The sequence below is a fragment of the Brachyhypopomus gauderio genome, unplaced genomic scaffold (assembly GCF_052324685.1).
Source record: "Brachyhypopomus gauderio isolate BG-103 unplaced genomic scaffold, BGAUD_0.2 sc47, whole genome shotgun sequence".
Taxonomy (NCBI): Eukaryota; Metazoa; Chordata; class Actinopteri; order Gymnotiformes; family Hypopomidae; genus Brachyhypopomus; species Brachyhypopomus gauderio.
Window position 1 is genome coordinate 909,298 of NW_027506873.1, and position 237,577 is coordinate 1,146,874.

Genomic DNA, 237,577 nt, shown 5'->3' on the forward strand with positions numbered 1-237,577 from the left:
ATACAGGTCATAGTAGTCCCCTGTGTTCTGGATCTTGATGTGGGTGACAGCCCCATTTCGCCTAAACAAAGGTGGGGAAAATCAGACATTTCGTCCGTCATCCGGTATGATTGGGCAAGTACAACAATATTAACAGGGAACCATCTGCATATTAATACTGCATGAAATAACACAATAATATAAATCATTGTAAGTTTTCTTTTTTAAAAGGGGAGAAATGGCTGGTATGTTTTTTGTTGGTAGAAGACTCCTTAAAATGCATATCCATCAGTTCAATGGCTCAAGTTGATGTCCTAGCAAGTAATCAGTAATGAATCCAGTTATCTGCGTTATAGCAGGGACACGAAGTACAGCAGGCAGGGTGCACCCCACCAGCGCTTTGTGGGCGTGACCATGTGCTGTGCCCATCGATGATGGAAGCTGGCATGATGTCTCAGCCCAGCCCCATCAGCAAGAAGCCGTTTTAGCTCACGAAATGATGTGTACGTAACAGCAATTCTTCCACAACAGAAGAGCCGTGTGTTCTCAGGCGTGTGGCGTAACAAGCCAGATTGCTGTTGCAGTGTGGCTATGTTGAACTCTCCAGAATGTTGAACACTTTTAAAGTCGATCATTTAAAATCTCTGCTTGACACATTAATTTAAAACTAATTAAGTTGACAGCATTTGAAGTGCATTTCCTAGACTTGTGATCATAGCGATCATAGTTATGTTTCAGTTCGACTCATGATGACAATTGTTTTGTAAAAAGAAACAACTTGTGTTGTTTACTTACCATGTTGAGTACTGTTTGATAAAACCCAGAGTACTGCCAAGTGTTCAGGTTTGACCTAATTACTATGACAGTGGTATCTAGATACAGACAGTATCTAGATGCAGGCAGTGCTGTGGGTTATCAAACAGTACTCCACAGGTTAAGCAAGTACATTTTATGGACATAACAGCTTTCTAAGCTTCCAAGGCAAAAAAATTAATATTGTAATAACAAATGCACCAATGTCGACTTAGCTTATATCGACATACATACAAGTGGGTCATTCCATATCAACTCAACCAATGGTCCCCACCTGACCATCTCAGAATCCCTTCAAACGTTCCCCATTTGTAGGCAGATATGTTTCATTGAAAAATCCAAAGTATTTCTGTTACATGTTCAATATTTCAAGAGTTACAGTCGTTTTTGTAACACCACCCTCAGCCTCAGTGGCCAAATAGCAATATTTGAATGTGAATATCTCAAACTATTACAGCTAATTTTTTTGTATGTTTAGAAAGTTGTATACTTGTACTTTATGTACTTTCTGGTGCTGTACGTTGTGTCAATAGAACAAATTCCCAAAGTTGAAAGAAAAAAAAAAAATCAACTAAGAGTCATATTCACCTGTCATTATCTCATGAATGGAGTAGAAGAAGACCGATCTATGTTTTATGTTTCAAAGTACTTCCAGTGGCAATGTTGAAGTAATAATTAAGTTGCCTGTATGTGGTCCAGTTTTTGCACAATTTGCTGTCAAATATACAATTTCACACGTACGGTACCCTTGTTTGGACACCGATTCCCAAAATACCTATATTTATTTTTTCATTTTTTTTGTTCTGTTATATACTATGATATGTGCTGATTATATGGTAGAAAAATTGGAATGGCCTTTTTTGATATAGTGGTTTTATTCACCACTGAAAATCACCAATATCATGGAAAAATAACATTCAAAAAAAGAGAAGCAAATCAAAATTTGTTGTGCTAAAATGTAGTATTTACACAAAAGATTTATTTACACAAAGGCGCCAGATGCATATTAAGTTACACATCAACAAAAGTTAAGTAATTATACAGTTTGTTATTTATACACTAGAAATGTGTTGCAGCATAAGCATTAAACTTGGCCGAGATATCAGTCAGATTTTCATTGTCCAATTGATATTGTCTAGCACCACTTCCAAAAGCCTGTGGAACTGGAACACAGCAAAGGACTTGCTGAAATGGCACTCAACACACATCGTCAAAACTTGTAGCAAGAAATAAACATAATATGAACACAAGTTTGTGATCACAACACGCACCCTAAGAACCTAATAAATATTTGAAAAACAGGTTATATCACTGTATAATAATTTGCAGTTAAACTTAATAGCAATTTTAAATTAATTATCTTATCATGACTGTTATATTTTACAAGGTACATCAGCATATGTTACTGGAAAAAACCCCACAAAAAAACAAGCAGATCAACAGTAGTGTAGGAAAGCAAGGTAAAAAAATCTCACGAAAATTTCAAAAACTTGATAAATTCAATTACAAATAAAACCACTATATCAAAAAAGGCCATTCCAATTTTTCTACCATATAATCAGCACATATCAAAGTACATAATAGAACAAAAAATTTGAAAAAATAAATATAGGTATTTTGGGAATCAGTGTCCAAACAAGGGTACCGTATGTGTGAAATCGGATATTTGACAGCAAATTGTGCAAAAACTGGAGTATAGATGAATAAATGGGGTGCCACATACAGGTACCTTAATAATTACTTCAACATTGCCACTGGAAGTACTTTGAAACATAAAACATAGATCAGTCTTCTTCTATTCCATCCATGAGATAATGACAGGTGAAAATGACTTCAGCCTTCTAGCTGTAATAGTTTGAGATATTCACATTCAAATATTGCTATTTAGCCACTTTCGCAAAAGATGCGTCTGAGGGTGAGGTTACAAAAACGGCTGTAACTCTTGAAATATTTAACATGGAACAGAAATACTTTGGATTTTTCCATGAGCCTACAAATGGGGAAAGTTTGAAGGGATTCTGAGGTGGTCAGGAGGGGACCAATCCAAATTTTGGTTGATTTGACATGGAATGACCCAAGTGCTCAAGCAATCAAATAAATAAATTTTAAAATTGATCACATGATTGAAAAACAAAATAACAAGCACCACACTTAAGAACATTCATTAAGGAAGTTTCTCTTTGACATGAAGGAACAAAATGTTGGCTGGCTGCATTAATGATGCAGAAACTAGAGTAAAAAAGGAAGTAGATTTTAAAATGCAACACTAAGCACAGTCATGGTGTACATGCTGAATGAGCATTAGAAGTTAGGGGTAGCACTGTCATGGTGTACATAGTGTATGAGGGTGGGGTGTCAGGGTTAGGGGTTAAGGGTCATGGTGTACGTAGTGAATGAGGGTTAGGGGTAGCACTATCATGGTGTACATAGTGTATGAGTGTTAAGGGTAACACTGTCATGGTGTACATGGTGAATGAGGGTGGGGTGTCAGGGTTAGGGGTTAAGGGTCATGGTGTACGTAGTGAATGAGGGTTAGGGGTAGCACTGTAATTGTGTACATGGTGAATGAGGGTTGGGGGTCAGGGTTAGGGGTTAAGGGTAGGACTGTCATGGTGTACATGGTGAATGAGGGTTAGGGGTACCACTGTCATGGTGTACATGGTGAATGAGGGTTAGGGGTACCACTGTCATGGTGTACATGGTGAATGAATGTTAGGGGTCAGGGGTAGCACTGTCATGTCAATTTATGCATTTACATAAATTGGTTATGTAGCTGAACATGAAATAACCTACATACATTTACTGGATATAAGACAAACTACTACAGAAAACGAGCATTGTGAATCATTTCCAGACGCCATCACAAGCAGTTGTGACCCATTAGTATTATTAAAAGCTGAAGCATACAAATATCACCCATTTCATTGGTCCTTCATTCTTATTAACTAGGAAAAGTATTTGTGAAATGTTTTAAACATGTATTCTGAGAAGGAATTTGAGCATTTCAAATAAATCCTCACAAGTTGTCCAGTGGGCTCAAGTACAGAATTAACATATTTGACCGCATCAACAGTAATGTGTGGTCTTCTGGAAAGATTTACGTTAAGTAAGGGAATATGGCATTCAATTTCATTTCCTGTCTTTTGTGGCTTTGGATATAAAAATGCTGTTGTGGTGAATCCTTTCCCTCCAATTGTATCTTCTTTTTGAATAAACGTGAATACAACTATAACTATTGTCTCTCTGCAAGCACATCCAGAATTAGACGCTCACCTGACAGACAGAGTAAAGTCTCCAGGATTGCTTTTACTTGGGCGGGCCAAAAAGCTTCCGTCCACTCCGCGGGTCAGCAGAAGGTTCTCGGCCTCCACACCAGTAATATTGGGGTGGAACCACCTATTAACAGAAACTGGTATTACAGCCGCTTTCTTAGACGGTACAAAGGAGATTACGCGACATCTTGGTGTTAGGGTCACTACTGCACTCAATATCTGTGGCTAAACTAACGAATAGACTCAATTTCCAACATTTGCGCGGAACAATAGGGTAAAGATAAAATCAGCTGGAATTAAATCTACTTAAACTAGCGCTGATCACGGACATTACAACAACCTCAGCGTTAGGTGGCTGGCGGCTTTAGCAAACACGGTCCATCTTTCCAAGAAAAGAAAGCAGGGGAAATTATAATAAACACATGAAAACCGGGGGAAATTAAGTTCAGTGATTGTACATACTTAAAAGGCGATTTAATACCTGTCAAAGGCTTTGTCTTGTAGCTGTTTTATTAAGACTAACTCGTGCTAGCACATCTGTTAGCAACATTTGCTCCCGGAGTCTGTGACGTGTCACAGGCGCTGAAGTTAAGAACAAAACTCACAGATTAAGTTCTCGGTGCATGTGTTTCTAGCCAATCTACCCAAATGTTTTTGAGATTACTTTATGTTGGAAAACAGCTAGTCTGCTTGCACTGGTCTCACTCGGCTGGCTAACGCGATAGTTGTTAGCCATTAGCATAATTCAACCCCGGTACACCAGCCAGATAATACAACCAAGTTTGAAATACGGGTCGACATAGCCGTGTCAGTGAGTCATGACAAAGAAAAGCTTTACCTCTGAGTCTAGGGTTTGTTTATGCCTATAAACGCAGTGTCAAACGAGACTATCATTACAACCTAAGTAACGATGAGCCAACATCCGCGCGTACGGTTTGTTTTTCATCTCCATAGACCTCACCTCCGAGATGTCATCTTCACAAGCCTTCTTTCCCCACGCCAGATACCTGCTTCAACTTAATTTACTTGATGGTAAATTACCACACTGATATCTAAAGCCCGGCTTATCTTCGACAAAATCCGTCATAAGGAAACAACCCGCTCAAAACGGGTTTAGATAAATGGACATTTGTTCAAAATTGGTCAGAGGAACAAAAATCGTTAGGCCTCGGCATCGGAGACCTTTCGCTTCAGTTGCAAAACGTCACCAAACCTGCGACAAAGCACCAAAGCAGCTGCACCCTCTAGTGGTGGTACATATGTAAGACTTACGCCCTCTAGTGGTGGTACATATGTAAGACTTACGCCCTCTAGTGGTGGTACATATGTAAGACTTACGCCCTCTAGTGGTGGTACATATGTAAGACTTACGCCCTCTAGTGGTGGTATATAGATAAGCCTTACGCCCTCTAGTGGTGGTACATATGTAAGACTTACGCCCTCTAGTGGTGGTACATATGTAAGACTTACGCCCTCTAGTGGTGGTACATATGTAAGACTTGGTACATATGTACCACTCTAGTGGTGGTATATAGATAAGCCTTACGCCCTCTAGTGGTGATACATATGTAAGACTTACGCCCTTTAGTGGTGGTACATAGGTAAGACTTACGCCCTCTAGTGGTGGTACATAGGTAAGACTTACGCCCTCTAGTGGTGGTACATAGGTAAGACTTACGCCCTCTAGTGGTGATACATATGTAAGACTTACGCCCTCTAGTGGTGGTACATATGTAAGACTTACGCCCTCTAGTGGTGGTACATAGGTAAGACTTACGCCCTCTAGTGGTGGTACATATGTAAGACTTACGTCCTCTAGTGGTGGTACATATGTCACACCAAATTATCCATACTAACTCGTACTAAATGAGCACATTCGTTCACCGTTCTCTTACATTAAAACAAAACTCCATTACCTCTATACTCCCCAACTGTACACTCACCAGCTCTCATTTACAAACAAAGAAACAAAAAAAAAAATAGAAATACAGAAATAAAGTAATTGCGTAGACAGTTGTCTTATCAAGCATGAATAGAACAGGTTAACCTCTGTTAAAAACTGATACTAGAATTAAACAAAGAAAACTAGCAACACACCACATTTATCTCCTCAGCTTGCAGTATCAAACTACAATAACATCCAGCCATATGTCAAAATTTGGACAACAAACTATATATGGCCTGACATCCCTTCACAATCCCTCCCAAAACACACATAAGTATAACATATTTCTTAACGAATTACTATGAATATTATTACAGAACACCGGCCACATGTCTCACCTTCAAAGAAGCATAAAACACTGTCTTCTTCGAGGCGTAGCCACACATACAAACAATTTGCATAACGCGAATACTGACACCAAGACTCGCAACCCCCTTACATTAACATACACCCCATTTATTCATCTGAAAAATTTCCCAGATATTTTCTTCTTTCGTGTTTTGAAAAAATATTTATTTTGTTTATAGTTTCTTAACTTCTTAACATTATGTATATATATTATGTATATATGTGCATTCATTTCAGTAAATCTAACCGACTTTTCGGTTTGACTCTTCATTCGCGTGTCTGTATTTTGAACCTGCGCGCGACCCGTCGAAAGCGTTACGTGGCAGTACTAGTGTAGCTCGCGCAACTCGAAATAGCCTCGACAGTCTTCGGCTTTGTGGCTTTGCTCGCTCTTCAGAGTCTTTAGAGTATTAGCTACTAACTCTTAATGAGTGTGGTATTACTAGCAATTAGTAAGTTTCACTCAAAACTACAATGTTTACATTTTCAGAGATCGTCCTTCTCTTCGCTGTGCTGTCAGCCACTGCGTCGGGCTACTTTGTTAGCATAGACGCTCACGCGGAAGAGTGTTTCTTTGAGCGCGTGAACTCAGGCACGAAGATGGGCCTCATGTTCGAGGTCGCTGAGGGAGGCTTCCTGGACATCGATGTGGAGGTGAGATGTCTGAAGTGATGTGGAGGTGAGATGTCTGAAGTGCTGACACGGATGTGTCTCTAACCGGTTGTCTGGACACCTGTGTGTTTTGAACGCGCAAGCTAACGCGCGGTGCCGGTGGGCAGCTAGCTCGCGGACGCTGGGTGGTCTGTGGAGAAGGTTAACGTGGGACGGCCGGCTGTGATCTCGCCTTTGCTGCCTCACAGATTTTGTTAATTGCAGTGTAGTTATCGTTCACTATGACACTGTCAGTATGCTAGTTAGGTTGCTTGCTAGCTGTACCTCAAAATGCTACAAATCTTCATCTTCATCGGTTGTCTGATGTGGCAGCTGTCAATTATCATATGTTGGTAATTGACAGTTTGATTTTTAAACTTGCTTTCAGATAACGGGGCCCGACGGAAAACAAATTTATAAAGGGGACCGTGAGTCAAGTGGGAAGTACTCTGTTGCTGCCCATATGGATGGAACTTATAGGTTTTGCTTCAGTAACAAGATGTCTACCATGACCCCCAAAATTGTGATGTTCACCATTGACATCGGCGAAGCTCCTAAAGGTCAAGACATGGAGACAGAAGGTAGATGGATCCGTTAATTTAATCCAAGATCGCACGTTGTTTGGTTCACCATGTGATTAGCCATGATGTTAACATCTGGCTTAATTAATTAATTTATTTTAAAAAATAATTAAATTTTGTACAGAATTATCTTACTTTTCTTTTTATCTGGGGTATGTTGTTTTCTCGTTTCTCATTTTGAGCTTTTCATGTTTATTTAATGTCTATTTTGCCTTTTCCATGACTGTTGCTCCATCATCTTCTCAGGCGGTGGTGACAGCTGGGATGGTAGGCATAGGCAGCATAAAAAGAAGCTTAAAAAAAAACACTTAAGCGAAGTTTAGCTTTACTCTCACTCGTGCCATGGTTTGATTTTGAATTTGCTAATGAAATTTAATGTTGCCTGTTGCACTGTGCAGGTAATAAGGTGCTGACAGCAATACCCAACTGTTGCACAGTGTAGAGACATTTATAGATTAAGAATAATTTGATGACATTAGGAGTTTTTCAGTGTGTTGGCTGGCAAGCTGTTTATGCATGTTATTCATACTATAAACAACAAGAAGTGCACTTTCACAACAGTGTGAACAGAAGCACGTTATACTACTGATTCAGTTAACAATTCCCATGCATGCAAAGGTGTGTGCGTGCGTGCGTGTGTGTGTGTGTGCGTGCGTGCGCGCGCAGAAATTGCTTCTTGTCTGTTAACATATATTTTGGTCAGTCTGATGCTTACATTCATGTATTAATAACATTTTCTATGAGATGTGGATGTGGTGCTTCATCTGCATGTTTCAAACATGCACATGTCTCAGAATGTGATGGTTTCATTCAGGTCCCACCCTTCTCTTGTCTTTCAGCTCACCAGAACAAGTTGGAAGAGATGATCAATGAATTGGCAGTAGCCATGACAGCTGTGAAACATGAACAAGAATATATGGAGGTCCGGGAAAGAATACACAGAGCAAGTAAGTCTGTGTCCATAACTCTGCTGACTTTCAAAACATGAATATATGAGGTACACAAACTATTTTTTTTGTAATAATGATAATATAAAGGTATGCATCTGTCTTTCTTCTGTAGTCAATGACAACACCAACAGCAGAGTAGTGCTTTGGTCGTTCTTCGAGGCTCTGGTGCTTGTTGCCATGACTCTGGGACAAATTTACTACTTGAAGCGATTTTTTGAAGTACGACGAGTTGTGTAAACCATACTTCGGAAGCCCCATAGTGCTCCTCCATGAAGACGGCGATTTGGTTTGGATATGCAGCCGCAAGCAAATTTGAGAAGAACCCGTTATCAGTCTCGCAATTTCTACCCTTTTCTTTATAAATAGTTATGTAAAGGTTTCCATTTATTTGATTTGGGGAGCTTTGCCCTTTCAGGCTATTCTTTGGTGTTCACTTTAATTTCTTTAAACCCTGATACTTTGTATACTGCATAAGTGTGAACATTTTTAAATAGAACTGATTTCTTCCAGACCACTTAAGAAAACAATAAAATCAGTAATATAAGGATGATGTTGACTTGGCTGTTTATGATTAAGCATAATGTGATATAAATTGCATTTGAATATTTTGCCAAAAGCTTTGAATGTCCTGAAGGTAAAATGTAGCTACATTGCTAACTTGTATAGAAATGAGAAATGAAAGCTGCATTAAGTGGTGTGGCAATAAGCTTTAGATGCAAACCTTGATGCTTCTTTTGACATCCCGACATGCATTAAATATGACTGGTTATGTATTAGAACAGCTCTGTTTTTAAATGTTTAGGTGGGATATCCTTTTGTCAGTTTGCTGAGTTCTTTGTTAACACAGTGAGGGGAGTAATTGATATACTTTTGTACTTTGACACGTCTATATGGACATCCTCAAGCGTGTGTGCTATACAGAAATGAAATTGGCAAAGACTACTGCAGAATTACTGTTGAAACTGTACAAAATGTAAAGTAGAATGCTCATGTATGTCAAATGTGAATCTGGTTTAATAAAACATGGTATTCTTTAAAACTTTCTTTACTATCTTTTCCACTATAAATTGTGTTTAAGTAATTGATGTAAGCCTTATTTTAAGCTGTTGTGAACTGACAGCTAGTGATAAAGGACAACAAACATCAGTTCACTGTAGTTATGTTCTATTTGGGTAACCCATTGATGAGTTTAATATAGAAAAGGAAACGGACAAATTATGCTGAAAGCCGTCATCGAAATGTGCAAATAATCTATACTGTGTAATGTGTACATATAATGAATTACTGTCAAATAAAATATTGTAATATAATACTATGTAATAGTTTTAGCAAAAGCTCCCTCTACAGGTAAAAAAAACCGAGGGTGACGTTTTGAACGCTAAAAGTTAATTTGGTTGTTTCTTGGACCTTAAAATACCCGGATTTGCAATACTTGTTCGGTAGGCAGAGTTGCCTGGTTCGCGGTTTTCACGCCAAATTCGGCTTGTTTGAAAATCCAGCCACGGGTAAAAATTCTGGGGTCGTGGTATGCGGTTACCGCGGGAGTTACAAGTCAACACTAAGAATCGATCGCGATATAATACTTAATTTGTCTCCATTTTACACCGTCGACAGATTCAGGCATAGCCGCGGGAAGGTATTTTGCTTAGGGGGTGCTGAAAGGGGGGGGGGGGGTAGTGTTGCGCTTTACAACGTCACAGCAAATATGCAAATACAAGCCCTACACTCTGAGTTTGACAGCAAGTACAGCACAAGATTACATATAGCCTACACCAGCTATTTAACAGAGAAATGCACTCTGCACAGCGGCAGGACAAACCACTGTCCTACCTCAGGGTTGCCAACTCTCACGCATTGAGCGTGAGACACACGCATTTGACTGTCTTCACATGCTCTCACGCCACACATCCGAGTTCTCACGCCGAAAAAAAATCTAGTTTATTTACCTCTGATCTACATCTATGATGCAATGAGTTACTAGTTCGCTCTGGCGCCAACCACCGGCGGTCGATCACGATATATTACTTAACTTGTGTCCATTTTACGTTCACCCCCCATCGACAATTTACACTCGCCACCGCCTCCAGGTTCAAATCTCACTCCAAGCGATCTTGAAAAGTTGGCAACCCTGCTACCTTATTTCTGCAGCTGCGCCCAGGTGTCTCATAAAACCCAAAACATAGCCTTTCTCTCAGGGTTGGCACTAATGAAAGTCTTCATTAAAACGTGAATGTCCAAACTCTCCAAAATGTGACTGTGCACATGCATAAGTGCTAGATGTGTCAGTCTCTTTTGTGTCATTGTAGTGCGGTTTTCAGGCGGCACAGAGCAGAGAACGTTCTCTCAGATGAAGCGGCTGAGACAGGAAGGCTGAGGCAAAGCTTTATAAAGTTTTCAGCTTGTTGGAAAACACTTCGTGTTTGAGGATGGAGCTTAGATATGCTTGTTGCTATGTCCTGCACGCTGTTGCACTGTGAACCTTGAATGACATCACCAAGCATTTTTAATTGAAGTTCCAGGCGCACTCGGTCACCATTTAGCTGCTATGGATGATGAACCAGATTATTATTATTATTAGTAGTAGTAGTATCAATATTTACTAAATGATTATTTATTTATTTTTTTATTCATTTTTATGTTTTGGTATCTATCATTTTTCTTTAGTTACAGACGTTTGAAGTTATACTCGTAGTGCCCACAGGGGGTGCTGCAGCACCCCCAGCACCCCTACTTCCCGCGGTTATGGATTCAGGCTTCTGAAAGGCGGGTTTTACACTGACTTTGTGCGGGATTTATTTGTAGGACCTGGTAACCCTGCCGGTAGGCGGCAACATTTACTAGTACTCGGAGCACAAACTGGGAGTAACGTACGTCTGACAGGGACACTACGTTATGACCATCTTTATTTATAATCAGCAAGGCAAGTCTGGCTTCATCGGTCAGCTTTGGTGTACAGCATTTTAAAGTATCATTAAATTAAAGTGTCATTACTACACATCAGAGTGCACAGAACATTTTTGAAAAATAAACCGGAAAACAAGAAGTCAGCCTGGGTTTCCAGTCGGACCGTATATTCTGTTGCACAATAAGTGTCCTGCATGGAAATTTGGTGAAAGAGAAATCATAGTTTGCTAAGTCAAAATCAAAAGATGGAAAATATAACAGATGGAAAATGGGACAGTTTGCCTGTTAAACTTCATGAGAGCGTATTACTCACTCTGGAAAAAAACGGATTTACATATATGACACCAGTTCAGGTATTATTAACAATTGTTACCAGCATTTGGACAGCAGATTTTTCATCTCGATTGGTAGCCTGCTGAATATTTACCATGCCAGCTAACTACCTTGAAATCTGAATGTGTTTCGTTTTAGTCTGCCTGCATCCCCCTGTTCATGGGCAATAAAGATGTTGCTGCCGAAGCGGTAAGGATGGAACATCACGTCACTTTCTGTTACCAAGTATTTCAAGGAGATGGATAAAACTCTTATACCTCTAAAATCCAACCTTCCAGGTAACAGGTAGTGGGAAGACCCTTGCCTTTGTTATTCCTGTGATAGAAATTCTATTGAAACGTGAAGTGAGGCTGAAGAAAATGCAGGTATGACAGCAATCACAAACCCTTCAAAAGATACTACTGTCAAAAGTATCGGTGCAATCTTGAGATCAATCTAATCAATATTAGAAGTTTGTTTAAGACATTTCTCTTTTACAAGAAGCAAAGCAAGCTTTATTTGCTGTGTTTGCAGGTCGGTGCTTTGATCATCACACCAACACGAGAGTTGGCAACACAGATAAGTGAAGTTATGGGCCAGTTTCTTGAAGGATTTCCTCAGTTCAGGTTGGTGTAGCCATGAAACTGCACAATGTACAATACTAAGAGATTTTTAGGAAATCAAAGCAAATTTTAACATTTAACTCTTTTCTTTTCAGACAAATTCTTTTAATTGGTGGAAGCAACCCAATTGAAGATGTAAATAAATTCAAGGACTATGGGTCAGTAATGATTGTGGTTTTGTTGCACCTTGTGATTTTCATTTCATCCTGCATCCATTGTGGCTCTCTCAAGTGTTTACTATACTATCCCTGTACTACAGGTAATATCGTAACCCGTAGTGATTGGCCACAGGCAGTCATTTTAATATTTATCCCTTTGTTTTCAAAACAGCACAAAAATTGTTGACATTTGGAGTAAAAAAACTGAAGAGCTAAAACTGGTCACCACCTGCACTCATGATTTGAATAGAAATCTGATTCAGGTCAATGAGTGTGTCTGTTCTTTTCTAATTGTATAGAAATACTGTATGTTGAAATCATCTGTAAAATCACACAACACACATATATTGTTATATATCAGTTAAAAAAGGTTTGAACATTTTACCTAGTATAAAGTAAATAAGCAATGATTTAGTATAAAGTAAATAGTATAAAGTAAATAAGCAATTAAATTGCAGTGGAAACATTGTGATTGGAACGCCCGGGCGGCTGGAGGACATGTTGAGGAGGAAGGCTGACGGGCTGGACCTGGCCAGCTCTGTGAAGGCTCTGGACGTGCTGGTTCTGGACGAGGCCGACAGGTTGCTGGACATGGGCTTCGAAGCAAGGTGCTCTGCATCAAATCTTTGGAGCTCTTGGGAAATCACCATTAAGCTTCCCATGGATGACAAAGCCTCTTCCTTCCATCCACAGTCTGAACACCATTCTGGGGTATTTGCCTAAGCAGAGACGCACAGGCCTCTTCTCCGCCACGCAGACACAGGAGCTGGAGAAGCTGGTGAGGGCCGGCCTTCGCAACCCCGTCCGTGTCACAGTGAAGGAGAAGGGGGTGGCGGCTTCTAGCGTGCAGAGGACTCCATTCAGGCTCAGTAATTATTACACGGTGAGTATAATGTGTCTGCTACGACCTGTTCTGCTGTCCTTCAAAATAAAAGGTTTTTGTAAGCTGTTGCAAGATGAGTAAGACATTTATATTTGGAAATAGGGAAAAACAATTTGCAGAATGAAGTAATGTCAATGAATTGTAATGTAACGTATACAAATGGTCAACGGATGCTACAAAGTTTATTTCATTCTGACACTGCTACATCTCATACCTTTTTATTTCTGGTAGATTTGTAGAACAGAAAATAAATTTAACACACTGGTGGCATTCCTGAGACAACACAAGCATGAGAAACAGCTAGTCTTTTTCAGGTACTGGACTCCCATCCATGAAAATGAATCACAAAAACTATTTAAATCCTTCCACATTAAAAGTACACCTGCTCTCATTGTTTGTACTCTGTTTCTGGCCTGCTCCTACAGTACATGTGCCTGTGTGGAGTACTTTGGCAAAGCCTTGGAGGTCTTAATCAAAAACACCCCCATTCATTGTATCCACGGCAAGATGAAGGACAAACGCAACACAATCTTCTCTCAGTTTCGGGAGCTAAAGAGGTAAAAATGACTAAGTGATGTTGTTATTACACTATTATGTGACGCCCAACATTTTCTTGTTCTCTGGTTTGTTTTAATTGATCAAACATGTAGAATAAAAGTCTGTCATAACAGATGTTAAAAAATATTTTTAATGTTAAAGCAGTAATTCATTGCTTCATAGCTAGTGGGATACATTTAGTATAATGTCAATAACATAATGTTAATTGATTTGCATATACTGCTAACATTTGCATATATGGGTGAACATTTCCTTTAAATGTAATTGGTGATTTACATAAGTAAATGCTATTTGCAGTGGGATTCTTGTGTGCACTGATGTCATGGCTAGAGGCATCGATATCCCAGATGTGAACTGGGTTCTCCAGTATGACCCACCTAGCAGTGCAAGGTAAGGAGTGGGCAGAGCTGACATAATTGGGTAGTCGTGGCAACCACGTTCATCAGATGACTGTGATGAATCTCTTCCTCAGCTCATTCGTGCACCGATGTGGACGAACCGCTCGGATTGGGAACCGAGGCAACGCACTTGTCTTTCTGCTCCCCATGGAGGAATCCTACGTGAACTTCCTGTTAATCAATCAGAAAGTAAGCTAAAATAGAGCTTTAACTTTAATTATTCATGTTGATTAGTAGCTAAGGAAGCTAAATGAAATGACCCATTCCTGCTGTTGCACAGTGTCCACTCCAGTTGTATCCTGCTGTGAAAGACGTGGTGGATGTGTTGCCCAAACTGAAGGCTTTGGCACTAGGGGACAGAGCCGTGTTTGAAAAAGGCATGAGGGCGTTTGTCTCCTATGTGCAGTCTTACGCAAAACATGAATGCAGTCTTATATTCCGGATCAAAGGTTTGAGCTTACTGACATTTGAGGTTTTTTGGGGTTTTTTTTATGTCAGTTTTTAAAATCCAGACATGAATTAGCTTTTTGCAGCTGTAAATAAATATTTGTTTTCATTATGAAAGTTTATATATCTTCATTATAGAAGTCTTCAAGATATATTGTACATATGTCTGTGTGGATACACTAGGACTGTTGGTGTAAATGTGTCTAAACGGTTTCCCTGTTTTGCTCAGATCTAGACTTTGGATCATTAGCTCGGGGCTTCGCTCTTCTCCGTATGCCCAAAATGCCCGAACTGAGAGGCAAAACATTCTCGGACTTTGAAGAAGTCCCAGACACAGATGCTATCTGTTACAAAGACAAGAACCGGGAGAAACAGAGACGGAAAACATTACAGCAGCAGATGGAGAAGGAAACGCAGGCACCATCCAAGAAAAACTTTGCTAAGAACAAAGCCTGGTCTAAGCAGCAATCCAAAAAATACAAGAGGAAAAAGATGGCTGCCAAGAGGGAGCTGGATGAGGTTGGTGTGTTTGAACTGCGCGGGCCCATATTCAAGAATGGTTCTTGATTCAAAAACAAAAATCATTTATGGTTTATGCTTTTCTCATGGGCCCCCATGGGTCTGACACATCACTGTAGTTTTCCAACTAAGCTTTGGTGGGTGGGTGGTTGTGTGTTTTATTTTTATTTTTATTTTTTTGCAGGGTTCAGACGTTGATGACGAGGACATGAAGGAGCTTCTGAGTGACACACGCCTACTGAAAAGGCTGAAGAAGGGAAAGATCAGTGCGGAGGAGTTTGACAAGCGTATGACTAAAGGAGGGAGAAAGAACACCACTGCAGGTCCATCTCACTTGGACAGCTCCGAAGGGGAAGAGGAGGACCTGTGACTTCTGCAGAATCGCTGCACACCTACATGGACAGTTGAATGTGCTGTTTCAGTACAGATGAGGTTTGAGTTTCAATGCGTTTTAAGATTTTGCATAAAATGTTTTTATTACAGTTCTGTACTAGCAGATTGAACTGCATGTACTGTTAATATGTGCAGATGAGAGAATCTAAATAAACACTTAAAATCTTACAGGATGGGATGAAATTCAAACTTGTACCGATATGCACTCAATTAAACGATTACAAAAATAGTTTTTTATTGTCAATTTGTTTAATTTACCTGTATAAAAAACAGAAGATGTATTTCTTTTTATATTTATTTAAAGAAAAAATGTAGGTTCATACTATGTTAAATTTCATAGTATGTTAAATGATGACGATTATTGGAATAATGCCACATAATCCGATGTTTACTGGTAAAATGTGCATTTGGTAAACCTGTAGGGCTGAACGCGTACATCTGCGTTTCCTTTCGGTATTGAACTAAGTGCGCATGCTCCGTTATTAATCCTGGTAACCTCCAACATGGCGGCAAGGGGCCATGTGCAAGACCCCAACGACAGAAGACTGAGACCTATTTACGGTACGAATTAATAATTGTCTGAGAAACACGGTCGTCTCGACGTGACTTTGTCCTGCCTAGTTAGTGCTGTCTAAAATGAAGTCTGTTTGACGGTGGGTGAATCATGGTGTCGCCGGCAAGGCCCTCAGGACCCGACCGCGGATTCGACTAGCCTGCGGTCCAGAGTGACAGGGCGCCTGAGCGGACACCGTCCTGACAGGAGTCCGCTCTCTGGATCCGCACACGGCGCCTGGTCTGGCCACTGACACTGGAGATATTCTACGTTTTGTTTTTTGCATATTAAAGTACTAAAAGTCTCCTTTTTTCTAGTTAAGCTACCTCACTAGCTAATTGACTGCTAGATGTCATTAGCTGTGATGCTAGGCTAGCGAGCGGTCCCGCGTGTCCTCCGGGTCGCGGTCGGTCCGGTGCGGCTGGTCGCTGCCGGTGTCGGTAGGTTCAGACCCTGAAGTAGCCGAGAAGTGCAGTGGCAGCCGTGGCTAACCGGTGACCAGCGGCAGCAAGGTGTTACACTTGTGTATGTGGCTGCGTATTAACATTAACTTTATCCTGTATAGCTCTAACTAAATAAATGTATTAGCTACGTGTTGACTGCGAAAGCTTTTTGCACGTCGCCATTTGGATACCGGGAGCTTGAACTTACTAAATTGAACGCCTGCTCACGGACCTCTCGTTTGGATTGATTTAGTCTTTAGGCTGTGTGTGTTTTGTGGTGGTCTATGGACTATTTGTGATCATGTATGAGGCCATCCATAGAAAACACATACGTGCATAGGGTTACCTCAAACTGGCAGTTTTTTTCCTCTGTTCTTTAGTCAAAACATATGCAAAACGGTTATAAAGTGGCTGTTGTAAATATTGTCTGAGTAAATATCATGTGGCTGGTTTTGATTGTCCTCAGAGATTGAGTGACTAGCTATTTTAGTGTAAAGTTTAATTTGTGGAACCACCACTACAATTGTAATGAATCTGTTTTATACTGACATATATTTATTTTAGCATGTTGAGCTTTTCAACACTGAACAAATACCAAATCAATATCAGGTCCCCACCTGAGGATTCAGCACCTTTTTATGCAATCTGAACCACCAGGGAAAGACTGTTAATGTTTTCGTATTTAGGTGTGTGCTGAAAGCTGTCTTGGGTGGGTACTGCACATGTGACACTCCCTCAGGTGTTACCAAGGAGACGAAGACCTCTGGGAAGTGTGTTTTGCAGTCTTAAGCAACATGCAAATTTCTTCTGATGAGTGGTGCTGGAGAAGCAACCTGTGTCCTTAATGGAAGCCGTTAAAAGGTTTCCCTTGTGGTAGTAGTTGGCAGACCAAGTGGAGACACTTGAGAGTATAGATGCAGATTGTGATTGTAGTCAACTCGATGGCAGGGACATTTACCCTTTAGGCTTAAGGACAACATTATTCCCCTATCCAACTGGTAATAACTTTGGGACATTAAGCCTTTTTTTTAATTTAGAAGATCACACAAGTTTATACTCTTCAGGCATATACTAAGCATTGAGTCCTCTACAGGGAGGGCTAGGATATAAACTAGATATACTGTGCAGTGGTGTGTACTATACCCACGACACCTCTGGACAGGTTATGATAAACATCATCCAAAATGGTCAATGGTTGAATGTACAGAGACTTGGTAGAACAGTAGGGTGTGGTGGTGAATAAGTGTTGCCAGGTACCAGGATCACTTCTCACAGAACCTCAGGCAGAACCATTCAGGGTTATTTATTTATTTATTGTGGTATGTATGTGAATTTTTAAGGTGTGAACCAGTAGTAAAGTGGGAGTTTCTTTTGTGACTGAAGATCATTCCATTGGCATTTGAGATGCTGTCATTTTGTGTACCCAAAGTAGGAGGAGCAAATGTAGCCTGTCCTGCAGCGGAGAGACACTGAAAGAGGATCCCGAGTACAGGGGTATATGGTGTCAGCAGGATTCTCTCACAAGCACTTGGTGCTTGATTGGTCCTTCGGTTTCTTCTTGGCTCGACTCGAAACTCCATGTTTAAAGTCTCATGGAAGACAAAGCTCCAGACTATTCTCCGTCCTGGCTCCAAGATGGTGGAACGATCTTCCATTAGCTGCTAGGACTGCAGAGTCTATTGCTATCTTCAAGCGTAGACTGAAGACTCACCTGTTTGTTGAGTTCTTACCAGAGCACTAACTCAGCTGATACCACTTGCCATTTTTCTTAAATTGTATGTCTGTCTATGGTTATTTGTGCTTCTTGGCAAATGTCTAACTTGTAAAACACTAGGTAATGGCATTGACTCCTGTAATTTAGTAGTAGTCTGACTCAATGATGTCTTGAATTCTGGCCTATCCGTACTATTACCTAGGATGTATTCTGTGATCAGAAGCAAAGCACTTTGTAAGTCGCTCTGGATAAGAGCATCTGCTAAATGCCATAAATGTAAATGTGTTGATTGGTAGCTGACTGACAGATATTACCCAATAGACAGCATATAGATAAAACTGAATTCTGAGTAAAGGCAGAGTGGTTAAGCAAAGATGTCATATCCATAACTCTTGCTGTGGTATGTTCCTGTTCTGTGAGAACCTGTAACTGGCAAATTGTTGCACAGCGGACAGACTGACTGTATCTGTGTTGTGACCCAAGAGGTCTCAATCTTTCATGTCTGAAGAATAATAGGTGATTAAGGTTATTTTTTGCACCCCTAATTGGCTTAGTACTGTTGAATGCTATGTTTTTCTTTTAATCTGAGCTCCAGAGATCTCAGAGCACATTCTGGGGAGATGAAAGCTTCAGGCTTCAGCAGGGAAATGGGGTGTTTTCGAGATAGCCGTACTGAAGCGTTATGCATTATGGTGGGCAACATGGCAGATCCCACTTGGGCCCAGGGCAGATGCATCCGAAGGTCATAACCGCTCGTCTGAGAGGCCAAGGCATGGGAGTTTAAATAATAGAGAGTTGCTCCAGCAAGGCTGGGCCCAGTGTAGGGAGGTAACGCTGCTGCATATCAAAGTTAGGCCTCAGGGTTCATGTGAACATCTGGGTTCATTTAAACACCCCCAGAACACTCCTCTGAAACATCTGAGATTGGTTAGAATGGTCACAGCACACAGTAAAAAAGTGATTAATCCTACGTGTATCGCAACCTTCTGCAATATTAGTGTCGCAAAGGCTAATATTGCGATAATGATTAACAAATGATATATTGTGCGCCCTTAGTGGGGTGAGTAATATTAGCAAGGCTAACAGGATGACAGGTGGTTAGCTATATGGGGAGAGGGGAGAGGCTAGGGCGCTGAGACAGGTGGCTGGGTGTAATTCCAAACCTAATTTAAACACGTAGGCTATGAGGCTAAATGGCTACAGCGCCATCATTTTGGAAAGTGACCCTATCTGAGCTTGTTCTGGTTGATGAAATGTGTTTGTACTTTTGTATGATGATCTCTTGGCAGTGCGATCATGACTACTGATGATTGTGACCCTGCCTGTCTTAACCTCACATCTGATTGCAGTGCAGCACTCTTGAATTGCTGGATTTGTGTCCTTGTAGGTGGATGTGCTCGGCTTTGTGTGTCTCTCGTACATCTACAGTAAATATCCTGTTTTCACACTGACTGACTGAAATAAGCTGTCTGGGGTTTAATTAATTAATTTATTTAAGTCACGAGTTGAAGTTTCATCTGTATTGCTCATAAACAGACGTGCCAATTCCAGGTTCAGAAAGTAAAAGTCTTCACCAGGATTTTGCGCAGGCTTCCTGCATTGTGTTAATTCCACTAATTTTACCTGGATTGCACTAATTAGAAAATCTGGCGAGCTTGAGCAAAATCCTGGTGAGGACTTTTACTTTCTGAACCTGGAATTGACACCTCTGGTTATACGCATAGGTGAACTCCACTGTCTAGTGTCAAGGCTGATACATATGCTAAAAACGGTGCAGCTGTACTGATTATGTCTAAGAAATTGATTTATTATACATTTTATTAATGTAATATCGTTTCCTGTATTGTAAAAGCTTGGTGTTTACATGTCTGAAATGGTCCTTCTGTTCAGAAGCTCGGGTGCTCCATTTTATGAAGCTGACTGCATACACGCCGCAGAGAGGTGTAGTAGCTGCCCATGGCTCAGACAGCAGAGAGGTGTAGTAGCTGCCCATTAGCTCAGACAGCGGAGAGGTGTAGTAGCTGCCCATTAGCTCAGACAGCGGAGAGGTGTAGTAGCTGCCCATGGCTCACAGCGGAGAGGTGTAGTAGCTGCCCATGGCTCAGACAGCAGAGAGGTGTAGTAGCTGCCCATGGCTCACAGCGGAGAGGTGTAGTAGCTGCCCATGGCTCACAGCGGAGAGGTGTAGTAGCTGCCCATGGCTCAGACAGCAGAGAGGTGTAGTAGCTGCCCATGGCTCAGACAGCGGAGAGGTGTAGTAGCTGCCCATGGCTCAGACAGCAGAGAGGTGTAGTAGCTGCCCATGGCTCAGACAGCAGAGAGGTGTAGTAGCTGCCCATGGCTCAGACAGCAGAGAGGTGTAGTAGCTAGGGTTGCAGCGGTAACCGGTTTCACGGTATACCACGGTATTAAAATGCACGGTTATCATACCGTGTGCGTTTGCTTATTACCGGTAAAAAGCAAGCCAGCGGAGAAACTGACGCAACTCCGCTCCGGTTCAGCTACTCAGCACGCAGCGGTGAGAATGGCAGAAAGTGCATCAGATTTAATAAATTTTTTTAACAAAAAAAGCTAAACTAAAATCAGCGGCGAAAATGACGCAATCGCGGTGGCTCCGCCCGTGCGCGAGGGTCTCGCGCGCTGTCGATTCGCGAGGTCGTGCACCTCTCGAATTTTGTAACTTCGCGCGCGCCGCGCCTCAGCGCAATGAACAAAGTCATGTTTGCAGGGTTCATACACCTTTATAAGGTGGAATTAAAGCATTTGTACGTAACTTTAAAGGTCCGTTTCAATATTTCCCAGCACCTTAAACTTAATTAAGTTAAATATTTATACATATACTCGAAATAATTCGCTTTTTCATCACATTATTTAATGGATGTTTATTTTCAAAACGCCCAATCTTAACGTATTCACGTTCTCTCATGTTTCGTCCTGGAATTACAAGAGGCTCGTATTTGTTAAGTAATACAAAAGAACTGTGCGGAGTCGCGCGCTACGGTCACTAGTGAAAGTATAAACCTAGCTTTTTATGGTCCTTGCTTTCACTGGATGTGAAAGACGCCATTAATTTACATGCGTTCATTTTCAAATTCTAACGTGCCTGTTTTTCACATGTTAAAACCAGACTCGGTGTGAAAGCCTTAAAATAGAAATCTCTATTGTGAGGGTCATGTCAGAAATAAATCCTCTCTTTCTGCAGTATCCGGTTATATTCTAACTTGGCAGTACAACGAACGTTTACAACAGTTGTTGATCAGACACTGACCCAGGCTGAGTTTATCAGATATTAGATCATTTAAACTTAAATAATTGTATTGAAATCCATGATTTAGGTTTCTCTAATTTTGCAGTATTTATATAAACCTGTGTACAGCTTATTTTTTTTTAAAGGAGACATTTTGTATACAATAGTTCCAGTTTCTACAATAAATAGTTAATTGAACAAAAAAAACTTGTTGTAATTTCTTTAAGGGTCCGTGTATCTTTTAATAATAAACAAACTAACTGTGATACCGTGATAACCGTGATACCGCGGTATTTTCTGAGACGGTTATCATACCGTGAAAATCTCATACCGTTGCAACCCTAGTAGTAGCTGCCCATGGCTCAGACAGCAGAGAGGTGTAGTAGCTGCCCATGGCTCAGACAGCAGAGAGGTGTAGTAGCTGCCCATGGCTCAGACAGCAGAGAGGTGTAGTAGCTGCCCATGGCTCAGACAGCAGAGAGGTGTAGTAGCTGCCCATTAGCTTAGACAGCGGAGCAGCCTCGTTTGTCAGATGTCTTTGTCTGGTCGTTAATTTTGGCAGCCACCTGTCATGAGTCACAGTCTTGTGCATTCTTTCAGTGCAAGCCTTGGGGGTGTGTGTGTGTAGGTGAGTGGAGGTGTGTGTGTGTGTGTGTGTGTGTGTAGGTGAGTGGAGATGTGTGTGTGGGGAGGGTGGGTGTATGGAGGGAGGAGGGTAGCAGTTTTGCTCTCGTGTCAAACCAGGAGTGAATATCTCCAGAGCTTTGATATGCCACGTTACAGATCAGCATGCAGCTGCTTTGCAGCACTTTGCTCACTCCCTCCTTATTCACTTGCTCACTCCCTCCTTATTCACTTGCTCACTCCCTCCTTATTCACTTGCTCACTCCCTCCTTATTCACTTGCTCACTCCCTCCTTATTCACTTTGCTCACTCCCTCCTTATTCACTTGCTCACTCCCTCCTTATTCACTTGCTCACTCTCCTTCATGCTCTTGACTATCGGCCTCGTACCCTACATGCCACGGACGTTGATTGTACTCTCGGATGCTTGATCTAACGTCAGTGGTCTGTGTTTTGCCCTCTGGTCATGCTGGCTGAGGTGCTGGTCCTCATTCCTGTTGGTGAAGAAGCTCCAGGCCACACTACAGTGAAGCAGCTAGTCTCCACGTCCTCATGCATGACTCTGACACGTGTTAGAAATTGTGTCACCAACTTTGGGAGGTATTTCAGACTCCATCTAATTGGAAATGAATTGTTTAGATTGGGTTTATCTGATATGGAACTATGTTGGCTAAGTTTATTTTCTGTAATTACTGACTGTAATTGCTTTCGGAGGTCAATTTAGTAAATGCGAATCAAAAGCTAAAAGATGATGCTGTTGAGCAGTTTCACAGACTGATGAATTGTGCGGCTTTAGCATTTCCTTGAATCAGATCATCAGATGAATCCTAGTGCTTTAATTAGATGAGTCTAGACAGCCTGTACAAAACCAGAACAAAGACATGCTGTTGTAAACGGCAATGTAGCTGTGATAAAGCTGTCATAATATAGATGTCTTAATGCAATGGTTCCCAAAGTGGGGGGCGCGCCCCCTAGGTGGGGCGCGGAGCTATTGCAGGGGGGGGCGCAGAGCTTGGAAGTAAAACGTGCACGTGTCAATATTAGGGATGCACCGATTCCGATATTAATATCTGAAAACAAATTCTAGATCGGGTATCGGTGACAATGTGACCGATCCATAAAAACAGATCTATTCAGTCTAATTCTATGCTCGTAACGCTTTTCTGAGTTAGTTCAACATTAAATATCCACTCTGTCCCGGATAGAAGTGAACTTGGACAGTTAACAGGCGAGTGAAACACAAAGCACACAGAGGAGAGGTGAATCACAGACTCGTACTCGCGCTGGTGGTATTACACTTAGTCCGTTTATTTGCTGGTTGACCAAAATAAACCTGGGATCCAGCACTACATGACTGTTCATACATGAACTGGTGAGTTGTCCAAAGCTCATTGAATGCGTTACTTACAAAAATAAATTAAAGAGCAGTGGTCTGACTCGGTCTACGGCAGAAAGCTAAAACAACAATATTCCATACGCGCGCTCAATTCGCTCCCTTAAAGAGACAGTACACATATTTCTGGCCGTTACATGCTTTGTGCTCTGCGTGATGTCTGCGCTAGCAAACTAGCCACATAGGTATTGCTGTTTCTCTTATTTCATCTCCTTATTTATTTAAAATTATATTTAGAATTCTTGAACCATTTAAAAGGTTTCTTACAGTTTATTTTTTTCATGTTTGACCAAAGTTGTGAACCTATTGTTTTTGTAAGTTTCAGGTTCTTTGGTATAATTTATTTTACATTCAATGTTATATTCATAGTTGCAGTGACTGAACAAATGCAAGTTGTGTTGTTTTTACATGTTTTATGTGTGTTTAAGTGTGCTATACTGGTGCAGAGTTTTCAATAAACTTGTAATTCAGTATGTCTGTGTTTTTTAAAAAATGCTTTAAGTCGATTCAGCACAGTTTTACTCTTATCAGATCGGTATCGGCAGAGGCGGTCTTTGCATAGAGGCGTGGCTAGGCAACTGCCTTGGGCCCCTCCCACTGCAGCCCACTGTAGGGGCTCCTGATTAGCTGACTTTTTTCTCGCATATTAATGTTGATGGGCCCCCTACCTAATTTCGCCTTGAGCCCCCAAATTGCTAAGTCCGCCACTGGGTATCGGATCAGTATCGGCCGATACGAAGCCTCAGATATCTGAATCGGTATCGGAAGTGAAAACCGTGAATCGGTGCATCCCTAGTCAATATGGGGGGGAGGCGCAAAAATATTCTCATCTACTAAAGGGGGGCACGGCAGAAAAAGTTTGGGAACCACTGTCTTAATGTTTGAATGTCATCATCTGAATTACTTGATCTTTTTACCTTCATCTCACAGATTACCTTGACAATGGCAATAACAAGATGGCAATCCAGCAGGCAGAGAAACTTCTGAAGAAGCACAAGGACCTTCACTGTGCTAAGGTAGGTAGCGTCGCCCGGCCCTGATGTTAGCAGCTCCTCTCTGCTAAGGTGGAGGAGAAGTGACATCACATTGTTCATGACATCATTCAGAACAGCTCAGAAGCCAATATTCCAGATTCCAATTGTCACTTTCCCTTCTTAACTTGATTGTAATAAAAATACCCTACGATATCCCTAATGAGCTTGGAACGACTTCTTCTGGTGCGTAGGTCCTCAAGGCCATTGGTCTGCAGCGCACAGGCAAGCAGGACGAAGCCTTCACTCTTGCCCAAGAGGTGGCTGGCCTTGAACCCACGGACGACAACTCCTTGCAGGCTCTCACCATCCTCTACCGGGAGATGCACCGACGTGAGTCCCCCTGAACACCTCTGACCCACGCTACACCCACGATTTAATGTGCTCAAGTGCATGCATCCCGCCATCGCAGTGCACGTGGTCGTAGCGAACATCTAATCGGGAGTAGGTGAGGTTGGTCGGGAATTTGCTCACATTGCATCTGTTGGAGCAAATGGTCTCGTATCAAAGAGCGTATTATCCCAGAACACCAACAGCACAGGAGAGTGTAGTGTGCTTGCATGCGTCTGAAACACCGGACACTTTGGCACCTAAAACGAACAAGCTACACAAGGCACATCATGGTTCCTCTGAAAAGAATCGACCTGCCTTTCCACTTTTCTGTGGTAAATTAGCTCAGGTGTCTGTGCTCTCCCTGTCTGTAGCGGAGCTGGTGACCAAGCTGTACGAAGCCGCAGTCCGGAAGGTTCCGACCAGCGAGGAGTACCACTCACACCTCTTCATGGCTTATGCTCGTGTTGGGGAATACAAGAAAATGCAACAGGTACTGCTGCCCGCCAGCTCCGGGTGTTCCTGGCCTGGTTGGCTGGCTCATGGACTGGTCCTAGCTTTAGCCTTTAACAAAAGGCCGTTCATAATTGGGCCATTTTGTCTCTCTCTCCTGTACCTGTCTTTCTGCCTCCATTAGGCTGGGATGGCCCTTTATAAGATTGTACCCAAAAACCCCTATTACTTCTGGTCGGTTATGAGCTTGGTGATGCAGGTATGTTCACTTCTTTTCAAATTTCGATAATATGGAGCTCAAATTCATGATGGCAAGCAGCAGCTGTGGCTAGCTGGATGTGAGGTTGTCCGTCGTCCGGTCTCAGGCCATCTCCGCCCAGGACGAGAAGCTCTCCCACACGATGTTCCTGCCTCTCGCTGAGCGGATGGTGGAGAAGATGGTCAGAGAGGAGAAGATCGAGGCGGAGGCGGAGGTAAGGAACCCGTCCCACAGATGCTCCCACCCATCCTGCCAGCGTCAGGCAGGAATAATGAGGTTGCACCTCCTTCCAGGTGCAGCTGTACTTTATGATCCTGGAGCGTCTGGGGAAGTATGTGGAGGCGCTGGAGGTGGTGCGGGGGCAGCTGGGAGGTGAGGATGCAGACCAGACAGACCTCTGTGCTCACTCTCCACACATTTCTGATTGTTTTTTAGCACGAGAATTGTCCCAAAACAAAAAATATTGTGTGTGTATGTGTTTGTGTGTGTGCATACGCATGTGTGTGTTTTGTCTACTCAGAGAAGCTCACTAGTGAACTGCAAAGCCGGGAAAACAAGTGCCTGCTGCTGTACCATCGGTTGCAGCGCTGGCCCGAGTGCAACGCCCTGTCCCGAAAACTGCTGCTGAAAAAGTACATATCCCCCCCCCCCAAGAACCCGGCATGCCGCGGGTCTCGTGTGGGAGTGTCAGTGTGGTTTGTGGGCAGAGCTGTTCTGAACTTCCTCCTGTTGGAGATGTGCTCCTGAGCTGCTGTAGATACAACCCGGTGTAAAGGCACTCCTGGGCTGATCTAGATGTATTCCAGCGGTAGACATGCCAGATTTCAACTGTCCAGCACTTCTCACACCGTGGCAATTTTCTACCCAGACAGAAGAATTGGAGGATAAAACTGCAGGGCATTGAAGTGGCCTAAAGTCTGCTCAACACAGCCAACTCAGCAGGGTTCAGCCAAGCAAACAGCCATCAAAATGAGTTCTCCAACAACCTCAGGCTCCAAGACACCATACAGCCTGAATTAATGGTGCAATGGAGTCAGCCCTTCAGATTATGATCGTTATTGATTTTTAACAGTGATTCACTGCAAGCAGATACCATTATTTTCAATACCAAAGAAAGTATTTTTGGCACCATTAAACCTCATCAGAGGTGAAGACCCTTACTTTATGCCAGACTAGAGCAACTGCTTCCTGTAACACAGTAATACTGCTGCTCTCTGACCCCTTTGTCTATATCTGCTCTCTGACCCCTTTGTTTTATATTTATGTGATTGACATTTGTATTTACCGTATTTTCCAGACTATAAGCCGCTACTTTTTACCCCACGATTTGAACCATGGGGCTTATACTGAGGTGTGGCTTTTCTGTAGATTTTTCTTCACCCGTCAGGGGGCGGAGCAGAAAGTGAATCAGGTGGTAGGTGACAGTTGTAAATCAAAGAAGAAAGTGCTCATTTTCATTTAGCACATGCAAGCAGCAGGCATGACGGAGACATTTTTTTCAAATGAACGTGTTGTGCCAAATTCCGACTCCCCTCGTTTGCACACGCATAAAGACGCTACAGATGATATTCCGGAGTTACAGTGATTATAACTTAGTTCATTGAGCACTCTAGTTTTGTCCTAACTAGATATTTAGACATATACTGCTTTAATACTGCAAAGTCGTGGTCAGAGGTGAACTTCAGTATAGCCACTGTGTTTTTTATTTAAAATAATTAACACCCTTGAGCCAGTGTGGCTTTGGACATAGATAATGCCGTACCGTTCGCTGTGATGGATAATTTAAGTCTAGCTCTTATTTATGCATAGAAACGTAAATCGATAATATAAACTGTAGCATCTTTATGCGGATAAACGAGGGGAATCAGAATTCGACACAACACCGGCTGAAAGCCAAAACTGTTGCACATGAAATGCTACAGGCACCGTTCAGAAACTGATCAGTTCAGTTAAATGTATTCAGTTCAGTAGATATATGCGACTTTTAGCTTGGTGCAGCTTATACAACATTTTCCATTAAAAAATTCAACTTTGTAGGTGCGGCTTATATTGAGGTGCACTCTATAGTCCAGAAGATGTGGTATGTTTCATGTATTCACTCATGCTGTCTTCTATGCTGCTGTAGTACTCCCAATTTCCACTGACGGAGATCAGTAAAGTCTTGTCTTGTTTCGTGTTTTTTCATCTTTCTCTTAGCCCCGATGACTGGCAGTTCTACTTATCATATTTTGATTCCTTGTTCAATCTCAATGACCAGAGCTGGACACCACCCGAGGAAGGAGACCAGTGAGTGTTCGTAGCACTAGTGCCATCCCAACATAATAACATTTAGCACTTTAGACCAGTTAGTAATTTAAGAGACCCAGTGCTTGGTGACAGCTCATGTAAATTCTATATATAAAACAGGTATTAGCTTCTATTCTATAATTGTTTTTATTGTTTATAATAATTGCATGGGTTAATACTGTGTGGAACTAACAGTTGGTAATAATGAAATACTGTAAATAACCAGCATTCTAATCAGTCCCATTCATGAACGCTGGTTTAGTCTTAGTTGAGTGGTGGTTTAGTCTTAGTTGAGTGGTGGTTTAGTCTTAGTTGAGTGGTGGTTTAGTCTTAGTTGAGTAGTGGTTTAGTCTTAGTTAAGTGGTGGTTTGGTCTTAGTTAAGTGGTGGTTTGGTCTTAGTTGAGTGGTGGTTTGGTCTTAGTTGAGTGGTGGTTTGGTCTTAGTTGAGTGGTGGTTTAGTCTTAGTTGAGTGGTGGTTTGGTCTTAGTTGAGTGGTGGTTTGGTCTTAGTTGAGTGGTGGTTTGGTCTTAGTTGAGTGGTGGTTTGGTCTTAGTTGAGTGGTGGTCATCTCTGGCTAACGTGTCGCTGTTCGTCCCATCACTCACGGCTACCCCAGCTGTACAGAGGGCGAGGTGCACTGCTCTGTGGCCCAGGCCATCGCATTTGTGAAGGAGCGTCTGGCGGCTGAGGAGGGCAAGGAGTCGCGACCCCTACGAGGCCCCTACCTGGCCCGTCTGGAGCTGATTGGCCGCCTGCGCCAGAGGGCCTGCCCTGACGAGCAGCAGCTGGGTAGGCGGGTGGGAGGGGCTGGGCCGGGTCATTGCAGGGTCGGGTGGTAGCGTGAAGATGTTCACTGGAGCTCTGATATTTGCAGGAGAACCTCTGGAGCTGATGTTTCAGTACTTTGTGAAATTTGGAGATAAGCCATGTTGTGTCACAGACCTGAAGATCTTTCTACACCTGCTTTTACCGGACCAGTATGTCCAGGTAGCGACAGTTTCTCATAAATACACACACACCTGGGTACTGATTTGAGTAGTTGGAAGCTTTTTTAAATGATCATTATTATGACTATTAGTTACCCATAATCCCCAAGTTACTCAAGTTTCCTATATGCTGTCACTGTGTTGCTGAGCTGTAGAACAGCACAAGTAAACAGGTGTGAACCAGTGTTCGTTCTGTAGCTGTAAGGTCCTTTGGGCCTCTGGGGGTAGAACCAGCCCCAGGGGGCAGCGTGTTCTAACAGCCGTGCGGGCGCATCAGTTCATCAACAGGCTGACGGAGGCTGTGCCGCTGGGCCCGGTGGGTGAGGCGGGCGTGGCTCTGCCCAGCGATGGCCGCGCCCTCCAGAGGCACCTGAGTGTGACGCAGCTGTCACGCTCCCTGGGCCTGCAGCACGCACTTAGTGTCTCCGCCAGACTGGGCCTCATCCGCCAGCTCAAGGCCCACTACCACCACGGGCTGCAGTTTGGTGAGCCGCTACGGGATCGCCACACACCTGCCGTTTCCAAACATGAACACTTGTGTGCTTGTAGATTCATGTATTTATGATGGTGATAAAAGGTATAGTAATGATTTTAATAGTACTGTTGTGATGATATTATTGTAATAGTCGTTATCAACGTGTTTATAGATAGATCAGTTCACAAAGAAACAGAATGTGTTTCTGACAGAGGTACTTCATTAGCTATCATGTGTGCATGCACTCAGGTCTGTGTGTGTGTGTGTGTGTGTGTGTACATACTTGTGTACATACAGTGGCTGCTTTATTGGGTATCAACTGCTTGTTAACACGTATATCTTATCAGCCATCACACGGCAGTAACTCTGTACACTGTACACATGGCCAAGACGACGTACTGATGTTGAAATTGCATCAGAATGGGAGGTTGGGAAAGGTTATTTCTGCTGTTTAGATGGTAGGTTCAGAGTTTGGTTTAAATAACGTGAACACACGGATCCATCCTGCCTTGTATCAATCAAAATTAATTTATATAGCACTTTTTACAAAAGTTGCTGCTACAATGCAGCTTTACAAGTGTCTGAGTCCAAGCCCCCAGTGAGCAAGCCAAAGACGACAGTGGCAAGGAGAAACTCCCTAAGAGCATGAGGAGGAACGAAGACTCATTGAGGGAACCCATCCTCCTCTGGCCTTCGCCAGTCACCATGACGACAGTTAACAAAGAAGTGATGGGAATGTGTATTAATATACGTGTTCTCTCTGTAATTCTTATTAAGAGTCTTAACCTTCTTGATGGTCAGTCATTTACATTTATGGCATTTGGCAGACGCCCTTATCCAGAGCAACTTACATTTTTTTTTTCTCTTTTTTTTTTATACAAGTGAGCAATTGAGGGTTAAGGGCCTTGCTCAGGGGCACCTCAGTCATGGCCTCAGGTCTGGGGATCGAACCCACGACCCTCCGGTCACAAGACCAGTCAATCAATCAATCAATCAAATTTTATTTATATAGCGCTTTTTACAACAGTTGTTGTCACAAAGCAGCTTTACAAGTGCCGAGTCCTAGCCCCCAGTGAGCAAGCCAAAGGCGACAGTGGCAAGGAAAAACTCCCAGTTCCCTAACCACCAGGCCATGATTCAGTTCATTGATGGATCATCCGCCTTGTATCAACGTTCAGGGCCCTTAAGTACCAATTGAGCATCGTGTCAACGCCACAGCCTATCTGAGTATTGTTGCTGACCGTGTCCATCGCTTTATGACCACAGTGAACCCATCTTCTGATGGCTATTTCCAGCAGGATAACGCACCATGACATAAAAGCATGAATCATCTCAGATTGGTTTCTTGAACATGACAATCTGGTGACTGTTCTCGAATGGCCTCCACAGTCACCAGATCTCAGTCCACTAGAGCACCTTTGGGATGTGGTGTAACGGGAGATTCACATCATGGATGTGCAGCTGACAAATCTGCAGCAACTGTGTGATGTTATCATGTCAATATGGACCAGACTCTCTGAGGAATGTTTCCAGTACCTTGTTGAATCTATGACACGAAGGATTAAGGCAGTTCTGAAGGCAAAAGGGGTCCAACCCGGTACTAGCAAGGTGTACCTAATAAAGTGGCCTGTGTGTGTGTGTGTGTGTGTAACTATATATTTTGAGCTAGGCTTCAGCTACAGGTAATACCACTGTAATCATTCTGAATTCTGATCTTTAGTATGTGGTCAGTATTCTCTATTCGGTCTCCTCCCCTCTCACTCTACTGTCTGCCAGTTCCACTTGGCTTATTTGTCTTCTAAACGCATGAGCACTACTTCCCTTTGATGACCGTTAACTTTCTGTTTACTCAACAGGGACATCCTGTCTAAAGACTGAACTGCAGTTCTCAGATATGTACTGCCTCATGGCGGCCCACATCTACATTGACCTGTGGTTGGAGACTGGTAAGGCCCTTGACCCTCAGGCATGCCCCAAGCATCATTTTATGCCAACCTAGTAAGGTGGCTGAGGGTCTACTGGACACTGGGTACACTAACATGGTAGATTGAGTTGTCCTACTTAGGGATGCACCGATTCACGTTTTTCACTTCCGATACCGATTCAGATATCTGAGGCTTAGTATCGGCCGATACTGATCTGATCTAAAACAGTGCTGAATCGACTTAAAACATAATTTTTAGTGCTGTCAATTCCAGGTGCCGCAATTAAAAGTCCTATCCAGGATTTTGCTCAGGCTTCCTGGATTGTGGTGATTCCACTAATTTTACCTGGATTGCTAATTAGAAAATCTAGCAAGCTTGAGCAAAATCCTGGTGAGGACTTTTAATCGCGGCACCTGGAATTGACAGCACTAATAATTTTTTTTTTTTTTTTACACATACTGAATTACAAGTTTATTGAAAACTGCACCAGTATAGCACACTTAAACACACATAAAAACATGTTAAAACACAACTTGCGTTTGTTCAGTCAGTGCAATTATGAATATAACATTGTATGTCAAATAAATAATACCAAAGAACCTGAAATGGACAAAAACAATAGTTTCACATCTTTGGTCAAACATGAAAAAAAATAAACTGCAAGAAACCTTTGAAATGGTTCAAGAATTCTAAATATAATTTAAAATAAATAAGGAGATGAAATAAGAGAAACAGCTATTCCTATGCGGCTACCGCAGACATCACGCAGAGCACAAAGCATGTAACGGCTAGAAATATGTGTACTGTCTCTTTAAGGGAGCGAGTTGAGTGCGCGCATGGATGTTTTTTTTTAGCTTTCTGCCATAGACCGAATCAGACCACTGCTCTTTATTTTATTTTTATTTTATTTCTGTAAGTAACGCATTCAATGAGCTTTGGACAACTCACCAGTTCATGTATGAACAGTCAAGTAGTGCTGGAGCCCAGCTTAATTTTGGTCAACCAGCAAATAAACGGACTAAGTGTAATAGCACCAGCGCGAGTACGAGTCAGTGATTCACCTCTCCTCTGTGTGCTTCATGTTTCACTCGCCTGTTAACTGTCCAAGTTCACTTCTATACGGGACAGAGTGGATATTTAAGGTTGAACTAACTCCAAAAAGCGTTACAAGCATAGAATTAGACTGAATAGATCTGTTTTTATGGATCGGTCACATTGTCACCGATACCTGATCTAGAATTTTTTCCAATATCGGGACCGATACAGATATTAATATCGGAATCGGTGCATCCCTAGTCCTACTGGACACTAGGTACACTAACATGGTAGATTGAGTTGTCCTACTGGATACACTAACATAGTAGATTGAGTTGTCCTACAGCCTTATTTAACTAGAATTCTAAGACTGACCTGGTGTCAGTATTCTGACTTGTGAAATGTGTCAAGATGTAAGTTAATTCTTTATCTTTGTTTGCCATCACACATGTCCTCTCTGCTGTGTCTCGTGTGTGTGACGCCGACTCTCCTGCGGCTCCCACATGGGAATCAGGTAATGAGCACATGCTCTGGCAGTGTCTCGGGCTCCTGGAGGAAGGCCTGTCGCACAGCCCATCTAACGCCCAGTTCAAGCTGCTCCTCCTCCTCCTCTTCTGTCGCCTGGGAGCCTTTGAGCCTGTAGTGGACCTCTACTCCAGCCTGGACGCCAAGCACGTTCAGCATGACACCATAGGGTGAGCATCTGGCCCCACTGTCCTGGCTCCGCCCCCCTGTCACAGGTTGATATTGTTTTGTTTTTTCTGTCCACAGATCAGGCATGAAAATCTGTCACCTTTCGGCGAAATTCGCCGTTTTGAAGTCGAAAAGGGTGACTTACGTGAATCGTGTAGATCCGATGAGTTTTTTTTATGGGGGGGGGGGGGGGGGGGGGGGGGTCGGGAGATTATATGTATATATTTTAATTATATTGACTTAATAAGCAAACAGAGCACTTCCGAAATCGGCAATTCCAGCAGTTTCCGCCCAGAACCTTCATAGAGGCCAAATAGCGTTCAATCATGCGAACGTTCTTCATTCATGTTATTCATTTACTGCTAAGCAGGACGAGAAGCAGGACCTAGTGCTACACCGGGGACAAGGCAGAAGAGCATACATTTACCACTACATTTACCAGATCATACATTTACCACGTTTACCAGATCGTACATTTACCACTACATTTACCAGATCATACATTTACCACGTTTACCAGATCGTACATTTACCACTACATTTACCAGATCGTACATTTACCACTACATTTACCAGATCGTACATTTCCCAGTGGATTTAATTGGGTTATTAATGGTTTCAATCGTTTTCATATTTTGCGGTAAAACAAAGTTACTGCCGTTCGCTACAGCGTTGAACACTGTCAGAAATAGCCACAAGCTCTTGTGATAAATAGGTAGATGGGCATACTAAGTTCGCGTCAACCCCGTGTAGTTAACGGCGACATAAAATGAGAAACAAGATTTTTTTTCTAGTGTGTCTATAGTTGTAACTGGTGAATCCAGGGACGTGTGAGGATAACATTCGCGCCAGGGCTGAAAAGGTTGAAGATGAAGTTGTAAACGCTTGTCGTTTGAGTCTACCCTGTGCTTTAGCCCATGTTAGAAAATAAAAACACGTGAACCGTGGTATTTTTACACTCATTTTCGCCGCTGATGTATTTATTGGTTCATTAAGACGTAATGGTTTTGACTAAGCCATCCGGAATGGCGAAAACAGCTTCTCGCATTTACGGATCTGGCTCGTACATTGAATCCATTGACAAGACAGTCAAAACATTTTTTTAATGGATTTTACTATATTTTACGGAGCCCGTAAGGTGACATCATGTAAAAAATAATAACGCGTGGCCACGACTCACCTGTCGCTGTATCCCCGTACACCAGCAGCCACCACCACCCCCCCCCCCCCCCCCCCCCCCCCCCCCCCCCCGTCGCCGTATCCCCATGACGTCACATGTCAATGCCCCCCACGTCAACGCCCCGTCGCCGTATCCCCATGACGTCACATGCCCCGCCCCCCCCGGTCTTCTCACATTTTTAACCCCGGACCCATTTTCATGCCTGCAGATACTTACTGACTCGTTATGCTGAGTCCTTGGGCCAGTTTGCTGCTGCATCCCAGGCGTGCAACTTCTCCCTCAGGTTTTTTCACTCAAACCAGAAAGATGTAAGTGTCGTCGTCCCCCCCACGCTCCACCGCACGTGGCCATGACACTCCAGTGCAGTCCTCCAGACTCAGCTCTGTCGTTCCTCTTGCAGACCTCAGAATACATCATTCAGGCGTACAAGTACGGCGCGTTTGAGAAAATCCCGGAGTTCATCGCCTTTAGGAACCGCCTGAACAACTCTCTGCACTTTGCCCAGGTGCGCACAGAGAGGATGCTGCTGGACCTCTATCTGGAAGCAGACATGTGAGCTCTCTCTGACCGGCTTATTCAGACTGAACTGCTGATTTTTACTTTATTGACTTTTATTTTGTTAACATGGGACACATAGGTCTTTAAACATCCTTATTGCCATCTGCTGAATAATTTGACAAATAGATGGGTGATTGTGTTTTGTCCTGTGTTCAGATTGTCCACGTTAGAAGAGAGTGTGAAGAATATGTCTCTTTGTCCCGAAGAAGACGACATCCCATGGGACAACTTGCGGGACAATCGTGATCTCAACGTTTTTGTCAGCTGGAACCCGAAAGTCCAGTACAGTATTAGGTTTTCTTCTCTCTCACACACACACACACACACACTGCGCTTGCCTTGTTCCACCAGCAGCTGACTGCAGTGTGCAGCATGTTCAGGGCTCAACCCCAAGAGCATGTCATGCTGTAATTATGTAGCTGCACTCCTGTCATGACTTGCGATATGAAGTTGGTTACATAACTGACATGTGGTTAGAGATGGACATGAGGCCTGTACTAAAGGACTCTGTTTCCTAGGCCACGTCTGTGGTTTGATTGGCTCATGTGCACAGCACACACACACACACACAGCACACACACACATATTTTGTGCCTTGCCGTCATTTCAGTGCCGTAACCCCGAGTTGTAACACACACCCTTGTGTTGTGGGGGTGTGGCCACAGGCAGCTGACTGAGGAGCAGCGGCGTCTCTCTCTGGAGGAGGAGACTCTGTGGCTCCGCCTGCGCTCCCTCACGCTCCGGCTGGCCGGCTGCCTCTCGGGCCTGTGTCCATCACCGCGGGCCCCGCCCCCTACGCAGCACAATGCAGAGAAGAGTGCAGAGAATGGAGTGGGTTCCAAACCCAACGCCATGGGTCCACTCCTCACGCAGCTGGAGAACACGATCAGCCAGGCAGAGCAGTACACACACGTGAGTGAGCACGTACACACACACACACACACACACACACACACCTCCCACAACACCACTCAGCTCGGTAACATTAGTCCATTGTTCTTTCCATGATGATGGACCTCCTTAGTGCTTATGTAAAATACTCTTAGAAATAAAGTCATAGAAATCAAGAAATAATGCCAAGTGATTTCACAGTAAAACAGTAAATGTCTTTTCGTTTTTAGGAACTTGGTCAAATCTTCCTCTCAGTCCTTGTTATTGTACTGTGGGTCTAAAGGTGTGTGTGTGTGTGTGTGTGTGTGTGTGTGTGTGTGTGTGTGTGTGTGTGTGTGTGTGTGTGTGTGTGTGTGTGTGTGTGTGTGTCACAGCAGCAGTACCCCTTCCTGGGCCCTCCCTCCTCCCGCCTGGCCCAGGCTCTGGCCAGTGGTGGCTGCCACTGTCAGCTGGCCGCCCTGCAGCTACCCCTCCACCTCCAGGAACTGGAGACCGGCCTGGGTAAGCTCACACTGCCCGCACTCTACACACACCACTTGCACCACCACCCACACACTGCCCATACACCACCCACACAACACACACACGCCGTTCACACACAGCTCTTCCTTTGTTTTAGATCAGTCCGTGGAACGTCAGGCCCAGATAGCAAATCTCTTCAAATCATTAACAGTACAACTTCAAGGTGGGTTGTGTATGGTTTGTTTTAACTGTACATGCACATTTCTAAATGGTAACTTCTCATACATGATCTATGAAGTGTGGTGAGCTCTCTCTCTCCTACACCAGATATGCTGAGTAAATGCAAAGGCGACTTGTTGGAAGTGAGGGAGAGCCAATGTAGAGTCCAGCCTTCTCTGTTGGAGAACCTAGTCTTCTTTGTAGAGGTGAGTGCCCACATCCCAAATGGCTAATCATCATCGTGGGAACTGCTGCTGCTCTTTGCTTTACATCGTCTGATTGGTCGATTCCAGTAGCCAGAACCTCTCTCCCACGTCTCTGCTGTATTAACGCATCGTTTAATGTCCCAAACCAGACAATCTGTGTAGTCCTCTGGGTGTGCAGTTATTGTGGCAGCACTCTCCGGCCACTTAAGTCCAGTTTGCAGAAGAAAAAGAAGAAGAAAAAGGAAGTCAACACGGTGATGGTGAGTCGCAGTCCGTCGGGTCTGCACCGCCACGTCAGGCTGTGCCGCACAGCTCAATTTGGCCCTCAAGGTTTTGTCCTCTTTCTTTATATATCTCTCTCTCTCTCTCTCTCTCTCTCTCCCCCTCTCTCTCTCTCTCTCTCTCCCCCCTCTCTCTCTCCCCCTCTCCAGCCAGTGGTGCTTTCTGGATTCCAGGAGTTTACAAGTAGCCTGCAGAGTGTTGTCAGCCAGGCCCTGGAGCAGATCCAGCACCAGGAGATCAGCCTGGCGTCGCTGAAGCTGGAGGCGCTCTCTCTGGAGGGCCTCACAAACATGGAGGTCAGCTCCTTTAGCACCTCGCCCTCACACACGCGGAGGTCGGCTCCTTTAGCACCTCGCCCTCACACACGCGGAGGTCGGAGGTCGGCTCCTTTAGCACCTCGCCCTCACACACGCGGAGGTCGGCTCCTTTAGCACCTCGCCCTCACACACGCGGAGGTCGGCTCCTTTAGCACCTCGCCCTCACACACGCGGAGGTCGGAGGTCGGCTCCTTTAGCACCTCGCCCTCACACACGCGGAGGTCGGCTCCTTTAGCACCTCGCCCCTCACACACGCGGAGGTCCGCTCCTTTAGCACCTCGCCCTCACACACGCGGAGGTCCGCTCCTTTAGCACCTCGCCCTCACACACGCGGAGGTCCGCTCCTTTAGCACCTCGCCCTCACACACGCGGAGGTCGGCTCCTTTAGCACCTCGCCCCTCACACACGCGGAGGTCGGCTCCTTTAGCACCTCGCCCCTCACACACGCGGAGGTCGGCTCCTTTAGCACCTCGCCCTCACACACGCGGAGGTCGGCTCCTTTAGCACCTCGCCCCTCACACACGCGGAGGTCAGCTCCTTTAGCACCTCACCCCTCACACATGCGAAGGTCGGCTCCTTTAGCACCTCGCCCTCACACACGCGGAGGTCGGCTCCTTTAGCACCTCGCCCCTCACACACGCGGAGGTCGGCTCCTTTAGCACCTCGCCCTCACACACGCGGAGGTCCGCTCCTTTAGCACCTCGCCCCTCACACACGCGGAGGTCAGCTCCTTTAGCACCTCGCCCATCACACACGCGGAGGTCGGAGGTCAGCTCCTTTAGCACCTCGCCCTCACACACGCGGAGGTCAGAGGTCAGCTCCTTTAGCACCTCGCCTTCTGCCTTTTAATTCTAGGAATGAATGATATGTTTGCCATCATCACCATAATGCCATATGCAATACCAGTATCGTAGACGACTGTAATATGCAAATAATATTGGCAACACATCACATTTCTTTTGTGCTGTGAGCATCTTGACATATCTCTGACATTTGAATCAGTGTGCTCAATGTTTTATGATAATCCACATTACCAGTCAAATGGCACAATAATATACAGTCCAGTCTTTTGATCAGATCACCTACCCCACAGAGCACATCACAATCACCATATAATAGAATTGCAGTTTGAAATATCTCCATTATGAGAGCTTTCATGCCTGCTTTGTTGTGGTTTTGTCTACCTTTGTGTATGTTTTGATGTAACATTTGTGTTTGAGCAGGAGGAAGGGACCTTCATAAAGACTGCAATGGACAAAGTTCAGAGCAGCTACCTCCGCTCCTTGCAGGAAGTTGGGGATTTGTTGCGCAAACGAGCAGACACGTTGAAGTCACTGAAGATCTGAACCACCTGAACCATCCCTCTGAGCAGCACAGCCAACACCTCCTGCAGTCCCTGTCTCCTCAGACCTCCCAAAACTCACATCTCCCTTCCTCCCTCTCTGTCCCTCGCCCTCACCATCCCTCCCCCTCTTCAAGATGATCCAGTCTATCTCTTTGTACTTTCTCCACTCCCACAACTTGACCGCTTCAGCGCAATGACGTCTCTCTGAACCGCCGCTCCACTGAAAACACACATCCTCTTCCTGGCAAACCAGACAGGCAAGCAAATAAGCAATTTTAGAAGAGCTACTCTATAAATTATTGTACATAGTGTGAAGATCTATGAATATCTACGCCAAACTTGCCAGAATTAAAGTGAGTTCACTTTGTCCTCCTGGTTCTTGTTGTGGCGTCTTGCGGCCGAGCACTAGCTGACCCTCAGTAGCTCCTCCCCAACACAGCCGTTCATCCAGAGCAGCGCTCATCTGTCAGTGCCTGTCACGCCGTTTCCCCAGACAACTTTTTTTTCCCCTTATTCTACAAGGTGAGCTTATGTAGGGCACTGACATTTGTGTGTACATTATGGAGTACATAAAAGACCTATTAATGCACGGGTCATGTGCACTGCAAGATGTAGCATACTACCTACAGTTTGATTTCACCAACTGAAGGGACCATCTACATGAAGTAGTACTGCCTTCTGCAAGGGGCTCTTCTCCGTCGTTCATAGCAAAAGACTTTCACAGTATCGGACGGTGATGGAACGTCGAGTCAGATGCTCACGTTGTATACAAATCCAGATGGGCAAAGAACAGGCTTTGGTCCGACTCTACCCGGGGTTTCTGTTGTACCGAAACATGAATTTCAGTTAAGCTGGGGCTGAACACTTTTTTAATAAAAACAAAAAAAATTATGTTTACTGTTTATACCGTTGAGGGAAATAAGTAAATTGCACTGTGGTCCCTGAAATTGTGAGATTTTTTTAATATTGACAAAAAATTAAAAAAATTAACAAAAGCATTACAGCTGAAGCAGGCTCCCTCATTTACTACGGGGATTGCAACAGCAGGCTTCGTTGTTTACATGTTTCATTAGAATAAAATGACAAAATTCATATTTATAGTTTGGGGGAGTGTGCTGCAGGCCGTAGCTTTGCTCTGCTTAGAGTTGTTTTGGGTAAGAATGAGTCGTTATTATATTTTTTGTCTTTTTTATGTTCTGAGAGCAAAAAGTGGTGTGAACGATCAGTGGGTGTGGTGTGTGTGACCCGCAAAGCTCTCCAAACAAACTCCTGTAGACTACTTCTGGACCGAAGAGCTCATCGTGAGGTGCGAAGAAGTGGTTGACAATCTGTCATTTCTCTTCTTTTGTTAGGAAAATTGGAAAAAATAATAAAAACACTGGAATGTGAAAGGATGGGTTTTTTTTTATGTAAATGTACCAAAAATAACTGTACAGTTGCCATGTCGAAATGAGTAATGCAAAGTTTTAGAATGTAATACTTTAGTCAATAAATACGTGACCTTATTACGGTAGAATCGGAACCTTTATTTAAGCGTTATCACTGGGCCTGCATCTTTCACACTTGGTATGAATATCCAGGCTTCAGGCTAAGAATGACCATTTCATTTTGGTATCATCTTAAATCTATTCTGCCTGAAAAAAGTAGTTAGGCAAAACGCTTAGATTGGTTCAGAGAAATTCTTGGTACCAGCTAATAACAAATAATATAATAATTATTATATACCAGCACAAATATTAACATTTCCTTAACTGAAAAGGTTTCTTGTTTTAACCCAGACTCGTTTAACATTTTTGTGTTTGATAAGACCAAGCATTTGTTGCTGAATATATTTGTGTGTATGGACATAGGTGATACAAATGCAATGCCTAAAAAATCACTACCCATCGGTGTATGGTGAGCAAATACTGGCTGTGAAATACAACTAAACACGTAATTTGGCTACAAAATGACGCTAGCTGACGTTCTTGCACGGCACAGATCTGCAGTTTCAATAACCCTGTTATTAGACTAGCAGTCCAGCAGATGGCACTATTGCTCTGGGTCAGCTGCAGTTTCTTCCAAAGCCATGTTGAAAGGCAGCAACGATGGTCATGGAATAAATTTTCACAGCCCCTTTACTCTTTACTCTCAACACGCCTGGCAAGACAGGGCAGCTTATGGTCTTGACCTTTGACATATGGATCGCTGCTTGATTTCTACTTGGCAATAATGAATCATTTCCATTGTAGCTTATTCTTTATTTAGCAGATCTGCTAAATGCACCATACATGACATAATAAAATATAGATTTATATATTATATGTGGAAAGAAAGGATCACTTGGTACATTTTCTATAATGGACGCAGTTACATTGCAGAAAATATTCAGAAGAAATTCCGCATTTCAGTATTTTGCCACCATATCTGAAGTGAGATCTGGCACAAAACTGGAACTTCCAGGACATGTGATACGAGATTCAGTACCAAGGATTCAGTACCAAGGTAACTAAGATTCCATTGTCTACACCTGCTGAGAGCGCCCAGCTCAGCCTAGTCATATTCAGGCATATTTAGATAAAGAAGAAAAGCCATTTTGCAATAAATCTACAGTCATAACAATTTGTGTATCGTTCCAGCTAGTCAGCATGCAGTAGTTTACTAAAATGTTCCATTTTTGCCTTTAGAAAAGTACGAAACTTGTCTTTTCTAGGCACCAAAAAGAGTAAACAAGTACTCGGATTCACACTTGGAGTAGCTGCAGTAACACCACCAGAGTTGTGCGCGCAGCGTTGCTGTGCAAACATTCTTCAAAGAGCCAATAAAGTTTGCATACATCTTCACCACATGAAGGTCCTCAGTGGCCTCAACATAAAGATCTGCTCTGTTTAATGTTCACTGAAAACTACCTTGAATAATATCACAAGAAAAGATCTGCTCTGCAGAAAGATCTCTGCACACTGCCTTGAACGAAAACACAAGCAATGTGAGCAGTGCTGAGGACCCTCACATGCACAATACAGAATTCCAGCCAATTCTGAAGTGTGACCCATTCCGGTGTGAGGAGTTAATTAGTGCGGGTTGAACATTACTCCTCATACAGCCCATGTCTTCCTATTTCCAGAATAGGCAGAAGGTAACTAATTCTCACTGGGCAGTCCAGTGGACTGGCTCAACGGGACTCGAGGTCTTTATAATTGAGTCTTTTGGAGGAACAAGTCCACCATAAGCGTAACATCACAAAGTCTGTCATTTATCCCAGCCCATTTTCCTAACAGGTTACTTCCCTCTTTTGGCCCTCCCCTTCCTGCCACCCAGCCTGCCCGTGCCAGTGGTGGAGGGCCCAGGCTGTGGTGGGGTGGGGGCGGAGGCGATGTTGATCTGGCCCTCCTGGATCTCCTGCCGGGCCTCAGCCGGCATCTGGTTGATCTGCTGCTGCGTCTCCAGGTAGAACATGATGTCACGCAGCTGCTCCTGCAGCTCGGCAATCTGGACGTCCTTGCGGGCGGCGACCTCCTGACCCTGCCTCTCCTCCTCCTGCAGCTTTGTCTGGAGCTGGAGCTGATTGGCTCTCAGGCACTGGTTCATCTCCTGCTCCTCCCTCAGCTCCAGACCGAGCTTTGCCACCTTGTTATTCAGCTGTGAGCATCTGATGAAGAGGGTCGGTCAAACTGAGCTACTTGGACTTCACGGCATCCACACACACACACACACACACACACACACACACACACACACACACACACACACTTGCTGATTTTAAGGAAACTGAAATTTAGGAAACTTTACTTCTTTTCCATGGTCTGTTTCTCTTTGGCCAATTCGTTCAGTCTAAGCTCCAAGTTGTCACACTTCTCAATGGTCTCCTTGAACTTGGCTTTCATATTGTTGATCTGAAACAAACAATCACATCTCAACTTTTATTAATCATGTATGAAGCTATAGTTGGTCTTCACTAATATTACAGGCTGAGTACTAGACCCTATACCTCTTCTGCAGTTTCTTTTTCCAGATGAACAATTTTATTTTCCCAGTATATTCGCTGAGATTCCAGTTGGCTGGTCAGCAAATAAGAATACTGAGGAGAAAAGGTGGATTTTTTGTGTTTTTTTGTTAGAGTTCATTTACTCTTTAACTAAAATAAAATAGAGTCACCCACAGGCACGCGCACGCATACACACACACACTTCAAGCTGCAGCGCATCTATCTTCTCATTCTGACACACACACACACCTCAAGCTGCAGTGCATCTATCTTCTCATCCTGACACGTGTCGCCGTCGCATTCGTACTGCACCATTTTCCCATCTGTCTTGCTGGCCACCAGCCGGTGCACATAGTTATCTGCTCGCATAAACAAGAATCCGCTACTGGTCACGTCTCTGGAGAATAAACAGGAATCATAGATGTCAACAAACTGGCAGGAGCCACTGAATAGCTGGTGTGCACACCTCCGGCGTAGTCCCAGACGCGCTGGTTGGTCAGCTGCATGGCATAGGTGTGCTGCGTTTCCTCAAAGTGCTTGTAGGCATGGCGGCTGACGTAGCGCCCACAGCCGATGTGACCGCAGATCAGGCAGATCCACAGGTTCTGTAGACAGAGAAAAGAAAAGACACGTGGAGCAAGGACCAGGACGCGAGCGGCCCCGGGCCGGGCCTCGGCTGTTCGAGTGGCAGATTCTGAGGTGAAGCTACCTCTTGTACGCCGCACTCGAAGCACTTGTTCTCCTCGACAGGCTCGGGGGTCTGACAGTATCTGCACACTGGACACCTAGAAAGGCAGAGAAGGCTGTAAGCACTCTTCAGTACACTCAGAAAAGGCAGAAACAAAATCTTTATACTAGCAGTTAGCACTTCTATTATACCTCCTGAAACAATGTTCATCTGCTATGTCAAAGGTCATCTGTTACAAAGGCACAATAGCAGCCTCACCTCCCTAAAAAAAAAAGAAAAACTAGAATGGAGAACTACCCAAAAACCCTTTATTTATTTATAACAATGCCACCCAGAATCATGAGGAAAATGTAAAAAAAAAAAAAAAAAAAAAAAAAAAAAAAAACATGGCTTACACCCTGACAACTTTGCTAACTTCAGGCCAATTTCTAATCTACCTTTTTTGGCCAAAATGTTGCTTCTCAGCTAAATGATCACCTGGAATCAAATGAATAGTTTGAAGTGTTCCAGTCTGGTTTTAGGATGAATCATAGTACAGAAACAGCACTAGTAAAGGTGGTGAATGATCTACTATTAGCTGCTGATCAGGAGATGCTGAATGTGTTGATTTTATTGGATCTTACTGCTGTTTTTGACACGGTTTTCCATAACCTGCTACTTACCAGGCTTGCTACATTGGTTGGCGTGAACAGTACTGCTCCCAATTGGTTCCAATCTTACCTTGCTGATAGGCAGCAGTTTGTTTCGGTTGGGAGATATCAGTCAGATCTGTGTGTGCTGTCCCATGGTGTCCCTGAGGGTTCAGTTCTTGGCCCATTGCTCTTTATACTATACATGCTCCCTCTTGGCAATATAATTAGAAGGCATGGTGTGTTGCCATGAGGCCGAGATATATTATATAGATTTATATATATACACAGTTGTGATCAAATTTATTCAACCCCCAATGCTGCGAAGGGTTTTATGGAATTCAGTGCACATTTGTAATTGTGTTCATAATGAAATCTTACAAGGACTTGTTAAAGAACTAAATGCAACTAAGATAGCATCAATTTTTTTTGTCATAAAGTATTAAATGGCCTTTTTGTGATTTCTTCATTGACACAATTATTCAACCCCTTTACGACTACCACTCCTAAGAACAGAGGTTCATTCCAGTGTTTTCCATCAGGTATTGAAAACATCTGTGGATGTCAACGAACAGCAATCAAGCATGATAAGCACCAATTAGGCAGATTTAAAAGGACTGCGATACTCAGCTCCTTCTAGACATCTACTGGTGTGTTTCCAAGCATGGTGAAGGCAAGAGAATGGTCCCAGAAGACAAGAGAAGAGGTTATTGCTCTTCACAAGAATGGCAATGGATATAAAAAGATTGCGAAGTTGTTAAATATTCCAAGAGACACTATCGGAAGTATCATTCGCAAGTTCAAGTTAAAGGGCACAGTGGAAACGTTACCTGGTCGTGGCAGAAAGAAGATCCTGACCGCGACTGCTGTGCGCTACCTGAAGCGTAATGTGGAGAAAAATCCCCACGTGACTGCTAAGGAACTGAAAAAAGACCTGTCAGATGTGGGCACTGAAGTTTCAGCTCAGACAATAAGGCGCGCACTGCATAACGAAGACCTCCATGCCAGAACGCCCAGACGCACCCCCTTGCTGACTCCAAAGAACAAGAAAAGTCGACTGCAGTATGCCAAAAGTCATGTGGACAAGCCACAAAGGTTTTGGAACAGTGTACTGTGGTCAGATGAAACTAAATTAGAACTGTTTGGGACAATGGACCAGCGCTATGTTTGGAGAAGGAAGAACCAGGCTTATGAACAAAAGAACACCTTGCCTACTGTGAAGCATGGCGGGGGGTCAATTATGCTTTGGGGCTGTTTTGCTTCTAATGGTACAGGAAAGCTTCAACGTGTGCAGGGTACCATGAATTCCCTTCAGTACCAAGAGATCTTGGAGGAAAATGTGATGGAGTCAGTCACAAACCTGCGGCTTGGGAGACGTTGGACCTTCCAACAGGACAATGATCCGAAGCACACATCCAAGTCCACTAGAGCATGGTTGAACATGAAAGGCTGGAACATTCTAGAGTGGCCATCGCAATCACCAGACTTAAATCCAATTGAGAACCTCTGGTGGGACCTAAAGAAGGCAGTTGCAGTGCGCAAGCCTAAGAATGTGACTGAACTGGAGGCTTTTGCCCATGAAGAATGGGCTAAGATACCCATAGGTCGCTGCAAGACACTTGTGTCAAGCTATGCTTCACGCTTGAAAGCTGTCATAACTGGAAAAGGATGTTGTACTAAGTACTAAAAAATAATGTCACTAGGGGGTTGAATAAAACTGATAATGATGTGAGCACAGTAAAGACATTTGTGGTTATTCCATCATAAATATTATGTTATGTTTGTCTAATTTATAAGTGCCTCTTTGATATAATTGTAAATAAGATGACTGAAATGATCAAAATCAATGTCAAACTGGCCAAAACACTTTATTTCAGTGGGGGTTGAATAAATTTGATCACAACTGTATATCTTCTATCACCTCAAGAACATCTCAAGGATCCACCCAAATTTTTCTGCTGCTGAGACCATTATACACGCATTTGTAACATCTCGTATTGATTACTGTAATGCAGTATTACATGGTCTCCCCAATCGGCTGTTAAACAGGCTGCAGTATGTCCAAAACGCTGCAGCCTGGGTATTGACCCATAAAAGATCTCGGGAACACATTACACCAGTGTTGAGGTATCTTCACTGGCTCCCAGTACAGTTGTGAGTCCAGTATAAAATACTGGTAGTTGTTTCTAAATATCTTCATGGCCTTGCCCCCACTTACCTGACTAGTCTCTTAGAGAATTATATTCCGACACGCACATTTTACGCTCCTCTAACTCACATCTAACAGTTCCATCTGCACTAATGCGTCCTCTAGGTGGCAGAGCTTTTAGTGTCTCTGGTCCTAAACTCTGGAATGTTCTCCCATTACAGTTACATTCCTGTCAGTCATTAACGTTGTTCAAAATCAGTCTGAAAACTCATCTAGATCAGCTAGCATATAAGTGAGCAATCATTTGTTTAATCATTGTTTAGTAATTATTATTATATAACATTTTTATTATTTTGTTTTATTGTATATTTTATATTTTTATTTTACTTTTCAGACAGTTGTTTTATATCTGACAGTATTATCCATTTTCATTTACATCCACTTTACCATTTTATGCTGATGAAATTCAGTTTTTTTTGTTGTGTTTTTTTTGTACAGTGACCTTGGGTCTCAAGAAAGGCGCTTTATAAATAAAATGTATTATTATTATTATTATTATTATTAACCGTGGTGAGCATAAACAAACAGATGTTCAAACAGTAAACGGTGTGTCATTTCTCAAAGCAGCGTCAGTAATGCAAAAGGACAAGAACGGACACGACAGACCCAATTCGGTGAGCTCAGAACCTGGAAAGGGGGGGAATCTTGTCCGTCATTCCGTAACAGCACGCAAAACTGCATGGTGCTGTCACGACTGCATGTGACACAAGCGAGCGCGGTTTAGCGTTGAAGGCACTCACGAGGCATCCTCCCAGCGCTGCAGACACTGGCTGTGGAAGCTGTGGTTGCACAGGGTGGTGAGCACGCCGTTCACAGACTCGTCCATGCGCTCCAGACACACTGTGCACTTGGGCAGCTCCGTCAGATCCATCACGGGAAGACTGGCCCCCTGCAGAGCACACCGAGGGCAGAGATTTCCTGATTACAATAACTGCAGTCCTTAGACTGTTCAAAATGGAGACATGGCCAAAAACATTGGTACCCTTTGATTTCACTATGTGTTTAAATTAAAAACATCTTTTACTATACAAGTGTGTCTTTGTATTCGCTGGAACAAAACCTAAATGTTGTGAAAATAAAGTATATAATGAGGTAAATAATATTCTAATATCGCTTGAGCAAAATTATTGGTATGTTTTGAAGGTTGTGAAAAATTGCACTATTTTAAGCAGACTGTTCTGGTTATTTTGTGTTTTCAATCTTATACTCATTCACGCAGCCAGTTAGCAATATCAAGATGCATAAGGCCTCGTAGGACTTATCAGGATGTGGTAACATCAGGATGTGGTTTCAAGATTGAAATTGACCCAAGACTTAATAGACATTATTTGAATGATCAAGAAATGACAGAAGAACCTTGGAGAAACATCCAAGCAGTTCTTCAAGCTCAAGGCTCAAGAGTTTGAAGTCATCTATCAGTGTCTGGATGAATGTGGGCTCCATGGATATTCAACCCAAGAGGAAGCCACAGTCTTTCTGAGAGAATAAATGTTGATATGGGTGAGAATCAATGATGTTTTGGGGTTGTGTCACTCCTTCAGGTGCAGGGAGCCCCAAGACTGTGTGTAACATAAGTCATATGATCAAGTGGTTCTGAAGCTGAACACACCCCCGGTGTCACTCCTCCAGTACGAATACACATGCATCAAAAAGGCACCCAAGAGAAGCTAAGAAGAATATACAAGACCACCATGATGTGGCCTGCTGGGAGTCCCATGGAGCACTTGTGTAAGTTGCAACTGGTTGACAATACCCCTCAAACCTGAGAGACTGGAGCAGTTTGGACTAGAATATAGACATCTTGTTCAGAATAATTGCTAAATATTTACCGCAGTCACTGCCTCCATAGGCTGTCCTACAAAATTTTTAGTTCAGATACCAATAATTTTGTTAATGCCATTTTCAGTTGTTTTATTACTTATTGTTCTACAAAGTAACTTTGGAATCAGTATTCTAAAGTTTCTGTTCTATTCAGTGTGAAAGGAAGAATAATTGAGTTTAACAAAAGTAGAAGGTACCAATATTTTTGGCCACATTTACATTTACAGCATTTAGCAGACGCTCTTATCCAGAGCGACTTAAAAAAGTGCTAAGTAAGGGTAAGGGAGTAAGGGAGCTAAGCAGGGGGCCACTTACTTACATCTACAACCCCTAGCAAACAGTATGGAATCACCAGTCTGGGATGTGCACTCATTCATACATTTTATTCTGTGGAACAAACTCAGATCAAAAACATGATGCAGTAATAAGCTCATTCCAAAGTGCAACTTGTTGGCTTTCAGAAACACAATAAAAAATAAATAAAATTGTGGAAACAAAATGTTACTTTTATTGAGCAAGCACAGGGAAAAAATATGGAATCACTCAAATTGGAGGTAGAAAATAAGGACACACCCAGTCAATTTCCTTTCCCTAAATGGACACCTGCCTCAGATTAGATCTGCTCGTTAGTCTGCAGGTAAAAACACCTGCAGTCATGACACCTTGGAGGGCTGCTGGACGAAGTGGAGTGGCAAGAACCACGACTCCAACAAGAGAAACAAAAGAGAGGAGTGTGAAACTTCTTGAAGAAGGTAACTCTTCACGCATGGTTGCTAAAGATGTGGGCTGTTCACAGCCAGCTGTATCCAAGATATGAACCAAATACAAACAGCATAGAGTGGTTGTTAAAGCCAAGCATACTGGTAGACCAAGAAACACCTCAAAGCATCAAGACAAAGAACTTAAGGCCATTTGTCTTGAAAACTGAAAAAGTTCAACTAAACAGATGCATTAAAGTTGAGCATTACGCTGTCCAGTTTTTTTTGGGGGGGGGGGGGGAGTGGCAAATTTCGGGCATGTCATCGTTGCTCCGGTCGATAAACGTGTCGCTGCTGCTATCTGTTTATTGTTGCCATGGAGGCAATCCCCAGCCTCGTCTTGAGATCGCGGTGCGCGATTTCAAAATAAGAGCGGATAGCGCGATTGAGAAAAAAAAATAATAATAACTTTTCAAAACAGCTCGCGGTCCAGAAATAGATGTCCATGGGCTCTATATGTTGGAATTAAGCAGTCTTCCATTTCTCGTTTACAGCTTGTTCAAAACTCTGCCGCTCGTTTATTGACCAGCACACGTAAATCTGAGCACATTACACCTGTTCTTTCATCTTTGCACTGGCTCCCGGTTCAGTTTAGAATACAGTTTAAACTGCTGCTCTTTGTTTTTAAAGCTTTGAATGACCTTGCACCACCATATACCACAGAACTTGTACAAATCCATTAGAGGTGTGCCAAAAAATCGATTCATATATCAAAAATCGATTCTCATTTACTACGATTCAGAATCGATTTTAAGTCATGGTGAAGTCTCGCGTTACATAATTACAAAATTACGCGAGACTTTACGCAGAAGGTTCTGGGACACACTCATGCGCGGAAAAGGTTCAAAACAGATGGAGGAAAGAGATATTCAACCTGTCCCGTCTTCATTTAAGGCAAAAATATGGGTTCATTTTGGTTTTTACCGAATGCCGGGGAAGACCGAACTGGACACAATGTAGCTCGTGTGCAAGGCTTGTGTAACGCGGTGAGCACGGGAACGTACACACCACGTGAAATAAGGGTGGACCCAAGGGTGGACCCAAGTGCCGGCTCGCAAGAGCAAGACGTTTGATACTTGTCAAATGTATTAGCGAGAGGGAAACGCGCACAGCGACCCAGAACAACAAACAAAACAACACGGAAGACTCAATTTTTTTGACATTGTAAATTTCTAATTTTACCTTATGGTTTTATGATTTTGTTTTGTTAAGCACTTTGGTCAATGCAAGGCATTGTTGGAAGGTGCTATATAAATAAAATTTTATTTGATTTGACATTCAGTCCAGGGTTCCCACACCTTGGTTAACATAAAATTCAAGGACCTTTCAATGACTTTCCAGGACCAACTTCCTCAAATTCAAGGACAGCACCTGCCAGCATTTACCTACTCTTACCCCTGAATATGTTATCAAAAAACGATGTTAATACAACGCAAATTCAAAAGACAATGTCATTTCAAGCCATGCATCCTGAAATTTTCTGTGCATTTCTGGGCAATTTAGCAATGCACCTGTGAGAAGGTGACATTCACGTAAAGCGGCTACACATACGTTAACTACATACAGGAAACACTAGCTTTTGGTGCTGAACAAACAAACAAACTTCTCTACAGGAGAATGACCAAACTTTTGCAAAGTAAAAGTCAGCATAGGCCCTGTAGAATCAAAGTAATTTTAAATGAACTTGTGACACGTTGACAGTAGACAAATAATAATAATACACATATGTATAAACATATACAGTAGGCTACATACATAAACAGAGGAGCAAAGCCATATGAGATTAGAACTATAGATTTCTAGAGAAATCTGGTGTGAGATGATTCTAGTATTTTCTAAGTTTTTTAATCTACTTAATGAAGAGTAATATGAATTTACTTCATTCATAAAGAGAAAAAAAGGCTTTTAACCACTCCACTTACTGTAGGGAATGTGGTATTTTGCTAAAAGTATGATTACATTTATGGCATCAGAGAAATCCAAACTTAAGTTTTCCGCATAAAGTAAAATGGTATCAAAAGAAAGAATGTTAAGTTTGAGATTAATCCCGTTTCAAAAACTTTGTGAATATTGACATGAAAACAAATGCTCCTGGAATTCCTCTTCTGACTTACAAAAGGTACATGAATCCTCAACTTCTTTCAAGAAACATGGCTACAGGATATATCTTATATATTATTTTGAAATGAGTCTCTTTTACTTTAGAAGATATGGGCCATTTGACAAGCCATTGTGGTTTTATAATTTGTATCAGGATGTTTCTTGAAAGAATATCTATTATATATTTTGTCTCATACCAAAATAATCTTATTACACTTGAAGTCAACTAAGTTACAATCATTCATTTTTAACATGGGCATAGAAACAGTCAACTCTGAATATAAAATGACATTTTTGATTAATTGAATCAATGCTAAAGGAATCACTTTGCAGACTTTCTTAAATCTTTATAACAACTATCATGTGAGATCATATTTTTCAACAAAAGGATGAGAAGTTTAAAACATCATGACAATCTTTTTCATAGCAATCTTTTCTAAATATTGAATTCCTACCAACTGTGCCCTATTATTCCTTGACTGGGGTCTTCATCCATGTGAAATTTCAAACCCCCTAAAAATATTCAAGGACCTTCAAGGACAGCTGTCTTTTATGCCTGTTTTCAAAAACTTTCCAGGGCCTTGAACTTATTTTTTCAGATTCACAAACTTTCAAGGATTTCAAGGACCCGTGGGAACCCTGTCAGTCAATGTCATGGCCTGCAAGTAGTCAAGTCATGTTATTTATTTCTTTTAGTGTTTCTGAAAGCCAACAAGTTGCACTTTGGAATGAGCTTATTATTGCATCATGTAAAATAAAATCTCTGAATGAGTGCTCATCCAAGACTAGTGATTCCATACTTTTAACCAGGGGTTGTATAAGTATTTAACCAGGGGTTGTATAAGTATTTAACCAGGGGTTGTATAAGTAGTTAACCAGGGGTTGTATAAGTATTTAACCAGGGGTTGTATAAGTATTTAACCTGAATGTGAGATCCAAACAATTCAGTACTTTTAGGGACAGACATTACAGGTAATAACACCAACACTGTATGTGATGTTAGTCAGAAATAAAACTGAAGGTGAAAATGCTCATAATGCAATGCAGACACTTTAAGGGTGAGAATGACTAATTTCTGACATTTCACAAACATGTTTTCATTTTCATGTACACACGCACACAAAGTGAAGACCAATTCGGGACCATGAGAATTCCATACTGTCAGTGTGCCGATAGTCAAACTTAATATCTAGGTGAATATTTAGGCCAATACGTTAAAATTTTTTAGGTTAAACCTTCAGATATGTTAGCAGATATCTGAAATGGCTTAAGCACTAACCAATTGCAGGGACAGACTTCCTTCTAAAATGCAGTTCTCAGGGGAACCCAATGAAGCACTAATCTGGTCATGTATCAACATTTAGGGCAGATGCACCATCACGAGTAGGTGTGGCCTGCTGGAGCTTTAAATATGCAGTAAAGAAATGAGGTCACCAATGCTGTATCGACATACCTCTTCTGACTTGATCACCTCGGCCCTCTCCACGTAGACTAGCTGGCAGACGGCGTCCTCGATAGAGTTGAACTGCCGGCCATTACAGGCTGTGTAAAAGCTGTCGGCGTCAGCCTGCAATAAGATGAGTAGAGCGCATGGGCACATAGCACCAGCATGAGCAGAAACCACTCAGATGGTTGACACCTATCCTTACAGTTTCAGCTTTTATCTAAGACATTATCCATCACAACGTTAGCAAAGAGTACACAGACACTGGGGGCGGAGTGATATGGGGGTGGGGGAGGGGCGGAGTGATGCGTGGCGGGGTGGAGCAGGGGTGACGCGGGGCAGAGTGGGGCGGGGTGATGTGGGTGATGCGGGGGGCGGGGGTGATGTGGGTGGGGCGGGAGCAGGGGTGATGCGGGGGCGGGGTGGGGGTGATGTGGGTGGGGCGGGAGCAGGGGTGATGCGGGGGGCGGGGGGTGATGTGGGTGGGGCGGGAGCAGGGGTGATGCGGGGGGCGGGGTGGGGCGGGGGTGATGTGGGTGGGGCGGGAGCAGGGTAATGCAGGATCAGGGTGGGGCGGGGGCGGGTGATGGGGGTGGGGCGGGAGCAGGGTAATGCAGGATCAGGGTGGGGCGGGGGGTGATGCGGGGGGCGGGGTGGGGCGGGGGTGATGCGGGGGCGGGGTGATGTGGGTGATGCGGGGGGCGGGGTGATGTGGGTGGGGCGGGAGCAGGGTAATGCAGGATCAGGGTGGGGCGGGGGGTGATGCGGGGGTGGGGCGGGGGCAGGGTAATGCGGGGGCGGGGTGATGTGGGTGGGGCGGGAGCAGGGTAATGCAGGATCAGGGTGGGGCGAGGTCTCACCTGGGTGCTGAACTTGATGAGCACCATGTACTGGTTGGGTGTGGAGTCCCGGATGATCTTCATGTGCTCCATAACGTCATTGAAGGGCGCCACGAACTTCATGAGGTCATGGCTGGTCATGGTCGTCGGCACGGTCAGCACACACAGCATGGCGCTGCGTCGCACCTCCTCGGTCAGCGAGGTCATCTTGCTGTGCCAGAAGGCGAGGAGAAAACACATTTGCGTGAGGTGCCTGCTGGTAGGTGGAACCGAGGGCCGGTGGATCACACAACCCATCCTTACAATCACCGCTGCATACTGTACTCTGAAGAACAATGTTATGTGTTATGTACAGTGCAGTTCATTAGTAAGTTTACTGTGATCCAGCTTTAGCAGTGGTACAGTGATGAACTCTAGGACATCACATTCAAAATGATGAGGAAAAAGAACAAAAGGCCAGCTTTAAACTGAGAAGATGTAATCCTACATTGAGATAAAAATAAATAGGAATCACAAACCTATAATCCAGCGTCTTTTTATAAATTGTATCAAGACTAAAGGGAAGATTAGCTGCATCCCTGGATAGCTGGGCTAACAGGATGTTGATGACTACCCTGGCAAGCTGGCTGTGCATGACCAGTGTTGAACTGAAAGGTCAAGACAGCGCTGGTGTTTACATATGACCAGTGTTGAACTGAAAGGTCAAGACAGCGCTGGTGTTTACATCTGACCAGTGTTGAACTGAAAGGTCAAGACAGCGCTGGTGTTTACATATGACCAGTGTTGAACTGAAAGGTCAAGACAGCGCTGGTGTTTACATCTGACCAGTGTTGAACTGAAAGGTCAAGACAGCGCTGGTGTTTACATATGACCAGTGTTGAACTGAAAGGTCAAGACAGCGCTGGTGTTTACATCTGACCAGTGTTGAACTGAAAGGTCAAGACAGCGCTGGTGTTTACATCTGACCAGTGTTGAACTGAAAGGTCAAGACAGCGCTGGTGTTTACATATGACCAGTGTTGAACTGAAAGGTCAAGACAGCGCTGGTGTTTACATCTGACCAGTGTTGAACTGAAAAGTCAAGACAGCACTGGTGTTTACATATGACCAGTGTTGAACTGAAAGGTCAAGACAGCGCTGGTGTTTACATATGACCAGTGTTGAACTGAAAGGTCAAGACAACGCTGGTGTTTACATATGACCAGTGTTGAACTGAAAGGTCAAGACAGCGCTGGTGTTTACATCTGGAGTCTTCTGTTGTTATACACCTTACAGCCGGACAATAACATGAACACAGGACTAAAGCCATTCTTAAGTTTTTTCAAGGACAAAGAGTGCAATGTTCTAGTCCATCCATGAGAATCACCTGATGAGAAACCCACTGAGTACACATTTCATTTAGTGAAGGGAAGATCAGTGATGAAAAGGCCCTTTTAAAGAGGCAGGAACTGAAAATGGCAGTGAAATGGGCCTTGCAGAGGACGACTGGGGAAGGTAACCAAGAAAACTTCTAACCAACTACACATGCAACCAAGTAGCTACAAATTATGTTTAATGGTCTAATTTCTAACAGACTACACTGTAGGTGCTAATTCCAGTTCAGTAGACAGAGAGGATTTGTGTCAAAGGCACCAAAGTATGTTGTTCTATATAAATAAAAACAGCAGCTTTTGTGGTGTTCTCACTTCGTCTTGTAGAGGTGCATGATGCCATGGACGATCTCCACTGATGGGTTCCCACTGAAGAAGGATATCTGGTCTGGAAGCTGCTTGGGGGGCGAGGAAGACTCTGGGTCTCCATCCTTCATCCCACTGTTGCCATCCTCGCTGGACTCAAGTGCTTGCTTCTCATCAGCTCCATCTACAAATGTAATATCCGTGGGATTATGCGATGGATTATAATATGAATTATAAATATTCTAAATCGGCAGTTGCATGTACTCTCCTCAGTGTTTCTATAGAAAGACTTCAGAGTATCATTCAAAATCAGGAGCAGTTCTAACCTGGGCTGGGCGCAAAGGTCTCAATTACCATGTCTGACATGGCTCTGCTGCCAATATGCTGATGGAGGACAGCTGCCTTCTCCAGCTCGGTCTTGCCCCCCAAAGCAATCTTGGCAGAAGCCAGGGCTTTCTCTCTCATCTGCTCTTCTGACATATCCTCATCTGCAGGTAAATGGACAGGGAGTAGGTCGAATTTGACATAATAGTCAGGATTTCAAACATGAGATCCGTGGTGTTCGCAACGTCACGTACAGTCAGCAAAATGCTTTGTCACTTTGTAGCAAAACGGGAGAATATGAGCCGCGTGAGCGCGGACGGGTAATTACCGTCGGACCTCAGAGACCGACCTCTTACAACAATAAAAGTTCACGAAGACAGCTAACGAATTCATTTCTCTTGACACGTACCGAAACAAACACAACCTGGTAAATGTTTATATGTGACGTAACTTTGGTCATTGAAATAAACGACAGTCATTCGACACCGAACATAACCCAGCTAGTCTCGATCTTCGTATTGAGCGTTTTATCTTACCGGCGCAATATTGGAAGTCTTGGGGCATAAGAGACTGGTCTGCTAGCTCCAGACGGATCACAACTAGTGACACGCTCATGTGTTAACCTGGCAGCTAGCGGCCTAGCTAATCGGAACTTAGATTTTTGATAACAGCAGAAAAGCACAACAAAGCTGTAGCCTGGTCCAACATATACAGGAATAAGTGAAATAGAATGACAACGTGCAAGATTATTTTACCACCATTTGCGAGACACGTTATCAGAGTTTATATATAAATATCTGCATTACTGTAGAACTCAGGAATTTGTAAAAAAATTAATAAATAAATTTGGGTAAGCGTGACAAATAAATATCGTTAAAGCGTGAAATGTCAGCAATCATTTCCGGGTAAAGATTAAAACAAGGTACTTATATCAAAATAAAAGCCGAAACTGTGTTATGGCGTTTTCACACTATTCCCAAATACTTCCGAGTACGCATCCAGGACCGATTATGGGCTCGTCTAGGTCAACGGCTGGTCAATCGCTGGTTTTCTTTTACACCGAGGATTGGTAGTGCAGTTTTATGTGTTTTATTTCTGAGCGCAGGTTTGCAAAATTTTTGACACTAGGATTTTGTTTTATTATTTACTTTTACATACACTCAACCTGTGAAGAACAGCACATTTTGGACACATGGCATTTCAACGTACAAAATGAACCTGAAGAGTGAAGCGATTAGTCAAAGAAGTCAAGTTACAAAATTAACGTATCGGGCAACTACACACGCGACACCTGTTGTGGATAGCTTTGTATCTATGCATTTATTACTATAAATTTATTGTTGTTGTTGTTGTTGTTGTTGTTGCAATGCTCCTGCAGAACAAAAGTTGCAGAACTCCGTTCTGAGGGTCCTTGTCCATACCAGACTATGGGATCATTTAATTTCAATATTCAAACCCTTACATTGGTTGCTCATTTAGCTCCATATACAATATAAAGCACTTCTGTTGGTTTTTAAAGTTTTACATGATTAGGCGCCTTCTTGTGTTGCTGCTCTCCTTCACCCACCTTCATTTATGCTCTTCCCCGATTTCACCCTTACCCTAGGCCCTAGGCCCTTGTCTTACCCTAAGCCCTAGGCCCTTGTCTTACCCTAGGCCCTAGGCCCTTGTCTTACCCTAGGCCCTTGTCTTACCCTAGGCCCTAGGCCCTTGTCTTACCCTAGGCCCTGTGCCCTTGTCTTACCCTAGGCCCTGTGCCCTTGTCTTACCCTAGGCCCTAGGCCCTTGTCTTACCCTAGGCCCTAGGCCCTTGTCTTACCCTAGGCCCTGTGCCGTGGCACACAGGGCTCGTGTACGAGGTGCTCTGGAACACTATCACACCTCACCTGCACAACTGTACATCCCCCATATTTTAAAAGGCTGCTGAATCCCCACCTGTTTCAGCTTGGGTTCGCAGCTGGGTTTTGACTTTGTCAAATTTTCATTTTGTTATGAGAAATCTATTGTACTGCATTCATTTCTTAATATGTATTGTTATTTTATATTACAATTATTTCTTCACCTTTATTTTATGTGCAGTGGCCCTGGGTATCACTGACAAATAATATAAATGTTTATTATTATTCATGTGTCTCTTTTTACTACTTCTCAGGACAGGAGTAAGTTGCAAGTCAGACAACTTCACACTTTAATGAACTTGATTAAATTACTCTGTTTAGACTCTATACGTTGGGCAAGTCTTAAAGTTTGTTAAGGAACAATGTAGAAGACAGCCCTGCACCGCAGTTACGATATATAGTAGCCTATATTAGTATTGCTGCTCAGTTTCTTCACATGAGAACGTATACACAGACAGCCCTTTGACAGGGATTAATTTACATATTTATCTGATATAATTTAAATCCCCTTCCAGAAAGTTTAATCACGAGTCAAAGTTCCGCCCTGATCTCACTAGTGACACATTCATACGTCAGAATTAACTTTCCATGTTCTCTTCATGCTCTCGTGGTTTCCTAGTGTATAAAAGCACGAAAATAAACTAATTGATGACTGGAGGATATATTTTAAAATGACTGATTATTGGAGGATATATTAAAATTCTCAATATTTACTTTTGGAGCTCTAAGAACGAATGCTTAGAAGATCAATTTAATCTAAAAAGAAAGTTATTCTAAAAAAAATAAAAAGTTAATTGCTCAGTTAATCTAAAAAGAAATAAAACATAAGGAATATACAAATATATTCCTTATATTTTAATATATACAAATATATTCAAATATTTTAGCTAAATAACAAACACATACTCACTGTTAATCAATTATGCATTCAAGCAATTGTTTACTTAGTGTGCACATACATTTTATTTAAGTTCACGATGCTCTGAGAACGTGCTAGTAGCATTTTGGTGGTTACAAGGAAGAGGAGGGGTTTGGCTGACAGGGCTTGCGGCTGGGTAGAAGAGATGAGATAGGAGGAGTTTCACTACTTGCGCTTGTCCGAAATGTTGGTCAGAAGAGAAGCAGCAGCTATATTTCACATTTGCTGTGGTGTTTGAGATTTGAGACACAAAACTAACTGAAAGGTAAGTTACCTGCAGGATGCTTTCATCTCCGCTCATGTAAGCTAATCATTGCAGCTGTGGCCACAGTCTTGTCTTAATCTTACTCTTAACACCTCAACTTCCCGTTTCATATGGTTCATTTGAGTAGTTAGAAATAGCGACAAGTTTCAGCAGCAGCAACTATTTGATCGGCATTACAGCTTGCACAGTAACACTAATGCAAACGTCGGAGTTACTTCCAGGTCTGCTAAATGATCATGTCGTTCACCAAGCATGCAATATGTTTAAACTGCAGATTTCTGTAGTGAAATGGGACGTTACCATGGCGCAGTACTAAACTCCAGGAAGGAAATCGTATCTGATTGAATGTAGGCAATGGAGAGAAAAAACACAACGGGTGGAATTCTTTTAGGTGGTTATGGAGGGACAATACGCGTAACCTTTACAAGTGCATTAAGCGTTCATCACTGTGTAATTTCTGATTAATTAAAAAGCAGAAACTGTTGAATTTGCTGTTTAAGTGGTGTTACAACGTTTACTGCGTGCCAAAGACCCTCTCGGGAATAGAAGAGGGAACGTTTGACCTCGTGAGTTATTTGATATTATGAACTGATGCTGATTTCTTTTACTTCATTGTTAACTGACGTAACCGCCCATATTTGTTTGTAATGTCAAAGGAATCTGAGGAGCCTTTGTTTACCAAGCAAATATTATTTGCATTCAAAGTCGCTTGAAAATAGTTGCCTTTCGCTTTCGCGAGATGAAAATATGACGTTATTCGTTTTTAATTGATGCCATCAAAACCTGTTCAACAGAGGTTGGAACCTGAGGCAGGACTTTCTATCAAGAAACGTGTGAAAAAAATACACACTGTAGGTGGAGAAAACGGACGTTATTCCCGAAACGTATGCAAATAGCAGTCGATGTAACAGTCTCTAAATCTCAAAGAAATATAGGTAAAATATAGGTAAAACGTGGTTTGTGGTACCACAACTGGTATGATGTTTCTTGGCGAATGTTTGCTGTTTGCTGTAGTTTCTAGCTACAATGGTGTGTCAGTAAATGAGAATATCATCAAAACGTAATTCAGTACAAAAAGTGAAACGCATATATTATAGATTCACGAGTGATCTATTTCAAGTGTATATTTCTGTTAATGTTGATTATTACTTACAACCAATGAAAACCCAAAAGTCATTATTTCAGAAAATATTACATAAGACCAACTGAAAAAATAATTTTGAATTCAGAAATGTTGGCCTACTGAAACGCATGTATGGTAAATGCACTCAGTACTTGATCTGAGCTCCTCAGTGTGGAGTGGCATGAAGGCGATCAGTCTGTGGCACTGCTGAGGTGTAATGGAAGCCCTTTGATAGCAGCATTCAGCTCGTCTGCATTGTTTGGTCTGGTGTCTCATCTTCCTCTTGACTATACCTTCCTCTTGTCAAGTTTGCTGGCCAAACAGGCACAGTGATACTGTGGTTATTAAACCAGGTATTGGAACATTTGGCAGTGTGGACCAATTTGGCAGTTCCAGCCAATCCTGCTGGAATATGAAAATTCCATCTCCAAAAAGCTTGTCAGCAGAGGGAAGCATGAAATGCTCTAATATTTCCTGGTAGACCGCTGTGCTGACTTTGATCTTGATATAACACAGTGGACCTACATCAGCAGATGACGAGGCTCCCCAAACCATCACTGATTGTGGAAACTTCACACTAGACCTCAAGCTGTCGGCCTGTGTGCCTCTCCACTCTTCCTCCAGACTCTGAGACCTTGATTTTCAAATGTAATGCAAAATTTACTTTCATCTGAAAACTAGAGATGGGTCCGATCCAATACAATATCGGTATCGGGGCCGATATTGACGTAATTTCACGTATCGATTATCAGGCGAATGGGGCCGATCCACTTACCGATCCATTTTCCAGTCGGCAGCTTGAGCTGGACTATAAACGCGCCGTAACTAGGGTTGCAGCGGTAACCGGTTTCACGGTATACCACGGTATTAAAATGCACGGTTATCATATCGTGTGCGTTTGCTTATTACCGGTAAAAAGCAAGCCAGCGGAGAAACTGACCCGCGCATGCGCAACTCCGCTCCGGTTCAGCTACTCAGCACACAGCGGTGAGAATGGCAGAAAGTGCATCAGACTTAACAAATTTTTTAACAAAAAAAAAGCTAAACTAAAATCAGCGGCGAAAATGACGTAATCGCGCGCTGTCGATTCGCGAGGTCGTACACCTCTCGAATTTTGTAACTTTGCGCGCGCTGCGCCTCAGCGCAATGAACAAAGTCATGTTTGCAGGGTTCATACACCTTTATAAGGTGGAATTAAAGTACTTGTACGTAACTTTAAAGGTCCGTTTCAATATTTCCCAGCACCTTAAACTTAATTAAGTTAAATATTTATACATATACTCGAAATAATTCGCTTTTTAAATCACATTATTTAATGGTTGTTTATTTCCAAAACGCCCAATCTTAACGTCTTCACGTTCTCTCATGTTTCGTCCTGTAATTACAAGAGGCTCGTATTTGTTAACGTAATACAAAAGAACTGCGGAGTCGCGAGCTACGGTCACTAGTGAAAGTATAAACCAGCTTTTTAAGGTCCTTGCTTTCACTGGATGTGAAAGACGCCATTAATTTACATGCGTTCATTTTCAAATTCTAACGTGCCTGTTTTTGATATGTTAAAACCAGACTCGGTGTGAAAGCCTTAAAATAGAAATCTCTATTGTGAGGATCATGTCAGAAATAAATCCTCTCTTTCTGCAGTATCTGGTTATATTCTAACTTGGAAGTACAACGGATGTTTACAACAGTTGTTGATCAGACAGTGACCCAGGCTGAGTTTATCAGATATTAAATAATTTAAACTTAAATCATGGATTTCAGTACAATTATTTAGGTTTCTCTAATTTTGCAGTATTTATATAAACATGTGTACAGCTTATTTTTTTAAAGGACACATTTTGTATACAATAGTTCCAGGTTTCTACAATAAATAGTTAATTGAACAAAAATAACTTGTTGTATTTTCTTTAAGGGTCAGTGTATCTTTTAATAATATACAAACTAACTGTGATACCGTGATAACCGTGATACCGCGGTATTTTCTGAGACGGTTATCATACCGTGAAAATCTCATACCGTTGCAACCCTAGCCATAACGTTAACGCGAAACACACCAGTGATCCGGATTCCACAGTTTACCTTCAACCCCCAGCAGCTTCAGTCTGCAGCTGGCTGAAAAATATCCGTGATGATTAACTAAAACAGTGATTCTCAACAGGTGGGTCGCGGACAGCTTGTAAAAAAAATTAATGGTCTACTCTTTTGTACTCGTCTTTTGTCTTGAAAAAAAAAATACTATGGGTCCAGGGTTCTGGACCCATAGTATTGTTAACCTTGTAAACCCTGTAAAGCTGCTTTGCGACAACTTGAGTTGTTAAAAGCGCTATACAAATAAACTTTGATTGATTGAAAAAAGACAGAGGCACATGCCAGGGCTCCAGATTGCGACTAAAATGGTTGCAATCGCGACCATAAATATTAATTTGCCAGTAATATAATTATTTCACTCGACAGTGGCGACGTGATACAACAGCATTATTTTTATTTTTTTTGGAAAATTTGTCATTGGAAAAATATGCACCATTTTCTTTGAGTTTGTATGTTAAGTTAATCGATATGCTGTAGATCCACTCACGTGTTCGTCTCTGCCCATCAACAAAGGCGGGAATCCGATCACGTGACTCGTGAAGCAGCAGAGCTGAAACTTCAGCACTAAGCGTTAGCTTGTTGAAAATAGTGAAGACAAAAATATCAGACTATTTCACACAGTCTACATCTCTGTGGGACCTGAAGAGGACACACTCCTTTATAACTCTACATAGTTTAAAGTTAATTTTAATGGTATCAAAAGTAACTCGTATGCATACTAGAAGACTTCAGTCAAGTTTTTTTGTGACTTTTATTTATAGAAATTTTCAGTTATTGTACAAAAACTGTTTAAATCCAAACTAACTGTGACATTGTAAGGTATTGATACAAACTAAACAATATCACAGAACAAACCAAAAAAAGAATAACAACCCCCCTCAACCTATAAATCCTCACAAACTTGCGTGTGGTTGCCGGTTTGTTCACAGATGGGCAAACATACCAATTGTACACCAACACATGGACATAGACATGCACCTGTATAAAAGCGCACGCACACACACACACACACACACACACACACACAGCAAATGCATATTAGCAAAAGTCCGGTATGTAAGGAAATGACTGATACAAAATAAGTAAATAAATCGACAGAATGTAACCAATACACACACATTCTCAGGATTCAGAGACAACAGGCACTCCCACACAGACAAGGGAAGAAATAATACCAATAAAATGGATATAAATAAAAGAAATTAAAGGAATAGAAGGAATACAATTATACACGCACTCACAAATGAATAAATAATTTCAAATTAAAGAGAAAAATAAACAAATAAATACAAATTAAATAAAAACAATTAGCCTCTCCTGCGTTTACTCTGGCACAATGATGCACCCATCAATATATTTGAGAACGGGTAACCAGGTTTCTTTAAATTTCTGCAGAGAACCTAATCTATAAGTGTAAAATGATTGTAAAAATACCAGGGTTCACGTGTTTTTATTTCGTCACAAAAGGCTTCTAACATGGGCACAGGGTAGGCTATCAAATGACAAGAGTTTACAACTTCATCTTCATCCTTTTCAGCCCTGGCGCGAATGTTATCCTCACACGTCCCTGGATTCACCAGTTAGAACTACAGAGACACTATAAAAAAAATTTTGTTTATTTTATGTCACCGTTAACTACATTGAAATCAATGATTAACAAATCATTGAAATTGCCGATTTCGGAAGTGCTCTGTTTGAGTCAATATGATAATTAATTTATATATATAAAATATCTCCCGATTTCCCCCCCCCCCCCCCCCCCCCCAAGAAAAAAGTCCTCGGATCTACATGATTCGCATAGGTTACCCATTTCAACTTCAAAACGGCGAATTTCGCAGAAAGGTGACAGATTTTCATGCCTGCAAGCGCCAGACCTACCCAGAAACATTCTCGCATTCTAGCATTAGTGAGATGTAGCCTATGTAGTACCTTAAATTGTAGCAGGCTGTGTCTAGCACAAATGGAGGATGTGTGCACCCTATCTAGAATGAGATCCCACTGCCCGTCTGAGATGGACACCGCCAAGTCCTGCTCCCATGAGCACCTAAGGACATCCGAGCAACCAGTATCTGAAGAACAGACAATGGTGTAAATGGTAAATATCAACTTGGACTGAGGTGGGTCGAGAGCAAGAATTTGATCTACCTTGGATTCGGGTGGGCGGTTGAGAAAGTGGGGGACAGACGTGAGACAAAGTGTCTAATTTGAAAAAAAACGAAATAGGTGCTGGGCAGATCAAACTTCGCCTTCAATGCCGCAAATGACAGTCAATAGTTATAATACCTTTCTCTCCCCACATGCGAAAGGCAGAGTCGGTAGAAGAAGGGAGAAACTGATGATTGTGGAGAATAGGCATACGGACTGCATTGCTGTGTAAGCCTAAACACTTCCTGAACTGGAACCAGATCCTGATGGAATCCCGGACAACCAGATTGGCCGGGAGCCATTTAGTAGGAACGGGAAGCTGGGAACAAATTATGGAGTTAAGGGAATATTGAGATGAGGACAGTTCAAGTTGTGTCCACAGTGGACAGTCAATGGAAGACCCACCCCCACTTCAATAGATTAATTTATGTATATTGCAAGCCCAATAGTAATGCCGAAAATTAGGTAAGGCCAGTCCCCCATCAGTCTTCCGAAGTTGAAGTGATGCCCTTTTCAGACGGGCAGGTTTGTTACACCAAATAAATCGAGTCAGTGCACTATCAAGTTTATTAAAATGCTTTGTTAATTAAGATAGGGATATGCTGAAACGGGTATAAGAATTTTGGTAGCATGTTCATTTTAATTTAAATAATATGGCCAAACAGTGATAAGGGTAATGATTAGGGATGCACCGAAAATTCGGCCACCGAAAATTTTCGGTCGAAATGGCTTAAATTTGCATTTTCGGTTTTCGGCCGAAATACTTTCATCACCGAAACAACACGGCCGAAACAATGTGCTGTGATGACGCAAGCAAAAATCGCCACCTGCACGCGCTTATTTGGATAAAGCTAGCAAAAAAGTTTTCCAGTGATGGCGCCGAGGCAAAAGACATTACACCAAAAATTATGAAACTCGTTGCCTTAGACGATCAGCCGTTCTCTGTCGTAGGGATTTCGTAGGCTAATAGAGCACATTGAGCCCCGTTATGTTTTGCCGAGCAGACGACATTTCTCAGAAGTGTGTTTACCCGAGCTTTTCGGCCTTGGTTTCCTCATTTTCGGTTTTCGGTTTCGGCTAAGAATTTTCATTTCGGTGCATCCCTAGTAATGATGTCCATCTATCCAAGTCTGATATAGTTTTGTCAAGCAGAGGAATAAAAATGTCTCCCAGTAAATCATTAAATGAGTGCGTAAATGTAATGCCCAAATATCTAAATTTTCTATGAGTGACCCTAAAAGGAAAGGAGGATAAGGGAAGCGACTGAGCAGCTGAATTGACCAAAAATAACTCACTTTTCTGGAGATTCAATTTATAACCGGACACATTACACATAATTGTTGAAGAATAGCCAGTACTGAAGGAAGGGAGGCGCTGGGGTTAGAAATGTATAAAAGATCATCAGTATATAAACAGAGTTTATGAACAGAATTGAAGCGCGAGATTCCTTCAAAACCCTGATGTTCATACAGCCATATAGCCAGGGGTTCCAACTGCAAATTGAACAGCAAAGGTGAAAGAGGACAGCCCTGACGTTTTCCACGCTGGAGAGGAAAGGAGGGATAGTGCCGTTAGAAAGAACAGAAGCGGTTGGAGCCGAATACAAAAGACGGATCCAAGAGATAAACCTAAGGCAGCAGCCAAATTTTTCCAAAGCTAAAAACAAATAGTGCCATTCCACCCTATCAAAGGCCTTCTCTGCTTCGAGAGAGATGATAACCTCTGGAGAGTCAGAAGGATGAGAGTATAAAATATGCATGTCTATCCTGCATGTCTATCCTGCATGAAACCAGTTTGATCCTGAGCAATTAAGTCAGGTAGAATCCGCTGAAGACGAGAGGCAAGAACCTTGGCCAGGATCTTAAAATCCACGCTAAGAAGAGATATCGGTCTGTAGCTAGTGTAGAGGGTGGGGTTTTTGTCCTTTTTGAGTAGAAGTGAAATGGTGACATGAGACATGGATGTGGGTAGAAGACCAATGAGAAGTGAGTCATTATATACCCTTGCCAAAACAGGAGTGAGAAAAGAGGAAAATTCTTTATAAAATTCTATTGTAAACCCATCTGGGCCAGGGGATTTACCAGAATTCAAAGACTTTTGGAGTAGTGATGTGGGAACCCATGTCGTCAATTTGGGAAGGCGAAGCCTGGGGAAATGGCAAAGAATCAAAAATAGTGGGAGCTCTGAGTAAGAGGACGTGACTCTGAAGCATACAGGTTAGTGTAGAAGTCTGTGAAAATTTGGTTAACTAACTTAGGGTCAGAAACCACATCACCAGAGGGAGATCTGATTCTAGGAATCAATCTAGAAGCTCCATTGGACCAAACCTGATGGGCAAGAAGCTTCCCAGCCTTGTCACCCTGTTCATAAAAGCGTAGCTTGGACTGTCTTAATTGTACTTCAACCTTCCGGGTCATTAAACCCTCGACTCTTGAGTGAAGACGCCGTTTATAAAGCGAGGGAGACGCATACCGCATAATCAGTCTCCAGTTTACGCAGTTCCTCCAAAATCTCTGACAATCTCAGTCTCTCAGTCCTCCGTGAGTGAGAGACAAATGAAATAATTTGACCACGAATATATGCTTTAAAGGCCTCCCAAAGAGAGTGGATGTTGACCTTGGGGGAGTCGTTACATGAGAAATAAAGATCTATACGAGGGATGATGTATACTTTTTAAAGTCGTTATCAGATAACATGTATGAGCAGAATTTCCAGTGCTTGTGGTCAGGTCTGCTAATAGGAACACATAAGTAAATCAGGGTACCCGTGGGTCCTTAAAAAGTCTTAAAATGTCTTAAATTTAGTTTTCCATATTCAAGGCCTAAAATGTCTTAAAATGTCTGGAATTTTATGAGGGGAGGCATTAAATTATTATAAGTGTGTGTTGTTCAGTTGTTCTGGCGCGATGTGAACTTTGCCGAATCTAGCGCTAGGACCATGCAGAAAATAACCGCTCCAGGGTCCTAGTGCTAGATTCCTAGCGTTGGCGTATACGGCCTCAACAACGTATGTCAACAACTCTCCCCCGTCAACAATTCTCGTTCGCGCCCCCCCCCCCCCCCCCCCCCGTCAACGATGTGGAACACACCTGCATCCACAGTAATAGTATTATTTTTTCTTGTGAGAGGTATTAAAAAGGTCTTAAGTCATTGAATTTGAGATTTTAAAATGTGCAGATACCCTGGTCAATGGATGTGGGGGCTTGGTCAGAAACAATAATTGGGTGATAGGAGGATGAAGAGACATGTGAGAGCAATTTATTGTCCAATAGGAAAAAAAATCAACCCTGGAGTAGGTATGATGTACAGCTGAAAAAAAGGAAAAGGCTCTGTCTACCGGGTGACTGACTCTCCATGGATCGGACAGACCAAGTTGAGATGACTACTTTAAAACCCGATTGGAGAACTTGGACAAGACTGATTGCTTAGGGGAGGATCTATCTAGCCATATGTCCTGTACCAGATTAAAATCGCCCCCAATAACAATATGATGAGTATCTAAATTGAGAAGGCTAAAAGAATTTATCAAAAAAATTTGTATCGCCCCATGTGGGTGCATAGACACAAGCTAATGTCACCAAGAGGCCCTGCAGTATGCCAGTGACCACCACAAAATGACCGTTAGGGTCTAAGGTTAGGGTTAGTATAGTATAGTATAAAAATAGTATTCGCCGGTTCAAAGTTGATATTTTTCTGGATAATTAAGTCCCCCTTGCTCGAATTGAATATCTTGAATGAAAAATATGACCCATCCAGGGTTTTTTAATACGCTGGATTTCTGAGGATTTAAGATGGGTTTCTTGTAAGAAGATTATATCGGCCTGTAGCTGTTGTAATTGAGAAAACACCATACCCAATTTCACTGTGTTGTTTAAACCATTGACATTCCAGGAGATCAAGTGCAAAGAGTTAGCTCTGGTCATAACATGGTTCTAAAGAGAAAGGTTCAATGCACAGGCAAGAGAGGAGATAAGGAGAGATAAAAAAAACCACAATATAAAAAATAAGAAGAAAATAAAGGGAGAGCATACCAACTAACATCACATACATACAGACCACACACAATCCCCACCCCATTATGGTCCACTGGGCTAAACGCTGAGGCCCTAAACTCCTCAGCACGCCTACGACTCGGCCTCCAGCACAAGCATTCACATTATAACAGAAACTGCGCCAGAAGGCACATTCATATATCCCCTAAATATTGAAAAAATAGAACAGTGTTGAAGCGAACGAACCCATCGGTAGGACAATACTGTGAATAATGGAACTCAAAGCAGTTCCAATGGATGCTGCAGCAATCCAGTAGCCACCAATCCTCCAAGCCGGTTTTAACAGTTATGCTGAGAAGTGACAGTTTGTCTGGATTTTAGAAAGTTCTCAGCTTCCGCGACAGAGTTAAATTTTTTCTCGCTACCGCTTGGTGATGAGACGAAAAGCCTAGCAGGAAACCGAAGTGCCGGTCGTTGACTGGACTCGTACAAACGCCGCATCACATCTCTGTATTCGGCTGCTCCAGGATCTCCGGAGCATAATCCTCGTAGATTGCAACTGGATGGCCATGATACTGCAAATTACCTCTTCTGGAGCGAGCTGCACAGATAATGTTATCCTTAATTTGGTAATAATGCAGCCTAATAATAACAGACCTTGGTCTGCCACCCTGTTGCGGCTTACTGACCAGAGACTGATGTGCTCTATTTGATGGTGGCGAGGAGAGCACATCACCCAAAACCTCCGATAAAAATTCGGAGAAAAAGGCAGTGGGGCGTGGACCCTCCATAGATTCAGGCACACCAATTACACGGATATTATTGTGTCTGCTGCGGGACTCCAAGTCAGTGACTTTAGCTTGTAGTTTAACTTTAGCCTCTTTTAGCTACGCGCATACCACCTCCAGCGTCTGGACCTGTTCCAGCGAATTAGAGCTGATTTCTAGAGAAGAAATCTTTTGCCCGTGATCAGACACCGTGAGCTGCAATTGATCCATTTGGGTCTCCAGAACAGCGAGAGCAAGTGTGTGATCTGCACAAATAGCGCTGCGGTGTTCCTCCAGCAACTTAGTTAGCAGCACAACGCTAACTTGTTGGTCAGGGGTGTCATGTACCACAGATTTGGCAGCTAGCTCCTCCTTTCCTTGTTTAACCGACTTGGAAGCCATTATCATATGAAATACGATGTCCAACGCGAGTAAGTACACGTTCAAAGAATATTGAGCAATAGAGACGTTCGGATCGGATGGGATTAAAGTGCAGGGGAAAAAAGTGCCGGAGACCGAGTGTAAAGCGTTCCACTCATCTGCCATCTTGAAACCCCCCGACTTCAGTCAAGTTGGATTCACGATCGCATATTTGGAATTCTTTCTTCAATACCTTTAAGTTAAAAGTGCCAAAATATGCAAATTCTTATTTCTGGCAACCAAGACAAACATCAACAACTTTTTTTACGTCAGGACTAGATGTATTTAAAATTTAAAATCTAACCTCTGAACTAAAGAGCCCATATATCATTATTGGTATCGGTATCGCAACGAAACTGAAAAACACTGGATCGACCCATCACTACTGAAAACAGGACTTTGGACCACTGAGCAACAGTCCAGTTCTTTTTCTACTTGGCCCAGGTAAGATGCTTCTTGAGTTGTCTCTTTGTCATGAGTGGCTTGACACAAGAAGTGCGATAGTTGTAGCCCATGTCCTGGATACATCTGTGTGCGATGGCTCTTGAAGCACTGACTCCAGCAGCAGTTCACTCCTTGAGAATCTCCTCCAAATTTTTAAATGGCCTTTTATTGACAATCCTTTCAACTTTCCATTAATATGCTTGGATATAGTACTCTGTGAACAGCCAGCTTCTTTAGCAATGACCTTTTGTGGCATACTCTCCTTGTGGAGTGTCAATGACTGCCTTCTCGACATCTGTCTAATTAGTGTAATTTTCTGAGATAATGACTTTTGGGTTTTCATTGGGTGTAAACCATAATCAACATTAACAGAAATGAACACTTGAAATACATCACTCTGTCATGAATCTACATAATATATGCGTCTCACTTTTTGTTTAGAAATACTGAAATTAAATTAAATTTATTGCGATGCACCTGTGTGTGTGTGTGTGTGTGTACATAAACATAAATGATATTATGTTTACGTTGCTAATGTTAATTTTTCAATGGTTTGTGCAGATGAATGTAGATTTCCCTGAGGCAGTTTCGGAGAGTGAAATTGAGACGCAGAATGAAAATGGAACATTATCGTTCTCGGAGTTCTCCTCATCTGTACGAGCCGTGGTTCGAATTCGTCAGAAGTACCTGGCAATGAAAAAGAGGCGCCTGGAGCTTTTGTCCACAGCAGTTCCTTTCTGCACCTCTGCACGTTCCACCAGCCCCAAGATCTTCACGTTTGACGGGGTAGCAGAAGGCAGCACAGTCACGTCATGCAGGAAGAAGAAGAAGAAGAAGGGTCGTATCCTCTTTCCCAGCGGAAACCGCCGAGTCATGCCCACCAAGGAGCGCAACCGTGCCAAGAACTGTCTGGTCCTGCTATGCATCATCGTCTTCTTGCAGGTCTACAATGCCATTGAAAACCTAGATGACCATGTGCTTAAATATGATTTGGAAGGACTTGAGAAGACCCTTAAAAGGGAGGTATTTGGACAGCAAGAGGCAAGTGAGGGCCTCTTAGGACATTTAAAAGATTACTTGTCGACGTATGTGCACAGTAAACCTTTGGTATTGTCTCTTCTGGGACCCAGCGGTGTGGGGAAAAGCCACCTTGGGAGGCTCCTAGCCCAGCACTTCCGCTCCGTGGTGGGCGAGCACCTGGTCCTGCAGTACTTTGTGCTTCACCACTGTCCCACAAAAGGAGACCTCCCACTCTGCATCCAAACTCTGACCTCCCACATTTCTGAAATGGTCTCCCTGGCTGAGGAAGAGGAGAAAATCCCCATCTTCATCTTCGATGAAATGGAGCACATGCCCCCCGAGCTGCTCGACACCGTGCACGGACTCATCGTCAAACGAGACAGCAACGAATACCTGAATGCAATCTACATCCTAATCAGCAACCTTGATCACGGAGAGATCACAAAGTTCGTCTTGCAGAACTCCTCCAGCATTGCTGCTTCAGGACGAGGGCGCTTCAGCAAGGAGCTGAACCCTCTGTTGCTTGGGCACCTAAAAAAGCACCATGCCCTCTGGCTGGAGGCAGAGCTATTGCCCCTTACACTCCTAGAGAAAAGCCATGTGATGGAATGCTTTATGGATGAGATGTCCAGGGAAGGATTCTACCCAGACCGCTCCCATGTAGAAAGACTAACAGAGGAGCTGTCATACTATTCTGTGGGAGATCGGGAGTTTTCCCGTACTGGATGTAAACAGGTGGTGGCGAAAGTGAATCTTCTGTGAAAACGGAGAGGGAGATTATTGAAGTTGTGCTAGACTGAGGTTTGTTAATAAGGAGAGGAACACAATCAGCCCAGGTCAGTGCTGCAGGAAGATACTAACATGGTCCATGGTTATTTTTGCAGTTATAATGAGATCTTAAGATCTCTCCGGGTTATATTTTTTCAACATTTTAAAATTGGAATATGTGAAATGGTTCTGCATCTTTTCACACACAGTGTTATATGCTTTGTTGTGTTTACTTTGGGGTGTAGTTTGTTGTAACTGGTAAACCTTTGCATGGATGGCATTGTATACTTGAGCATGATTGCATATTGCAAGAGAAACTAGGTCAGTTCAGATGAGGAGGACCACAGTAGCAATGCAGACATTTCCCTTACAAAGAACATCGAATGAAACTGAACTGCAGTGGACCTACCAAGTCCTCAAGAAGTACTGGGTGAGCAAAATAATTGTAATTTACACAAGCAGTGAAGAGGAAAAACTATGACGTGAATTTAATTTTTTTTTTTATTTATACATTTTGAAGGATGTCCGTTTTATAACTCTGAAACCACAGCACAGTGTTCTCCTCCCCCATAGAAACGGCACCAAAGTTGTTTGCCTCTTTACAGTTGAACCTCTCCATTATATTGGTACAAGGTTATTACAAATTCTAAAGCTTTAGTCATCTCTGCCTTTTTTTTCTGAAAACCATCTGGTCTGTATATCTGATGATGATCAGTTCCTTTAAGTGCTCTGTGTATCATAATCCTATTCTTCTGAAAACAGCTCTCTGGGCCTCCGTATTAAGATGCCAAAAGTAGAAAAGTGGTGATAGGAGTTCAGGTTTCAGCAAACATGTCAGTAATGCATTAACAGTAGGAATTTATAATACTTTAATACTGATACACTGTCTCAACATGTACACTTGGTATATATTGGGGACTGGATAGTACAAGGGATATTCCAAAAAAAGTCTTCACAAATAGTGACATTATATTAACATTTCATATTTAATGCAAGTTTATGTAAATGACTTATCAGGCACATCAGGAAATTACCTACATTCAATGGAGCTCCTTTTAAATTTGGGTATCGTTATAAACTGAATAAAGGTGACAGCATTTTTTGTGGGGGAAACCACCACCAACTTTGTCTTTATTTATTATCATTTGTGAGCTATTGCTGAAAACATGAAGTAATATGTACAAACAAATCAAGCATCTCCACTTCATAGTAAAATTAGTGTAACAATAATGCTTTGCAAAACACATTGAAATTGATCAAATTCAACTCAAAAGTAACTCATGATGTTCAATAGCTGCTTGTGTTTCCACGTTTATTGCAGAATGCTGGTGGGAGTCAGTGATGGTTCATAAGCTAGTGTTCTGTACCTATGTACCACATGAGAGGCGAGAGAGGTTTCCCTGTCGATATGTAATGTGCCATTGAGCAGGAAAAAAATATTTGTGGTTAAGCACACTACTGCCATTGAATGCTTCATAATCTCATCATAGTGCATTTCAGTCTATTTGTACTATTGTAGTGTATTCCATTGATTTCATATTCATTGCTGCACCGTTCCTCCGTTAATAATTATGGTATATTGTCTGATGGTGGATTTTCATCTTTAATTATGTCTCTGACGGGGGTGTAGGAGAAGCAGAAATAGAGCACATAGTGTAGGACCTGAGTGTGGTGTCTCATTCCAAGAAGAGACTTATGCTTCGACTTCAAAGCCTAGTCCAACCTTATGCTTTTAAATTTTAAAATTTAAAATCTAACCTCTGAACTAAAGAGCCCATATATCATTATTGGTATCGGTATCGCAACGAAACTGAAAAACACTGGATCGACCCATCACTACTGAAAACAGGACTTTGGACCACTGAGCAACAGTCCAGTTCTTTTTCTACTTGGCCCAGGTAAGATGCTTCTTGAGTTGTCTCTTTGTCATGAGTGGCTTGACACAAGAAGTGCGATAGTTGTAGCCCATGTCCTGGATACATCTGTGTGCGATGGCTCTTGAAGCACTGACTCCAGCAGCAGTTCACTCCTTGAGAATCTCCTCCAAATTTTTAAATGGCCTTTTATTGACAATCCTTTCAACTTTCCATTAATATGCTTGGATATAGTACTCTGTGAACAGCCAGCTTCTTTAGCAATGACCTTTTGTGGCATACTCTCCTTGTGGAGTGTCAATGACTGCCTTCTCGACATCTGTCTAAAGCCTGCTTTATACCTCCGGACACGGACGAATTTCGTCCGTCCGTACCAAACGTAGCCTCCGTAGGGGGCCACTATACCTCTTTCCGTTTCCAACGTTGTTATGATTTTTTTTAATACATCCTCTAGAGGGCAGTATAGTCAAATTTCCGGCACCAGCGCACCAGCAATCTCCTCCCAGCTGTTTTTGCATCGCTGTTTATCGCGATGACCTGGCACCGTAGCAGAATGTAGCCTCTAACCAACTCGCAAAGTTTCTCTTCTAACTCGAGCGTCATTTTTTAAAGTCCAGTACTCTTCTTCATTGATTTTCCCGAATTGGTGTACGCCCGATGCTTCTGACTCTCTACTGCCCCCTGATTTGCGGATTATATTGCTCCGTTACTACGGATTCGTAAGCGCTCTGGCAACGGACCCACTGACGGATGAAACGACCTCCGGAACCGGACGAAAGGGTCCGTATCCGTAATTACCGTAGGGTGTGAATGGGCCTTAATTAGTGTAATTTTCTGAGATAATGACTTTTGGGTTTTCATTGGGTGTAAACCATAATCAACATTAACAGAAATGAACACTTGAAATACATCACTCTGTCATGAATCTACATAATATATGCGTCTCACTTTTTGTTTAGAAATACTGAAATTAAATTAAATTTATTGCGATGCACCTGTGTGTGTGTGTGTGTGTGTACATAAACATAAATGATATTATGTTTACGTTGCTAATGTTAATTTTTCAATGGTTTGTGCAGATGAATGTAGATTTCCCTGAGGCAGTTTCGGAGAGTGAAATTGAGACGCAGAATGAAAATGGAACATTATCGTTCTCGGAGTTCTCCTCATCTGTACGAGCCGTGGTTCGAATTCGTCAGAAGTACCTGGCAATGAAAAAGAGGCGCCTGGAGCTTTTGTCCACAGCAGTTCCTTTCTGCACCTCTGCACGTTCCACCAGCCCCAAGATCTTCACGTTTGACGGGGTAGCAGAAGGCAGCACAGTCACGTCATGCAGGAAGAAGAAGAAGAAGAAGAAGGGTCGTATCCTCTTTCCCAGCGGAAACCGCCGAGTCATGCCCACCAAGGAGCGCAACCGTGCCAAGAACTGTCTGGTCCTGCTATGCATCATCGTCTTCTTGCAGGTCTACAATGCCATTGAAAACCTAGATGACCATGTGCTTAAATATGATTTGGAAGGACTTGAGAAGACCCTTAAAAGGGAGGTATTTGGACAGCAAGAGGCAAGTGAGGGCCTCTTAGGACATTTAAAAGATTACTTGTCGACGTATGTGCACAGTAAACCTTTGGTATTGTCTCTTCTGGGACCCAGCGGTGTGGGGAAAAGCCACCTTGGGAGGCTCCTAGCCCAGCACTTCCGCTCCGTGGTGGGCGAGCACCTGGTCCTGCAGTACTTTGTGCTTCACCACTGTCCCACAAAAGGAGACCTCCCACTCTGCATCCAAACTCTGACCTCCCACATTTCTGAAATGGTCTCTCTGGCTGAGGAAGAGGAGAAAATCCCCATCTTCATCTTCGATGAAATGGAGCACATGCCCCCCGAGCTGCTCGACACCGTGCACGGACTCATCGTCAAACGAGACAGCAACGAATACCTGAATGCAATCTACATCCTAATCAGCAACCTTGATCACGGAGAGATCACAAAGTTCGTCTTGCAGAACTCCTCCAGCATTGCTGCTTCAGGACGAGGGCGCTTCAGCAAGGAGCTGAACCCTCTGTTGCTTGGGCACCTAAAAAAGCACCATGCCCTCTGGCTGGAGGCAGAGCTATTGCCCCTTACACTCCTAGAGAAAAGCCATGTGATGGAATGCTTTATGGATGAGATGTCCAGGGAAGGATTCTACCCAGACCGCTCCCATGTAGAAAGACTAACAGAGGAGCTGTCATACTATTCTGTGGGAGATCGGGAGTTTTCCCGTACTGGATGTAAACAGGTGGTGCCGAAAGTGAATCTTCTGTGAAAACGGAGAGGGAGATTATTGAAGTTGTGCTAGACTGAGGTTTGTTAATAAGGAGAGGAACACAATCAGCCCAGGTCAGTGCTGCAGGAAGATACTAACATGGTCCATGGTTATTTTTGCAGTTATAATGAGATCTTAAGATCTCTCCGGGTTATATTTTTTCAACATTTTAAAATTGGAATATGTGAAATGGTTCTGCATCTTTTCACACACAGTGTTATATGCTTTGTTGTGTTTACTTTGGGGTGTAGTTTGTTGTAACTGGTAAACCTTTGCATGGATGGCATTGTATACTTGAGCATGATTGCATATTGCAAGAGAAACTAGGTCAGTTCAGATGAGGAGGACCACAGTAGCAATGCAGACATTTCCCTTACAAAGAACATCGAATGAAACTGAACTGCAGTGGACCTACCAAGTCCTCAAGAAGTACTGGGTGAGCAAAATAATTGTAATTTACACAAGCAGTGAAGAGGAAAAACTATGACGTGAATTTAATTTTTTTTTTTATTTATACATTTTGAAGGATGTCCGTTTTATAACTCTGAAACCACAGCACAGTGTTCTCCTCCCCCATAGAAACGGCACCAAAGTTGTTTGCCTCTTTACAGTTGAACCTCTCCATTATATTGGTACAAGGTTATTACAAATTCTAAAGCTTTAGTCATCTCTGCCTTTTTTTTCTGAAAACCATCTGGTCTGTATATCTGATGATGATCAGTTCCTTTAAGTGCTCTGTGTATCATAATCCTATTCTTCTGAAAACAGCTCTCTGGGCCTCCGTATTAAGATGCCAAAAGTAGAAAAGTGGTGATAGGAGTTCAGGTTTCAGCAAACATGTCAGTAATGCATTAACAGTAGGAATTTATAATACTTTAATACTGATACACTGTCTCAACATGTACACTTGGTATATATTGGGGACTGGATAGTACAAGGGATATTCCAAAAAAAGTCTTCACAAATAGTGACATTATATTAACATTTCATATTTAATGCAAGTTTATGTAAATGACTTATCAGGCACATCAGGAAATTACCTACATTCAATGGAGCTCCTTTTAAATTTGGGTATCGTTATAAACTGAATAAAGGTGACAGCATTTTTTGTGGGGGAAACCACCACCAACTTTGTCTTTATTTATTATCATTTGTGAGCTATTGCTGAAAACATGAAGTAATATGTACAAACAAATCAAGCATCTCCACTTCATAGTAAAATTAGTGTAACAATAATGCTTTGCAAAACACATTGAAATTGATCAAATTCAACTCAAAAGTAACTCATGATGTTCAATAGCTGCTTGTGTTTCCACGTTTATTGCAGAATGCTGGTGGGAGTCAGTGATGGTTCATAAGCTAGTGTTCTGTACCTATGTACCACATGAGAGGCGAGAGAGGTTTCCCTGTCGATATGTAATGTGCCATTGAGCAGGAAAAAAATATTTGTGGTTAAGCACACTACTGCCATTGAATGCTTCATAATCTCATCATAGTGCATTTCAGTCTATTTGTACTATTGTAGTGTATTCCATTGATTTCATATTCATTGCTGCACCGTTCCTCCGTTAATAATTATGGTATATTGTCTGATGGTGGATTTTCATCTTTAATTATGTCTCTGACGGGGGTGTAGGAGAAGCAGAAATAGAGCACATAGTGTAGGACCTGAGTGTGGTGTCTCATTCCAAGAAGAGACTTATGCTTCGACTTCAAAGCCTAGTCCAACCTTATGCTTTTAAATTTTAAAATTTAAAATCTAACCTCTGAACTAAAGAGCCCATATATCATTATTGGTATCGGTATCGCAACGAAACTGAAAAACACTGGATCGACCCATCACTACTGAAAACAGGACTTTGGACCACTGAGCAACAGTCCAGTTCTTTTTCTACTTGGCCCAGGTAAGATGCTTCTTGAGTTGTCTCTTTGTCATGAGTGGCTTGACACAAGAAGTGCGATAGTTGTAGCCCATGTCCTGGATACATCTGTGTGCGATGGCTCTTGAAGCACTGACTCCAGCAGCAGTTCACTCCTTGAGAATCTCCTCCAAATTTTTAAATGGCCTTTTATTGACAATCCTTTCAACTTTCCATTAATATGCTTGGATATAGTACTCTGTGAACAGCCAGCTTCTTTAGCAATGACCTTTTGTGGCATACTCTCCTTGTGGAGTGTCAATGACTGCCTTCTCGACATCTGTCTAATTAGTGTAATTTTCTGAGATAATGACTTTTGGGTTTTCATTGGGTGTAAACCATAATCAACATTAACAGAAATGAACACTTGAAATACATCACTCTGTCATGAATCTACATAATATATGCGTCTCACTTTTTGTTTAGAAATACTGAAATTAAATTAAATTTATTGCGATGCACCTGTGTGTGTGTGTGTGTGTGTACATAAACATAAATGATATTATGTTTACGTTGCTAATGTTAATTTTTCAATGGTTTGTGCAGATGAATGTAGATTTCCCTGAGGCAGTTTCGGAGAGTGAAATTGAGACGCAGAATGAAAATGGAACATTATCGTTCTCGGAGTTCTCCTCATCTGTACGAGCCGTGGTTCGAATTCGTCAGAAGTACCTGGCAATGAAAAAGAGGCGCCTGGAGCTTTTGTCCACAGCAGTTCCTTTCTGCACCTCTGCACGTTCCACCAGCCCCAAGATCTTCACGTTTGACGGGGTAGCAGAAGGCAGCACAGTCACGTCATGCAGGAAGAAGAAGAAGAAGAAGAAGGGTCGTATCCTCTTTCCCAGCGGAAACCGCCGAGTCATGCCCACCAAGGAGCGCAACCGTGCCAAGAACTGTCTGGTCCTGCTATGCATCATCGTCTTCTTGCAGGTCTACAATGCCATTGAAAACCTAGATGACCATGTGCTTAAATATGATTTGGAAGGACTTGAGAAGACCCTTAAAAGGGAGGTATTTGGACAGCAAGAGGCAAGTGAGGGCCTCTTAGGACATTTAAAAGATTACTTGTCGACGTATGTGCACAGTAAACCTTTGGTATTGTCTCTTCTGGGACCCAGCGGTGTGGGGAAAAGCCACCTTGGGAGGCTCCTAGCCCAGCACTTCCGCTCCGTGGTGGGCGAGCACCTGGTCCTGCAGTACTTTGTGCTTCACCACTGTCCCACAAAAGGAGACCTCCCACTCTGCATCCAAACTCTGACCTCCCACATTTCTGAAATGGTCTCCCTGGCTGAGGAAGAGGAGAAAATCCCCATCTTCATCTTCGATGAAATGGAGCACATGCCCCCCGAGCTGCTCGACACCGTGCACGGACTCATCGTCAAACGAGACAGCAACGAATACCTGAATGCAATCTACATCCTAATCAGCAACCTTGATCACGGAGAGATCACAAAGTTCGTCTTGCAGAACTCCTCCAGCATTGCTGCTTCAGGACGAGGGCGCTTCAGCAAGGAGCTGAACCCTCTGTTGCTTGGGCACCTAAAAAAGCACCATGCCCTCTGGCTGGAGGCAGAGCTATTGCCCCTTACACTCCTAGAGAAAAGCCATGTGATGGAATGCTTTATGGATGAGATGTCCAGGGAAGGATTCTACCCAGACCGCTCCCATGTAGAAAGACTAACAGAGGAGCTGTCATACTATTCTGTGGGAGATCGGGAGTTTTCCCGTACTGGATGTAAACAGGTGGTGCCGAAAGTGAATCTTCTGTGAAAACGGAGAGGGAGATTATTGAAGTTGTGCTAGACTGAGGTTTGTTAATAAGGAGAGGAACACAATCAGCCCAGGTCAGTGCTGCAGGAAGATACTAACATGGTCCATGGTTATTTTTGCAGTTATAATGAGATCTTAAGATCTCTCCGGGTTATATTTTTTCAACATTTTAAAATTGGAATATGTGAAATGGTTCTGCATCTTTTCACACACAGTGTTATATGCTTTGTTGTGTTTACTTTGGGGTGTAGTTTGTTGTAACTGGTAAACCTTTGCATGGATGGCATTGTATACTTGAGCATGATTGCATATTGCAAGAGAAACTAGGTCAGTTCAGATGAGGAGGACCACAGTAGCAATGCAGACATTTCCCTTACAAAGAACATCGAATGAAACTGAACTGCAGTGGACCTACCAAGTCCTCAAGAAGTACTGGGTGAGCAAAATAATTGTAATTTACACAAGCAGTGAAGAGGAAAAACTATGACGTGAATTTAATTTTTTTTTTTATTTATACATTTTGAAGGATGTCCGTTTTATAACTCTGAAACCACAGCACAGTGTTCTCCTCCCCCATAGAAACGGCACCAAAGTTGTTTGCCTCTTTACAGTTGAACCTCTCCATTATATTGGTACAAGGTTATTACAAATTCTAAAGCTTTAGTCATCTCTGCCTTTTTTTTCTGAAAACCATCTGGTCTGTATATCTGATGATGATCAGTTCCTTTAAGTGCTCTGTGTATCATAATCCTATTCTTCTGAAAACAGCTCTCTGGGCCTCCGTATTAAGATGCCAAAAGTAGAAAAGTGGTGATAGGAGTTCAGGTTTCAGCAAACATGTCAGTAATGCATTAACAGTAGGAATTTATAATACTTTAATACTGATACACTGTCTCAACATGTACACTTGGTATATATTGGGGACTGGATAGTACAAGGGATATTCCAAAAAAAGTCTTCACAAATAGTGACATTATATTAACATTTCATATTTAATGCAAGTTTATGTAAATGACTTATCAGGCACATCAGGAAATTACCTACATTCAATGGAGCTCCTTTTAAATTTGGGTATCGTTATAAACTGAATAAAGGTGACAGCATTTTTTGTGGGGGAAACCACCACCAACTTTGTCTTTATTTATTATCATTTGTGAGCTATTGCTGAAAACATGAAGTAATATGTACAAACAAATCAAGCATCTCCACTTCATAGTAAAATTAGTGTAACAATAATGCTTTGCAAAACACATTGAAATTGATCAAATTCAACTCAAAAGTAACTCATGATGTTCAATAGCTGCTTGTGTTTCCACGTTTATTGCAGAATGCTGGTGGGAGTCAGTGATGGTTCATAAGCTAGTGTTCTGTACCTATGTACCACATGAGAGGCGAGAGAGGTTTCCCTGTCGATATGTAATGTGCCATTGAGCAGGAAAAAAATATTTGTGGTTAAGCACACTACTGCCATTGAATGCTTCATAATCTCATCATAGTGCATTTCAGTCTATTTGTACTATTGTAGTGTATTCCATTGATTTCATATTCATTGCTGCACCGTTCCTCCGTTAATAATTATGGTATATTGTCTGATGGTGGATTTTCATCTTTAATTATGTCTCTGACGGGGGTGTAGGAGAAGCAGAAATAGAGCACATAGTGTAGGACCTGAGTGTGGTGTCTCATTCCAAGAAGAGACTTATGCTTCGACTTCAAAGCCTAGTCCAACCTTATGCTTTTAAATTTTAAAATTTAAAATCTAACCTCTGAACTAAAGAGCCCATATATCATTATTGGTATCGGTATCGCAACGAAACTGAAAAACACTGGATCGACCCATCACTACTGAAAACAGGACTTTGGACCACTGAGCAACAGTCCAGTTCTTTTTCTACTTGGCCCAGGTAAGATGCTTCTTGAGTTGTCTCTTTGTCATGAGTGGCTTGACACAAGAAGTGCGATAGTTGTAGCCCATGTCCTGGATACATCTGTGTGCGATGGCTCTTGAAGCACTGACTCCAGCAGCAGTTCACTCCTTGAGAATCTCCTCCAAATTTTTAAATGGCCTTTTATTGACAATCCTTTCAACTTTCCATTAATATGCTTGGATATAGTACTCTGTGAACAGCCAGCTTCTTTAGCAATGACCTTTTGTGGCATACTCTCCTTGTGGAGTGTCAATGACTGCCTTCTCGACATCTGTCTAATTAGTGTAATTTTCTGAGATAATGACTTTTGGGTTTTCATTGGGTGTAAACCATAATCAACATTAACAGAAATGAACACTTGAAATACATCACTCTGTCATGAATCTACATAATATATGCGTCTCACTTTTTGTTTAGAAATACTGAAATTAAATTAAATTTATTGCGATGCACCTGTGTGTGTGTGTGTGTGTGTACATAAACATAAATGATATTATGTTTACGTTGCTAATGTTAATTTTTCAATGGTTTGTGCAGATGAATGTAGATTTCCCTGAGGCAGTTTCGGAGAGTGAAATTGAGACGCAGAATGAAAATGGAACATTATCGTTCTCGGAGTTCTCCTCATCTGTACGAGCCGTGGTTCGAATTCGTCAGAAGTACCTGGCAATGAAAAAGAGGCGCCTGGAGCTTTTGTCCACAGCAGTTCCTTTCTGCACCTCTGCACGTTCCACCAGCCCCAAGATCTTCACGTTTGACGGGGTAGCAGAAGGCAGCACAGTCACGTCATGCAGGAAGAAGAAGAAGAAGAAGAAGGGTCGTATCCTCTTTCCCAGCGGAAACCGCCGAGTCATGCCCACCAAGGAGCGCAACCGTGCCAAGAACTGTCTGGTCCTGCTATGCATCATCGTCTTCTTGCAGGTCTACAATGCCATTGAAAACCTAGATGACCATGTGCTTAAATATGATTTGGAAGGACTTGAGAAGACCCTTAAAAGGGAGGTATTTGGACAGCAAGAGGCAAGTGAGGGCCTCTTAGGACATTTAAAAGATTACTTGTCGACGTATGTGCACAGTAAACCTTTGGTATTGTCTCTTCTGGGACCCAGCGGTGTGGGGAAAAGCCACCTTGGGAGGCTCCTAGCCCAGCACTTCCGCTCCGTGGTGGGCGAGCACCTGGTCCTGCAGTACTTTGTGCTTCACCACTGTCCCACAAAAGGAGACCTCCCACTCTGCATCCAAACTCTGACCTCCCACATTTCTGAAATGGTCTCCCTGGCTGAGGAAGAGGAGAAAATCCCCATCTTCATCTTCGATGAAATGGAGCACATGCCCCCCGAGCTGCTCGACACCGTGCACGGACTCATCGTCAAACGAGACAGCAACGAATACCTGAATGCAATCTACATCCTAATCAGCAACCTTGATCACGGAGAGATCACAAAGTTCGTCTTGCAGAACTCCTCCAGCATTGCTGCTTCAGGACGAGGGCGCTTCAGCAAGGAGCTGAACCCTCTGTTGCTTGGGCACCTAAAAAAGCACCATGCCCTCTGGCTGGAGGCAGAGCTATTGCCCCTTACACTCCTAGAGAAAAGCCATGTGATGGAATGCTTTATGGATGAGATGTCCAGGGAAGGATTCTACCCAGACCGCTCCCATGTAGAAAGACTAACAGAGGAGCTGTCATACTATTCTGTGGGAGATCGGGAGTTTTCCCGTACTGGATGTAAACAGGTGGTGGCGAAAGTGAATCTTCTGTGAAAACGGAGAGGGAGATTATTGAAGTTGTGCTAGACTGAGGTTTGTTAATAAGGAGAGGAACACAATCAGCCCAGGTCAGTGCTGCAGGAAGATACTAACATGGTCCATGGTTATTTTTGCAGTTATAATGAGATCTTAAGATCTCTCCGGGTTATATTTTTTCAACATTTTAAAATTGGAATATGTGAAATGGTTCTGCATCTTTTCACACACAGTGTTATATGCTTTGTTGTGTTTACTTTGGGGTGTAGTTTGTTGTAACTGGTAAACCTTTGCATGGATGGCATTGTATACTTGAGCATGATTGCATATTGCAAGAGAAACTAGGTCAGTTCAGATGAGGAGGACCACAGTAGCAATGCAGACATTTCCCTTACAAAGAACATCGAATGAAACTGAACTGCAGTGGACCTACCAAGTCCTCAAGAAGTACTGGGTGAGCAAAATAATTGTAATTTACACAAGCAGTGAAGAGGAAAAACTATGACGTGAATTTAATTTTTTTTTTTATTTATACATTTTGAAGGATGTCCGTTTTATAACTCTGAAACCACAGCACAGTGTTCTCCTCCCCCATAGAAACGGCACCAAAGTTGTTTGCCTCTTTACAGTTGAACCTCTCCATTATATTGGTACAAGGTTATTACAAATTCTAAAGCTTTAGTCATCTCTGCCTTTTTTTTCTGAAAACCATCTGGTCTGTATATCTGATGATGATCAGTTCCTTTAAGTGCTCTGTGTATCATAATCCTATTCTTCTGAAAACAGCTCTCTGGGCCTCCGTATTAAGATGCCAAAAGTAGAAAAGTGGTGATAGGAGTTCAGGTTTCAGCAAACATGTCAGTAATGCATTAACAGTAGGAATTTATAATACTTTAATACTGATACACTGTCTCAACATGTACACTTGGTATATATTGGGGACTGGATAGTACAAGGGATATTCCAAAAAAAGTCTTCACAAATAGTGACATTATATTAACATTTCATATTTAATGCAAGTTTATGTAAATGACTTATCAGGCACATCAGGAAATTACCTACATTCAATGGAGCTCCTTTTAAATTTGGGTATCGTTATAAACTGAATAAAGGTGACAGCATTTTTTGTGGGGGAAACCACCACCAACTTTGTCTTTATTTATTATCATTTGTGAGCTATTGCTGAAAACATGAAGTAATATGTACAAACAAATCAAGCATCTCCACTTCATAGTAAAATTAGTGTAACAATAATGCTTTGCAAAACACATTGAAATTGATCAAATTCAACTCAAAAGTAACTCATGATGTTCAATAGCTGCTTGTGTTTCCACGTTTATTGCAGAATGCTGGTGGGAGTCAGTGATGGTTCATAAGCTAGTGTTCTGTACCTATGTACCACATGAGAGGCGAGAGAGGTTTCCCTGTCGATATGTAATGTGCCATTGAGCAGGAAAAAAATATTTGTGGTTAAGCACACTACTGCCATTGAATGCTTCATAATCTCATCATAGTGCATTTCAGTCTATTTGTACTATTGTAGTGTATTCCATTGATTTCATATTCATTGCTGCACCGTTCCTCCGTTAATAATTATGGTATATTGTCTGATGGTGGATTTTCATCTTTAATTATGTCTCTGACGGGGGTGTAGGAGAAGCAGAAATAGAGCACATAGTGTAGGACCTGAGTGTGGTGTCTCATTCCAAGAAGAGACTTATGCTTCGACTTCAAAGCCTAGTCCAACCTTATGCTCCCCGGCGCTGATATTCTTGCCGTCTATGAGCGCGGAGAGCGTGAGTTTCACTCCTGAACAAAGGTGAGAGCAAGGAGCACAGTCAGGCTGAGCACAGAGCTGGTACAATTATGCTAAACTCACAAATGCAACTTGCAAAGTATAGCCAAAAAACCAAGATCAAGTACAATGATGAAAACTACATAAGAGCAGCCAGAAGCCTTCACCTGGTCGCAGCCACTGAGTGTAACCAATCCCAAGCAAGCTGGTGTTGTTCACCTTTGCCTGGAAGTGCAAAAATAAGACAAGCTGTCAGGCTCCTGTGCAGTGCTAATGATGCTTATTACCCTTCATCATGTAATGTCACTCCAGTGCCAGAGCAACATATGGAAGTTGTCTTGGTGGATACAAGTGAAAATTGCATTTCTTTAAAAGACTCACTTCAGTGCGTCAGGAAACACTTTCAGCATTCAGAGACAATTAGCTTTTTTGACAGCATGTTTGTCAATGCTTGATTTCAGTATGTACATCTGTGCCAAAATGACCCACACACTTCCATAGCACAGACTTTCAAAAATGTGACATGCCCGTATTGACTGAATCTCCAATATAGCAACATAATGACTGGACTATTAATTTAGTGTCGTACTGAAACCTGACAAAGATCCAAACATTTAAGTATCTCACAGTTTACCAGGACTGGTATTGCATGCCCTGACAATCATAATCTGCTCATCTTTGACAGAGAACCTGATCAGTACTCTAGATTAAAGAAATGATCAGTACTCTAGATTAAAGAAATGTATATTTGCTTCATGTTTGTTTGTTTTGCCCCATGAAATGTTTAAGTTTTAAATGCGACTGGAAGACAGCTAAAGTATCTAGCTATAACTAATATAGCTGTTTTTATGCTTAACTACATCTATAAGACATGACTTGACATTAGTAATTTTAAAACCAATCACAGTTCTAGTCCTTGAAGCCTTTGACCCACCACTTCATCGCTGCTCCGTCACCCAAATAAGAGAAACCAAAACATGGTAATACTATAATGTAATCCTGTTAACTCACAGACAAAGAGGAATCCTCGTCTAGCTGGTACTTGGCACCAATGCCAAAGTGCGTGTTGTTGCTGCCTGCTGTCCAGGCCAGAGTGACTGCAGTCTGCAACTGCTCACTGATCTTCTGGTATACAGAGCCTCCAAACTCAGTCCCATCATTTCTGGGTGAAACAAGACAAGTGTGTTCATGCATAATAACCAATTATATAATCACTCAATATTGGGGCATTTAAAAGTCTATAAAAATGCCAGTATTGAAAAGTAAATATGGCTGGTTAGCATGACCTTACTTGCATAACTAACCACTGATAAGCTAATAGAGGCTAGTTAGCATTATTGTATTTGCATAATTAGCCATTGCCAGCTTTGACCTATGGGCTTGGCTTTTCTCTACCTAGTTTGCTGATGAGGTCATCCACATTGTGACAGTGGCACATTTATTACCAGTCCTGGACACTTACACACTGGTGTGAAGCTCATAATCTCCATCCTTATAGCTCAGTGCAAAGTTATTCTGTACAAGTGTGGACTTGGCGGTGTCAAACGCCATCTGGTAGCCCGCCAGCCAGCCCTCGTAACCCAAGACGGCAGCAGAGTGCAATACTGGGCCGTCAAAGTCAACGTCACAGGACAGGTTGAGGTAATCCCGCTTATAGCCTGTCTTCAGTTTGCCAGTCTTCTTTCTGTTGCAACAGACAGGGTGTTTTGTACTTCACAATATTATACAGAAACATCTAAGAGACACTCTGCTGGTGATTTTCGCCACTCACCCCGTGTTTGGTACAAAGGAAGTGTCAAAAGCAACTTTCAAGCCCTTTGCCAGCTGAAAAAAGAATAGATATCTATTGGAGCTAATTTAATCACTGAATGGATCTGTAATGGATCTAATGGATTTTAGAGACTGATTAGACATTTAGGACAAGCACTTCTGACCTGGTCCTCCACAGAGAGCTCAGTAGCCAAGGTATTGTCAGTGTTCCACTTCTGATTGAGGCAGAGCCCCAGCTCCGTCATTTTGAACTTGGTCTCCAAGCTCCCAGAGGCCCTGCCAGTGTTGGTATTAGTAGAGCCAGAGGTGTTGAACTCCTGTGGTCAATTATAAAAGAGCATTTCAGGAGTAGATAAAAAATAATGCAAAACATGGAACTGTTGGCACAACAAGACTTTGCAAGTCATTGTGGGTGTATGTGCATCTCACATGCAACAACTCTTGCACTGATGTTACCATCACACCCAACACACTGCAGGAAAGGTCATGAAAGCAGTTAACCCAAGAAGAGACAGATACCCCGCAGATTAAATTTAATAACTAAGCTTGTCAAAACTACCATAAATGTGAATTAATTTACAAAAAAAAGTTTATCTGAACAAAAACTGATTGTCTAGCTACATCATGCGACTATACAGCTTATAATACTCCTTTTTAGTCTGCATTATTTTGGCTGGCTTGCCTTATTTTGACTAGAATAATTTGTTTATTTGATCACATGATTCAGATAAAAAACATCCAATATGTACTCTGACACTATTTAACTGTTCAGGATGCTCACAGCCCAAAAAATAAATAATCCTGTGATTTGCTTGACAACTAATTTGCTTATGGCTGCATTTTGCAATATCAGTATTGCACATATATTAACCAATAACCACATCATGCACCTCCTGATTTACAACATTTCTGAACATAGAATAGTTAGCGGTGACATTATCCTTCGTACTTAACATCTTTCACAAAAGGATGATGTTGTAATGCTGTGAAGAATGAGATCAGCCCACCTCTCTTGGGCAGCTGACAGGTGTAAAAGACCCTAGCAGCAACAGTACACAGGTAAGGACAAAGAAATTATTAATTACTCACCACTCCACTTTGTGATTTAGTCTTGAGGTCCAACTTTACGATTCCAAAGCCTGTAAATAAACCCAAAATGTGAAACAAGGCCAGAAAAGCTAATGCACAAGGTGCAACATTTTCCCTGAGAGCCAGAACACGATAAGGGCTACATTAAAGCCTCCTGTGGGCAGCACCTACCATAGCCCTTGCTGAAGATATCATGTGCTGCTTTGCCCAGGTCCGAGTATGAAGGAGGAACCGCCATTGCAGCTGGCATAAAATCAACAGGACAGTTAACATCTCATGCCATTACTGTGATAAAGGGATGTCTAAGCCAGCTATTAAACACCATCTGCTGAGTAGAGTTTCCAACCCTAACCTCACTGCTAGCTCTAATATTCAGTTACTTCTAAAGACCTTGATCACCTGTGCCAGGTGTCGTAGCAATTGCAACATTGGGTGTGCTTGAGGTGAGGTAACACAGATATTGAGGTAACAGGTAACAAAGTTTTTTTTTTATTTAGTTACTTTTTCTGCTTGAAATTTCTCTGTTGAACGTTTTAAAATGTTCTTATGTGGAATAGAATTATCCTCATAGCTTATTTTTGCAACCTGCATAGGAAATGTTTACTACATCAGAATATCTACAGAAAAGACATGATTAACAATAATACACTGCAAAAAAAGGTTACACACAAATGCAAAGCGTCAGGGCACAGTTTTACTGTTACCTTTATTCAAAGTAACTGTCTAAATGAGCTTCATTAATAAATTATGTAAATGAGGATTACGTTTTTTAAAATGGCCAAGATAATTCCCCTTACTAAAAAGTAGACAATTAGGATTTCTTATTATTGAAAAGAAAGATTGCTTTAGTCCTCGTGCCAAGTTCAAAAATAGATTTTCGTTCATTTGACATTTACCGTACGTCAAACATTTAACGATAAACGGGACTCAGACGCTACTTCACAACAGCTGCCATCAGTTTGTTGCCAACGACTTGTTCGAAATGACAAATTTATTACATACAATTAAATCTTTAGAACACCAACATCGATTTTACACTTAGTGAGTGTGAAAGAATAAAAGCTAGATAGTTAAACAGTCAAACTATGTTTTGCGTTTACCATTAAACTGTTTGCACGAACATCATATTCTACCTATTTCGGCACTTTAGATGGACTTTAAGAAGCCTTAAATATTAAACTTTAAATAAATGCATAACTGACGTTATCGTATATCGGACAGCCAGTTTTCGACCTAACCTAGCTTCTCATGTAACGTTATCTGTTATAATATTAGGCTTAACAAAATGTTTGTTAGAATTGCGAAGTCACGACTTCATATTAACGCAACAAAGTAAATTTCATCTTATAAGTGATAGAAATTGCATACCAACGTCGTGGAGCAGAGCAAAAACTGAAACAAAGTCAAACTTGCAGTGGCTTAGTGTTGGTTGCTATCCCAAGTAGGACAAAACTGAAGGAGAAAAATATGGTATGCGCAATCGAATAAGGCGGGGACAGGCAAAAATGCACCAAAGCAGAGCGCTTAAGGCCTATGAACTTGTGACTTTAAAATAAAAGTCTCTGAGAACCTGCTAAAATAAATTAGGAGCCATGTGAACATTACCCAGAAATACAATTTAAGGTTAAACTAAAGCCCGGAGTCTTGAAGCAGAATATGTGGAGTCAGTTTTGGCCAGTGCAAATTTTGTAGTATGTCTCGTAATTTACAAACTAAGATGATCATCTAAACGGAGATAATGGATCACAAGTCGCTCGATTATTAACGCGCATTCATGGTAAAACCACCTACTGACCTCTAGGGGTCATCAAAGCCAGTTTAGTCATGCAGTACCAAGTCAAGACCCAGACGAAGCCTATCGGACGTGAATGACGTTTAAGGTTTTGCTATTCAACAAATCCATTGCATTTAATCCCACATTATGTTTTTTATTTTGCATATTCCTACTGGTAACTCTACAGTGCTGACTTTTACTTACCAGTCTAGAAAACAAAACTACACGCATGAGTGCAGAATAATAAATTGCATAATAATAAGTTGTACATTGAATATGTTTGGAGCTATGCTGGAGGAAGCTGAATCAACAGATAATACGCGATACAAAACAATGTCGTTCCACCTTAAGCAGTTTTGTTTGCGAAAAATATGGCGCTACGTGGTGTTGGAGAAACCGATCGCCCCGCCTCAATGTGTTCATCGTTTTGCCCAACACTGACAGGAGCAGGACAGCCAAGAAACTTCTCGCTGTCAAAACCCCTCAGCAATATTGCTTTGTAGAAACCATACCTGAATTAATGACCAACTTACTACTTTACATAATACTTTTTTAAAGCAAGGTTAGCGAGGAGCCGCGATCAAGTTCAGTTCACAAATTCCCTTTTTAAAGACCAAACATGCCAGGAGAGCCGAAATTCGTGAGTCCCTTCCATAGACCACACTGTCTGTCCGCAGCTGCACCAGCGGGGAAGGCGAAACTAACACATCCTGGAAAAGCCATATTAGCGGGTAAGTTCACATTTGCACATTCTAAGCGATAACATTATGCTTCAGTTTCATCAAAAAGATAAAGATATGACACTTCGAGGTTCAGTGCAACATTATCAAATAAAAAGCGTTTTATTTTGCTTGTTGAGCCAGTGATTAATAGCTAATTAAACAACACCTGGTGCTCTCAACAGGACCCTAAACCGTCTCAAATAAACATCAGCACACTACAGGCGAGTATGTGGTGTGTTGTGGCATGCTGTCTTTAAAGTGTGTGCTTCTAACTGTTTGATCTTCTCTTTAAGAGAACACCCGGAGGTGTTGACTCTTAAAAAGTAATCCATCCCTACGGTTAAAAGTATGTTCTGCCTGTGAAGTGTTATTTTTGCATATAAATGAATTTTAAACAAGACTGATTTTTAGCTTAATGAATTTCTGCTTTTACAAAAATGTAAACAACTGATTACTTTCCCCCAAAATAACAAAAAAACTAAAATTTTTACTCTAAATCATTGCATTATTTAGCACATTTGTTCATACTCAGATGTTCTTGAAGCCATGATTTCCTTCAATTGACTTTGTTACTTTGTTTATTTGTTGAGCTCTTTTTTAGTGGATGGATGTTATAACTAACTGTCCTAAAGCCTTATCTGCCTGCAGAACAGTTCATTCATGACCTGCTCCTTGTCACCCTACTCCTGACCTGTTGAACAGTCTGTTAAAGTGGTTTAAATTTAATTTGATCAAATGGATCTCTAGAACCTACATAGTGCTAATAGAAAATAGTGTTAAAAGTGTGATGTGATGTGTGAATCATTTCTCAGTTAAAAGTCTGTTCTGAAAGTTGTAGTTTGTCAGTTCTCTCCCTTAGTTGATGTGTGTTGCTGTCTTGCCAGTAACCTTTGCACTCATGCTGATATTCAGGAGTCAGCAAGACTTTAGATAATGAATGATCCAAAAGGAGGACATTGCTCAGACCTTAACCTTAATAATAAACCTCCAGTAGGTGGCAATGCATGTACATTTCACAAATGTTTCTTAAACTTTTCCAATTCACCAATGTTCCTTACAGCGCCTTCGCGTGCTGATCTTTCACTGTGCTTATACAGTGAATGTTGTCATAGGAGGACAGACATGTCCGTAGCGATCTGAGAAATTCTAACTGTCAGGACCTGCTTCATCCCCTCTTTCCACACTTCACTTAACAAACCCGTATAACAGGTAGAAATGGTCCTTAAGAAATTGTTCAGCAAATTCTTGTTAAACTGGTATGGACTATCGCCTTATGCAGCACTGTCTGTCACTGGATTTAAAATAGATTACAGGCTGTCTTTGTTTGGTACTTTGAAATATTTAATCTGAATCCTTAATAAAACCACCAGTCAATACTAACATTTTCCATGTTACTGTAATCCAAATGTCCTCCACACCTCACTAATACAGCCATTGAGATAACGATTGGTCTTTTAATGGTGGCCTTCTGTAAACTTCACTCAGTCATGTTTAGGTATGTTAGCGTATTACCTGCGAACGCAAACACTTTGTGGTTGGCAAAGGTCAGAGGAGAGTAGCCGGGCTTGGTCACGCCAGCCAGAAAAACAGGACTCCTTAAATAACTGCTCTTCAAGAAGGCCTTCTCTGACTGTGATGAGTCAGAGCACGGAGTCCCTGCATTGGGCATCACTTAACATGGTTTTCCTTACACTGCTTAAGTGTCACTTCACTGTCATTTCAACGCCTCAGTGTGCCAAAGCAGCACTGCTGACCTCATCACTCTGTTTATTCATATGATGTTTCCACACTTTGTCAAATCCATACCGCAGAGAAATTCAGATATATGGAGTCAAGATGTTCTTGTCTGCATGTATCTGATACAGTTGCCACTCAGTGTGGAATTACATATTCCCTGCATTTTGTTTTCTTAGCAAAGCAAAAAAGCTGATGGTTGTTTTCCAATTACTTCCTGCTGTCTGTCATATTGAAAGTCTGGATTGGATTTATGTATCATACAAAATTTCGATCCTGTAATATTAGGAAAAGGTTGTTTGCATGTTTGCATGGGCAGATAATACTAAACATATCGTGGTATGTTATTAACTATGGCTGTGTTCTAGCAGGCTGGTAAAGGTAGCACAGAGCATGTGGCGGTCTTTCTGAACACAGTAATGTTGTCATATCTTGTTGAATATCACACTGGGCTTTACAGACACACCCCTTCAGAACTGGAGAACAGCCAGTGGGAGTTTTCAGTGGGCAGAATCTTGCTGAGCCAATAGCAGCCAGTCATTTGCCCTCTTGCTTTTTGTTGTTCAACTGCATAGCGCTCCTGTACGTTTTAAGGAGGCACTAGTTAATTCATGTCTGAATGACTTTATAACTATGAACTTTAAAATGATTAATTATTATATTCATATAATGAATATATGCATATTTTTGCATGTATAAAAAGGTCATGTTTATTGATCATGCAGTTTCTTTTATTTTTTATTAAACTTGTAGTAGCATTTCGTCTGTGTTTTGTAGGAACAGATGATGTAAATATGGGTCTCTTTGTTTTTACAGGTGGCATTGCTGGAGGGATTGAAATCTGCATCACTTTCCCCACAGAGTATGTGAAGACCCAGCTACAGTTAGACGAAAAGGCAAACCCCCCACGCTACAAAGGCATTGGTGTGTCTTCTTTCAACCCCCTCTCTCACTTTATATTCCAAGTTTCATATAAAGAGTTGCATTTTTTTGAAGAGCTGTAGACCCTGGGGCTTCTGATTGAGAGCAGTGAGGGTTCATAGTTTATAGGTCAAAGAGCATTGCTGGCATGAGCCCCTTCTGATATCTCTAGTGCTCATTGGAGCTGTATCAGTGCGCTGTAGTCCCTGGACTTTGAAGGTAGCCCCTCTTTCTTCACATGTTTGCCAATGCCAGTCACACCAATGCAGCACTCATGTTGGTTATGTCCTCACGTGTCACGTTTGATCAGATAAGGGATCAGCCAGGGTGCTGTCTTGATGTAATCAATGATTTACCACTTACGCTGCCAAAGTATGAATGAATGAAGTTATATGACTCTTTTCAAGGTCACTTTACAGTTTACAACTTTTACTTCCAGTGACATGCTGGTGTTCTATTCTCCCTTACAGAACAGATACAAATCTATATTTCATAACATTTCATGCATTTTTGTCAGAGAACCTTTTGTTCCCTCTCTTGCACAGTGGATTGCGTAAGGCAGACAGTCCAGAGCCATGGGGTCAAAGGTCTGTACCGGGGTCTGAGTTCACTCCTTTATGGTTCCATCCCCAAAGCAGCAGTCAGGTAAACCAGTCCACTGATGTTTGTGGAAGTGAAACGGCTTTTGTAAATTTGTTAGCCTTATTTACTCTCATTTGCCCCTTTAACTACACGTGTCTCTTAGGTGTGGTTTATAAGTGTACATCACCGACTATAATTGCCAATCCAATCATCATTGGTGTGGTTTATCAGTGTACAATCACGGATTATACTTGACATCCCTCTTAGTAATGGTGTGGTTTTCCTGAATCTCTGCAGGTTCGGTGTGTTCGAGTTCCTTAGCAACCAGATGAGAGACGAGTCTGGGAAGCTAGACAGCACGCGCGGCCTGGTGTGTGGCCTGGGCGCTGGCGTGGCTGAAGCTGTTGTCGTGGTGTGTCCTATGGAAACAATAAAGGTATGTGAACCAGTGCAGACGTTTGTCTCCGCCCCGCCGCTCCCACCTCACCGCCCTCACCCCACTGCATCCTGGGTGTTTCCTGTCCTACTTTTGACACATGCTTAAATGAAGGTACTAGAAAAAAATCTGCTTAAAAACATGTACATGTAGCTTTCACAGAAATAAGAATTTGTTGAAATAAGATTCAAAGGTCAGATATCCTTGAGCTTGTCACTGTGATCATACATTAACAAGCATGAAGAAATTAGAGAGTGATTGATAAACTAATCAGTCATCTTTAAACTGTGACTTTCAGTTCTGTTTTTAATTGTTTATGCTTTTGATACCTCCAATTTCAGGTCAAATTTATCCACGATCAAACCTCTGCAAACCCCAAGTACCGAGGGTTTTTTCACGGCGTAAGAGAAATAGTCAGAACGCAAGGTTTGTGAAATGTACATGCATTGCCACCTACTGGAGGTTTATTATCAAGGTTAAGGTTTAAGAGATACTCAACCAAGGTCAGCTAAGGCCAAAGCAAGTTAAGTTTTAAAACTTAAAATCCTTTAATTTTGTCACCACTTTATTAATGGTATGTATAATACTGATTATACAAATATTTGCAATTTAGGTTTAATTCATCAAATGCAATGTTTTAATGCACTTTTAACATGTTTTACCCATGTCAGTTGTCCCATAATAAAAAGGAATCTAACAATTTAATTCTTTCCAGGGCTTAAAGGAACATATCAGGGATTGACTGCAACAGTACTGAAGCAGGGATCAAACCAGGCTATTCGATTCTTTGTTATGACATCCTTGAGAAACTGGTACAAAGGTCTGTGTTTCATTTGAGTGCTTTCTCTCCATATTCACCAGCTGTTGACTGACTTATATGTGCATGTCTGAATAAACATTATGTTAATTTCAAAACCAGGTGACAACCCTAACAAATCCCTAAACCCATTGGTGACTGGAATGTTTGGAGCCATAGCAGGAGCTGCTAGTGTGTTTGGAAACACGCCACTTGATGTGATTAAAACTAGAATGCAGGTATGGTTGACCAGTTTCAAGGTCTATGGTCTAATCTGTCCTTATCTGAGAATATTGTGTCCAAAGCTAGTATTGGGCCATTGTGAAGCTAAGAGGATATGATTCCATGGTGTGTCTGTAAATGTTTGTTTTTAGGGCCTGGAGGCTCACAAATATAAGAGCACTATGGACTGTGCCATTAAGATCATGAAACATGAAGGACCAAAAGCGTAAGTGAACATGGCAGTGAGTGGGCAGGCATACCATGACACCTACCTTGTAGTTATACCATGACACCTTCCTTGTAGTTATACCATGACGCCTACCTTGTAGTTATACCATGACACCTACATTGTAGTTATACCATGACACCTTCCTTGTAGTTATACCATGACACCTTCCTTGTAGTTATACCACGACACCTACATTGTAGTTATACCACGACACCTTCCTTGTAGTTATACCACGACGCCTACATTGTAGTTATGCCATGACACCTTCCTTGTAGTTATACCATGACGCCTACATTGTAGTTATACCATGACACCTTCCTTGTAGTTATACCATGACACCTTCCTTGTAGTTATACCATGACACCTTCCTTGTAGTTATACCATGACGCCTACATTGTGGTTATACCATGACACCTACCTTGCAGTCATAGAGGTTGCACACCTAACTCCACACAATTTCATCTCTGCTCTAGGTTCTATAAAGGGACGATCCCTAGGCTTGGCAGAGTGTGTATGGATGTGGCCATTGTGTTTGTGATCTACGAGGAGGTGGTGAAAGTTCTTAATATGATCTGGAAGACAGATTAATGCAGATCATGCAGCAGGACCCAGGTGCAGCTTGGCAAACATGGCCTTGTGTTCACACCTTGACGTGAGCAACAGGGACTTGCTGTAGGCCAAACATGCGCTCACAAATGTCAAAACATGTCATGGCATTGCGGATGTATCCAAATTCCTTAATATTAACCAAAACAGAGAAAGGATTTCCCACAAATAATGTGAGGTATGCAAATACTTGAAAAATAGAAGGAAAAATTTCCAATTCCAAGTGTTGGTTTTAGTATTAGATTATTTGAAATGCCAAATATTTAACATGCGACTGCATTAATGAGCAGGGAGATGCTTTCTTACTTCTGTTTTACTTCTGAAGTTTGTACCCATGGGATACACATGCCACTCAGTACATTTATTTTCTGATCAACTGATTTTGCATCATAAGTGATAACAGTAAAATATAGTATGTATAATTATAATAGCAGTGATAAAAGTAATATGTCATTGAATAGATGTGAAACTCATGTTACCTCTATGAAGCTCTACTACCTCAAATAACTTCTTAAATACACATTAACAACCAGAAATGCCAACAGAGGTAATAAACATATAATAAAGCTTTAGGATTCAGTTAACATGAGGATACAGTTAACATGAACTTTTTTTCACAACATGAGTTCTGTTAGCAAGCAGTGTAATAATACAAGAACAGAGAAATTGATTTTAAGATGAAAAATAAGATGGTTTATAGAACTTTTTAATTCGGCCAAGCCAAAGATTACTTTCTCAGTCGAGTTGCATGTTTTCCTCGGCTGGGTGAATTGCCTTTTTTTTTGGTTGAGACCACATTACTATGATAAGATGATACTTAATCAGTTTATTTTGGGAATTTGATTTTAGCTTCAGTCTGAAATACTCTGATCCAAAGACGCACAAAACATCGTAAAACTAAATTGTCACCAAAGCCTTACTGAGCATCCTTTTCTCAGTATGTACATGCACTTTCAAACTTAAGTGGATTTTATACTATTTTAAGATAAGTGCCTTGATGAGTATTTACTTTTGCTCATGATCATTGTGTAGCATTTTACACAACCTTTTGTCAGTGATGTCCCCCACACTATGGTGGTATAATTACAGTAGTAATAACGCCTGCCTGTATTACGCTCACAGTGGTAATAATGCTAAGACTGTGAGCAATGACCAAAACACAGAAAACTGCTGACTGTCTAGTTGGATGAGCTTGAGATTGCATTTAATTGATACTGGCTTAACTAAGTCACAAAATATAAAAAAGAGAAAGTGTCCAAACTCTTTGGCAGGAAAACCTGCTGAATGTGCAGTGGCCTTAAATGACCAGCTGTTTCTTCAACTGTTCTACCTCAGGAAAACCTAAAAGTTAAAATCTCAAGCAGAATATTACAAGACATCTGTGAGTACAGGGCAGCTCATCTGTGAGTACAGGGCAGCTCATCTGTGAGTACAGGGCAGCTCATCTGTGAGTACAGGGCAGCTCTCTGTCTCCCTGTCCTCACAATGCACACTTCCATTTTTGTAAAGTATGCAAAGATCATGACATTACTAGAAATTACTTCAGCACTGATGTTGAACTGCCGAATTTGGACATCAGTAGGTATATCATTGTCTGTCAGATACCATGGAAATTATTTGAATTTTAAGTCAAGATGCAGAAATGTAGATATATGTTTGACATGGGAAAATAATGTTTCTATTCAGTATTTGTGAAAATGAATACTTGTGCCCAATTAATATATGTTGTTTATGCTGTTAATGTCCATGCCTTAAAGATTGTTTGCAAAAATCCAATTATTGAATTATGCTGGAAAACTGCTTACTCTGTTTGTTGTGATACATGTGGTACCCATCTTTTTTTGAAACAGCTTGGTTCAGGGTATAGTCTAATTTCATAAGTGCTTTTAACTATAAAGATATTGCATCTCTGGTCAATCAAAGGAAAAGCAGTTACCACTGCAGTGATACTCATTCAGCTGTACTATTATTTTCACGATCATGTTTACTTTTAATTAACCATGTAATGTGCCTTTAGATTGTTTTAATTCTCAATAAATTATGGTGACATGAAATTTAATGTCTTATTCTGTGCTTAAGTTTAAGGGTTTTTTACAAATCGCTTTTCAACGTTCTTTTGACGTGGCCTTCCTGGCGTTCCGTAGTGATTGCCCATATTTGCCCTTAGTGGGTGATTCACTGCCTGGAAGATGTAACAACATTTAATTTACTTCTTTTATAAATAAACAATGTCGGCAAAAGGGGGGTCGAGGGGATTTTATTTTAACACTGTATTGTCATTGGCCCGATCGTTGGCGGCTCATCGCCCGGCCCCAATTGACAAGGTAAGCGCATCGGAACTACGTTCACGTATGTCACGATAACCTGCTAGCAGGCTAATGCTAACTCACTTCCTATAGTCCTGATCAAAACAAGACTTGGACAGCTAGCTAAGTAGCTAATCTAGCAATCTAGTTCGTATTTAGATAGCTACTCAGTTGTTGATATTATTCATTCGTTTTGATTTTGTGAAAGAATTACACATTTAGGTTTAATATAAGAAAGACTCACAGTCAAATGAAACCCACAGTTCATAACCCATTCAAATCTATCGACTTTAGAGGCCTTAACTTTAGCAAGCTAGCTAATGTTTTTTTTTGTCATTTTATCTGAGTGTCGAGCTATTTTAGTGCAAAAATACTATTGTTGCACTCGGTGTCGTTGTTATGCAGTTGTACGGAACAGGTCACAATTCTGCTGACAGCTTAAGTAGCATACACATTTACCTTAACGCAGTTGACGTTCAATTTGTGTTATTTTGAAAGATATCTTGTATTAATAGAGGATTGTATAACTAGTAGACATCTCTAGATATTTCCAAGCAGCTATACATAGTAGTATTGAGTGCAAGTTAATCGATATCCAAATACACAAATACTGACCAGTTTTTTTATATGGTTTGTTGATCAACTGCTTGATTGCTAACGATTTAGGTTCAGAAACTACAATGCATGTGTCCAGTGGATTTCCGTGGCGTCTCCCAGCTGGATGAGAGGAGAAGAGACGCTGTAATAGCACTGGGTATCTTCCTAGTGGAGTCTGATCTGCAGGTGCGAATAAGACAGCACTGAACTTTACAGGATTTTCAAGTGAATATGCTGCAAATGTTGAATGTGTCTTTGAACCCGACTGTTGTGTTTATCTGGGTTTTATCTCTTTAGCACAAAGACACAATTGTCCCTTACCTTCTGGGTTTGCTGAAGGGATTGCCAAGGGTACAGTGGATCGAAGAGAGCTCGGAGAGGAAAGGAAGAGGTAGACCACTCAGACTTAAACTCTAAACTTCCTAAAGTACTTCTTTAAATTGCTTATGTCTTATTCTAACCGTCTTTGCAACGTTTGTTTGTGAATATTACAGATGCCCTCCCTATTGCTGAGAACTTCTGTTTTTGCCTGGTGACTGTGCTCTGTGACGTGGCTCAGAGAGATGAGATCTTGCGTATTCAGGTGTGTGCAGTAGTGCTGCAAATGAAACAACCAGTCATGCAGTCGTGGTCTGGTGGGTAGAGAACTGGTCTTGTGACCGGAAGGTTGTGGGTTTGATTCCCAGGCCTGAGGCCATGACCGAAGTCCCCTTGAGCAAGGCACTTAACTCGATCTGCTCACCGATCTGGGCACGTGTGCACCACAGACACCTATGTGTCAACTATGTGTGTGTTCTAACTGCACAGAGTAAATGCAGAGGAGAATTTTCGATTGGGGTGAATTGACAAATTGACAAATATGGCAGCTTAACTATGAGTGCTGTTGGCAAGACTTTAAGTTGCTGAATGAATGTGTGTTCAGTGGTAGGGTGCATGTAACATTTAGGCTATATTGATTCTTTTTTTAGGCTATATTGATTGACTCACCTGTACTTCTTGATGTCACCACTAGTGTACTGAAAACTCAGTTTCCACCTAATATGTGACCCAGTGCATTCCCTTTCTGGAAAATGTAAGAGAATGCTGTCAAGAATCACACAAGAAATGAAAGAGTTTGAGTGCCGAAATCTTGATGTCATGCAGATTTTGGAGGCTGTGATGGACCTCATGCAGGTTCTCCTGGAGATATGCAGGAACCCTGAAGGGCAAGATAAAGGTCTGTATCATCCATGTCTCTCATATACCTGCTAGCACTCCCCAGATCAATGATCACCCGAAATTACAAAATAAAAGTACTCTTCAGTATGCAGACTGCTCAGAAATCTGGTGTGTTGGGGCTCCTGCATCGTGCTGTGGCTGAGAGAACTGTGTCCTACCACTGTACTGCCCAGCCTGGTGCTGCATCCTTGGCTAGTTCATGGAGGCGTCTACAGGACTTTGGATGAGAAGGAAGAATAAGTTCCTCTTTCTCTGTTGGTCAGAGCAGTGTTGGTCAGTTGCAACCTTCTGTTAGTATATAGACAGGCCTGTCAATGCACTTCTTCAAGACTGCCCAGTGAAGCCCTCTACCTGCCAGGTACACGTGAAAGTAGCACTGATTGGTTACACTATAATCCCTCTACCTGCCAGGTACACGTGAAAGTAGCACTGATTGGTTACACTATAATCCCTCTACCTGCCAGGTACACGTGAAAGTAGCACTGATTGGTTACACTAGAATCCCTCTCCCTGCCAGGTACACGTGCAGCAGAAAGTGGCAAAGAAGGTATGTTTATGCAAATGCAAGTCTTTTTAATGCAAGTCGTTTGTTGAAGATGTCTTCCTTCTGATTTCTTTACCCAGAACTCCTATGTCGTTATACGGTGCCATGCCTAATTGGTGTGGCGCGGGCGTTCGGGCGCTACAGTAACACGGAGGAGCCGTTGCTCTCGAAGCTCTTTCCCCGGCCTGTCCTGCAGCCAGCAGCCGTGGCTGAGGACACCGAGACGGTTCGCCGCCGCTCCTTCAACGACTTCCGCTCCATCCTGCCCAGTTCATTCCTCACTGCCTGCCAGAGCGACACACTCCGCCACAAAACCAGCAGTGTGGGCAGCATCTCCCAGCAGGTACTGCCTGGTTGCAGTACCATGTGCTGCCAGCAAGGGGCGCCCCCGGATTATTCCACTGGATAAGGGGCAGCTTATAGCAATGGCTTGAACAGTGTGTGTGTCGGCCCTGTGATTGACAGGATGTGGGTTTGAAATTGATGATGCAATGTGTTGCCCACCATGTTTTGGTACTAGGCCAGTCCAGAGCGTACAGGCCCACCCCCAGGATCCCCTGCTAACCCCTCTGTTCATTACTTTGAAGGTAACACCCACAATCAAAAAAGCAACTAAGACATCCTGTTAGCACTGACATCTCAGAGCCTTTGGTGCATTTTCATATTAACAGTGAACTCCCTATTTTGTTAAAAGCGCTTGTGCTAATTGATGTATCAAAGGTCAAGAATCATTTGGTTTTATACACTTTATTCAAGTGTATTTTATTTTTATGTAGCAAGACTTTGGGGACCTTTTGTAAGTTTTGAGTGTTTATTCATGCAGGAGCTTTGCCAGCTCTCTAGAGGACTTGATGAACATCTCAATGTGTGTGCACCTCCAGCCGGATCATACTTACCAGACGGCAGCGCTGTGGATCCTGACTACTATTTCTCCACCATCAGCTCCAGCTTCTCTGTCTCACCCCTCTTCACCGGCAGCAGCGTGAAGGGCTTCGACATGCCCCTGGACATGCTCAGGCGTCTCCTTCACATGGTCGGTGTCCCGCGTCCCCGCCATGAGCTTCCCTAAAACCTCCATAAACTTGCACGTCTGCACACCCGTCGTGTCTCTGACATACTCTGGTACATCTGTTTCCTCATCCCAACAGGTTGAGCAGTTTGTTGGCGAGATGTTCCTGAAGACTGTGGATCAGACCTTAGTTGAGTTTTTGGAGGTAGACATGCATTCCTTCCTTTTACTTGATCTCGGTCTGGAGGAGTAAACATTCACACAGCAAAGTTTGCTTTCTGTTACAGAGCAATCCAAGTGTGAACCTGTTCTACAAAACCTTCAGTGATCCTCTTTATGTGGCCATATTTAAAATGTTGAGGGACACCCTGTACAATATGAAAGGTGAGAAGGCTATCAGAATATTGCATAATACTGTTAACATTTCCTGATGAAATTGATGTGTATACACAAGGTAACATTAAACTGGGTCAGGCTGGTTTTATAATTGTTTAATTTCCAGTTTAAATCATTTCCAATTCATCCTTTAAACCAGCCTTAAAAAACACTAGTGCTAGTGGTAGCGCTTAAATTGGGCAGGGAGTGTGGCTTCAGCACCATGGACAGTGCCAGGCGGGTTGGGTGGTTGTGGCACCAAGAGTTTAGTTTTGGACCTTGCCAAACACTGGGTAGTAGAACAGGGGGGAAAGATGAGCAAATTCATCGAAGAAACACAAAGCAAATCTCATCCTGGTTATCACCCAGCCAACCCAAACCTGTGGAAAAACCACAGTGGTGAAACAGCATGGCAGTGACTATTCTTCTGCTTTGTGCCTGCGTTTGCTTGTCCAGACCTGCACACGGCCTTCGTGAAGGAGGTGCACGACTTTGTGCTGGAGCAGTTTAGCAGCAGCCAATCAGAGTTACAGCGTGTGCTGCACGATGCCGAGGGCTTGCCCAGTCAGCTCAGCCCACTCAAACTGCGCTGCCAGGCCAACGCGGCTTGCGTGGACCTCATGGTGTGGGCCATCACTGAGGAACAGGGTGAGCAACCCCGCCGACCCGATAATCTTTTGGGCTCCTGTGTTACTGGGGAGCTTGTTAAACCTGTGGGGGTTTTCTGTGGCATGTCAGGAAGCGCGTGAGAACAATTGGGGGGTCCTGCCCCGCATGACGTTAATGATCTTGTCGATCTCCACTGTGTTGCTGGCAGGGGCTGAGAATCTTTGCACCAAGCTGTCAGAGAAGCTGCAGTCCAAGACTTCCAGCAAAGTCATCATTGCGCACATGCCTCTGCTGATCTGTTGCCTGCAGGTAGGTGCTCACATGCGGGGTGTGCCCCGGTGGGCCCTCTGGTCAGGTTGCTCCTCTGATCTTGGACAAATTCACAGAAACATATCCTAAGCCAACAGTGCAAGATATCTACACACCAGTCGTGTTTTCTTGTAATTATTTTTGCATTAAGATTTTAAGTTTGAATAAATGTTGTTGGACATCTGTTTCCTATGTTTAAAAATGTGCATTTGTCAGTGTTCCAGTGAGATAAATATAGCCAATACACAACATCCTGCAGTTGGACTTGTGCAGAAATCTGCTAACGTTGCACGTGCAGCTGGGAGTTGAGTTTGAGTCCTAGTAACGCAGTACGCTGTCTGAGAAAGACTGGAGATGGGCTTGACAGGGCATGACCAGTAGTTTGAAGGTTTCACCCACACTGCGAAACCTTCTAGATCCGCAGTGTTGTTGCATAATAGTGGAGAGATCTTCAGTATTCTGACTGACAAAATGAGACACATTGCTCCCCGTCTCTCTTTTCTCTGTTCATAGACCTGATCTATACGTGTAAAGAATGGTGCTATATATGCATGTTTTGACCTTGAAGGGGTGGTGGTGGTGTTTCAGGGTCTCGGACGGCTGTGTGAGTGCTTCCCAGTGGTGGCACACTCTGTCACCATGTCTCTGAGAGACTTCCTGGTGGTGCCCTCTCCTGTGCTGGTCAAACTCTACAAATACCACAGCCAGTACACCACCGGTGAGCCATTTCATGCCAATGACAAACCACATGACATGCTTGGAGTCGCTGTGGCGACGAGGGTTCCGTTAGTGAGACTCTGGAAGGGAAGAAATGCAAAGTCTCTTCACCCTCATAGGCACCGGCGAGATCAAGATCCATGTGACCAATGAGCACTCCCAGTCCACCTTCAGTGCTCACTCCACTAAGAAAAGCCCACCCTCTATGTACGAGCAGCTGCGGGATATCTCCATAGACAACATCTGCAGGTGAGGAAACGCCAGCCAGGGGTGTTCGGAGTTTGGAGGTTTACAGTTTGTGTTATGGTGCCCTACGTGAAGCATAATGTGCCAGGTGCAGATTTGCATAATCACCCATGTGCGCAGCAGCACTGCTGATTGGTCTTTGGGTTGAGCATCGCAGCTGTACGTCTGGCGGTGTTCTACTCAACCACGTTTAACCTCTCATCAGTTCCCACTATATCGGGCTGTAGGTGGGCAGGGATCAACTCAACCACGTTTAACCTCTCATCAGTTCCCACTATATCGGGCTGTAGGTGGGCAGGGATCAACTCAACCATGTTTAACCACTCATCATTTTTTGCCTCTATATTGTTTTAGTGTGTGAATGCAATTGTCACTGCAATTGTGAAGCAATGATTGCTTAATTGCTTATGTATATTTTGCATTGTCATTTTGGGTCATGGTTCAAGGTTTAGGTAAAATTTTGACTCTAGGTCTTTGAGTGCTGTAATCAGTAAAATGCATGCTGTAATCTTTATAACCAGTTATTTTTTAAATTATGCTGTTCTGAGCACCGCGGTTCGTCACAATTGGTGGTATGTTTTAGGTGCTTGAAAGCAGGCCTGACCATGGACTCAGTCATTGTGGAGGCGTTCCTCGCTAGCCTTTCCAACCGTCTCTATATCTCCCAGGAAAACGATAAGTATGTTTCTGTGCCCTTTGGAAATAATACCCTTCAAACCTGCTACACCTCCCTGTCCGGCCAATCTGTGTGTGACTGGCAGTGGAGGTGTGTTAAGGGAGGTGACGTAAACTGCTACTCTTGTTCGGTGCAGGGACGCCCATCTGATTCCGGACCACACCATCCGGGCACTGGGCCACATCGCAGTGGCCCTCAGGGACACGCCACGCGTGATGGAGCCCATCTTACAGATCCTCCAACAGAAATTCTGCCAGCCGCCCTCACAGCTCGATGTGCTTATCATAGACCAGCTGGGCTGCATGGTCATCACAGGAAATGTGGGTACACACACACACACACACACACACACACAAACACACACACACAAAGGCAAAATTATACATGCTTCCCAATGAAACAACATCTTCATAATAAAATAGGGACTCGCTGTTATGAAAGGGCCAATACTGAACACTGCTACTGCTAACATGGATCTAATGTTAGATTATTGTTTATGTTTGAGTTGCTTCAAACATCCATGTTGGTAGAAAACAGAATACACTATAAATTGTATTAAGTTTAATGCTGTCTGAATGCAGGTGTTTCATCACTGAGGAGGGGTGTAAGATGTTTCAGTACAAACATGCCTACGTAATCGAACCAGCTGAATAAACCTTGAATTTCAACTTCGAGCAAAGTTACTGTGTCTCAGTGTTGAAGGTCGTTTTATGACAGTGAATGTCTGTTTTGTTATTTAATGTATAAATAAGTTAATTTGTTTTACCCTTTCAGCAATACATATATCAGGAGGTCTGGAATTTGTTTCAGCAAATAAGTGTCAAAGCTAGTTCAATGGTGTATTCCACCAAAGACTACAAAGACCATGGATACAGGTAACTATGTAACTTCCTGTCATTCTGCATGTGATTCGTATAACTTTAATCTCACAAAATGCAGTGGCAAACAGTGAATGAAAACTGTGGAGGATGATCTCACTGCACAATAATGCCAACTCACCCTTTGCAGTTGTTTTAACAGAACAGGGTGAAGTATTCTTTTAGCCAAGTAAGGGTCAGCCCGGTCGGTTCGGTACGCAAGAGGTGGCCATCCTGAGCTTGTGAACATTTGTGTGTTGGCCAGGCACTGCTCGTTGGCGGTGATCAACGCGCTGGCCAACATCGCCGCCAACCTGCAGGCAGAGCAGATGGTGGACGAGCTGCTGGTGAACCTGCTAGAGCTGTTTGTGCAGCTGGGCTTGGAGGGCAAGAGGGCCAGTGAGAGGGCCAGTGAGAAGGGCCCAGCGCTTAAGGTGTGTGTGTGGGTGTGGGTGGGTGTGTGGGTGGGTGTGTGCTTATCTGTGTGTGCACACAACTACACAATAAATGCATTAGACATGTGCATTTATTAATAAATTAATTTTTTGCGTGTAGGTCAAGAAATAATTGATTAAAGACAAACAGAGTTGAGAGAAACTTTGTTAATATAAATATTGACATTAATATTGAAATGGTCCCACGGTAGGTTGTTCTAGCATGCTTTATCGTGTACTGTTTTAAATGCAGTGAAGAGATTAGCCTGCGATCACAGGTGAAGTTATCGTTCCAGTCTACACAGTGAAACGAAGCGAACATTTTCTATGGCACGACATTGAAACAGGCCGGACTAGTCAGGACTGTTTGGGGGGGGTTTGAGCTGCATTGACAGTTGATGAGTGAGTGCTGTGTTTCAGATGCTAGTTATCTCCAGCATGCCTTTGTTAAGAAGGTGTTGTTGCCGATATTGCAGAGGTTTCTGCCAGACGTTTTACTAAAATTGTGCTGGAAGGAGTTTAGGCCACTGGTAATGGCAGCTGCTTTAATCCATACTAGATAAATCCAGAGGTGTGGACATAAGAGGATTTGCTTGTTGAGGTGCTTATAGTGGTGTGTTAAAGCGAGGAAAGTGATAAAGATTCAATAAATAATCCAGATTGGGGCTTTGCAGGGGTTAGGATTTTAAGGTTTAGAATCCATTAAAAGGTTTGACTACAATTGGTTGACCAGAGAGAGACAATGATTGGCCTGAGAGAAACTATGATTGGCCATAGAGAGATTTGGATTAGTCAGAGAAACATTGGGATTGGTCAGAGAGATACTGGAATTGTAGTAAAATTCTTCACTGTTTAAGGAACTTTACTTCCTGTCCACATTGCAAAAGGATGCAAGCTTTCCTTTCTCCTGCAGGCCTCGAGCAGCGCTGGTAACTTGGGAGTGCTCATACCTGTCATTGCTGTGGTAAGTACATGTCCCAAATACTTTTGTACCACTGAAAAAGTCCTGTTTTAAGAGAGTTAATGCTTGTCACGCTCTGCATAGTGTACTGTGTAGGCAGCTGTTTTGGTTTTAATAGAGTGAATGCATGTCACTCTCTGCATAGTGTACTGCGTAGTGTAGTGTACTGCGTAATGTAGTGTACTGTGCAGTGTAGTAGTGTAGTAATGTGTAGTGTAGTGTACTGCGTAGTGTAGTGTACTGTGTAGTGTTGTAGTGTACTGTGTAGTGTAGTAGTGTGTAGTGTAGTGTACTGCGTAGTGTAGTGTACTGTGCAGTGTAGTAGTGTAGTAATGTGTAGTGTAGTGTACTGCGTAGTGTAGTGTACTGTGTAGTGTTGTAGTGTACTGTGTAGTGTAGTAGTGTGTAGTGTAGTGTACTGCGTAGTGTAGTGTACTGTGTAGTGTAGTGTGTAGTGTAGTAGTGTGTAGGTAGCTGTTTTGGTTTTAATAGAGTGAATTCATGTCACACTACTGCGTAGTGTACTGTGTAGTGTAGTAGTATGTAGTGTAGTGTACTGTGTAGTAGTGTGTACTGTGTAGTAGTGTGTAGTGTAGTGTACTGCGTAGTGTAGTGTACTGCGTAGTGTAGTGTACTGTGTAGTGTAGTGTAGTAGTGTGTAGGTAGCTGTTTTGGTTTTAATAGAGTGAATTCATGTCACACTACTGCGTAGTGTACTGTGTAGTGTAGTAGTGTGTAGTGTAGTGTACTGTGTAGTAGTGTGTAGTGTAGTAGTGTGTACTGTGTAGTAGTGTGTAGTGTAGTGTACTGTGTAGTGTAGTAGTGTAGTAGTGTGTAGTGTACTGTGTAGTGTAGTAGTGTGTAGTGTAGTGTACTGTGTAGTGTAGTAGTGTGTAGTGTACTGTGTAGTGTAGTTTGTAGGTAGTAGTGTGTAGTGTAGTGTACTGTGTAGTGTAGTAGTGTGTATTAGTGTGTAGTGTACTGTGTAGTGTGTAGTGTAGTGTAGTAGTGTGTAGTGTACTGTGTAGTGTTTAGTAGTGTGTAGTGTAGTAGTGTGTAGTGTACTGTGTAGTGTAGTAGTGTTTAGTAGTGTGTAGTGTAGTAGTCTGTAGTGTTTAGTAGTGTAGTAGTGTGTAGTGTACTGTGTAGTGTAGTAGTGTGTAGTAGTGTGTAGTGTAGTGTGTAGTTTAGTAGTGTGTAGTGTAGTGTGTAGTGTAGTAGTGTAGTAGTGTTTAGTAGTGTGTAGTGTAGTAGTGTGTAGTGTAGTAGTGTGTAGTAGTGTACTGTGTACTGTAGTAGTGTGTAGTAGTGTACTGTGTAGTAGTGTGTAGTGTAGTAGTGTTTAGTAGAGTGTAGTGTAGTAGTGTGTAGTAGTGTGTAGTGTAGTAGTGTGTAGTGTACTGTGTAGTGTAGTAGTGTTTAGTAGTGTGTAGTGTAGTAGTGTGTAGTAGTGTGTAGTGTAGTGTGTAGTGTAGTAGTGTGTAGTGTAGTGTGTAGTGTACTGTGTAGTGTAGTAGTGTTTAGTAGTGTAGTGTAGTGTGTAGTGGTGTAGTGTAGTAGTGTTTAGTAGTGTAGTGTAGTGTGTAGTGGTGTAGTGTAGTAGTGTTTAGTAGTGTGTAGTGTAGTAGTGTGTAGTGTAGTAGTGTGTAGTAGTGTACTGTAGTAGTGTGTAGTAGTGTACTGTGTAGTGTAGTAGTGTGTAGTGTAGTAGTGTTTAGTAGAGTGTAGTGTAGTAGTGTGTAGTGTACTGTGTAGTGTAGTAGTGTGTAGTGTAGTAATGTGTAGTGTAGTAGTGTGTAGTAGTGTGTAGTGTAGTAGTGTGTAGTGTGTAGTGTAGTAGTGTGTAGTAGTGTACTGTGTACTGTAGTAGTGTGTAGTAGTGTACTGTGTAGTGTAGTAGTGTGTAGTGTAGTAGTGTTTAGTAGAGTGTAGTGTAGTAGTGTGTAGTGTACTGTGTAGTAGTGTGTAGTGTAGTAATGTGTAGTGTAGTAGTGTGTAGTAGTGTGTAGTGTAGTAGTGTGTAGTGTGTAGTAGTGTGTAGTGTAGTAGTGTGTAGTGTGTAGGTAGCTGTTTTGGTTTTCAGATGTTCTCTTTCCACTGTGCAGTCTCACTGGTTCATTCCTCTTTGTCAAACCTCCAGCTGACCAGACGTCTGCCACCTATAAAGGAGGCCAAGCCGCGCTTACAGAAGCTCTTCAGGGACTTCTGGCTCTACTCTGTCGTCATGGGTTTTGCTGTGGAAGGCTCGGGTGAGTCATGATTGTGGACCTGCGACTGTATGCTGTTGAAGTGTGAGAGCCCTGCACCGGCGTGCTCTGAGTGTGCCATGTCTGCCTGCAGGCCTGTGGCCGGAGGAGTGGTACGAGGGGGTGTGTGAAATCGCCACCAAGTCACCCCTGCTCACGTTCCCCAGCGGGGAGCCCCTGCGCTCAGAGCTGCAGTATAACTCCGCCCTGAAGAACGACACCGTCACTCCGGTACGCTTCAGCGCCTTGCCTTAGCCAAGCTGTGGCAACTACAGTTATTTAGAGTCACAGCACCGTTAGGTCATGATGACTTCTCAAAAAAAGGTCATCATCTAAAAAACATAAAGTAGGATAGGGGAACTCAGAGGAGTGCTCTGTAGTAATTAATGCCATGATGTTGCATGCTTAAATGTTTGATTATTTGTGGAATCAAACATCAGGGCCCTGTTTTGAAGATTACTATCTTAGCTGGTTTGAGTTGTTGAGGGACTGTCATGATCCTGAATTTTTCTGGTTTTATGAAGCTGATTTCCAAAGGACACATACATGCTGACTTTGGCAAGTCCTGTCAGTTTGATTATAGAAAGATTATAGAAAGTTATATATGTGGAAAGTCTATTGATTCCATTGCAGAAGGTATTTTAACCTGGTACTTTTCAATGCCCACTTGGTATGTGGGAAATGTATTAGCCTAAAAAACACCACCCCATGCTCCCAGAGAGAGGGGCCTTGCTGTTAAAGAGCATAAGCTTCATTGCAGGTGAAGTGAAATTATAAAAGACTTTGATGTAGTACGTTGAAACAGTGGAGCAGCTTTTTACTTTGTTTGCCAAGGATTTCCGAACAGTCCCAGAGAAGCAAACTTCATTATCACAGAGAGGGTCAGAAAGTTCAGAACATCTGCTCTTAGGTAAGGATTGAAGTGGAAACAGAACTGGTCTGATGAAACTCCTACGCTCTTTAACACCTACTCTTTGTCACCTCCTTCTGCAAGCAGGTGCTTCTGTATTTTGAAAACTTTAAATTGTCCATAAGGGTAGGTCTTGTGGCAGCGAAAATAGTCAACTTCGTCAGCACATACGGTTGAAGAACTGAATTAACCTGTTTGGCTTTAAGCGGTGTTTGAACAATTGGGCCCAGATTTTAAATTATTAAAATTATTTAAATTATTATTTTAAATGACTGGCTTGATACGGAGGGTCTGGGGTTTGGTTTTTAGGCTGAGCTGAATGATCTGAGAAGCACCATCATTAACCTGCTGGATCCCCCTCCTGAAGTTGCAGCACTCATAAACAAGCTGGACTTTGCTATGTCTACGTACTTACTGTCCGTCTATCGACTGGAATACATGAGGTATTTAGATGTTACCTTGGGCAACAATGTCATTTTGGGATGTCTGCAAAATTACCGCGATAAATGAAATCGCTATATAGCCTGCACCTGCTCATAGTGTTTTCATTTCATTTTTGTATCACCACAGGTGTAGTTTGGGGGACAGGGGGTGGGTTGGAGGAGGATTTCATGGCCCACACAATAATTGCTCACACAACTCATAATGTGCAAGGATTGGGTGGTGTGAGCAGTATCTTCCTCAAAGTTGAAAGGAAACCTACACTACCTTTTCTCTCAGGCTGCTTCATTTTACATTACCACACATCCATTGCTTATAATCACCACTACTCATCTTTGCCCATTGAACGTTTTATGAACATAAAACGACAAATTTTCCCAAGTGTAGACTAATGATCTGCTAAATGTGAGGTTGTAATTTTCAAGTGTTGTTTAAAATATTATCAGTCAGTGACTTTTTGTTTGGTGAGCCTATAATGTAAGAGCAGTAATCTCACCCTAGCTGTCTACGTCTTTGTTCCATAGCTGTTCCACAGTGTGGGAAGTTTTACTGATTTTCTTAGGAGAAAACACCCACACTAGCATTTCACACAGTAAAGTAACTGATTTAGCTCTCAGTCTCAGAGAGGGATGTGAGGGAGAAGTATAGATGTTTCTACCCTACTTTCACCTAGAAGTCGTGTCTAATGAGAAAGTAGCTAACGGGATACAAAACTGGTTGACTGCCAATCAATTAATTATCAGTGATTTGCAATATACATCATCAGATTTGGATAAAGGGTTCAGGTTTGAATCGTCTGATGGTCTGATGTATCCCGATAGTGCTAAAAATGAAAACATTTAAAAACAGTCAAAATTGTGCAAATGAAGTGACTCATTTGTAACCTCAGCTAGTTAGTTTATCATTTACTATCATACATGTTAAAGAAACACCATACTGCTTGCTTGTGTTAGGCAGAGAATCTCTTTGTCTGAATTCCAGAATGCTGCGCTCTCTGGATTCTGACCGATTCCAGGTGATGTTTCGTTATTTTGAAGACCGGGCCATCCAGAAAGACAAGTCAGGTGGGCAAGCACCTGAAACAGCGCTGCTCCTGAGCTGAACTGCAAACCCTAGACGATCGATACAGCTTCCTCCATCTCTGTTTTCTCTTTCCTCCTCAGGGATGATGCAGTGTGTGATCGCGGTCAGTGACAAGGTCTTTGACGTCTTCCTTCAGATGATGGCAGACAAGGTAACCCCATGAGCATGGGAGTATGAAGGTTTGGCTCCTCGCAGCAGCCGCACTGCAGGCTCTCACGCTTTGGTCTTCTGTCTCAGCCCAAGACGAAGGCACACGAGGAGGAGCTGGAGCGACACGCCCAGTTCCTGCTGGTCAACTTCAACCACGTCCACAAGAGGATCCGGAGGGTGGCTGACAAATACCTCTCCGGCCTGGCTGAGACGTGAGGGTGCCGATCGGTTTCCAAAGGGAGCCAGCACGCTCCACCCCTGCACAGTTCGTTTGCACATTTCGTGCAAATGTGGGGTCATTACAGCTCAGGGTTAAACAGCTGTGAACCGTTATGTCTGGTGGGGGTCCTGAAGACCTCTCATAATCTCTGGTATAGCAGAGATTATTGGGTTATCATATTTGCCAGAGTGTTTGAAGAACAGCACTCTGGACGTCTTGTCCCTCAGTTTGATTAGGATGAACGTTAACAGAGCTGCTTTGCTTGCAGTTTCCCTCATCTACTGTGGAGTGGGCGTGTCTTGAAGACCATGTTGGATATTTTGCAGACCCTCTCCCTCTCGCTAAGCGCCGTGAGTGTTTTTTCGCCGTCGACCAAGCGACCCCCCCATCCCCCAATCGAAAGGCCTACTTTCTACTCGACACGATCTTCTATTAATGTCTCCTCGCAGGACATCCACAAAGACCAGCCGTACTATGACATCCCAGACACCCCGCACCGCGTCACCGTTCCCGACACGTACGAAGCCAGAGAGGTGAGCGGAGGTGGGCGGTTCCAGTGCCGCGTAGGCCCTTCGTAGTCACTCCTTCTCTGGCTTGTTCAGAACGACGTCGCTGTTTCTGCAGCTGAGCGGGCTGACGCTTTTCTGTCCTCATTCAGAGCATTGTGAAGGACTTTGCTGCACGCTGCGGAGAGATCCTGAAGGAGGCCATGAAGTGGGCACCGTCCGTCACCAAATCCCATCTGCAGGTGAGTGCAGGGAAAAAAAATCCCAACAGCCATTTGCCATGGTGCAAATACCGCAAGCTGGTCCTCACCTGTCTGTCTCTGCTGCAGGAGTACCTGAACAAGCACCAGAACTGGGTGTCCGGCCTGTCCCAGCACACAGGCCTTGCCATGGCAACCGAGAGCATCCTGCACTTCGCTGGCTACAACCGGCAGAGCACCGCCCTGGGTGTGAGTGTTCACCTCCGAGCCTTTGAGTTCTCCACAGGGGGAATCTATGATCGCCTGGCCCACACGACCATAATCTCCACCCCTGGAGAGTACAGCTAGGGGAAGTTTGGCCTGCTGGAAGAGCTTTGTGGCACTTTCTTGTTTTATTGTCAAGCAGATATGGATTATTGAACGTACACGAGCGAACAGGTGCTTGTGCTCTCTAACACATCTGTTCTGACTGTAGACGACCCTGCTGACAGAGAGGCCAGCATGTGTCAAGAAAGATTACTCCAACTTCATGGCCTCATTGAACCTGAGGAATCGCTATGCAGGAGAGGTGATGATTCAAGCCTTGTTGAGTTTCGTAGTTTTGATGTGAGCCAGTGTACTCTAGTGAGTGAGTAATGTAATAATGGAAGTTTGGGAGAAAGGCTGTTCCAGACACCCCCCCCCTCCCCATTCCTATAATCTACCAGCTTTTCATATTGTTTTCATATTGTTCCTGCCACTACAATGTCCCCTGCCTTTCTTCTTGTTTGTTGGTTCCTCAAAGAAAGGCTGCTCTACCACAGCAGAACCTGCTCTGATCTCCAACCCAACATCTCAGATCTCATTTTCTGTATGCTTGCTTTGCTTTAGGTAGCGGGGATGATCCACTTCTCAGAGGCCACACACAGCACATCTGACCTGAACAAGCTGATGATCCGGCAGCTGAGTGAGGCTCTCGATGGGGGGCAGCCCGAAGCGTTTACGGAGGCCATGTTTAAAATGGCAGCGCTCCTCATCAGTTCGAAAGGCATGGCTCCTTCTTCACGCCACCTCCTGATCCCAAGTGCTGATCCGAGATGTTATGTGATTTCTTCTGTCATACATGACAACTGTCTGTTTTACGATTATTGTATCATACAGCCAAGGATTGAGTTTTCTGAAGTCATAGCTGTAGGAAGCAGCATAATTCAGTAATAGCAATAATCTGAATCGGCAGTCCTGGTGTTGTCAGGAGACGCAGGTGAGTTTCTAGACTTGACTCTGTGTAATTAGAAGGGATTTGTATGTGCTGCAGACTGCGATCCACAGCTCCTGCACAACCTGTGCTGGTCTCCACTGAAGATGTTTACAGAAAACGGCATGGAAACGGCCATTGCCTGCTGGGAGTGGCTGCTAGCAGCTAGAACTGGCCTGGAGGTGCCGGTAAGAACAAGTGTCCTATCTTTCAGCCCTACACCTAGATGTCATTTACATAACACTGACCCCTTTTTAATTGTTCTTTGATCTTCCCAGTTCATGCGCGAGATGGCAGGTGCGTGGCAGATGACCGTGGAGCTGAAGATGGGACTGTTCTCCGACGCCCAGGTGGAGGCAGACCCACTGGCAGCGTCCGAGGAGAGCCAGCCCATGCCGTGCCCCCCGGACGTCACGCCCCACTACATCTGGATCGAGGTCAGCGGTGTCAATCTCGCAGCCCCGCCCCCACCCTTCCCTCTAAGCTCCACAGTGACACCCATGGCTGGCAGCTAAGGGCCCATGATTGGATTTGCATGGTGGAACAGGTCCTTATGATCCACCCTAGAAACAGCCTTCCCAGTGTCCTCGAGGCCTTCAGGAGAGGACAGCTCTTGCTTAGGATGTTTGTTATGAATGTTTACCTCACTATAGTAACAGCATTGATAATCAGATATCAAGGTTGATATTCCGTTTCGTTTCACTTTTATATAGTTACACTTCTGCCAGAAACATAACCCATAAATGATGTGTAGTGTTTATATGTAAATTAGTTTCAATCATCATGTGGACTACATTTATCCAGTGTAATGTATTCATTTGTTAGTCATTGACTGATGTTTCTTTTTTGAAACATTCCTACAGTTCCTTGTCCAGCGCTTTGAGATAGCAAAATACTGCAGTGCGGACCAGGTGGAGATTTTCGGCAGTCTCCTGCAGAGGTCCCTCTCGCTCAATGTGGGCGGGTCAAAGAGCAGTCTGAACCGGCATGTGGCGGCCATCGGACCCCGCTTCAGGTTCAAGGCTAACGCCAAGCACATCAGCTCCATGGAATCTTTTCACCTTTGTTTACAAACCCAGGCAAGTGTAATGCCTTTCCGTGTTGTTTGTGGGCAGGTTACTGACCCTAGGCCTCTCCCTCCTCCATTCTGACGTGGTCACCAACGCCACCATCCGAAATGTTCTTAGAGAGAAGATCTACTCCTCCGCCTTTGACTATTTCAGGTATATATGAATAGGCTTGCACTGACTTACAAAAGATTTGATGACGATGAACATTGTAACTGGGGAAGATTTTTTATATTGCCTATGATATGTTTCCATCTTTAGTGTGGCGCCCAAGTTCCCTACTCAGGGGGACAAGCGTCTTCGTGAAGACATCAGCATCATGATCAAATTCTATGCCAGCATCCTCTCGGACAAGAAGTACCTAGCCGCTAGCCAGCTGGTGCCACCCGGTGAGCCTAGCGCCAATCCTCCTCACAGCTCCCTGTCTGCTGGGATTTTCGGATCGCTAATCGTTTCCAGCACTTCTCCGATATCGATCTTAAGTAAGCTGCCTTGCTCCAGCCACGGGAACTCCAGCGTCTCGGCAGCATGTTGCCTCGGTTCAAATTTGCCATTGCACAAATTTGAACATCGCACCGAAAAACGCACACCCTTGCCATCTCGCCCCGCCAAATTTATCAGTTTGCAGCGAGCGCAAATTGAGAAATGGCATCCTCCTCACCATCTCCTTCACCAGTCTCTGTACATGCCATCTCGCACATTTATACATTTGCGCTGTCTTGTAAAATGCATGTTCATTTCAACATCAGAGGAGTCATTCCATCCACTCCCTTAAAGAATCCCATCTCTGTGATGTACCACTGAGAAAACAAAGCAACAAGTGCCTCAGTTTGTATGTTGAAATGTGCCATTTGCAGTGCAGATGTACCAATTTATAGTGCAAATTTAAACTTGAACAGGGAGAGACTGAATGTGCTGGACAGAAAGATGAACAGGGTAAAGAGGCTGAAAAGAGAGAAAATTGAGTTAGCAAGATTTTGAAGAACATGGAGCAATTCTAATTTAAACATATTGAATGTATTTTTTTAAGTGCCATAATTCCCAGTGGAAGCAGGTTCCCGGTGGCTAACGGCTCCCTCTGCTTGGTTTTGGTAGACAACCAGGACCCGTCGCTGAACAGTCTGTCTGTGATGACCGCTGCTGACCCCAGGAGCAGCACGGATGTGCCCATGGGGACGCGGCAGCAGAGTGGCCAGGGCTGGATCAACACGTACCCGCTGTCCAGTGGCATGTCCACCACATCCAAGAAGTCAGGTGGGTTTACCCGGCCTGCGCCCTGTACACCCCATATTTGAACTTCTGATCAACAAAATTGAAACAAAAGATGAATATAATGGTGTACTGTATTTTATTGAATATAGAGGTGTACTGTAGCTTTTACCAACAGTTTCTTTGCCTATGAATACCCTCTGTATGTACCACGACTCTCTGAATACCTCCAGTACTCATCTGGGGTGAGTTTCCCGAAACGTTCTTAGCGCTAAGTACTTCTTAACCTCATACGTTTCATACGAGGTTACGAAGTACTTAGCGCTACGAACGTTTCGGGAAACCCACACCTGGGCTGTACAATATACACAAAGGGCTGTTCTCCTTTGTGTACCTCAGGATTGTCAAAGAAAAGCAATAGAGGCACTCAACTGCACAAGTACTACATGAAACGCAGGACACTACTGCTGGCTTTACTGGTAAGTGCAGAACCCTACCCAGGGTACCCGCGGGTCCTTAAAAAGTCTTAAAATGTCTTAAATTTAGTTTTCCATATTCAAGGCCTAAAAATGTCTTAAAATGTCTGGAATTTTATGAGGGGAGGCATTAAATTATTATAAGTGTGTGTTGTTCAGTTGTTCTGGCGCGATGTGAATTTTGCCGAATCTAGCGCTAGGACCATGCAGAAAATCGCTGAAATGTGAAAACCGCTCCAGGGTCCTAGTGCTAGATTCCTAGCGTTGGAGTATACGGCCTCAACAACGTCAACAATTCTCGTTCGCCACCCCCCCCCCCCCCCCCCCACACACCTGCATCCCCAGTAATAGTATTATTTTTTCTTGTGAGAGGTATTACAAAGGTCTTAAAAGTCATTGAATTTGAGATTCAAAAATGTGCAGATACCCTGCTACCGCTAACACTAGTCTAAGCTAACTTAACTAACAATGCATTCAAACTAGTGGGGCCAGTTAGCATGCTGCCATGCAATTAGCTTTCCTTTATTGCTAGCCATTTTTTTGCTCCAGCCAGACCCCTCTAGGTCCAAAGAGCTCTGAGTTGCATGTGTCTCTTCTGTCTCCCCCTGTCCAGGCAAGTGAGATCGAGAGGCTTGCCACGTGGTACAACCCACTGTCCGCACAGGAGCTGGGCATCTTCACTGAACAATCGGTGGAGACCAGCATCACCAACTGGAGATCCAAGTACATCAACCTAAGTGAGAAACAGTGGAAGGACAACGTGAACCTGGCTTGGAGCATCTCACCTTATCTCGCTCTGCAGTTACCAGCTAGGTGCGCTGGCTCCTCCCTCAGATCTCGCTACGCTTCCCGGTTTTTTTTTTAGTGTCACCCGGCCCTGTAAGGCTGTCAAGTTGGACACAGATATGGTGATCTGTCTTGGCCTGTATTGCAGGTTTAAAAACACAGACGCCATCGTGGCTGAGGTGACGCGGCTAGTCCGACTGGACCCCGGGTCAGTCAGTGATGTTCCAGAGGCGGTCAAGGTGAGTCAGGAGAGGGCAGCCACCTTCACTCTCTACCTACTGTGAACGTTTGCTTGTTTGTTTGAGAGTCAAATAGTTCATAGTCATAGACAGTGAATGCGATTGTTACATTTATTGCAGGCAAGCTAGTCCATGTAGGAATGCATCCGTGAATGTAGTTATTTGTGAAATGGCCAGACTGCCCTGACCTTTGCCCTTTCCACCTCACAACCTCACTTCCTCCACTGTGTCTCGCTCCACTCCCCAGTTCTTGGTGACATGGCACACCATCGATGCCGACTCACCTGAGCTGAGTCACATCCTGTGCTGGGCCCCTGCCGACCCGCCCACCGGCCTGTCCTACTTCTCCAGCATGTACCCACCACACCCGCTCACTGCCCAGTACGCCGTCAAAGTGCTGCGCTCTTTCCCGCCGGTACGTATTGCCGCCTTAAGGGCTGATAGTCAAGCGCGTGATAGCCTTGGTAGTGCGGTAGCCATGGTAACGCCTCCACTGAAGCCAAGCGATGCAGCGTCTTCCTCAGTGGGAGGAGGAGGAGGAGGCGGAGGGAGTGGTAGAACAGATGGACCTGGCCTTTCATCTCTGTACTGTCACTCTGTTGCTGTGCTGTCTGCTTCTTTATTTAAGAGGGTTTTCTGTGTCCAGTCACATCCGTACTGAACTGTGAGTTGAGTTGCTGAATGTTGCCTGAAGTATTCATCATTTATGAAGTATATTTTTTGTTTGTGTAGTATCTCTTTATTTCCATTGAAGTTACAAAACAAATGTAAATAATGCTATAATACTATAATAGTTGCTACAGTAGTTACTATAATAGCTCCTCTGAGCTGTTTGAAGGCGATTTGAGCAGACGGTACAGCATTCCATAATGTTGCTTACATTTTTACTCCTCAAAGTCAAGTGGTTGTCTTGAAGCCAATTGCCCAGTCATGCATGGCATTTTCCATATGCTAAAGAGATATACACAAGTAACACACACTTAAAGCTATCAGACCAGAATACACAGGCTAGTCTAGTTGTTCAAACAATGAGAAGGCGGGCAGGCAGTAAGACACATGAAATGTTCAGATTCAAATTTACTTTGTCATTGTACATTGTCACAAGTACAAGGCAATGAAATACGTTCTTCTGGGGCCTCTGTGTAAAGCACCGCGATCCCAGAGCAGCTGTTGCATCAAAATGTGCCACCGTTCACAGGTGGGGGGAAAGAAAGATAACATTTAAAAGGAGACAAAAAAATATGGTCACAGATTGTTCTCGACAGGACAGCAGTCTGTGTGCATGCAATAAATCCCCATAGCACATACAAGCATTAGCGGTGACACAGACAATCAAACAAACATCCGGGCACATGTAACTCTGAACCTTCTGTCCTGTGACAGGATGCAATCCTCTTCTACATTCCTCAAATTGTGCAAGCTCTCCGGTATGACAAGGTAGGGGAACATCTTGCCCTGCCCAACCCTCTGTGAGGTCCCTCCATTTTCATAACAAGCCCCAGGTCAGTGGTTTCTAGTGACTCATGACTAAAGTCTCTCCCTGCTCCATGGCAGATGGGCTATGTTCGTGAATACATACTGTGGGCTGCGCAGAAGTCCCAGCTCCTTGCCCACCAGTTCATCTGGAACATGAAGACCAACATCTACTTGGATGAGGAGGGCCACCAGAAAGATCGTGAGTTCAGGGCCCAAAAGGAACCTGATTACATGGGGAAGTTGACTCTGCTTGAAAGCCGTTAGGTCCACATTAGCAAGATCCTAGCAAACCTCTGCTACCATTCTTTCAACATTAGTATTGTTCTTTCAGTTAATTTTGTGGGTAAAATACCACCACCAATTTCCAGCCTTCCAGAAGTGATGTTTGGGTCTACAACTCCATAGAGTGTCTTTTAGTGGTACTGAAGATGCTGGAGAACATGCATAGAAGTAAATGGGTCGTTTTTGTTTTGTATGTTGTCCTCTGTCCTGGTTCTCCAGCGGACATTGGAGATCTGCTGGAGCAAATGATGGAGGAGATCATAGGTTCTCTGTCAGGGCCGGCCAAAGATTTCTACCAGCGCGAGTTTGACTTCTTCAACAAGATCACCAACGTCTCCGCCATTATAAAGCAAGTTCATGATTATCTCTGTTCCTCTAAGATTCCGTGTGTAATGTAATTTCTCTCCATTAATAATGTTGCTGTTCTCTGTGTTCTGCTCAGGCCTGTCCCCAAAGGTGAAGAGAGAAAGCGGGCTTGTCTGAAGGCGTTGTCTGAGATCAAAGTCCAGCCAGGTCAGTGGACAACCATCGCCTTCAAACATACAAACAACACGCCTAGTTTTTGTTGTAGATTCTTATCGTTCCTCCTGGTTTTGCTGGCCTGGTTTCACCTGAGTGTGGTCTGTGTGTTTGGTTCCTTCCACTCTCAGGCTGCTACTTACCGAGCAATCCCGAAGCCATTGTTTTAGATATTGACTACAAGTCAGGAACTCCGATGCAGAGGTATGGTGTATAAAACGGTGACTAGAGCAAGTGGCAGTTGTGCGTCATGTATGGACCAACACAGCTGATTATACTGCCAATAGTTGCCATGCAGTGATGGGCTTTCAGTGTTATTAATATGTTTGTGTTTTGTAGTGCTGCCAAAGCTCCTTATCTGGCAAAGTTCAAAGTCAAGAGATGTGGAGTGAGTGAACTTGAGAGAGAAGGTATGTAGTGACTATTTCTCTCACCAGCTGTTTTTCAGCAGTTGCTGACATGATCATAAAATGTGAAAATTAATGTTCTGAATTAATATTACACTAATGGCTAAATGATATATGATGTAAGCATTTTAGTTATGTACTACCTAATGCCCTTGGTAATTCTGTACAAGAACCACTTCTTACATACACGTTATCTGTATTCGGTTTTGATTAACATTTTGACAAGTTCTTCCCCTCATATTATCGTCAACACCATGTCCCAGATTGGCATTAGTGGATGACTATTTGGAATGATATGTGTTTGTAAATGTTACCATGATTATTCCTTGTTCACTTTTTTATATTGTCAGTGGTATAAATGGTATAAACATTCATCAATGGTTAAACACTTGCTTGTATCTCAAACCAGCTATAACTACTGGAAAATTATGCGTGGCTAATAGAAATTGGAAAATGAGCAGCGTGTAACTGGAGGAGTTGGGATTGTCCTGTTGACTCCGTGCAGGTATGCGCCGCACCACCGACTCTCCAGAAGGCAGTGATGACGGTCAGGAGAGTGCTCGAGAGCTCTGTTGGCAGGCAGCCATCTTTAAAGTGGGAGACGACTGCAGACAGGTCAGGCTTGCTTGAAAGGTTCTGAGGGCCTTGTTTCCCCCATGAGACACTTCCAGTAATGGCCAACTGACTCTGTCTTTCGTCCTAGGACATGCTGGCGCTACAGATCATCGGGCTGTTTAAGAACATCTTCCAGCTGGTGGGCTTGGATCTGTTCGTATTCCCCTACAGAGTGGTAGCTACAGCCCCTGGGGTGAGTCCTGGACATCTTATACCACTTATCACTAGCATTTGATGTCCAAGATGCACTCCAACTTTGGAACAATGTGGTTTGGCATGTTAATTGTCTGACTGTTATTAGCGATAGTGCTGTTGAAATCTCTTATATTTGGACCTCTTGAAATAATTGAAGAATATAAATAGAGAACTAAATAGAGTGAAATTCACTGGATGCTGTCATTTTCTTTCTCCAAGTGCGGTGTGATTGAGTGCATCCCAGACTGCAAGTCCCGCGATCAGCTAGGCAGGCAGACTGACTTTGGCATGTATGACTACTTTAGGAACCGCTATGGGGACGAGTCAACTCTGGCCTTCCAGAAGGTGACGCACACTTCAGCCATACTCACTCTGTCCCCTTTGATCTTGAACCTGTCCATGAAATCATATTAACTAGTCCTTTGAAGCATTTCTACTCCTTGAACAATTGTTTAAAAAAAATCATGGTTATAATTATTTGTAGATTCTTAACAATGTAGAGTGCTTCATAGGATTTGTCTTTATTGCGTGTATTGTTTGTAAGAGCTAGGAGTGTGTGCTGGCCGTGTTGAGGCTGCGGTACGTGTCTGTGCTGATGTGTGTCTCCTGCTCCACCAGGCGCGGTATAATTTCATCCGCAGCATGGCCGCCTACAGCCTGCTGTTGTTCCTGCTGCAGATCAAAGACCGACACAACGGCAACATCATGCTGGACAGCAAAGGGCACCTCATCCACATCGGTCAGTCCGCAAACTCCGCCTGCAAACTCTGTCCACATACACCACCCGCATACACAGCACATCACAAACTGCAGCCCAAACAGAATGGACCAACCATCTTGCTTTCGATACAAACTCGCTCTCCTCTCTCTCTCTCTCACACACACACACACACACACACACACACACACATTCACACACACTGCATATGATAAATCAGAAACTTTTTGGGTTGCTTCCTGCCCAGGGTTATAAGTGCACACCAAAAGTAAAATCTTTTCACTGAGCATTTCTGCATTTCCCAGTTTGATAGAAAATACTCATATGGACATATATACACAACAAGCAATGTATTAATGGTATGTTTGTTTGGCTGGGCGCTGTAGATTTTGGCTTCATGTTTGAGAGCTCTCCTGGTGGGAACCTTGGCTGGGAACCAGACATCAAACTGACAGACGAGATGGTGATGATCATGGGGGGTAAAATGGAGGCCACTCCATTTAAATGGTTCATGGAGATGTGTGTGCGCGGCTACCTCGCGGTAAGGTAAGACCAGCCGCTTGTGAATGTTGTACAGTCATGGTCAAAAGGTTTGAGAATGATACAAATATTAATTTTTACAAAGTCTACTGCTTCAGTTTTTATAATGGCAATTTGCATATACTCCAGAATGTTATAAAGAGTGATCAGCTTAACAGCAATTAATTGCAAAGTCAATATTTGCCTAGAAAATGAACTTTATTCCCCAAAACACATTTCAACTTCATTGCAGCCCTGCTTTAAAAGGACCAGCTAACATCGTTTCAGTGATTGCTCCATTAACACAGGTGTGGGTGTTGATGAGGACAGGGCTGGAGATCAATCTGTCATGATTAAGTAAGAATGACACCACTGGACACTTTAAAAGGAGGTTGGTGCTTGGCATCATTGTTTCTCTTCTGTTAACCATAGTTATCTCTAAAGAAACACGTGCAGTTATCATGGCACTGCACAAAAATGGCCTAACAGGGAAGAGTATCGCAGCTAGAAAGATTGCACCTCAGTCAACAATCTAACACATCATCAAGAACTTCAAGGAGAGAGGTTCCATTGTTGCTAAAAAAGCTCCAGGGCGCCCAAGAAAGACCAGCAAGCGCCAGAACCATCTCTTAAAAGTGTTTCAGCTGCGGGATCGGGCTACCAGCAGTGCAGAGCGTGCTCAGGAATGGCAGCAGGCAGGTGTGAGTGCATCTGCACGCACTGTGAGGCGGAGACTCTTGGAGCAAGGCCTGGTCTCAAGGAGGGCAGCAAAGAAGCCACTTCTCTCCAGAAAAAAAACATCAGGGACAGACTGATATTCTGCAAAAGGTACAGGGAGTGGACTGCTGAGGACCGGGGTAAAGTCATTTTCTTTGATGAATCCCCTTTCCGATTGTTTGGGACATCTGGAAAACAGTTTGTTCGGAGAAGACGAGGTGAGCGCTACCACCAGTCTTGTCTCATGCCAACTGTAAAGCATCCTGAAACCATTCATGTGTGGGGTTGCTTCTCAGCCAAGGGAATCGGCTCTCTCACAGTCTTGGCTAAAAACACAGCCATGAATAAAGAATGGTACCAGAATGTCCACCGAGAGCAACTTCTCCCAACCATCCAAGAGCAGTTTGGTGATCAACAATGCCTTTTCCAGCATGATGGAGCACCTTGCCATAAAGCAAAGGTGATAACAGAGATTTTGGGTCCGTGGCCTGGAAACTCCCCAGATCTTAATCCCATTGAGAACTTGTGGTCAATCATCAAGAGACGGGTGGACAAACAAAAGCCTACACATTCTGACAAAATTCAAGCATTGATTGTGCAAGAATGGACTGCTATCAGTCAGGATTTGGTCCAGAAGTTGATTGAGAGCATGCCACGGAGAATTGCAGAGGTCCTGAATAAGAAGAGTCAACACTGCAAATATTGACTATGATTACAATTATATTTCTGTATGTGATAAAAACATCTGACAAACACACAAATACCAGAGGGCCGCAGATCATGTGAAAATATAATATTTGTGTCATTCTCAAAACTTTTGCCCATGACTGTAGAGCTGTCCTGAAGGATCAAGGCTGTCAAGTGTAAGGGCAGTAGGGCAGGTTAAAGTGAAGATTCATGTTCGTATGTGTAGAGGAGCGGTTTGTTGTTTTTGTTGTTGTTTTGGTGAACTGAAGTCTGCCAGTTATTTCCTAATGTACTTGCTACATTAGTTGTTTGCTACTTGTTTCTCTCTCTCTCTCTCTCTCTCTCTCTCTCTCTCTCTCTCTCTCTCTCTCTCTCTCTCTCTCTCTCTCTCTCTCTCTCTCTCTCTCTCTCTCTCTCTCTCTCTCTCTCTCTCTCTCTCTCTCTCTCTCTATCTCTCTATCAGGCCATATATGGATGCTGTAGTATCCTTGGTGACCTTGATGCTGGACACTGGCCTTCCATGCTTTAGAGGACAGACCATAAAACTGCTCAAGTACGTTATGTTTTGTAATATAATAATAATCAAAATAATATTAATCTTTATTTGTATAGCACCTTTCATACATACATGCAACTCAAAGTGCTTTACAGAATAAATAAAAAAATAAACATTAAAAGGAAGCAAAGATAAGACAAAAAGAAAATAATAAAATAAAGATAAAAGGAAACAAACAATAAAATAACGTAATAAAGTGCCAAATTATAAAATAATAGACGACATAATGTAATAAAGTAAATAAGATGGAACAGAGTTAGAGTTTTTTAACTAAAACCAGATCTAAACAGGAAGGTTTTGAGACTCTTCTTGAAGCTTTGCAGGGATGAAATGCCTCTGAGCTCTTCAGGAAGAGAGTTCCAGAGCTTTGGGCCATAGTAGCTTAAAGCACCCTCGCCAATCTTTAATCGGCTTTTAGGAATCACCAGTAGATTACTGTTTGAAGACCTAAGAGACCTGACTGGAACATATCTAACCATCATCGGGTAAAGAGGAGCAAGACCATGAAGACACTTAAAAATTAGACCCTTAAAATCTATTCTAAAGCTGACAGGTAACCAGTGCAGTGAGTGGGGTGCAGGTGTAATATGATCTCTCTTTCTCCTGCGGATCAGAACCCTTGAAGTAGCGTTCTGAACTCGCTGTAGGTGAGAAATAGAGCTCTTTGGAAGAGCAGATAGAACAGCATTACAATAATCTAGCCTTGATGTGATAAATGCATGGACAAGTTTTTCACTGTCAGCAGGAGAGAGCATATCTCGGACCTTAGCGATGTTTCGAAGGTGAAAATAAGTTGTCTTGCATGTAGTCATGACGTGACGCCCAGGTTCTTGATGATAACTAATATCATATTTGTTAATATGTGGTAACGGAAGCATATAGAGGTTGAACAGTAACGGCCCAAGAATTGGGGGACACCACAAGTTATTTTTTGACCTGTGGAGTAAGAGGTACCTAATGCAGCATAGTAATCATGCCCAGTTAGATACAATCTAAACCAGTCTAAGACTAGGCCACTAAGGCCTACCCATCTCTGTAGTCGATCAAAAAGTATTTCATGATCAACGGTGTCAAAAGCGGCGCTTAAATCTAGCAGAAAAAGGACTGAGAGTTTGCTTGCATCTTTATTCAATCTCCAGTCTTTTACTATCCTTAACTAGTGCTGTTTCAGTGCTGTGGAGAACTCTGAAACCAGACTGAAAAGTATAATTTATTTGATTTACTTTGTCATGATCATTCAACTGGATTGACAACTTTTTCAATTATTTCAATGTAATGCACCTGACTGATCCATTTTAAAACTCTGTGGTGTTGGAGGTGGTGGATGATGGCATTGAGGCAGTGCTGTTCCCCCCCGTCAGAGCCTCCTGAGTGTTGTAATGATGGTTCTCTCATTTGTGTACACCAGGCAGCGTTTCAACCCCAACATGAGCGAAAAGGAGGCCGCAGCCTTTATTATAAAGGTCATTGAACGCTGCTTCCTCAGTAGCAGGTACAACCTCACAATGGGTTTATTTACTTACTTATGTCTTCAATTTAAAGGTCAAATACAGAGTGCATGCTTCAGTTAAGTAATATCACTGTCTAGCTATCTAAAGAAAGATCACTGTCTCATCCTGCTGGTCTTTAAGATGTTGATAGCTGTATCCACATGCAGGGATTTTTCTAAGCTCAAAGTGGCTTCTGAACCAGTTTCTGCGATCTTCTTCTGTTTCCATGTTACAGGAGCAAAACCTATGACATGCTGCAATATTACCAAAACCAGATCCCATACTGAGGAGGTGGCAGGTATCCGGTCCCACGGCAGGTCTCCCCCAACATCTGCATCTGGTAGCTGCGGCCTTCCGTCTGACGTCGACAGCCATATTGGTGCAATTAGTATCCGCAAGGACAAGCACTTTATAGATTTTAATAATTCACAAGCCCCGTCATGGCGGAGGGAATTGTGAAGTCCTGATCATAGTTTCCTCGAACCACTGCAGAGCCCCTGTTATCTGCTGTAGAAAATCTCCCTTTAAGGTTTACATCGCAATGATGTACACAATCATTGGTTGGTTTGTTTATTTCATTTTCTTTTTTTTTCTTTTTTTTTTTGTAACATTCCATTTTGAGCTACCAGTGCATTCTAAACTGTGCTTTCAAATTCAGGGCTCGGTTTTTGTTGGTCTTACCCAAGAAGCCATCATTTGTTGACCATGGCACAAATAGTACTGTATTTGTGTGACCCTCCAGCAATTGGATGTTATGCAATGTCAACCTGTGCATGTTCATCTTTGAGCAACATACTTTGCACTGTACATGTAACCCTAAAGGGAATCTTTAACCAAAAAGCTGAGGTTTTATTTCTTTTTTTATTGTTATTATTCAGTTGAACTGCTGGTGGTATCTGAATGACAAGTGTATAATTATAATATTTCTGCATGTATTTGATTGATCTGGATCTGGATTGATCATCACAGAGATGCTGAACTTCGGCAGGCTGAAAGGATCTGGTATGTCACGCACTGTAACACCACTGGTTATGCTGGCCACACCCTGATTTCGGTCAGCCTGACAATGTGAATGTCTGCAAAGAGAATCAGCTTCCCTTTATTTAGAGGTTATTTCAGTGAACCTAACCACAAATCTGTCTGAATTAATTCAGTACATTAGCCTGTTCTGTTATTTTTTCTTTTAAGAGGTATTATTCAGTAATATATCAGTAAACAAATTTTAGTATAGCAAAAATAGTCTAGAACTGACAAATTTGTGTTTATGCAATTTGTCTTGTTTGTGAGAAAAACGCTGAATGACTATCAATGATCCTACTCTTACTGACTTTGTCTTAATATTACAATAAGTTCATTATTAGATTATTGTTACCTTCTGATGCTGTTCCTGCAGGTTTTGTTTGTTTCTGTGACATTTACAATGCTGTCCAATAACCCTCCCTGTGGTTTTTTGGGTTGTGTTGCACGCCGGGTGGAAAGGTGGGGTTTTGACACGTTGTTCTTGTTCGTGAGCCTGCAAGCCCTTTGTCTCTGGCCCCCACAGCCGAAGTCCTGGACGGCCTCGTGAAGGACGGAGCTGTGAAAAGGGGGCCGGGGGTCCATGGTTCTTCCCCCAGTTCGGCCCGTGTGTGCCCCCACTGTAGAAGTGACACCATGTTCCAGATAAAGTCCAAGCAATGTGTTAGTGTATGTCCAGTGAAATATAAACTGTTGGATGAAAAGCATGGGTCCTTATTTTCTGAGAGAACTTAAACCTTTAAAGGGTTTGATATGCTAATGTGAAATCTACTTACTGTTTAACAGTTAACATATTAGAGGGCAGACCTCCACCCTTCACCACACCTTATTAAAACTGATGCTGTCATTTCACTGACCTTATTAGACAGATATATCTGGCACAAAATAAAGCAATGGTTTGCTCAGTAAAACCTGGTTGAGTGACATGTTCTTCAGTAAAGGATCTAAAAACATCCATAACGACCCGTGTGGGTGCAGCTGTCCTGTTTGGACTGTATGTCTGAAGACTGCTTTAGTGCTTTGGGCTAAAGCATGTGGACAGGTTATGTGATATGAGTAACGTGGAAATTTTAACAAGGTCTGTATTGAAAAAGGTGAACATGAATGAATAAACACCACTGCATGTGTATATTTCAAAAACATTTTTAATTGAAACACATGTGAAAATAGGCTGTTTTGGCTGTTGTATCTACATAACAAAACCAAGTGATCACCTGTGTAGCAATAATATTATAGCTGTTATGAAAACCTGATCTTTCTCAGCCACAGAGGGCTGTTTAGACACAGGGTCTTTAGTCCATTAATATTTAATTGTGAGATGTAGTGTGGTGGAGAAACGCTGATGTAATCCATAAGAGGAAGATCTGCCTACTCTCTGGAGTTTCCCTGTTAAACACCAGAGAACTCATTAATGCACCTCAAACCACCCCCCCCCCCCCAGTCTTCTAATACCAGTCTGAGTCTCTCCCCCTTTCTGTTCATTCTCAACCCAGTACATAGCATGGTTAGAGCACAAACTTTGAGTGGTGGAGAGCTACCAGCTCATGGACTATTTCAACCCAGGCTTGGAAGGGGGGGGGGGAGAGAGAGAGAGAGAGAGAGAGAGAGAGAGAGAGAGAGAGAGAGAGAGAGAGAGAGAGAGAGAGAGAGAGAGAGACAGAGAGAGAGAGAGAGACAGAGAGAGAGAGAGAGAGAGCCACCCCTCTTACAGACACTATCTTCTCTGAGCCCACAGTGACTACTGGAATTCCACTTCCATCCATACATTAGGTCAAATACTGGGTTGCCATGGCAACTAGTTTCTTCAGCACAACCACAAGGGCGTATGGGGATGGGGGTGTTGAGAGGGAGTGGAGGTTGGTTGGACGGGTGGTGGGGTGGGGGGACTAACAGTAAAAGGTTTCGCCAATCATTTCTTAATTCTTCTGAAACATGACCCATTAATTCACGACAGGCTAATTTTCAGAAAGTACTGCCCCCACACGTATCTCTCTGACGGCCCTTTCAGCGATCCCTCAGAGATGTCACGGGATCAGGATGCGCATGTTGCCCTGCAGAATAGACCATACACAGTTCTCGCAGCTCATCCAGTATTTTTTTCCCAGGCTATCTTTCATTACACAGTAAGGGGTGCTAAATACAAGCAGACATACATAAGTGGTCAGTAATACAGTGTTACACAGTATTTGAGTTCGGTTCACCATGGGTTAATGTTGCCATTAGAGCAGCACAGGCATCGGATGGGTCTTTCTATCAAGATACCACTCATGTTACTTATGCTTTAATGAGCTTAAAGATTAGAAACTTTAAGGTAAGTTTTGTCATGAGAAGGATCTGGTTTCGGCTCCATATCGTATCTGAGGTGGTAAAGGCCGATCACGTAAACGGTACGGGCTCCGGTTAGCTAATTAACGTGGACGTAAAATAACTCGAGCACGAGAGCTGCTGCCTCCATGACAGAGCCGAAGTCCTTCAGTTCAGTTGTAAAGCTCCTCGAAAACCGGGAGTATTACGTGGCAGCTAGTTGCTGTCTAGGCAAATCATATAGAAATGGGCACTGAATAATAGTGTTCTAATTAAAGTTCAAGGTGAGTGTGATCATAGCGAACTAAGAACACCAGAAAGTTCTTGAACTGTGGTGACTGCAGGAGGCTATGGAGCTCTTCTGACTGCTATCCTCCTAATTACCTCAAGCAGAGGAAAACAGGAGCCATGTGGAGGTACTGGTTTTACCGCATACCCTGCTTTCCCTCTCGAACACACAGCTAATACAAACCGACAGTGATGAATGGGCTTAAAGCGGCTAGTGAATTTGGATGCAGCGCAAGTGTGAGCGCGCGCGCGGGTCGCTTTGCTGTTGAACCCACTAAATCTACATACACTCAACTCTGAGGAGGGACTTCGTCTCAGTGATCCATTAATGCATTTTATAGTCTTCGATTAGACATTTTGCACCAGAACACTGATAAGCACTAAAAATGCACTTGCAGCATTTAAAAATCAGAAACACTGTTAGCAGATACAAAACAACTACTTTTGCCAAGAAAATGTGCATATGCTGAAACGGCTCTTAAGAAGACTCGGTTAAGACCTTATGTCTCCTCCCGCCACCTTAACAACAGAAACGACCGTTTCTTTGCATCGCCACGTCTAGCAGTGCTATGTATGGTGTACCAGAAACTGGAGTGCGAAAGAGAAAAAAACAGATGTCAGATTTCACTTTGAATCTTTTTTCTTTTTTTGCACCCAGTCTTTTGTGGCCTGCTCCCTTCAGCTCCAGAAAAGAGTCCATTATGCTGAACCCCAAAGTCTGTTTTTGTGTGGTGCCATGGGCACATGGTAGAGGAGGGAGGATTTCTCTCTCTCTCTCTCTCTCTCTCTCTCTGAGAGCTGCGGTACTGTTCCATGTGAAAGGATCAATATGCAAAACATGCACCCTCGTACAACCACCTGTAGTGCTATTTCTTTTGGGTCTCTTGCCGTCGGCATGGGCAGACCGGGCCGTTACATTCAGCCCAGTGCAGGAGGGGAGAATGAAAGGAGAAGAATAGACTCAATGCTGCTGGACGGCCTCACGTTCTCTCCCACCCCCCAGCCCCCTCTTTTTTGAATTAATCCAGTGTCTAAGAGGCAGCTGCTGTGGTGATGGAGCAGAGACCTGGTCTAACACTGCTGGTTAAAAAGGAGAGAAAAAAAATATCACTTTTTATGCAAGCCAAGCTTAAAAAAAAACAACAAAAAAGCCTGAAAAGAACTATTGGACAGCGTGGACGCAAGTTTCAAACTTGGGGGTTGGGGTGGGGGGGACCTCTACTCTAAACGTGTCAGGCAATCAGCTGTGGCAACACCTGGCAAGCTTGTGCATTTCAAAATTTGAAGAGCAAATTTGCATGAAAGCAGCAGATGCCAAATTTTAAAAAGAGAGAAAACCAGCATCGCGGGCATCTGACTGCTGAATTGCCTTTCATGCATTCAGGGCTTCCTAACAGATCTGCATGTGATTCGGCCTTCTCACAGATGTGACTATAGTTAATCTATACTTAGCAGACGGGAGGAGAGTGGGGGCAGCATCATCAACATACAACTCATTGTGCCTGAAACTGACCCCATTCAGGGTCATTTGGCATGTGACACCACTTGAGGCGGGGCTAAACGGCCCCGTGGATTCAGCAGCACAAGGGCCATAAAAATGCCAACCCTCTATTCCCCTGGGGTAGGGAGGTGCTTGCTGGCCTCTTGACACACACTGGCAGGCCGGGGGGGGGTTGGGTGTCGGGCGAAATGGGCCAAAGGGCCTGGAGCATGGCGCATGCAGGCAAGAGGCTGGGACTGAAAACGGACATGGCTGGGGCAAGAGCGTGGAGGCAGCTTCTGATTGGTGGAGGGCACACTGGGGCTCCCAGATGGCAGGCGGAGGGCTGTGCCATGACTGGCTGGGGCCCCAGCTTGGAGCGGGTTCCCTCTCACCCGCTCATCATCAATCACCGGTGACCCCTATACTCCCCAATTCAACCCACACTCCTCAGAATGCCGCAACGTGGCCCGCTGGTGAGGTGTGACATGACTTACTGGAAACACAACTGCAACCGGTTTAAGACAATTAAGAGAAACAAATGCACAAGAAATGAAATACACAAGGCTCACCCACACAATAATTAAATAGATGAATCAATAAATGGAAGGATACTCAGAGAGGCAATTCTGATCAAGATTTTAATGAAAAGATTCTAAAATGACTTCTGGTAGCTGTACATTAAGACTGTAAGGACTGTGAAAGCCGAGATGAGATCACCTCTGTACATCGTATTCTATTCACATGACAAATCGAGCTGCGTGTAGCTCTGCCCTGAATACAAGGTGTGAGGACTGAAACGTGAAACCATGGTGTTGCCAGCAAACCATGTTCAAGGCTTCAAACAAACACGCACGCACACACAGTAATATGAACTAATAATTGCCAAGGTAACTTGCGTTCACTCGTGTGAGGTACACAAACACTTACAAGGGACAGGTTAATTAACACCATGTGGACTGATAGAGCCAGGCAATACTGGAGTTCTGGATTTACACATATGTGTACGCAACAATTTGTTAATGAACGGTCATATTAAAATATCCCTCCACCGAGATGGATACATTCCTTCCTGTCTGCACACTTGCAAGCAGAAATGTGAGATGGCAGCACAAACACACGGGGGAGGAAGTGGATGAAAGGTGTTAGTGCTGGCAGCACAGCGCACCAGTACAGGTGCAGCATGGCCCTGAGGGAAACCATGGAGCCAAAGCCCACATGCTCTGCACATGCTTATAAAGATGGCTTTGGTTTTTGGTCGGTTTGGTAACTTAAGGTCCGAGTGGTGGGTCAACACCTAGCAATATGAGATCATTGGTGACACTACACAGGAAATGCAGTCCTGTTGTGATGGAATACGTTATAGCAGCAAAAGGAAGATCATTCTTCGGTCCCGAACCTTTGAATTCACTTAAAGCTTTGAAACTAATCTTTCTTGATCAAGTGACAATTAAAGTAAGTACGTTCAACCGGTCTTTTGAAAGGGCAGGCTTAAGGGACCTCACGAAAAAGTGCATTTCATAAAGCTTAAAATATACGCTGACTCTAATCAAATAATGTGTCAGCATGCCATTTTCTTTAACTGAGGTGGTGTAGAAGGTAACGCATAGAGGAGTTCATTCTTACAAAAGCTTTGGCTTGGTTGGTCATTGGGAACAGGACCCACATCAACTCCCCCCAACATTTAAGGGGGTGGGGGGGTGGGGGGGGGGGGTGGAAACAGTTTGGAGCCTTGAACCATGATAGCATGACAACACCTCTGCCTCCAGGAAAGATTCAAAACACAACTCGAGTGCCTGTTACAGAATTCTAAAATGTCCCGTACAGTATTGACAAACAGGAGTTCACAGACAGGTGCATTAAAAAAACTAAAGAAAAGAAACCTTCAATACAGGGGGGAAAGAATTATCCAGAGAACACGCAAGCTTTGAGTGAGAGAAGGATCAGAAAGAGCAAAAGCTATCCAGCTGATCCTTTCACACGAACACTTCATGGGTCCAATACATTCCTGCTGCCTGCGTCTTCACAGGACTGAAGACGGGTTAGGGTTGTGTCTTTTTTTTGTCCTCAGTGTAATCAAAGTAATAAAATGAAGACCCTGAAAACACCATGTCTCACCCAAAGTGAACTTTTTAGCAAAAGTGGAAACAGGATAAAAAATAAATACATTCATCACTGATAATAAACATTTGATTAAAATAAAAAACATTTTAAAAGAAAGAAAAAAAGTGAACACTGTCGATAAGTGTTTGCACCAATGTTGTTGGAGGAGAGGCCAGTCAGACTGAAGTCGCTTCTCTCATGGACAACAGCCTGCTCAAAAAACAAACAGCAAATCACAACAAAATGAACAGCAGACAAGGGAAAGTGAGACACCCCTGACCCCCCCCAAACAACTCAACGTCAAGCCCCCCCCCCCCCCCCCCCCCAACACAATGTGTGACAAGTAAATACCCTAAATGGCTTAGTCTGAGGTAAACTGTGTAATTTGTATTTATGCTTATTTACACCTTTAAAACAATGAAGCAGCAGACAAACAAAAATATATCCTGACACTAAAAGGAATGACTTTCAAATGTATTAACACCAAACACCCTTTCAGCAGATCACACAGGCCAACGCAGGAGGGGTTGGACATAAATCACACAGCTAGCAGCTGACTGGGGGCTAGGTCTCCCGAGCCATTTCAAAACATGCACCTACTTCCATAAGGTAAGACACACAGATCAGACTTAGGGTTTTTTTTGTGTTTTGCTTTCAGTTTTAAGACAAACACCAAAAAAGAAACATGCTCAAACTGGCCTCTCCTCGCCTGAGGTCAGAGACTGTAAGGGTATATGTAAACAGTGAGATAATATACACAAGTATCTATAGGTCAGACAAGATGTCAATCATTCAAAATGTGCTTTGGTTTAGAAAATAGTCTGAAAATTTGGGTATGAGCTTTATCTTATGTTTATACACTTTATGCTTACAACTGTCTTTTTTGTTCTAAAACACTCTGGAAATTAAAAGTAAAATTATTTTTTTGTGTTTTTTTTTCCTTTTTTCTGTCCCTCTACACCCCCATCTTTTTTGAAGGCGTTGTTTGAAATTGGAACACACACTCTTAAAATCTATTTCATAGGAAACTAATGTTTTGCTTTTTTATCATTAAAATACAGAAATTGACACAGTATTGACACAGTCTTACAAATGTAGTTGAAAGTTCCACACTTCAAAATATGCAGAACTGTCCCTGAAATCTGAAGTTTTATTGTCACAGTTTGAAACTTCTGTCATCCTTTAACTACTCTTGACGTTCTTTCAGTTATAGCTCCAAATTCCTGGACCAAGACAAAAACACCTAACCAACACATTCCTTTTCTGACACTGACGCTGCATTGATTAAGTGCCGATATGTACACATGAGATCAATGGCGACTCTCCCCCCCCCCCTGGAATTCAATGCAGTCCATGGAAAAGGCAAATAGTCTGAAACAGCCCTCTTGAGCAGATACGAGTACATACACTGGAAGCAAAATAAATATTTGTTTTTACATTTGGATGGAAGTTTAATCTCAAATGTTGATACCACCTTGATGTTCAGTGTTCCCAGAATGTGTAAGCCTAGACTAGAATTTCCAATTGTGACTCACCCTTGGCACTGCAGTTTAGTCCAAGGCTGGGGTTAATTCAGGACCAGGAAGGTGGCCCTTATAGTAATATTACCCATGATAGTATTACCTATCAAATGGTATGAAGCCATGAGATTAACTCTTGACAAAATTGATTAAGTGAGCTTCAATTTCCTCAAACAATAAAAATCCAGATTTGTCTCCAGTGTAAGTACTTGGATCAGGTCAGATTATGTGTCTGGAGGGATGAACTCAGACAAAACAATTCCAGGAAAGAGATCAGTAAACAGTATTCAACTATTTAAAATTCTAATAGCTTCTCGCTGCAGTCATAAGTAACTCGTACTCAACTTTGGAGAAAGAACAAGATCAACTAAACCAGAAGGGAAACAGAAGGGAATGATTAAGACTCACACTGAAAAGACAAAGAACTACACATGGAATGTGACATATTGGGTTTGAATAAACTAAACCGCAATTAATTATGGACTACATGGCATCAAAAACATCAGCTGTGAAGTACGTGTACTTTCACTGGTGTCTGTTCTGTTCGTGTAACACTGAACCCCCAATTCAGTAAGCCAATACCACTATCAGCATTTCTGAATAACCTCTAAGCATTTTGATCACCACGTGTCAGCTGACTAAAGGAGGTCTTCTCGGCTGGGCATGAATGCAGCCCCAAAGCTTTTCTACACATGAAGAGCCCATGCAGAGTGATGCCTCCTCATTGACTGAGCTTCCTAAGTACAGTGGACATGTAACACAAAAATCTACATTCTCTACCCATTCATTCAATTTTCCTTTTTTCTTTCTTTCTTTTTTCCTTTTTTTTTGGTCTAATCTAAAATAAATTAGTCCTTCTGAAATCCTTTGTCAAAGTTCTTCTGAAGACAGAAGTAATGACAAAGTAACTCAAATGCACTACTGTAAACTTCAAAACCAGAAAGCCACCAGCCCAACAATCAACAGAAGTTACAAAAGAAGTTCATTGGTTTTAGTACAATGTCCAGTATTAACAAACATTCCCACAACATTGCTCTTTTTCAAAAATTAAAAGGAGAAAAATTTACTACCTTTCACCTGCAATGTTATTGTCCATATTTAATCTAAAAACTTTGGTAGGGATATTCTACAGGAAATGTTTGTTGGTAAGCCATTATTCCCCTTAATATTAATTTTCTCTTTGGATTTCACTGACATAAAACTTTTAATACTTTAAATACATGCGTTTAACAAGCTAGCTCCTACTTTAATATGTTTAAAACTTTGTAAAACTTTAAACATTTGTTGAAAGATGGGCAGGTTAGAACTACTTTGAAAGCCTCAACAAACATTATATGTCTATATTTAAAAACCCCATTATTTTCATCAATTAATGTATTGTTCTTAAGAATTAAGAGGTAGCAATGTGACAAGTCTATAAAATAGACTTGTCTATTCAGTGAAGGGAAATCCTACAGACGAAACTGAAAAACTACAGTACCAACAAAATTTTAAAGTTCAACATTCACTAAAACCAACCCTACCCCATCACCCAAGTCACCTCACCATTCTGTCCCTTCCCAAAGAATGACCAAAAGGACTTCCAGTTTAACATTCACAGAAGCATAACAATAAGTTATCTAAAAACAAGTACCATTCATTTTGGCTTTTCTTTGAGAGTAAACCCCTATATATTATATGAGTAAACAACACAGCTTTAAAAGGACACCCAAGATCGCTCACATTCTCTCCCCCGGGTGCAGAAGAAACACAGTAGGGTATGTTTGACTCCACTCACTTCTCAGCCACAACTGAAAAGCATAACCAGCAAATGGTCCATCATTAGTTCATCATGTACCATGTACCACAAATGCTCCAGCATTTCTCTAGGTTTAATGCAGCAATACAAGCTGAAGCTGTATCAGATTGAGGATTTGTGTTCATGTCCAGAAATACCTCAAGACACTATGGTATGAAAGCTCTGTTGGACCCTGTTCCCCATCTACAACTAGACATAGCCAATGGGCACATGGTACAGACTAGAAATCTTGTGAATATGTTTGGTTGTATATGCAAAGCTTTTCTAAAACACCACTATAAAGAATGCAGACAAGCCACTTGGTATGTCTTGCAACGCTTTCCTTGAGATTTAGAAAGACTAATATGTCATAACCAGTAAATTTCCATCATCCTTTGAATTAAAAATGCAATTTTAGGATATGACAATTAGAGGCTTAATCGTGTAAAACACATTCTGTGATGTACCTTCGGAACCCTCGTTCGAAGGAAAGAGATAAAAAATAAAAAGAGAAATGCATTTTTGGGATATATAAATAAACCAAGCAGACTAAGACATAATGAAACCAATGCATAGACTGGTTTGTAGTGGTCTGGCAATCCCAAGAGAGAAACAGCATTAGTACCCCAAGCGTACATGCAAAAACAAACAAAAAAATTAAAACATACCAATTATTTGAGAAAATTACTGTTTCAACTGTTGGGGCTTGTTTGAAACTGCTACTCCTGCCTTCCTTTGGGTCACCAATCATCTTCACAGAAAAAGAGGTGTGCGTTGTACTGAAATCTTTTTGCTGCAGGTCTCCCGTCCCGACCGTCTTTGGTTTATGATGGGGAGGTGTGCATGCGCAGGTGGCTGATGAGGTTGCGCTGCTGCGTGAACTTGCCCCCGCAGAGCTGGCATTCGTAGGGCTTCTCGCCCGAGTGCACACGCATGTGCTCAGTGAGGCGGTACTGGCGTGTGAAGCGCATGCCACATTCCTCGCAGGCGAAAGGCTTCAGGCCCAGGTGGCTGCGCATGTGTCGCGTCATGGTGCCGCGCTGTGTGAACATCTTGCCGCAGATGTTGCAGGGGAAAGGCCGCGTGAGCCAGTGCGTCTTCTCGTGCTGCCGCAGTGTGGCCGGGTCCTTGTAGCTCTTGTTGCACACAGTGCAGGAGAAGCGCCGCGCCTCGGCGCCGTGAGCCTGCGCCACCTGCGACGACAGGTCCTCTGCCTCGCCCTCGTCCTCCTTCGGGTAGGTGTCCTCCTCCTCCTCTTTGATGTACAGCTCCTCCTCCGTGTGGGTCTCCACATGGGCGTTCAGCTCGTCGGAGCTGGGGAAGCCTTTGCCGCAGGGAATGCACACGTAGAGGTTGTCACCGAGGGCCGGCTCAAAGCCCTCCTGCCGGTACATGTAGTTGGCGCTGCCGCGACCACCCTCACTCTCACTTTGACCGCTCTCCTCACTCTGTTCCTGACCGTTCTCCAGGCCCTCCTCCTCTTCCTTGCACTGGAAAGGAAGGTCCGAGTTGACGGCCCCTCCAGCCACGTTCAACCTCTTGGTGACCCCGTTGGGCAAGGTGGCCCGTACACCATCTTCACTTTTCACCTCGCCCTTGATTTGCCGCCTTGGCCGCGTCCCCTGGCGGGAGCGCTTGTGTTGTTCGGAGTCTGGAGGATGCTGGTTCTCCTCACATTCTCCACCTTCACCTAGTTCCATAGGCTCTCCTCCAGCAAGGTTCTGTGGGTTGGTGGTTATCTCATCGAATGAGGCACTGTTGGCAGTGGATTCTGAGGCAGACTGAGGTGATTCTTGTGGGATGCTGCTGGGACTGACCTCTTCAGTAGCCGTGCTCCCTGAAGGGCTTTTCTTGGAGAGGTCCAGGCCTAGTTCCAGAAGGCCAGCGCTGCTGTTAACAGGACCATTGCTCCCATTCTTACTGGTCGAGGGACTGAGGGAGTTAGCGGAGTTCACGCAGTGGGCTTTCCTGATAAAAACCTCATCCTCAGACAACTCATCTTTGAGTAGCTCCTCATGCCTCTTTGTCTTTTCATCATCTTTAAACCCTGAAATTTGGCTTGGGGGGACCGGTGTGGAGGACAACCTTTGGTTCCGTGGTGTTCTTCCATTGGTAGGGGTTGTGGGTTTATTGTGGAGAGATCTTCCATTGCGTTTGAGTTTCTTCCTGCAGAGAGCAGCCAGGTCATGGAGCTGGAGGTAGCTTGCTGCTGTTAGGAGGGCATTAAAATTGTGGTCGCTGACCTGATCTGAGGACAAAAGCTTGCCAGTGTAAATAAAGTCTAGCACCTGACGAAAAACCGACGGGTTGACCATATCTGTGTCGAGGTTAATTAAGTTGTCGTGAAGGATGAGGGACTTGAAGTAAATGCTACTGGCAGCCAGGATATTCTTGTGTGCGCGGAAGAGGGCATTTTCCACCACTATAATCACATCGCACAGGTAGCCTTTGGCTCTCTGTTGGTTTAGCTGCAGCAGCAATTGTTTGGCATGATTTGGCAATTCCATTTCCGACTTCTAATTCTGCACCTACAAACCTAAAAGAGCAGAAAAAAATGGGGGGGGGGACTCAGTATGCAGTACATTCCATACAACAGACGATATGTATGACTGTCTAAGCACCGATCATAAAACAGATGTAAAATTCAATGTTTATAAATAAACATAGTCATCAAGCAGGGCCCTATAATGGCAACAACAAAATTCATAAAAATTCCTTAACCTTAGACTATCTACCTGCTGCCCTTTACTACGAATATGGAATACTGGGCTTCATTCCCTGTTGCTGGCATTACAAATGCCACTGTGGTCTTAAAATCCTGAAAACACCAGTCCAAACACAAACACAGACTGAAAAGGACGGGAACAGTAACATGCAACATTTTTTTCTCTCTTCAGCCTTCTTAAATGTTTCTACCACCAGCCATGAATGCCAAACTCCAGGGTCAGACTCTTTGTTGCAGGATGGGGGTTGGGTGGAGAGGCCAGCGAATGGCTCTGGCTGGGCTTGCACGAAGGACAACATGAAATTCGAGCCAGAGGGATCACCAAGGGTGTGGTGGGAACAGGTAACCCAGCAGCCCATCCACCAGGTAGGCATGCCCTGGCTTGCAACAGAATCCTTGCAATGCTCAAGATAAAGGTTTTGTCATTCAGCAGGAGTATCATTATTGGTTGTGAAACCTTTACAAAATACCCACACACAGTATTATCCCACCAATGGATAACAAGACTTGTCCACACTAAACAAAACAACGCCACAGATACTACAGAACTCAGGTTGATTGGATCTACAACTTATTTATTAATAATTTTGACAATACAAAATTGTAATGTCAATGTTGATGCAAATGCAAAATCCTTTAAACACAATTAAATGGAACCACACAATATTCCCAGACAATCTTTCCATTTGCTGTTTCCATCTAAAATGGTACAATAAAGAACAGAATTCATGTAATTGTTCTTCCCCTGGATTATTTTCCTGCTATCGGCCCATGTGAATGCTGAATAGTAATGTTGAATGGTGATTCCCTTTTAAATTCTCTTTCTAGGACTATCCTGAAGATCGCTGAATTTGCTTATTGTCCCTGCAAGCTGGAACCTCATAAACAAGACTGTCAACCCTTTTCTGTATCAGTGGGTAACACGGATCACGTGTCAGGAACACTACATTTCAAATAAATATGTATTTAGTGAATGTTTAAAAGTGTATGCACATTTCACATGATAACCCATGGATGTGAGGTCATTGAACTGCATTTATGCTTGGGGTTATGTCATTTTGACAAAAAAAACTAGGTATCAAAACTTAAAGCCAACATGAGGTCATCTTTGCAGGCTATTTTTAAATTTAGAATCCAGTATTGGATTAATTCATTAAAATGAGAAAACACATTTTATAAAAATGCTAAAAATATTTGAAAACCTTACCAAGCACACAAATACCATTTCAAATATGTCAACACCATAAATGTCTGGAACCTTAAGATTTAAGCCACACTTAAATCTAAAAGGTAATGATAAAATATTTCTATACTGTTTCAGTAATTGTATTTTTCATCAAACCTGTACAAATCCATAGACTCCAATATTCAAGTATTAGCGCTTTTATATAGGTCTGAGTAATATTATATTATATTAATATTATATTAAAAAGGTTTCTGAAACAGCTTCTGTCTGCTTGTTACACTAAAACCAGTGCTAACCTAGTCAGAGTGATGCCATAACTCAAAAGGCTTCTGGCTTGGGAGAGGGAGCAGAGTTTAAGGATTGTACAGATAACAGTAAACCACATCTGTTTGACCAAAACTCTGCATCGCATCAAGCCCTGAACCTGTAACCTTTTGCCCCACAAAACGCACACACACACACCCACCCAAAAACGAAAACTCAAAGGCTAAGTTTTAGAAACTGAGGAAAGCATTTATCAGCGCGCACACACACACACACACACACACACACACACACACACACGATAAGGTTGCTGCTGAGTCTTTTTATTGCTCCATGGACATTCCTGCCCCTCCTCAAAAATGACCAGCCTGCTCCGGCCCATAGATGAAACGACTGCTCTAATCAGGGAGATTGCTGCCTACAAAAAGAAAGAGCTGAAGTGCAGAAAAAGAGGCTAGTGGAAACACTAGTAAACAAGTCTGGCAAGGAATGTGATTGGACTTGTGAACAACTTTATCCAATGCCACATGGCTCAAGGCCTTGATTTATTGTCTTGGTTATAAACCACTTTTGCAGTTCTTATGAAAGATGACAGTGGCTGTAGACCTGCAACCAACACAGTTACTGCGAGCTTGTACCACACACATCTGTCTGCCCTTCGCTATTTATCAGAGAGAGTAAGAACAAGTGAGATAGAGGCCAAAGTATTGCCTTGGAGTAATGGAGACTTTGTTTAAGATATAAATAATGGCCATGCCACAAAGCTACAGGCCTGGAGCAAAAGTGTAATCACATGATGAGACTATTTGTATGTGAGGAACATACATGCGATCCTGCAAGTTACTTAAATAATAGTATTGTTACCATAAAGTTATGAAAGGTGCATTGAATTACGCACAGCTTAAAAATAACTTCAAATTATTCCTCTTTAGCTGGAAGATCACAAGGTTCCCAGTGTTGAGCTAGTTCATGTATATGTGATGGGCTAGAAAACGGGCCCAAGCTGTCAAACATGGAAGTCAGGTGAAAGCCTGGCAGACATCTATCCCTGATCATTCTGCTTTATTCAAATAAACACTGCCTGAATGAAGAATCAGCTTGCATTTACATCCTCGAAATCCAACATGGCTTTTGAGACTAAATTAAACCAACAGATAGCCTTTATTATTTCCTTTGGTCTTGCATGTTGAGTTCTGGGTCTGATATTGTGACGTGAATGCCTAAAACAAGATTTCTCCCTTCAAACACCTGGCTGCACTGCAATCAACACGTCAGCTTTGTTATGCCAAATCTATTTACAGAGCATTTATCAACCACAAAGAATTTCACTTTAAATTTCACTTTATCTGTACCATCTTGTCACTATGTGGGAAGAATTTATCTAAACACTTCCTTCAGAAGATAAAAAAATTACATATTAAAAATTAGTATGAAACCTAAAAACAATCAAATGAAATAAAAATCCATTGGAGAGCAAATACAGTCATACAGGGGAAAAAATTGTTATGTGTCATAGATCTGCAATAGGACATGGTCAAAATGGCACAGCAGCCCTTGTACAGAGAACCTCTCTTCCCTACAGCAAACATGCGAAGTATGTGGGCAAGCTGAGCCCCAGGGATCTTTCACTAAAGCAGCAGCGCTAGCAGAAAAATTAGCAAAAATGGAGAAGAAACACAAATGTTTCAGTGCATTAGTTACTCCTGTTAGTACCAGTCTAATCATTGTGTCCTTATTCAAGCTCAGTGTTATTTGATATAGGATGTGTCCATACAAAGTTTCAAGCTTAAGTAGTAAAAGAAACTTTGTGACAGAAATACATTTAACAATATTTTTGAGCCACATACACTACCCAAATTAAAACACTCAAAGTGTTCACAATACAAGAAGTATTTCCTGTGATCACAGTTCATGTTGCTGAGATCTCTGTATGTGGCAGGTACTACCATTCTAACTTTTTGCTACCCGTGCATATGAATTTAGTGGCCAATTCACAATCCTTACTAGGACGTGGTCGACATTGTAATAAATCATCAGTCCTGATAATACCCCAAAACGAAGAAAAGGCCAAGCGAACCATCAGCGGTTAATGCTATTGTCAAATACGAAAGCCATCACTAGAATAAATCCAAAGTGTACATCTCTTATGGGGAAGGAACCTAAACAATAAAGTAAGTGGGTACACCTTCGGATCGGTCTCATTCAGAAAAACTGTCAAACAACAAGGGCTAGTGCCTTAAAGACGTGCAATAGATCCTCGCAGAGGGAGCGCTGTAAAACAAGTCCCCTCCCCCTGTCCATTAACATGGATGAGAAAATGTTCATTCAAGAAATCCAATCACGTACAAAATAAGGAAAAACCTCAATTATGATTAGAGCCACAAAATAATTCATCGTTTCTGTTTTTGCCTGAATAGATATCCCAGCTCTCTCTTCTTTTGGGAAATGACCCAGAAAAAAGGAACAGTGGCCGTTCAAAAAAGAAAAAAAATAGGATCGAACGGTAATGAGATGTGTTAAAACCAGACAGGTTCATTGTAAGCACTTTGCTAAAGAAATAAAAACAACAGAAATGAACAGACACGTCTGCAATTGCATCCACATGCAAATAGAATCTACATCACATTTAGTTAAATAAAAGACATTGTTTTACAGTACTGCAGCCAAGCTTTTAGCTTAGATTTGCAAAACCAAACGCGCAAGACCAGTCCGGAGGAATATTTCCAAGTTTTTCATTAGGCCTAGGTGTTTTTCAAATAATAATAGACAAAACAAATGACAGTTGGTGGCAAGTTCTGCGATTACTTGGCAAGATCATGCACGAATCCATGCAACATATAAACACAGAATGTGGAGACAACACGAAAAGAATTATTGTTTTTCGTGTAAAGCACGACAAACACCAGTGTTACCAAATCACCCCGATGCACGACAAACACCAGTGTTACCAAATCATCCCGATGCAATATTTCTTTTTTATAACAAATATAAAGGACATACTGCTCAAAACGGCTCGACATGAAATACGTTGCGAATTATTCCATAACATTTGAAAACCCTGTTTATTTACGCTAAGTGATATGGCACATTGCTCCTACCCAGCTATGCTGGCTGGGTGGTGAGTACTAAACAAGAGAAGCCCCGTGGGTGCGCGAGAAGACCAGTATGGTTGAGCAATCTGTGTTTCGTTTTAAAGAAGAGGCTTGTCGTAGACCGTCTCGCAGAAATGGCTTTGTCATATTGCAATGGTTACATTTCACGAAAATAAAACTGCACCAGTGATAAGAAAATATATACCTTAAGAAATCGACCGAAGCTCTTCAAATAGCCATCCTGTTTTCTCATCTCACAGCTCTCCGAGCGCCATCTTGCAAGCTTGTGACGTTAAAACTCCTCACCCCTGACCCAAATTTGAATAAAAGCCAGCAAAGAGGGTGAAAAAGACCTCTGCCAGCCAGAAGCCACGAATTTGCTTAAACGCCCGAGGCTTAGGTTAGCCTGTGCTAGGAAATATGGACTTGTAATGTTTCCAGAAAGCTGCCGCATAGACGTTGACCAGTCTTATATGTCGAAAATGGATTAACATAGATACATGGATAAATTAATGCAAACATACCATAATATGACTTCTCGTTGAATTCAGTACTTTAAGCAGTTGTCACGCATCGCTGTCAGTCGTGTCTCCATCCAGGTATGGCCTGCATAACTGGCCATACTAGAATGCTGACTGCTTTTACTGTATGGCAAAATTACCTGCAAGCAAACATGTGTCAACAGTAATCTTAACTCCAATGTGCCTTCCATACATTTTACATAGTTCTTTGTATCCAAATTAACCCACACATCACAGGCTACTGAACTGCGTATCCACAGTGTAATTAATCAGTAGCTATGAATTTTGCCGTCTGTCTTTTTAGAATTAAAATATGTTAATAAATATTTAATGCAGACCAAAAACTTTATACAAGTCATTAATTATAAGACTCTTATATGTTTATATAGAGTATATTTTATTCGTTTTATGTTGTATAATTGTATTACTGTAGTAGAATAATCTTTGCCTGTGTTTAGATTCATAGATTAGATTTAATGAAAACGTTCATGAACTTAATAACAATATGGTAACTTTGGTTGTTGTTGTTGTTACTGTGAATCCATTTAAAGTTTAGTATTGTAGATTGGCGTGTCCCTGTTCCATTACTGGAGTGCTAGTGTGGTACTCAGGTTAGTGTCGCGTTGTCGAGCTGGTCAGCTAAATATTAAGTACTTCAGAATAAGAACGTGGTATGCTAGAATTGAGAATGTAAAATAGGTGTTTAGGGTTACAGTGCGTGATGTGCCACCTTGCCGCTCAGAAATGCATAAATGGGACCGTAGTGGTGTTACCAGAGGGCAGACTTTAAAGTGAGTGTTCTTCTGCCACCTAGAGGGCATAAATAAAACCTTCATCTTTCGTAAAATGTATTGCTTCTGTCTCCACCGCCTGCATTTAACTTTCTACTTTTATGTGTGTATGTTTTTCATAGCTGGTATTATTATTAGCTCAGTATTAGTAGCTTTTTATTAGCTACTTAGTATTAGTAATTATTAGATAGTAGCAGTCTAATATTTCCATATTATGTGTTGATCTGACAATCACGCTGACCTTACACAAGCAAACAAACATAAACGCCACCCGCATATGAAAGCCACTAATACAGATTTATCTTAGCGGTGTTCAAGTCCACTAGATCCACCTTCCAAATCCTAATCCGTCACACGCGATAGATTTAATTTTTGTCTTCAGAAGTGCTTGATTAGATAGGTGAGATGTGTTAAATTTGGGAGAAACCGCAGGAAGACGAATCTACAGGAGGGTTAGCACCTACTGGTCTAAAGAATGAGAAGAGGATTGATCATTATTTTTTTCATTAACAATTACCAATAGAAAGTGAATCATTTCAAATTACTATTCTATTATTACTATTTTTATTTGATGACTGCCATGCTCATTATCTGATAAGCGGTATAATTTTGCTTGTGAACACATAATAATGTTGTTTTTATATCAAACATTTTGAATATGAGATATGTGAGAAATATGTGTAGAATGTGATACAAAATAGAAAATGTCATATGATTTTTTAATATGGGCTTTTGAGATTAACCTCACTGGCCCCTACTATTATTATTTTTTCATCTTGGTGTAAACAAAGGTTTTGTCCAGCAATTTTACTTGTCATATCTAGAACTCTCTGTAGGCTACTAAATCATCCTGAGGATGGTTATTGATTGATAACTAAAATAGTACATTCATGTCGCTTACTGTACAAAACTTTACATGGTTAACTCTGACCATCTTTCATTGCACAGAGAAGTTAGTGTTATAACAGTTATTGTTATAACTATGTACCTAAGACTGGGGAAAAAACAAAAAGAGACTTCTGCATTTGTGTTATAACTTTTCCCCATAAACAAATGCCTTTTATCTTATGTATGGTGCACATTAGAGTTATTAACTAAAACTGTCATTCACTAAAACTGCATTTGATTTATCCAGGTTATATAACTTGTGGCTATACAGTTCTTTGTTGTTGGGACTGTTTCATCCTTTCCTGACTCATCTTAAGATCTGCGACACCACGCCTGTGAACGCGTTTGTGTGCTGAGGGGTTTTCCACTCATTGATATGATCTCGTGCGTTCTCTGCTGAGCGCGGTTATAAAGCCAAGTGAATTGTGGGTAATTAAGCAGCAAATCCAAGATGGCGGCAAGCAGGAGGCTTCATAAGGTAAATATCCTGATCAATCAAAAAATGTTGACGTCAGACACGAAAACGTATGTGTTATGCCTAATCAGTTAAATATAACACAACGGGGTGTGAAATAATGTATTTTTGTTTCCTTAACCTTATGTCTAAGAAATAAGATAATATATTAGCTAATAACCTAGCCCAACTTCAGCGCAGCTAACTAGCTAGGTCTGATAGTTATCATGTTAGCATGTTGGCTGCTAAGCAGATCCGACCAATGTTACCGAAATGAACGTCTGATTGTTAGTTAGTTCAGGTCTCCGGCAAAAGGACCATATACACCAGAAATTAATCTGTCCTGTGTTTCTCATGAACGTCTATTTTGAATTGTCGTACTAAACGAAACGGGCCCTTCAGCTAATATTTACAGCCTTAGCTAGCCAAGTTTGCGAAAAAAACTACATGGTTAGCAAAGTGATCAAACTTGGCTGGCTAGTTAAAGACTGGTAGCCTAAGAGAACATTAGCGGACTAGCTCTCTCTGTCTCTCTCTCTCTCTCTCTCTCTCTCTCTCTGTCTCGTTCGCTGAACTCACCAGCTGTTTGGGTGCTGTTGGCCCTGTCTACTTAGAACAAGCTAATCGACTAACGTTGTTTGGCTGTTGGTTACTGCTTTATGACCAAATCGGATAAATGATGAGCTTGTTACATACCATACAACTTTACTAACCTTTAAACATTTGATTTACATCAATTTCTCGGCAGTCACCAAGCAAAAATTTGTTAAACCGAAACAGGAAGTAATTTAGCATAAGTAATAAAGTAGACTGATTGTAGCGTTGTAGTACATTTTAAGGAAATATGAAAAGTTGTGAAGATTAGGTGTTTAACCCTCTCTTTATTCACTCGATTACTTGAAAGTCTGAATGAATATGTGGTGTTTATTTCTTATTAATTTAAAGTTAATGGCTAGCTTAAGGACAGTGTTCTCCAGACAGTCTAAGACGTATTGGCAAACTGTGGGTCTCGTGACCTAAATGTTACTTTGCGACATTTGAGATTTTGTAAACGAAACTGTCCGTGTTTTCACTGTGGTTATTTTTTTTAATTCGGTTACCAGTAATGAAAACAACCGATTCTTTGAGCAAGTTCATGCTGCTTAGCACATAATTATGGACAAGAGGTAATTTATAGTATGATTGTCTGGGCTCTTTTTCAGTCAGCCAGTATGGTGGTGTAATCAGCTAGCTACTATTACCTGGTTAGGCTAAGTCTAAGGTTTTGTCAAGAATGTTTGGAATTGCATCACTAAGATGTACACTTTGTTCTACAGGAACTCGATGAAATTCGCAAGTCTGGAATGAAAAATTTCCGTAATATTCAAGTTGACGAGTCAAATATTTTGACTTGGCAAGGACTTATTGTTCCTGTAAGTATAAACAACTTCCTTTTTGTTATTGTAGTGAGTAGTGCCATGGGATTAGTTATACACTCCATTAATTCTTCATTTGCTTTGTGTGGAAAGTCATTGGGTTTACAATATTAAAAAGTATAAAGTAAATGATCACCTCGTTCTTCACATCTCTGTGCTACTAGAGTCTTCAGAAGCATTCATAAAGATGTCCATATTCCCATTTGTTTGTCCCTGGAGTTTAATAACCATGCCAGGTTAAAGCTTTACAGGGTGTGGTTTTGCAGGGTTTATGTTTTGTGAATGCATCTGTTTCAGTACCAAACATGTGGCCTCTTACTAGGTCACAAAAGGGTTTGTAGATGTACACTAATCAAAGTTGTGCTTATAGTGAGACATGCTTTTTTTGTGGTTCAGATTAATTCCAAATTTTGGCATATTCTGTCCAATGCGAGTGCAGTTGGTTGTGTTTTTCTTGGGGGTAAATTGATGGTGGCATTCATCTTTGTGGAGCCTGCTTTCATGATTGAGACTGACATGCACCTACTTGTCGTTTTGACCGTAGTTAGTATTTCATAGCTGCCAGATTAAAATGTAGAATTGCATTTTTATTTCCTGAGTCATTAAGCAGACTTTTGTGACAAGTAAAAACAAACAAAACTGTGTTTGATTACTTGTTTCAGGACAATCCTCCATATGATAAAGGCGCATTCCGGATCGAGATCATATTCCCTGCCGAGTACCCTTTCAAGCCTCCCAAGATAACTTTCAAAACCAAAATCTACCACCCGAACATTGATGAGAAAGGCCAGGTATGCCTGCCAGTTATAAGTGCTGAAAACTGGAAACCAGCCACTAAAACTGACCAAGGTAAGTCATCTCAGCCTATTCTGACATGTAGGATGTGTGATTTCAGACAGATGGAGTGTGCTTGTTTTGTCTCTTGTATAGATGACCATGGTCTCATGCTTTTTCATACAGTTAATGCTGTGTTCTTTCCTTTCCCAAATTAGTAATCCAGTCTCTGATTGCCCTTGTCAACGACCCTCAACCAGAGCACCCGCTGAGAGCTGATTTAGCAGAAGAATATTCAAAAGACCGTAAAAAATTCTTTAAGAATGCAGAAGAGTTTACAAAGAAACATGGAGAAAAGCGACCAGTGGACTAATAATGCGAGTTCGACTCCCACCCTCTCCCGTCTATCCCTCTAAATCTATAAACCTCTACCTGTACCCTCCCTGCCTGCCCACACACTCAATCCCACAGCATCCTTTCAGAGCTTGGAGCAGAGCGTCCCAAAAGTGTTTCAACCTTGCTGCAGGACTTTCTGAATTGGTGTACTGCCCTCTGGGTACCAACTGGATGGCAGATTTTTCTTTAGTGTAAAGAAAATGTGATCCAAATACAAGCATAAGTGGGAACTTGAATTATGAAGGGGGGGGGGAGATGCTGTTCCTTTTAATTTGTTCTTAGTTTGCACAGAAATGTGTACTGGTCACACAGACCACTGTGCAATGAATTGCGACTGTTCAGAGAAGATTACTATGGTCCTTTCACTGTCCACACACCCCCCCCCCCCCCCCCCCCCCCCAACCTCCACACATGCACATCTTTGTTAAAGCAAAAATCCAGTAACCGAATGATGGGCAGCACTTAATGCTTTGAGTTTCTAAAGGCGTGTGCCAGAAGTTTCTTTTATATTTCCTTTTTATTGTTTTTGCTTAGGTTGCACTGTATTCTGTGAAAGGTGTTCTGTTTATAATCTGTCTCATCCAACTCATCCAATATTCAAAATTGCAGCTTAGTCACTGTTACCAATATAATGTTTATGATGTTATAAAAAAGGAGAAGAGAAAACCCACATCTGTGTGCCTTGCTGATCCTTTTTGTTGTTGGTAATATATTAGGCAGTCTCCTTTTCCTGTAAGGACAAGCATTGGGAGAAGTGTTTCTTTAACCAAATACTTTTTTTGTATCTCGATGATCAAAGAAGTTATTATCTTGGGGAATATCTGTTGGAGAGATTGGTTAATCAATATCTTGAGACTGAAAGTAGCCCACCTTATGAATGTTCAGCACACGCGGTATGACTTTCTTTGATGATTAAAAAAAAGATCTGCACGTTTTCAAGTACTTGCTGATCAGTAGCAATGTAGAATGTTGTTTGATAGTAATCTCAAGCTTTGAAAGTGGCACTTATGAAAGTTCTGCAATGAACTTAATTCTCTAATGTAAATTAAGTTTTTATCGAAGAATCAGTTTACATTCATGATACAGCCTGGAAATATCAGTTTACAAGTAACTTTTGATTTATGTTTGTATTACACATACAGTAGTATTGTTAAGTCAGTGTGCTTTTGTGCGCAGGTTACCAGACTCCAACATCACCTTGATTTTTGGCCTTTCCAGAAGCATAACGTAATAGCATCCAACATTAAAGTTGTGAAAGACATTGATATAGTAATGTTTGGTGTATAAAAATGTAAATTGATGCTAACTACAAGTGGATAAAGCCACATTTTCAAATCCAGGAATGAACAAATTTACGGGAATTGAATGATAGACTGATGTGTGTATATACTGTCTAAAGCCACACTCGCGTGTGTGTGTGTATACTGTCTAAAGTCACACTCACATGCCTTATGGGCATTTGTTAAACTGATTCTGTTCTTCTTTGCTCCACAACTAGCTTTAGTGTATTTCACTAAACTGTTATTTCACAGTGGCTTCTACAGAGAGAATATATGACAAGTTACAACATTAAAATATGTACATTAAAACAAGTATTTAAGCTTGACCAACAGGGGCATTTTAACTCACTATTAGAAATGACACGGCATCACCATTTAGGCTTAGGGATTCAATCTTAGAGTAAAATCTGTCAATCTGTGTCAATATACAGATTTCAGTCAAAATTGATTTCGTCAGCAGATTCAAACTTTTCAGATATTCCTGAATATCCATGACAAATGCCATCTTTGTAAGCATCTCTGTAGAACAAGTGTGCACTGGGTCTTGTGTAGTGTGATGACTCCTGCTTTCATTTGCCTACTGATTAGAGCTTGTTCACGTGCTCCCGTGATGAGTAGCTGTGTGAGCCATGTGTCCTGCCCTTTCCAGACATTTGTGGGACTGTCTTAAGTAAACCTCTTCTGTTATCTGGAGCTTATATTACCATGAGTGCTCCCCTATTTCCGTTATGGCCATTATGCCCCTTTGTTTAAAGCATTCTCATTAGCTCCCCCTTGAGGCCACATTTTTAGGGCCCTTCATCACTCTTTCAAGACAAATTAATTTATACAATGCTATTTATAACAGCTGTTATCACAAAGCAACCTTACACATGTCAAGCACACAGTCAGCAAGTCAAAGGTGACAGTGGCAAGGATAAACTCCCTAGACCACAAGAAAGAAATCTTGAGAGGAACCAAGACGCAAAGGATACTGCATACTATTACAGCCTACTACATACTACTACATAATACTACATACTATACTATAATGCTACATGCTTTTCACGTATGCTCTATATGACCAAAATGAGTGCATCCAGTATGCCTGTCTTCAGTGCATCTGCTTCCAAGGCATCTGCTTAGTTGTGTTATATACAAACAAAGTTGATATTTGATGAGCACGGTGCACCAGGAGTCTGATCAGGAAATTTTTGCCAAATTCTCTAAAAATGGCAACAAAATCACTATGTTGCCAATATTGCTGCTACTTTATCGCCATTCACAAAATGATGTCTCACATCTCACCCCAGAGCTCCTTTACTTCATAGCCCTCTCTCCAGTCTCCCCTCTCATATGACCAGGGTTGTCCACATCCCTTGAATTTCTGGTGCCTTTATCAGTTTATCACTCATCAAATAGCTGGTTGCCATGCTGGCCACGCTCAGGAGCAGGAGCAGGCTGATGTTCTGGTGTGATGGAGTTCAGCCTTGTCACTGTGTTTCTGGACCCAAGGCAAATAAAGCGCTGAGCAGGCAGCCCTGTGTAAGATGAGCAAGTAGAGCGACTTGCTTTTGCCATCTGCATTGCTTACGCTCTTCGGACGTGCATCATGCTTATGTAGTGATGAAGGAACACATGACCTCAGGAAGTTCATTGGTCATTCATCTGAAATATTCAAAACCTTGAAATTGTTAATGGAATTTTTTAAAATATGGATTAGAATTATCTTATAAAACTGTAATTGTAACTTATGAATGTTTAATGGACACAAAAAAGCTGTGACCAAGGTGACATAAATACATAATACATAATTTACAGTTTACGAAACTTTATTGTACCATAGAGCCAAAGCATCTATTCTTGTTGATTTTCAAGGAGTGTGAACTATAAAGAATCAAGCATGATATAGGCAATCTAAAATAAAATGGCAATTAGCCAGAGGCCAAAGTGAACTGTCTGGAAGCATCTGTAAAGGCAGCAGCCTACTCCATAGCCATAACAGCCCATGAGCATGCAGACCAAGACCAAGAGCCAACAATTCTGCACAAAATAGCAAAAGCAACAAATGCTAGCAGACCAATTCAAACAGGTGGTTGGTCAGTGCTGTGCCACATTTTAAGGTCCCTGGTCCCAGTTCAGATGGACCTAAAAATGTTGTTTGGTATGGATTGCACAGATGTAACAAAAATAAATAAATAAATAAATAACAGGATTCAAATAATAAGAAGAAGACGTTTTGTTTCACATGTCCACACTGTGAATTGTTCATCAGTAGTACACATTGGAGGATACCTATGAGAAAGTACACCTGCAGGCTAAACCTTTCTGGACTGAACATGCATTGACCAAGTTAAACAGCACTTTAGCAATAAAGAAAAACTGAAGCAATTATATTGTGCATGATTGGTTAATGATTAATGTTTACAAATAAAGTTAAAAACAAATGCATATTTGGATAAATTAACATGCTAACTGAAACCTTCTGAATATTAATTTAGATAATTGTCTGGATTCAAATGTTTTTTTAAGTGAATAAAGTATAAATTATCCACTCCATAAATACTTTGAAGAGCATTTTGGAGTTCTGAAACACAACAGGTTTTGATGCACCCCTTATTTTTCCGCACTCAGATGATTTGTATCAGTCAGGTATAATAAACCCATTCAAATATTTCCATGTGCCAGTGAACAAAGGTACATATGCTGCAGTTGTTTTAGAAAGACTAGAAAGAGCATCTGTAATAGTAATAGTAATAATAATTTCTAATTTATGAATAATAGAATGTGTTCACATAAAAACATGCCCTTACGACAACATGCAGAAAATTATAAATTTCTTAGACACAAATGATAATTGGAGATAATTGTGTGCATAATTGTAAAATTAAGTAAAGAGATAATAGCAATAAAAAATATCTATTCATGTAATACTTTAAGTATAATCACAAGTATGAATGAACATATACAGAGGGTCCTCGACTTACGATATTGATCTGTTCCATCGCGTCGTAAACCGATTTTTGGTGTAAGTTGGAACATACGTACATACTGTACATAAATAACATACTGTAAGCACTTGTCCTATCCTAACACCTATCCTAACACAGTAATTATCAACCATGTAACCGCATAACCGTATATTCTTCCACCGCGCACACCAAACACGAAGTTTGCGTTACAACGTTTATGACGCAAAACCACGTAACAAGTCGAAACAAGGCTTTATGGGAGTAAATGGGAGATGTGTCGTTACCACGAAACATCATAACTCGGGACTGACATAACCTGAGGACCTCCTGTATTCATAGATGATGAAGATGCTTAGCAGGGTTAAAAAGGTCTTCTGCTTCAGTGTGTTCCAGTAGGTAGCAAACTCAGGTTAGACACCATACTGCACATTTGCTTCAGACATTTTGGATGCAGGTGTAATGGGAAGACTCCATTACAGAGTATGTCTGGAGGTATGATCTCTCCAAGGCAGTAGCGAACCGTGACCATTAAACCTGGGACCGCTGCCACCCCCCCAAAGGCATCAAAGGACTGAATCGAAACTAGCTAGCGGTGGTACGCTAACGACAGCTAGCGTCGCCACAGTGGGCGGAAATTATCATACAGTTAAGCCCGCCCACTAAGAGGAAAGATGTGATTGGCCAATTTTACTGTCATTTGAAACTGGTATTGCGCTGAATTATAACTGCCAGGCCCTCTGTAAACGAACAGCGGGCATCACAGTCCTGATAGAGGGAGACACAGGCTCACAGGCTTCCACTTAACCCCTCACCTTCCAACACAGATTGAATAGACACAGTTGAATAATTTATTTGCTTATATTTTTGTAATTGTTTAGATGTCGATTGTCAAACTGTAAGTAGGCAAAATAAAAGTAATTGGATAAATTATATTATATATATTTATGTTTTAAGAATATTTTAGGCCCTCTGAGAGGGCGTAGAGGGCCCTGACGGATCCCCACTGCTCCAAGGGCACCGCCCCTATTGGATTGGTGTCCTTGTGAAGGGTATTTAAACTCTTGTTTGTTCTCATGAAAAATGCAATGGGTTATGGTGGCAATTATGTGTTGGTCCTGGAAGTTAATCGCTTGTACGGGATGAGAGGAAACGCTTGTGTCTGTGGTGCAAGAGCTTTGCACATGTATGCATAGTTTATGGGATAGGGGTTTGAGCCACATGCAAGTGGTAAGTAGAGTGGCGAGAATGCGATACATTCCATACTGTTGGGAATAATTATATTTGTTTGTTTGTTTGTGTGCTTTAGGTCATTGAGTTGGTGGATTAACGTGTGATCAATAGGTAGGTAGGTAGGTAGATACTTTATTGATCCCAAAGGAAATTTTATCAGTAAAGGAGGCGTCACCTTTGATAATGAGCTCAGCTTCAAATCACACATCATGATTACATGCAAGACAGCTTACTTTCACCTTCGAAACATCGCTAAGGTCCGAGCTATGCTCTCTCCTGCTGACAGTGAAAAACTTGTCCATGCATTTATCACATCATGGCTAGATTATTGTAACGCTGTTCTATCTGCTCTTCCAAAGAGCTCTATTTTGCACCTACAGCGAGTTCAGAACGCGCCTGCAAGGGTTCTGACCCGCAGGAGAAAGAGAGATCATATTACACCGGCACTCCACTCACTGCACTGGTTACCTGTCAGCTTTAGAATAGATTTTAAGGTTCTAGTCATGGTTTTTAAATGTCTTCATGGTCTTGCCCCTCTTTACCTCAGTGAAATTATGGTTAGATATGTTCCAGTCAGGTCTCTCAGGTCTTCAAACAGTAATCTACTGGTGATTCCTAAAAGCCGATTAAAGATTGGCGAGGGTGCTTTTAGCCACTATGGCCCAAAGCTCTGGAATTCTCTTCCTGAAGAGCTCAGAGGCATTTCATCCCTGCATAGTTTCAAGAACAGTCTCAAAACATTCCTGTTTAGATCTGCTTTTAGTTAAGAAACTCTCTTATTTAAAATCTTATTTACTTTATTACATTATGTTGTCTGTTATTTTCTAAATCTAACTAACTATCTTAATAGTTTTATCTTATTTACTTTACTTTTTTATTATCTTATTTACTTTATTTTTTTACTTTTTATGTAATTTTAATATTTTTATCTTTAATTTCTTATAACATTTTCTTTTTGTCTTATCTCCTTTTATTGTTTCTTTTTATTTATACTGTAAAACACTTTGAGTTGCATGTATGCATGAAAGGTGCTATACAAATACAAATAAATAAATAAAGAAAGAAAGGTATTCCAGCCACTGCACGGTAGGGCAAAGCTCTGAGCACAAAGTGTAATTTTTTAAATGATGTTTGTTATGGTCTCCTCCATGGATCACCACCTTATCGTGGTGGAGGGTTTACGTGCCTACATGATCCTAGGAGCTAGGTTGTCTGGGGAAATGCCCCTGGTAGGGTCTCTCAAGGCAAATTGGTCCTAGTTGATGGGTCAGACAAAGAGTGATCCAAAAGCCCCTATGGAATTTAGAAATAACAGGACCCAGATACCCTTGCTCAGATCAGGGTTACCGGGGCCCGACCATGGAGCCAGGCCTGGGGCAGGGCTCCTTGGCGAGCGCCTGGTGGCCGTTTTTCTACCTGTGGGGCTCGACTGGGCACAGCCCGAAGGAGACATGTGGGTTCCCTTTCCCATGGGCCCACCACCTGTGGGAGACGTAGTACTATGTGCTTGGTGGACTGTGCGGTGACTGAAGGTGGGGGCCTTGGCGTACTGATCCTTGGTTACTGAAACTGGCTCTTGGGACATGGAACGTAACCTCTCTGGTTAGGATGGAGCCTGAGCTGGTGTGTGAAGCTAAGAGATACCAACTAGATATTTTTGGGCTCACCTCAACACACAGTGTGGGTTCTGGAACCAATCCTCTCAAGAGAGGCTGGATTTATTCTTTTCTGGAGTTGCCCAGGGTGAAAGGCAAAGGGCTGGAGTGGGCTGACTTATAGCTCCCTGGCTCACTGCCTGTGTTTTGGGATTTTCCCCGGTAGACAACGCCTTCGGGTTGGGGAACGGGCTCTGACTGTTGTTTGTGCTTATGCACCAAATGGCAGTTTGGAGTACCCGGCCTTCTTGGAGTCCTTGGAGGGGATACTGGAAGGTGCCCCTTCTGGGGATTCCATTGTTGTGCTGGGGGGACTTCAATGCACACGTTCAATGCAATGACAGTAGGACCTGGAAGGGTGTGATTGGGAGGAATGTCCTCTCCGATCTGAACCCGAGTGGTGTTCTGTTATTGGACTTCTGTGCTTATCACAGTCTGTCCATAACTCACACCATGTTCGAGTGGGCTTTATTCAGTGCCTCCAGTGTCAATACGGCAGACCAGAGTTGTGGATGCAAGGTTGTCAGTGCCTGTCGTGCCGTCAATCCCCAAACCCGGTGGTGGACACCTTGGGTAAGGGAGGCCGTCATGCTGAAGAAAGAGTCCTATCGGGCCTGGTTGGCTTGTGCGACTGCTTGGGTACAGGAGGGTCAAGCAGATTGTGTTTTTTTCCCCCTAATCGCGCTATCCGCTCTTATTTTGAAATTGCGCACCGCAATCTCAAGACGAGGCTTCATTGGCCCATTCAGTCAATGAAAAATTGAGTATTTGAGTACCCCTGTGGGGCTGGGGATCTGCTGATCTCGACTGGGGATGTCATTTGGCAGTGGAAAGAATTCTTCAATCAATCAATCAAAGTTTATTTGTATAGCGCTTTTCACAACACATGTTGTCACAAAGCGCCTTACAGGATTTAAAAGGTTAACAATACTACGGGTCCAGAACCCTAATGAGCAAGCCAAGGGCGACAGTGGCGAGGAAAAACTCCCTAAGATAGTGGGGAATAGGAAGAAACCTCGGGAGAACCAAGACTCAAAAGGGAACCCATCCTCCATTGGGCGGCCCGTTAACACACAGATTACACAAAATACAGACAAATACACAAGTCACACACAAATCACACAATCAGACTAAGTAAAGGTAAAAATGAAAGTTCTGGGTTATGATATTGTCACTGTAAATGTCTGTTGATGAACGCCAGGCTTTCATTCCGTGTCGGAGCAGCGATGCTGGTATTGTAGGCTCCGACTGCAATGTTACTCTCCAGGTGAACCTCGGAGAAAAGATACGAGATGTAGTAAATATGTAACAGATTAATCAAAGGCCAAACTAAACAGATGAGTCTTTAATCGAGTTTTAAACATTGAGACTGTGTCTGAGTCCCGAATAGAGGCAGGAAGATTATTCCACAATTGTGGAGCTTTAAAAGAAAAGGCTCTTCCACCTGCTGTGATCTTTTTGATCCTAGGAACAGTTAATAACCCTGCGTCCTGCGAGCGAAGTGAACGCGCTGGGTTATATTGTTCAATAAGTTCACTAAGATAGTCTGGAGCTAAGCCATGCAGCGTTTTATATGTTAATAAAAGTATTTTATAGTCAATACGGAATCTAATTGGCAGCCAGTGTAATGACGATAGTACGGGACTAATGTGATCAAACTTTTTAGTTTTTGTTAAAACTCGTGCTGCTGCGTTCTGAACCAGCTGGAGTTTGTTTATCGATTTACCAGAACATCCAGCTAGGAGACTGTTGCAATAATCTAAACGAGAGGATATGAATGCATGGATTAGTTTTTCTGCATCACTAATATTTAATATGTTTCTAATTTTGGCAATGTTGCGCAAGTGAAAGAACGCTACCCTAGTTATATTATTAATATGTGTATCGAACGAGAGATCTGGGTCTATTGTGACGCCCAAGTTCTTTACCTCTGCGCTGGGGGTTATATTAAAAGAATGTAGATTCAATGCTGCATTATGTATCTTGTCTCTCGCAGCCCTAGACCCAACTATTATCAATTCTGTTTTATCGGCATTTAGTGCTAGAAAGTTACATGCCATCCAATGTTTTATCTCTTCTACACATTTCTCAATCTTACTGTTTGCGCCTAAATCATCGGGTTTTGCCGATAAATATAGCTGAGTGTCGTCTGCGTAGGAATGGAAACTGATGTCATGCTTATGCATAATTTCGCCTAAGGGTAACATGTACAGTGTGAATAGAAGTGGTCCTAGGACTGTCCCTTGTGGGACACCATATTTAACCTGCACAGATTTAGAGGTTTTATTATTAACACTTACACATTGGAAGCGGTCAGTTAAATATGATCTAAACCAGGAGAGTGCGACTCCTTTAATACCTACTGTGTTTTCTAGTCTATCCAGCAAAATGTTGTGGTCTACAGTATCAAAAGCTGCACTAAGATCCAACAGTATAAGGAACGAGACGAGCCCATTATCGGCCGATATTAGTAGATCATTCACTACCCTGAGTAAAGCTGTTTCAGTGCTGTGGTTTGGTCTAAATCCTGATTGGAACTTTTCATGGATACTATTTGATTGGAGATAGTGGTTTAACTGATTGGAAACTGCTTTTTCTAAAATTTTAGAGATAAATGGGAGATTAGAAATGGGTCTATAGTTGGCTAAAATCTGCGGATCGAGATTCTGTTTTTTAATCAAGGGTCTAATTACGGCGCATTTTAATTGTTTGGGCATGTAACCTAGGTTAAGGGAGGAGTTAATCATATTAAGTAAGGGCCCTGCAGTGGCTGGGAGTAGGTCTTTAAATAGACGGGTTGGAACTGGGTCAAATATACATGATGTAGGCTTAGACGAATTAATCAATGTTGTGAGCTCTTTTTGCGATATAGGATTGAAGATATTTAGCTCAGTAATATTTTTGGATGCATAGTTACTAATAGCTGAACTACTGGGGTTAGATTGGAGGTTAGGCTGCGATGTATTATGACTCTGTAGTCGGATATTATCTATTTTATTATTGAAAAAGTTTAAAAATTCATCGCTAGTGTGTGTAAGTGCTGTGTTAGAACTAGTGTCGTTATTCTTGTTGTTTTCTATTAGTGTCGAATAGTATGCGGCTCTAGCTTTTATTAGGGCATGTTTATATTTGACTATGGCGTCTTTCCATGTGATTCTAAACACTTCTAGTGAGGTGGATTTCCATTTTCGCTCCGCTGCTCGAGCTGCCTGTTTTAGAAGACGAGTGTGTTCGTCATACCATGGTGATAGCTTTTTCTCCCTAATTAATTTTGTTTTAATTGGAGCTACACTGTCTAAGGTATTGCTGAGTGTGGAATAAAACTGTTGTGTTGCCTGTTCCAATTCATTGGGCTGCAGTGGCATAGTGTTCGGTAGCTCTGGCAGTAAGTTTATAAATGTTGCTGCAGTGTCGGATGTAATAGTGCGCGTGGTTTTTGTATGGCGCATCTGATGTACATTGTATAAAGTCATTTCATATATTAGTAAGAAATGATCTGAAATGGCGTCATTTTGGGGGATGACTGCCAGATGTTCTATGTTTAATCCGTAAGTAAGTATTAAGTCTAAGGTGTGTTTACAGCGGTGGGTAGGCCCTGTCACATTTTGGGCTATACCTACTGAATCTAGTATGGAGTCGAACGCAATTTTCAGTGGGTCTGATTCATTTTCATAATGAATGTTGAAATCACCCACAATTACAAATCTCTCGATGGTTAAGACTAGTTCCGAAAGAAACTCAGCAAATTCCTGAAGAAATTCTGAGTAGGGACCCGGCGGTCGATAGATGGTCACTAATTTAAGCTTTGTTTTATTGCCTATACGATTATTGCCTATTTCACCTATCAAAGCCTCGAATGAGTTAATAGAGGTGGTTGGTTTTACAGTAAAACCTATGTCTGTGTCATATATTGTGGCTACTCCACCTCCACGCCCTGTGATACGGGGCTGATGAACATAACTGTATCCAGGAGGAGCTGCTTCATTAAAACTTACATATTCGCCTACTCTAGCCCATGTTTCTGTTAAACAGAGTGCATTTAGTCTGTTATCTGAGATTATTTCGTTTACTATCACAGCTTTTGATGCAAGTGATCTAATGTTTAAAAGTCCTAGCCTTAGCTTAATATTGCTGCTCACTTCATGTTGATTATTTAATTTAATTTTAATTAGATTTTTAAAACATATCGCCCTGTTCTTAATTCCCATATCGCCCTGTTCTTAATTCTTAATCCCACCATCACACCTTCCACAAAGGAAGCAGAGCTGGAGGACTCGGACGGGGGTTTGCCCATCACTCGGGCTGAGGTGACCATGGTAGTTTTGAAACTCCTTGGTAGCAAGGTGGATGAGATACCTTAAGGCTCTGGATGTTGTGGCACTGTCCTGGCTGACACGTCTTTGCAACATCGCATGTACATAGGGGGCAAACGGGGGGTGGTTCCCCTTTTTAAGAAAGGGGACTGGAGGGTGTGCTCCAACTATCAGGGGATTACACTCCTCAGCCTCCCTGGTAAGGTCTGCAGGAGTCTCAGTTACAAGAGCAACATCCAGCTATCCAGTCCCTGTACAAACAACGCAGGAGCTTGGTTTGCACAGCCGGCAGTAAGTCAGACTGGTTCCCGGAGGAAGTTGGACTCCGCCAGGGCTGCCCTTTGTCACAGATTCTGTTCATAACTTTTACGGACAGAATTTCTTGGCATAGCCAAATGGCGGAGGGGGTTCGGTTTGGTGGCCACAGGATTCCGTGTATCCTTTTTGCAGATGGTGTGGTCCTGTTGGCATCAATGGTCCGAGACCTGCAGCTCTCACTGGATCAGTTTGCAGCCGAGTGAGTGCGAGACGGCCAGGATGAGAATCAGCACCTGTAAAACTGAGACCATGGTACTCCATGGTCGGACAAGGGTGGAGTGCCCTCCCTGCCACAAGTGGAGTTTAAGTATCTCTTCACAGATTGACAGGCAGGTCAGTGCTGTGCCTGCAGTATTGTGGATGCCATACCAGACCGTTGTGTTGAAGAGAGAGCTGATCCAAAAGTCAAAGCTCTCGACTTACTGGTCAATCTACGTTTCGACTCATACCTATGGTCCAGCCATGTCCTGGACACGCTGGCGAGATTATATCTTTTGGCTGTCCTAGGAATGCCTCGGGATCCCCCCAGACGAGCTAGAAGAGGTGGCTGGAGAGATGGAAACCTGGGCCTCTTTGCTTAGGCTACTGCCCCCAGATATCCGGTTAAAAAAATGGATGGATGTTTGTTATGGCGCTATGTTGTTAAAGTGCACTTTTTAAACAGGAGCAAGCAGAGTGCGTGTCGGAGCTAGACCACCGTTTTCTCCCCTGGATCTGTGTTTTTAACGCTATGTTGATTTGAACTGAAGTACTGTTTTTATGGAATGTAATTTGAATGTGTTTTTATTCCCTGCCCGGCGATATCGCTGTGATATGGTGGGAACAGTGTGACTGGGGTGTTAGCGGCATCTGTATATTCGGGGTTGTTTGCTTTGTATTTGAGTTTGGTTGTCTGAATTGTTTTACATTGATGTGTGGTGTGATTTATTGATTTTTTTAAATTTTTATATGTGCCAACCCCTACTGGTAGAAGTGAGGTAGTCGAGCAACCAGTGTTTAGGTAGCTTGTTCCTCAAGCTTGTGGCTGTACCATATGGTGCTTTTACAAATTTACAGTATTTCATGTATTGTACAATAAACAATCTGCATCTCAGCTTCTGCAGATTTATTTTGCTGGCAGTACATTAGCATGACAGAAACGTTACCAACGGGTTTCCCTCCAGTTGAGGGTGGCGAAGTCTTTTGATTAACCACGTGACACAGTAAGGATCACAAGATAGTATCAATGCGTGCTTCTGCAAAAATATGTAACTGGAACCCTCTTTGATAAGGCCTGTCTTCCATTGTTACCCAAAGTTGTTGCATTTTACTGATATTGTGTGATTTTTCTATTTTGGTGCCATGTGATTTGAAGTCGTTTAATAGGAACTAATCAAACTTCTTGGAAACAAATATGTCTTCGGATAAAGTAACATTATGACATGAGTACTCAAATTTTCTGTATGTAATATTTTCAAGCGTAAAAACTGTACCTTTGTTTCATTCTGTTCTGTTTTATCTAACTATACAGAATGGACGGTTAAAGCAGTATTATTGCTTACTATCAAGTTTATTAAACCTTTACACATAGCAAACTCACTGGTACATATCCTCTTAGCCCGCGGTGTGTGTCACACTCAAATCCGTCCCTCTAGGAACATAACATGTAACTAACAAATCCACTTGTTACATCCTTTCTCTTTTTTTCCCTTTTCATTAGCTTCATTGGCTAATTAAAAATTACAACACATCCTTTATGTAACGCTGAGGTGGTAGTACAACCAGGGGGCGGACGCACTGGCGCTGGAGAGCGGGACTCAAAGCTACTGAGAGTAGCCATACTAGCTAACCGTATAGTGCCCACACGGATAACTCTACTCTTGCGTGGCATGGTAAAACACAAGACACAATGACTACAGACTAATCAGATAAGAACGCAACACATACTCAAGTAAACTTAAAACAACTAGATTTACACTACCGTTCAAAAGTTTGGGGTCACTTAGAAATGTTCTTATTTTTGAAAAAGCAGTTTTTTCCAATTTAGCTAACATTAAATGCATCAAAAATACACTCTATACATTATTAATGTGGTAAATGACTATTCTAGCTGTAAACATCTGGTTTATAATGCAATATCTACATAGATGTATGGAGACCCATTTCCAACAACCATCACTCCAGTGTTCTAATGGTACATTGTGTTTGCTAACTCTGTATGGAGGCTATTGGAAATTTAGAAAACCCTTGAAAACCCTTGTGCAAGTACACTGTAAAAAAAAAATCGTAAAAAAACGGTAAACGACTGGCAGCAGCGGCTGCCAAACAAAAACTCTAATTTTAATGTAAAAAACCCTGATTTAAATTAAGTGGAAAAACAATAAATTTACAGAAAAATTCATTAAACATTCTGCAGAGAAATACCATTATTTTACAGATTTTTCCTGGATTATTATGATTTAGCACTTTTAATAAAGTGACAGCACTAATATTTTTGCAGAGAAATACCGTTATTTTACAGATTTGTCCTGGATTACTATGATTTAGCACTTTCAATAAAGTGATAGCACTAATATTTTTGCAGAGAAATATCATTATTTTACAAATTTTCCCTAAATTATTACAATTAAGCACTTTCAATAAAGTCACAGTACTAAAAGTTTTGCAGAGAAATACCTTTATTTTACAACTTTTCCCTGAATTATTACAATTAAGCACTTTCAATAAAGTGACAGCACTAATAGTTTTGCAGAGAAATACCTTTATTTTACAACTTTTCCCTGAATTAGTACAATTAAGCACTTTCAATAAAGTGACAGCACAAAAAAAAAAAGAGAAGTACCGTAATTTTACAGATTTTTCCTGTCCATATTCATCGTGACTTCCAGGACAAACAAATACCTAGAAGTACACAAAAACATAGGCTGAATATTGCTAAACTACAGAAATTAAAATGGATACCTACAAGAAATGCAAACTCACATAGGTACTATATCATACAACGGAAACAACTATGACAAGTGCTAGAGATTTAGTCTGTTCTACAGATGAGTCTTCAGTCATTTGAAGACTGCTAAGGACTCTGCAGTCTGGACAGTCAATGGAAGCTCATTCCACTATCTCGGCGCCAGGACAGGTCTTGAAGTTTGTTTTCCGTGAGACTTTAAGCATGGCGTTTTAAGCCAAGCCGTACTTGAGGTTCAAAGTACTCAAGGTTTGGATGGGGCTTTGACCATGGCAATCATGTAGGGAGGGGTTGGTCCATTTTTGGCTTTGCAAGCAAGCATCGAGGTTTTAGATCTGATGTATGCAGCTACTGGAAGGCAGTAAAGAGAATGCAGCACTGGAGTGACATGTGAACTTGGGGAGATTGAAGACCAGTCATGCTGCTGCATTCTGGATCAGTTTGTAGAGGTCTGATGACCCATAGAGAAAGATCCATAAGTAAGCAGTTGCAGTAGTCCAGCTTTGAGATGACGAGAGACTGTACAAGCACCTGGGTAGCTTCCTGTGAAAGAAAGGGTTGTATTCTCCATATGTTGCAGAGAAGAAATCTGCAGGATCTGGTCATTGGCCTCTCAGAAGTGAAAAGCTGAAGTCTGCCTGTTAAAAAGTTGCAGACAAAATCCAAAGTTAGCTGCTGTTAATTTTGTGCCAATAACATTACAAATATTATAGTTCTTATGAGCTGAAATATTTACCATGATTTGGTATAAATGATAAGTCTTTGAATCATTATTTACTTGGTTAGATTCTGAATCTTTGCAGGTAGAAGATTTATTGATATTGAAATTACTACTCAAAGTTCATCCTTGGAAAACAATTGATGTCTAGGGGTACAAGTGTGCAGGTTAACAAAGCTCTTCTTCAAAGAGACAAAAATGTGATACGTTCACCTTATCGGAGTCCCTTTGAAAACCTACAGAGCTTTGTTAAGCTTATACATCTGGACATCAGTTTTCATCCAAGAATGAAAACTGCAAAGCCATTTCAAAAAGGGATCAGACTTCTCTGTTATGTTGAATCATGACAATGATATCTGTGAATTAGCATTTAATCTTGGAAAACACATAAACAGTGAAGAGGGATTCAGGAGGTGACAGATCCTGAAGATCCAGTGTAGTGGTGCAGCAGGGAGAGCCACTCACCTCAACATAATGGCCAGATTGATTTGTACTGTGAGCTAGTGCTCCTGCTCTGGGCTGTGTGGCGCTCCTGCTCTGGGCTGTGTGGCGCTCCTGCTCTGGGCTGTGTGGCGCTCCTGCTCTGGGCTGTGTGGCGCCCCTGCTCTGGGCTGTGTGGCGCCCCTGCTCTGGGCTGTGTGGCGCCCCTGCTCTGGGCTGTGTGGCGCCCCTGCTCTGGGCTGTGTGGCGCCCCTGCTCTGGGCTGTGTGGCGCCCCTGCTCTGGGCTGTGTGGCGCTCCTGCTCTGGGCTGTGTTGCGCTCCTGCTCTGGGCTGTGTTGCGCTCCTGCTCTGGGCTGTGTTGCGCTCCTGCTCTGGGCTGTGTTGCGCTCCTGCTCTGGGCTGTGTTGCACTCTAGCTCTGTACAGTAAACAAAATGTAGGCCAAACTTGTTGCATATTATTTTTTTGCTTTACATGTTTATTATATGAGAAAGCATATTTATTGCCTAAGGGTTAAAATGCAATGGACAAAATCTTCACAATGATCCCAATAATGGTGTTTTAATTTTTTACACAAACCATACCTGGTCTCCTTCACCCTTTCTTTCTTCAGTGCAGATCTGCATTAGCTTAACTGAGAAGTGGTCCAGCAGCAACATGAATTTTAATTTTAATAGAAAATTTTAATAGGATTTTCTCCATTAATCTGGAAAGGTTTTGACAGAAAAATGCTGCAGTTTTAAGTCTATTCATATTCATTACATATTGTAACGGTGTCGAGTCAGAAGGACCAGAATGAGTCATGACACCAACGTTAACGAACTGTTATTTTATAAGCAACACGCTAAAAGCATAAACAAGTGCCAAATACACTGATTCTAAGGGGAAAAGGGAGGGGGAACACTAACACACATACAACACACATACAACACACATCCAGGGAAACAGGGAACTCACCGCGGGGCCTGCTGGGAGGCCTGTAGACTCCACCCCTCGACGCTGCCCATTGGCGGACGGTACAATATTCAGCCACGCAGAACGTGATGGAGGCGGATTTTTTAAACCCCATTAATGTCTGTCACACAAAATCCAGATCCAGAGTGCTAAAAATGTAGAAATTACGTCAACTACAACATGCGACATCAGTGGCATATGGAGAAAGCTGAACTGTTAAGCACATTGATTTGTACATCATTTAATGCAGGGTTGCCAACTCTCACGCATTGAGCGTGAGACACACGCATTTGACCGTTTTCACACGCTCTCACGCCACACTTCCGATATCTCACGCCGAAAAAAAATATCCAGTTTATTTACCTCAGATCCACATATATGATTCAATACGTTGCTAGCTCTGGCGACATCCACCGGCGATATAACACTGAATCTGTGTCAATTTTACGTTCGCCACCCCCCCCGCTCAACAAAATACACTCGCCACCGGCTCCAGGTTAAAATCTCACTCCAAGCGAACGTCAAAAGTTGGCAACCCTGTTTAATGTGAATATTAATCATTAGCGATAGAATAGTCGGCGACGTTCCTAGCAAATTAGACTTAACGTTACCTCAGAAAAATGCTCAACTATTTCAAGGTTCACCTCACATTAAACCAATTCAAAATGAGACCGAGACCGAATTTGAGTAACTAGCTATGTCGCTAGATTTAGTTATGTTCAATGAACCTTATAACAAAGACTTGATTACCACATAGAGCATTATTTAACCCATTATGTATTTAACAGTGACTGAATTAAAGTATTTTAAAGCATCGGAAAATATTAGATATTAATATTTTATTGTTTTCATCTTTATCAAATGAAACATTCAAGTGAAATGTGTTTTTAAACTGGGCTAACTAGCTAGTTAACTAGCTAACGTTGGCTTACATAAAGTAAGGACGTTTTCTTACCTGATGTCACCAATAATGCTTCACTTAAATCTTCTTCCTCTGTGCCCCGTTTCCATCTTATTTTGTTGAATCATCCAACGATAATCCGCTCAAAATAATAATTTGGCAGGCAGATGTAAAATAATCCAGGTAGCTAGCTAGCCACCACAGCTCATAGGCTGACCGACCGTAATGTCCACCGTCAGCACACTCGCTGAAATTTTCAAACATGACCCGAGAGGCGCGAACAGTTGTCATTGGCCAGTTTCCTGAATGACAGTCAGATTAACCAATTATGGTTAAAAGCAATACGTTGAGCTCAAATCACGTTTATGCCCCTAGCCTAGAGATAACATTTATATTTAAGTGGTTGTTCAACTTGTGTTTTTATTCCAGTGTGTAACTATAGGCACACACATTTTTAATTTTAAAAGCCTGTTCCATTACAATGTACATCTACCAGTATATCAGTTCATCTGTCTCTCAGTGTGTTACAGGTTATTTCCTTGGTTATGTTCAAGTATAGACCCAGTGTTTAGAAATGTTTCTTTTAAAAGTCCAGCACCCAAACAAACTGCCATTTTCTATTGCCATTGATTGCACAAGAACTAAAATGAGAACAGACATCAATAGAGATGGAACAATCAACAGAAATCTCCTACAGCCATTACTACAGTTACATACTTTAGATATGCCAATGTAAAAATCTAATGTCTGAACTGACATTAGGAAGTCACAATTCATTCTGTAGGCATCATAAAAATGAGCATTTTCAATTGCAGAAATTATTTTCTTTTTCGTCAAATCAATTACCATCACATTCTGTGGCATATTAATATGTCCGAACCTATATATTTTGTTCTGTGTACATTTTTCTCCTGAACATCAATGGATCCTCTGAATTACGAGGACGTCTAACAATCAAAATATGAGTATTGATACATGTAAGCTAATACTATGAAAACCACATTCATTTCTGACATTGAAAATCATGTTTAAACCAGCAGTGCCAAAAGACATAAGATTTTGATTAAAATGACACAGAAAAAAACTTTTTAGTTCTTACAGACATAAACCTTTATATAATCAACTGAATGTTTAATTGCAGATAATTGCTGTAATTATACATGAATCTGTATATAATTTAAGAAAGCAGAAAAATACCGTATAAATAATACTGTATTATTTCCGTAAAAAAATGAGAAAAGCATGTAACTTGTAATTATTGTCGTAATACTTAAAATAAAAGACATTTTGTCAAATTACAAATAATGTCTGTAATTTTACAAAGTTTTGCATACAAATGAAAAAAAAAGTTAAAATACATTAAATATTTACAGTTATTTTCCATAAAATTAGGATTTTTTTTTTACAGTGTAGGTTAGCACAGCTGAAAACAGTTTTGCTGATTAGGGAAGCTATAAAACTGACCTTCCTTTGAGCTAGTTGAGAATCTGGAGCGTTACAATTGTTGGTTCGATTAAACTCACAAAATGGCCAGAAAAAAAAACTTTCAATTGAAACTCGACAGTCTATTCTTGTTCTGAGAAATGAAGTCTATTCTATGTGAGACATTGCCAAGAAACTGAGCAAGAAGACAAGTACATTAGAGTCTCCAGTTTGAGAAATCGGCGCCTCACAGGTCCTCAACTGGCAGCTTCATTAAATAGTACCCGCAAAACGCTAGTGTCAACGTCTACAGTGAAGAGGCGACTCCGGGATGCTGGCCTTCAGGGCAGAGTGGCAAACAAAAAGCCCTATCTGAGACTGGCTAATAAAAGAAAAAGATTAATATGGGCAAAAGAACACAGACATTGGACAGAGGAAGATTGGAAAAAAGTGTTATGGACAGATTAATCAAAGTTTGAGGTGTTTGGATCACACAGACGAACATTTGTGAGACGCAGAACAACTGAAAAGATGCTGGAAGAGTGCCAGACACCATCTGTCAAACATGGTGGAGGTAATGTGATGGTCTGGGGTTGCTTTGGTGCTGGTAAAGTGGGAGATTTGAACAAGGTAAAAGGGATTTTGAATAAGGAAGGCTATCACTCCATTTTGCAACACCATGCCATACCCTGTGGACAGCGCTTGATTGGAGCCAATTTCATGCTGCAACAGGACAATGACCCAAAGCACACCTCCAAATTATGCACAAACTATTTAGAGAAGAAGCAGGCAGCTGGTGTTGTATCGGTAATGGAGTGGCCAGCGCAGTCACCAGATCTCAACCCCATTGAGCTGTTGTGGGAGCAGCTTGACCGTATGGTACGAAAAAAGTGCCCATTAACCCAATCAAACTTGTGGGAGCGGCTTCTGGAAGCATGGGGTGAAATTTCTCCAGATTACCTCAGCAAATTAACAGCTAGAATGCCAAAGGTCTGCAATGCTGTAATTGCTGCTAAGGGAGCATTCTTTGACGAAAGCAAAGTTTAAAGTAGAAAGTTATTTCAAATTAAAAAAAAAAAACATTATTTCTACCTTGTCAATGTCTGGACTATATTCATTTAGCAACTCATTTGATAAATAAAAGTATGAGACTTCAGGGAAAACACAAAATTGTCTAGGTGACCCCAAACTTTTGAACGGTAGTGTATATGAAGCATACAAGAAAGATGAACATACACAAAAGAACCACAACATACTACGAGAGGCAACACAAAGACACCGGAACTAAACACGAGACCTAAGCAGAACAAACAGAAACGAAGACCATAATACATACTATACACTCTAAACTAAAAAACACACAGCTCGATTACAACATAAGGAAACATGACTCAACCAAAACTAACCATATACAACACAAAGCAACGTGACAACTCAGACTGACCATATATAACACCAGGTAAACTTAAACACAACGAATGGAAACTGATGAAACTGAAACACACCTTACACACTAAAACTTGAACTAAGTACACACAGCAAACTTTAACAAGGAGAACGGATTCAAACATACAAACCGAAGTACAAGCAAGACGTAGAGTGAAATAGACAGAACAGAAGCACACGCAAGATCCAACTGTATACATACAAACCATTGACCCACACTGAAGACCTGAAACACAATGAATAAATACAAACCCAAACGAATCCTAGAACAAGTGACAGCTGAAACCAATGAAACAAAAAACAGGCGGAACTAAACAGAAGAAGACCAGGGGAGGAGGAACCAGGCCAGACAGACAGGGAGGGGGCGGAGCCAGGTGTGACACTTTAAGAACATTAACTTCAGATGTATATTTTGCAAACATATTCCTAACTATGCATTAATTCCAAAATTAACTGTGCATTCAATAACTACATTACTCAAATTCTGCCTCTTTTACAGCGCAAAAACAACTTGCATCCAAAACATATAAAGAGATCAAATTATCCATCTCACTGAGTATAGTCCCTCAAATAGGCAGGCCGTTTAACCTGACGACCAGACCTTGTAGTAGTAGCGCACTGATCACTTTTAGCAGTGGCTCCAATTCGTGCATCTGTCCGTTTGTGCCGTTACTGAGGGTTGGCAGTAGTTGTGCCTGAGATGGCGTCGGTTTCTCCTCAGGACACCACCTGACTCCAGCCCCACCTCATAAGATCTGGGACTCACTGGTCTAAGCACTTTAGCTGTTTTCCAGACTCTACAAGGTTAAAAAGGATGTAAAAAGGTCTTCCAAGTCTTTCGCTGTCTGGTTATATTTCTCTTGTTGTAGTCTGTTGTTAATTAATCCCTGTTTGTTGTTTGACACTTTGGGCTCCAACAGAGTCTCTTTCATAGGAAGAAGTGTCCGTGTCCTCCTACTGAGAAGTCTCTGTGCTGGACTTGTGTTGAGACCCTGGCTCGGTGTGTTGCGATGGTCCAGTAGAGCCAAATATGGATCCTGGCCGGCAGATGCAGTTTTCTGCATTAGACGTTTTGCCGTTTTTACAGCTGACTCCGCCTTCCCATTGCTTTGTGGGTATCCGGGTGATGAAGTCCTATGTTCAAATTCCCACATTTGGCTGAACCTTTTAAACTCGTGCGATGAGTACTGCGGTCCATTATCCGAAATGAGCACATCTGGAATCCCATGTCTGGCAAAATGTGCTTTCAGTTTGTGAATCACTGTGTTACTTTTGGTGTCCAGCAGATAGTCAACTTCCCAATAATTTGAATAATAGTCAAGGGTTACCAGATAGTCCTTATTGTTCCAAGAAAACAAATCAGTTCCTACCTTGGCCCAAGGTCTGTAAGCCATGTCATGGGGATGCAATGTCTCTTTTTGTTGCTTGGGGTCAACTGACCGCAGATGTCGCATTTGGAAATAAAAGTCTTTATTTGACTTGTCATCCCTTGCCAGTATACACACTCACTGGTCTAAGGTCTAAGGCACCCTTCTATTCCCAGATGTGATGAGTGTATACGTCTGGTTAGGTCAGCTCTTAGTGTGTCAGGGATAACTGCTCTTTCTCCCCTGAACACTATGCCATCCTGAAAGCTTAGCTCATCTTGGAAAGCAAAATAGTGTTGCATATTTCCAGCAATGTCTTTTTTGTTTTGAGCCCACCCTTTAAGGATGAACTTGATCACATCCTGCAACTCTGTGTCTGCTCTTGTTGCATCACGAATGGCTGCAAGTCTTTCTGCAGAGATTGGCAAGTAAGTTATCATATTAACCGTCTCTAGCTCTGACTCTGTCTCTCCCTGAGTGCTGTCAGGTAAGTAAGCTCTGTTTAGTGTGTCAGCTAGAAGCATGTCTCGCCCAGGCACATAGATCACATTAATGTCATATTTTTGCAGTCTTAGTAACATTCTCTGCAATCGCTTTGGTGCACTGAGTAGTGGTTTTTTCAAAATGTTTTCCAGTGGCTTATGGTCACTCTGAACAGTCACTTTTCTACCATAAATATACTGGTGGAACTTTTCCATTCCGAACACTATAGCCAAACATTCTTTCTCTATCTGGGCGTAACCCCTTTCCGTGGGAGTCAATGCCCTACTTGCAAATGCTACTGGTCTACCTCTTTGAGTCAGGGCTGCTCCCATTCCCGTCTCTGAGGCGTCACACTGCAGTGTTAACTCCTCGTTTTGTTCATAGTACTTTAGTAATGGAGCATTTGTTATTTTGTCTTTCAGTCTTCCAAGAGCTGTTTCATGAACCTCAGTCCATTCCCACATGTTATCCTTGTGTGTAAGTTGTCTCAAAACTTCGCAGTCATCCGAAAGATGTTCACAAAACTTGGAAAGGTAGTTCACCATACCTACAAGTCTCTGTACACCCTTAGTATCTGTAGGCCTTGGTAACTCCTGCACTGCACGAACTTTCTCTGGATCTATGCAGAGACCTTCTGCTGTCAGCAAGTGTCCAATGTATGGCACAGACTCTCTCCTCAGTTTAAACTTGTCTGCATTTAGTTTAATGTCTCTTTGTCTGCACCTCATTAGGAAACATCTCAAGTTGTCCCCGTGATTCTTGTCCACTTCCTCCTGTGTATCTCCCTCACCTGTAATCAGTATATCGTCAGCATTGATGTACACCCCTGGTAAGCCCTCTAGTGCGTGCATGAGTTTCCTTTGGGAAATTTCTGGAGCTGGGCTTATACCCATTGGCATCCTGAGCCATCTATACCGTCCGAATGGGGTTGCGAACGTAGTGAGGTAACTGGACTCTTCATCCAGTTTGACATGCCAAAATCCATGTTTTACGTCACATACCGTAAATACCTTTGCCTTTGAGAGTCCTGGCAGTACATCATCTATAGTGGGAAGTGGATAATGGCTTCTTTTTAATGCTCTGTTCAGTGGTTTTGGGTCTATACAGATCCTTAGTTTTTTGTTTGGTTTCCTCACCAGTACCATACTGCTTATCCAGTCAGTGCTGCGCTCCACAGGTGCAATGATTTCTTTGCTCTCGAGTTGTTTGAGTTCCTCTTTGAGTGGGGTCATCATAGCTACAGGCACTCTGCATTTAGGTAGTTTCACTGGGGGTACACTTTTGTCTATTTCTATGTTGTATTCGCCTTCTAGGCAGCCAACCCCTGTGAAAACATCTTCAAACTCAGACTTTATTTTGTCCATATCTTTTAGCTGATCACTATTGTCTGTCCTTTTTTCTGGACATTGTGTTTTCACTATACTGCCGATCGCCAGAATATTCTCATACTGCACCTTGATCAGCTTCATGGCTTCACTGGCCTTCCTACACAGTAATGGGATCCTGTCCTCCTGGTCCACTACTTGAAACTCAAGTCTGTACAGTTTACTATTTCTCGGATTACGGAGTTTGATTTTACATTTTCCCAGTGCAACCTGCTTTTGTTGTATATGACAAGCACTTTTTCTGTCTTATCTAATTGTATATTTGAGTTCAACAGCTGCTTTGGTATAGCATTGCAAGTAGCCCCACAGTCTATTTGAAAGTTGACAAGCTTCTTTTCCTACGACATACCTGCAAAAAGATGTTGACTTTTGTTGTGCGTCTCTTCCCTTTGATCAGCAGTCCCTTGTTTTTTTCTCACATCTGTCATTGTCATGATGTCCTCACATGAATCGCTTGAGTCTGAGACTGTGTGTACCAGTCTGTCTTTTTTGCTTTTCTCGAACCTTGTTTTGCATTTTGCAGCAAAGTGGTTCTCTTTTCCACATTTCTTACACTTCTTTCCATAAGCTGGACATTTGTGTTTATTTCTCTCATGAATGTTGCCACAAAAGTTACAGTTAATCTCTTCCTTTTTTTCTGTCCTTGGGTTCCTTGCCATGGCATGTATTTCCTCCACCGTTTTACCCTGTATGGTTTTTTTTGTTTTCTTTTGAAAGTTCTGTGGCTCTGCATATTTGCATGCACTTATCCAGTGTTAAGTTTTCTTCCCTTATCGTAGGGTTATGCGTACCACAAACAATACGATCCCTTATTAGCGAGTCCTTGATGTCACCAAAGTTGCACGTGCTGGCCAGTACTCTCAGATCTGTGACATATTTGTCAATAGTTTCGTCTTGTCCCTGGTCTCTAACAAAAAACTTGTATTGCTCCACTGTTTCATTAAGTTGTGGATTGCAATGTTCATCAAACAGTGTCATTATTGAACTCACTGTCGTCCTCGCCGATGTAGTACCGCTCGTCAGCGTCACCATAAGCTCTCTCCCCCTTTCCCCAAGAAAGTACGTAAACAACTTAACTTTAGTTGTTTCCTCCGAGTCGGGCATTGTGAGTTTTGTATACAACGTAAACTCCTCTTTCCAGCTTTTCCATGTTTTCGCTAAGTTTGGGGAATCCAAACAAAGTGTTGGAGGTGGTTTCAGTCCATCCATCGCGGCGACCAGAACTCCTCTCCGCTCGGTCTTCAGCTCCGTTCTTACCAGGCACGCGCTCCGCTTCCCGCGCTGTTCTAAGCTAGCAGCACTTTTCTCTCGTCAGGGCTCTCAAACTCGCTACAATCGAATACACGACCGCTGCCACCATGTTTCATTCTGTTCTGTTTTATCTAATTATACAGAATGGACGGTTAAAGCAGTATTATTGCTTACTATCTTATCAAGTCTATTAAACCTTAACACATAGCAAACTAACTGGTACATATCCTCTCAGCTCGCGGTGTGTGTCACACTCAAATCCGTCCCTCTAGGAACAAACTAACAAATCCACTTGTTACACTTTTAACATAGACAGGAACAGTTTGACACTGTACTCATGTATAAAAATAGTCGTTTGTTGGATCCTGGTTAGTTTTCTCGACAGGCTGGAACCATAAACAGGGCTCCTGTCCCTGCTGTTCTCCATCTGCCTAGTCCCTCTGCTAGATTCTTCCAAGTTCATGCCACCATACTTACTTTAAACATTCGCTGGCAAACTTGCAACTTGCATACTTCGTGTGGAGTGTTGAATGTAAGTGCAGATGTCAGTGTGCAGGAGAGTGTCTTGGTTCGATCTTTAAGGACAGCTCGTATAAAGTGTCCTCATCCATCACAAGAGTTCTGTCTAGTAGAAACTGTGTCACCTGAGTGGAACAGAGGCAGACTTTTAAAGGGTCTTCATGAGAAGACCTCAGTCTTGTCTATGGATGGTTACAGGTCCAAATGTTTATTCCAACTAAAACGTAACACTGTAACCTGGCATTTGAAGTAATATTCGCCATCATGTAAAATGGTTAATAAGCCAAATGGGATATAAATGGGAGTGCTTGGAACAAAGGCACGGGAATGCAGCAACTCTTTCTGTGAGGAAGAGGGACCTGAGCTCTAACCTCAAATGGCTCCAAGGAAAAGCTGTAAACTGAAGTACCTTGGGTTGATATTCTGTCCTGATAAACTGAAGTACCTTGTGTTGATGTTCTATCCTGTAGGGGGCCTGTTGGAACTGCCGTATCTCTCGTATGATATGAGAAATCTGCAGGGCAAAACAGACAAACACAACCTCACACAGTGCAGAAAACATGAGGCTTCAACCAACAATACAACAATAGGAAAGAAGGTTTAGGCTTACCATTCTCATTTTGGAGAAGTTGACAAGCCCCTCCTCTGTAAAGTTTGGTCTACCTTCTTCAATAAATGCCAGATCTGTGAGGTACATGCCAAGATAGGGCACACAGGGAGGATTGCAGCTGTGGGTAAATAAAATCAAATGTAAAATATAATTTCTAGAATTTACAGAACAGGAACTCTAAACAAATACAAACTTACTTTTTAAGGGTTTCTCTTAAGTTTTTAAATCTCCCTTCAGATGACACAATCTTCTGCAGTCTGTCCATAATGGCTTTGGTCTAACAGGAAACATTTAAAGCAATTTTTTTACAGAATTGTCTTAGTTCATCATCTGTGGACCAGTATGATCTGAGCACAACTCGTCTTTTGAATAGTTTTTGAAGGTTTTGAAGGTGCTACCAGAACACAAATAGCTTAACTGAAGATGCTCCCACCTGCTTGGTGACCTTGGCCCATGTCTTTTTCAGCCTGTAGATGGCACTGCGGTTCAGTGCAGAGGTGATCTCCAACACCCCATTGTAGTTGTTGAGGCAGCGGCAGATATTTGCCACTGTCAGCCATTTCTCAATCGAGCTGGCCCTGGAGCCAACGTCTGCGTGTGTCATGATCTGAGACGCCACCAGATTACTCATCTAAAGAGTAGGAGAAGCAAGGAGAGGGAGACCAACAGAAAGTGTCAGGGGTAGAGAGAGACAGACAGAGGTAGAGATGTAGATGGAATGAAAGTGAAACTCCATATTCCAACTGCTAGAAGATGATGTGTGCTTGTTTTGTTTTTTTTATTAGTTGATTTTATGTTCTGTACTCAGTATGCTCACATCATTGAAGTGCTGGCTTGTCTTCATGATGTATGGAGTCCTCTTATTTTTGTCTACTTTCATCCAACCTTGACCAAGGAACTCCCTGTTGGGAGCAACTAGTTTAGTAGTTTGTTAATTTGAATAAAAATAAGTCAACTTTATCAAATAAACATATTGTTCTGGTCTTTAAGGAAGCATCCATTTCTCAATCAGTACAATAGTAACATGCAAACACACAATTGGGGCATTTTGTCCTCTAAATCCAGTTCTGGTGTTGGGCACGAATAGAAATCATACAGTTATTCAGTGTTTAGGTTCAAGGTTATAGTGAAGAGAACTCACTCATAGGGAATGCTCCTGAACACGGTATAGTCCAGTAACGTGATCTGCTCAGCTAGCTCCACGGCAGAGAGGGACTCAAAACAGTCTGTTCTGGGGTATTCAGCCTAGACATGCACACACAATGACAGAGAGGCCACCTTCAACGTGAAACACACGTGTGAAAACTTATCCTTCATTATCCTTACTAATTGTGGTATCCTGAACTGTACCACCTGTTACACAGCTAATCAGGTGTAGCTAATCAGCTTAACCATGAGAAATAATCGTTTGAACGGCTAAAGCAAAATCGTGGGAAAGGGAAGTCTAGCTCTGACGCTCTGCAACCCGGCTTACCAAGATGACAAGAAGCAGCACACAATCTTTCTGCTCCATAATTCAAGGGCAAATCAAATAAACGTAGTGATCACATCTCACACTCATCACCAACTCATCTATCATGTCTGGAGGCAGTGCTCACCAACTGGAGAATGTCTTCGAACTTGAGCTGGGAGTCGTCTGGCTCATCCTGGGAGAGAGCACTGAAGCAGACAGGAGACAGTGTGTCACACTAGACATGTGTGTGGCAGATATCGCTCGTGTTGCTCTGCAGATTCAGTGTTAATATTAATGGAACCACATTTGACTCTCCGACTCTCCTTGTCCTGGAGCAGCTTTTGCAGCCATTACAGATGACGCAATGAAGCACTAGAAATATGGACTGCTATGTGCTGGGGCTGCCCAATGGAGGATGGGTTTCCCTTTGAGTCCTCCCAAGGTTTCTTCCTAATCCCTGCCTTGGGGAGTTTTTTCTTGCCACTGTTGCCCCTGGCTTGTTAGGGATCTGAACACATTGCTTTGTGACAACATATTTTAAAAAGCACTATAAAAATAAATTTAGCTTTGACTTGTACTTTAAAACTTTCCCTCTCTGATTTTGTCTTTGCAGTAGAGGAACCAGTTGTGCCAATGCTGCAGAGTGCTGCCTCTGTATAAGGAACGAGGAAAAGAGTTTCAAGACAACCTAGCAATGTTTGTAGGTCTATTAATGATCAGTTTAATGGGCAGAAGAGTGTTAGAAAGGTGCAGTTTACAGTGATATACAGGTAATTCAGGTAAAATATAATTCAGCTATCACGATATCATTTCAAGAAAGATGTCATTCAGATAATATGTCATTCAACACATTGTTCAGCTAACACTTCGTTCAGGTAAGTCCTGGCCGGAGCAGTAGAGCTCCTTTGCTCTGGATTCTGTGTAAACTGCCAGTGGGTGGGTACGACTGCTCCAACCTTAGAATGTTTGCGGTGGCTTTCCTTTCCTGAGGCAGCAGGTCAGGATCCCATAACACTTCCTCCAGCAGGGTGATCACCCTAGCCTTCAGCTCACTATTCATTTCAAAGTCCTGTTCAACACACACACACACACACACACACACACATATTAGACCACAGATAATAACACAAACTGGAATAAGCTGACACAACATTGATGGAACTGATTTAATATATTCTTGACCAGTATGCTCTCAGCTTGACACATAGTTATATCAAAGAATGGCCTCTGAAAGAGCACAAAAAATATAGTACGGTGCCATTCATTCTGGGTAATGGAAAATGTACACTACTGCTTCACTGTCTTATTATGTGGCTACTGCAGAATAGAACACAGTGTGAACTCGGTGTGTAAGAGAACAGAGCTGAAGTCTCAGACCTGTGTGTGCTTGGACACCCAGTGACGCAGAACGTTGAGCACTCTGTTAGTGGCAGCCCTGCGAATGAGGAACTCCTTGTCGTACAACTTCTCCATACTGGAAATACCTGATGAGAGTGAGCATCACTATAGCTTTATCTGTAGTGTACCATGTGCTTGGCATAAAAAGCTGGGGTGAGGTGCTGGGGTGAGGTGCTGGGGTGAGGTGTTGGGGTGAGGTGCTGGGGTGAGGTGTTGGGGTGAGGTGCTGGGGTGAGGTGTTGGGGTGAGGTGCTGGGGTGAGGTGCTGTGCCAGGTGGTTGCATGTGGGAGTGCGTTAGCAATGACTGACCTTGCGGGCTGCCATGACCAGCTGCTGCCGTGGCGATGGCGAAGGCTGAGGCGGGGGACATGGTGCTGCGTGAGCCTTCTGCTCGCAGGGGGTGGGGCCAGGAGTTGACATGGAAACATGAAAACTTTTAGAGACCTTCCAGTAGAAAAAACCAACCCTTTTCCCCTTATAGTTGTTATTTATTTTGTAAAAGCCCAATAAACATCAAAATTAATAAGTAACCAAATAAGTAAAACACATATAATAGGGAATTATAGGTTAGTGTTTTCTTCATTTTATTACTAATATCAGAATAAAAATTAGAGCACTAAATAAAAAGTATCATATGTTGTCTACATAAGTGTTACATGAGTTTACTCACATACAAAAACAAAAACATACAAAATAGCGGAAATCACAAATACTGAAGTCTAACATTAAATCCCCTACCACCAGGCTGCCTGTGACGGAGATGACAGGGCGTGGAGGGTGAGCGGCATAGGGACAGGTCTCCCCCATCTGCAGGGACGCTCATCTCTGGGACGAACTTATCCAGTGACACGGACTCTAAGACAGCTGTCAAACATTAAAAAAGTGTGCTTAAGTGGTCCTGAATGTCTATCCATTTGACACTGGCAGACTACATTGGTAGGTTTTGGAGGAATAATGGTCAGGTGACTCTGAAAATAAGAAAAGGTTGCGATTAGCATAGCACCAGGGAGAACGTTCTAGAACCTTGGGTAAAACATGACAACACATGATTGTCCTCTTAGTGGCAGCAGAGCAAATGGTACAATGTTTATTACACATGTGATGCATGAAGGAATATGTCTCCCACTGACCCTGTTAATACACAAAAACTCCAGTAACGTTGTTCTCATTGTTTTAGTTTAGTTAAGGTTTCAGTTTCCAAGCAATGTCCTTTCTCTTTTGGTCTATAAATGTCACTCCCTAGACCATCCACCTTTCTACATTTGAAGGGACATGTCTCCAAAAGGGTGGAGATTATACATAACTAAGGAAATGAAAGATCTATTATACTTTACCAACAGCATTACTGAATCTACACCTAATTTGCTTTAGTAAACAAACAAGATCAGTGTCCAAAAATGTATTAAAACGGCTCATAAAAATGGTATGAGAGGGTCAGTCTCCTCTCAGGATGCACCGACCCTCTTTCTTTCCATAGAGATTATACAGTAGACCATGTCCCCTCAATGCTGAAAGAACTAGAGCTAACTCAACTCTACCAAGACTAAAATGTCCAACCGTAATTATCCTTCTGCTTCACCTTTATGGCTGAAAGTTGACTCCATTTTGTTGATGCAGACCTTGTTTTCTCTGTCTGGCTTAATTTCACGTATACTGTCTGCACTTTTTGCCTTCAGTCTTGTCAATAGGTCATGGCCTATTGGTTAGGGCAGTCATGGCCTAGTGGTTAGGGAACTGGTCTTGTGACCGGAGGGTCGTGGGTTTGATCCCCAGACTTGAGGCCATGACTGAGGTGCCCCTGAGCAAGGCCCTTAACCCTCAATTGCTCACTTGTATAAAATAAGTTAAAAAAAAAAAAAGTAAGTCGCTCTGGATAAGGGCGTCAGCCAAATGCCGTAAATGTAAATAGGTGAAATACATGCTGGGTGGAGGTCTGGTGAGGGGAATGGCTTAGCCAGAAGACGAGTAGATTGGTTCACTGATGTCCAAACATGATAATTCCACCATGTTACAGTAGGGGACCAAAGCAGTGACATTTGTATTAGAGAAGGCAATTTTGGAACAATTTTTTTACTAAATAGAAGAATAGAGAACAGTAGGGGTGTGACGAGACACTCAGCTCACGAGACGAGACGAGACACGATATTGGGTTCCCGAAATTGAGATGAGACGAGATTTTAAGAACACTAAAATTACAAATTATATGACTGGACAACAGACTTTTATTTAACTGAGTTACACATGCATTTTGAAATGTTTTATTATAATTCTTAACATGCATTATGTAAGCATGAACTTTTAATAAACTTCTTCCTCTACAAATTGAAATTAAAATAAAATTTCATAAAAGTAAAAATAAATAAGATTAAATATTTCTCCTTTTTTCAAATGCAAACAATATTACAGTGAGTCCCCGCTTAATGACAGTGTTAGAGACTGAAAAGTCCGTTGTAAAGCAGTTTTTGTCGTTAAGCGTGACCCTAGATTTAGATACGCTTTGATTGTAAATACAGTATAGAAAAAAACGATGGCTCTGTTCAAAATAGCCTACTACATACTACTGGTGTACTGATCGAGCCCCAAATCAGTATGACGTATGCAGTATGTGACCAAAATGAAAATATTCAGTACGCGAAACATACCCGGATGACCTACTACTTCCGCAAAATATTCCAGTACGCGAACAGAGCTATCTTCGTGGTGTACTGCATCCCATCATGCAACGCTACGTTCACGTGACCCCGTAGTATGCTTTGCTTTTGTCGCATACTGGAAACTGTACTGCATACTACTACGAGGACCAGTATGCAGTATCCAGTATATACTGAGTCCAGTATGCAGTATCCAGTATGTAGTAGGCTATTTCGAACAGAGCAAAAAAGTTAGTTGAAAAAACTGAGTAGAAGCTTGCTGTTTGCCCCAATGAACATCCAGTCTAGAAAACACAACTCATCTCCTAAACAAAGCACTATAATTTATGCTTAACTGGCAAATGCAAATGTAACATCTGGTAGTAAAAGTCACTTGTGTTAGCTCTCTTTTGCATGAACCATTGATGCAGTGACACATAACTTACCAAAATTCTTTTTTGAGAGAGACTCACCCCGTCTAATGCTCCTCCTGATCTTCCCACAGAAGGCGTCGATGCGAGGCAGCTCTCCTGCCTCTGGTGTGGGGCTGCCCAGTTCGGGCGAGCTCGGGCCCTGGCTAAGGTCCAGCACGGCCCTGGGGCAGCTAGGAGGTGGGGAGGAGGAGGTAGAGCTGTAGGTGGAGGAGGACAAGTCCAGAGCACCAGCCCTGGCCCCGCCCATGGGGGAGCTGAGTGACAGCTTCCGTGTGTGCACCAGCGAGGCAGTGCGAGAGGACACACACAGGGGCGGGGGCGATGAGTACTTGTGCGAAAGATGTGGGGACTTGTTGTTCAGGTGATCGCCACACCAGGTGCCCTGGTTGGTCGCACAAAACAGCTCGAGGGACCTGAGGAAAGAGATGGAGGGGGTGCAAAAGAAAGAGAGATTGAGGGAAAACAGTGAAGAGAAATGAACACTTGTAGTATATAATATACATTCTAGATCGTTTTTCAGGAAGAGGTGGAAGCATTTTTCCAAAATTGTATCTAACAGTATATAAATTATATACTTGTTGCCCTTAGCTACAGTATGTTAAGGGCACTGGTGGAAGTCAGACCAGAGGAGAGTGGAAGACAGATTGGCAACACGTGTTTACTTGGACTGGTCCAGGGCGAGCCTCGTGACCTTCTGGCTGTAGTCTGGACAGACCGATGAGATGGACAAACGGTCAGATGAATGGTACTGAACCCTGTGAGTGACAGTGAAAATGTATGAAAAACCACACACACACACACACACACACACAAATGTACTGTTCGTCCCTAAGGTGGGCAGGCGTTGTCCATTTGCAAATGCGACATCTGAGGGTCGTTATGTCTTGTCTTTGTACCAGTTGACTGCTGGTTATTGTATCCTTCATTGTATCCTTCTTCATTGGGTTTTGTTTTGGTGCACTTTATTTTTTAAATCCTCCATTTTCCCTGAGTCTGGCATGATTGCGTCCTTCTTTTTTACCCTCCCTCACACGTCACAGACGAGGGAAAATGTGAATCAATAATAATATATAGAATATAATAATACAATGCCTACAATAAGACTATCCACACAGTCCTGTCCTAACAAACAATCGCTAGAAAACACACGCTAAAAAACAGAGTTCATCTCATTAGCTGCTTGTTTCTCTGGTTTCAGGTTTTAACTGTTATGGAAGAGGAGACATAATTTAATACATTTTGCTATCTTATCTAATGAAATGCTACACAATAAATAGCAATAACAAATTAGGTTGACATTTGAGCACAGATGATATGATTACAAACAAAATGGCAAAAATAGTGGTTGATAATGTTTTTAGCCCATATGCGCCCTAAAACAGCCAGTAATAATTACAATTACACAAAGTATTATATGTTAAGCAGGTGCCTGTCTGCAGACATGACATTTATTGATCACACATGAGCATTTAAACACCACTTGTTTCTTCCCGCGATGCCCAACCTGATGGGAATGGAGGTGAAGGGCTTCTTGTAGATGTCGGCCAGCTTGTCCATGATGACAGTTGCTGTGGTGAAGATGCGGTAGGTGTGCAGAAAGGTGTTGAGGAAGTCGATGGACAGGAAGCGCAGGTCGGTGAGGCGTTCCAGCAGCCGCTCCACACTGGCGTAACGGATTTGAGGCACCTTGCACAAGTTCAGCGTCTTGCTGAAGCAGATGTCCACGTCGTCTTTGTGCAGCCGGATGTCTGACCTACAACGTTTCACAATTCTGTTTTAGATTAAGAGTACAATATGCTTTGGTAGTTCCAAGATAATCAGATAAGGCATGCAAATAGCTAACATTAAATGAAAGCTATCATTTATGGCAGGCAACATTTATGTGAACCTGATTGTGAGAACTGATCCCTATTAGTTTCCCCTAATGCCATGTGTGTCTAATGAGTGTCCATGTGTGTCTAATGAGCTGTATTGCTTACTTGAGCATGTAAGGTAGAGTGACTTTAGAGTTCTCCTCAAACACACTGGTGATCAGCCCGTTGCAGCGGATATTGTCAATGCACTACGTATTCAACCCAGAAACAAAATGTATTTATATTTTTGCTTATGTTTTCACTTCCTCTCTCACTCATATTACTGTAACTAGAGCCCCACTGTGAACAGTTACTGTTAAAATTAGGTATAAAGTTTCTACAAAAAACGTTTAAAGTCCTTAAATAAACAATCACAGTTTAAAATCAGCTTTTAAATTTGACTAAATGTCACATATCACAATACTAAACACATCTGTAATGTGCATATGTGTCAGGGTCAAATGAGACTCATGCATTTTTGTCCTTTCTTTAGGAAGTGGTTGATCTGGGTCATGGCATAATAAAGGTGGTCATAATAAAGTTAGCTAACAGGCAGATCCTCATTTGTCTAGTGAGTAACACTCTTAACTTTGTCCCTAAAAGTGGCTTCTCAGACCAACATATTAACTAAACCTCCATGCTTTTCTCTCTGAAATGATGCTGCACAACGTAGCATGAGACAACATGGCTGATCAAGCTGTGAAACCACAGGGCAATATGACCCTGTGGGAATAGTGCAGGTGGAAGAAGGGTTGGAAACTGCCTCAACCCTGTGACAAAACAAGCAGCTCCGAACCCCCAGAGCATCGAGCTTGCCTGCACCACAAAACACACAACACTCCAGAGACACACCTAAAGGCCCTGGCACTTTTGTTTCACCAAGATATCCAAGTGCAATGTGATGTGTTAATTTGCACCCCCAGTCCCTCTGCATTATGGAGAATTACACAATAACAACCAATGAGCAACAGCTTCAGCACAGTCCTCTGAATATAGTTGTTCATTAGAAGCTGTTGGCTGCATTTATCTGGGCATTTTCCAGAAGAAACCACAGCCACAAGGACTGGGACCTACCTGACTAATGTCGCTGGTCCAAACGGCTTTCTCCTGGCGGGACGGAGCCAGTAGGACCACAGTGAAGGACGGTTTGTTTGTCGGCTCAACCAACACCTTAAACTCAAGATGGCTAAAGCACTGACCTGCAGTGCTATCTTAAGGACAAAAAGATCCTGGTGCTTATTTTGATTAGTTAGAAATGTTTTACAATGTTGTTTCATGAAAGGCATTTAAAAGTTTTTTTTAAATGTTGGGGTGCCAGTTTTTTCTCAGATGTTTTGTGTAATGAGAAAAATGATGAAAAACCTGAAGTTTTTACTCACTGAGTGAACAATATATGCCATTTTAAGACACACACCGCTTTGAGCTTTGCTTCAGAGGTCCGTGATAAATGTTAAATATGACTATGTAAAGGGCATGAAAGGCATTGGTCCCCTAACACTGGGATTGTGGTTGGGGTGTTAAAGCAGAGTGAGTGCATGCTAGTGCCAAAATCCAGAATTTGTTGGACTGAAACCATCTTTTGCTATGACAATTATATACAGGAAACCAATATGTTTTCAGTGCTTCAACTTTAAGGGATGACTAGCTCAAACCTATACTGTGCTCTGATTGGATTACTCCCTCCAGAAGCACTAAAACTTTCATTTCCAGTTATTGTATGACTGACATTTCCAAACTGAGAACAATATTTCTATAAGCATATAAACCAACCACTTTACTGGAAGCTTGATCTTTAAAATGTCACCAGTACATCGACACAATAGAATGAAGTCTGCAGTGTGACTGAATACTTACAGTCTTCATCACCACCATCTAGTTCTTCAATGAGGGTGCATTCTATCAGTGACAGGCTGCCTCCTTGCTATAAATCATAAGTAAGGACGTGCTGGCATTATATAATCGCTAATCACCAACCCAATGATACAAAGTATGCAGTCAATTCATGCAGTATGATAGTTTAGTAAAATCAATACATTCAGTCAAATTATGGTTCTGAGATCAAGGAATCCTTGAGGACTGTAAGAACTGTGATATGGAAACACTGTTCTATAGGAAACCAGCCAAAAGCTCCTCCAGAGATGGAGGTAGTGCACAGGGTCGCAAGGTGCTGCCCTGGAGGTATGGCTGCTTGAACAGACTCACTTTCAGCAGGCGAAGCTTGCCGCCGGACGTGCGGGTGCAGACGAGGAGGTGCTTAGTGAAGAGGAAACACTGACGCTCAGCTTCCTTGCGCAGTGATAGCGAGCCCAACCATACTTTACCCAGCATGCCTTTGTCTGCCGATGGCACCTGGAGCAGGGAGCCTGCCGGGGTTTAGAAGGGAGGAGTGAGCTTGCTGGCTTATCGCCATGGCAGGCTGACCCTGGCGTGAGGGCCGTGCTAGGGCTAATTCAATAAAGGGGGAATTTTATGTCAAGACAGCGACGATATCTTCATTGGTCTCTTTAAAAGATGCCACCACACACAATAAGGGTTTGCCATTGTGGAGCATAAAATGGAAGGTAATAGTGACCCCTGTAGTGAAATACAAGCTTGGTGAAAGGCGTCTGCTGTTGCTATAGAGATCTAGACCTCACCTTGTCGTACAAATGTTTGGCTGGTGTCCAGGAGGATGTCACAGCCCTCTATGATCATGCGCTCTATAGCCAGGTTCTTACGGATATTCTCGGTGTCACTCACTTCGTCGTGCATCATCCTAAATGCCAAGTAATCAAACCCGCATGCATCATAAAAATGGGAACTACACACCCATACAAAATACATCAGCATTTTAGAAGATACAGTACATTTTCTTACATTTACATTTACATTTATGACATTTGGCAGACGCCCTTATCCAGAGCGATATCCATATCTTCATACTCTACATATAGAGATATCCATATCTTCATACTGAAGATATGTTCTCCCGATTCAACTGATATTCATCTAACAACATGTCATAAAACCAAACTCAAAGTCAACTCCTACATATCAAACAAGAATCAAATAATGGAATAAAGGAAGACACAATTAAAAACACATATAGATTTTCTTATATTAGTTTTGCACATAGTTTGCATAGTAAATAAGCAGAAGACATTATAGCCCTGCACTGGCATATGGTATGTTTGAGTATGAGCTACACCAACCAGCATTTCAATTTGGTCTCAATTTATCAAAAAGCAAATAAATGTAGAGATTTTTCATCTAATATGAATCAAGCCTAAATAACCTTACATACTTCGATAGTTCCTCCAGCTTTGACTTGGCGAATTCCAGACTCTTGCGTTCAACATGTTCATGTGGTGTATGGGCTAGCAACTCATGGAGTGTGATGATATATCTGGGAATCTAGAACAGAGTGAGCTTTTTAAATGGCTAAACCACAGTAAATTTGGACATTTCTGAAAACAAAGGCTTTGTTTAACATTGTATTAACTTGTATGTTTAGTTACAAACTGCACCAACTGGCTGAAGAGGTGTGTGGGGTCCTTCAGGACTTGGAAGTGTAAGCGTTTTGATGAACACCTGAAACATGGGGTAGGTGAGGAACGTCTCCAGCATGCGGTCCTCGCAGGATGCGTTAGACTCATATTGCTTCAGTAGTTTGTCAAAGTCCCGGTTCTGCTTGCAGTTAGCTAGAACCTGCAGACTGTACTGGTGGTTCCGCACAAACTCCTGGTAGATGTTCAGCATGGGCAGCAGGATGTCGAAAAGGTCTGCTGTAAAGTGATATGCAGCATGTTTTTTAAACAGTTACACTTGCGGTTACTTTCAGGTTTGAAAAATGAGCCTGACTGCAGCCTGAGTTGCAGAGTTGTGAAAGTACATTAGATTTGAAAGGTTTGTCTCTTTATCTTTGTCTGAACAGACCATTATACTGCAATGCACTCACCTAAAACTAATGTGGGCCAGCTGACAATCCGTGCTTTTAGGCCTTGGTGAAAAATCTCATGAAGAAACATTATAGTCTCACTGTAATGAAGAGCAATTCAACCATGATAGTGATTGGTGAGTACACACCACTTGTAATGTTGATAAACAGAAGGCAATGTTGAGCCAATAATTTTATGATAATGTCAGACTTCATTCAAAATAACATTTATGTGCAACATCCACACCTGTTTAGGAAAATACTGCTGATATCGTCATGACTGATGGGAGGCTTCTTTGAACTGGCAGCCATTCTGAGTGGCCGCAGGAAACAGTTGACCAGGATGGACAGCTGGAGAACGTATTCTGCTTCAGCCTCCACCATGCTGAAGACGATCCGGTTCCTCTTCCTCATGCTCTCGGCGTGGGGCGAGCAGATGTAGTCCTGGACGATGGTCTTCCACTTCCTCCGGCACAGCCAGCCACGCATTAAGCATTGCACCTACACACAGCACAGAGAAACAGCACATGGGCATAACTAAAAGGACATGGGCTGACCCAAAAATACTAACATGCAAACATGATGGTGCCAACTGCTTTCATGTACGTTAGCCATGATAGCATTTTGTGGCTTGCTTATTGTTCCTCATTATTAACCTGCTTTAACACAAAAGAATCCCCTAAAAGAAGAGGAAAACCAGGCTAGTAGTTTAAATAGTGATAACAGTAATACACACAAGGCTCAAATAGAAAATATGTACTGAAAAAATATGTTATAGATAGAGTACAGTGCTGCCATCAAATATGTATTAGATCAGTGGGGAACCGTCAGGGCCCTCTATGCCCTCTCAGAGGGCCTAAAATATTCTTAAAACATAAATATATATAATATACTTTATCCAATTTTATTTTATCTACTTACAGTTTGACAATCGACATCTAAACAATTACAAAAATATAAGCAAATAAATTATTCACCCGTGTCTATTCAATCTGTGTTGGAAGGTGAGGGGTTAAGTGGAAGCCTGTGAGCCTGTGTCTCCCCCTATCAGCACTGTGATGCCTGCTGTTCGTTTACAGAGGGCCTGGCAGTTATAATTCAGCGCAATATCAGTTTCAAATGACAGTAAAATTGACCAATCATATTGTCCCTTTTAGTGGGCGGGCTTAACTGTATGATAATTTCCGCCCGCTGTGGCAACGCTAGCTGTCGTTAGCGTACCACCACTAGCTAGTTTCGATTCAGTCCTTTGATGCCCTCGTGCGCGTTGTTTACATATTCCGCTCCCGAGGAACATGCAGCTGTGAACCTTATTTTGCTTAAGAAGTTAACTAGTACAGATATTATTGGTTATTGCGTTTCTAAAGCTGTCGTCTCAATCATTTATTTATTTATTATTATTATTATTATTTTCTTTATTGGAGTTAATAAGGAGAGGATTTTTTTTGCGGGGGGGGGGGGGGTGGTGGTAGCGGGCCCAGGTTAATGGTCACGGTTCGCCACTGTATTAGATAGAGTACAGTGCTACCATCAAATATGTATTAGATAGAGTACAGTGCTACCATCAAATATGTAATAAAGTGCTGCCATCAAATATGTATTAGATAGAGTACAGTGCTGCCATCAAATATGTATTAGATAGAGTACAGAGCTGTCATCAAATGTGTATTAGATAGAGTACAGTGCTACCATCAAATATGTATTAGATAGAGTACAGTGCTACCATCAAATATGTATTAGAGTACAGTGCTGCCATCAAATATGTATTAGATAGAGTATAGCGCTACCATCAAATATGTATTCGATGGAGTACAGTGCTGCCATCAAATATGTATTAGATAGAGTATAGCGCTACCATCAAATATGTATTCGATGGAGTACAGTGCTACCATCAAATATGTATTAGATAGAGTACAGTGCTGCCATCAAATATGTAATAGAGTACAGTGCTGCCATCAAATATGTATTAGATAGAGTACAGTGCTGCCATCAAATATGTATTAGATAGAGTACAGTGCTACCATCAAATATGTATTAGATAGAGTACAGTGCTGCCATCAAATATGTAATAGAGTACAGTGCTGCCATCAAATATGTATTAGATAGAGTACAGTGCTACCATCAAATATGTATTAGATAGAGTATAGTGCTACCATCAAATATGTATTAGAGTACAGTGCTGCCATCAAATATGTATTAGATAGAGTATAGCGCTACCATCAAATATGTATTCGATGGAGTACAGTGCTGCCATCAAATATGTATTAGATAGAGTATAGCGCTACCATCAAATATGTATTCGATGGAGTACAGTGCTGCCATCAAATATGTACTAGATAGAGTACAGTGCTGCCATCAAATATGTAGTATAGTGTTTCCATCAAATATGTAGTAGAGTATAGTGCTGCCATCAAAGAGTATAGTGCTGCCATCAAATATGTACTAGATAGAGTATAGTGCTGCCATCAAATATGTACTAGATAGAGTACAGTGCTGCCATCAAATATGTACTAGAGTATAGTGTTGCCATCAAATATGTAGTAGAGTATAGTGCTGCCATCAAATATGTAGTAGAGTATAGTGCTGCCATCAAATATGTACTAGATAGAGTATAGTGCTGCCATCAAATATGTACTAGATAGAGTATAGTGCTGCAATAAAATGTCACCATTGAATCCAGAGGATTTACCTTCTTTATTTTCTTTATATCAGGATCTTCTTCTTGACTGGACTGATAAGGCGATATCCTCTCCTTGGTTTTATTCCTTGCAGCAATCTTAGACAAAATATAAAGAACCATACAAATAAAACCACAAATCGGCCTGAAAAGTGATTAGCATATGAGTACCATGACAGTAGCTCGGTGTTGAATGGTTGAGGTGTTCTGAGGAGATGAGCATAGTTGCTCCGTCTGTACGGGAGACTGACTGAGCTCCTGACCTCAGTCTTCAGCCTCTCAATCTCCATGTCCTGGTCCTCCAGTTGTGTGCGAAGCTGATTGGCTGCCACCTTCTCCATCTCCAGGACCTGCAGCAGGTGGATGTACTTCTGTATGAGCACCTCCCGCTCCATGACAAGGTCAGAGTAGCTGGTTACAGTGTGCCAACAAGGGTATGGATGGTGACAAGAACAAAAAACTTGTACTGTACTAGCTTGTATTATTCTGGCAAAAATATTTACACTGGTTGGGTCAATGTGAATATTATGATTCATCAAAGCACAAGTTTCCAAATGAATAATTATGCAAATGAGTATTTATTTATTACCCTTCTAGCATGACATTTAGACTGGGTTGTATTTCATACTAAAAACAGGACACCAGTCATTAATAGTGGGCTAGTCATGGTCTAGTAAATATATATTCATATATGTATGGATATTTCTATCTGTAACCTAATTTTACTACTACTGATGTATGTATGTGTGTATGTATGTGTGTATGATGTGTGTAACATGTATGATGGTGCTCTCTGCAAAATGATGTCAGGACACTGCACAGGGTAACTGGTTCTAGGATAATGTGGAATTCTCTGTAATGTGTGTTAGCTGCCTCATCAACCATAACACAGCCATAAGCCTCCACTGAAGTGCCGTACCTGGCCTGCTGAATGGCCTCCACCCACTCACTGCAGTCCATATCCTCTTCGGTTCGAAGCTCCAGAGGTTTCTGCCCATCATGGCCAAAGACAACCAGGAAATAATGCTTCATGGAGGACAGGGAAGGACACAGTTAAACACGCACAGCAAGTGACATCTTTGACAGTCATACAGGCAGCGTTGTCATTAAGTGTGACCAATTAACATTGGTCATGCTGTTGGCACATTTGATCCTTTTCCAAAGTAAAAGATTCTAGAGTCAATACACAGGTATGTGCAGGGTTGCCAACTCTCACGCATTGAGCGTGAGACACACGCATTTGACCGTGAATCGCCACCTCCTCCAGGTTCAAATCTCACTCCAAGCGATCTTCAAAAGTTGGCAACCCTGGGTATGTGAAATCCACAGACTTTTGGATCCAGAGTCCTCTGAGGTAAAGAGTGTACAGTGTTCTAAAGTGAGCTGATCCAATAGACTGAGAGTGTTTATGTACACGCTGTAAAACGTAGGCTTAAGGGCTTGTTCATGTTCTCCCACTGCATAGTAGGTCTGCTAGCATTTGTTTGTGTGTGTGTGTGTATGTGTGTGTGGGTGTGTATGTGAGTGATCACTTATGTAACAGCCTCTGCTACTCCTGTCTGTCTTTAATGCTCTGTCTCTAACCTCAGGCCGTGTTTAAGCTGTGAAATAAAGCCACACACATACACCACAGTCCCCTTCATTACACAAGTGAAAATATCCATTAGGATCACCTTTTCATATATTACTGCATGTTCTTACAGACACACTATATAACTATGTTTTAAATTGCAGAGGATATCTATTCTTAGTACGACAGTGCTTTGTGCACTCTCACTGTGTTTACTCTAATGAACCGTAATGCACTAGTGTCGTCCTTCCACAGGTCTCTGCTTCTAGAATCAGAAAAAGATACAATTCAGCATCTGTGGCTCACAGGTTTGGCAATGGTGTGTTTAGCATCTGTGGCCACAGCTCACTGGTTTGGCAATGGTGTGTTTAGCATCTGTGGCCACAGCTCACTGGTTTGGCGGTGGTGGGCTATCTTGCATAACATTTTGCAGCAAGTGCTCTGAGCACAATAATATAGTGGCACTTCAGCATAACATCAAACCTGATTTCCATGGTAACCCAAGTAATTTGCATGCAGGTAGTTCTTTCAAATATATTTAATTCGCATGAGTCTTTGTCAGGCAAGACGGTGAGTGTCTTAAAATATAAGGTTAATTACTGCATTTTGACCATACAGTTTCTAAACAAAAAAATAATCTGATGATTTTGATATAAGATCAGTGTAACACTTCCATTAAATTCTGATCAGATTTTTTCTATTTCAAGCCCATGACTACACATTGATAGACATCATAATTAATCTTTCAATGGCTCTTTCAATAAAGGGTGAATAAACTCTGCATATCACAGAGACCACCTCATTGTGACGGGCGGGGGTGAGCAACAAAAAGGAAGCGATCACGCCAAGTCTCAGGGAAAAAGGATGGTTTAATAGAAAGTGTGCAAACATTTATTAAAAAATCATGCTCTTGGAAGGATATACAGTAACAGCTCGGTCAACTTTACCAAGTAAAGTAAAATGTTATGGCGTTTCTGAACATTTAGATGATGTTACATAGATTTACACTATATTGCCAAAAGTATTTGCTCATCTTCCTTGACTTATATGAGCTTAAGTGACATCCTATCAGGTTGAGGTCAGGACTATGTGCAGGCATGTCAAGTTCATCCACACCAGACTCTGCCATCCATGTTTTTATGGACCTTGCTTTGTGCACTGGTGCACAGTTATGTTGGAAGAGGAAGGGGCCACAAAGTTGGGAACCTGGAATGCTGAAGCATTCAGAGATCCTTTCAGTGGAACTAAGGAGCCAAGCCCAGCTCCTGAAAAAAAACCCCACACCATAATCCCCCCTCCATCAAACTTTACACTGAGCACAATGCAGTCAGACAAGTACCGTTCTCCTGGCAACTGCCAAACCCGGACTCATCCATCAGATTGCCAGATGGAGACGTTCGTCACTTAATTCCACTGGACCCATACGATTGTAAAGCTGCTTTTTGACAACATGTGTTGTGAAAAGCGCTGTATAAATAAATTTTACTTTGACTTTGACTCCAGAGAACACTGCTCTAGATTCCAGTGGCGGCATGCTTTACACCACTTCATCTGAAGCTTTGCATTGCACTTGGTGATGTATGGCTAGGATGCAGATGGACACCCATTTCATGAGGCTCTCTGCACACTGTTCCTGAGCTAATCTGAAAGGCCACGTGAAGATTTGATGTCTGTAGTTATTGACCTGCAGAAAGTTGGTGACCTCTTCACACTATGCGCTTCAGCATCTGCTGACCCGCTCCATCAGTTTACGTGACCTACCACTTCATGGCTGAGTTGCTGTCGTCCCAAACACTTCCATTTTCTTATAATACAACTGACAGTTGACTGTGGAATTTTTAGGAACGAGGAAATTTCATAACTGCATTTGTTGCACAGGTAGCATCTTATCACAGTTCCACACTGAAATTCACTGAGGTCCTAAGACCGACCCATTCTTTCACAAATTATTGTAAAAACAGTCTGCATGCTCAGGTGCTTAATTTTATACACCTGTGGCCATGGAAGTGATTGGAACACCTGATTCCAATAATGAGGATGGGTGAGTGAATACTTTTGGCAATATAGTATATGTTTAATATGCATAAAGACAACCTATGTGACTATGTGAGGTGGGGACAAGCTATACTGATAGAGGAAGCCTTTGCCTTCTTACATTTTATTTAGCTATTAAAGGTCAGAATCCGAAGTGGCATACTGTTTACTGGTGCTTTATATTAAATTAGCCTTTCATGAAGCAACAAAGTAATTTATTAAGTGCTAACATGCTTAGACGTGCAGGTGTAGCAGCAAAGCACTGTTAATTATCTGGTAATATTATAGAAATATGAATCGGTGAAGGCAAGGTTGGGCCTTCCTCTTTTTGCAGTACACTGGCATGGTGGGTGAGCTCATTCTGTGCCATGCAACATTAAACAGTATAATGCACAATTACATAGTATGATAGTATGATATAATATAATGCCCTATTAAACGTTATGATAGTATTATATAAAGCAGTATTAAACCGTATAATAGTATGATATGTTATAATGCACTATTAAACAGTATGCCACTTCGGATTCTGAAGTTTAATACCTATGTAAGACAAATTCCTCTATCAGTAATAGTGTCTTTTCACACTTTAGTAACAAGGGAAGGAAAGGTTATCAAGTGTGCATGCTGTTCAAAATGCGCCCAAGTGTTGGGAGGATTGTCAGGGAGTTCCTGGCTGCCTGGTTGGGGATCTGTCGCCGATAATCTGGGTGAGATGGGTCACGGGAGACTATGCACATGTGCTCTTACAAAACAGACACTGTACGTGTAACCAGTCCGACAGCTGAGCAAGTGAACATTAAAACTGCACAAAAAGGTTGTGTGAAAAGTCTCGCTCTTGTACCATATACGAAACGATTTTACTTTTCTTCTGACTCCCAGATCTTTGAGATGCCACTTTCAACAGAAATAACACTATAATTTCCTTTTAAATATTTGAGCGTCGTACTTAATAACAAAAAAGGGTGAACATACCTGCTGCTTATCCGAACTGTCTCTACCAACCGATGATACTTTAGGCGCGGGCACGCGCTCACAGGTGCAGCCTTCTAACAGATACATCCCCGTTGGCCGCGTGCTCTGCTCATTCTCAAAGTAAAATAGCACATTTTGATGGAGAGCAAAGTATTTTTCATTCCACCGACTATTCTCGTTTGTCTTCTTACTCAGGTTGCCACGTTTGATTCCCTCTTTTCGAGCGATCAAGGAGAGGTAAAGCGCGTGTCCCTCATTGTACCGCACACTTTTCTGCATTTTCTAGCTATGTGTCTCACTCAGCTTTGGAGAAGCCCAGGATTCCCAATCTTTGGTGAAATTGATAAAAGTAAGAAAAGCTCAAACGTAAGAGCTGACGAAGTTGATATACGTACGCCAGCTGTAAGATCTCAAAAGCTGTCCAAAGAGACAAATAAGAAAGATTACTTAATACTAGTTATACTATATTATTAATACGGTGACAGTCCTAGTATTTTTTAAGTCTTGCGAAATATATTAGCTTCTCGTGCACCAAATAAAACAAAAACCAGTTCCAGTGAACATACGGTAAAAACAGAAACACTACAGATCAGAGATAATCGGCTTTCAGACCAACTTAAAGAGACAGCTATATTTTTATATGGATGTTGACGAGGATGCGATACGCTGCTGTATCAGATAAATGGCAATTACTGTCTTTGTTCAGATCCCCTTTCGGCATGAAGGTGTGCTTGCAAAACACCCACTTGTGGTACGAGGGTGTGGTCTGGCACAAAAGGTGCACGTGCGGAATATCTGTCGTGAAGATGCGCTGAAGCCTCGGGGGCCTCGGGAAACATCATAAGGAGGAGGTTATCTGACCGCTAGGCGTGCCCCTGAAGAGACTGGAGGAACCCCGCCGCCTGCATGCACTGGACGGACGGCCTGTGGGCGGGGGATTCATTTATTTCCGCACTGCACCTGTTACACACTTTCAGTTCAGGGCCGTCAGGACCAGATTAGTTTTTATGTTCTCACGGCATTCACTCACGTTAGGTCTCCCCTGGTTCAAACTGCACAACCCGGTTATCGATTGGCAGACGGGACGGTTACTGAAATGCAGGGCCGTCGCCACGGGGGGCGTTTAGTACCACTTTAGTACCACCGTTTAGTACCACTACCGGGCACTACGAGTACCGTGTCTTGCTGTATGGCTTGGCTTCGGCTCCGTCGTTCTTCTAGGCGTTCTTCAATGAGGTCCTGAGGGAGTACCTGAATAGGTGTGTTGTCGCCTACATAGACGACATATTGATCTATTCATCAACCCCGGACCAACACGTGCATGATGTGCGGGCTGTCCTGGGTACGCTCTTGCGCAATAACCTGTATTGCAAACTAGAGAAGTGCGAGTTCCATCTCAGTGAGGTGAACTTCTTGGGTTACACCAGTGGTTCCCAAACTTTTTCTGCCGTGCCCCCCCCCCCCCCCCCCCCCCCCCCCATTGACTAGGGATGCACCGATACACATTTTTCACTTCCGATACCGATTCAGATATCTGAGGCTTAGTATCGGCCGATACCGATCTGGCAGAGTTAAACTGTGCTGAATCGACTTAAAACATTTTTAACACAGACATACTGAATTACAAGTTTATTGAAAACTCTGCACCAGTATAGCACACTTAAACACACATATAAATATGTAAAAACAATACAACTTGCATTTGTTCAGTCAGTGCAATTATGAATATAACATTGAATGTAAAATAAATAATACCAAAGAACCTGAAACTTACAAAAACAATAGTTTCACAACTTTGGTCAAACATGAAAAAAATAAACTGCAAGAAACCTTTTAAATGGTTCAAGAATTCTAAATATAATAAAAAATAAATAAGGAGATTAAATAAGAGAAACAGCAATACATATGTAGCTAGTTTGCAAGCGCAGACATCACGCAGAGCACAAAGCATGTAATGGCCAGAAATATGTGTACTGTCTATGGTGTGATTTTTGTTTCAATAGTTCCACAAAAGCAAAAGTAAATCCAAGAGCAGAAAGTATATGTTATGAATGCAAAACAGAAAAAAATATATCAAAAGTATATATTTTTTATATAATTGGTTATTTGAAACTTATTTTCGTTTGCATTTTGACAAGTTTTTGGTTCCATTGTTTTTGTTTTTTTGGATTTTCCCAGTAAGGTCTTTTGCTTCTGGAATCTCTCTTTGCTTCTGCTTCGTTTTTTGCTTCTGACTTTTGGAACACATTTCACGTGTGGGAGGGTCTTAGATGAAGGCGTTCCTCTGCAATCTCCATTGGTCACTGATTCCGGACTGACACAGAGCTCTGAGACCGCCTCTGGGACCAAGCCACGCCCACCCCACCAGCTTCCCAGCGTTTTCAAACATGGCGGAACGCGGTATACAAAGGTTATAATTAATTGATAAATGGTCTGTAGATATTGCAAATGTACACTGTATAATAACTACATTAAGCATGGCAGTTAATATTTAGCACACTTTGCCAGCGCGAGCTTTTTAAAATTTTAGTGAACTGGATGCAGGCATGAAAATCTGTCACCTTGCGGCGAAATTCGCCGTTTTGAAGTTTTCATATTTTGCGGTAAAACAAACTCTTATGAAAAATAGGTAGATAGTAAAATAAGAAACAAGATTTTTTTGTAGTTCTAAATGATGAACCCTGGTATTTTTTACACTCATTTTTGCCGCTGATGTTATTTATTGGTTCATTAAGATGTAATGGTTTTGACTGAGCCATCTGGAATGGCGAAAGCGGCTCGCGTTTACGGATCTGGCTCCATATATTGACAAGACAGGTCAATATTTTTCAGCGCGACATTACCGTGAGAGAAGTCAACAGGGAAGAGCGTGTTTAAAGCTAGCCTTTAAATTATTTTTTATTTAATCGCTGCTGTAGCTTGTCACCGTTTTGCTACATTCACAATAGTAGCGACTAGTTACTCGCTCCTCCTGGATCATTCGCTAGCGTCCCCGCGGGGCTAAAGTGAGAAGGAAACTAATCCGCACTGCATTTCAATGGACTACTCTTCTTACTCCCACCCCTCCAAGTTAAAATCTTTTTGTTTTTATCTCTGAGTCGGACAGTGTCTGAATGTCATGTCTGACATGTATTATGTTTAGTATCTCTATGTTCAATGGTTCAATGAATATTGTTCACTTCTTAATAAAATATGGACAGCACAAGATGCATGTGATGTGTGTTTGTGTGTGGTACCTGCAGAACACTGAAAAACTGTGAGTGAACAAAGCTGGATGTATATAGGGTGGCCACTTTTCAGTATTGCTTTAATTTTGGTATTTGGCTTTAATTTTGGTATTTTTTACTATTATGGATTTTACTATATTTGGCATCACCTCTCGTACACCAGCTGCCCCCCAACCCCCGTCCGTCGCCATACCAGATATTGCAAATACTCATATTACTTAATTAATTAATAACCTTAATTAATTATAACCTTTGTATAAACTTTTATGGTAAAACTTAGTTTACATGCTACTGTGAAACAGAACCACCGCGTTCCGCCATGTTTGAAAACGCTGGGAAGCTGGTGGGGTGGGCGTGGCTTGGTCCCAGAGGCGGTCTCAGAGCTCTGTGTCAGTCCGGAATCAGTGACCAATGGAGATTGCAGAGGAACGCCTTCATCTAAGACCCTCCCACACGTGAAATGTGTTCCAAAAGTCAGAAGCAAAAAACGAAGCAGAAGCAAAGAGAGATTCCAGAAGCAAAAGACCTTACTGGGAAAATCCAAAAAAACAAAAACAATGGAACCAAAAACTTGTCAAAATGCAAATGAAAATAAGTTTCAAATAACCAATTATATAAAATATATACTTTTGATATATTTTTTTCTGTTTTGCATTCATAACATATACTTTCTGCTCTTGGATTTACTTTAGCTTTTGTGGAACTATTGAAACAAAAATCACACCATAGTGCTGGAGCCCAGGTTTATTTTGGTCAACCAGCAAATAAACGGACTAAGTGGAATAGCACCAGCGCGAGTACGAGTCAGTGATTCACCTCTCCTCTTAATATTGACACATGTGCACGTTTTACTTCAAGTCAAAGTCAATCAATCAAATTTTATTTATATAGCGCTTTTTACAACAGTTGTTGTCACAAAGCAGCTTTACAAGTGCCGAGTCCTAGCCTCCAGTGAGCAAGCCAAGGGCGACACTTACAAGCTCCGCGCCCCACCTAGGGGGCGCTCCCCCACTTTGGGAACCACTGGGTTACACCATCAGGCCAGGCGCCGTGCACATGCAGTCAGGGAAGATGGAGGCGGTCGTGAAATAGAATCAGTCTCACACACGGCGCGAGCTGCAGAGATTTCTGGGCTTTGCAAATTTTTATAGGCGTTTCATTCGCGCGTATAGCCAAATAGCGGAGCCTCTCACCGATATGTTGCGCGGGGGTAAGAACAAGCATAGGCGGAGCCAAAGCAGGGGCCGGGGTGGCACTGTATGGAGTCAAATTAGGGTCTTTAATGGTGACGAGAAAAAAAATATATCGCAAATATAAGATTAGCATTTTACGTTCCTATTTTGTTTCTGCAATACTTTCCCTCTTTTGCGTTTCTTTCTTTTCTTTGCATTTGTTGCTGCTTTTTTTTGCAATACTTTCTCCCTTTTGCATATCTTTCTTTTGTTTGCGCTTCACTGCTTTTCTTTGCGTCTCGCATTTTACGTTCATAATTTTTTTTTTGCGCTTCTCTCTTTTCTTTGCTCCGGTTTTACCCTCTGTGTGGGGGCGGGGAAAGAGGTGTGCAAGAGCGAAAGGCGTGCTGTGAACGTTCAGCGTCATCAGTTGAACTGTCACACAGCGCGGCAATTTGGTTACTGGTATCATGGCAGACGGTCGCCCAGCTGGACCACAGGTATGCGTGCAGACATAGACATCAGGTGCTAAAGCACCACCAACTCTGCCCTTTATCAACGAAAGTACCCTTTTAAAACTTCGTTTAAAAAATATATATTATTATTATTATTATTATTATTAACATTTTACTGAGGTCGGTTTGAAATGATCTTTTGAAAACCTGAGCGATTAAAAACAATGCCATGAAATGCGCCACCACCTCGCACACACCCGACCTCTCTCTTCCTTTAACACCAGATGCGCTGCAGCAGCAGTTCAGTTTAGTGAGTGGAAGGAAGCTGAACTGACGCTGAACGTTCACAGCACGCCTTTTGCTCTTGGCCACGCCTCTTTCCCCGCCCCCACACAGAGGGTAAAACCGGAGCAAAGAAAAGCGAGAAGCGCAAAAAAAATTATGAACGTAAAATGCGAGACGCAAAGAAAAGCAGTGGCGCAAACAAAAGAAAGAAACGCAAAAGGGAGAAAGTATTGCAAAAAAAGCAGCAACATAAAATGTGAAATGCAAAGAAAAGAAAGAAACACAAAAGAGGGAAAGTATTGCAGAAACAAAATAGGAACGTAAAATGCAAAATGCTAATCTTATATTTGCGATATTTTTTTTTTCTCGTCACCATTAAAGACCCTAATTTGACTCCATAGCACTGGACCCCCTGAATTCTGATTGGCCACCCCAAGTGCCCCCCCCACCCAGATGACTGACATGTCACCGCATTGCACATCTTGTTGAGAGCCTGTTGCGTTTTGTAATCGGTAATAATACTCAATGCTCAATTTCATTTAGCACATGCAAGCAGCAGGCACGACGGAGAATTTTTTTCAAATGAACGTGTTCTGCCGAATTCTGACTCCCCTCATTTGCACACGCATAAAAACGCTACAGATGATATTCCGGAGTTACAGTGATTATAACTTAGTTCGTTGAGCACTCTAGTTTTGTCCTAACTAGATATTTAGACATAATACTGCTGTAATACTGCGATGTCGTGGTCAGAGGTGAACTTCGTATAACCAGTGTGTATTTTATTTAAAATAATTAACACCCTTGAGCCAGTGTGGCTTTGGATATAGATAATGCAGTTTGCTGTGATGGATAATTAAAACCTAGCTCTTATTTATGTATAGAAACATAAATCGACAATATAATCTGTAGCGTCTTTATGCGGATAAACGAGGGTTGTCGGAATGCCCCACAACACAAAAGTGTCGCACGTGAAATGCTACAGGCACCGTTCAGAAACTAATCAGGGGTAGACTACTAAGTAGCCTAGTTCGTAACCTCGTACATTTCATACGAGGTTACGAAGTACGTAGCGCTAAGAACGTTTTGGGTAACTCACCCCAGTTCAGTTAAATGTGTTCAGTTCAGTAGATATATGTGGCTTTTAGCCCGGTGCAGCTTATAAAACATTTTCCATTTTTTTTTACTTTGTATAGGTGCGGGTAATATTATGAATTAATTATATTATAATTTTACATATTGTACATAAATAAATAGTAAAAAAAAGACACTTTTCTAGGAAAAAAAATATTATACTACACATTACATCTACAGTGGTTTCTTTGCCCCGACTTAAGTTTCAGTGATCATCAGTGATGTAAGTTACTGAAAATATGTACTCAAGTGCAATTAATTATTTCAAAAACAGTCACTCACTGATCGAGAGAATGCTGAAAGCAGCTTTCCTATTTTGTATATTTGGATTGTAAGATATGCCAGAAGTAGCACATCTGTGTTTTTACTTTTACATGTTGTACATTTTGCACATTGTTAAAAAACTGCAAATTTCATACACAAATCTGATCTCCTGCGTGCTTAAGATGTACTTGATGTGAAAAGTATAACATTTACAGATTTTGACTGCAATTTAATGCTTTTCTTAAATATACATTGTCATAGTCTATGGACCCCCTAAAATAGCTTTGGCCACCCTCTGGCCACCCCAAGGATAAAAGTCTAGCTTCGCCACTGAGAACAAGCTACACTGGAGTGGCGAGGCAGTGTCAGCATTCGCCAAGCTCAAGAAGGTGTTTGTGGAGGCTCCAGTGCTACACCAACCCGATCCCAACCGGCCTTTTATTGTGGAGGTTGATGCATCGAACGTTGGTGTAGGCGCCGAACTCTCGCAGCAGTCCAAGAAGAACAGCTCACTTCGACTGATATTCTTCTACTCCAAAAAGCTTACGGCCACAGAGCGCAATTACCGTGTGGGGGACCATGAGCTGTTGGCCATGCGCAAGGCTTTTGGTGAATGGCGCCACTGGCTCGAGGGGGCGAAACATCTGTTTACTGTCATCACGGATCATAAGAACCTCAAGTACCTCAAGACCACCAAGAGGATAAATGCTCGCCAGGCCAGGTGGTCCCTGTTCTTCTCCCATTTCCGTTTTCAGGTGACGTACCGACCTGGGGAGAAGAATCAGCAAGCAGACGCGCCATCCCGGTCTTTCCTGGGCAGCAGGGAGTCCACGAGTGAGGAACCGGTACTGACTCCCGAGTGTTTCCTGGGAGCAGTGGAGTGGGAGATCGACCGAGAGATCGAGGCAGCAAACCCTCATCCTAGCTGTCCGCCGCACCGTAAGTACGTCCCCCCCGCACAGCGCACTGCTCTGATTAACTGGGCTCACACTTCGGTCGGAACTGGACATCCCGCAGTTTCCAGGATGGCCCAGTTGTTAGGAGTGGGATATTGGTGGCCGGGGTTACATTGCGACGTACTGCAGCAGGTGTTCACCTCGCACGTGTGGTGGAAGTTCATGTCAAAGCCAGTAGCGAACCGTGACCATTAAACTTGGGCCCGCTCCCATCCCCCCTCCTTTCCTAATTAACTGCAATAAATAAAAAATAAAATCTGAGACGACAGTACAGCTTTAAAAATGCAATAAACAATAACATAAGGTGATAAGGTTCACAGCTCCGTGTTCCTCGGAAGCGGAATATGTAAACAACGCGCACGAGGGCATCAAAGGAATGAATCGAAACTAGCTAGCGGTTGTACGCTAATGACAGCTAGCGTCGCCACAGCGGGCAGAAATTATCATACAGTTAAGCCCGCCAACTAAGATGGAAGATATGATTGGTCAATTTTACTGTCATTTGAAACTGGTATTGCGCTGAATTATAACTGTCAGGCCCTCTGTAAACGAACAGCGGGAATCACAGTCCTGATAGGGGGAGACACAGGCTCACAGGCTTCCACTCACCTTCAAACACAAATTGAATAGACACCGTTGAATAATTTATTTGCTTGGATAAATTATATTTATGTTTTAAGAATATTTAAAGGGCGTAGAGAGGGCGTAGAGGGCCCTGACGGTTCCCCACTGGTCAAAGCTGAACATCACGGTAATCCTAACATCTGGCTATCACCCTCAGGCTAACGGACAGGTGGAGCGCGCTAACCAGGAAGTGGGGAAGTTCCTGCGCACGTACTGCGGCGAACACGCGGATACGTGGTGCGCTCTCCGGCCCTGGGCCGAGTACGCACAGAACTCCTTCACACATTCCAGCACGGGGAGGACTCCCTTTTAGTGGGTATTTGGTCACCAGCCTCCTCTGTATCCTTGGAATACCACCTTCTCCAATCAGCCCATCGTGGAGGAGTGGAGTACATTTGCATACAGAGTGCATTTCCACACAGGACTGCCACCTTTAGGGTGAAGTCTACAAACCTTCTCAGTGAGTGATGGAACTCTTACCTTGTTAACATAATCTTTCCCAGCACACAAGCTGAAAAATTTGACTAAACATGCCACACAAACACACTGATATAACTAAAATACAAATGGTCAGTTTTATCCCATCACTATGGGAACCTCTTGAGGTAAACCACCATTTGTTGCCCCCCATGGTTTTATGGAGGAACACCAGATTCCCCCACAGGAACACATCTGAGCACTTCTACAAATCCCCCCTCAGGGATGCCAAAATGTCGAAACATCACTGGCCCAAGAGTGAGTGAGTGTCTCTGTCATAGTGGAGTGAAGGGCAGTGATGTGCTTCCTGAAATAGCAGAACTGGATCAGGGTGATGGCGAGTATTAAAGAACTGGCCAGGACGCATCCCCGGAAAACCCAGTACCACCAGGTATACATGTATTCCGCTGAAAGGATTGAGGCACTGGTTAGGATTCTCACCGTCTCGCTGGCGAGATGCACTTCCACTTGTGCTTGACGAAGATGATAGCTGGTTGTCTGAATCAGGCGCTGAACCAGCTGTAAAGTGTCTGTGAGAGGTTTTGTGCTTTCCTCGTAGAAAGTGTCTTCCCACCATGGAGAAACATCAATGACCATTGGTACTCTACCCAGAATGCTTCAAGATCCCATTTTGAAGTCATCTCTCACCTCTAGACAGAATGAGTGATTGGCAGGGCACAGAACAGAACCCATAACTGAAAGATGTAATTTCACTTGGATGGAGTACCCATGCAACGAATGAACATTGATCAACTTAGTATAATTTGAAGAGACAGATAGTAATGTACTGCATGTACAGATTACATAACTGGATGTTTCATGGAAGCAAGAATGTGTAGTAAGCAACATTTCAGAACCCTTTACAGTCATAACCAGTGACCTGATCCCATTTGACAACCTGATACCTGATAACTGTACTCAATGAACCTATAGTGGCGGAACCTGGAAAAATTAGCTTGGGGTGAATAAAAGGGTAAGTTGCATTCGTTTCCATTGTACATCATAATAGTGCTTGTCACATCCAGCTCCGCCCTCATCCCTTGCTCCGCCCTCCTCCCTTGTCCCGCCTAGCTTCCCCATTCCCTTGGTTTCCCTTCTGTCTGTCATGGCCCTGTCCCCAGTGTTCCCACCTGTGTCTCGTTTATGTAACCCTTGGTGTCACACACCGTTAATTATAATAAACTTGGGACTACGCCACCTTCAACTAGAGGGAAACCAATCAGTAACGTTTCACCTGCACTAGGTTACTGCCAGCGAAAATGTTGGACTGCAGAGGCTGAGATGCGCAGATCATTTATTATACAAGCGTTCATCATTGGGATCTGTTATTGTTTTAATGACTGCTACTTTAGATGCACTAACAGTTCTAACCCTGTTAGTAAAAAAAACTAACATTTGTTGGCAATACAGAAACAGTATTACATGTAATATTTACTCTCTCCCAGCAAACAACAGATATTTTACAGTAACATCTGTTGTTTCCTTAGTCAGTTCATTTTTACTGTAATCTGCTTCATTTGGACTTTTTTTCAAATTTACATTTTTGTCAACATACTGTCTACACAATGAGTGATATTTACTGTTAGGTACTATATGGAATGTAGATTAGACAAAAAAGGAGTCAGTAACAGTTTTGCAGTAAAGGTTATATTTTACTGTATTAGGGATATTACTGTAAATTGTGGCCTAACCTAAAAAAATATTACCGTAATCGTAAACATAATTAGCCATGGCCCCATATGTGTAAAAAATACACATATACAAAAAAGGGGGAAAAAATGGATACAAATCTGAAAATTCTTGTTACATGTAATCTAAATGGTCTTCAGCAATTAGCCACATGTTTTCATCCACATCACATCTGATGTTGGCCCTTACCATGCACCTGGGATAGAAAAGCTTGGTATGCCTTATTCACCCCTGGCAGTCTTCAGATGAAATGTCTCTGCAGCCGGGATCCATTGCATCCAGGAGGGACATTTGGTCATGGGGCAGATGATCATACACCTTCCACCTCCAGACTGAAAAAAGTTTCTTAGTGGGGTTGAGGAGAGGCGAGTAGGGCGGGAGGAAAAGGGACATCACTCTTGGATGGTCTATAAACCAGTTTGTGATGAAATGATAATGACAATGCTACATGGTCCCATCACAAATGTCCTCATGTTTCCTCCCACCTCTTCCATTTCTGCTTCTGGAACCAGTTGTTGGTAGAGTTCATTCAAAAACGAAAGGAGGTCACTGTTATAGGGACCAATTTGGCATTTGTGAAGGACCAAACCAGCACTTGAGATTGCAGGACAAATTGTTATATTTGCTCCTCTTTGACCCGGTACATTACTGTACTTCATTTTATTTCATTGATCTATATGTGCAAAAAATGTGTATTACAGTAATAGCTTTTCAGCTGCCTTTGTTTTTGCAGAACTTTGAATTTTATACAATATTTAAGGTTTTGAACATTAGGTTTTCATTTTTGACATGCTGTGTGCAAGCATTTGTAAATAAGACAAAAATGATCCAGAATTTTGTTATTGGATAACTGTATAGAAAATGTAAGCATTATAGAAACATGTAAAATGACTGCATTTTGTGCAAAAACAACATGAATTGTACTAATTGTATAGCCACTGAAGACTGATGTTGTGTTCACTGTGTTTAAAGTTTTGAAAATGTGACTACAGATTGAACAAACGCATGTTAGCAGTCGTAAAAAACTGTAATAAATCTCACTCTCCTCAGCGATTGTGTCCTCCTCCCCGCTCTGCAACACGCAAAGCATTACAGGTGTGTTGCCCTAGGTGTATTCCAGATCTATACAGTGGGGAAAATAAGTATTTAGTCAGTCACCAATTGTGCAAGTTCTCCCACTTAAAAAGATGAGAGAGGCCTGTAATTGACATCATAGGTAGACCTCAACTATGAGAGACAAAATTGAGAAAATCATTTTGTCTGACTTTTAAAGAATTTATTTGCAAATAATGGTGGAAAATAAGTATTTGGTCACCTACAAACAAGCAAGATTTCTGGCTGTCACAGACCTGTAACTTCTTTTTTAAGAGGCTCCTCTTTCCCCCACTCATTACCTGTATTAATGGCACCTGTTTGAAGTCGTTAACAGTATAAAAGACACCTGCCCACAACCTCAAACAGTCACACTCCAAACTCCACTATGGTGAAGACGAAAGAGCTGTCGGAGGACACCAGAAACGAACTGTAGACCTGCACCAGGCTGGGAAGACTGAATCTGCAATAGGCAAGCAGCTTGGTGTGAAGAAATCTACTGTGGGAGCAATAATCAGAAAATGGAAGACCTACAAGACCACTACTAATCTCCCTCGATCTGGGGCTCCACGCAAGATCTCAGCCCGTGGGGTCAAAATGATCCCAAGAACGGTGAGGAAAAATCCCAGAACCACAAGGGGGGATCTAGTGAATGACCTGCAGAAAGCTGGGACCAACGTTACAAAGGCTACCATCAGCAACACACTACGACACCAGGGACTCAGATCTTGCAGTGCCAGACGTGTCACCCTGCTTAAGCCAGTCCATATCCAGGCACGTCTGAAGTTTGCTAGAGAGCATTAGGATGTTCCAGAAGAGTATTGGGAGAATGTCATATGGTCAGATGAAACCAAAGTAGAACTATTTGGTAAAAACACAACTCGTCGTGTTTGGAGGACAGTGAATGCTGAGTTGCATCCAAAGAACACCATACCAACTGTGAAGCATGGGGGTGGCAACATTGTGCTTTGGGGCTGTTTCTCTGCAAAGGGACCAGGACGACTGGTCCGTGTACATGAAAGAATGAATGGGGCCATGTATTGTGAGATTTTGGGTGCAAACCTCCTTCCATCAGCAAGGGCAATGAAGATGAAATGTGGCTGGGTCTTTCAGCATGACAATGATCCCAAGCACACTGCCAGGGTGTGGCTTCGTAAGAAACATTTCAAAGTCCTGGAGTGGCCTAGCCAGTCCCCCGATCTCAACCCCATCGAAAACCTTTGGAGGGAGTTAAAAGTCCGTGTTGCCCGCCGACAGCCCCAAAACATCACTGCTCTAGAGGAGATCTGCATGAAGGAATGGGCCAACATACCAGCAACAGTGTGTGCCAACCTTGTGAAGGCTTACAGAAAACGTTTGACCTCTGTCATTGCCAACAGAGGATATACAACAAAGTATTGAGATGAACTTTTGTTATTGACCAAATACTTATTTTCCACCATTATTTGCAAATAAATTCTTTAAAAGTCAGACAAAATGATTTTCTCAATTTTTTTTTCACATTTTGTCTCTCATAGTTGAGGTCTACCTATGATGTCAAATACCGGCCTCTCTCATCTTTCTAAGTGGGAGAACTTGCACAATTGGTGACTGACTAAATACTTATTTTCCCCACTGTATGCATCTGTTTCTGCCTAAATGCCAAAGTAATACTTACTTAATAACTGTTGTCAGATGACACCTTATTACATGTAAAATTAAAAGTTTGCATGATTGTAAGGGATTATTATCATATGGCTGCTAGCAATACCCACATGTATGCGTACCTGCTGTGCTCTGTTCTGTACTGCTCAGGTAAAGTGAAGAAATGTTGAGTAGCGGTTTCATTCCTGTGATTTGACAGCTACCCCATAGTGAATAACACTAACATACACCTCCCCTGCTGTCCAGAGTGATTAACACTAATATACTGTAGACCTCCCATACCATCCAGAGTGAATAACACTAACATAGACTTCCCCTACCGTCCAGTCAGAAAAAGCTGTGGGGAGCTGGGTTCAATCCACCATCTAAGCAAAAGTGCACTGCTATACACCAATAACAGCACTTCATCAAGACTCCATCTGTAACATGACTGAAATTATAACTAGTAATGTAACCATCCCTGACATTTCTGGTCTTTTGAACTGGACAGTGTCAATTAAAGATGGTTAAAATTTTCAAATATTAAAAGGCTAGATCTAAAAAGCTCGCCCCATGGTACACAGAAACTTAAAACAAATAGCACGTAAATTAGAGCGTAAATAGCGATCCACTAAGCTGAAAGTGTTCCACTGTGCCTGGAAGGATAGCATTATTGAATACATTTACATTTACAGCATTTAGCAGACGCTCTTATCCAGAGCGACTTACAAAAGTGCTAAGTGTTTAGTCAGAATATGCATCTCTATCTAGTATAAACAGGTTTAAGTCCAAACTACTCGAGCTCAAGCACTGCCATAAACAGTTGCCAGTGCTGATACCTAGAAAGAAGACAACAAAATATAGGATTAGACATAGAGCACTACCTACAAGACTACATTAGCAAGTGTTCCCAGAGATAACACTCCCAGAGATAACACAAGTGCAATTACGATTTAAACCAATGCTTCAGTAGATTAGTGCTTATAAGTGCTTTATAAAGAGATGGGTCTTCAGTCTGCGTTTGAAAACCGTGAGAGAGTTCGCTGTTCGGATAGCCAGTGGAAGTTCGTTCCACCATCTGGGAGCCAGGACAGAGAAGCATCTTGTTGCATGTCTTCCATAAATCTTGAGGGATGGCGGGTCAAGCCGAGCCGTACTTGAAGCGCGAAGGGCTCGAGGAGCGGATCGACTCTTGACCATTGCCATAAGATATGAAGGAGCTGATCCATTTTTGGCTTTGTATTACAAAATATATACAAAAGGGCACTCACTAAAGCACACTCAGAATACTTTGCCTCACTGATGGAGAATAATAAAAACAATCCTAGATTTCTTTTTAGTACTATTTCTAAACTTACAAAAAATCAAGCAGGCGCAGAACCTCAGATTCCAGTAAACCTCACTAGTAATGTATTTATAGATTTCTTTGATAATAGAGAATATTAGACCAAATATAAAACCTTTGGTAATCCAACTGATATGTCATCTGGTTTGGTCAATAATGATTTAAATTTTACATTAGGAGAATGTCAGGGCTGGCTCGGCTGCCACTCCCTCTACCAGCAGGAGGGGCACCCGAGTCAGTCCTAGACTTGCGGGATGTAATCAGTAATGATCCGTTTCAGCTGTCTGAAGGCTTCTTAAGGAAGCTTTGGGAAACGGATCATGTCTACAGAACGAATCAGCCTTAACATGGATCCAGCCGGTAAACAAGAAACAGCGGAGTTAAGAGCCACTCTCACTAGCCAAAGGCAGTTGCTTGGCAGCCACGAGCAGTGATGGCTAAGTTACCTTGAGAAAGTAATCCGATTACTGATTACTGATTACTCCTTTTAAAAGTAACTTAGTTACGTTACATATTACTTGATTTTAAAAGTAACTACGTTAGATTACAAGTTACTTTAGTAGTTACATTCAGCAGCAAAATAATTTTTTCCAATACTCACTTTATTGGAAGTGCATTATTAACAGTAACAATGTATTGAAGCAGGTTCGGTAACCGAGGCAGAAACTGCTTAATCCAAAAATCCCGAGGAGGGAAACTTTATTGATAACGCAACCCTGGCGCGCGCAGTCGCCCCCCCCCCCCCCTCCAGTGTCACTTAAAGGGCAAGACTCGCCGTGTCGCTACAGTATCTCCTGACATTACGTTTGTGTAGCTGCGCGGTATTATTTGTAAATTTATTTGTAAACGTAATACAAGCGAACTGGGGTGAGTTTCCCGAAACGTTCGTAGCGCCAAGTACTTCGTAACCTCGTATGAAACGTACGAGGTTAAGAAGTACTTAGCACTACGAACGTTTCGGGAAACCCACCCCTGTTCAGTCAGACAGCTTGTGAAACGAAATACCATTACAATTTTAAGCATTTTAAAGTAGGCTACGTTAGTCAAAATTCCAGCACTTTTCAAACGTGGAACACAAAGCAACATTAAAATTCTTCAGGTAAATGTTCCTTCCCCTGTTTTTGAGGGGTGTTTCTTTACACTACCACATATCGTTACGGGAGGACACTGCACAGAATGACTTGTAAAACGCGCTCGCGCTCTCACAGGGTCGCGCGCAGCGTGCGGAGTCGAGCGCTACGGTCAGACGCAAAAGTAGAACTGAGCCAAGAAGAAAGCAAAAATATATATTTTTACTAGGGAAAATAAAAATAGTAACGCACAGTTATTTGGGTAAGTAACTTTAATCTGATTACTGGACTGGAAATAGTAGCGCGTTATATTACTCGTTACCGAAAAAAGTGGTAAGATTAGAGTAACGCGTTACTGACATCACTGGCCACGAGCAGGTGCTGCGACAGATTATGGAGCAGCTTAATGAGGTTACTGTCGCCATACAGTCTCTAGCAGGTTCTGCTGCAGCTTCACCTACACCTCCCGCTAGACCCGTTGAACTCCCTGTTTCAGCTCCATGCCTTGAACCTGTTCTCCCGTGTCCACCCCACTACTCGGGGGATCCTGAGGGGTGCAGAGGGTTTTTACTGCAGTGTTCGTTAGTATTCTATCAGCAGCCCTCTAGGTTTCTCTCTGAGCGTGCCAAAGTAGCCTATGTGGTAGCACTGCTGACCGAAAGGGCTCTGGCTTGGGCTACCCCTCTATGGGAAGCACAAGCAGAAGCGTGCACTACATATGAGCGTTTCGCCGCAGCCATGAGAAGTGCGTTTTACCATCCATCCTCAGGGGGTGTGGTTGGGTCTCGTCTCCTGAGCCTAGGACAAGGTAGAATGTCAGTAGCAGACTATTCTCTAGCATTTAGGACACTAGCCTCAGAAAGTGGAAGGAGCGTCAATGCACTCACAGCTATTTTTCAGGAAGGGCTGTCTGATGAGCTCAAAGACGAGCTGGCGCTTCATGATCCTCCCACTGAGCTTAACGTGTTGATCACTTACACTGTGCGCCTTGATAACCATTACAGCAAACACAGACATGCTAGCCGGTTGCAACACAAGGCAGTGACACCTAAGCCTGACACCACACGCACCGTAGAGCCACGTGAGGCAGACAGTAAGCCGCAGCCTATGCAGTTAGCACACACACGTCTCTCTCGGCAAGAAAGACAGGCACGCCTTCAGGAGGGTAGATGCCTGTACTGTGGTAGCGAAGGGCATCAACGACAAAAATGTCCCGAGCTACAGGGAAAAGGAGCAGCCCGCCAGTAACAGAGGAGGTTCCGGCAGGCCCTGTCTCAAACCCTCCTAGCAACGGCTTATTTGTACAGGTTTAACTTACCTGGCGAGGGACAGAAGGGAAACACCTCTTGGCATTCATCGATTCAGGCGCTGCTGCCAATTTCATTGACATCACATTGGCCAAAGAACTGGGGGTTCCGCTTGTCGACTTAGAGAAGTCTATGTCTGTAGCGGCCGTTGATGGACGTGCCTTGACTTCAGGCAAAGTCAATAAGCAGACCATCCCGCTAGACATGAGTATTGGGGGTCACAGAGAACAGCTCACCCTGTATGTCATTAGCACACCCCAGATTCTGGGTTTTCCTTGGCTCCAACGCCACAACCCAGAGGTAAATTGGCTTTCCCGTTCTATCTGTAGTTGGGAAGCCGTCTGCAAGAACACATGCCTAAAGAGCGGCCCCGAAACCACTACCGGTCAAACACCGGACCCTGTCGATCTAACTCAGGTCCCTGCTGTTTACCACGACCTCCGGGAGGTGTTCAGCAAGAAAAAGGCAGTCTTCCTTCCTCCTCATAGGGCTCATGACATAGCCATCGAGCTACTGCCAGGCATTAGTCCCCCTAGGGGCTGTCTTTTCTCTCTGGCTGTATCCGAACGTAGGGCCATGGAAACTTACATACAGGAAGCCCTGGCAGCCGGATTCATCCGGCCATCCACCTCTCCTGCTGGAGCAGGTTTTTTCTTTGTGGGAAAGAAAGACGGGGGACTCAGACCATGTATTGACTACCGGGGGCTTAATAAGGTCACGGTCAAGGATCGTCACCCTCTACCCCTCATGGCTACCGCCTTTGAGGCCCTCCAGCAGGCCACGATCTTCACTAAGCTCAACCTGAGGAGTGACTACAATTTAGTCAGGGTAAGAGAAGGTGATGAGTGGAAGACTACGTTTATCACGCCTTCTGGCCACTACGAGTATTTAGTCATGCCCTTCGGTTTAATGAACACCCCGGCCGTGTTCCAGCGCTTCATTAATGAAGTCCTGAGGGAGGCTCTGGATCGATATGTCTTCATTTATCTGGATGACATCCTCATCTAAAGTAAATCCGAGACAGAACATAAAAACATGTCCGGCGGGTGCTCCAGCTAATCCTCGAGAACCACTTGTTCATCAAATTAGAGAAGTCACTATTTCATGTCCAGGAAATAGGTTTTCTAGGCTACCGTATCGCCCAGAACACTCTGGCCATGGACCCCTCTAAGGTTCGGGCCGTTGCTCATTGGCCTACTCCTACCTCACTCAGCCTGGTACAGTGTTTTTTAGGGTTCGCCAATTTCTATCGTCGCTTCATTAAGGGTTTCAGCACCTTTGCGGCTCCTCTGATCACTCTCACCAAAAAGAGCCCCAGACCTTTTGTCTGGACTCCTGAAGCCCAGCGAGCATTCGACGACCTCAAAAAACAGTTCACTTCCGAACCGGTGTTATGCATGCATGTTATGATCTCGACCTACCGTTCGTTGTAGAAGTCGATGCCTCAGACTATGGGGTAGGTGCCGTTCTCTCCCAAAGAACCGGGTCCCCTCCTAAGCTTCATCTGTGTGCGTATTACTCCCATCGTGTGTCCCCCGCTGAACGCAATTATGATGTGGGTGACAAGGAACTCTTGGCCGTCAAATTGGCCCTCGAAGAGTAGAGACACTGGCTGGAGGGGGCTAAGCACCCTTTCCTGGTCTGGACAAACCATAGGAATCTGGCCTACCTCCAGCAGGCCAAGCGTCTTAACCCCAGACAAGCCAGGTGGTCCTTGTTTTTCGGACGCTTTGATTTCATGCTCTCCTACCGTCTGAGTACAAAAAACGCCAAACCTGATGCTCTGTCCCGCCAGAGGGAGTTGCCTCCTCCTCACACCTCTGAGCCCAGCACCGTGCTGCCTGCCTCTAAAATTGTGGCACCCCTGCAGTGGGCCAAACAAGCACTTACCAGTGACCTGGGGCCTGGTGGTGGTCCCTCCGGTCGTCTCTACATCCACCATAGGTTGCGTAAAAAGGTGATGGAGTGGGGTCACGCTTCGCCTTTGGCTGCTTATCCTGGGTCACGACGTACTCTGAAACTCCTCCAGTGTAGATTCTGGTGGCCCGGGATGGACCAAGAGGTGACTTGTTTTGTCACTGCCTGCGAAACGTGCACCAGAAACAAGGTGACCCATACCAAACCTGCCGGTCTGCTATGCCCTCTACCTATACCATCAAGACCTTGGACGCACATGGCCTTAGACTTTGTGACTGGGTTGCCTCCCTCTCAAGGTAACACTACTATTCTGGTCATCGTGGACCGGTTTTCTAAAACCGCGAGGTTCCTGGCCTTACCTCAGCTCTCCTCTGCCCGTGAGACTGCTTCTCTCTTCCTACACTACGGCTTTCCTACCGACGTGGTGTCCGATAGGGGACCCCAATTCACCAGTCGCTTTTGGGGTTCTTTTCTGAAGCTCTTGGGGGCCAGGGCTAGTTTGTCCTCTGGGTTTCACCCCCAGACTAATGGGCAGACTGGGCGCACCAACCAAGACCTCGAGCAGACGCTCAGGTATCTGGCTTCCTTCAACCACTCCTCCTGGTCTGACCAGCTTCTGTGGGACGAGTATGCCCATAACACCTTGTGGCACTCAGCCCTCAGGATGTCCCCCTTCAAATGCCTCTACGGGTATGCACCTCCTATGTTCGCTAACCAGGAGGAAGAGGCGGCTGTTCCAGGTGCTCGGGCTATGGTGCGGCGATGTAGGGTGGCCTGGTGTAAGGCCCGTAAGACCTTGATGTTGGCCTCCTCCGGCTACTGTTGGAATGTCGATAAGCACCGCCTTCCTGCCCTGTTGTTTCGCCTGGGTCAGCAAGTTTGGTTGTCCGCCAAGGACCTGCCTGTCCGCGGCAGGACCAAGAAGCTGGCTTCTCGCTGCTTGGGTCACTTCAAGGTGGACAGGCGCATCAACCCGGTCACTTACCGGTTGGTACTCCCACCGTCTATGAGGGTCCACCCGGTTTTTCACGCTTCTTGACTCTGTCCTGTCTTATGTAATATGCCCCATGCTCCTGCCCCACCGGCTCCCTGCATGGTCGACAGTGGACGTACAGTTGTGATCAAATTTATTCAACCCCCACTGAAATAAAGTGTTTTGGCCAGTTTGACATTGATTTTGATCATTTCAGTCATCTTATTTACAATTATATCAAAGAGGCACTTATAAATTAGACAAACATAACATAATATTTATGATGGAATAACCACAAATGTCTTTACTGTGCTCACATCATTATCAGTTTTATTCAACCCCCTAGTGACATTATTTTTTAGTACTTAGTACAACATCCTTTTCCAGTTATGACAGCTTTCAAGCGTGAAGCATAGCTTGACACAAGTGTCTTGCAGCGACCTATGGGTATCTTAGCCCATTCTTCATGGGCAAAAGCCTCCAGTTCAGTCACATTCTTAGGCTTGCGCACTGCAACTGCCTTCTTTAGGTCCCACCAGAGGTTCTCAATTGGATTTAAGTCTGGTGATTGCGATGGCCACTCTAGAATGTTCCAGCCTTTCATGTTCAACCATGCTCTAGTGGACTTGGATGTGTGCTTCGGATCATTGTCCTGTTGGAAGGTCCAACGTCTCCCAAGCCGCAGGTTTGTGACTGACTCCATCACATTTTCCTCCAAGATCTCCTGGTACTGAAGGGAATTCATGGTACCCTGCACACGTTGAAGCTTTCCTGTACCATTAGAAGCAAAACAGCCCCAAAGCATAATTGACCCCCCGCCATGCTTCACAGTAGGCAAGGTGTTCTTTTGTTCATAAGCCTGGTTCTTCCTTCTCCAAACATAGCGCTGGTCCATTGTCCCAAACAGTTCTAATTTAGTTTCATCTGACCACAGTACACTGTTCCAAAACCTTTGTGGCTTGTCCACATGACTTTTGGCATACTGCAGTCGACTTTTCTTGTTCTTTGGAGTCAGCAAGGGGGTGCGTCTGGGCGTTCTGGCATGGAGGTCTTCGTTATGCAGCGCGCGCCTTATTGTCTGAGCTGAAACTTCAGTGCCCACATCTGACAGGTCTTTTTTCAGTTCCTTAGCAGTCACGCGGGGATTTTTCTCCACATTACGCTTCAGGTAGCGCACAGCAGTCGCGGTCAGGATCTTCTTTCTGCCACGACCAGGTAACGTTTCCACTGTGCCCTTTAACTTGAACTTGCGAATGATACTTCCGATAGTGTCTCTTGGAATATTTAACAACTTCGCAATCTTTTTATATCCATTGCCATTCTTGTGAAGAGCAATAACCTCTTCTCTTGTCTTCTGGGACCATTCTCTTGCCTTCACCATGCTTGGAAACACACCAGTAGATGTCTAGAAGGAGCTGAGTATCACAGTCCTTTTAAATCTGCCTAATTGGTGCTTATCATGCTTGATTGCTGCTCGTTGACATCCACAGATGTTTTCAAAACCTGATGGAAAACACTGGAATGAACCTCTGTTCTTAGGAGTGGTAGTCGTAAAGGGGTTGAATAATTGTGTCAATGAAGAAATCACAAAAAGGCCATTTAATACTTTATGACAAAAAAAATTGATGCTATCTTAGTTGCATTTAGTTCTTTAACAAGTCCTTGTAAGATTTCATTATGAACACAATTACAAATGTGCACTGAATTCCATAAAACCCTTCGCAGCATTGGGGGTTGAATAAATTTGATCACAACTGTAATCAGCAATGATCCGTTTCAGCTGTCTAAAGGCTTCTTAAGGAAGCTTTGGGAAACAGATCATTGCTGATTCGTTTGGTTGTGCCTATGCGTTCTCAGCCTGTATCTGCATTCTCTGTGGTTACATTCTCAAGCTACAAGGTGTCTCATCGCCACTCTTTCTCTTTGTTTTTTCTTCTTTTCTTCTTCGATTCTTTCTCCTGCGTCGCTCCCTGCCCTACCTCAAGTTTTTTTTCCTCTTCCTGTCATTTTTTGTCTTTATTTTTGGGAAGGGTTTTGTTTTGTTGCGGCGTTTTCTGCTGGCCAGCCTCCTACCCTGGCATTTTTAGGGTTCACACACGTAGTGTGGGAAACCTATTGTAATTGCTGAGATTTTTCTTATTAGGGTTCACACACGTAGTGTGGGAAACCTATTGTAATTGCTCGAATTTTTCTTCTTTTTTTTTTTTCTTCTTATTATTATTATTATTTTTCTCCGGATAAAACGCATACTGCAGCCTAAACCGTAAGGCCCAGGAAGACCAAACTTGGCAGACTGGTGTAGTCTGTTTGCGGGACCGTGCTAAAGTACAGAGACCCACATTGGCCTGATGGTGGCGCTATAGCGCAGCATTTTGCGTTTTGGTCCATATCTCCCACCCCGTAGGTCGTAGAAACAAAATTCCACTTCAGGTGCATTCCTTGGCTCCAGACAAACAAAAAAGCCTCAAGAACCATTAAGCTCCGCCTACTTAGATTTTTTGCTAATTTGCATATTATGCAAAACCTACTTTTTCATACTAGTCCCTGGTTTTTCATCTGATCACCACAATCTTGGTGTCAAAATATTCACAAGAATCTCATTATCAAGGAACATCAACAAAACTGTGACATTGGTATACAGTCTGGTTGTCACATGTCAATCAATAGCTCTGAGGCGTGGCCAAATTGACTTCAGCAGCTATATCTCAGCAATGCTTTGACCTATCTTTATGAAAATTTATCAGTTGTTAGGGCACATGACTCAGAGGTCACAGGTCAAAGCTGGCCACGATTGTCCAATAGGGGGCGCTATAACATGGGGAAATTTGTTTCTCAGAAACCATTAGTCACATCAAGCCCAAACTTTACAGGCATCATCAGGGGCCCAAGTGGTATCAAGGCACACAATGATGACCTCATCACTCAAAAAACATGGCCGCCATGAGCCAATTAATTTTTATTTGAATTAATTGGCCATTTGACAGACTTACCATTGGCCAATCAACATGAAACCTCATCACTGTACATATCCCAGGACTATGTGTCATACTGTGCAGTGTTGAAACATTTGGCCACTAGGTGGCGCTATTTGTGAAAATCATACATAACTCCTCCAAATTTTCACTTAGGAACATGCAACTTGTTTCATTTTATACCTTGCAGTAGACCTGACAACTTTGCAATTACAAGTCCTATTAAAAAATGCATACTTTTGTCACATTCATCAATTGTTTGAAAATAGCTCTTTAAGAACTAGTCCTAGGAATTTGATCCAATGATGGCAAAAATGGCATAGGCATAATCTGTAGACACTGTAGTTAACTAAATAAGGAAAAAATGTTGCATTTTTATTTGTCTGATTGGTCAATTTTTCCATTATATCCTTCTGGCCATGCCATAAATGACCTTTATTGCTATAACTCATAAACCATGTAAGTGATCAACTCCCAATTTGAAAGGCTTTTATAGACTGAGGTCCTTGTGAGGTAGGCCAAGTTTGGTTCAAATTGGCCTGTCGGAGGCGCTACAGTACCCAAAAACCTGAGAAATCATAAAAACTCACGCAGCAATCTTGTTATGCAGAATACAGACAAGTAATGGGGCTTGTATGATTCAGATCAATGAGGTCTATAACTTTGCAATTACATCTCATAACAAAAAATGCACTGCCTGACCAGAAATTAACCTTTTATTTCACCAAAATGTCCTATTTCATTATTGAGATTAATGAGATATCAGTATGGTAGTACTTGGCCTCCATCTAGTGGCCATATTCCAGAACTGACTGAAAACTATTGCTCACATGAAATACCACACAAACACACCCAAAGCTGATCTCAACATGTGGTTTAGCTTTTTGATCTGACTCAATTTCCCAGTACACATTATTTTGATCCTTTTGGGCCTTTAGTGCCTCAGTTGAATTGAATGTTTTGTCACATTGATTTACTTATGCATTTTTTCCACTCAAACAGCTTCTATTCACTTTTGGGTCTAAAGGACCTATTGGGCTTCTTTTTGCCTATTGAGGCCAAGAGGCCAATTTGTTGGTCTAAAAGACCCTTTGGGCTTTTTTGCCTTTTTTTGTGTGAACCCGCCAATCGCCGCTTGCGGCTATATTTATTATTATTTTTCCCCCTGTAAAACGCATACTGCAGCCTAGACCGTAAGGCCCAGAAAGACCAAACTTGCCAGCAAGGTGCAGCAGGTGTGCAATGAGAGAAATAGAGACAGGGACCCACATTGGCCTGATGGTGGCGCTATAGCGCACCATTTTGCGTTTTGGTCCATATCTCCCAAACCGTAGGGCCTAGAAACAAAATTCCACTTCTGATGGATTCCTTGGGTCAAGGCAAATAAAAAATAAATTTGAACCATTAAGCTCCGCCTACTTAGATTTTTTGCTAATTTGCATAATATGCAAAACCTACTTTTTTATACTAGTCCCTGGTTTTTTATCGGATCACCACAACCTTGGTGTCAAAATATTCAGGAGAATCTCATTATCAAAGTTGCTTAAAAACATTTTGAGATTTGCATATAGTCTGGCTGTCACATGTCAATCAATAGCTCCGAGGCGTGGCCAAATTTACTTAAACAGCCATATCTCAGCAACGCTTTGACCGATCTTCATAAAATTTTAACCGTTGTTAGGGCACATGACTCCGAGGTCACAGGTCAAAGCTGGCCACGATTGTCCAATAGGGGGCGCTATAACATGGGAAAAACTGTTTCTCAGAAACCATTAGTCACATCAAGCCAAAACTTTACAGGCATCATCAGGGGCCCAAGTGATATCAAGACACACAATGATGACATCATCACTCAAAAAACATGGCCGCCATGAGCCAATAATTTTTTTTTTTAATTAATTGGCCATTTGACAGACTTACCATTGGCCAAACAACATGAAACCTCACCAGTGTGCATATCTCAGGACTATGTGTCTTGCTGTGCAGTTTTGAAACATTTGGCCACTAGGTGGCGCTATTTGTGAAAATCATGCATAACTCCTCCAAATTTTCACTTAGGAACATGCAACTTGTTTCATTTTATTCCTTGCAGTAGACCTGACAACTTTGCAATTACAAGTCTTATTAAAAAATGCATAGTTTTGTCACATTCATCTATTGTTTGAAAATAGCTATTTACAAACTCGTCATAGGAATTTGATCCAATTATGGAAAAATTGCTATGAGCATAATCAGTAGACTCTGTAGGTAAAAACTGAGTAAAAAAATGTTGGATTTTTATTTATCTGATTGGTCCATTTACCCATTATATCATTGTGGCCATGCCATTTATGACCTATATTGCTATAACTCATAAACCATGTATGCAATCAACTCCCAATTTGAATGGCTTTTATATCCTGAAGTCCTTGTGAGGTATGCCAAGTTTGGTTCAAATTGGCCTGTCGGGGGCGCTACAGTACCCAAAAACCTAAGAAAACATAAAAACTCATGCTGCAATCTTGTTATGCAGAATACAGACAATTAATTGGTCTTGTATGATCCAGATCAATAAGTTCTATAACATTGCAATTACATCTTATAACAAAAAGTGCACTGCCTGACCGGAAATGAACCTTTTAATTCACCAAAATGTCATTGCATTACTGAGATTAATGAGATATCAGTATGGTAGTACTCCATCTAGTGGCCAAACACCGAAACTGACTGAAAACTATTGCTCACATGAAATACCACACAAACACACACAAAGCTGATCTCAGCATGTGATTTAGTTCTGTGATCTGACTCAATTTCCCAATACACATTATTTTGATCCTTTTGGGCCTTTAGTGCCCCAATTGAACCTTTTTTTGCACATTAATTTATTTGTGCATTTTTTTCCACTCAAACAGCTTCTTTTCACATTTAGGGTCTAAAGGACCTTTTGGGCCTCTGCCTATTGAGGCCAAGAGGCCTATTCGTGTGTGAACCCGCCAATTGCCGCTTGTTAGGGTTCACACACGTAGTGTGGGAAACCTATTGTAATTGTCGGGTTTTTTCTTTCTTCTTATTAGGGCTCCGAGCACCAAAGGTGCTGGAGGCCTATTGTAATTGTTAGGATTTTTCTCCTTATTAGGGGTCCAAGCACCAGTGGTGCTGGAACCCTATTGTATTTGTTCCGATTATTATTATTATTATTATTCTTTTTCTCCGCTAAAACGCGTTGTGCAGCCTAAACCGTAAGACCTACAGACTTCTCCTTTGGCCAACTTGTAGTACTCCTCTCCGCTACTCAGGCGCAACACGCCAGCCCGATCCGACCATAGGTGGCGCTATAGCGCACAAAATCGCATGAAAAAGTTTACACAGGTGTTTCTCCTACACCGTATGTCCTAGAGATAAAATTCAAACTGCATCTGATCAGGCATGAGCTCATCTAAAAAAAGTTCCATTGAAGCCATATGCTCCGCCCCTTACATGTCGAGCTAATTTGCATAACATGCAAATACGCACACATTTTTGAGCGCGAACTAGTCCCTGGATTTTTCACATACATGCACATATGTGGTATCCAGGCGCTCACAAGAGTCTGAACTTTGATTCTAGCAGAGCAAAAGTGCACATTTCTGCTCATGGGCGTGGCCACATGCCTCACAAGTCAAAGGTCAAAAAATCCTTCGCCAAAAATACACATATTCTGCTATATCTCAGGCATGCTTTCACGTATTCACACCAAATTTCACATACATGCACCTATTGGGTGTCTACACCTGCACATACATTTTGGCAGACATGCACACCTAGGTGGCGCTATAACGGCCAAAAAACTCTCCTGCCCACACCGATTGGCCAAATAACTCCAAACTTGGTGCGCATCATCTATATGCACCTACGGCACAGGTCCTTGACCTGCACCATCATATGTCCAATATGGCCGCCGCTATCGACCAATCAGCTTTCAGTCCGCTAAAATGCATCGTGCAGCCTAATCCGTAACACCTACAGACTTCTCCTTTGGCCAACTTGTAGTACTCCTCTCTGCTACTCAGGCGCAACACGCCAGCTCGATCCGCCCATAGGTGGCGCTATAGAGCGCAAAAAATTGTCACGCCTACACCGTATGTCATAAACAAAAAATTCCAATTGCATCTGATCAGTCATCTTCCATTCTACAAAAAATTAATTTGAAGCCATTAACTCCGCCCCTTACATTTCGAGCTAATTTCCATAATATGCAAATACACACACATTTTTGAGCGCGAACTAGTCCCTGGATTTTTCACATACATGCACATATGTGGTATCAAAATGTTCAGAAGAGTCTGAACTTTGATTCTAGCAGAGCAAAAGTGCACATTTCCACACATGGGCGTGGCCACATGCCTCACAAGTCAAAGGTAAAAAAATTCTTCGCCAAAAATCCACATATTCTGCTGTATCTCAGGCATGCTTTCACGTATTCACTCCAAATTTCACACACATGTACCTATTGGGTGTCTAGACCTGCACATACATTTTGGCAGACATGCACACCTAGGTGGCGCTATAACGGCCAAAAAACTCTCCTGCCCACACCGATTGCCCAAATAACTCCAAACTTGGTACAAACCACCACAAATGGTTGTACTGTGAATATTTTCATTTTCCATGCTGAACATGCATGCTGATGCAAAGGTCATTCTTTTCCTCAAAAGAGCTAGAGTTGAGCCTGTAATCGGGTCTGGCCCATTAGCTCAATGGGTAGAACAAGGTGCTCCCGGCCACAATGCATGTGGACAATGGTGGTTCGAATCCCGCGCCGGGCAGCACACCTCCATAAGTTTTAAAAGCTGCAATTTAGATTCTGTTTTTTTAGCAGGCACTTCATTCACGAACGTGCTTCATATACTTTCATATACATTTCAAATACCTTTACATGATGTACCAGTGGGTGCGCAAATCTTGCCAAACCTCAGCTTGGACCCCGTAATTGCCGCTTGCGGCTATATTTATTATTATTATTATTATTTTTTTTCTGCCTTAAAACGCATCGTGCAGCCTAAACCGTAAGACCTACAGACTTCTCCTTTGGCCAACTTGTAGTACTCCTCTCCGCTACTCAGGCGCAACACGCCAGCCCGATACGACCCTAGGTGGCGCTATAGCGCACAAAAACGCATGAAAAAGTTTAAACTGGTGTTTCTCCTAAACCGTATGTCCTAGAGACAAAATGTAAACTTCATCTGATCAGGCATGTGCTCATCTAAAAAAAGTTCCATTGAAGCCATATGCTCCGCCCCTTACATGTCGAGCTAATTTGCATAATATGCAAATTTGCACACATTTTTGAGCGCGTACTAGTTCCTGGATTTTTCACATACATGCACATATGTGATATCCAGGCGCTCAGAAGAGTCTGAACTTTAATTGTTATGGAGCCAAAGTGCACATTTCTGCACATGGGCGTGGCCACATGCATCACAAGTCAAGCGTAGAAAATTCCTTCGCCAAAAATCCACATATTCTGCTATATCTCAGGCATTCTTTCACGTATTCATACCAAATTTCACACACATGTACCTACTGGGTGTCTAGACCTGCACATGCATTTTGGCAGACATGCACATCTAGGTGGCGCTATAACGGCCAAAAAACTCTCCTGCCCACACCGATTGGCCAAATAACTCCAAACTTGGTACGCATCATCAATATGCACCTATGACACAGGTCCTTGACCTGCACCATCATATGTCCAATATGGCCGCCGCTATCGACCAATCAGCTTTCAGTACACCTTTCACAAGCTTTTCATATGCCAATTTTTTTTCTGCCTTAAAACGCGTTGTGCAGCCTAAACCGTAAGACCTACAGACTTCTCCTTTGGCCAACTTGTACTACTCCTCTCCGCTACTCAGGTGCAACACGCCAGCACGATCCGCCCATAGGTGGCGCTACAGCGCACACAAACGCATGAAAAACTTTACACAGGTGTTTCTCCTAAACCGTATGTCCTAGAGACAAAATGTAAGCTTCACCTGATCAGGCATGTGCTCATCTAAAAAAAGTTCCATTGAAGCCATATGCTCCGCCCCTTACATGTCGAGCTAATTTGCATAATATGCAAATTTGCACAAATTTTTGAGCGCGTACTAGTCCCTGGATTTTTCACATACATGCACATATGTGGTATCCAGGCGCTCACAAGAGTCTGAACTTTAATTGTTATGGAGCCAAAGTGCACATTTCTGCACATGGGCGTGGCCACATGCATCACAAGTCAAGCATAGAAAATTCCTTCGCCAAAAATCCACATATTCTGCTGTATCTCAGGCATACTTTCATGTATTCACTCCAAATTTCACACACATGTACCTATTGGGTGTCTAGACCGGCACACACATTTTGGCAGACATGCACACCTAGGTGGCGCTATAACGGCCAAAAAACTCTCCTGCCCACACCGATTGGCCAAATAACTCCAAACTTGGTACGCATCATTTATATGCACCTATGACACAGGTCCTTGACCTGCACCATCATATGTCCAATATGGCCGCCGCTATCGACCAATCAGCTTTCAGTTCACATTTCACAAGCTTATCATATGCCAATCAACATGAAACTCACATATTATGTTCATCTACACACCCTCTAAGACATACTCAAGTATGACGGGAATTGCACCACTAGGTGGCGCTATACTAGAATTTCCTGAATTACCCCTACATCTTTCTTACACATGCACACACATGCAATGGCCTACCTATAGGTTTCATATACACATTGCTTCACCCATACCTACAAAGTGATTACACACACATGCTTACGCATCTCAGGCGTGCCAGATGGTGCCCATACCCTGCGCTTGGACCCCGTAATTGCCGCTTGCGGCTATATTTATTATTATTATTATTCTTTTTCTGCCTTAAAACGGATCGCACAGCCCAAACCGTAAGGCCTACAGACTTGAAACTTGGTCAATAGGTAGTAGTCCCTCCCGCTACTCAGGCGCAAGACGCCAGCCAAATCCGCCCATAGGTGGCGCTACAGCGCACGCAAACGCATTCAAGTAAATTGCCAGTACCACGTATGTCCTAAATTAAAAATTTTTTCATATACATGTTCCTTGTCTCCAAACCTACCAAAAAGCCTCAAGAACCCATAAGCTCCGCCTACTTCGTTTTCGAGCTAATTTGCATAATATGCAAAATCGCACACATTTTTGAGAGCTAACTAGTCCCTGGATTTTTCACATACATGCACATATGTGGTATCAAAACGTTCAGAAGAGTCTGAACTTTAATAATCTTTAACAAAAAATGCACATTTCTGCACATGGGCGTGGCCACATGCCACACAAGTCAAGGGGCAAAAATTTCACAGCCAAAAATGCACATTTTCTGCTGTATCTCATGCATACTTTTACATATTCACACCAAATTTCATATACATGTACCTGTTGGGCGTCTACACCTGCCCATACATTTTGGCACACATTCACACCTAGGGGGCGCTATAACTGCCAAAAAACTCTCCTGCACACACCGATTGGCCAAATAACACGAAACTTGGTATGCATCATCTACATGCACCTCTGAGACAGGTCCTAGGTCTGCACCATCATATGTCCAATATGGCCGCCACCATCGACCAATTAGCTGTCAATATACAATTTCACAAGCTTTACTAGCTTTACATATGTCAATTGACCTGAAACTCACATGGCATGTTCAGGTGCACACCCTCTAATACATACTGGGGTATGATGGCAATTGCACCACTAGGTGGCGCTATACTAGAAACTCCTGAATTACGCCCACATAGTATGACATAAAACAACAAACTTGGACTCATATGATTCTACGTAGAATCCTTAACAACTTTGTAATTGCAAGTGCTTTACAAAAATGTACGGATTTTCACATATTATCAAATATGCATAATTTCCACTTTCCATACTACGCCTAGGATTTTCACTCCATCACCTCAAATCACACCTTGATATACTTAGCAGACTATGCAATGCAAATGTTGTGCAAAAAATCCTAAGTTTTTGACAAATTTATATTTTTCATATGCATCACAATGGTACCATCATAACACATCAAATTCACATTTTAATAACTCTGCCATAGTATGTCCGATTTTTATGAAAATTGACATGCACATTCAGATGACCATTGAGGTGATATGTGCCAATTTTGAGCTAAATCCGTCCACAAATGACTCTACAGTGAATATTTTCAATTTCCATACTCAGCAGTGCAAGGAGCGGTAGAGAGTGCCTTTGAAGGCACGCACGCTCTCATTCTCGCAGACGCAGAGTGCCCCTCTCATCCACTCCCCACCCCCAACTCCCCCAACCTTCTAACACTTAACTACCCATGTCTCTGTCTCCCCCTCCCTCTCTCTATTTCACATGCACTCACTTCTCACACACAGAGTGCCCCTCTCATCCACTCCCCACCCCCCACTCCCACAACCTTCTAACTCTTAACAACCCATGGTCTCTGTCTCCCCCTCCCTCTCTCTATTTCACATGCACTCACAAAAAAACAGGCCTCCCTATAAGCTTCACATAAACACTGCCTTAGCCATGCTTACCCATACATTAGAGAGTAACTCATAAAAAAACCTAATTCACACACACACACACACATACACCTACTTATGTGTTTGCATCACAGACTGAGCACATACACTGTCATGTCAGACATGTGAGTTCACTGTGACAACTAAGACTGCCCATTATACGCAATCACTCACACACATACACAGCTCTAACTCATGAACGCAAACATTATCACACCAAACCTCTCTCTCTCTATTACACATGCACACACATGCACTGGCCTACCAATAGGTTTCACATACACACTGGCCTAGCCATATCTACTATGCCTTCGCCCCAGGCATGCAAGTCGGTACCTATGCCACTTGCGAGGAGCCCGCTCATTGCCGCTTGCGGCTATATTTATTATTATTATTTTTCTACTGATAAAACGCATACTGCAGCCTAGACCGTAAGGCCCAGGGAGACCAAACTTGGCAGGATGGTGTAGTCTCTTTGCGAGACCGTGCTAAAGCACAGAGACCCACATTGGCCTGATGGTGGCGCTATAGCGCACCTTTTTGCGTTTTGGTCCATATCTCCCAAACCGTAGGGCCTAGAAACAAAATTCCACTTCTGTTGGATTCCTTGGCTCAGGCCAAACAAAAAAGCCTCAAGAACCATTAAGCTCCGCCTACTTAGATTTTTTGCTAATTTGCATAATATGCAAAACCTACTTTTTCCTACTACTCCTTGGTTTTTCATCGGATCACCACAACCTTGGTGTCAAAATATTCAGGAGAATCTCATTATCAAAGTTGCTTAAAAACATTTTGAGATTTGCATACAGTCTGGTTGTCACATGTCAATCAATAGCTCCAAGGCGTGGCCAAATTTACTTAAACAGCCATATCTCAGCAACGCTTTGATGGATCTTCATAAAATTTTAACAGTTGTTAGGGCACATGACTCCGAGGTCATAGGTCAAAGCTGGCCACGATTGTCCACTAGGGGGCGCTATAACATGGGAAAAACTGTATCTCAGAAACCATTAGTCACATCAAGCCAAAACTTTACAGGCATCATCAGGGGCCCAAGTGATATCAAGACACACAATGATGACATCATCACTCAAAAAACATGGCCGCCATGAGCCAATTAATTTTTATTTGAATTAATTGGCCATTTGACAGACTTACCATTGGCCAAACAACATGAAACCTCACCACTGTGCATATCCCAGGACTATGTGTCATGCTGTGCAGTTTTAAAACATTTGGCCACTAGGTGGCGCTATTTGTGAAAATCATGCATAACTCCTCCAAATTTTCACTTAGGAACATGCAACTTGTTTCTTTTTATTCCTTGCAGTAGACCTGACAACTTTGCAATTACAAGTCCTATTAAAAAATGCATACTTTTGTCACATTCATCTATTGTTTGAAAATAGCTATTTACAAACTAGTCATAGGAATTTGATCCAATTATGGCAAAATTGCTATGAGCATAATCAGTAGACTCTGTAGGTAAAAAGTGATTAAAAAATTTTTGGATTTTTATTTTTCTCATTGGGCCATTTTCCCATTATATCATTGTGGCCATGCCATATATGACCTATATTGCTATAACTCATAAACCATGTATGCAATCAACTCCCAATTTGAAAGGCTTTTATATCCCGAAGTCCTTGTGAGGTATGCCAAGTTTGGTTTAAATTGGCCTGTCGGGGGCGCTACAGTACCCAAAAACCTAAGAAAACATATAAACTCATGCTGCAATCTTGTTATGCAGAATACAGACAAGTAATTGGTCTTGTATGATCCAGATCAATAAGTTCTATAACATTGCATTTGCATCTTATAACAAAAAGTGCACTGCCTGACCAGAAATGAACCTTTTAATTCACCAAAATGTCATATTGCATTACTGAGATTAATGAGATATCAGTATGGTAGTACTTGGGCTCCATCTAGTGGCCAAACATCGGAACGGACTGAAAACTATTGCTCACATGAAACACCACACAAACACACACACAAAGCTGATCTCAGCATGTGATTTAGTTCTGTGATCTGACTCAATTTCCCAATACACATTATTTTGATCCTTTTGGGCCTTTAGTGCCCCAATTGAACCTTTTTTTGCACATTGGTTTATTTGTGCATTTTTCCACTCAAACAGCTTCTTTTGGGTCTAAAGGACCTATTGGGTCTATTGCCTATTGAAGCCAAGTGGCCTATTCGTGTGTGAACCCGCCAATTGCCGCTTGCGGCTATTTATTATTATTTTTCTCCGCATAAAACGCATACTGCAGCCTAGACCGTAAGGCCCAGGGACACCAAACTTGGCAGTATGGTGTAGTCTGTTTGCAGGACCGTGGTTAAGTACAGACACCCATATTGGCCTGATGGTGGCGCTATAGCGCAGCATTTTGCGTTTTTGTCCATATCTCCCACACCCTAGGGCCTAGAAACAAAATTCCACTTCTGATGGATTCCTTGGGTCAAGGCAAATAAAAAATAAATTTGAACCATTAAGCTCCGCCTACTTAGATTTTTTGCTAATTTGCATAATATGCAAAACCTACTTTTTTATACTAGTCCCTGGTTTTTCATCGGATCACCACAAGCTTGGTGTCAAAATATTCAGGAGAGTCTCATTATCAAAGTTGCTTAAAAACATTTTGAGATTTGCATACAGTCTGGTTGTCACATGTCAATCAATAGCTCCAAGGCGTGGCCAAATTTACTTAAACAGCCATATCTCAGCAACGCTTTGACCGATCTTCATAAAATTTTAACCGTTGTTAGGGCACATGACTACGAGGTCATACGTCAAAGCTGGCCACGATTGTCCAATAGGGGGCGCTATAACATGGGAAAAACTGTATCTCAGAAACCATAAGTCACATCAAGCCAAAACTTTACAGGCATCATCAGGGGCCCAAGTGATATCAAGACACACAATGATGACATCATCACTCAAAAAACATGGCCGCCATGAGCCAATTAATTTTTATTTGAATTAATTGGCCATTTGACAGACTTACCATTGGCCAAACAACATGAAACCTCACCACTGTGCATATCTCAGGACTATGTGTCATGCTGTGCAGTTTTAAAACATTTGGCCACTAGGTGGCGCTATTTGTGAAAATCATGCATAACTCCTCCAAATTTTCACTTAGGAACATGCAACTTGTTTCTTTTTATTCCTTGCAGTAGACCTGACAACTTTGCAATTACAAGTCCTGTTAAAAAATGCATACTTTTGTCACATTCATCTATTGTTTGAAAATAGCTATTTACAAACTAGTCATAGGAATTTGATCCAATTATGGAAAAATTGCTATGAGCATAATCAGTAGACTCTGTAGGTAAAAACGGATTAAAAAAATGTTGGATTTTTATTTATCTGATTGGTCCATTTTCCCATTATATCATTGTGGCCATGCCATATATTACCTATATTGCAATATCTCATAAACCATGTATGCAATCAACTCCCAATTTGAAAGGCTTTTATATACTGAAGTCTTTGTGAGGTATGCCAAGTTTGGTTCAAATTGGCCTGTCGGGGGCGCTACAGTACCCAAAAACCTAAGAAAACATAAAAACTCATGCTGCAATCTTGTTATGCAAAATACAGACAAGTAATTGGTCTTGTATGATCCAGATCAATAAGTTCTATAACATTGCAATTGCATCTTATAACAAAAAGTGCACTGCCTGACCAGAAATTAACCTTTTAATTCACCAAAATGTCATATTGCATTACTGAGATTAATGAGATATCAGTATGGTAGTACTTGGGCTCCATCTAGTGGCCAAACATCGGAACGAACTGAAAACTATTTCTCACATGAAACACCACACAAACACACACAAAGCTGATCTCAGCATGTGATTTAGTTCTGTGATCTGAATCATTTTGCCAATACACATTATTTTGATCCTTTTCGGCCTTTAGTGCCTCAACTGAATCTTTTTTTTTACATAAAGTACACAGCCTGACCAGAAACGAACCTTTTAATTCACCAAAATATCCTATTTCATTACTGACATTAATGAGATATCAGTATGGTAGTACTTGGCCTCCATCTAGTGGCCATATTCTGACTGAAAACTATTGCTCAAATGAAATACCACACAAACACACACAAAGCTGATCTCAGCATGTGATTTAGTTCTGTGATCTGAATTATTTTGCCAATGCACATTATTTTGATCCTTTTAGCCCTTTAGTGCCCCAATTGAACCTTTTTTTGCACATTGATTTATTTGTGCATTTTTTCCACTCAAACAGCTTCTTTTTCACATTTAGGGTCTAAAGGACCTTTTGGGCCTCTGCCTATTGAGGCCAAGAAGCCTATTTGTGTGTGAACCCGCCAATTGCCGCTTGCGGCTATATTTATTATTATTTTTCTCCGCATAAAACGCATACTGCAGCCTAGACCGTAAGGCCCAGGGAGACCAAACTTGGCAGACTGGTGTAGTCTGTTTGCGGGACCGTGCTTAAGTACAGACACCCAAATTGGCCTGATGGTGGCGCTATAGCGCAGCATTTTGCGTTTGGGTTCATATCTCCCACCCCGTAGGTCCTAGAAACAAAATTCCACTTCAGGTGCATTCCTTGGCTCCAGACAAACAAAAAAGCCTCAAGAACCATTAAGCTCCGCCTACTTAGATTTTTTGCTAATTTGCATAATATGCAAAACCTACTTTTTCCTACTACTCCTTGGTTTTTCATCGGATCACCACAACCTTGGTGTCAAAATATTCAGGAGAATCTCATTATCAAAGTTGCTTAAAAACATTTTGAGATTTGCATACAGTCTGGTTGTCACATGTCAATCAATAGATCCAAGGCGTGGCCAAATTTACTTAAACAGCCATATCTCAGCAACGCTTTGACGGATCTTCATAAAATTTTAACAGTTGTTAGGGCACATGACTCCGAGGTCATAGGTCAAAGCTGGCCTCGATTGTCCAATAGGGGGCGCTATAACATGGGAAAAACTGTATCTCAGAAACCATTAGTCACATCAAGCCAAAACTTTACAGGCATCATCAGGGGCCCAAGTGATATCAAGACACACAATGATGACATCATCACTCAAAAAACATGGCCGCCATGAGCCAATTAATTTTTATTTGAAATAATTGGCCATTTGACAGACTTACCATTGGCCAAACAACATGAAACCTCACCACTGTGCATATCTCAGGACTATGTGTCATGCTGTGCAGTTTTAAAACATATGGCCACTAGGTGGCGCTATTTGTGAAAATCATGCATAACTCCTCCAAATTTTCACTTAGGAACATGCAGCTTGTTTCATTTTATTCCTTGCAGTAGACCTGACAAATTTGCAATTACAAGTCCTATTAAAAAATGCATACTTTTGTCACATTCATCTATTGTTTGAAAATAGCTTTTTACAAACTAGTCATAGGAATTTGATCCAATTATGGAAAAATTGCTATGAGCATAATCAGTAGACTCTGTAGGTAAAAACTGAGTAAAAAAATGTTGGATTTTTATTTTTCTGATTGGTCCATTTTCCCATTATATCATTGTGGCCATGCCATATATGACCTATATTGCTATAACTCATAAACCATGTATGCAATCAATTCCCAATTTGAAAGGCTTTTATATCCTGAAGTCCTTGTGAGGTACGCCAAGTTTGGTCCAAATTGGCCTGTCGGGGGCGCTACAGTACCCAAAAACCTAAGAAAACATAAAAACTCATGCTGCAATCTTGTTATGCAGAATACAGACAAGTAATTGGTCTTGTATTGTCCAGATCAATAAGTTCTATAACATTGCAATTGCATCTTATAACAAAAAGTGCACTGCCTGACCAGAAATGAACCTTTTAATTCACCAAAATGTCATATTGCATTACTGAGATTAATGAGATATCAGTATGGTAGTACTTGGGCTCCATCTAGTGGCCAAACATCGGAACGGACTGAAAACTATTTCTCACATGAAATACCACACAAACACACACACAAAGCTGATCTCAGCATGTGATTTAGTTCTGTGATTTGAATCATTTTGCCAATACACATTATTTTGATCCTTTTGGGCCTTTAGTGCCCCAATTGAACATTTTTTTGCACATTGATTTATTTGTGCATTTTTTCCACTCAAACAGCTTCTTTTGGGTCTAAAGGACCTATTGGGTCTATTGCCTATTGAAGCCAAGTGGCCTATTCGTGTGTGAACCCGCCAATTGCCGCTTGCGGCTATATTTAGTTTTGTTTTCGCGTTGCTTTTATCCGCGCTATTTTAGTTACGTTTGTTATTTTGTTCTCACACTTGCATTCTGTTTTGACAAACGCAGTTGTGTTGTTAGATGGCACTTGGGTCCACCATTCTCACTGTCACTATACGCGGTGAGTACCTCCCTGTAGTCCTGCGTTACAGAGAAACGCTTCAAGCTTTTCATCCACTCCCACAATCAGAATTAGATTCCTCTATTGACTTATAAAGCACTGGACGGGATTGCTCCTGATTACCTCCAGGAACTTATTTCCTATTATGAACCCCCACGTCCACTAAGATCACAGGGTGCTTGCCTCTTATTTGCTGGTGTGACGCAAGCGCAAGTTTTTGGGTAATTTATTAAGGAAAACAAGAGACAGACTAAACTGACGAGAACTACAATGCACACGAGAATATACATAACAGAACACATCCAAACGACAAGATGGCAAAACAGAACCACTAAGAGACAGAACTAATCTTGATTAACTACGAAGACACACACATAACATACGACAGAAGTAGAACCCATGGAGTACTAAACGAACATAATGGTTACAAACGCTCAGGGTTACAAATACGAGAACCAAACAGAATGCATCGAGCGGTAGACAGTGAACATGTCCAGAATGGCAAAACTGAAAGACTTAACTAAGCACAGACATATAAACCGGCAGACGAAACAAAGACACAGATGGGAAAACTACCAAACACAGGGAGACGGAACAAGGAAGCCAGAAACAGACACAGAGCACAACTAGAACGCTAACGGAAAGGAGAAACAAGTCAGGGTTAGGAGAAGCGGAGCTAGAACAGAGGAGTACTCATGAAACACACAATGACCGACGAGGGTAGACTGGGCAGGGGAGACTAAGTACACAGAATCCAGGGAAGTAAAACGAGACAGGTGGAAACATTGACGAGGGGGCGTGGCAGACAGGAGGAAACCAAGGAGATGGGGAAGCTAGGCGGGACATGGGAGGAGGGCGGAGCTAGACGTGACAAGGGGGAAGAGCCTTTTCTTATAAGGCCCCCCCAACTTTGGAATAATCTTCCAGAATGTGTCCGGGACTCTGACACAGACTTAATCTTTAAGTCTAGTTGAAAACCCACTTATTCAGTTTAGCGTTTGATAACTGATGTACCCCCTTAGATAAAGGTACAGATCCAGGGGTTCATAGGCGAAGGGTTTTATGGTAAACTGGGGCACTGGTGCTGTCATCCTGTCACTGCATGTGGTCATACAAGTTTGCTGACAGTGCAGTCGATGGATGCCAATGTCTCAGAATGCTCCCAAGTCTATATTACCGTTCTGGTTCTGCCTTTTCAGCTAGGCTGTGTAGGTGCTGGCCAAATTTATTTAGTAATCAGTCTCATAAAATTACCTACGAAATGGTGGGAGTTCAGATCGTGTTAAATGTACCCAATTTTATATAAACTTAATTTAACTAAGGTCGCCACTAATTGTGGTCAACTCCCATAGCCCAAATTGTTTGATTAACAAACTATAAATCTGAAGGTTACAGTTAAAATAATAGTTCTGGCTTCAGGTTGTAACAGGGAAACAACGACTCAAACGACAGCATTTAAACATAAAAACATTTATTTATCACAAAGCATAATAGTTAAAAACATCACAAACAAAGGGGGCAACAGGGTAGGCTAGTGTGTGTGTGTGCGCGCGTGTGTGTGGATGTGTATTCGAGTGCGCGTGGATGCGCGTGCGTGTGTACGTGCGTGTGGATGTGCGTATGGGGGAGGAGATCTTTTAGACAAAGAGAAACTCGATGGTGCGAAAACCAAACCGAGCTCTCACTACAGTCACGAACACAACGCAAATTTACTCTAACTAAGACACGGTATCGTCGGTCACTATACAGCCCCAACAAGCGTATAGTGGGACACACGTTTAACAATTATACGAGGAATTGGGTATTAACTATGAAGTAAATGAATCAGTGCGAATAAACGAACAAGCTTTAAACAAAATACCTCTTTAAGCTTTAAACAGAATACCTCTTTAAGCCTTAAACAGAATACGGTTTAACATTAACGTGATTATAAACACCACTGTAAACAAGCATTCACAAGATATCGATCTAAGCACAAAGAAAAGAGTATCACAAGATATCGTTCTAAGTCTGCCCAGATGCACAGTCTTGTTCGTCCATGGCCCGTGCAGTAGGCCAGGCAGTCTCTTGACGCCTTTGTGCGCTTTTGTGAAGAAGGTTCCGCTGGATCGCGTTGCTCCGTCCAGGGGAAGCTGTGGTGGCCGTTCGATCGGCAGTCCCTCGGTGGTCAGTGCGTGGTGTCCCGGGTAAGTGATCGCTGTCAACTTTAAGATGAATTTGCGGCGGTCCGGCCGTCGCATGAATGTTCAAACAGTTCTTAATCGTTGGCTAGCTGAAGCGATTGGTTTTAGTGAACTCCGCAAAAGAAATAAAAGTAGCGAACTAGTTACTTCTTGCGACGATCGCGTGTTGCACGGGGCCCGGGTGCAGAGCCAATATCGCCTTGACCTCGAAGCTGTGCGCGCTCTTCGTCTCTAGGTAGCTACTTTGATGCAGCCAGGTAGAGAGACCGAACAAAGGGGGATCTCCCCTTTTAAATGGGATTCGTCTGATGACGTAGTTCCACATCCGTCCTGATGTGGTCATGCCGCGAGGGAGAGCACCCCCCCTTTTGTCTGTGGAGGCATGGTACCTACATTCCCCCCTTGGTCTGATGGTGAAGTTGTAGAGCCCTCAGAGCACGCTTTTCACCTGTCATCCACAGCAGGCGCCAATTAGTGAGCGTCCACCTTGGTCCCCAAAATATACAACAAACTATAAGCAACTAACTACACCCGCACTAGGTAGTGTCGGTGTGGCCTCCTAACATTGAGATAAAGGTATGGGTTTTATATCTATACAAATGTGGAGAGGAACGGTCAGGGTTTACTGCCTTGTCAAGGTAGTTACCTTTAGAGGGGAAGGAAGAGGTGCCTCAAGTGGTTGAAGGCGAAGGTATTGAGGAATGTTAGTGAGTGAGTCAATTAGAGCGTTTAGAGCTTGGGTGTACCTCAGGAGCATCAGACAGACACCTGCAGTAATGACCCAACCAGTGAGGACAAGGCCAAAGACCCCTGATGGGACTCTAAAGAGCACAGTCTGGTTTGGGAGTCTCATCCTCATGACCATGTCATGGCTTTCATATGTCATTACAACCTCATGCTGGGGGGTGTTGACAAGCCACAAGTCACCTGCCCTTTCTACTCTAATTTCGGTAACATCATCCTTACTAGACATACGGGCCTTGCACTTTTCATCTGTGGTGACAGTTGCTGACTTTTTGATGGCTACGACTATTTCGATGGGGACAGAGTAAGGAGGTATCCTACCCTTGCTCAGGCCAGTTATCGAGGAACTAACCTCATTCAGTGCATCCTGTAGGAATTGTTTAACCCTACTGAGCTCTGCAAGTTCTGACTCAACTACATGGGATAGCTGACTAAGGGTCTGGACGGTAGTGTTGGGTAAGGTGATCGTGCTCTGCAGTGATTTTCCCTGTCCTCGCAGCTTTTGTTGCTGAAGGTCTGTCGTCAGGACATCGGCTTCTTCAGAGGGTTGCTGCAGGATCTCCTCCTCAAACCCTGGGTAAGGTTCTTTGGGGACGTCAGCGGTCATCTCCTTCGCAACAGGTTGGATCGGACTGCAATTCATGACTGCATAAACAGGCATCTCATTCTCCTTGCTGAGATCAATGCGACAAACCAAGCCTACTGGCATCCTGTCTGGAACGACGGCCATCATTCTTGCATGCAGGTTGAAGAGCACATCGTTGTGAATCTGGTGTCCCTCAAGCAGCCTTGGCAACTTGCCAATCGTGGGGATGGACAGTTCCAAGCCATGGAATGCGTGGTCGCTTAAGTGATCCAATGTTGTACGAGCAGGCACCTGCATAGTACAGTTAACTGAACGACTGGTCAGTTCAAGGTGAGTGCCCCATATGGTGAGGTTCAGTTCAAGGAACCACAGTGCAGGATGAAAGAAAGCCCCTGGGCAGTCAAACTTCTGTCTTCTCAAGACCATGAGTCGAAACAGAATGCCAGCCAACCTGGCTGGGACAATCAAGTCCAACTCTTTTACCACCTGACATGCTTGGGGAATTGTTCTCCAGTCACAGTTGTATGTCTTAGTCCTGTCACTGACAGGCTTACAGACTGTGACTTGGGTCCATGACCACCTGATCAGAGGAGCCAGCCTAACGAGCAGGTCTTGACCGATGAGCAGCTGTTCCGCGTCAAATTTAGAGGTGTTGACTGGGTCCACGTGCTTCATCTCTGGGAGTGTGAACTCCAACCAAGCTCTCTGGTTGGTTGGGGCATGGTCTTGCTTATAGCAGGTGATGCTAAGCTGACGGGACTCAATGTTGAGGTATCTCCCCATGGCGAGTGAGGCCTGTCTCATGGTGGAGAATGTGACGGTGCAGATGAGGCTGATCTCCGATCCGGTATCCAGTGGTGTGTTGACACTTGGGTGATCTTGGAGGACACTGGTACAGATGCGTTGGGCGCTGGCTTTCCGGACCAGGTCTCCCTGGAACTGCAGGAGTGGAGAGTAAGAAGCAGAAAGACTGGATGAAGTTTGCTCCGCAGCTGGTGGCAGTGCGTTCTCACTTGATGGTTCCCTTCCCCAGCCAATGAGATGGATCCGGGGTAGCGGTGAGGAGGTTTCTCGGACTAGTCATGCGACTGAGGGGCCTCCATCCTCACAAGAGCGTTTCTCACGGTCCTTGGTTGGTGTTCATGTCCTTCTCCTGGGACATCTTTGTGATTGTATCCTTGAGAAGCTGAAGCTCCGTCCTTAATTCAGCAGTGGCTTGTGACTCGGTCTCTGGACTTCTGCCTCGGTTTCTGTGTTCTTGGTGTTGAGAGGTCCGATTCTGGTTGTCCCATCTGTTCTCTCTGGGTGATCGCTTAGGCTCATGGGAGGAGTAGTGGTTGCCATGGCTCTTCTGGTGTGCCCTTGACTGGTGTAGATCACCCCCCTTGGACTGTTGGTGTCCGTCTCTCCAATCCCTTGGCTTTTTCTCCAAGTGGGAGCGGTGAGACAGGCTAGCCCCATGGTGGACACGGTTACCATTTGGTACTTCCGAGCCCTCCAATTCTATGGGTTCGCTTGCGGAGTTCTGCATGGCGAATACTTGGGGATTCTCTTCTCTCTTATCCCCCGATCGGACGACCCAGGCCATCTGTGCCATCTTCCGGGTGAGAAGAGTCACGTGGGTGCGCACGCATGGATGCAGGTTGTGCAGGAATAGTGACTTGAATGCTCTGTCTTCAAGTCCTGGGCCATTTCGTCCTTGGAAGTAGGCATGTCTCAGGCGAGTGTAGAAGTCCCGGGGATGTTCGTGGCGGCCATGCTTGATTTGGATGGCTGAAATGGTTGCAGACGTCTCATCCGCAAAAGGGGAGTATTCCTCTGCTAGGGCTTCACAGAGCAGGTCAAAGTCGTCACGGGTGACAGCTGGCTGGGCCTCTATAATTGCGTGGACTGATCTGGAAGTCGTCTTCCAGATTAACTTGACTCACTCTCTGTGGGTGGAGTGAGGCAGGTCGAGAAGGCAATGCCTTATCTCTCTGAGGTAGTCTTCAATGTTGTGGTCGCGCTTCTCTGGATCAAAACGCTCAATGTCTTTGGTGAGGGCATCCAGCTGCTTCAGGCGTGGGGCATCACTAGGTCTTGGTTCTCGGGCGAAGCTATAGTGATGTGACTCGTACCTGCCACGCTGAGGAGACTGGAGGATGCGTCTGTCATATCTGTCATGGTGCAGGGGCTCTTCTCTTTCCGGGGAGTAGTCATCAGGTCCGTAGTCTCTGTAGTCCTGGTAGGGAGGTCTGGAGTGTGCAGCTCTCCGCACATCTAGGAGGCCCTTCCACTGTTGGTCAGCAAAGCCAACTTGTTCCTGGTGCTGAGCATCAGAGCGGTAGGAGCAGCGAGTTGACTCTCGTCGTGGGGGTGAGAAGAAAAAGGGGGACATGGAGGAGGAGTAGTGCTGATGCGTAGTTCGGGGTCTCTCAGGCGCGTGGCGGGACGTGAGAACCCTGGAGGGGGTTTGGGGAGCCCGTATTGGGCGGAGCTCTTCAGGGTGCTCCTCCTCTGAGTCATAACCTGAAGGGTGGTGGCGTGGAGCAGTTCTTGGTACTGTTGGCCGTGGCGGACTGAGGCGTAGGCTGGGTTGTCTGGTACCTCGTGAGTCCCAGCGAGATGGTATTGGCTCCAGGGGGGGCACGACATGGTTATCTCTAGACCCATTTCTAATCTCCCATTTATCTCTAAAATTCTAGTAAAAGCAGTTTCCAATCAGTTAAACCACTATCTCCAATCAAATAGTATCCATGAAAAGTTCCAATCAGGATTTAGACCAAACCACAGCACTGAAACAGCTTTACTTACAGCTTTACTACTGATACTGTAGACCACAACATTTTGCTGGACAGACTAGAAAACACTGTAGGTATTAAAGAAGTCACACTCTCCTGGTTTAGATCATATTTGACTGACCGCTTCCAATGTGTAAGTGTTAATAATAACACCTCTAAATCTGTGCAGGTTAAATATGGTGTCCCACAAGGGACAGTCCTAGGACCACTTCTATTCACACTGTACATGTTACCCTTAGGCGAGATTATGCATAAGCACGACATCAGTTTCCATTCCTACGCAGACGACACTCAGCTATATTTATCGGCAAAACCCGATGATTTAGGCGCAAACAGTAAAATTGAGAAATGTGTAGAGAAGATAAAACATTGGATGGCTTGTAACTTTCTAGCACTAAATCCCAATAAAACAGAATTAATAATAGTTGGGTCTAGGACTGCGAGAGACAAGATACATAATGTAGCATTGAATCTACATTCTTTTACTATAACTTTAGCGCAGAGGTAAAGAACTTGGGCGTCACAATAGACTCAGATCTCTCGTTCGATATACATATTAATAATATAACTAGGGTAGCGTTCTTTCACTTGCGCAACATTGCCAAAATTAGAAACATATTAAATACTAGTGATGCAGAAAACATCCTAGCTGGATGTTCTGGTAAATCGATAAACAAACTCCAGCTGGTTCAGAACGCAG

The 237,577-nt window shown here is 42.5% G+C and overlaps 15 protein-coding genes and 1 pseudogene across 40 annotated transcripts in view; 10 read left to right on the forward strand and 6 right to left on the reverse strand.

Moving 5' to 3' along the window:
- ptpn11a (protein tyrosine phosphatase non-receptor type 11a) overlaps positions 1–5,298 on the reverse strand; it is an 11,958-nt gene extending 6,660 nt beyond the window's left edge. For all 3 annotated transcript variants that reach the window (XM_076986541.1, XM_076986540.1, XM_076986542.1), the window contains exons 1-3: positions 5,026–5,298; positions 4,066–4,188; positions 1–61 (exon numbers count right to left, since the gene is read on the reverse strand). The exon at positions 1–61 is cut by the window's left edge and continues 134 nt beyond it. In XM_076986541.1, coding sequence (XP_076842656.1) covers positions 1–61; positions 4,066–4,188; positions 5,026–5,039 — 198 coding nt within the window. In that variant the 5' untranslated portion in view covers positions 5,040–5,298. The remainder of the gene's footprint in view (positions 62–4,065; positions 4,189–5,025) is intronic.
- A 1,348-nt stretch (positions 5,299–6,646) lies between these two features.
- On the forward strand, positions 6,647–9,578 carry tmed2 (transmembrane p24 trafficking protein 2). 2 transcript variants are annotated; one of them, XM_076986606.1, is made up of 5 exons: positions 6,647–7,011; positions 7,397–7,589; positions 7,836–7,856; positions 8,429–8,536; positions 8,652–9,578. In XM_076986606.1, exons 1-5 carry the CDS (start codon positions 6,832–6,834, stop codon positions 8,774–8,776), a joined length of 627 nt encoding a protein of 208 aa, XP_076842721.1. In that variant the 5' UTR covers positions 6,647–6,831; the 3' UTR covers positions 8,777–9,578. The 2 variants fall into 2 exon arrangements, with proteins under 2 accessions (XP_076842721.1, XP_076842722.1); XM_076986607.1 differs by lacking the exon at positions 7,836–7,856 and having other exon boundaries at positions 6,649–7,011.
- A 1,822-nt stretch (positions 9,579–11,400) lies between these two features.
- Positions 11,401–15,963, forward strand: ddx55 (DEAD (Asp-Glu-Ala-Asp) box polypeptide 55). The gene is made up of 14 exons (XM_076986640.1): positions 11,401–11,796; positions 11,915–11,965; positions 12,055–12,141; positions 12,290–12,381; positions 12,474–12,536; positions 12,995–13,144; positions 13,230–13,419; positions 13,651–13,733; positions 13,845–13,976; positions 14,275–14,367; positions 14,450–14,564; positions 14,656–14,824; positions 15,052–15,341; positions 15,526–15,963. The coding sequence occupies exons 1-14, from the start codon at positions 11,689–11,691 to the stop codon at positions 15,709–15,711; spliced, it is 1,809 nt and encodes a 602-aa protein (XP_076842755.1). The 5' UTR covers positions 11,401–11,688; the 3' UTR covers positions 15,712–15,963.
- Positions 15,964–16,191: 228 nt separating this feature from the next.
- naa25 (N-alpha-acetyltransferase 25, NatB auxiliary subunit) lies at positions 16,192–40,146 on the forward strand. 5 transcript variants are annotated; one of them, XM_076986678.1, is made up of 24 exons: positions 16,192–16,295; positions 24,638–24,723; positions 24,933–25,071; positions 25,443–25,561; positions 25,706–25,780; positions 25,887–25,994; positions 26,074–26,152; positions 26,301–26,412; positions 27,977–28,066; positions 28,684–28,856; positions 28,942–29,054; positions 29,331–29,538; positions 31,385–31,474; positions 33,003–33,183; positions 34,570–34,669; positions 34,762–34,913; positions 35,076–35,201; positions 35,585–35,831; positions 36,185–36,311; positions 36,430–36,495; positions 36,600–36,697; positions 36,847–36,957; positions 37,129–37,275; positions 38,520–40,146. In XM_076986678.1, the coding sequence occupies exons 1-24, from the start codon at positions 16,238–16,240 to the stop codon at positions 38,640–38,642; spliced, it is 2,928 nt and encodes a 975-aa protein (XP_076842793.1). In that variant the 5' UTR covers positions 16,192–16,237; the 3' UTR covers positions 38,643–40,146. The 5 variants fall into 5 exon arrangements, 3 of the variants coding, with proteins under 3 accessions (XP_076842793.1, XP_076842794.1, XP_076842795.1); XM_076986679.1 differs by having other exon boundaries at positions 36,188–36,311; XM_076986680.1 differs by lacking the exon at positions 16,192–16,295 and adding an exon at positions 22,436–22,914.
- Positions 40,147–40,866: 720 nt separating this feature from the next.
- Positions 40,867–56,004, reverse strand: brap (BRCA1 associated protein). Its single transcript, XM_076986681.1, has 12 exons — positions 55,629–56,004; positions 55,095–55,256; positions 54,778–54,952; positions 53,115–53,304; positions 52,264–52,377; positions 46,872–47,020; positions 43,315–43,390; positions 43,072–43,210; positions 42,855–42,964; positions 42,609–42,698; positions 42,410–42,513; positions 40,867–42,269 (listed from the first exon to the last, which is right to left on the reverse strand). Exons 1-12 carry the CDS (start codon positions 55,705–55,707, stop codon positions 41,900–41,902), a joined length of 1,758 nt encoding a protein of 585 aa, XP_076842796.1. The 5' UTR covers positions 55,708–56,004; the 3' UTR covers positions 40,867–41,899.
- Positions 56,005–58,014: 2,010 nt separating this feature from the next.
- LOC143487587 (torsin-4A-like) lies at positions 58,015–72,063 on the forward strand. The gene is made up of 2 exons (XM_076986616.1): positions 58,015–58,174; positions 69,714–72,063. The coding sequence occupies exon 2, from the start codon at positions 69,714–69,716 to the stop codon at positions 70,932–70,934; it is 1,221 nt and encodes a 406-aa protein (XP_076842731.1). The 5' UTR covers positions 58,015–58,174; the 3' UTR covers positions 70,935–72,063.
- Positions 72,064–73,674: 1,611 nt separating this feature from the next.
- Positions 73,675–75,780, forward strand: LOC143487586 (torsin-4A-like). Its single transcript, XM_076986614.1, has one exon. It carries the CDS (start codon positions 73,804–73,806, stop codon positions 75,115–75,117), a length of 1,314 nt encoding a protein of 437 aa, XP_076842729.1. The 5' UTR covers positions 73,675–73,803; the 3' UTR covers positions 75,118–75,780.
- A 618-nt stretch (positions 75,781–76,398) lies between these two features.
- Positions 76,399–79,469, forward strand: LOC143487584 (torsin-4A-like). Its single transcript, XM_076986612.1, has 2 exons — positions 76,399–77,021; positions 77,583–79,469. The coding sequence occupies exon 2, from the start codon at positions 77,583–77,585 to the stop codon at positions 78,804–78,806; it is 1,224 nt and encodes a 407-aa protein (XP_076842727.1). The 5' UTR covers positions 76,399–77,021; the 3' UTR covers positions 78,807–79,469.
- Positions 79,470–80,087: 618 nt separating this feature from the next.
- Positions 80,088–83,158, forward strand: LOC143487585 (torsin-4A-like). The gene is made up of 2 exons (XM_076986613.1): positions 80,088–80,710; positions 81,272–83,158. Exon 2 carries the CDS (start codon positions 81,272–81,274, stop codon positions 82,493–82,495), a length of 1,224 nt encoding a protein of 407 aa, XP_076842728.1. The 5' UTR covers positions 80,088–80,710; the 3' UTR covers positions 82,496–83,158.
- Positions 83,159–83,463: 305 nt separating this feature from the next.
- On the reverse strand, positions 83,464–88,659 carry LOC143487589 (non-selective voltage-gated ion channel VDAC2). Its single transcript, XM_076986618.1, has 9 exons — positions 88,500–88,659; positions 87,303–87,374; positions 87,132–87,181; positions 86,207–86,359; positions 86,044–86,096; positions 85,735–85,956; positions 85,284–85,434; positions 84,440–84,497; positions 83,464–84,286 (listed from the first exon to the last, which is right to left on the reverse strand). Exons 2-9 carry the CDS (start codon positions 87,367–87,369, stop codon positions 84,195–84,197), a joined length of 846 nt encoding a protein of 281 aa, XP_076842733.1. The 5' UTR covers positions 87,370–87,374; positions 88,500–88,659; the 3' UTR covers positions 83,464–84,194.
- Positions 88,660–88,979: 320 nt separating this feature from the next.
- Positions 88,980–97,207, forward strand: slc25a1b (slc25a1 solute carrier family 25 member 1b). The gene is made up of 9 exons (XM_076986617.1): positions 88,980–89,636; positions 92,178–92,285; positions 92,828–92,927; positions 93,162–93,300; positions 93,642–93,726; positions 94,016–94,120; positions 94,220–94,335; positions 94,471–94,544; positions 95,021–97,207. Exons 1-9 carry the CDS (start codon positions 89,525–89,527, stop codon positions 95,133–95,135), a joined length of 954 nt encoding a protein of 317 aa, XP_076842732.1. The 5' UTR covers positions 88,980–89,524; the 3' UTR covers positions 95,136–97,207.
- A 92-nt stretch (positions 97,208–97,299) lies between these two features.
- pi4kaa (phosphatidylinositol 4-kinase, catalytic, alpha a) lies at positions 97,300–127,024 on the forward strand. Of its 2 annotated transcripts, none has more exons than XM_076986608.1 (55): positions 97,300–97,477; positions 98,126–98,242; positions 98,354–98,447; positions 98,551–98,639; positions 99,200–99,272; positions 99,899–100,161; positions 100,339–100,405; positions 100,700–100,851; positions 100,967–101,032; positions 101,115–101,211; positions 101,659–101,850; positions 102,020–102,120; positions 102,709–102,838; positions 102,957–103,086; positions 103,667–103,762; positions 103,896–104,079; positions 104,534–104,634; positions 104,882–105,050; positions 105,964–106,014; positions 108,152–108,260; positions 108,352–108,488; positions 109,477–109,610; positions 110,590–110,672; positions 110,772–110,842; positions 110,929–111,053; positions 111,330–111,411; positions 111,511–111,594; positions 111,720–111,809; positions 111,897–112,016; positions 112,243–112,335; positions 112,638–112,794; positions 113,062–113,189; positions 113,280–113,438; positions 113,865–114,016; positions 114,117–114,224; positions 114,330–114,550; positions 115,164–115,322; positions 115,677–115,756; positions 116,367–116,566; positions 116,688–116,778; positions 117,026–117,193; positions 118,162–118,215; positions 118,333–118,453; positions 118,756–118,885; positions 118,979–119,049; positions 119,187–119,259; positions 119,395–119,465; positions 119,968–120,077; positions 120,166–120,270; positions 120,492–120,617; positions 120,891–121,011; positions 121,377–121,536; positions 123,377–123,466; positions 124,878–124,961; positions 125,195–127,024. In XM_076986608.1, exons 1-55 carry the CDS (start codon positions 97,382–97,384, stop codon positions 125,244–125,246), a joined length of 6,387 nt encoding a protein of 2,128 aa, XP_076842723.1. In that variant the 5' UTR covers positions 97,300–97,381; the 3' UTR covers positions 125,247–127,024. The 2 variants fall into 2 exon arrangements, with proteins under 2 accessions (XP_076842723.1, XP_076842724.1); XM_076986609.1 differs by having other exon boundaries at positions 114,330–114,457; positions 125,195–127,022.
- Positions 127,025–130,670: 3,646 nt separating this feature from the next.
- Positions 130,671–143,363, reverse strand: hic2 (hypermethylated in cancer 2). 4 transcript variants are annotated; one of them, XR_013124301.1, is made up of 3 exons: positions 142,921–143,056; positions 136,117–137,984; positions 130,671–132,361 (listed from the first exon to the last, which is right to left on the reverse strand). XR_013124301.1 is itself a non-coding variant. In XM_076986611.1 (2 exons), the coding sequence occupies exon 2, from the start codon at positions 137,953–137,955 to the stop codon at positions 136,273–136,275; it is 1,683 nt and encodes a 560-aa protein (XP_076842726.1). In that variant the 5' UTR covers positions 137,956–137,984; positions 143,240–143,363; the 3' UTR covers positions 134,464–136,272. The 4 variants fall into 4 exon arrangements, 2 of the variants coding, with proteins under 2 accessions (XP_076842726.1, XP_076842725.1); XR_013124300.1 differs by lacking the exon at positions 130,671–132,361 and adding an exon at positions 134,464–135,461; XM_076986611.1 differs by lacking the exons at positions 130,671–132,361; positions 142,921–143,056 and adding an exon at positions 143,240–143,363 and having other exon boundaries at positions 134,464–137,984.
- A 1,909-nt stretch (positions 143,364–145,272) lies between these two features.
- Positions 145,273–148,331, forward strand: ube2l3a (ubiquitin-conjugating enzyme E2L 3a). Its single transcript, XM_076986619.1, has 4 exons — positions 145,273–145,393; positions 146,686–146,781; positions 147,447–147,633; positions 147,777–148,331. The coding sequence occupies exons 1-4, from the start codon at positions 145,367–145,369 to the stop codon at positions 147,929–147,931; spliced, it is 465 nt and encodes a 154-aa protein (XP_076842734.1). The 5' UTR covers positions 145,273–145,366; the 3' UTR covers positions 147,932–148,331.
- Positions 148,332–155,914: 7,583 nt separating this feature from the next.
- On the reverse strand, positions 155,915–193,874 carry rasgrf2a (Ras protein-specific guanine nucleotide-releasing factor 2a). 15 transcript variants are annotated; one of them, XM_076986457.1, is made up of 33 exons: positions 193,084–193,873; positions 189,424–189,530; positions 188,768–188,915; positions 188,517–188,603; positions 186,075–186,328; positions 185,849–185,928; positions 185,482–185,675; positions 185,195–185,304; positions 184,548–184,666; positions 184,114–184,274; positions 183,766–183,832; positions 182,986–183,122; positions 182,038–182,120; positions 181,563–181,811; positions 180,721–180,813; positions 180,098–180,471; positions 177,733–177,858; positions 177,304–177,381; positions 176,973–177,079; positions 176,552–176,664; positions 175,741–175,801; positions 175,284–175,387; positions 174,960–175,044; positions 174,576–174,773; positions 174,340–174,419; positions 174,143–174,260; positions 173,942–174,046; positions 173,491–173,657; positions 165,714–165,961; positions 164,762–164,879; positions 164,389–164,510; positions 163,829–164,222; positions 161,232–163,283 (listed from the first exon to the last, which is right to left on the reverse strand). In XM_076986457.1, exons 1-28 carry the CDS (start codon positions 193,360–193,362, stop codon positions 173,559–173,561), a joined length of 3,816 nt encoding a protein of 1,271 aa, XP_076842572.1. In that variant the 5' UTR covers positions 193,363–193,873; the 3' UTR covers positions 161,232–163,283; positions 163,829–164,222; positions 164,389–164,510; positions 164,762–164,879; positions 165,714–165,961; positions 173,491–173,558. The 15 variants fall into 15 exon arrangements, with proteins under 15 accessions (XP_076842574.1, XP_076842572.1, XP_076842570.1 ...); XM_076986455.1 differs by having other exon boundaries at positions 164,762–164,907; XM_076986460.1 differs by having other exon boundaries at positions 164,762–165,961; positions 185,482–185,672; positions 193,084–193,874.
- Positions 193,875–201,896: 8,022 nt separating this feature from the next.
- On the reverse strand, positions 201,897–202,671 carry LOC143487502 (uncharacterized; annotated as a pseudogene).
- Between the last annotated feature and the right edge of the window lie 34,906 nt (positions 202,672–237,577).

Bases quoted from the DNA above. Each gene is read 5' to 3' on its own strand.
- LOC143487587 (XM_076986616.1), top strand. From the start codon at position 69,714: ATGAATGTAGATTTCCCTGAGGCAGTTTCGGAGAGTGAAATTGAGACG.
- ddx55 (XM_076986640.1), top strand. From the start codon at position 11,689: ATGGAAAATATAACAGATGGAAAATGGGACAGTTTGCCTGTTAAACTT. The intron at 11,797-11,914 runs GTATTATTAACA...GTTTCGTTTTAG, and splicing joins CATATATGACACCAGTTCAG to TCTGCCTGCATCCCCCTGTT. The intron at 13,420-13,650 runs GTGAGTATAATG...TATTTCTGGTAG, and splicing joins GGCTCAGTAATTATTACACG to ATTTGTAGAACAGAAAATAA.
- hic2 (XM_076986611.1), bottom strand. From the start codon at position 137,955: ATGGAATTGCCAAATCATGCCAAACAATTGCTGCTGCAGCTAAACCAA.
- pi4kaa (XM_076986608.1), top strand. From the start codon at position 97,382: ATGTCGGCAAAAGGGGGGTCGAGGGGATTTTATTTTAACACTGTATTG. The intron at 116,567-116,687 runs GTGCGCTGGCTC...CCTGTATTGCAG, and splicing joins GCTCTGCAGTTACCAGCTAG to GTTTAAAAACACAGACGCCA. The intron at 120,078-120,165 runs GTCAGGCTTGCT...CTTTCGTCCTAG, and splicing joins TGGGAGACGACTGCAGACAG to GACATGCTGGCGCTACAGAT.
- naa25 (XM_076986678.1), top strand. From the start codon at position 16,238: ATGGCGGCAAGGGGCCATGTGCAAGACCCCAACGACAGAAGACTGAGA. The intron at 26,413-27,976 runs GTACATATCCCC...TCTTTCTCTTAG, and splicing joins CGAAAACTGCTGCTGAAAAA to CCCCGATGACTGGCAGTTCT. The intron at 28,857-28,941 runs GTAGGCGGGTGG...TGATATTTGCAG, and splicing joins CCCTGACGAGCAGCAGCTGG to GAGAACCTCTGGAGCTGATG.
- tmed2 (XM_076986606.1), top strand. From the start codon at position 6,832: ATGTTTACATTTTCAGAGATCGTCCTTCTCTTCGCTGTGCTGTCAGCC. The intron at 7,590-7,835 runs GTAGATGGATCC...TCATCTTCTCAG, and splicing joins TCAAGACATGGAGACAGAAG to GCGGTGGTGACAGCTGGGAT. The intron at 7,857-8,428 runs GTAGGCATAGGC...CTTGTCTTTCAG, and splicing joins CGGTGGTGACAGCTGGGATG to CTCACCAGAACAAGTTGGAA.
- ube2l3a (XM_076986619.1), top strand. From the start codon at position 145,367: ATGGCGGCAAGCAGGAGGCTTCATAAG. The intron at 145,394-146,685 runs GTAAATATCCTG...TTTGTTCTACAG, and splicing joins CAAGCAGGAGGCTTCATAAG to GAACTCGATGAAATTCGCAA. The intron at 147,634-147,776 runs GTAAGTCATCTC...TTCCCAAATTAG, and splicing joins AGCCACTAAAACTGACCAAG to TAATCCAGTCTCTGATTGCC.
- LOC143487584 (XM_076986612.1), top strand. From the start codon at position 77,583: ATGAATGTAGATTTCCCTGAGGCAGTTTCGGAGAGTGAAATTGAGACG.
- LOC143487585 (XM_076986613.1), top strand. From the start codon at position 81,272: ATGAATGTAGATTTCCCTGAGGCAGTTTCGGAGAGTGAAATTGAGACG.
- rasgrf2a (XM_076986459.1), bottom strand. From the start codon at position 193,362: ATGCAGAAAAGTGTGCGGTACAATGAGGGACACGCGCTTTACCTCTCC. The intron at 185,676-185,848 runs GTGAGTGCATTG...ATCACTTTACAG, and splicing joins CTGGCCCACATTAGTTTTAG to CAGACCTTTTCGACATCCTG. The intron at 185,305-185,481 runs GTGTTCATCAAA...ACTCTGTTCTAG, and splicing joins TCACCTACCCCATGTTTCAG to ATTCCCAGATATATCATCAC.
- slc25a1b (XM_076986617.1), top strand. From the start codon at position 89,525: ATGCCAGGAGAGCCGAAATTCGTGAGTCCCTTCCATAGACCACACTGT. The intron at 92,928-93,161 runs GTAAACCAGTCC...GAATCTCTGCAG, and splicing joins ATCCCCAAAGCAGCAGTCAG to GTTCGGTGTGTTCGAGTTCC. The intron at 94,336-94,470 runs GTATGGTTGACC...GTTTGTTTTTAG, and splicing joins TGATTAAAACTAGAATGCAG to GGCCTGGAGGCTCACAAATA.
- LOC143487586 (XM_076986614.1), top strand. From the start codon at position 73,804: ATGCACCTGTGTGTGTGTGTGTGTGTGTACATAAACATAAATGATATT.
- LOC143487589 (XM_076986618.1), bottom strand. From the start codon at position 87,369: ATGGCGGTTCCTCCTTCATACTCGGACCTGGGCAAAGCAGCACATGAT. The intron at 85,957-86,043 runs GTGAGTGGCGAA...CTGTTGCAACAG, and splicing joins TCCTTTGTACCAAACACGGG to AAAGAAGACTGGCAAACTGA. The intron at 84,287-84,439 runs GTGAAGGCTTCT...ACCTTTGTTCAG, and splicing joins CACTCAGTGGCTGCGACCAG to GAGTGAAACTCACGCTCTCC.
- brap (XM_076986681.1), bottom strand. From the start codon at position 55,707: ATGAGCGTGTCACTAGTTGTGATCCGTCTGGAGCTAGCAGACCAGTCT. The intron at 53,305-54,777 runs GTGAGAACACCA...CTTCTGGCACAG, and splicing joins ATGCACCTCTACAAGACGAA to CAAGATGACCTCGCTGACCG. The intron at 47,021-52,263 runs GTATGTCGATAC...TGTGCTCTGCAG, and splicing joins AGGTGATCAAGTCAGAAGAG to GGGGCCAGTCTTCCCGTGAT.